The following is a 259,524-nucleotide window of genomic DNA, read 5'->3' as shown; positions in this document are numbered from 1 at the left end:
TGATCCTCTCTGTGTGTCCTGTGTAGATAAAGAATGCCTGTTTTCTAATACTTCGAATTGAGTTACCCCAAGTAATTCTGGCCAATTTCAGCATCTCCATGAATTAATTTCAGTAATAAGGCAGTTGATTAGCTAAATTTCTCCAGCAGCTTTGACACATGCCCATTTTTACACAGAATTGAGTATTGGGCATTATCTAGAATACACCATTTCTGAAAAGCTGATGGCAAAAACAGCCAACTGATACTGATGACTCACCAATATAAGCACTCACTAAGAACAGCTGAAGTGGCTAATGGCCTCAGTTTTTTCCTTGCTGATATCCAAGATGTTCCACCTCTTAGCAGAGATGGCTTAGCTGCACATGTCAGCCACCAAAGTTTACAGCACTATGTGTAAACTGGTTTTCAAACTGGCACCTCCAGCTTCCTGCAACATCTCAGGAGCCAAGGAAGTAGCAGGTATGTATGAATGAGATGACATTAAAATTCCTGAAACTGATGTAAAACCTCAGTGGCCCACTACACTCTTTTCCAAGAACTGTATAGAAGACATTTTCTTTAATAATGAATTTGTAAAAGTATTTTGCCCCTTATTGACTCATGTTTCCTGAAATCTCACCCCATCCTTTCCAGCTGATTTAATTAGGTTGTTCTCTTCATATCAGGGAGTAACATAATCAAGGCCATATTAATCAGGCAATCTCACAAGGGAAAACAAATATCAGAAGCGTCATTAATTGTTATATAGGAGTATTTGAGAGGTACAAGAGGCTTCTACAGATGGCTGAGTTTAATTCCATAAGCACTTACCCAGTTTGTTCCTAAGCAGGCAGGAAATGCGCAAGCCACATTTGTCCTTACTGCCTTTTGAGACTGGGAATGCAGAGATCTAGGATAAGGCAGAAGGCCAGTTACAACTCCTGTCAATTCCTATTACCAAGTGAGCTTGCTTTAAGTACAAAGTTAATCCACAGGCTACCATTTGACTTTTATTAATTTGACTCCATTTTTGCAGATTAACTGCAACACCAGAGAAGGAGACGAGCAGCAACTAAAGTCTGAGCTTTTCCAAATTCTCTGCACAGCTACAGATACTGTCCTCTCCAGTGTTTGCTTTGAAATCCTGGAAAATACACTTAATAAAAAAGATCTCTTTGCATGCCCAGGCACATCCAAACTTTCCACTTGTTCTCAGACATTGGACACCAGTACTGTTCTCAGCTGGAAAAGGATATCAGGACTGAAAAAGGAAATGAGGTCTTGTAGTACCTTTCAATGTTCAAACTTCAGTTTTCTCATATACATGTGTTAGTATTATTATTTTACACTTTATATGCTTTAATGGAACTATAATCATGCATGACACTTTACAAGTCTACTTAGGCAGAAATCCTGGCATCTTTTTCTCTTTATTTTCAGCAAGAAAAATACAAATAATTTGAGCCAAGCTCGTCTAAGCTAACTTTGCTTTGGTGTATCCATATTTTTTATGTCCTTTGCCCATTTTCTCTGTGATTCACAATTCCAGATGATTCTGATCTTGCCTATGAGCCAGTTTCTGCAGCTGCTGTCTTCTCCATTTTCTGGAAGTATGTCATGCTGTAGGAATGCTTCCACTGGAAAGGTAGAAGGTACTAGCAAGCCAGTGGCTGTGCTGGACATTTCTGCTCCCATATGGTTTACCATTTGAGGGTGGGGTAAGAGAAGAAATGTACCCATGGGATGAGCAGGAAAAACTCCTGGCAGCATTATTTCATTTTTCTGGTTGCTATCACATTGTACTGTTAGAAGCAAACTGCAACTGCCAGCTGAAGCACTGGGGAAATCTCCTACTGCTATCTCTTTCATGAGCCACATGTGTTTACCAGCAAAACAGATACACCTGTGTGCTTTTGGGGATGGCTCAGAGAGGAAAGTAATTCACATTCTGTTGAACTGATTCTGTATAACACTTTGAAATGTCCTGCTCTGCACAATCTGACATCGTTTATTCCTAACAAAATGCACACGTTTGTCATGTTGTTTCAACTTACTGTGTCTTGATTCTGTGTATTTACTCTTCTGTGCACTGAAGTTGCATCTACTAATTGATGTTCTGAAAACTACACATGGAGACCTGTGGAGCTCTCCACTGCTTCTAGTTTGCTGAGGGTGGATGACTGATCGTAAGGAGCACCTGACTTTCTGAATGGAAATTACAGTCAGTCCAGTGCTGGGTCACCTGCTGAGTGAAGGGAATCCTGCTGCGACTGAGCTTGGCAGGACTGGCTGCTGCTGAGGGTTGTGATACAGAGCCACGGCAACAGACAGGAGGGGGTTGATCTGTTTTAGATGCCAAGTCAGTATTTGCTGTATATATGTATATATATGAGATACAAGTAGTGCTGTACTTACAGATAAGAATTTAGTTAGTGGTTGAACTGAGCAATCCTTAAAAAATATTCAATCATTCTGTAATATGCAGGTTTCTCATAGTAGGGAAAAGGCCAGGAGGCCAATCTCAGGAAAGATAAAGCTGGGCATGAAGGCACTGCTCCATAAAGCTGACTCTTTCTGAGGGGCAACAAAGAGACAACAGGAGCCCTCTCATACATTAAAAGTACTCTCTTACATTAAAATAATCAGGTTATGTCTTATAATTTCTGTATTATTTTACTAAGATTATACTTTTCAGACCCTGTTTAATTCCATGTAAAGGAAAGCCAGCTGCTGGAACAAAGTCAGCTCTTGCCGTACATCATTGTGGTTTCATTAAGAAGAGTAAAAGGAACAGTCAAGAATGACACCTATGTGTGAAATTACTAAATTAGTTAAATCCTAGTGATCTGGCACTTTGTTAAATCTCTGCTGGAACCAGCAAACAGCAACTTCCTCTTTCAAAAACAAACAAACAAACAAAAGAGACACCATTCAGGTGCCAGAGATATAGCTAGCCACAAAATGCTCAGTTTAATAGCTAATGTATGGTTTACAACTGCTCTCACATCTGAGTTCTATGTTTTTGGGTTTTTTTTTAAACCAGACAGCTAGCAGATTATTGGAAATGGTTGATTCATCATCCCTGGAGGAATTTAAAAGACATGTAGATGTCTTAGGGACATAGTTTAGTCAAGGACCTGGCAGTGTTAGGTTAGTGGTTGGATGATCTTAAAGATGTTTTCCAACCCCAATCATTCTATTATTCTGTGATTCTGTGACTGAACTGTACAGTATCTAAACATTGGCTACAAGGCTGAGAATGGGCCTGCTGGCCAGGTAATGGCCCCTGAAGGGCCTGGATATTGCTTTTAGCTGCAAATTCTGTCCTTTTCTGTCAACGGAGGGTGCACAAGTCACTGATTTTGCAGTTGGTATAAGTGATCAGGAATGTTATGAGAATACCCAAGCTTGATCCATCCAAAGCAATGCAGTTTCCAAGAGTCCTTTCTACAGCTTCACACTATAGGCTGGTCAGCCTTGTGGAGAAAAGGAAGCCAGTAGGTAGGAACTGGGGTAGCACCATCCTTAGCAAAGCAGGAGAGCCAAAGTGAGATGGGCAATCTCATAGTCATGAGAACTACAGATGAAAAAGTAGGAGTAAAAAGTAGCCTTTCCACATGCATCCATGTAAGGGAGTTTCTTGGAATAAGTCCAAGCTACAGCACCTTGCTTCACTAGCAAGAGACAGGAACCACCAGAAGAGAAGACCTCGCAAGACAAAGCTGAGTGCTAGAATTCCCCAGATACTCTCTTAGAGATGAGCAGTTAGGAAATGAACTCAGGAAGAAGAAAGAACAAATATTACTATATTTTGGGGTTTGGGGCTCAATATTCAAGGAGGTTTTGGTTCCTGGACAAACCCACAGAACTACTGAAGATTCAGGCATTTTAGTGAATATTTCAGCTACTCAGGTGAAAACAAAAATAAATGCTTCAATTAAAGCTGTCCTGTGAGTGTCCAGTTACTGAGGGTTAGTTATATCTAGATGAAAAAATAGCCTTTGCTGTTTGACATAAAAAGATGAGTTTAAATAAGTACAGATACCTGGTGTGACCCTTGGGGTGTCCTGTGCAGGGTCAGGACCTGGACTCCATGATCCTTGTGGGTCACTTCCAACTCACCATATTCTGTGATTCTGTGAAATATAGAATAGAGACTACTTGCAAAAATAGAGTCTAAATATTAATTCCAACACAAGTATATTTCTCATTTTAAAAGGGATTCACAGTACTCTGAAACAATATGTACTAGAGCAGGCAGTTATGCGATTACCAGTGTAACTCTAGCTTGTAAATTGTGAAGTTTTCCCATGAAGACAAAATTCCAGGAAAATCCAGATGGTCACAGGATAGAGTAGAAGGACAGCATATATTTTGAACAGGAGAGGTTTATAATTTACTTTGCATAAAGCTAGAGTTAGGATTTGGTTTAGGGCCAGGGAAATCAAAGACCTCAGAGCTGAAGTGCTAGCAACATCTTGCTCAGCCCAAAGATATGGGATGGCAGCTGGGCTCAGGAAAAGCTGTAACTCAGTACACATTAGGAATCATGAACAGGTCTTATGCCCTGCAAAGATACCTAGTTTAAAGTCAGGGTCTGGGTTAGTTATCTGAGGACCACATTGGAGCAGTGTCCAATTGGCCAAAGTAAACTGTTCTTTCCAATATAGACTACCTGTATTCTGCTGCAAATTTTAGCTCTGAAAACAGAAAAGTTTTTTTTTTTTTTCTCAAAAAGCATTCAAGTGCTATTATCCTCTTTGGACATTGTAGAACGAATCAGGTAAAAGAAGAAATTGTAAACAAAAATTTGTAATCCAGAAATAACAAAACACCATGGACAGTAATTTATACCAGATGCTACAGTATAGATGTAAAAGTAAATATAAGTAGGTCTATAACATCAAATATGAGCAAATTAACATCACTGATTGTTTCAACATAAATAACTCTTTCTTATTGTCATGAACAAAAGCCACTGACAACTGCAGAAATACTTTTATATTGATGGTGTCCCTTTTGTTTATTGGTTCTGTGCCTGTAAAAATATACTTCTAAGATTGCTTTGAGATATCATCTGCAGAAGAAGCAGGGGAGTGCCCAGCTGTTCAAAAGCTATTTCATGATGCAGAGGACTGCACAATGAAAAAAAATAGGGGTGCCATGGTAAAATATTATTTGCGTACAAATAAACGCCCTGCAGACAATTTCTCCCTCAGATGACATTACTTTTGCAGAACTTTATAGAAAACAGAGGACAAAGCCAAATATGACGATATGTGCAGAGATGGAGAAGGAGGAGGGGGAGGAAAAAGGAAGTGAGACAAGAAAGGGAAGATTTATTCAGTGCTGTTGAAAATCATTGGTGCCTATGTTTTAGAATTCAGTGAAGTGGACCTGTATATGCCTTATCTTGTTATAAAGTAGCTTTTTGAGACTGAAATAGGGTAATGAACTCCCCTGTCAGGGGCAAAATTTCTGCCCAAAAAAGTAGCAAAATCCTGCAAAGAAGGGTTGCCCTCTTTAAGAGAGATCTCCTGTCACAGGATTCAGCTGTGTCAGGACATTTTCTGTCTCCCGAGTCAGCAAAGAACTAGCAGACACCATCTCAGCATTGCATCCTAGGGGTTTAAAGTCCTACAGCGGAAAGTTACTGCAGTCACCTGGCTGCTGGGCTGGAATTTTGTGTGGTTTGAAGTCATGCAGTACTCCTTTTAGCTGGGTATCTCCTCCTGCCTGTGTCAGACCTTTCTCTTTGCCAGCACTGGAACCATCTGTTCCAGTTGAAACTGTTGAAACATGCTGAATAGAGCAAGGATATGTACATATGTACATAAATGAAAGACATGCTTACAGCAATAGCAGTCCCAGTTGCAACATCAAATAGGAAGTGTATGAGATTGAAAAAAAAAAACAAACCCCAAAACAAAAATAACCAAAAAACAACCAACCCACAACCACAAAAACAAGAGAGCTGATATACATATGGCATTTTTGCCTGAAGGAACTATGGCTGCAGTTTTACAAATTCATAACAAAGTGAAGAATATTCTTTATTTTACAACAACTGCAAAGGAAATCAGGACACCCACTCAGCACTAGAGATTGCTGAGTATCACAAGAAGTATAGTTTCACATTTTCAACCATCCAAAGAGGCAGCTCCAGCTGCTCATCCTTTTTCTATTTGATATACAGCATAAATATATGGGCCATGAGATAAATATATATTTAAAGCTGTACAGGCAGGTATTGCCACAGGGTACCCCAGCCCACTCATGTTAAATGCCAGCATTTCAACAGATTACATGCAACAAAGAAAAATCTCTGCAAGTATTGCTTACTTTGATTACAGGTCACAACTTGTTAGCTACATGATGAAAAACCTGAATGGCAGCTCCACTGTGTTCCTGTATACCAATTGATCTGACTTCCACCTTGTTTCATGGCCAAAACTGGCCTTTCTTTTCCCTGCTACACCAATTTGTTCTTATCTGTAAATGTTGTGGCACTCAAGGAGTTGTTGAAAATGTTTAGTGCAGCATTTATTACAATGGTAGGAGAAAGGAAATTGCTGGAACAGGAAACGAAGGAGATTAACATGGTGGTTGTTTATTGTTTGGAATCATCCATTTCATTCCTCAGCAAGGGGGCAGCAAGCTAATTAGCTCAGATGTTTATATATTTAGTGTTGTTTAAACAGTTAAGGCCTGGTTGGCATTTCATATCCCAGTTTTATACTTCAGTCTACTTCCTGGTTTTCCCTTCTACACCTGGTTGGTGTGAGAAGAGTGCAGCTTCTCAAACTGAAATGTCATGTAGCCCAAGTTAAGGGAGTATAGAACCCAAATAATGAACACAAAGAATGCAAACCTGGGAGGTAAGAAAAATCCCTATATATTCTGTTCATTAAAAGCCAATTTTCATGAAAGAGAGAGCACCACTTTGTGATTCCTGATCTGATTGCCAACCAAAAAGCCTTGCCAATTTGAAAATCTGTAAGGACAAAAATGTCTTTCACAGGTTAAAATATTTGTTCCCTAGGAATTATTAGGGACTGTTGGACATTATGAATGCTTCCAGACTGACAGAAGGAATGACTGACTCACACTGATCATCTCTAAAGAAAAAAATTAAATCTAGAAACTTTAGAAGTTCTTCTTCCTGTTTTTAAAGCTAACAAACAGATGAGGCTATTTCTTCTAAAGTTTTTTTACTTAGACAAAAAAAAAAAAAAAAAAAAAAGGAAAAGCCAAAATTACACCCCTTCTTGTGGCTGTGGTTTTGCCCTGTCAGCTGATCTGATCAATGTCTCCAACAATCTGTGTGTGCATCCTGGCTGCCTCACACCAGATAAACTGTCAAATGATCCAGTAGTGGTCTTTGCACCAAAAGCTGCACATCATGCTAAACAAGCAAATTTCATTTGTCAACAAAGCTACAATTTTGTGGTTTTCTTTCAACCATGTAGAGACAAAAGTAGTGAGTGAGGATTACAGTATATGGCAAGGTCCAAGGGGTGAAATAACTAATAATTAATGACTCTGGTTATGAGGTTTCCACAGCAATGTGCTGTCATGGACTGGGTCCTATGACTGACTTACACAATATATGTATATGTTTTTGAGCTGTGTTCTCTTGTGGTTAGGAATACTCCATTTTTAGTTCTAGCATCATGACAAGATGGGTTCAATAACTAGCAAGCTGTCAGATCCTCTTTCCTTCAGTTTCTAGACATTGATTGTTACGTGTTCTGAGACAAACAGGAGTGCCTAAACTGGTTTTGTCCAAGGTCAATTCTCATAGAGAGGTTTACGATTATATTGTGCCAATATGTATAGCCACCTAGGGAACAAACCAGAATAAGGGTTGAGCTGCTCAGTTACAAGTGGGCCCACAAGAATTGGTCTGCTCCAGGGCAGGGCTCCCACACAGATCTTACATCTGTCACCATGACATAGCAACAACTTCATCAGTTTCCTCAGACTGACTGGGCCACTGCTCATCACTGTTCCACCTCCTCCAAGGACTGGGCTACTCACTTCTTTGTCCAGACCTAACCTTATGAGACAGGAGAGCTGGGCATTGTCAACACATCATCACCTAATTAACTTTGTATTGATCTCCTTTATACTTGGCTGATGGTCTGGAAGTCATCACCCCATCTGACATAAATAGTGAATAATAGTATTAATTTATGGTGCCCACTAGTCCCAGTTATATGACAGCTGACTATGATACTTAGCTCACCTTGTGCACAGTGGTGAAGCCATGGGCTGAAAGGGCCACAGAAGTGTATGGGAGAATAAATAGCATGTTCTGCTACTATTTGTATGGCATTGTGCATAACAGACTAAAGAAATCTGATGGTCCAGAATTTTTAAAGAAAGAACACTTTCAAATTTGTTTGTCAGCTGGGATTCCTCCCTGTAATTTCTCTATGAATAAGCTTTTCTAAAATTTACCATGAAATGTGCTTTGGAATCTATTTTTATCACAGATCCACATCTCAGAATCTCAGAAGTTGGCAGGTATCTCTGGAAGTCACTTAGTCAAAACCCCTGCTCAAACAGTAACAGCTACAGCAAGTTTACCAGGACTGTTGTTCAACTAGGTTTCTAATATCTCTAAGAATTGAGACTCCACCACCAGCCCAAGACACTGAATGCACTGTTTAATTGTCCAAACACTAAAAAATTTTTTTCTTCTCTCTAAGTAGAATTTCCCATATTTTTATTTGTCTCTTGTCCTGTCACAGGGCACCATTAGAAGAGTCTGGCTTTATATTCTTTATGCCCCCCATCAGGTATTTGTACACATTAAACTACACTGTCTTGTGGTAACTGCAGCTGTGGCTCCTCCCAATAGTCACATTCCCAACCAATTTTTTTTTTCTGTGAAATTAACAGAAACAACAGAACTTCTTTGGCTTTTCAGCCACTGATGTCAGGAAATCATCATCAGTGGAGTCCAGAAAATTCCCAAATTACTTGTGCTCTACTGCATTAACTCTGCAGCAGATAGAGTTGAAGAGCTGGAGAGCCCCCTGAGGGCCAGGGCAAGTGAAAGTGAAGTTTCTTCTAGGTGTCTGAAGACCTTATCTGAAGATCTTCAGATCTTCTCTGAACCAGATCTTCTTTTTCCTAAACATTTCTTCTATAGAAGACACCTTTTTCAACACCCTTCATGTGCACCTGCTATTCCAAAATTGCGCTCCATGCACTCCTGCTGCTCCTTTGTACAAAGGGCAGCTCCATTTCCTCAATCTCCCAGCCTGTCCTTCCTAATGAATCTGTTTCCATCCATCACAGCACTCTAGTCATGTAAGTATGTTTCCATTCATTGCAGTACACCAAGGTAAGTACAGTGAGCCTGTAACGCTGCAAATGCACATAGACCTCCAATTCCCGCTGTGCTCCCCAAGCTGCATTAGATAATTAAATGGTAGTGGGCGCTTGCAACTTAAATTATGAATTCTAGAAGAGAGGGTGAAAAAAAAATATCATTTTAACCTCCATTTCATCTTCTGGTATACAGTCTTTTAGGAATACAGTCCTTTCTTTAACAAAGAAACAAGAAGTTGTGATCTTTTCTCCAGCTTAATCCAAAGACTGTGGAATTACTAGGCTTTAGATGGAAACAGCAAAGAATGCAAGGGAATAACAGAGCACTATAGCAAATTGCTTCTTTAGTTTTCCCTAGTAACTCCTTTTGTGAAAACAATTTTGTTTAAGTTTTAAGTAACCCTGAAATAATATGTTGTGTCTGACTTCTGTTTTGGTGCCAGTCAGAAAAAGACAGGGAGAAAGGAAACTCCATGATTGCTTGTGAGACAGTTATAAGCCAAGGAAGAATTTCAGGGCCTTGAGAACCTACCACAGTATTGCAACCTGAGGTGCCCCAAAGGAATGGTGACATAGACACAATGACACTGGATCGTGTCACAAACCCTTTCCCATGTGGACTAGAGAGTTCATCACTTAAAGCAAAGGGGTGAGCTGTGTTGCTTTTGGGAGGTGGAAGAAACAGCATGCATCTTTGTTCACCAGGCATTTCAAATACCTCTGTGGTGTTACCATATATTGGTCAGTGATTTCAAGGTCATGAGATTGTAAGGAACAGGAAGAGTGAAAGAAAACCTGTTAGAAAAAGGGAGGAATACAAAGTAGTAGGATGGGCAGGGAGGTCTAACCTCTACAGGTCAGGAGAGCCAGAAGAAGATGAGACTGACTGCAAGAACAAAGAAATCCAAGCATGTACTGCAGCTATTTTTCATTACTTATAATCATAGATATATATAATCCCTTGTTATATCAGCTGGCAAATTGGGCTATTTGCAAAAAAACCCTGACTGGCTTTTGAACAAATATGAAAATTACATTTTTTCTGTTGTAACAGAAAATGTTAAGCTCGCGAAAGAAACTTGTGCCACAACAGTAGCAACTGTGAGCAAAAGGAGATGGAGAATAATGCTGGATGGCAAGTTTCTTTCATAGAACAACCAGAGTTAAACTATGTTAAATGATGATAGGGACCATTTAACAATGCCCAGTTTTAAAAATCAATAGACCCTAGTTATGTTTGTAATTCAGTAACTTCCTGTTTACAGCTGCTTAATCCATACATGATTTGCAATCAACACACCTGACAATTCTGTTTATTTGCTATTGTTTCCTTTGCTGCTACTGTTGATTTTAAATTTAATGTCTATGATTTTCACTTGAAAACTTGTCTTATCTATTTCATAATACATTACAATACCACATCAAAATTTTAAACAGCAGTTATGGATACCTCTATAATGTAAAAATCAGTGTGTAAAACAAAACATGAGTTATTTGAGCTCAGTTTAATTGGAGACTCTAGGAAAGGCATGCACAGAATGACAGAACCATAGACTGACTGAAGCTGAAAGGGACTTCTGTTGGCCCACTGCTCATTCAGGGCTACCCAGAGCCAGGTGCCCAGGACCGTGTCCAGATGACTTCTGAATATCTTCAGGGATGGCATCTCCAGAGCCTCCCTGGGCAACCTGTGTCAATGCTTTTTCACAGTGGAAAAGGGGTTTCCTGCTGTTTGTAGGGAATTGTCTGTGTTTCAGTGTGTGCCATCGCCTCTGGCCCTGTCACTGGGTTTGTCTAGAGAGAGTCTGGCTCCCTCCTCTATGTGCACTCCCTTCAGGTACTTGCACACCTTAATAAGATCCCTCCTGAGCCTTCTTGGAGCTCCAGGCTGAACAGCCCCAGCTCTTTCAGACTCTCCTCAAAAGAATCATACAGCACACAGGGATTGAAAACATAACATATGGTTTGTTTTTATATCAAGCTCAGAAATCACTACATTTTCCATCCCTAAAATGAGATGTTCTATTCATGGCCTGACTGTGCATTGTGATCTCCTATTATGCCATGGGTAAGTATATTAAAGAAAAGACAGCAGTACATATTCACCAAGCAGCAGGCACAAGTAAACACTTGCAGATTTTGGTTGTAATAAGTATAGAATTGGTAAAAATAGAGATAAAGTATCAGTATCCAAAATTATGGAGTGTGTTAAAATAAAAAGGAGCCATGTTTAAAAGTATAATGCCATGCAATGACGCTGACAAGTCTGAGGTCAGATGAAAAGATTATAGCCAGCTTAGTACTTGGCATGGATGTGGTAGCAATAATGGAAAACAGTAATTAAAATCTACAGTGTGTATGCAAAGTTGCATACACACATAACAGTGTGTATGCAAAATTGGGACAAGTCATCTCTACTGAGTTGACTTGTCCCAGTTTGAAGAAGCCAGAATTTTTATGGAAAAGCCATGTGAAAATCTGTGCCAAAAAGGTATGCCATGATCAACAAAGTGTTCCTACTTGGAATCCCCTGATTCAGTCCTGCCAGGAGTTTTCTATAATTGGTGTAGACAGCTTCACACAAAACATGAGTATGAAAGCAGCAGCTATTGCTTTCTTATTTCCTCAGACCTGTGAGGAAATGTGGTAGCTATCATAAAATAATAAAATTTTCATATGAAAGAGATTATTCAGAAAAAAATTACAAAACTCTTCATTGAAATAATTTGCTCATAAGAACTACTTGTGTTGGTTTTCTTCAAGTAAAGAAATTCCCAAACACCACCAGAAGTGGAGACTTCTGTGAGCAGAAGAACTGAAAACATCTGGTTTTAAAGACAGACATGAATAATAAATTATTCTTCTTTGTGTAATTATACAGATCATAATTCTAATCCCCAGTATGTTCACAAAAAGAAGAGAAAGGCTCCCCGAGCAAGAGGAACTACATATCATGAGGACATCCAATTTAAGATGGAAATACAAGTTTGATTTACAGCTGTAAAACAGCTGGTGACCATCAGGCCTGTTGAATTTAGACCACAAACTCATTAGAGCAGGAACTGCTTCTTTGTTCATGGCTGGTGTCTTATTTCTAAATTGGCAATGTTATTGAAAAATGAGAGTAGAAAGAAAAGCTCTGATTTTTGCTAATTCAAACCAGAACTAGTATGACATCAGTTTGTTAGTGTTGGAAGCTAAATTTTGACATGCATCAATAACAGAAACCCTATTACACTATGTCAAGCACTAGAGAGTCCAATTGTGTTTGACTTTGCTATGGTCACACACTCTGTTCAATACCAACATTTTACACAATCACCTGCTTTTAAAAACAGAATTAATCCTTCATGTTTCCCTTGTAGATTTTAATGAAGATTCAGAATCTCTTGATGAAAGTAGAAGTGGAATACACCACTAGAAGCTGAAAAAAACCATACTTCTGAAATGCTGGCACAGGCAGAATTGAATACTCAGCTTACTTCAACCCATCTCATAGTGGTGTGACACACAAAACCCATGATTTTGTTTGTAATACTCTCCAAATATTATTAACTAAGTCTTTCCACTGACAGTTCTTGTGTGCCAAAACAGCAGACTGAATTTTGGAAACAGAAAAAGAGTGTAGTAAAAGTCTAGAGAATAATAAAATATTGATATTTATTAATTTCCATAATAGACATGAGGAGGAAAAAGTAAAAAGTGAAAGAAAACAGGATCAGACATTGCTTTTAAGAAACTGTATGTAATGACTCAATTGTGCTCCCACTGAAGGAAGAAAAAGACTTTCACTTGATATTAATGGAAACAGGCAAAGATTTTCAGTCACCTAGAGATGCTGCAAACTGAAAAGATGTGTATCCTTGAACACTACGCTGGAGACAAAGAGAACATTACTTTTTATTTTACTTTGTTCAGTATTATTTGGCATTAGAAATAGAAAGATAGTCTCAGTCAGCAAAAATTTAGAACATCCAAACACAGTATTAAAGGTATTTATTAATTCTTTTCTCTGGTTATGAAAGGTTATGAAAGGCATCTTAGCTCATCCAGCACATCACAGTAGAGAGTAAAGATTTCTACTTTCAGAACGGAAACAAACCAGTAGTTTTTAATATTAATAAGTGTATAAATAGGTTATTTTCTTTGCCTCTGTGTGCATTTTTTTCTAAATATGTTTGAGATTCAAATTTTATAATATACTGTAGAACTCCCCAGAACACAGATTTAACATTCTCATCCTTTCTCTTGCCACAGTATGTAGATTGCTGTTCAAATACCAGTTCAGCTGTAGGCAAAACAGCTGCTAACTAGCAGTTCACTGGAGGCAAACTTAAACCCATTTCTTGTTCATTTGCACCCCTCTTTTCTCCACGACTGAAAGGTGCATCTAAGAGGCCATGAGTGAAATCCTAGTCTCAGCCAATCAGGCATAAAAGTCAACAAACACCCATGAAATCAAGGCAGGAAGAATAACACGCAAAAGAAGCCAAGTCTTTTAGGCAGGAGCACTAATCTGTCTGAGAAAATAGCCTTGCACACTTTTTCCTTTTCAAACACTTTGTACACAGCTGTGACAGTTACTTACCATTTCTGTCCCTGCTTATGTTCAGGGCAAAGATTTGTTGGTATAAAATACCTCTGCCCCCCTCCACCTTCACCAGCTAGGATTGTGCTCCTCTAGCCACCCCACTGTATCCAACTGGTTCCTTAGCAAACTTCCCTTCCTCTTAGGAATGGTGTCCCAAAGACTAAGTTCTGATTTGCATTTGACAAGTCTATCTGTGTTAAAAGAATTCGTAGCATGTTCACAATGGAGGGCAACTTGCATCTGAAGCCAATGACTACATACACAGCTTCAGACATATCTTGGGTTTTGAAAGCCTTTAATGCTAACCCTAGAACAATTGTCAGCATTTATAATGGTGATTTCTGACATGCCACTGGGGATTGTTTCCTAATCAGAAAGAGAAGAAAAAGAACCACAAAAGTAAAAGTTCTGCCAGAAAAGTAGACTAAAGCAGACAGATGGTTTATATTAACTGAAAGGGCATCCAGATTTGTGATTTTCTTTTTCCTTAACAGCAATATCAACAAACAAATTCAGAAAGCTCATAATATTTCTTTAACTGTTCAAACACTTACTCTCTTTGTATTCCTTAGGTGACCATCAGCTTCATCTCCCATACAGACAGGGTAACTGGGGATAGGTGGAAATCTGCTCTGAAGACTTTTTAGTGGCAAATGGTGCACAGAACCAAAAGACATACTGAAAACCCTGCTATTCAGTATTAATGAAACATCATGCTACTGTTGTATTTTGTCTGTCCTAGCACAGGGCATGCAGAATGCAGAGACCTCCTGGAACTGCATGTGGTGAGAGAACCACACAGGGTGCAACATGTGTTTGTGCTGCCTGTTTGTAAATATCTGTGTATTGAAACACCCAGACAGATCTGCCCCAGTTTCCCTTGCCCCACCTCAGAGACACCAGCACAAGTACATCCTGAGTGATGAGCCAAAGGAAAAGGTCCTTCAGCAAAGCAGTCTGCTTACTCCCATGTACTTTCCAGTAGCAAAGAAAATTATGGCAAAGAAGCTCATCAATGTACTTCTGTTTCTCCTATACTAGTCTACTCTCCAACAGGCATTTTTCTTCTTGATGCTCAAGTTTCCATTCAAAACCTGAAATTTGTGGCCACTAGACTATTATCTCCAGGCTTGAGCCACCTGTTTTTCTTCTTGGGTGGCTTCCACAGTTGTATACTATAATCAGGATCAATTATGCATTTATTTCTGACAAAGAACAGCCACTTCTCATGGTTTACTCTGCCTCTTCAGACAGTGATTGAGACAATTCTAATTCCTGTGTCTCAAACAGAAGAGGAATTCTTACAAAATAAATAGGAAAAGATTTATAGACAGGATTTATTGGAAATAGTTCTTCTTCCACACAGTAGGTCACTACATGGGCAAAATTTTTCATTAGAAAGTTAATACTAGGTCATGAGAGACCCTCTGAAAATATTAGGGCAGCCTCTGTAAAATTCTCATTCAATATCTGAAGCTGACATTTAGCACTAGACAAAAAAAGTACATAAATGAACCAAATAAGAAAGAGGGAGCAAAACCTATCTCTTTCATACATAAAACTTTGTCTATGCAGGGAATAGAAAAGCAGGTTCCTACAGCCCAAACCACTGAAGCAAGCGAAAAGAAGCAGCCTCATCAAACACCACTTCACTGGAATCACAAAGCCTTCTCTGTGAAACAGCCACACATGACCATCAAGTGCCTGAGCTGAAACTGCTCCTGCATCAACTAGGCATGGGAATGCTGTGGGCCCAAGACCCACCAGAGGGAGAAGTTCCTCCTCCTATGTTTCTTCACCAAAACCTAAATTATAAAAAAAACAGGTCCATGTTGAACAGCCCTTGGCTGTAAGAACACCTCACCCTTGTAAATAATGGCTCCAGCAAAACAGAGGCAGCCAGGCTCTTTTTCATGGTACCACTCCTTTTTCATGGTAGTTACCAGAAGAGAGATTCCAGCCCTATTGTACAAATTGACCCAGCTGTTCAGAATATCAGGTATCAGTATTTTGAGTTTTATTTGTCATTATTGCCAGATGTCAAAGGAATTATTAACCTAGATGCTAGTGTATCTGAGATGCCTGCAGCAAGGTTATGGTGACCCATCTAACAGTCTCAGTTCACATTCCTGTGGTCTGGGATTTCAGATGAGCCCTAATAGCAGATAATCCGTACATTTAGTAAGTGTTTATTTGTTTCTAATTGTACTTGAAGCTCCAGCTAACAGATCATAACTACAGGACCTTTAAAAGCTCCAGCATGACCCAGTAAAACATCAGAACAATGGAAATGCCTTTACAGACATATCACACTTTAAACTGAAAAAATATGTTTAAGGCTTGCTACTTTGTTCTAGTTTCACCAGCAAATAAAAACCTATTCTTCAGTTGTTTTAAAAAGAGGTTACTGAAGTAACAATTACTTTCCTTCAATACCTCTTGAATTAGGGGAAAAGAAAAGAGGAAACCAAAGAAGTGGGGAGTACATCTTTCACTATTGATGTGATTTGGTCTGCACTTTTCATACTGTGTAAAAGCAATACAACTTAATAACGTTAGCATATCCTTTTGAGAGAAAACTTCTGTTTTTAAACTCTCTAGAGTAAAAAGTAACACCAGGATGGGGATTTGCTATCCCCAAGATTCCCAGATCGCAAAAACTCAGTTTATGTAGAAAACGTGTTTTGCTGCCTACTCACCTCCTACACCTACATGGCGGCTTTGCTTTATGTGCCATTGCCATATATAATTTAGTTGCAGTTATTGATGAAATGTGAAACAGAAGTCCAGTGAAACAAAACAGAATGGGGAGAATGGACACAAAGATGTCTTTGAGACCTTCCTTCTGCCTACATCTCTTCCAGAAGAGCTGTTCCTCCCTGGGCTGTCAGCATAATGAGGACTCAGGGATGGCCAGGCATAAAAACTTCTGTGCTAGTTGCAAAGAGTATGGAATAGAGAAGCAAGAACAGTTCTAGCTTGAAGCATGTTTTGCATCATCTTACAAGTGTTTAGATTGGCTAAAATGCAATTACTACTTCCTAGTTTTGTAGAAATGTTTCAGACTACTCATGTTAATTAGCACAAGAAAGCAAAATAAGTGTCAAGAGATTATGAGCACTTGTTTCTACAGTGGATTTTCTTTAGTGAAAACTACAAACTTCAGCTAGGATGTTGTGGATAATGCTATCAGACATATGGTGGGATTCTTGGGGCTGTCCTGTGCAGAGCCAGGAGCTGGACTTTGATGATCCTGGTGGGTCCTTTCCAACTCAGAATCTTTTATGATTCTATGAGTATTTGCTTGGAACATTTTTTTCCACTCTTCTAACTCAAGGGGGAAAAATTATAGTAAAATACACAACATATAGGCCTAAAATGACAATTTATCCCTGATTCTTAAATCAAATGTAGAACTTGTTGTCCACATTAGAGTAGCTTGGATAAAACAGTAATTTCCTAACAATGTTGTCATTTCTTGTATATAGGAAGAGACAAAGCTAAATTTTAGTTAAAGAAAGCTTACAATTTTAGCAGTCCACTTCCTTTTTGCACTTACTTGGTCTCATTTAAAAATTCTTTTCTCAAACACCTCTTCAATAACTATGCTCTTCTGACTTTTTCTCAGCTGAAACACAAAAATTCTTTGAGTTCATTGTGTAATCACTGAAAATTTACAGTCAAATGTAGGTTTTCTCTTATGTTTTTCCTTTTAAATCTCTGCACATTTGGGGCAGGGGAAGAAGAAGGAAAGCAAAAAGAGTGTGAGAGGTCAGCATAAGTACTACAAATTTTAAATTATGACAATAGTAAACTGAAGTTTTACTTTTAAGTGTCCAAACAATACTTAATTTTTTATTTCTCCATGACTAAAATGAAAAATCAAGGCACAGTTAGTATTCTCTCACAGCAACAGATAAAGTCAACACCAGGATTCTGTTCTGAGCTGCATTGGAAAGCAATGTCTAGGAGAAAGAAGTAAGCATAATTAGAACAATGTGTATCTAGCACAAAATACCTCAAAGTCTGAGAGGGCCACACTAACACTGTGCATATAAGAGACAACCCCTGCCAACACTGATTTATTTGGTACAGAACACCTCCCAGATAAATATCACAGTATGAAATATAGCTTTTTGGTTGGTTGTTTGGTTTTTTTTTTAGACTGTGGGAAGCTCAACGTGGTTATCACCAGATGCTTATGCTTTTATATACCCAAGGTAGAACAGAACAGCATGTATTGCAGCACAATAAAAAATCCTTAAATGTGAGTTGTACTGCCACAAGCAACTGTAGAAACGGTACTGTCTGTTCCTTAGCAATATGTATACACACTTTTCAGCAAGTAATGTTCTTATGCTCTACACATGACATAAGAATGTCCTGCTGTGCCCTTGCCCTTGGTTATGTCCACCAGACTCACATGGCATGTGCTGCCTGACACAGAGCTCTAGCAATCCTCATCCTACATATTTTGCACCATTTTTTGATGTCAGTGACAGACTTTGAGTTCTGGACAGGTAGATGAGAGTAGAAGGGGTAGATCTGAACAATGCACATGTAGGTCTCACTTTTCACTCATTAAGTACCCTGTTACCAGCTTCGCCTTCTCATCTCTGGGAGCTTGCTCTATCCCAACACATATGATTTTAGAAAGCTACTTCAGCTGTCAATTGCCTTTTCATTTTAGAATCATTGAATTATTTCAGTTGGAAAAAAACTTTTTAAATCAACCTATTATCATTATAATTTTGTGCTTTGTTTGTCAAGTAACAGAGGAAAAGAGTGGTCAGTATAAGGCTAAACTCTAGAAAAGCATGCTCTCCAATAACAACAAATACAGTTATTTTCATGACAATAGTAAACTACCCTTATAGCGAGCTTGTTGACCAGAAAATTATTAAGAAACAAAATAATTTACTGTTTTTACTAGATGAACATAAGAAATATTTCAGAAAATACAATGAAAATCAATCTCTTTAATGAATCGTTATTATATCAGCTTTAACATTGCTTAATTTTATACCTATTACATACTAATTTATAATACAGCTTTTACCATGAGTGATTTAATTGTCATTAATAAAACAGCAACTTAAAGAGCAATAAACTGATATTCTGGTAAGAATATTCAGATGTGATTAAGCTCTACATGAAAGAGAAATTAAACCTATGATGTAACAATGATAGGAAATTTTCAACTACAGTACCTTTAGGAACTCCATTAGGAAGACTAAGAAAATTATATACTAATCCTGTGCAAAAGTAATCTAATCCTGTCTCAAAAATAGCATTCTATCTTTTATGTCTCAACTTGATTTTCAACAAAGACATACAGAAAAGATGAACCTGTAAACAAAATTCACACTTCTGCTGAAACCAAATACACCAATGCAAAGACTGAATTTTATATAATTTTATAGCCTTCCCCAAACCTCTACTGACTTTTGTTTCTTTTTGTTTAAACTTTTCCACTGAAATCTGTCTAGTTGATGAATATAGTTAGTAACTTAATTTCACCATTTAATCCATAGTTACATACAGAAGGAATACCTGCCCCAGAAGATGTACAGTCATCAACAGGCCTAATCAGATACTGAGAGCAGATCCTAAGTGCTGTCCTAAATTATTTTAGCCAGGAATTTGTTACTTCTTTATTAGACTTCATGTGCCTGAAAACATTCTTTTAACACCCTAATCTATTATGTAATCGTCTGCAACTTAGCTTGCATTCTTCTAAATCCTCTATGAGTAAAATTATCTGAAGAAAGTGCTTACATGTTTAACAGTTTGTATATTTTTTCTGCTAAATTACCTAGTCTAACTAGTATGTTTTGTCTCCTATCTGTCATTGTGAGGGGAAGAGGAGGGGCAGGCACAGATCTCTTCTCTGAGGTGACCGGTGAGAGGGCCCAAGGGAATGGCCTGAAGCTGAGTCAGGGGAGGTTTAGGTTGAACATTAGGAAAAGTTTTTTTCACCCAGAGGGTGGCTGGACACTGGAACAGGCTTTCCAGGGAAGTGGTCACAGCACCAAGCCTGATGAGATTTTGAAAATCATTTGGACAATATTCTCAGGCACTGGGTGTGATTCTTGGGGTATCCTGTGCAGGGACAGACATTGGAGTCAATGATCCTGATGGGCCCCTTTCAATTCAGCATATTCTGTGATTCAACAATTTAATGAAGAGCCAATGATTTTAAGGGAAAAAATAAAACCAGAACTAAAACCCTTCAGATATCTTAGCCTTTTGTCCCAAGTCATATTAAAATCAAATGGCTGAGTAAGAGTTAGGCACGTAGTAACTTTCAGGTGTACCTGATTAGTTATGCTCTTTTTTCCTGCTGCTCTATGTTGCTGCTTAGCGAAGAGTAAGACCTGGCTCTTATTCATCTTTTTGTAAGAGAATAGTTTACAAGAACAAAAACATCAGCTGTCTCTCCTGGTGTGTTTGATTTGTCACTATTTATAGTAGTTTTGTTACTAGGATACTCCCACAGAATTAGGTGCCTATCCTGCACTTGACACACAATACGCATGATGCAGACTCACCCTTACATGTGCACTTTCTCTTTTGCAAAACAGACTTTAAACTGTTTGCAAAACAGACTTTAACCAGCTTAAACATAACAAAATTACCAGAGAAACAGGATATAGCCCTGAAAATGTAGTCTTTATCACAATATGATAAATGCAAATGTAAAAAAACAAGAGCCATTTATGAAAGCAGGAAAGGCTTATTATATAAGCCTCCAAAACAGCCTCTGCAAAACCCAAAATCTGAGTCCAGATGCAGCTTTGCTTCTAGGTTTGACACAATTTTTGTTTTCTCCTGTTTTCTCCTCTTTCTGGATCCACCTCCAAATGGATCCAGGAAAAGAAAATAGAAACATAAAACTCTTACCTGTAGGTAAGAGTTTATTCTCTGGGTATGCCTTAAGAAATACATGACAGTTTAAATTCCTTGGTTCCCTAAGATGGTAATTTCTTCTTAAGAAGCACCTAGAGGTATACAACAGTTCAATATTTCTCCATCTTGGCTTACCTAGACTTATTTTTGTCTACAACTGGGTATTATAAAGCAATAGTTGCAAACTATTTCTAAATGTTTTGTTTAGACTCCATGAATTTGTCAACAGAAGCTATTTACACAGCTTAGCTTGACCTCTTGTTGATCTATGAAAATTAATGGATAGTTCAAACACTATCGTTTTTCCTTATTCACTAGAATTGCAAAAGAAGTATGCAGGTAAATAAGGATGAAGTAAAAGGTGTTCCATCTATTATTGTGTACATTGTTGGGTTTTTCTCCCCAGTAACAAATTATTTTAATAACTGGGCTAGATCTAAAACTCAGAAAATACCATGTGAAAGACATATGCTACACACAGATCTGCTAAATATGACTATCACTGTGCCAATTCAACCCCAAACAAATGAATACTTTTTAATTTAAATAATACATTTTAATACTTTTTTATTTTAAACATAAGATGTTTAAAATTAAATGTTACACTGGGTTTTTCTAGTTTCATACACAATGAAAGCAAATATTTAACATACGGAGTATTTGATGGTAACTGGGCAGACAATATCTCGGGGGAGGAACAATTTAAAATGTTCTACTTAAAATGTTACACTGTTTTTGTGGAAACTTAAGCCATGTTTGGAAAAACTCCAGTGACTTGACACAGTCACATTTACAGCTCTCAAGGTTTCATACGAGTGCATTGCTACTTGGTGGCTTCATATACAAAGAACTGCAATGAAAACAAAAAGAAGAAAAGAACATTTGGAGTGCTTTCATATCTCCAGACATATATTCTAGAAATTAGGTCCTACCTTATTATTAATGGCAGAATAATTTATTTTCTTTGATGTTTCAATTGCAGGGAAAGAAACAAAATAATGAAGAGCACAATCAATTTTTTAATATGAAAATCCCCAATAAAACCTACAATTTGTAACTCAGAGAGGTCAGTGCTTGGGCTAGTGTCCCAAAATAAAACCTACAAATTGTAACTCAAAGTGGGCAGTTTCAGGGATGGGGGCTATAGTTATTTTATTTCCATAGAATTGAGCTTAAGCCATCTGTGTATTAAAACCACTAAAAACACTGAGAAAATACTTTCCCAAAAAGTCCTGAGAAGATTCCATTTGCTGGGGACCAGATGAGAATGATCTTACTCTTTATCACCTTGACTCAACACTCTCCATTTGGTTCTGAGATGAGACAGTGGAAAAAAAAAAGGCAAAATTATCTTGGCTTTAGTAACACATCTGGTTTTATGATGTTATACTAACTACAGCTGTAAAGAAAAAACCCAACAAACCAAATACTGGAAAAATAAAAGAAGAAAAATAAAGATTACATAATTTCAGAAAAATGCATTTTGAAAATTCTTTCCTAATAAGCCAAGAATTGTGGCTGCCTAGAGCTGGAGAAACATTACAAGATATGTTCTTGCTGGCCTTTACAGCTGGATGGGGTAATGCATACACCGGACTTGGGTATCCATGTAGGGAATGGTTCATTTAGGTAACAGAGACATATTTTGCATTTTCTACAGTTTTCTGAAGTTTTCTAATGATCATGACATTCAAGTTTGACCACCTTTGAATTAACAAGAACATGAAGTTTTTTCAACAGTCAAATAAGAACAACTGCTATGTCTGCAGATGCTCATTTAATTGGAACCATTTTATCTCTGTTGGCTTCAGTGAAATTACTTGTAAGGCATTTGAAGACACTCTGTCTATATGTCAGAATAGTTTAAAGACATAGCTGTCAATACTCGTATCAGACACACATCCCTCAATTTTAACTTGGTGATCTAAATATAATATAAATGTCAGATGAATCTTAAATAGATTTGGTGTTTAACTGTGATATGAACTTACTCAACTCCTCAGTTCAGCTCCTACCCTTGAAATTCTCAAAAGAGATTTACAAGAAAGGCTGAAAAGTGAAAAATGTGGACAGCTATAATGCTTATGTGGGTCAGAGAAATGGGTGTAGTTACAGGAAGAGTGACTCTGGAATATCACTGAGGACAAGTTCTTACTCTTCGTTAGAGTAAAACTCTTTGTTTCAGGTGGCACTAACACATATTGCCCACCACCTGTTTTACCAGAGTGAACAACTCTGTCAGCCTTTTTTAAAGTCCTGTATTTTAAGTGCATTTGCAGAGATGACTGAAAACTGTCCTTCAACATTTGCCTACTGAAAAATTACAAAACGGGAGGACAAAGAAGAAAAATAAATCACACCTTTATATGTAAAATGCAACACTAAGTCATTAGTTATTGCATGTACTAAATCATCTCTGTCAAGAGTTGCACCAGAGCACCTGATGGCTTACATCCAGTTGTGGAGTTTGGCTATCCTCAGCTATATTTGAAACTAAAGATCAAAGGAGGAGAAAACCATAAAAGGAGTAAAATATATACACAGGCCCTCCCTCTGTTAGATACACTGTGTCCTCTAGCATCTGAGCTTTCATTTAAACAGCCTTTCTACATTCCACCTGTGCTTTTCTAGGATAAATATCTTGGGGAATCAGTTTGGAAGTCAACATCCTTTTACTGCTTTATTTCCAATCCTGGAAGGCAAACTTGACATACTGACAATCAAGAGCAGAATAAAAGCAACTCTGAGCTATGTTGTCCGGAAGTTTCTTACAATCTTCCCAAACATTTTTCTCTGCTATGAATATATTACACCATACAGATCTGTAATATTCTTTACCTGAAATAATAAAAAGTAAAATCATTAGTATTTTAAAGTGACCTGGATGACAGCCTGAGAAAACAGCTACAGAGTGTAAAAGACATTCTGTCAGTTTCCTGAAAATCAATCACTCTTAGTTTGAGATTCCAGACTTACTGCATTTCATCTGTTATGAAGAAATGTTTAAATAGTAAACAATTAATAGAAAACTGATATGAATCAAACAGTTTTGCAGGAATTTTTTGGAAGTTCACAGTATTTCTGCATTCAGGGAAGGTTGTTGCTGAAGACTTAATAACACAAATCTGTCACAAAATATTGTTCCTCTTCCTTTCCACAGCGAAAAAATGGCATAAAAATCTGCAAAGCAAATTAAGCAGTATCATCTTAAGCATGCATTATCTCATTTACTATTTAAATAGTTTTTCAACAGTCCCTCCTTGCAACTTCTCTATATATAGAGAAAGATTTTTATTTGACAGACAGATTACATTTTAATCATATTTGCATCATATAGTGTTATACATATTTTCAGGCCATATGCATTTTCTTCCCCATCAGACCCCTTCCATCAGCATGGCTTTAGAGCAGGGATTAAAGGCCTGTGTTGAAGAGGGGAAAATCCTAAAAATTAAGTTCTTCAAACACCAGACTGAAGAGGCTGTTCCAGTTCATCATGCTACAAATTATTATTTTAGAGGTCCAGTTCAGAGTTCTGTGTCACACACAGAGATAAATGTTCATTATGGTACCAGAAATAACACATTAAGTCCTCATTCCATTAGTGTGGACTTTTAGAAGTCTTAAATATAATTTTCTTATATTACATAATGATAATAGGCTGAGAAAGGTGAGCTTGATAAGTGATGATTCAAGTGTGCAGGGAAGTGAAAGAAAACTCTCACAGTTATCTTCTGGCACAGTGATACAAAATCTAGTGGAATTATTATGGAAAATGCTGTAACGTTTACTTCTAGAATTATTTTTAAAATTTTATCACCTTTTCTGAAAAAATCTATACATTCTTCACAAAGCATGCCAGAGCAATAGGCTGACAGAAACCTCATGAGGTTCAACCAGAATTGCACAGTCCTGCATGAGTGAACAGCCCCTGGCACCACCACATTCTGGAGGCTGCCCAGCTGGGAAGCAGCTTTACAGAAAGCACTTGGGAGTCCCACAGACACCAAACTGACCATGGGCCAGCAGTCTGCCCTTGTGGCAAAAAGCCCCACCAAGAGCATCCTGGGCTGCATGAGGAGCAGTGCTGCTGGCAGGCGAAAAGAAGTGATCCTGTCCCTTAACTGATCTCTGGTGATGCCACACTCAGGTACTGGTTCAGTTCTGGGCTCCCCAGACACAAGAGACGTGGACATACTGGAGAGAGTCAAGCAAGGGCTGCAGAGATCATGAAGGGATCAGAGCACTGCTCCTTTGAGGAGAGTCTGAGAGACCTGGGGCTGTTCAGCCCAGAGCTTTGAGAAGGCTCAGGGGGATCTTATTAACGTGAAGGGAGTGCACTCCTGAAGGAGTGCACACAGAGAAGGGAGACACACTCTTTCTAGACAAGCCCAGTGACAGGGCCAGAGATGATGGGCACACACTAAAACACAGACAATTCCCTACAAACAGCTGTCACCCTTTATCACTGTGAGGGTGACTCAGCATTGACACAGGGTTCCCAGGGAGGCTCTGGAGTCAATATTCAGAAGTCATCTGGATATGGTCCTGGGCACCCAGCTCTTAGTGGCCCTGACTGAATAGGGGGTTGGACCAGATAGCTTACAGAGGTCTTGTCCAAGTTCAACAAACCTCTTATTCTTCACCACTGAGCAGCCAACTGTCAGTTCATGAGCTCAAAGATAAAAGTTTCTGTACTCAAGAAGACATGGGGAGTTTATTTTATTACTTCCTGCAATGCTACAAAATAAATTTTCCACTGGAAGGTTACTAGACCATGAAGCAGTACAGCAACAGCCCCTAAAATACATTACATTACCCACCTCTTTGCCATTTGTTGCTCTTTTATTGCCTTCTCACACTAGAGCGGCTGCTGTGAGCTTACTGTTTCTGGGACAGCCCTCCACAACCACATGTGACCTTTTATTATACATTGTGCTTATCCTATCTCATGACTCAGTGCAATAATACACACCAAATTCCATTGTTACTTTAGGTGAAGACCATCGGGGAAGGGGGCAGACTCAGGTCCACTCATTATGGGATTCATCACTGTTAACTAAGTATTCCCTTACAAACATACAGTTCCTAAACACTTGAGGACTTCAAATACCATCTTCATCACTGCTTTATCCATTAGCAAACAAGTCTACAAGCAAAGCTATTTGGTGTAGAGAAAGGTGGAGTAATTTTTTTTTTAATACAGGACTGAGTCTAGGCAGTATGTAAACTACTGCATGTGTTTATGTTGTTTTGGTTTTAGGATTAGGATTAAAACATCATTCCATCCTCAAAATCCTAAGGTAGTACTCTAGACAGCATGAGTGTGTTTCAGCCACAGCATTTTCTTGACACAGCCACAGAGAAAGAATCCTTCCTTCCTTCCTTCCTTCCTTCCTTCCTTCCTTCCTTCCTTCCTTCCTTCCTTCCTTCCTTCCTTCCTTCCTTCCTTCCTTCCTTCCTTCCTTCCTTCCTTCCTTCCTTCCTTCCTTCCTTCCTTCCTTCCTTCCTTCCTTCCTTCCTTCCTTCCTTCCTTCCTTCCTTCCTTCCTTCCTTCCTTCCTTCCTTCCTTCCTTCCTTCCTTCCGCAACTTCCTTCCGCAACTTCCTTCCGCAACTTCCTTCCTTCCGCAACTTCCTTCCTTCCGCAACTTCCTTCCTTCCTTCCGCAACTTCCTTCCTTCCTTCCTTCCTTCCTTCCTTCCTTCCTTCCTTCCTTCCTTCCTTCCTTCCTTCCTTCCTTCCTTCCTTCCTTCCTTCCTTCCTTCCTTCCTTCCTTCCTTCCTTCCTTCCTTCCTTCCTTCCTTCCTTCCTTCCTTCCTTCCTTCCTTCCGCAACTTCCTTCCGCAACTTCCTTCCGCAACTTCCTTCCTTCCTTCCGCAACTTCCTTCCGCAACTTCCTTCCGCAACTTCCTTCCGCAACTTCCTTCCTTCCGCAACTTCCTTCCGCAACTTCCTTCCTTCCGCAACTTCCTTCCTTCCTTCCGCAACTTCCTTCCTTCCGCAACTTCCTTCCTTCCTTCCTTCCGCAACTTCCTTCCGCAACTTCCTTCCGCAACTTCCTTCCTTCGATCCCCGCAGACGCAGGTGGGTTCCGTCACCGAAGCGCCAGGATAAGGATAATGTCACCGCGCCCCCTGCTGTCCCCGGCCGAGCTCCAGGACCCGCTCCCGTGCTAATCCTGTAAATCGTTCCTGCCTTCCTATACAATCATTTTCCTGCAGCTACAGCCAAACTCAGGACGTTAAAACAAAATAAATGAAGTGCAAGCGCTTTTTATCATATAAGCCTTTGCATTTTTAATCCTTTTTTTCCCCTTCAGATTACATTAAAATATCGTTTAGTATCTTCCCTGGAGTGACTGCTGCTCAAAGCAAGCACTGAGGAGTTACTCCAAAACCACAGCCTCATAACACGGTTAAGCCACAGTACTAAAAGGGTGGGAGAACGAGGTCAAGTTCTAATATTAATCAGTTTACTACAACTGCAGTAAGAACTGCTGTTCCAGCAGAACACAGCTGTTTCTTCTTTTTTTGCATTTAGAAATGGCACTGTATTGCTGTGATTTACCACAAAAGGAATGCAGGAAATACTACGCATTAGAAATCCAAGTGCTATCTCTGTTTGTCCTGGACTTGAGAAACTTCTAACCTCTCCTTTCTGCAATGAGTATTAAGTGCTTTTTCTATGAGTCAGATAATTAAACTGAAATGGGGCTTTCAGTCTCGCATGAGAAGTGAAGTCAAAACAACTGTGACATCATCTCAATTAAATGAAACAAAATTAAAGGGCTCCCCCACTACACTTTAGCACCACTCACATATTCCTACCACATTTTCCTAACACTTGGGAACAGGAAGATGTTTCATAAGAAGTTTAGGCATGGATAACCACTGTATTAATTGTATAAAATGACAGTAAGTATGTCAGATCACTAAGTCTAAGTAAGAATAAAATAATTCCATTATTATTTGGTTTAAACACTTGTCTTCTGTAAAGAATGACAGTGTTGCTAAGGAATAGTTTTAAGTAGTGTTCAGTATTTTAAGCAGACATTTACAGCATTGTTTTTTAATGTGTGGAAAGTTTGTCACATTCATTACACAGTTCAGTGCAACACAGAATCTGTCACTTTGGAAACATCTTGCACCGACAGAAGGTTCACTAATATCCTTCATATTTACTATATTACTAATCTGTGTGACGGCTTTAACACTCAGATAAACATAAGCAAACCCAAACACAGTAAGTTACATGACTTCAAAATAAAAGTTGGGTTAGGACATATTCTCACAAGTAGATGAATTTACTTTGCATCCATGTGAGTATTAATGGAACTGGGTTTGTGAAGACAAGCAGGGGCAAGTCCTACACACACCTGATGTACAAGTCTAGTCTCTTCTTGATTCTATTCTAAGAATGCTCTTGAATCTTAGTTTTTCACAGAAAACACTTCAGAAATCGTAGAAGCCTGACACTTTTGAATTATTGTACTTCAGATATATAAATGCTTCTAAAAATAAGAACATCATTACATAACACACCTTTGTAGTCAACTTAATAAAAATGACAGCTCGTTTACATAAAGTTTTCTAGCAAAAAATGTAAAATGTATAGGTGATAATGAATCAAAATATGTTTTACTTTAGAGTTAGGCTGCTGAACTGGTTTGGTTTCATTAATAAAAACGTGTCTAATACGTCTAACTGTACTGGCTTTCACCTGATACCTTAATTCACTGACCTTAGGAGAGCCACCAAGTAACTCAGAAGAAAAAAGCCAAGATAGTCTTGAGGTGTTGTTGTTGTGGAAACTGCAGCCCAGCTGACTACAGTTCCTTGGAGAAAGATTTCTCTATGAATGCTTTTGTTTAGCATAACTGAACTGTATTTCTCTCCAGTAGAAGCAGAGAAATAAAGCCAGCATGGAATGATACATACATATTTCTCATTTTGCCTTAGTGACATTCCTATGAGCCATCAGATCTGACCCAGAAAAATACACAGCCATGCCTACTACATTTGAAAAACCTTGTTTTCTGTACACACATTAAAAAAAAAGATTATTCATAGAGTGAATGTATATTTAGTCTGTTATACAAAGAGGAAAAGCTACCTACTTTAATTGAATTTGCATTTAACCTTCTCAATGGAAAATGCACATTTAAATGTTATGTTTGCTGAATAAACTAAACCTAAAGGACATGAAGATGCAGGTGTTATTAGTTAAAGCTATAAACAGACCTCACAGATGTGTGCACTTCAGTTTCTGAGCTATAACAAATGAGGTGGCACAGTTGCTTCTTCTGTATTTCCTTGTATCAAATACATTGAAAAGAATCTCATTTATATCCTAGTCTTTTGAGGTCAGCCTCCTAGTGCCAAAGCATGGCAAGAAGAAAGGTTAAAAAAAGTACAAGTCACATATTTGGAAAGCCAGAGTGAGACATTCTCCAGTTTCAGGATAAAGGCTAAAAACCAGTATTATTTTTAATAGTATTTTCCAATCCTCTCTGCTACCACATTTAGTTAATATAATTAACTAAATAATTAATTAATATAATGTTTGCAATTGTACTGCATGACAAATAATTGGCTTGTCTACAATACAGTTTTAGACCTTTTTGTATCATCCCCCATTGTAGACATCAAATGCTGGGTAAGGCAATCTGTCACTCTTGAGAGGTAACCCTGAGAAGCATCCCTGCCCAAGACTTCTCAGTGCTGAAGAGCTCAGTGGGCTCTGGTGGCTGTAGACACTTGTAGTGAGAAGTGACAGCCTTGCAGTCAAACACCCCTTTGGTGTGTGTGCAGGTGTAAAATGTGGCAATTCTTCATTCCACCCAGTTCCATACCAGACAAGGCACTGCAGTTCTGGCTCAGGCACTAGTCCCCAATAAGATGTGACCTCCCACAAGCTGGCTGGGTTTGCACATCAGGGCTGATCTCAGCCAAGCCTGTTTGTCAGCACGGCCTGAACCAAAGTACTGTTAGCTCAGTCACCGCAGGTGCATCTGTTGCAAACAGCAGAAATCTTTCTGTCTGCTAACCCAAGAAGCAAACACAAGCACAATGGTTATAAATGTTATAAAACCATACATGCACCCACCACGTTCCCTGATGTTAAAGAACCATCACTGAAAAATCTGAAGACTCATGCTTTTCATTATATGAAAAAATGTGCTGCGAACTCCTGCATTTGTACCATGCCTGTCAAAATTTCAAACAATCTTTTTAATAAATAGAAAAGCAAGGACAGTGGTGATACACTTTCACTCGTGTTGGCCATGCAATGCGATCTACTTAGAAAAATATTAGGCCATGGGAAATCACTAAGACTGATGTGCCCATTTCCCCATGCAATTGTTTTCACTCTCACAAAGGAGGAACAACTAGTACCAGCTGTGAGACACTTTCACAAAAAATTTAATACTGAAATCAATTGCATTGAACTCAGTTGGACTTGTCTATAAAGCTCTAACAAATTAACATTGTTGGGGGGCACAGAAACAAGCCAAGATTTTTACTCATTTTGTGAAGGTGCCCATGAACAAATTAACAACTACATTTCACACTTGGTGAAGTGGATCTAAATTGCAAAGTTTTAACCTTTTAGGCATTTATTAAGGCAATTTTAATGCACTAGGAGTTTGTTATATCACTTTAGATAGTTAGAAGGACATATTATTCTGTACCCATGAGAGAAGAAATCCTCAAGCAAATAGTTTCCAATACTTTTGAGACTGCCGCAGATGACATAGGAATGGACTACTCAGGGAAATTTCTGCATGTAACAGAAAGATAATTCCTGACTATTTAATTACAGTCTATTTTCTACAGTTTATGCCCTATGTGAAATGTAACAAAAGAGTATTTTCTGAAATAAATTATTATAATTTCCCCAAAATTACAGCAAGTAAGCATTCTTGGGTGACAATTCAATAATCACTCCCAGAAGCTACTATAAAGTATCATGTGCAATATTAACACCTTACAAGCTTTGACAACATATATAATTGCTAAGATGTAAAATTAAAATAAATTTTATTATGACATTTAAATGGGAATAGCAATTTAATATTCATTCCTATTTAAAAGGTATGCATGAAGTCATAGACAGTATATTGTCAGTTGACTGAACAATTCTAAATAACTACTTTGCAACCTTTAAGTACGTTAGTAGTTTTATATCAATTTTCAGTACTTTAAGAACTTTGCATTGTTATGGTTGACTTTCACTTTTACCCAATACTAAAACCAAAAAACCACCAAAACCCCAACCCATCACAAACACAAAAATTCAGCTTTTAATCCACAGAGTATTTTTGTCATGATTAATGACATCTGAAAGTTGTTTAATTTAGGTCTAATTCACCAAAACCTCTTAACAGAATTCCAACAACAAAAACCCAACTCAAACCAACCTCATAGCTAGAACTATTTCAGTTACTGTGTTCCCAGACTGAACAAACAAATTGCACAGGACAAAGTCAGCAGGCAGTGAGTCAGAAAAGGTATACTGTCCATCACATAAAACCAACTTAGTCCTTTCCTGCAAGGCAAATAGGCAAAAATTAAAAATTCCGGGTTATGCTGAACACAGTAATCTAAGCTATTTTGAAAAAACAGTTTGTATTTTTCAGCTAAAAATATCGCCCAATGGTCACCAAGTGTTGCAACACTTTTCCTCATATTTGTATTTTTGCCTATTTGACATCCAGAATGTATCAGTTTGCTTCAACAAATTTAGACACCACACTCATAAAAACAGTGTCTATACATTCTACGAAGTGACTGAAAACCTGGAACAGCAGAGACAAAATTCCCCGAAGCCAACATTATTTAGTCTGATTTTTTCCACTTAATATATTGGCTATTAAGAAGTGATTTACTAAAATATGAATATCGATCTAATATTGATATCCAACTGAGATGGACAAAAACTCTCTAAGAGTCTACAGTTAGAAAGTGTATGTTTATTGCAACGGGCCGGGCAGTACGTGGGATAATTCCCTAATGCGGACTGCAAAAATCACAGGTATTACAAAGCCCTTTTATTTACAGAAGTCTTGAATACACGAAGTATGAATGCATTTTCATATCCCTGTCACTTCCTCTGCTCCAGTATGCTAATTGGCAAAAAGGCTATTAAGCATGCGTAGTTTTGTTCCCTGAAATGAGTCGGGGGTCCTTTTTGGGGAGGGGTCTCCAAAATGAAGAAGTAAAAAAAGTCTTTTTCATTCTGACCTTTCTACCTTTGCAGTGCATACGTGACAAATGAATCCTGCAGTTTTCCTGTGTTCAATGGATTCCTCAAGTACGGGAAGTCTGCAACTGTTTTTGTGTCCCTGAAATCTGTTTATCACATTCTGTTTTTCATAAGTGCAGCTACCCAACATAAAGTTGACAAACAATGAGTTACTAGATCCTGGACATCTTGTCTAAGATTGAGCAGAGCCTATTTATCTACTTTTGCTAACTCAGCAACATCTAATTTATCATCTTAGCTTTCCTAAAATTCTTAATTCTTCAAAATTGGGTCTCAGAAGGCCCCACAATATGTCCCATATGCCATTTTATTTTATTTTCTTTTTTAAGGAGAATAGGAAGGGTCTACTAGGCCTCTTGCCGCGGGGGGGGGAAGGCAATGATGAAGCAGATGATGACGACATTGCAAGCTTTCAAATTAGAAACAAATCAACTACGCACGGTTAATGCTTTGTAAATACATTGCATACAATTTCTACTGACAAGCAAATACATAAGTTACGGTCCAGAATTACAGTCGCCTCTTCGCATTCCGCCTTGAAGACAAGCGCTCCCATGTCTGCTGGCAGTCAAGAGAAGCTATAAGCACAACGCTTATCTTTCAAAGCTACGCGGCCTAGCGCGATTTCTGACACAACAAACGCACGGAGCGATTGAATAACGTCTGAGCACCGGGCGCCTCTGGCCGCGCCCGGGCACCGCCCCGCGCCCGCTGCGGCCGCGCTGCCCCGGAAGCGCTCCCGCCGCCGCCTGTGGGAACATGGCCGAGTCGCCGGAGGAGGTGGCGGTGCTGGTACAGCGGGTCGTGAAGGACATCCGCAACGCCTTCCAGCGGAACCCACACATGTGAGTGCGGCCGCGGCTGGGCGGCACGGAGGGAGAGCTGCCTGCACTCCGGTCCGTGCGCGCTCCGCGGCCCCCGGCGGGCGGGGTGTGGGTCCCGGCGCGGCCGGCTGGGGCCGGGCCCGGGCCCAAGGTCACGCCGTGAGCGGCCGCGGGGACTAGCCAGGTCTCCTCCGAGCGAGAGGGTCGGCTCCGGGCGGCCGCGGTGGCATTTGTGCCTGCTTGGGGCGGGGAGCCGTGTCCCTGTCCTCGGTGCTCTCCTGCCGCCGCGGCTTCCCCTGGACTCGCTCCGGGAGCCTGAGCCGTGGCGACTGGTGTGGCCGCGGCCGCAGCCCGGCGGCCACAACCGCCCCCCCGGTAAAACGCAGCGCGTCATGGAAACCAGCCAGGGGTCCGCAGACAGATACATTTTCAAAGAAAAGTTGTTAATGAGCTCTCTCTGAACTCGGTGTTTGGCAGGATTAAACCCATCGGGGACTCGGTATGGGGCTGAGCCTGCCTGCGGATGGGCCAGCCCTGCCGAGCCCCACAGGAGGCAGCGGGTTCTGTGTCTGCCTGGAGCAGAGCACTGATGCTGGTGGGAACAAAGCTTAGGACTGAAGCCTCCTGAATTGCACTTTTGCAGAAACAGAGCAGTGTGATGGATGCACCACCTTCAAATCCGTATCTGTTGGTAGAAATGCCACTGCTTTTCATTGTGTGTTGGTTTGAGGAAGCCAGAATGACTATGAAAATGCAAACCACAGTAATTGTTATCTTATGACAATCAGATTTATCCAGCAATCTGGGGGCAGATGGTCTGTTTTATTTTTCAGTGTTGTTGACCAGCCTTGAGACCCTGTTTTAAGTGCCCTCTGTACTTCTGTTTCACAGAATGTTTCCCCAGCCTTTAAGACACAAACTACAGAATTATCTTTCAATCTATATGCAAGCTTCATGTTGGTTATGGCAAATAAGGTAGCACATAAGGAATAAAAACTTCCTAATTTAAGTGAAGTGTATTTATGTCAGGTGGAAACTGCAGTCTCTGAGGTAGTGACCTATTAATCTGTTCCAGAAAGTGATAAGCTAAACAATGGCATAGGAAAATTCTATGTCACTTAATTTATCCTTTTGCTTAACAAGAAAAGATTAAAGTAAATACCCTCATGTTTCTCCAAACGTAGTAAGCAATTTGGTGGGTGGCCAGGTTTTAAAATGCAGCATATGGATGCTGTTTAAAAAAAGGCTGTGTTTTGCCTTGAAGCTTCATTTTTAGGATGTGAAGCATAATGTGCTGTAAATGGCCAGTATTTATGAATGAATGTTCTGGTTTTTTCATAGTTCCCACTCCTCTGCCAGGATTCTTTATTGGTAGCAAACTTGGAGATGGTGTTTTTGAAGAATTTGCTGCTATTGTAATTTCCTTTCATAGATGCAATCTCAGAGATGAAAGTAGGCTGCAAGAGCTGTGCATACTGAGACTGATGCACTGTGACATGCTTCAAATGAAAAAGCACAAGCTGCTGCTACTTTATCTCTCAAAATAGAAAAAGTAATAGTCTTGTCTGCTAGATTTGTGAAGTGGTTGAAAATACTTGAAATGGGACTCTTCAGGCCAATGTAGGCTGTGAGCCCTTTGCTGTGGTGCCTCTGTGCCTCAGGAGCACCAGGCTGTAGCTCTGCTGGCCAGGTGTTTTCATATCTTCATCTTGTCTTCTGGTGCTGGCCAGCTGCAGTTCCTGACAGGTGATATCCTGAATTCAACGTGTTGCAGATCCAGGTTTGAATTATTTTACATGGGAACTGCCTAGCTTCACTGAAAATAGGGATTCTGCTACATGCATAATGTTCCTGTTTACTTACCATACTTTTGTCCCATACTCACCTCTTTTCCAGCACAAGTGGGTACACCTACCCACTTGTCAGCTTTGTGCAAACTCTACCTGTCTGTCATTTTGGTGTGTTCAAAGCAGTATTGTGAAACTTAGTTCACCCAAGTCAGACTTCTTCCATTTGGTAATAAGTAAAGGTGTGGACATTTGTTTTGTGGGTTTTTTTTTCCTCTGCTTGCTGTTTGCCTTTGGTATACTGTTTGTGAGTTACAGCTGGTAGGTTCCTATGTTAATTCAGAGAGTTAATTAGCCAAGCAGTGTCTGACTGCGTCTTCGTTGCTTTTGGAGACTTTCATGTCCCTGTGTGCAAGGCCAGGCAACATTTTGCCAAGGACTGGGTTTAGCATTCATAAAAGAAAGACCAGCGATACATACAAACTTCAGGCTGTTAAGACACTGTGTTGAAAGAAGCAGACTGGAATGTCATTTTAAGTTTAATCTTGCTTCTTGAAGAGCTTAGCTTGTGTTAAATAGAGCAGAATATATAAGGTTCTCGGTTTGATACCCATTTCTTGCTTTTACTGGGGTAGAGGAATGCTTTTTTCTTCTCTCTCTTCTCAGCTGACTGGGGAAACAAAAGGGACCTGCGTGTGTGTTTGGAGACAGAGCCATGTGATTTGCAAGTGTTTTACCTTGAGTTCACCTTACCTGTTTTTTGCAGCTTGTGATGTATGGAAGATCAAATCTGTTCTCTGAATAAGCAAATGCATTCTTAAACAAGCATACTGTGTCGCTTTTGATTATCTCAGTAATAGTCCAGTGAGGACAGAGAACTAAATCAGCACACTCAGAGTACCCAGTAATAAATTTTATTTAAGATAATTGAGTTGGGGTTTAGGAGCTGACACTTGCCGTATATCTGTAAATCTTGTATTAAGAAGACTTAAGATGGAAAAATGTTTTATGAGATAGCAAAAAATCTTTTTTATCCTGCGTGAGATATGAGGATTTTCCTCTTTAGCAACAATTTTTTTCCATTGAATGGGAGTTGGTGGAGAAATTATGCATATTCGAAAGAAAATAATGTTGCTTTATGTCTAAACAGGTGTGAATCCTTGATAAGCTGTGTTTATTTCTAAGAAGCTGCCAAAGCTGCTATTCAGCATGCTAGAAAAATCTGACAAAAAGTAAAATATGGTATGACCCATTGAAACTGAACAACTGAGTCTCTTCTGCTTTGTTTGCTGGTACAAATGGTCATGTTTGTCGTTGTTGTTTTAAAGGCTTAAATTTCTTGTACAGAGTTGTCATCTAATCAGACTGGCCTCTGTGTCTCAAATCTTCCCCCTGTTGATCATCCTGCCTTGCATAGGACAGTGAAAAATGGGACATGTGGAAGTGAGCATATTCTTCTGTGTGATTCTTAGTTTCAGAGCACCTGGTGCAGAGCACACCTGGGTAGCTTTTGGTCAGTCAGGTGCCTGTACTAGTTAGCATGTTCTGTTTCTCTTGCCGAAACAGCAGTTACAGCTCTGTTGTGTATTTATTGCAAAACCAGGGCTGCTCATGTTGATTAAGCTGAGTTAAACTGATTGGGTAGTAGTCTAAAAACAGAAAAAATGGGGCCTTCATCATTTCATATCTTTGTGAAAATCAAATAAAACTTTTCTGATTACAGATTTCAGCAAAGACAAGGAAAAAGTATGGGGGAATGTTTGGTTGGGAAGCATTGCCAGCCATTGCATTTCTGTATTGAGAAAAATAATTGTTACCTACTTGAAATAAGCTTAATTATATTTCTTTCTGTTTTTTAAGAGATGAAATTGGATTAATACCCTGCCCTGAAGCCAGATATAACCGGAGCCCTATTGTCCTGGTAGAAAACAAGCTTGGTGTGGAGAGCTGGTGTGTGAAGTTTCTTTTGCCATATGTCCACAATAAACTTCTCCTCTACAGACAGAGAAAACAGTGGCTGAACAAGGATGGTAAGTTCTGAGTTGGAGAAGAGTATATGATGTGATCTTTAGTACACATTTCTTACTTATCCTAAAATAATTTAGTTTGGAAAAGAGCTTTAAGATCAGAGTCCAGCCATAACCTGACACTGCCAAGTCCAGCACTAAACCGTGTTCCTAAGTGCTGTGTTTACATGACTTCCAAAATACCTCTAGGGATGGTGACTCTACCACTTCCTGGACAGCCTGTTTCAATTTTGACAATGCTTTCAGTGAAGAAATCTTTCCTCACGTCTAACCTAAATCTCACCCGGCACAGCCTGAGACCATTTTCTCTCATCCTGTTGTTTGTTACCTGTGAAGATAGACTGACATTCACCTGGCTACAATCTCATTTTATGTAGTTTTGGAGACCAATGAGATTATCCCAAGCCCCCTTTTCTCCAGGCTAAACACCTCCAGCTCCCTCAGCTCATCTTTATAAGACTTGTGCTCCATTTGCCCTTCTCTGGGTTCACTCCAGCACCTTGATGTCTCAGTGAGTACATGGAGATGGTCACTGATGTGGTCCTGCTGGCCACACCATTGTGATCCAAGCCAAGATGCCCCGGCTTTCATGACCGCCAGCTTGTTCAGATCCCCCTGCAGAGCCTTCCTACCCTCCAGTAGATCACTCCCACCCACAGAGGTGTAATCCCCAAACTGACTGAGGGTGCACTCAATGCCCTTGTCTGGATCATTTACCCTTCCTAATGCCAATTTAACCTGTTCTGGAAGAAATGGTGGTTACTGAGGAGAGCAGGCTTTGGATTGTGCCTCTTAACTTGAATGAGTTTAGGGTAATTTGAAAATAAAATTTCTTTCTCTCTTGCCCAAACTGGAAAGGTTAGAGACAGACAACTTCAATGAGTTCTTTGAGGAAGTGATGTTAGTTCAGAAGGAATTTTCTCCTGTTTTCCTGAGTCAAAGAAAAATGGGATGATGTATATATCTACTGTAAGAAATGAGTGCAGTGTGTTTCAGATGCAGAGCTACCAGAAATCATTAGTCCCTACAGCTTGATAATTGTAAAGTTTTATTTCCTTTCTCATCTCTTTGTTTTGTTTTTTAGTTTAACTTGTATGAAAAATTCTTTTGTATATGTTCTTTAAAAAAATCAAAATAAAGAATTACGAACAGGTGTGACATAGGAGGTACTTGACTGCTTATAAAGTATCCTTCTTAGAATAAGAATGAGTAACTAGTTGATGAAGCAAGTTTTTTGTTTATTGTTGCAGTATCTTCTAAGTAGCAGTTGGAATAGAGGATGTTCTTATGCTGGGCTTCTGAGTGTCTTATTTCTGCTGGTTTGTTTTTTTTTTTTTTTTTTTCTTTTAGAGACTTCTTTCTAGTATCTTTTACCTACTATGGTATTTTTCATAGCCCTCAGAAAGAGGGATATATGTTCTGTTGAAGAGCACCCTGTGACCATTCACAGAGTTCAGATCTTTAATATCTCACATGCTGCTGGGTTTCAGTTTTGGACTGTTACCATATTTTAATTTTTTTCTGTTTACTTGTAACTAACCTGTCCATAAAGCACTGACTGTGTCCATTTTGCTTCAACATGTGTGGGATTGTCTTCCCCTCCTGAAGCAAAACAAACAGCCACCATTCATTCAGTTGTGTTGATTGCAGCTGTAGCAAAGCCAATTTCCCTGGCTGCTTTATGAAACAGAGAGTTAAAGAATTATGTTTTAAATAGTGGGATGTTAGCATACATCTGGTACAGACTCTAGCGCCTAGTCATAACTAACATGGTGTACTACTTGGTGTTACTGCTAGGTAAGTTTTTAGAGTAGGTCTGTAATAATATGTGGCCAGTAGCATTTCTCCTTTGATATCTACTTTTCTTTAGTGTTTTATTGCTGTATTCTGTTTCACTTAAAGTGGATGAAGCCAGATATGCACTGATGCTCATTAAAGTGTAGTGTATGGCACAGTCAGGTGGTGTTGGTCAGATCTGTAAATGTGCACTTAAGCTTCTTTTGCCTTTGGAGAGATACAGAGAAAGAAGATTGAGGTCTTTAGTGGATCTTGGAGTCGGAGCATTCTTAAGGCAGAGAGTGTTGCATTCTTTTGTGTTGTCTGCCTGATGGTGGGCTCTAGATTTGCTAAACACACTGATTTCTTATTAGAAATATATGGATATATAATGCAAGCATTTTGGAAATGGCAGACAAGGCAGATCATGACAAGGAGGAACCCATTCTCCTGGCAACACAGAGTCTTCCAGTGCTAGCTGTACACCTTGAGTGATGTTAGAGTAACAGTGCACTGGCTTGATCCTTAGAAGTAATTACCTTCAAAAGAGTAGCTTAAAGAAGTTGAAGTGTTTTCATGTGTTGCTGGGTATGACAGACCCATCAATTGTGTTTTACTTTTATCTAACAGATTGTTTGTGTCATTGTGTTTCCCACACTCCTCCTAGAGGGTTGATGTCATGTCATGATGTGGACTTTAAAAATTTTACATTGCCCTTTATTTTTTTATTTGTACATAATTTATTTTCTTGAATGTTTTTTTCTCATAACAGACATCTTTAAAAGACTCTTTCTAGAGGATGTGTATTGCTAACATAAGTAACTTCCATTTCTTCTTGGTCTTTGTGGTTTATGGTTGGACCTGTTAAGACCAGGATGTTTTTGATCACTGCTACCAGCCAGCTGCTGATTTATTCAGTTCTCATAGAAACTGGTGATTGTGACATGCCAAATTTGAAATTTGTAATGCAGACGACTACAAAATTCAGTGAACAGAACTTTAATACATGGAATTACATAGCTAAATACAAACTTTAGCATTTAAGGAGTTGAACCTACTAGCACGGGCAATCTTAGCAACACCAGTGTTGTCATTGCAGTGCTTTTGGAGGTCTGAGGTAGGAGTTTTTGATGTATATTGTTATTACACTGCAGATCTTCAGCTGGGTGGCTTCATTTTGGTCTCAGGTTTTACTGTAACATCTACCCATTGAAATTTCTGTGCAGAGAAAAACTTCTTGTTTCAAGCCAAACTACAAACATTGAAATCTATGTCACATTTTTGGGTGTCTGAAGACAGCTGATAGCCGTTACCTCTGTTCTGGCACCCTGCTCCAGTCACACCAGTGCAGGTGCTTTGTTGTGATGCTGTCACATCTGCCAATGCCACAGGGATGGTGTCTGCAGGCCTCTGCTTCCCTCAGGTGAAACTTTGCACAACCCTTCCTCTCAAAATGCAGCTCAGAGCACTCTGTCAGTGAATACTGCAGTAGCATGGATTTTAGACTAGTGCCTGCAACTTGTCTGGCTTTCTTTTGAAAATGAAACTCCATTCTGTTTTGTCTCTTCATTTACAAAAGCTAGTTTCAGATGTGTGAGAAGAGGTGATCTGCAGCATTTTCATGTCTGCTGAAGTTTTCTGTAACCACTGTAAAACACAGTCAGGTCCTTCATGTTCAAACCCTGTTTGTAATGGAGTTTAGTATGTTTTACCATAATTGAGTTTCACATTTGATAAAAGGTTTGAGCAGAAACTGAGCTGCAGTGGTGGAGAGAATTAAAAGTGCACACTTGGAATTTATCAGGGTAGTTGTTTTCTTTTGCATCCAGTAAAGAAATTGATTTGTCTATTACCACTTCAGAACTCAATTGTATCTTCTGTTGAAGCTTGTTATAATCAGTGATTGCAGATGTAGTCTCTACTCACCTCTCCTGTTTTGAGTCACTGTAAGCCATTTAAAATAGAACAGCAGAGAACAGGGTGCTGATTTAAGTGTCTGCTTTCAGATGTCTGATATTTTTTCTGACAGGATCCTGGAAGAAGGAGGTGCTTTATAGTCATTCATTGATAGGTTAGTGACACAGATGTTTAATTACAGTTTCTTTTGGATACTTGGAATCCAGAATCATGACTGATCCCCCTGCTGTTATTTGAGTTTAGATATCTAAATTTTACAATATGTTTTATCCTTTCTCCAGTATTTTTTAAATTTATACATGCATACTATTTGTGTTACGTCAAGATGATTTTGTGAAATTGTTACAAACTACTCACAGAATATCTAAAAAACTGTATGCAACCATATTTAAAGGTGAGCTAAAACCATACTGTTTTATTTGTCCTTTTGCAGCTGGGGAATCTTTAATATGCAAAAGGACATGTTCAGCCTGAGCACCTATAATGCAGTAGTTTGCCTGAAACATATCTAGTATAAAGTACTTTTAAATTGTAAATAAAAGATGTTGGGTTTTGTTACTGACACAGGGGGAATAGTTGGCAAGTACTATCATTGTGTGCCAGATCCATCATAAGACTTCCTAATAAAAAGTGGCTCAGAGGTTACTAAATTGTGCCATTTTTCTATTGAAAAGTGGTCTAGAGGTTACTAAATTGTCATTTCACATCTCTGGCTCAGAATCCACACTTCATGAATCTTCATCTGTTACTTACATCAAAGAACACTGACATGAAGGAACTGGATTTTACTTGGAGATTTTCCTTTTATCTGCATCTTTCCTTTGATAATAATAATAATCAGGATGAAGTGCACCTGTGTGATGGGCAAATGGACAAATGCAAACAAGTTCTGTTTAAGTTGGACTTGATTGAGTGCTGTTACAGACCTTTGAGATTACCAGAATGGTCATATTAACTGGAAATCATGATGAAACAAGCTGTGTTGTTCGAAGTTGACTTTGAAAAGCTTTTAGGAGAAGTATTCAAAAAACTGAAATAGGCTATAATAAACTTTTGCTTGATGTGCATATAACATGTACAGTGGTAGTACCTAATAATTACTAAAAGCATTGTTTTAGGTAAAATGGAAAATGTTCATGAAACAATCACAGCCCACAATTTTAACTATACCTCCTTATAAAAATTATGCTTTGGTAAATGTTCCAAACTAATTTCTGAATGTAAAATTGAAATAGTAGCCACAAAACACTTAGCAGATGTTTAATTTTATGTATGTTTGATTTTGTTTATGTGAGTAATCTTGGGATTACTTAAGAATTGGGATAGTCAGTGGCATAAAATTAAATGGGTATTTAAATACTTTGCTGGTTCAGGAATTGGGTAAACCAAGGAATAATATTTGTACATTCAGGCAGCAAATTAGGAAGAATGTGCATTTTTTTATATATGAAAAATATTTATTCCTTGGCAGCAAAGAGAGGTTTAACTTGTGAAAATAGAAAGTTAAGTTCGTTCCTTGAGACACTTCAAAACATTACAGCTTAGTGCAAAGTCAAGTACACTAAAGAATTCCCCACCATGCCCCCCATCACCCCTTGCATTATATGGTGGCTTAGCATGTTCCTCATAAGGAAGAACATAATGGAAAACACAAAATTTCTTTGCTGGACATAAATGATCCATCAGACACACAGTGATATGTGAAGCCAAGTCCCTTTGCGTTTTGAATTTATGTATCATTACTGTGGAATTTCTTAACAGTTCATTTTGCCATCATATTGACTGCAGTAACCAGAGATCTGTTTGCATGAGATACCATCCTTTTCTTTTTCCTTCAAGGAATGAAGTACCTCTTATTTGCTGGAAATCACCTGAAGTATGACCTAATTAGTATGTTAAATGCAGGGTGATTAGGAGAGAATGTAGCCAAGTTTAATTTACAGTAAAGGCTTGTATAGTCACATTCCAGTTTTATGACATAGTTAAAAATATGTGTAATACATAAATCTACAGTATACAGTGCTTAAATGCAGGGATGCAAGCAAATGTTTTGGTTTTTGCTTTGGGTTTTTTATTGAATTAGTCTTAAAACTTCATTCTGAAGTGCTTCATTTAAAGTGTTTCCTGTACAGTTTAATAGGGAGTATTTCTGTAATCCTCATTCATAGCTGTGGTGTTTTATTTTTTAGCTATAGGTTTTTTAATAGTGTGTGTATTTTTTGTAACAGTATGATATATGGCAGCCATCTGCAGCTCAGACTTGCTCTAAAATAGTAGGGTATATTTTTATTTTTCTCTAGTATTTTAAAATCTTTGGATTTTCTTTGAAGAATTCTCTGCTTCTCATATATAGTGTGTTTAGTTAAAATCACTGAATAATCAAGGATTTCATATTATGATTTTTCCTTTCTGAGGGCATACTCAGTTCATTATTTTAAATAATGAAAGGGAGGGTATGGCAGATCTTGCTTCCTCTTAAATTAACAATTAATTAATGCTCTCTCATTTCTGGAATAAGAACAGTATTTTACAGAGGTACAGCAGCTCATAGCAGAGAGACTGAGGGAATGAGAGGGAGTAAAGGTCTGCAGAGAGATCAGTGCTGTGTGCAAATCATTACTAATCTTAATGTCTCTTGTTCCATCGTTTTAGAGCTGATAGATATCACGTGTACCCTGCTACTGCTGAACCCCGACTTCACCACTGCTTGGAATGTAAGGTATGTTGCACTCAGAAAATGCCATCAAAAGAGCTGGGCCTTACATAAGTCAACTGAAAGCTTTGTTTCAAGTGGTTGTTAGTGACGCAGCAAGAACTTGTCAGCTAAGAAGTGTTGAAAGAATATTAAAAATCTCTTCTTTCCTAAATGTTGCAGATAGTTTGAGACTGCCCTTTTTTGCTTTTTGTTGGGTTGGTTTGTTTGTTTGGGGGTTTTTGTTTGGTTGGGTTTTTTGGTTTTGGTTTGGTTTTTTTATTGCAGGCTGATGATTACAGTGCTGCATATGAAGGCATGTTTACACCACATTTTCAGGGTGTATAAGACCCACTGACCTACCATTCCTCTTTCCTTCTGCAGTTAATGTGCTCAGCTGATATCTGCTGTGTGTATTCACTGTTCTCATTTTTACCTGTCTTTGAGTTCTTTTGAGATTCCAGCTCAGTTTGCTGCCATTACCGGTGCAGGCTATTGAGGCTCAGTAGATACACTGCAAGAGAGGGAGAGAAGGTGTCTACCCTTTATTTCAAACACATTTCCCCCCCCTCTCTCCTTTCTTGTACCTGCTGGGTTTAGCATAGCTTCATCATTGGTCAAGTTTCAGAACTTGTCCAGGAGTCATAATGGAGGAGGAGCAGGAATTTACCTCCTTGCTCTTCAGGAGGTGCAGAAACAACAATTATTTACAATTTTGTAATCTTACAGCTGTTTTGTAAGTTTCAGAGTTGGAGGAATATTCTCTTTCTGTTACCGAAGACTGGAGACAGTCGATAAAAGCTATAGTTTCAGGAGGGCTGGAGGGCTGACAGAAGTATGATAGTCTCTGGGAGTGCATTAATGGAAAACAGGACTTCTGTACTTACAGTGCACTATTGCAGGTGGTGTATTAACAAAATGACCTAGAAAGATAATGGCTGTGTCTAGTTGTCAGCCCTACTTGTGGCAAATTCAGCTTTTTCTTTTTTGTTCTTTCACTGCTGATACAGTTCTGAAAGATTCTGCTGTGTTCTGTATCTTTCTATCTCTCAGGTCTCAAAAAGGGGGATGAATGTGATAGCAAAGGGTTTAGTGTCATGAAAATGTATAACTTGAGTAGCTTTGAAGTGTTAAAATGGACTTAGGAGCTTGTATATGTACTAGAGCTGCTACAGTAATCTCATATTATGGTACTTACAGTTGATTTTTGGTTTATGTTTCGTGGAATTTTTTTTATTGCACATGCATTCATCCTTATCAATCTGGCTTTTTTTGTACCTGACAGCTGAAAGAGTTAGCTTTTATGTGCATGTGAAGAGTAGTTCAAAGTTGTAAGTGGAATTAAAAATGCTAAGGAATATGGATGAAGATTATTTTCTCTTTTATGATGTTTATGATTTACCAAAATACACAAATTACTACGGAAGCTGGCCTTACTCTCTGGATTATTGACTAGTGATGTACAAGTCAGTCTGTCTTTGAAGTTCTGTTTAGCATCCAGAGAGATTTTGTTACACAAGCCAGTCAGTATCTGTGGAGGTTGCCAGCAAGCCCATTCTAGCAAAGGAACTGCCTTGCTGAATCTGACCCTACGTTGTTCTAGGCTTCCACTGGGAGTTTGCTCTTTTGAAGGGGAGGCACTTTAGTTATGTTGACATATATTTCAGCTTCTCTGTGAAATTACAGATCAAGCTAGCCAGATGTTTGGCATAATCAATCACAGAGTAGAGGACTGACTGTGTTCTATACAGATGCTGGTGATATATCCTTATCCTGAGATAGTCACAACTGAGAACTAATTGTATGAGACTTGCACTCTGCTTGCAGAACATGATGGATCTGTTGTGGGATGATTGGTTTCTTGTTGCTCAGATGATGTTTGTCATGCCAGGTTCATCTTGCGTTCTCCATACACTAATTCACTGCTTTATTTTGAGGGGGAAAAAGCATTATAGACTCTTAAGTAGCCTAAAAAATAAAAAGTGTTCTAGCCTAAAAAAATATAAAGTGTTCTAGTTGTTTACTGAATAGCAGCCCTGCACACAGCGTGTTTCTTGTATCTTCTTTATTGACTTTTTCATTGTAGACAGGAATAATCCCTTTTTCATATATCAAATTCTGCTGAAAGCTTCACAGATAGTGGTTGACTCAGTAGCACTGAACTGGAAGAGAGAGAAAAGGAAATCCCTTTCTAGGAAAGGACACAGGACTTTGCAGAGCCCAGTCAGAAAACTTGAATGCTGTTGTGGAAGACAAGTGGGCAGTTCAGCTCAGCTGACAATCGTAGAAAATCGTATCTGATTAATGAGGCACAGGAGATCACAGAACTTTAAACATGTTATCTAGGCCAACTAGGAATAGGTCTGCCTTGACTTTGTAGCTATTCTGAACAGTTGTAATGTGCCTACTACATACATTTGTTGTTTATTTATTTGTTTAAATTAGAAGTGATTGGAAAGTTACAGAAGGGCAGTGTATATATATATATATATATATATATATATATTTATCCTAAACCCTGAGAAACACTTGCTAGAGAGTAGGTGTGTCACTTCCCAGGAACTGAGAGAGAAACCCCTGTTATACTGAATGGGAAAAGAGATATCGCCAGTTGTTGATCCTAAATTCAGTTATCCTGTGTTTTTAGAAGTTGAAAAGTCTTGTAAGTTAAACTGACCTGAATTTTTATGGGGTGATTGTAAAGGAATTTTCATAATTGCCTTTGTTCTTCCTGTTATACTTCCTAGCATGTACAATTGATGAAAAGACATTAGGTAACAAGATGCTCTGAAAAGTCCCATTTTGCTTTCAGATATAAATGACTTCAAAGGTGTTAGCATAAGGCAAGTAAAAATTATTCCAGATGATCTTTTATGGAGCTATAATCCTGAAGGCTGAAACATTATCTATGATCCACATGGCAAGAAAGTGAGCTAGAAATTATATATCCCAAGTTGGATGTTATTTGAAAGAGCTTAGAAGAGGTTTATGTGGGAGTGTATGGTACTTCAGTCATACTAGTGCTTGCAGTCCTTTGTGAATGGGAGAATCTCTTATTTGAAAATCATTACAGCTAAAACCAGCTTTTCTGCTGCAGCAGTGAAGGTGAATCTTGTCTGTACTGTTCCTCAGTTTTGCAAAAGAGGAAGTTTAAGAGTGTATAAGTGTGAGGCTGTTTACTTACAGTGAATGTTTTAATATAGAAAGAGCACTTTCTTCACTGAAAGTTTAGGTTTTGGGAGGTAGGTGGCCTGGTAATCTAAATCTCTGTTAAATATGTACATGTATTTGTTTTAAGTATCACAATAATCTAAGCTGTATTTTCATTGTGTGTGTGTGGTAAGTAATTTTTACCAAAATGTCACCTCTTGCATTGCAGTAATGAGGTAGTTGTTCCACCTGCTCCAGTGCTGACCTTGAATCTTTCTTTTGTCTGCTTTCCAAATTTGAGTGCATTAGCACAGAATGGTCTGATCAGTCTGCCACTTCTGGTTGGTATATCTGACCTGCCTGTTAAAAAACATCTAAAAGCATCCAATCTGAAGAATGCTGGAACTTGGTTGAGATAAAAACAGATGCCCCAGTAGCTATCAGAAGCAAAACTTCTATAAGGATTCATTCCATAAGGATATGTTCCCCACTCTGCTTCAATTTTAAATAATACTTGCTCACTGTTAGTGTTGCAACCATTAGCTTCTGACTGTGGTTATAAGTTTCAGTTACACCAACACAAAGCCAAAGTACCGGATGGAGTCAGTTTCCTACTAAAAATTACCAACTCAGACAGAAAATATATACTGACAGAAAGGAAATATGTCAATTTGTTTGTGAGACTCGGGCCATAACTTTAGGACAACATTATGTTTTCTGCGTCAGACTGCAGAGTTTTGCCTTCTTATGTGATAGCAGAACTTGCCAGAATCTATTTCCTCCCCTCCCACTGGGGTCTTTTGGTCAGAGAGTTGATCATCTGCTCCTCACTTACTAGTGCCATGCCTATCATTATGATGAATCAGAAATTATTAGCCAAAATCCAAACCCATGCCAAAATTGCTTTTGCTTCTTGTACTCTCAGTTTTTTCACAGAAAATGTGAAATGAAATGTGTAATGTGTAATTGCACATGTCATTAAATGAAATGAAATGTGTAATTTCTTTCTACAGATTGTAACTTTGGAACTTACTGTATCTTTACTTCAAAGCTGCTACCTACTAGATTGGAGAATAGGATATGAAGACTAATGCCCTTGTAGGAGCCAGTGATGGGGTGATGTCTACAAACATGCTCAGGACAGGCAATAAGAGTTATAAAGCTAGAAAGAAGAGGGTGAGGGGCAGGGAATTCTGTGCAAAGAAGGTGAGAAAGCCAAGTACAGATTTTCATTTTGCTCTGTCTGTGGGAGGTACTCTAGAAAGGGTTGTGTTGGATGAACATTAAGTTTTGTCAGGGCAAATTTTCAACTTTTTTTTAACCAAAGATTGTTTTGCATTTAAGTAAACTGAGCAATTGCAGCCTTTTTGTTAAATTTGTAAAACATTCTGCACGCAGAGAATACTTCCCTTTTTAAAATAAATTTAGGGAACCTTGACACTGTATCTTGAACGGTATTTAAAAACTAAAAGTAAGTATGGAAGAGTGCTATGTGTAAGAATATTCCCACATGTACACAGTGATCCAAGGGCTTAATTTCAAGAAGGGATGTTTTTTCATATATGTAACCCTACAGGTAGTTGACTCAGTAATTTCTGGGTAGGTTTGAAAACCAATGGGTTGTATGTGTTCAGATTAAGATAAAGTTCTTTGTGCGCATATGTGTAGTACATATGTATGTGTTGTAAAATGGATTCATGCACTAAGGGTTTTTTAAACTCTTGTTGTTTGACAGTGGAGTTCTGTTATGATACAAAGGAAATGCCATGCAATTTGTTATTGGGATTTGTGTTCTGTTTTCAGGTTACTACTTTTATTCACGCTGATTTATTTTATCTTTTGTAGGAAAGAATTAATACTGTCTGGCACTTTAAATCCACTTAAAGATTTGCATCTTGGAAAACTGGCGTTAACCAAGTTTCCAAAAAGTCCAGAAACATGGATTCATAGGTTGGTTTCCTTTGCCTTCTATTGACTCCTGAAGTATTTTTCCTAGGTTTTTTTTGTTTTGTTTTGGTTTTGTTTTTGTTGTTGTTGTTGTTTTTTGTTCTTTGTTTTTGTTTTTTTGTTTTGTTTTGTTTTTTGGTTTGGTTTGGTGGGGTTTTTTGGGGGGTTTTTTTGGTTTTTTTTTTGGGTTTTTTTTCTTTCTTGTTCTTGGGTTAAGGAGAGATGTAGATGCAGGAGGACATCTAGAAATATATCAGATTCTTTGAACCAGTCATTGCAGAATACTGTGCTTTGGCTTTTGAAGCTACCTGTCTATATTCTACACTTAGAACTGAAATCATATGTACCTTTTCTGCTGCATACTTTTTAAATAAACTTCGGAGGGGGGATAAATTCCCTTAGAGGTTTATCATGTCTTGCAACACCTAAAATCCTCAACCTGAAAATTCTGATTTCATCAATTGTAAGTATTTCAGCACTGTAGATTTCTCCTTTCCCTCAAATTTACTACTGTATTGTTTGTCTGCATTTCAGAAAATGAAGATTCTATTAAAGCCAACCTTTGTTAAATAAAGCTGGGTTCTTTTCCATTTCAATACTGGTCTTTTTGGTTTGGTGAATTTATTTTTATTATTTCTAACTTAAACTAAATCATTCAGTCACCACTACTGGATATTAAAATAATGGATCACATGTTTGGAAAATTTAATTCCAGTGTTACTCAAATGCACAAGGCTAACCATCTCAATTAATGACTGTCCATAAAAAGCCTGTAGCGGAGCCAAGTGAAGCATAGATCCATTGCTCAGCTTTAAAACAAAAAAACCCAAAAAACTTTGTACGCGTGTTATCTTTTTTCATGATAGAAATAAAAAGCTAGGTCAACCTTTTATAGACAGCCCTAAAGAGATTTAAATGTAACATATTAGGAAGCAGTTTGCAATGTTTGTGTTTACAGCTGCCCTAATGCTGGACGTGTTAAAGTTGATACTGCATTAGGGACTTCATAGTCTATAAGGAACACAACAAAACTTACTGACTACATGAGAATTTTTGGAAATGAAAGTTGTTGGTAAACTCTTGTTTGTCAGTGTATGCACGAGCTTAAAAGTCTCAAGGTAAACCTAGTAAGCAATGCCTGGAGTCTTCCAAGGTATTTCATTGATACAGCAACAACAATGAATTTCTGCAGCATTGACTTTTAATTTTGATGTTCCACTTCTTTTCATCATCCTCATGCTAATGATTTGTGCTACTTGATAACTTTGAAGCAGAAGTATATAGTTATATTGGGGAAAAAATCTTGCAGTTTGTCATAGTTTACCTTTTCTACATGGTAGCTAACACCAGAAAAATAAGATTTTTTTGCATGTTAATACTTCTGAACCTGGTGCCATCCATATAATTATGATGATCACTATATTTTTATCAAATAAGTCAGAATGTTAGGTTCTTTATACATTTTAGAAATAATATTAAATTGTCAATAATTTAAATGCAAACTTAAATTAGGAGTATTTTGATAGTGTCATAATTTTTTTTCTTTCTCTTACTTGCCTACATGAGAAAACTATATTTGAGGGTGATTGCACAAATGTTTGGCTTGGATTTAGATATGCTGACCATGATTCATACATGTTAGAAAATAAGATTTGCAAAAATATTTCTCTGCATCAGCATAATGTTTGATTTTGGGTTACCTATTCCCCCATGGTATTAAATCTCAGACAGAAGATGCAAAAAATGGGGCTATGAATAAAATTCAGTAAAACATAACCAAATTGTTTTTTCTTATGCATGGGAGATACACTCACTGAGGATGCCAAATACCTGTCATTCATTTTGTCAGATGACCTCCTGCTGTATATTTTGGAAGTTCAGATATAATTTGTGCCTATACAGTCAGTATATATATTGATTGTGCAGTTGTCACTTAACAATCCTTTGTTTGTTGGATTCCAGGAGTTGTAAGAGCAGTAGTAACATGCAAAAATGAAAATGACTCCAAATTGGAGTAAAATTAATGCAAGAAATTTTGCATAAAAACCAAATAATACTGTGATATTCAACGAGTTCCAGAAATAGATTTTAAATCTTCTGAGGTTGTGATTGAACTGTCTAGAAAGTAGCTCTAGTTTAATTTTATGGGTTTTTTGATGCTGTAGTCACAGAGATCATAAAGTCTGTATTTTTTCACTCTCCCCTGCATATGTAATTTATCAGATTTCCTTGGTTTATAAAGCATGCTCATTTTAAGAAACTGAAATAATTTAGAGAGTTGAAATATTTTGTCTTCATGGTTTCACTCAGATAATGATGTTAATGAAATAATACATATCTCTTGTTAAAAGAGTGACTATGCTCATTGAGTTTTTTTGCCTAGAATTTTTTAATTTTCCATTTCTTGCATATCTGTGGACTGAAGTAAAAAATACAAAAGGTGATGTTTGGTTCAAAAACATTTTTAAAAATTCAAAGTTAAGTCTTCAAAATTACTATGTTTCATGAAATACTGTTACACAACAGTCAGAGCATGGTTTGCTTAGCTGTACATCTTTATTTAGAACAAATGGTGTATAGGAAGAAAGTGTTCATACACTGCTTGTAACTTTCTGCTGAGAACCACAGTCAGTTTAAAATTGCATTCTTCTAAATTATCTTCAATATTGTCTTCCAATACTTTGTCCTTTTTTGATAACTGAGTGAATATATATACAATATAGATAAAACCCACGAGTGAACAAGCATATTATGGATGTCTTCAAATGAGAGAAAAAGCAGATGAGTTAGCAATTTTTTTAATATGTGGTTAACTTATCTATTTTTTATATATGTGTGTATATATATGTAGATACATAATTTTACATATGGCCTGCAAAATAGAGTTCTCTCTTTCAAAAAAGGTAATTTATTACTTTTATTTTATTTTATTGATTTATTTTAACTTGGAGTTAAAAGAAATTTTGACATCTTTGAAAGTAGCAATTCATTGGTTTTGGAACCAATGTGAGCCAGTACAAAATAGGATAACCTCCGTGTTGCACACAAGAGGATGTCAGTGTCTCCAGAGCATTCCACACTGGACTGTAGCAATTCCATTGACATGGGCTGCTCTGTGGAAATTTACACATCTGTAATCTGTTTTTGTAGAACCCTTTTGTGTTGGGGCTGCAGATGCAGCATTGAGATTGCCTCTAAAAATGCTACTAAAATTTTGTCCAAAGTAAAATAAAAAAAACAGAACATCTAGGAATCTGTGCTTATCTCAGACACGTGAAATCAAATATGTGTAATTCATCAGTAGAAACATCTGTTTTGTTTATACCTATAGCCGTTGAAACCACAAACCTTTTGGACTTTGCTACTGCTGGTGGTGTACAGAAACCAGTTTGAATTGTGGTGTGTGGTACGGTCAGATGTAAAAGATACTGAGCAGAATTAATTTTTTATTAAATCACTTCTTTCTGTCTCGCTTTGGCTACTTCATTTTTAGTGCTATGCAAGACATTGAAAGAGGAGCACATTAGAAATTTTATGCCCATGCTGCTTGCACTCTTTCATAAATTTGCTGTTTCCCTCTGTTTTATTTTATAATGCTGTAAGTAGCCATGATCACTTAGACTGAGCTAACTGATGCAGGTGTGTTGGGAGTGCAATCATCATGTTGTAGTTTATAGCATGGCAAGTGTTCAGATGGTTGTTTACTACTCACTCATTACCTAGCTACAGAGTAGTTCAGAGATGGAAAGATTGGAAAGGTTTGATTTATGCACATGAAAAACCATCTTTTTCTCTTAAAACTGCTCTCTCACCATTAACGCTTTACATCGTTTAACCAGACGATGGGTGCTGCAACAGCTAATTCAGGAAAACTCCTTGCCCAGTCTTGCAACTAAAGGAAACTTGGGAGCAGCACCTGTGGAGAGGATTCACCGACTAGTGCAGGAGGAAATGAATGTCTGCTCTGAAGCTGCTGGGAGATATCCAAGCAACTACAATGCCTGGTCCCATCGCATCTGGGTTTTACAGCATTTGGCAAAACTCACTGTCAAGGTATAATACAATAGTGAATAAATTCTTAAATTTTCTTCTCAAAAAACCCAAATACTGGTTTGCAAAGCAGATTGTATAACATGAATGAAGAGTATCAAGTGAAGTTATCACAGGGAGCTAAGAATGTTTTAAGAAAGGGGGCAAAATCTTGTAGTGAGTATGTTTTGCATTTTTCTTGCCAGTGTAAGCAGGTTCTGCTCAGCAGAAATAATACATTTTTCTTGCCTGTATACAAAATTCTGTTTCTCTCTTAGTACTTGGTGCTAATATATGTGTGGGAAGAGTATAGATGGGACTATGTGAGCCAAAGTAAGGAATGGGCAACTCTAAGTATTTCTTCCAGCACTAGTCTTGAAATTCATAGAGGAAATTCATAGAGGAAAAAGGTAATACATAACAGATATTATTTTGATAATGTAATATCAATGTTTCGATGCCCTTACTCAGCTTACCTGTGGTTTCAGAATTTTAAAGGACCAAGTAAAGACAGCAGGAATTTTGGAGAAAGCATAGTAGTGCTTGTAACTAATTTCTTCAGTTCCAGCAGTATTTTTTGGCAGCATTTACACTGGGAGCTGATTAAACTATTTCAGGGACAGCAGGGACATTTTATGCAGTGTTGAATGTTGTGCATCTATAACATCAAGACCTGCAGCAAATTAAATTAGTTAATGTGATGTGGTCTAAAATTACATAGGCAGTTTTGTAATACCATGTTTTCTGAGTGGTTACGTGAATTCTTTGTGAGTATTAGGAGTGACATATCACTCACTTTTAACAGCAGTTTCTGCATTTTGCCACATAGGGTTGTAAGGGAGGATTTTACTGGATATTGTTGAATCAATATAGCCATTATTTTTATGTCCATTGCAGAGACAGGGCAGAATTTGGACTCGTCTGCTTAACAAGTTTATATGAAAAGGTAGTTTTTAGAAAACTCAGAAGAATTGTAGGATTCAGATAGATTGGAGATTAGAAGTTAGGGTTAGAAGTCTATATTAACAGAAAACAGGAACTTTGGTGCCTTCAAGAGCTTATTAAAAGGTGAAGGGAGTTAGCACTATTAAAGAAAATTCAAGTCATTTTTTGCCTTAAAACAAGTTCTAAACAGCTCTGTGTCCATTATACTGCTAACAGTAGTCTGAGGACCAGGATTACACCTTGAGTGCTTTTTGTACTCACTATTCGGTACTGATTTAATTAAAGAAAAATAATTACATTGCAATAGAAATAACTTTTTGCAGAACTGGAATTATCCTGGTGAGTTCATTCACTATCAGTTGTGAGTGCTTTTTTGTGGTAAATCACAAACATGCCTGTGAAGGTAGTATTTAAATTTGTTTGACCATTCTAAAGTCTATTTAGTTTGCCTGCCATCTCACTTCCCCTACTGATCTACTTTTTTTGGAATGAAGACTATGGAAGTGATACTTTTGTCTAGAGTTGTCTTTCTGGTTTCTGTTACCTCTGGCAAAATTTCACTGGTGCTGTTGTTCCTCCACCAATGTTTTAAACTCGTTGGAAAGTGTCTGTGTTGGCTCTAGGTTTTTTTCAGGACACCACCAATGCACCTCATCAGAAGGCCTAGTAGAAGATGTTTGGGATACAGGAAAATTAGGAAAAAGTGTGGAACATTGAAGACTGTGAGAAACTTCTGATTAAATTTGTCTAGGTAACTTTAAGAGGCAGAATTATAGAGTGATTATTTGCAAGATATGATGCAAGGAAAAAGCAAATAAGAAGGAGAACAAGGAAAAAGCAGGCATTTTCACAAAAATATTCAGGTTCATAAAATCACAGAATGGTTTGGCTTGGGAGGGATCTCCATCTCATTCCAACCACCCTGCAATGTGCAAGGATGTCACTCATTAGATCAGGTTGCTCAGGACCCCATCCAGCGCAGTCTTGAATACTTCAATGGAGGGGACAGTGGAGCAGTCCCAAGACAGAGCCCTAAGGGGCTCATCACCAGTCTCCACTTGGACATAGAGCTGTTGACCACTCCTCTCTGGCTGCATCCATCCAGTCAGTTCCTTACCCACTGTATGGACCTTCCATCTGTCTCAAATTTGGAGATAAGGATGTCGTGTGGAACCCATATTGAATGCCTTCCACATCTAGATTGATGGCACCTGTTAGTCTTCTCTTGTTGACCACTGTAGTCACTCTGTCATAGAACGCCACCAGATAGGTCAGGCATGATTGCTGGCTGTCTTGTGTCACCTCCTTGTCTCGTAGGTGCCTTAACATGTCTTCTGGAAGGATCTGCACTATGACCTTGCCAACCACAGAGGGGGTGCTTACTGTCTACAGTTCCCCGGGTCTTCCTTTTTCCTCTTTCTCCCATTTTAAAAATGAGAACAGTGTTTCCCTTTTTCCAGTCACTGGGGACTTCCCCTAACCGCCATGACTTCAGATAGGGTGGACAGTGGTTTGGCAACATGAGCCAGTTGTCTTAGAGCTCTGTAACGTGGATCTTCAGATGCCATCGATTTGTGGCTGTTCAGCTTCCTCAAGTGGTTCTGAACCTGCTCTTTGCTTATAGTGGGAGGGAGTTAGCTTCCCGCACAAGAGTCTAGAGGATCAGGGACTAGAGAGAAGTGGGAGGGAGGCCTGACTGCCAGTGAAGACTGAGACAACAAACTCAGTACTTCATCATTTTCCATGTGAGTTGCCATCAATTCTTGTTTATTAGCGAGCATACATGCTCCTTGGTCTTTTTTTTGTGACCTGTGTATTTACACAGTCCCTTCTTGCCAAGTCCTGTCCAGCTTTGCCTTGGCTTTTCCATTCTTTAGAGGTTTTTTACTTGCTTGATGTCTCATGTAACACCTTCAGCAATTTCTGTGTTTGAATATCTGAAAAGTATGATAAATATCAACAAGATGCAAGACTGGAACCATGCTGAAAAATTGACAGATAAAACAGTCGCTGATTCTATGGCCATTTAGTTCTTGCAAGGTTGCCTGAAATTGAGTACTTGTATTAATTAGGGCTGTATTTCTGCTGTAATACAAACTTTGCCTGTAGTTTGAAGTGTACAAGGAAGCAGAGGCCCAGAAACATAAATTGTATGTTGTATTATCATTTAAATATGACTTGTCAAAATGAGTTTATCATTAACAAAGCTGTCAGCCTGCTTTGAAGGATTTCAAGAGGTAGGCTGTGTAATAGGATTTTGGTTATTCTTTTCCCTTTGGTTTGATAATCCTAATGCTAATGCAGACTGAATCTCAGCTCAAGCTCTGGGAAAAAGATTTAAAATGCTAGAGAAGAAAGTTTTGGCCCAGTAGGAAAATATACTCAAAGGATATAGATGTTTCTTCTTTCTTACACTGGACAGTCAAAAACATTATCTTCTTTCAATATAGACATTTCAGTTTGTTCTAGCTGCAGAATTTAGATGGCATTAGCAAGTTTATGTAGTGTTTATAAGTGTTCATTAACATAAATCAAGGATTTGTCAAGAATAGATTATTTGAAACTAATCTAATAATTTTGGTATTGGAGTTCTTACCATGGAAAGCCCGATTTCAGATTTCTCACATGACTGTGCAGTTAGTTAGTGGGGTTCGATCATGAGTTTCAGATACCTACTAAAAGGTGGGTGCATAATTAGTTAGAGAACTGGGGTAGGAGAGTAGTAGGGGTATAGTCTTAAAATTCATACACACCGTGTTGCTTCAGTGAAGTCATGCAGATAGAAAAATAGTGTGTAGTTCAGCAAGGATTGACAAACTTTTTTGTTTTCTTTAGATTGGAATATTCAATTTCATAATTAAAGGGTGGAGATTGACTGATCAGACCCTACAGTAAAACAAGCAAGCAAACAAGTAGTGGGGTAATTGTCATGAGGCAACACTTCTCTTGTGTGATGCCCAGAAGACAACATGTTCATGAGATACAAAGTAGTTTTTCTTGTAGCCATCCCCAGCAATGCCTTAGCTTCTTCTTAGATGACAGGGTCTTTAAAAGTGCTAGTTTCTGTGAGTGCTATTTATTTGGTTGTCCTTAAAAGTTTGTTTCCCCAGTTCCTTTTCATTTCCTTGGTGTCCCAGACTAGGGAGGAAATTTCAGGTCTCTAGTTTATGGTTGGAAAAATGCACTAAAACAAGCAAACACATGGTCAGGGAGGGTGTAAGAGGGAATGCAGACCCAGAGATTGAGACAAAGGTCACTGAGCACACACATCATGTTCTGGGGGAGGCTGCCAGTTCCATGGTAGTCAGCTCACCACCAGAGGTAGAAAAGAGGTTGTCAAGAGTGGAGTAGGAGGTATTTTCATATAGTTTCCTCTTTCTTCACAGAACAGTGGCAAAGGCCTTGTACTGATAGAGATGGAAATGGAGGAAGCTGGCTTTGTAAGAAGGAACCTCTTGGAATTCAGATATTAGCTGGCTTTTTCTTTTACTTCCAGTTGTAAGAAGCATCTTCCACTGGTACTCTGAGGTTCCTAGGTACGAGGCTGTTTTTTGTAGATCTGAAGAAGTTTTCATGGCAGTCTTCAGTGTTGCTTTTTTAAAAGAGGTGTTCTGGTTCAGGTAAGGTGTGATGCTGGGAATAATTTTGTTCCCTTTGTACAGGGAGTTAAAATGTGTAATTAAGATGTTCCTCTGTAAATATGTAGCTTATAAATATTTCAGATAAATTAATTAGATTCTTCTGAGGTCTCAGTTGAGCATAAATGTGTGTAGTATCAATCACAGCTGAATAAAGGCTGATCTGATTTTTTCTGAGCCTTATGTTGTTCTTAACAGACTTACACATTTTGAAGTTCAAAAGCTTAAAATACTAAGCTCAATTCTATGAAGAAAGGAAAAGCTGATCTTATTGTTTAAAGTGCAGATGTGAACATGGATTTTTACCCCCTTTAAGAACCCTGTGTGTGGACTGTTATTTAATACTGCACTTTTGTTTGCTGATCTCTGAAAGGAAGGTGATGCTGGTATCTTTTGGCAAGATTTAGAAAAACATGATGACTATCTAGGATAGAAGGCACTGTTTTCATTGTATTTGCTCCAATTTCTTTTAGAACAGACGGCCTCAAAAAAGCTGTATAGCTAGCCTTGTGTGTTTCCATGGTTTTCTTTGTGGGAGGCTGTGGCTTTTGTGCTGCAGTATCTGAAAGAAAGACTTCTACTTATGAAAGTTGTTTTGCATCAGCTGGTCCTGTTAAGTGATGTAGGTAGCTTAGGAGAAGAGGTTAAAAGCAAGAGTATACCGTAAGATTATTAAGATTACTTCCAAAAGTCTTTAGAAGTAAATGAAAAGGGTAGTTTTGATCCCTTTGGATAGTTTAAGCTCCGGAGGAGAAGCAGTGTGAGGAAAGAGGTTAAGGCCTATGAAAAAAATGAAACCAGTGGCTCTAACAGAGAAAACAAAGCATAGTAAAAGCTTTGTCTGGGAGCCAAACTTGCATTTCTCTCCAGAAATTAATTTTGAAAGTTTAAAAGCACTCAGAATTAAGAGACAATACACAGGAGCCAGAAGTGTTAAAAATAGAGCTACAGTTGGCAATTCAAGTATTTACCAGAGTTGGTGTGAAAGCCTTTCTAGGGGTTCTTCAGTAGTAAAATCAAGCAACCTGATTATGGACAAGTACTTTCATATTTCACTGGCTCTAGGACTTTAAACATAATGTTATGGTTGACATTCTCTCACGGAAAATCAAGGCGCAAATTAAGTTTGGTTTTTTTTCCTTTTAAGCAACTCACCTACCTTCTGACACCCACAATCCACTGGGTAGAAAGTAAAATTCTTAAAGCTAATAGCAGTTTGTGCCTCCTCTAAATAGTATTTATTGCTAGCCATTTTGAGGTTCTTAAACCACTGCTTTTTTCATATCAGAAGAGGTTTGGGTTTTTTTCCCCCACTCAGGTTGTGGGTTGGTTTCTGAAAAACTTTCCTTTTCACAGTTTGGAAGAAGTATTTATTTGTTTTCTGCAGGGATGCCAAGATGCTTTTCAGCACATAGTAGAAAAGGCTCAGTAATAGTTCTTTTTTCTGTGTATTCTTAAACCATTACTACAGTGGCTGAAATTCCCAAAGAAGAGGTTACCTTAATACAAAAGCAGTAGTGGTAAGTTCCTCCTTTATACTGGTTGATAACTGTCTCTGCATTTTGTTTCAGGTTCTCCTCGATGAACTTTCATCCACTAAATATTGGGTATCCATGCATGTCTCAGACCATAGTGGATTTCATTACCGCCAGTTCTTACTCAATTCCTTGATACACCGAACGATGACTGACAAAAACATACTGGTACAAAATCAAGTGGTAAATGAACAGAAGAAGGAGGAAGAGAGTGCAGGGACGGAAGCTGCCTGTGCAGAGGAGCAAAACGTGGATCTTCCCCACCATTTAGATGAAGAGATGGAACTCTGCAGTGAACTGATCGACAATTACCCAGGGCATGAAACCTTGTGGTGTCATAGGTAAGAGGACTTGGTCAAAAGAGTTCCTTCTGATTTGTGGATGAGTCTTCACATGGTATTTCCAAACAAATTGTTCTGGTTTTAGGAAGTACCACTCAATAAAAGATTTTTAAGCTACTATATATTAAGCCTTTTGAAAATATTCAAGAGCATAATCAGAGCTATTGTGTGGGAAATTTGATTTGGCTTAAATATCTTGCAGTGTAAGCTCCGGTTGTCTCTATAATTTGTGCAAGAGACACAAGATGCTGGTAATGAGCCTCCTCATATTTTAAATGTTTAAACAACAAAAAATGAACAAAATGCCGACAGAAGACTGGGTGCCGAAAATGTTTGCTTTACTAGCTGTGTGCAGGTTCCTGACGAGGTAACAGGAGATTTGCCAAGGTGACATGGAGCCCTTTCTAGTACAGTGTGCAGACAGCAGATTTTGTGTCTGTGAGGGAAATCTGGTGAGATGGCAAATGAATTGAAACACTTCAGCAGCAACAGCAGGTTATTTTCAGTGCATGACTTTTTTTTTTTCTTCTTTTCTTTTCCTTTGAAGAAGGTGTGTATTCTACCTTCAGCAGCACTTAAGCAACAAACTTCCTCTCATGAGTACAGCGGTATCTGTGGACAGCAGTGATGAAAGTCTGAATAATTTCCACCACAGTCCTGCAACAAGTCACATGGCACAAGCTATGGATGTTGATGGTTTGAATGAATCCAGCAGCAAACAAGGTTATACCCAAGAAACAAAACGCCTGAAGCGTGCTCCTGTGCAGGACTCTCTTGATCCAGAAATGGAATACCGGTTTGTTGATAAAGTTTTATCAACCTGTAGGGATGTGGACCAAGCCAGGTTTGCTACTGCTTATAGGAAATGGTTAGTTACTTTTTTAGGTCAGTGAAGGAAACGTTGAAAGCTTTCAGGGTTCTTCTCTTAGTGCAATATTCTCTTTTCAGACACAAATGCATGTCTTGGTTGAAAGTGTTAGCTAGCTTTATGTTTCTCTCTGTTTTGATGGTCAGTCATAAAGCTAAATTTCAGAGTAAACATCTGTCACTTTATTAAAGAACTGGCATACATTTTTATTAAGCAAATGCATTTTGTTACTTAATCTCTCAAAGAAATCACTCTTACCGGCTTCCTACCATGACATTTTCTCCTTTTTTTTAACTTCTGCATTAAGGTGGACTCTGAATCATTTGACTTAAAAAAAAAAAGAGGTAAAAGAAAAAAAGTTTGAAATGCTTGTGAAACAGAGTGTCTGAAAAAATGGGAGAATCTATCAGTATCAGCTAAACTTGTTCCCAGTTTGTTCCTGTATGGCATCCTGCTAGTACCTTATTGGATCCAGACTGTATTTGGTGAGTGATATTAATTTTTGTATAGCAGTCTTTGGTAGAACACCAGAATACAGAGTTTCTTTCTGAAGGCTTCAGTAACAGTTTTGGAGCTGTGATGCCTTTTACTGTTTTAACTTGGTTTTTGTTTGCTTATTAATTGTCATGTTAGCTTGATAGGAAGGTCTATAAGGTTGAAATCTTGATAAGCAGATACAGGAAGATGTGGCAGAAAATAGTTCAAACACATGTTCATCCACAATCAGAGCTGTATTTGGCTGTGTTTGTGAATCGTTTTCTTAAAACAGACTACCTTCATTTCTTACTTGGTGTTTATTTATTTATCTCAACAATCCAGATTTAATCACACTTGATACACATTTCTGAATGTCTTTTTTTACACTACAGATTCTCACCCTCCCAAATCACACATTGGTAACTTGTACTTAATCAAGTCCAATATTGGATAGCTCTTCCAACTGATGATTGAGACCATACAGTTAAAAAAAACAGTGACAGCAAGGAGGGAGCTAACCCTTCCCTTCTGTTTTTTTGAAGAGTTTCAGTCTTTGTTGTTTTGGGTTTTTTTTTCCATTTTTACTCTTAAAGAAGAGCTCTACTCCAACCATACATCTCTGTTTGCATAACTGTAAATTTTAAGGGAATTTGAAATCAATTATGAATGGTGTATTTTGTAATTTCCTTAGAATTTGTCTGTAAAAGGGATTTTTTACACTAGTAGAATTGTGCTGGTACAGAGACCCAGGGAAAACATTCTACAACTGTAGAAGTCTATACAATGGCAACATTGCCTGTTTTAAAAGTAGACTGTTTTCTGGGGGGGAATTAGATTTTCAAGTTACTGTCCTTGCCATAATTGCTTTATTTATCTTCTGTCCCAAATGCCTCTTGACCATAAGTTTCAAGATACTGTTTCTGTTGGGCAGAGAGATAAACAATGAGGGAGGAAAAACACAGGTAGCCTGCTCAAAAGGTGTCACTTTGAATCAAAAAAGCACTCAAAATGTGAAGTTCCTACACTTCTAAGTAGTTAGATGAATGGAGTTTACTCTTGCATTTCAAAATGAAAACAGACCACCTCCAGTCTTTTGAGAGTATGTTCATGATCCATTTCAGGCACAAAGTAGCTAAAAATGACATTTCTAAATGTACACTTTTCTGTTTACTTTACATAGATAAGACTGTTCTAGGCTTGAGCATCTCCATGTCAAAGCTTTGTTTCAGAGGGCATCCACACCTGCCTCTCCATAGATATAGATGTATTACATGGTCATTAGCTTTGAGGTGCTATGGGATGCTGTGATGTTTTGGTTGATGGTTTTAGTTGCAGAAGAACAAAATTGTTGTCTGAAGGAGCTGTGGGATTGGCTTGAGAGCATGATTTTGTCGTAAGATATTGCCTCAGTGATCACTGATAAATGGGTTGGTTCAAGTACAAGCAGGAGTCTGAACTTAAGATCTTAACTTGAGCAAGAACTTTTACACATCCCAAAAGACCTGATGTTTAGTGAATGTGGATGATACATTAAAGTATGTGTAGTAGCCTGGGTCAGTTTGATTAACAGTATCCCATTAATGACTCATATGAACCTGGAAAGTGTGAAGTGAAGGGGGCAGTGTACTAAAGGTCAGGTTCTTGGTCTTTGTGTGTTCTGTTTACCTTAGCAAAATTTATCTGTTTATGAGAAAAATAGTAGTGATAGGAGCAATCTCAGAAGTGGGAACATGGTAGGAAACATTTCTTGACCTGTGGAAGGGAAGAGATTCTCTCTTCTTGCACTGGAAAGACTGAGGCTTTCAGAAGAAATTGCTATTATTAGAATCTGACTTGAAACTTCTTCAGACTATAATCTGGAGTCTTAGTTAGCATTCTCAGAGCTGTACTGTGGAAGTTTTTTATTTTTGAACTTGGCATCATAAACATTTAAGCAGGTGCCCTCGTACATATGTGTATAGTTCTTAATTCATGTCAGCACAAGTGATAAATTCTTGTAGGATGACAAGATTTGGTCCTATATAACTGAATAGAGTTGCATTGAATTTTAGTACTTGGAAAATGTTCTGAGAACTCTGATTAGAGATAGTGCTGATATTCTTACTGCTTTTGTAAAACACTGATGGCTGTAGTATAACTCATAAGTGTGAGTTTTTGAAGTCTGAACCTCATGGAAATATTCTCCTACACTCTATTTTTTAAATCCAGTTAGAATCGTTACATTTAGAAATGTTTGCAGACCTTAAAACTAAACAGTGAAATTGAAACAAGTAATACCTTTCTGTTTGAAGGAAATGCAAATAGTAAGTTGTTAAATATGAGCTTTAATTTTTTAACAGTAAGTATATAAATTATATTAAAAAGGAAAATAGTATCTAAATTGCTTTGAACTGTCAATGTCCTGAAGCCTCATGCATAAATTGATTGAAGAGGTACTTCTAACAAACTGCATTAAGATCAAAACTGATGTGAAGTTTTGGAACTATGATCTTTGCAGCATACCTGTCTAACCACTTGGTGTTACTGCAGAGTCCTGTTTGGGCACTGCTTGAAAAAAAGAAAGTGGCTTTAGGCCATTGGTAGTTAATGTACTGAGCACAGCTACTTTACATAAAGCATTTCAGCTGTTTTGTATTTCAGAGATCAGAGACTAATAATTTAGTGAACATTTCTGCAGAGATAATGTCCAGCAGAAGCTGCAGAAATCAAGGTTCTCACACTCTGAAGTTTCTTGAAATACAAAATCAAACCTTGTACATCTTTAAACATCTTAATGTAAAGTTCAGCATCTTTCCTAATTTTGTCTTCTGTTGTAATATGTTCTTTGAATTGATTCTTTTTTTTCACTGGATTAGTCTTTGTAGAAATTTGTTTGTACTAGAAACAAAGGGTTTCAAGGAACAAATGTAATTTGAAACTACAGAATTTAGAATAGAAGGAATCACATTTTAAAGTGGTAAATTCTCAGCTGCTAAATACAGTAACTGTTATTTCACTGGCATTTTATTTGTTTTGTGCGTTACAGTCATTGGAGAAACATGCAGCATTAAAGACAGCTATAATAACAAACTTCTATGAAGTCATTGGAATGCATTGTTATAGCTGCTCTGATTAATATTCTTAATGAACTCATGTCTGCATATTTGTATTTTATTGCCTGCTTACATATTCTTTATACAACAAAATCCATGTGTCATTTAAATAGGGGATAAAGTAACTTGTCAGCTTATACTATTTGATTAATTACCTTTGTATGTAATTTTCTTTGAGACAAAGCGATAATATAGTGAGAAAGCTTAGATTTTTGTCTTATAATGAAAATTTCTGGCATTTCCAGTTTTATTCTAGTGCTGCTTAGTTAGAATGTGTAGCTAGACTCTATGGATGGGAGTGATTTTTTTTTTCCTAAGTAGATTGTTAATGAATTTTTAAAACAGTACTGTGTAATATTGATGAACAGAAAGAAAGTGTTTTGGAAAAGTTTGTGTGCATAACCAGACTCAGAAAGCATACTTTTTTCAAGAACATATAATACACTGAGCAAAATATGAGTACCAGAGAATAATTTAAGTTGTGAGTCTTTAGAGATTTGATGATTAAATTTTTGGGCAAGTTGTTGTTTGCTTAGTTTTGTTTTGCCTTCTGTAAGGGAAGAATGGTTTTTGGAGATTTTTTAAAATCCAGTAGGAGGTGAACCATTGCACTTAGAAAATGGGGAGAAAAGCCCACAACTGCTGAATTGTATCTCTTAGAGCAATTTTGGAAAAAGCAATGAACTGACACTGAAACGTGGATGTCACTTCAAAATGCATCTTTGCACTCATTGAGTGATAAGAGATATGTGTAATTAGATCTTACTATTTTATCAGTGTCAGATACGAAGAATAGGGTGTAACTCACCAATTCTCAAATGCACTTAATATTCAAGTTAGTTTCGAAGGAAGTTCAGTGTCCCTGTCTATGATAATTTTCCCTGTGTACTCAGAGGTATGTTTCTTCTCAGTCTCTTCTCTATTCTTCCAACCAGCAAAGAAGAATGTAGCAAAGCATTGGTGAGGTGGCCTAATTACACAAAAGCTTTATCAATTAATCTATTAAGTTTTCCAGGGAGAATTTGAAGGAGAACGGAAAAAAAATATTGTAGTTAAAGTTAGAAAAACGAGAACTAGCATAAATTTTCATTTGTCTTTTCCTCTGAAGAAACAACTCTGTTGCTGAAAAATGGAGGAAATATGCTTCTAGGGAATTCCATATATTACACTTTTGAACTGCGGACCTGACACTTCCTAGTGGCTTTTGCTTAATGTATAATGTTACTTCTCAGGGCATAGTCTATTATAGTGAATTAGGGTGCGTTTTTACAGTTTATAATTATTGATTAAAAAGGAAAAAAAAAGCTAAACATGTAACTGGCTTTTAATTACTTTTTTTTGTCTAGCATAGTATTTTATCATCTACCCACATGCCAACACTGTACCCAGTAATGTACAGTAGACCTCACCATCTCGTCTGCTTCATACTGTTATTCTGTTGAATTGCTGTTGCAGTCTTGCAGGAAGCTCCTGACAGTTGTTGGATTTATTCTCTGAGTTTCCTAGTAGTATTCAGTAAAGTAGTCAGTATCTCAAAGTGTATTGTAATGATGGGGAAGCTTTTTACAGCACCTGTGTTGATGCACCATAGGTCTTAGATTCAATATTTAAAAAACTTTTGTTAGGATTCTGAATGCTAAATTTTTTTTGATGGCTGTCAAATGCTTACATGCAACAGAGTTATTCTGGAAAACAGAACTCTTAACTGAAGTCTGGTTTGTTAAATGTCTTTATCTGCACCATCTGGAGCCTGCTGTACATCCTACTGTATAGACAGAGGTGGGGAGAACCCACAGTGAGGTGCATATTTTCTTCACGAGACATTTTCTGAATGGAATATAATTATGGTTAAACAAAGAGCTTTTCTTGGATGAGGTACACCTGACTGTTCATTGTGAATAAAGTTATGATATTGGTACATTATTAATATGGTAAGATTTGCTGAATGGCTGCATGTAATGAGTAGATAAAAGGAATGTGGTTTTTAATCTGCTATTTAAAAAAAAAAATCACATAAATGATACAAGGTACCAGAATTTGTTTTTAGAAAGTGAAATGTGCCTACTGTGTTCATTTCCTTTTGTATCAGTTTTTCGTTTTTGAAGTAGCTACATTTGAAACTGAAAGCTGTACTTGGAAACACACTTAACTTCATATAATCTCATGACTTTCATATAGTCAAAATAATAGATGTCTTAAATGTTTTGAAGTAGCATTAAGATCCAAGGTAGTGACAGCACTACAGTGTTAAAGTGAGCCAATAAACTCTAATTTTGTAACATCATTGTGTTCATCAAAGTACTATTCTATGTAGGGAAATGTTTATTTTATCAAGATTTGTGCAAAAATATTTAATTCTCATAGCTTTCTTATTAGGGGGATATACAACTAGTTTTGAACATAATATTTTGCAATACTTTTTCTATGAAAATTTCTCAAATGCACAGTTGTGACCATTGTAAATTTTATGTAGATTTTCAAGATGAATTAGATAAATGATAAATTTTGTAGCAGAAAGACTGAAAATATGACAGGACAGTAAGACACTGAAAAGTAATCTGCTAAATGACCAGTGTTCTACATGATAGTGAATGTAAAGCATTAAGTTTGTTTTTCACTGGTCTTACTTTGTCATAGGATGCATTCCTGTCAGATGGGGATTATTGTCTTTTTTTTTTTTTTTTTCTGGTAATCAGTAGGGAATTTATCTGTGAATAAATTATCTATATTTATTCTCCCACAATAAGTCTGCATGTATGTGTGAATGGATGGATGGTGGAACTGTAATTACGTCCTGTGAACTCTGCAAAAATCATCCACATTTGGCTTATCTGCTGACACACTGTATGGATGACCTGTTCTGAGTCTAGCAGGGTCAGTGCCAGGTTGTCTGTTGAAAGCAGTGAGATCTATTGCTTCCCCTCTCTGTCTTAATCTGCCGATTATCATTATACTTGGGCAAATGCCTGCACACACCAACCAAATCCTTAGTGGTGGTGTTCACTCCAAGTGCTTGTAGAGAGTATTTGAGACTGTGAAAGAGTTTATAAGGTCTTGCAAGCTGGGAAAATTTGGGGGTTCTCAGTCAATACCCAGGGGATACTTTTCACAAGTCCTCCAGAAAGGAAGTGGACAGGTGTGTTTTGGATGAGTACTTTAGCATCACAGGAGACTTAGAAAAGTATAACTAGTGACTTAAGTTGGTATTTAAAAAACAAACAACAAGTAGTCTTTTTGGTACTTTGTTTTCAGTATTTTTCTCACGTTTTTTTTGTAAAAATAAATCACATAAAATATTCTCAGAATTACTCCTAATTTTGAGTATCTTCTGATTTTGAATTACTGGATTTGAGAGCTTTCGTTAAAGGAAGCAATTTTACTGAAAACGCTAGCACCTTTCCTGTTTCCTCTTAGACAATGTGATTCATTTTGAAAACGAGCACCTGAAATCACAGGGTGTCACTGAAAGTATTGTTTATTATCCTAAATGCAAAGCTTAAAAAAAGCTTCTCTCATATCCTTTGTCTTCTTTTTTTTTTTTTTTTTTCCCATTTTCTCTTACTAGCTGCTAGGTAGAAAGAATATGTAAGGAAGACCGTAGTCAATATGAGCAATCTTGGCTTACTTAATTTGCATGTTCATTAGTTCAGTAAGGAGCAAGTAATAAACCCACTAGGGTCCTTGTATAGAAGTAATTTGCAGGATCTGGTTATTTGTTTGTGATCTGAATGCTTTATTTTTACATCTATTGAAATGAGTTTCAAAATTCCCAGCAACTTCATTGACTTCAGATCAGGCCATGCTGTGGAGAAAGTTATCAGCCTCCACCTGATTGCCATGACATATTTAGTGTGATAAATTGTAAGGGACTTGTTTGTCTTTCACAAATGGTTGTATTTATGGCTTCAATTAAAAAAACCCAGTTAGTATAGTGTATAGTCATTAGCACTGTGGAAAAGGAGCCATTAAGGTTATGGAATGTTAGAAGTTTAAAAGGGCAGCTAGAGAAAAACTAGGGGTACTACAGGGTATCAGTAGCTAAGGAGGCTTCCTTTTACCCTCTGTTTTTTTCCGCCCTCTATTCTCTCCTCTCCTCTCCTCTCTCTCCCTCTTTCCTCCACCTCCTGCCCCAGCTCAAAACTCCCCATTCTCTCCCCTGCTTTCATGATTTTTCATCTTTTCTAGTGGCAAAAAGTTTCATACAAAGTTTCAAACCAGGATAACACTTTAGTTTTGGAAGTATTGCATATCAACAGCAAATAGATACCAGTGCTCAAGGTTTGTGCAAGATATTTAGGCATGACTGATGAGGTTCTAAGTGCTGTGTGATAACTGATGCAATATTGAACAGGAATGTCTTAATAAAGAGTGGATGGTCTATGTGTTGCTGTTCTCCAGGCATACTGTCTGCATTTATGGTCAACAATAAACTGCCCATTTGTCACCCTGCCATCTCCACAAATGCTTATCACTACCTTACAGCTAATCTACTTTGAAAAGTGCATCTACATAATGTTGATTTGAGATGTTCTGCAATTATTTGTTGTTATCTAGTACTAGATGACTTCCACGATGCCTTTAGTCCTCCTACAGTGAAGCCTGGACAAGCATAGATTTTCATGGTTATACATCTGGTTTTGCTGTGAAGGGTATTTGAAATTCCACCATATAAAACATGCATTTTCCTGATGTCTAGTTAGAAACATAAAAGGGCATTGTAGCACTGTTTCCCAGTTGTGCACACTGAGTTTTACCTTGTTTATCTCAAATATTTTGTATTGCATGTTAATTAAATTTTTGCATATCCTAATGTAAAATTACTTACAAAATAAAAAAGAGCACCCTTACAGTTCTAACTATTCTATGCAGATGTCTTCCAAAATTTACAGGTACAATTTTAGTGGTGGTGGTTGGTAAACAGATTTTTTCACTTATTTATCAGCAGACTTGTTTTTATATGTATTAGTGACAAAATGGACTAAGCACCGCTGTAAGTTATTGTATTTCTGTAGAAAATTGAAAACAGTGTTTTTGTTAAATGTTGGCAGTTTATAAATAAACTTTTCATCTCCTAAAAAAACCTTTGTTTTCTGACAACAATGAATTCCATTTTTGTTCTTTGTGCAACAGACACAATTACTGCTAATCTCTTTGGTGATACACTTCTTTTGACAGGAGCTTCATCTTCTCTTGTGAATTAGGTGAGGATAAGCAGACTTACTTTTGGTTCTTTTAAACACTGACGCTTAGGCCTTTTTTTAAAAGCTTTCCTAGGTCTTTGTTCAAGCTTAATTTCTAAAAGGATAGAGATGAACAGGAGTTAGTTCTTTATAAGGTACTTCTTTCTGGCAACAGACAGCTGGCTATACTGTTTAGAATTGCAGAACTTGGACAGCTGATTGCTGCTTATGTTTCTCCAACTTTTTAAAATTTCAGTGTGATGTTCTATGATGTGCTTGCCTTTTTTAATATCTGGAAGCAACCAGAAGAGCTTGTGCCAGTCTTTCCAGGTTTCATAAATTCCTGTGCTGTTACAATTGAAGGGAAAGCATTTCACAGATATTTAAAAGCAGGTAATTGACCTCTCGTGTTAAGAAAATATACCTCCTTTGATTCATATTAAAGGTATGTGTAATATAGAAGTACTACTATACGTGGTACTTTGATTCCAGTTGACTGCCTTTAGAACATAAATTCTGTTGTATAAATTTTATAAGACTACCTGAAGAACAACCCTCCCTAATCTGACCCCTGATCTGAACTGGATGAAAAGGTACTTGAGATATGCTCATTATTTTTGTAAACTTTCTAATTATGCACATACAGATACATTAATAGCTGGATCCATAGTGTCGATCTGCAGTTAAGCTCTTCAAATAGTATTCTATTTCATGTATAGTTCTATGATTTCATTTATGAAAAGTAGTTGATTTTTTGGTGAAATGCACTTAGATCTTTAGATCTCTTTCCTAGACTTCAGTGAATGCTGCAGTAAATTTGCTTCCAGTCCTTGTATTTCAAGGCAATCAGTAGCTCTATAAAGAGCTTTCATTCTAGCTGTAATCCAAATAATTCCAAGGTTAATTTAAATAATGCATTTAATGATAAATATCGATATAAAATAACATTGAACTATCAGAGCGTGTAGTTAGGATTGGATGTTTATTAAGCAGTGACACTGGGATATTTCAATGTAATGGCATATGAAAACACTCTTTAAAGTTTGAGGGTTTTGTATTTCATGTATATTGTAAAGTGTGACTGGAACCGTAGGTCCAGTATTTCTCAAATTTACTTAAGGGTTCCTATGATTGTCTTGTCATTTTGATATCTTGTTCAGATATGCAGGGAAGGAGGTTAAAAATATGTCTGCATGGTCATTCCCTTCTGCTTGTACTTTGTAATAATTATTTGTTCTGTGACACAGGGCTTCAAGTCTTCTATTGTTTTCTAGTTCCAGTAAGTCTAAATCTTCCAGAGCTTCCAATTCCCCTTTAGAACTACCCATTTGGAACTCCTTTGCTGGATATCAGAAGCTAGTGTCTGCTTTTCCGGAAATGTGGAGTATCTGGCTGTTAACTCTGTAGTCTTCTTGGGCTTCTACACCTCTGAAGTCAAACCATGGATTCCCCACTTCCTCTGTAACCAAACATTTGAAGCACTTGGAGAACTACTTTTTTGCAGTGTCTGGTACAGAGGTAAAAAAAGAAAAGTGGAAATATTATGTCAAGAAGTATCAGTAGAGGATGAGTAAATTTGTGGGGCACAGCATGGAAAAAAGCACAACATAAGCAGTTCTTTTTGGTTTTTGTCTGAGTCTTGCTTATTACCTCCATGAGCTATGTCTGACAAGGTAGGAAAGCAGTTCCTCGGGGAAGGTAACAGCTTTTGGAGGGTGTCGTGATTTGATGCTGGCCCAACGCCAGGCACCCACAAGAGTCATTTGCTCACCCTCCCCTGCTACAGCTGGGCAGCAGAGAGGCTGCAGGCATGGATCCCCATGGGCTGTGGGTGGATCTCTGCATCCCCCATGGATCCCAGGGGCTGCAGGGGCACAGCTGCTTCACCATGGTCTCACCACAGCCTGCAGAGGAATCTCAGCTCTGGAGCCTGGAGCATCTCCTGCCCCTCCTTCTACACTGACCCTGTTGTCTCCATGTTTCTGTCACATTCTCTCCTCCTCTTCTCTGACTAGAAGTAAAACTGCACTTGGTTTTGATTTTCTTCTTAAACATGTCATCACAGAGGAGTTACCAACCTGTCTCATTGGCCCAGTTTTGGCTAACAGCATGTCCACTGTCAGAGCCATCCAGGATTGGCACTGCTGCACATAGTGGAAGCTTCCAGCAGCTTTTCATGGGAGCCATCTTTGTGTCCTCTCTGCTACCAAAATCCAGTTCATGCAAAGCCAATACAAAGGACAATGTTTTTCATATTCTGGAGTGTTCACAAGGGAAGTGGAAAGTTTTCTATTTAATATGAGACAGTTGTTTTTTTTTCTAGTCTTGAATATATTCTCAACTCTGGCATACCCTCTAGTATATATATATATATATTTATTTTTTTTTTAATGGTGAGGTACCCTTTGCTATTGTCTTATAGCTCAAAAGATGAGGATAACAAAGATTTTTAGCTGTGGAACCTGTGAAGTTTTAAAGGTCTTGCTTTCTTTCACCATATAATGTTGCTTTTTTAAACATAAATATTAATCTGCCTCACACCTCTGTCTGATTGGAAAAAGTGACATAATGGAAGTTGCACTTAGTGATTACATTAGTAATGGCAGTTAGTGATTACCAAGTGGAGTCAAACAGAAGATAGGAAGAGAAAGATCAGTCTCGGCATTATCATTATCCACTCTAAAACTAAAACCTTATACCTTTTAATACATGCAGGCATGAAACAAAGAAAAACTAAAAGGTATCTGAGTTCTTTAGTGTCACACTAGGTTAGCGTGTCTGGGTATGCATCTTTAGCTCTATGGGACTTGACTGCTTTAAGTCAGTGAGATTTCTCAACATTTCAAACAAGCTGGTGAAGCTATGAAAATTTAGTAGCCACTGGTAATCTGTTGATCTTAATTTCTTTCCTCATTGGGGTGTCTTCGCTACTGAAGGACAATATGGCTTTTTCTTAGGAAAAGGGGAAGAAGGATCTCTCTGTGCATAACTGCTGTCTTTACAAGGTGCTGTCTGGCTGTGTTTTATGAGTAACTGGTCCCTTTTGTACCCCTTGCTGTCTACCACTGTCCACTATTTCCCCATCCCCCACTCCTGCTAATCCTTCATGTGTCTGCACAGGTACACCAATCGCCTTGGATACCCCAGACCCTTAGGTTTGCATCCTCATCAGTTGCAACTTTTCCAGTTTGCCTGTGGTTTTTTAATAACCTGTCATTTAGGTTTTTTTCTTGCCTTTGCCTCTGTTAGTTCATCTGTTGGGTTTGTGTCTCTCTGTGCTGTGTTTGTGGCTCCTCCTTTATTTGTTATGCCCTTTGGTATTGAAAGGTCTTTGATCAGATACCTATAAGGGAGCAGAGGCTCTCTCCCTTTACATACCCTTGCACAAACAGGTTTGTTTCCAGGAAAACTGAAAACCTTGCTTCAGTATAGTTTTTTTGTTTTTTTTTTTTTTTTTAATCCCATGACAGCTTTATTCTTTACTTTCTGAAGCTTTTTCACTTTGACTGGAAAAGCAAAAGCTTTCAAAAAGTCCTCAAATGAATAGCTTTATTGGCTCCTACAGTCCCATGAAACACAGGCTATTCAGTTGGGTAGTGCTTGAATTGAATTAATACAGAAATTAAAATTCACTTTCCATCTGCTCATGAGATTCAAGCAGTAGTTGCAGTTTTCCCTGTAAGATAGTGCTACGACAAAAAAAAAAAAAAGAGGGAAAACTACAAGTACTACTTGAACTGAGTAATTAGAGGAGAGGGTGGTAGAGCTGAGAAGCAGTTTCTAAGTGACTGTAATGAGGATGGAGAGGGAACAACATGAAATCCCCTTCTGTCTAGAAGGACTTTGCGTTGTCTCGGTCAGCAGTTGGTCTTCAACTGATGAAGAGAACAGACTTGCATTAATTAAGTGGATCCAGTGGATTAAAAATAGGGATGCAGACTTAAATGCTTAGTGATACACAGCAAGCCACAGCTGGTTGCACTGAGTCATAATTTGGAATATGAAAATGAACTGGGAAAATGTCAATTCTTTGCTATCACTGCTAGCAGAACTAACCACTGCAAATTTACCAGTTTAGAGGTTAAACTGTCAGATTGCACTGGAACAACGTGTTGATGAGTCTGGACATTGAGGGGAGAGAAGGGAAGATGCCTGTCTCCATTCCTCTCTGATTAGGGGTTTCCATAAGAGAAGCAGAAAGATAAAATTTATCTTTCTTTAAACTTGGAGGGCAAAGGAGGGGATGAGAAACCTTCTGAATGTACACAGAAAGTAATATGGGCTCACTACCCCAAAGGAAACTAACCACAGAACATGAGAGACCTGCTTGTCTAGAAACCTGAAGGCTGATATCCTTTGTGAAGGATAAAAGTTACTTTATGGCTTCTGTGAGTCTGGCTATGTCAGTGAAGTTGAACCTTCCTATGTCTGGTAGATACATAATGGTAACTAGTTTGCAAGATATTATACTTCTTTTTATCTCCATTTTTTATTTTCTGAATCAGTGAATATACAATACAATCAAAGATAAGAGAGAAGTAGCATTTACAGAATAAAGTGTTTGATTTCTTCAAGACTACACCTCTCTAAGTGACAAAGAAGAGCATCCTCCTTGTGCACGTGGAGATTGCAGGAGTGCTTGGAGGTTATGTTAAGGTATCATTCCCTGACATGGAAAATCACTGTCTGTGGAACCTAAGTGTTTCTTATGCTGCTAAGGAGTTACAGACAGACTGGATGAAGGCACAGTGAAATTTTATATGGGAAGTCAGAATAGTTGACAAAATTGGATTTTTATGCTTGAAAACCATAGATCTGATTCCATGCTATTGACTTAGATATTTCAGACCAAGAAGCTAGTAAAGAAGATAAGATGGTTGAGTCTGGAAGATACTTTTCATAAAACTGCCTTTCTTTAGTTCATTGATCCAGTACCAGAATTTGAAAACATTTTGACTTCTGAAACCCACCTATTTCAGGACCAGCAAGCACTCCTGAAACAGCCTACTCTCTTCTAGCAATAGGTAATGCTCACACCAGTACAGTCAGTGATTAGTGCTTTTTGAGATACGAAAGCTGTAATCCTAAGCTTTCAGACAGTAGAAAGCATTCATTTCCAGCCCTTCTGGGTCTTGAGCTATCTGACCTTAAAAATGTCAAGCTTGCACTGTTCTTTTAGCCTGTGAGAGCTGTTTTGCTTTTGGCCCAAGCCTGAAAATAATGTCACACAAAGCTAAGATCATTGCAATGTCCGGTTCCTGAAAACACATAGAAGTTGACTAGATTAGTAGGCTAATGTAGGAGAAATGTGTCTGAGCTGCCATGGCCAAAGCTTTTATCTAGGCTAATGGATATATAAACAGCAACACCCCCCTTCCTTCTCCCTCCCCTCCCCATGACCCCCACCATACAATGAAAAAATGGGTTCAGTGTAAAATAGTGCTTTTTACCTAGCAAGACTGTCTGAATATGCCAGAAGCTGGCTGGTACGTATTTGTCACTGATTACCACAGCTACTTACAAAGCTGTCACCCTCAGAAGGTTATAATTTAATATCCAGCAGACAGTATTGATTCATCTGTAGTGCTACTTGATTTTATAAATGTTATAGATTAGTCTTGGTGCTTTTCCTTCTGAGTTTTCAGTTGGTTTTAATTTTCTAGATTGAAATTTCACTAAATAATGATAATGAAAACAAGAGCCTGAAGGTCAATGCTAATGCAGCATTAGCAATACTAATACTGTTGCATTCTAGCAGTGTCTGTCTCTTCGGGTTCATAGATAACTTATGCTAGAAGACCTGTCATCATGGGCTGTGAAACACAGGTGGTAATTGGAGCTCTGTGAGAAAGATGCGTTTAGGACATGAAACTTACCTAGGATATAATTTAGCAGTCATTGAGACTGCTATTGTTAATTTTTTAAAACGATAGAAATATAACAGAAAAAAGTAGGTCGGAGGGGACCCCTAGAGGTCACCTGGGCAAACGTCCCTCTTAGAGAAGGACAAATTTAGATCCCATTCGGGACCAACTGCTTCATTATTCTGAGAGGAAGAACAGGGGGAAGGAGCTTGATTGCAAGTGAAGTGTTTTATCTAACGAAACTCTCCTAGAATTGATAGTTTTGGAAATCTGTCATGCTTATTCTATACACCTTAAGTGGTGACCCGGGGCTATTCCAGGGCCATATATACAGGACATAGCAAAGAAGAAGGGAACAGACATGGCCTCCCGGCTTATTTATTTTTGCTACAAATGTTAGATTCCTCCAGAACAGGATAGAAAAACAGTGATGAATAGAAACTATTAGCATAGGAGGGAAAGGAATTAAGTGTTACAATGTATTAAAAACAGAGGAAGGGACTTTGGTAGCAGTTGTCTAAATAAAAATTTGTTTCCTTCACTTCTTCATTCTTTTCAACATATTTTTTCATACTCTCATTTTTGAAGTCTTCATTTGGAGAATACTGTAGCATTTTGGCATTGGGCATTTAAACATGCAGCTGTGCAATACAGAGTGACTGAACTATATTGTAACAGGGGAATAGGCGGTGTTACCAAGAACCAAAAAGTCTCTATCCACCAGAAGGGGGAAAACAGAATTTTAATCCAAACTAACACCAAGTTACCATAGTAATTAGTTAGAAGCCTTTATATGTAAATTACTTATGATAATTTGCAGTGGAGTTTGCCTAAACACTTCACAGATGTTTAACACAACGTGTTCCCTGAAGAGATAAATTAACAGTACTGTCAAAATGTACCAAATTAGGGTGCCAATACTACAACTTTTCATCAGTTGTTAGGTTTTTTAAAGTCCCCTGGCCTTTGATACCTGGTTAGGTATCAATCTGGCTGTGAAAAAGAAACTATGTATTTCTTCTGATAGTTTATTTTTTTTAAATACCATAAAATACAAAACACTGTCTGGAGGAGTTTAGGATTTTTTCTGCATGTGTGGAGTCACTGAAGCAGTTAAGTACAGGAGTAGGAGCTTGGAAAAGATACGAGATACTTTACAGCTGGGATATAGATGCACGCTAAGGTCCAACGTTGTGTTTGTGTATGTGAACACAGGCGTAGGTATTTTGGGAAAGAGGCACTGCCAAGCCCTTTCTAGCATAGCAGTAAGCCTCCCTGCAGGCTGCATGCACAATTTGGTGAGGTGTACTGCACCTCGGTCATTGTAGCTTCCCCCCAGGTGAGGAGGACGACCAGGGCCCCTCACAGCTCGATGCAGATGCGGCGCCTTGGCACACCCACCCTTACACCTCCTCCTCGGCGGCGGGAGCCTCCTCCCTCCTGGGCCACCGAGGCTGCGGGGCCCGTGCCCAGGGAAAGTGAGACGGACAGGTCGCTGCTCCGCAGGGCCTCCCTCGCTCCGAGCTGCCCACGCGCTGGCAGCCGGTCCGGAGAGCGCCAGGCGTGTGACCGGCGAGAGGCCGGGGCCGCGCCGCCCGCACGGCTGCGGTCCGCCGCGCCGGGAGCCCCCGGCAGCAGCCCAGCCGAGCCGCGCCGACCCCCGACCCTGCCGGGCCAGCGGGGCGGCACCGCCCACGCCCGTCGGGCCCGGAGGCGACGGGAGGGAGCGAGCGAGCGAGCGCGCGCGCTGACGCGTGAGGGCGGTGCGGCGGGAGGGGCCGGGCCGGGCGGTGGTGGCCGCGGGGGGAGGAGGAGGAGGAGGAGGAAGATGGTGGCCGCGGGAGGAACGGCCGGCTGCTGGGCTTTCCGCCCTGCACTGCATCGCCGCCCCCGCCGGAGCCGCCCTGCCTGCTGAGGAGGCGGCGCGGACCCGCACCAGGTGCAGAGGGTTCGCGGCCGGGAGCGGGAGGGAGTCCGGCTGGGCCCCCGCCGCGGTGCCGGTGTCGGGGAGGCAGCGGGCCCGCGGGGCGGGTGCCCGACGCTGGATGCCGGCCCAGTCCCGCCCGGCGGCTCCTGTCCGCAGCGGGGTGCAGACGCTGCGGCGGTCTCTGTCCGGGTGCGTGGGCGTGCGCGTATCTCCGAGCCAGCGGGAAGCTCTGCACCTGCCCCGGGCTGCGGAGAGCGGCGCCAACGCGGCCATGACCGCCTCCCTCCCGGCCTCCGGCGAGGCATTGCGTGCTTTCCCTCCGTTTATTTATTCCATTATTTTATTTGGTGGGGGTGGGATGTGTGTAGAATAATGCTGTGTGGAGCCGTGCATACCCCAGTGCACTGGTTTGCTGTTTTTTATATTTTAGGGTTTTTTTTCTCACGCGCACCTTTTCTTTGGTGGAAAGGAAAAATGGGGGGGGGGGGGGTGGAGGGAGCAATGTGGGGATTTCGCATCCGGCGATCTAATGGTCGCCGTCGCATCAGGATGGTATCGGCAGCCCCTTCCGTCGGGAGATGCTGCCGGGGTCTGCGGCCGCGTCTTGGTTTGCAGCAGGGAACCCAAGGGGGGCCTGGATCTCCCCGTCCTCCCCGTGGAGCATGCTCTCCACCCCTGGGCTGGGGGGAAGGTGACATCTGCTACCTTCACGTTCTGTTTTCAGAAAAAGGAAGGCGTCTTGATTTTTTTTTTTATTTTTTTTTTTTTTCAGGAGAAGCTGTTTGATAACAATGATTGCCAGAATCAGAGTCGTGGTCAGTGCAGCCGTATGCATTACATCTGCTTTCTGTAAAGATCAGAGTCAATAGGAGCAGTCTACCAAGACTTGTTTTACTGCTATCATAAATCTCCTCTTTAAGAGAGATGGGACTGTGGGTCTAGGGTGGAAAACTACATATTTTTGCTTTCTCCTGTTGTAAATTTTTTGGGCTGTGGAATTGCAGTTTGGTTTAGAGAGTGCATTGCAGATCTGGCTGTTTTCATAGCTGCTGAGGAACGAAAGGCAGAGATATTTGCCTGACTCTGCATACATTAAGAGTGAGCTAATGTGGGTGTAGGGCAGATCAGTCATGTAGCGTTTTTCTTGTCTTTGACATGCGTCACGTTACACCAGCTGATAAGAGTACACCCAGGTGGCTGCAGTTTTGTGTCTGCTCTGCAGCTGTGGCCCGTGGGGTTCCAAATAACTTGCCAATATTCCAGTCATAGAACTCCAGGTTCTGCTGCATTGCTATTAAATCTGGACCACCTGCACCTCCATTTGCAGCCCATATCAGGAACGAGCACATGTTGTCTATTCTTCCCAAAGGTGATGGTGACATAGAATGTGTTTATTCTCTATGTGCTGCCAAATCAAAAGTGAGGTGTGTATTTACCTTTGTCTCTAATGCTGTGGGAGGAAGGATCAGGATAGACTGTCTAGAAGTGCTGTTCAGGAGGGAAGGAGAGCAGTTACTGTTGAATTTTGTGCATTCGTGCATGTTTGTACAGAAAAAATTAAGTGTCAGGTGAATAATAAGGCACGATCACAAGAAACTCTGAAAAAGCAGAACATTTAGTGTTGTAGAGCACCTTAGATGAGTGTTTTGGATGTTTAATGAGTGAAATGTAAACCTTAGCGAAAGACAGCTTGCCTTCCTTGGAAAATGTGGTCTGAGATTGATATATCAGTGAGCTTTTAGGCCAGACTGATTTCTGCAAAGTAATCGTGGTTCAAGTTTGGCTGGGTACTGTGAATCATGTAATTCATTGCTCTGAGTTTTGGACATTTCTAGTTGTAGCTTAAAATGATACTTCTATTTTACATTAGTGCATTATCTTAGTGCCCTTAAAATAGCAAACTTTCTGGCGACTATGCTGTCTTTTAACAGATGCATGGCCAGCCTATTGAAAGGCTATCAAAAGTATTTACAGATTAGCTCGTCAGTTAAAAAAAAGTAAGAATGCTGGGAAGGGGATTTGATGCATCTAGGTAGATAGAAAAGATAGTTGTGGTGTGTTAAGAGGGAGACATGCCAAAGATTTTAAGTAACCTGTTTGGTTACTTAATATGAAATCCTTTTCACATTTTGCTGAGTTGTTAATTTCCTTCTCAGTCCTTTGTTTATGACAAGTTTACAAGTTCATATCTGTTGGGAAGGGAATGCATTCTGGTATTTATTTTGCGGTTTTTTTTTTTTTTTTTTAATTTAATAGAATTGCCTTCATGTATTTAAAACATGAGAGCTAATGCTTTAGAAGAGCTTTTGTGATACAAGATGTAGTGGCCTCATGGATGCCAAAGGCGAGAATCTTGTAGTCTGCCATGCCCTTATTATTTTGGGGCAGGGAAGTTGGGTGTGGATTTTTGAAGATATAAAACATCTTATAAATCTGAAGATTTTGTTTGCTCTGTGGTAATGTAAGTAATCCATAACACTTTGAATAAAGGGAGTACTAATTTTGAGGCTAAAGTTGATATATCTAAATAGGAACACAAATGAGAAACCTGAACTCTTTGCATATGAGATTTGAATGGATTTTAATTGGACCAGGAGCCGGCTTCTAACTTCTTTGATACCATTTGAACCCACAGTCATATGCAATGCTTATGTTCTTAAACTTAAAAAACCTTCAATATGAGGACTGTGTGCATCTTTGAAATGTAGATAACATTTTTTTTTTTATAAGCAGTGCTTATCAGCACTACAGCCAGCAGAAAAGTCATGAGGGTAAAACAAAATGGAATCTCCTGTTCAGCTGCTTGTTTTGTATTTTTAACAGGCCAGCATAGCTAGTCATTTGCAGTGGTTTTGTTGCTTGGCTTTAGATTGTATCAGTGTGTGGTAATGTTTATGGCAAGCAAAAGCAGGAAATAGTAATCATAAGTCCAGAAAAGGTAGCCGGGAAAATAAACACCATGTTGCTACATGTATGTGAGTTCAGGGTTAGTAACCAAAACAAATGAACATGCTAAAAAACCAAAAAAGGAATTATAATATAAGGTTCAGTCTTCAAATAGAAACGTGAAAATGCAGGAAAAACCAAGCTGAGAGCTAAAACTTTTCACTTGTATGTCATGGCCTAGATACTTCAAATTCAGCATTTTTCCCTTGGCGCATGAATTGTCTGTTATTGATCATAGCTGCTCTGGATTTACATGAGATTATGAATTGAAAGAATCAGACCTTTTTTCTTAAGATCTAAAAAAAGGTTATTAAAAATATAAGAGGTGCTTCAGATAGCTTAATACGTGTTGTCCATAGGCAGTGCAGCTTGACTAATTACATCTTAACTTTGAAGAAGATCTTATTAGCATAGGCTTAAGTGAAGCCTTGAAAAATGCATTTTTAATTTCTAGAAGGTGAAGATTCCTTTTTAATGAGAGTTCTAGCAAACAACCTTCTGCTCATTTATTTCAAATAGATTGTCAGTAATATTGCGTAGGGGTTAAAGGTTTCTGAGAAACAGATTGATTGGTTTTTCTTCATAATAATGATTGATTTGGTAAGTCAGCTACTAAGAGCAATGTGATAGTATTTTTCTGTTTCCACTGCATGCATCAGTGTTCTGCTAAAAATCTGCATGCTTGTTGCTTTATTGAAGGGGCCTAGGGAAACATCTTTATTTGCTGCTTTCACAGATGCATGCACATGATGATAATGTCTATCCTAATGCTGAAGAAATAAATACAAAAACAGTACAATGGGTACATGACAGCTGTGGATGGCAGATGATTTAGCTGAAGATACTCCAGAACCATAAAAACGTGTGTTTTCACACTAAACCGTTTCTGCTAGAAACCATCCATGTTGACATGAGAGGAAGAATGAAATGCAGTTCTGTTTCTACAGAGATGCTGCTAGGCAGGTGGCATCTCACCTGGTCTGTTGTGTCTCCTGTGGTGGTTTCTGTCTAATTAAAAATTTCCATCACAAGAAGTTTCCATCACCCATGAGCCTGTGTAAATAGCTGTCTGTGGATAAGTGGTGGGGTTTTCAACATCATCAAGGAAGCTGAAATAAATGTGTTAGACGTATTTAAAACAATATCTGCTCTCCATGAGGTAAACCACACTGTGAGACTCTATTTTTCCTATCACTTAGCAAAAGGAGGAGATGTCCTTTGATGTTCTCCAATTAAAACCAAAAATTCAGAATGTTTAAGTATTTTTTTTTTAAGCCATATACCTTCCCTTTGTGTTTTCCAGCCTATTCTTGGGCTGTTTGGTCTGTCAGATCTTGTTCATAAGCCAGCAATTAAGAATTACTTGTGTCTTTCTTTCTGATGAGCACTTCCATAAGTGCTGCTTTCCTTAAGAAGACGACCACCTTGTCACCCATCTGAGAAAAATGTAATTGTAGGGAGTGAGAAACTTCATTAAAAGTCTGTGAGTTAGTCACAACTGAGCAACACATCCCTGGAATTCAGGCTGAATCCTCTTAGTGTTGTTTTTTTTTTTTTTTTAACTAATTAAACTCTCCAGAACCTTTTTTGTATATCAGGAATATGCCTGCTGTATTTAATTTTCAAACTCTAAACTCAGAAGTTGAACACAGGTCAGAAAAACATGAGAACAGCAGAGCCATGGAGGCTACAAAATTTGCCCATTTTGGCAAAGATCGTTTGAGTGACTACCCTACACTGACTCACTTTTGCCTTATTTTTTCCATTTTGGGGATGAGAAATGCCTTTCTATATGTATGTGGTTAAGGTGTTTGTTCAATATCTAGTATTTATACGTTTGGTGCCCTATATTGATTTGAGTAGATATTTTTATTTTGTTGCAAGAATTTTCACTTCTGTACATAAGACAGTAGCTTTCTGATCATTCTTCTTGTGGTGGTTATTCTGATTTTGGTTTCTTTTTAATAAACATGCTTTCTCAAAACTTGGGTGGACAAGAATCTATGGTCTGGGTAAAAGGAAAGTTTTTTTAAAACAGAAGAAGGAAGAAAAAAGAACATAATGGAAGATTTTAAACATACATAACGGTGACTTGGTTTTCCTAATATATGCTTTATTTGTGGATTTAAAAAAATTTATTTATTTATTCTGATGTGCAAGTTGCAGTTCATGCCAACAGTCTTAGCGTTATCATGTATTTGTGTAGTGTCTATTCTGATGGGAATTTGATCATGTTTGAAATCTTGGTGCTTTGGAAGTCTCGAGTGTAACTCTTTAGAGTAAATAAAATTAAATTGGGAAAAACATTTTTAAAAGAAGAGCTGAGAAAAAAAGCTCTCACCGAAGTCAGGTGGAGAAGCACAGGGTACAAGTTCTTGCTCCAGTTTTTTCCCAGGCTAACATCAGCAGAGTGCTTTAACTAACACTTCCAATCCAAAAAACAGGCAAAACCAGTAGGTTTTTTATATATTTCTGTCCCAGGTAAATGTTAGGAGGATGGGTACTGCCTCCACTGTTGGAAGAGGAGATTGGTATGTTTTTGTATGGTATGTGTGGGGGGCTGAGGGGTTCTTTCCTTCTTTTTCCTTAACAGCTTTCTCACACCAGCTTTTTTATGATCACAGAGTATTTTTAATTGGAAAGGATCCCTGGATGCCATCTGATCTAAGCTCTGCTCAAATCAAGTCACTGAGACAAGGGCTGCACATGCCATGTTTGTAACTCTTGGCTTAACCAGGGCAGGAAGCTCTGGAGTGCTGTGCCTCTCATGGGTGTCCAATACTAGCTTGTGCAGCAGGTTTTGCTGGAGTCCTGGTGGGGTGGGATATGACTGCTGGACAGAAACCTTCCTCCAGCTTCTACTGCCCTCTTCATCCTCTACTGAACAAGCCGCCCTGCAGAAAGTTGCTTGCTTTGCTGCAGGGCATTTGGGGACAGTGGGAATGTTGGATGAAGGGCAGTGGGAGTGTTGAGGTGAAGGCATGTGAGGGTAATGGTGATGTCCTCCTGTTGGGTGCTAGTTTTTAAGTACTTCTTACCACTGCCCTTCTTACCACTTTCCCTTAGGAAAGTACTGAAATACAGGTGTATTTGCTGTATTAGCCAGTTCAATGACCTGAAATTTATTTTTTTTAGTTGGATTCTTAAGATGGTCAAGATGGAGGAAATTATTGCCCAGAAGTTTAGAAAATTATGTTCTTTGTGTATTTATTTTGCAGTGGTTTCAAAATTAGAGTACTGTTTTTAAGAAATGGAAGATTTATTAAACAGCATTCCTAGTATGTATGTACAATGCAGTCGCATTTAACTTAATGAGAAAATCTCTCCCAGTAAGAAGGCTGTGGTGAGCTGACAGAAATTTGTATTAAATAAGAGTCAGTCAGACAAAACCAGCCTTTAGCTTTGTAATTCCATTCCATTTTTAGTGGACATTTTACGTAACCTTTCCCCAGACTTAGTGTATATTTCTGATAATCACAACTGTTATGCCTTTTGTCTCAGTGATAAATAAAGATGAACTTATGGTTCTGCTCTTGCTTAACAGCGATCATTCCTTGCTGATAAATGATGAATGTAATCTACTTCTGAGACTGCCACAGCATCATTCAGATTTTGGCATCTTAATTTTATTTCGTAACATTAAGAAAATCCAAAAGTCCTCAAAATCTTCTTTGTGTAGGACCATGCTGCAAGGTGCAAGGGAAGAAGACGTTTGAGCTTGATGCCTTCTTGGTGGGGAGATGGGCATTAGCCTGAGGGGACAGCACTGTACTTCATAATATTGACTCTGTATTAGCTTCAGCATCCAGGCTTTAGACTTTTAACTGCAGCTTCATGTTGATTAGTCTAACTGCTTAGCCCTAGTTTAAAGTCAGGTCCAAGTCAGGCAGTTCTAATGCATTGTACTTTCAGTGTGGCACCCTTTGGCCCACACAGATTCTGTTTGCAGTTGAAGTTGAGTGTGGACTTAACACATCCTTACATATCTTTCTATTTCTTTACCTTGGTAAGCTGTGAAGACTGAATGTCTTTATTTCAGCTTAGGTCAAACTGCTTTTGAATGAAAATTTAAAAGCTACATAAAACATTTGTATTTTGAGAGTAACACAGATTTAATGCTTTGATCAACAATACATCAAACATAGTTTGGATTAAAATCGAACTACATTATTTTAAAAACCCTACTATTTCTTGTTAGTTACAGACTTGGCTATTTCTGGATTTGAAGTCAAGATAATCTAGCCTCTTGAGCAAAATTTTTGTCTCAAAGAAGGCCAAATAAGTAAGCTGGAAAGAGAAGAATATATTGCTTGGGATGTGTGTGCATTGTAATTGTTTTCTTAGATATAAAGTATTCTCAGTAATGTATTGGATGACTCTTTGGGTCTATATTGGTTATGCAGGTGACATGGAACATCAGCTGATGTCTTGCTCTGGGTATGACAGTGCCTGTGTCACTGGTGTCCCATTGTTAGCTATCATTGACCAAGGACAACAAAGCATTTCCTAAACGAGACCTGGTTCCCTACCAGACCACCCTCAGGATAAATTGCCTCCTGATAGCAAATAGGAGCAGTTTAAGCTGAATGTCAGCATGGAAATGTAGTTGCGTGAAAAGGAAATACAAAAAAAAAAGCGCACAATTGCAGCTTGTATAAAAGCAAAATTGCTGTATACAGCAACTGTATACAGTTAACATTCATACGGTAGATTTTCAGAAAAGTAGAAAGGTCCCTACTTCGAAACTGATTTTTGTGATTCTCTAGGAATTAAAAGTGGAGTGAACAACCTTTTTGTGCATGGAGCAAAGACAATTTTTATATGTCACATTTTCAATGTGTAAATTCATATTTTATTGAAGATACCTTTTTTTCAGCCACTTTATCCATGAAGATAATGACTAGAGGTTCAAATATTTTTTATTTTTTCCTTCCAGTATGTAACTGTTGAAATCTGGACAGTTCGCAACTCAATTTTGATCTTCAATATTAAAGTCTGTGTTATGATCTTTAGCATCCACAGGCACTGTCGTGCAAGTTTGTATATGTACACCAGGTATGATCTGGATAGCAGAATAGCATGAACAGCAGTAAGGTAAGAGTTCCTTTTTTACATTAAGAAGCAGAACTTCATTTGTATGTGAAAGAAAGGTTTTTAGCTGCTTGCCCAAGAAACTTGTATTTTCAAGCAGCATTTTAGGGCCATTGGCCATTGGCCATTTGAAACACTAAGGGTTATGTATACTTTTGTAGGTATTCTACACCTGAAAACCAGAGGGTGAAATTACCAGAAAGGGATTCACAGGATGGGATAGTCACAGGATCTGACTAACACAGTTTCTTGTGGTAGAAGGAAGAGGATCATATTTTTTTTTCAGTCAGTTAAAGTAATTCCAAAATCAATCTGAAAATTTAGTAATCATATGAACTCTAAAGACTGAAGGATAGTATGCAAACAGCCCTGCTCTTCTTCTGTTTTTATAATATTCTGTGTCTGTGTTATTATGCTTAGTGTATCAAAAATCAGGCACACACACCCCCCCCCAAAGACTAACCTCCTCCAGTCATGTGCATATCCATAATCACTTTATTTACTCTGCCTATTGAAGACTCTCTCTCTCTCCAGTGTATGACAGGAATCCTGTGGCTTCATGGCTTTTTGCAATATCTGGCACAATTACTATGGTGTAGTAGTGTACAAACCTTGGTGGTCTCTTTGTCTGTTTTAACTTTTCAGATGTAGTGAGGTACAGAGCAGTGGGTGCAGTCCAGATAAAACTTACCCCTTAGGGTAGGTTTCATTGGTCTTCACCTGCCATCTGTGGGCATTCATGCTCAGATGGAAAGACACTGTTGCTAGTGCAAAGCTATCGCATCTTTGAAATATGAGGGTTTGTGCTGTGAAGTTACCTATAATTCTTTGCATTTAGTCTAAACAGCCTGTAATACTGGTGGGTTATCAGAAGGAGGGTTGTGGTTGCAGAGAAAAGTTGCTCAATGTGAAGTAGCAGTCTGTTCTGCAGTCTCCTGGAAAACCCATCTGTTTTCCACTGGTGCCCCCCGATGAGGAGGAGGCCTTGCCCTGTTCTTATGTCTGGTCTGCTTGGACATCATTCAGTAGGAAATGTGAGTTCATAGTGGGGAAAATGTGGGAAACAGAGGAGTGGATTTTTTTTTTTACTCTAGGAAGACAAATTGGGATGTTGAATGTGCAAGAAATATCAGTCACCTTTTCTGGCAGTGTCCAGGGAGCTTGAGGCTGGTGACAGAAGCAGATTTTTTAGGAAAAAAAAATCAAACTTGACTGAGACTTTCAGTTTTGTATAGTTCATGGTCACCTGGTCAAACTCCCTGAAACCTTGCAGGCACTGTGGCTTACAAGATTAAGTCCAGATGTTAGCATTATTTTGACTAAAGTTACTGGTACAGTGATTACCCTTTGGCAGGGAAGTGATTATCAACATAGGTATTCCATGTTGGTGCCTGTCCCCGTTCTTAAAAGTTACATCCTGTTTGGAGGAGAGGAGTGGGGAAGGGAAGAGATTTGTGTAACTGAAGCATCCATTTGGTGCATTTTGATGACACAGCATGTTGGTGTGTTGTTAGTTACTGTAACCAAGGCAATGCCAAATATGTAACAGGCACTTAGCATACAATGTAAAAAGCACCTGCTCTTGTGCCTGAATTACGTCTTCAGACTTCACTAATTTCTGAAGTCTGTTTATTCTTGCACACTTGTTTGTTAAATGAATCTTTTGAAGACACTTGAAGAAGCAATGATCACAGCTGTTTTAAAACAACATTCATGAAATAAGAACTTTTTAAACAAAGAGGAAGGAATCTCCCAAAAGATCTCTGACATGCTTTCATTATCCAAAGAGCAAATCTTCTGGCTGCAGTCCTGCCTAAAGAGAAGATGTACAGACCAACATATTAAGCTTCAGGGGTGTAAATCTGAAGCTATTTTCTGCTCAGGAGAGACTAAAGCATTAGAAGTCTAGGCTTTTGTTCTGTTGCTCATCAACTGTGATAGGCTTTCTCCACAGCCAGTGCTTTCTGAATTCTATTGTAGTGGCTCCCAAGTCTGCTCTTGCTGATGGTTATAGCCTAACAAGTGAGCACTGACACTGGGAACTGATGAGATTTTTGACACTTTTGGTTGTGAGGAGGCATTTAAGTGTCAGAAACAAATATGGAGTGAAATGACACCAGTTTTGATACACATTTTATGAGGTGGCAGTGGTATTGTTGGAAGTTTTAACCTGAGGACTCAGGGTGGTAGCAGTGCCTTCCTTTTTTGTTTCCAGTATTATCTTTATGATCACAGATTCTTCAGTCTCAGACCCAGGTACCTCAGAGGAAACTTTCTTCTATGCTAGTTATAATTGTATTTTTCCTGTTCCTAAGTGTAGAATGTAAAAATTGAATTCCTTCTAAGGAATAGCATTGTCACCATTCAGTGCCATTTGCATGGCACTTGTGAGAAGTGGAACATAATCTCATGTACATACAGTATTTTGCATCTGGAGTGTTTTGTTTATGTGAATAGTTTTGCTGTAGGTACTTTGTATTTTACATGCCTTTGAAATGTTTGTGGTCGAGATTTAGTAATTCTTTTTCTCTTCTCTCCTATCTGGTTTGTAAGTAATGTCATAGTGTTTTCTATTTGTTCTTCTTTGTCCTGAGGAGATTAATTCTTCTGGCTCTAAATGTAGACCGTTCATGACTTCACAGTACATGTGGTGTTTTTCCCAAGAAAAAACAATGATGTAATATATGGACGGATTTTTATATGCACTAGATCAAGGTTAGAAAAAAGCCTTTGCAAAGGATGTGGTGAACCTGTGTTGGAGGTTTGGGGAGAGAATTACATTTAACCTAAAAACATATTTTTCAGAAAAAAACACAACCTTTAGCTCTTGAAAATTATTGGACAGTCATAGACAGGATTAGTGGCAGTATGTTAGAGTTTAAAAATTGACAGATGCTTGACCATTCTGAACATGGAAACAGTTTGGCAGTCTGCAGTTTGGAGCCACTGGCCCAGAGCATCTAAATAAATCTTTGTTACATAATACTGAAGACTTGGTAGTGGGTGGTGGCCATTATGCATAGCTTTGATATATCAGACTCAGGGAAAGTCTTTCCCTTTCCTGTGCCCTTGTGAATTTATGGTCAAAGTAAGAAATTTTTCTCAGTTTTACATTTACCTCTTTTTATTAATACTAAATATATTGTTGGGGTGCTATCTCTGTGTACATTAATAAGATGGTGTTTGGTTTTCTTGTGCCTTGCTGATTAAGGTGCTTAGTGAATTACAGGAACAGAAGACCTCATTGTGCCTGACATGGACAGTTTCTCTTGTTCTTGTCTGCATATCAAGTGCATGGCACTTCTGTAGTGATCTGATCAGCCAATGAACTTACGCTGTTGTTGCTGCTGTGATTCTACACTGCTTTAGGTGAGGGTTTGGCTTATTTATTCAATTTGTTAGAAACAAATACATTCCTGGATTCTTTTTCCATTTTACCTGGTAAACCTTGCCCTGTCAAAGAAAAAACTACAGTGATTTTGGGCAGAAATTGGGTAGTTAGTCTACTCTGTGAAAATGGCATTTTGTTTCTAAATTTAAAAAAGCTTTTTTTTTTTTTCTTTTTCCTTCAATTCTTTACATTTGAGGCATGACAAAAGTCCATGTTTTTTAATGTCTCTTGTGAGGAAAAGGTTTCACTCTGCAAATTTTTTTACCTGTTGAAGAGAGAGAACAAGTAGTACAAGAAATTATTTAAGAGTAATTAGAATCTTGATAGCAAGTTTCTAGTGTTGAAGCATGTCTTGCTTTTGAAGCTCTTTGCTTTAAATGCACTTAAAAACTTTTGAACTCTGCCTAAGTTTTGTGCATTTTACAGCTTAGGTTGCTTGTCTTGTACAAGTAACACAAAGATGTTCACAGGACAGCAATGATGCTTAATAATTTGAGAGGAACAAAATGTTATCTCCTTTTTGTTAATAAAAAGGAATAATCTTACCTTGTAACCATAAAAAGCCCTGGTAGAAACAGTATGAATCAAAGCTATGTATGTTGAGAAGGAATTAACTGTGAATGATATGGTGAGATAGAGAAGGAACTAAGCATTGGAAAAAAACATCTCAACGCTGATGTCTACCAGACTGTGGAATAATCTCCCAGGGAGTAAGAGAAGATACATTTTCAGAGAGGTGAATACTCAGTGGTGCAGGGGCTTCAACAATACTTTAGGGAGCAATCCTCAGCTTGAACAATCTCTTTCAGAGGGATTTTCACATAGTTTTGCTTTTTACAATCCAGGATGAATTTATCCTTGAAACTGATTTAAGCAGCTTTTCTTTTCTTGTTTGTCCCTAGATGTAGTTTTCTGATGTTGCTTTTTTGATGAGAAAAACAATTTGATGATGTGGTAAATTATTTTGAATTTTAGCTTTGTCCTTGAAGCAGCATTCCATGACTTTTTCACTTGTCAACTTTTTTAGCATGATATTTCAAGTTGGAGTAATACACAGTAGAGTTTGGGAATGTACCATATCTGTTTGGTCTTACAAAGGAAGATCAGGTGATTGTAGTGTAATTGCATATGGTTATGCTTTGTAGCAACTTTTTATATTCCTCTGCAGCTGATTGTAATGTTTTTAGCAAGCGTCTCCTGTACCAATGGATCTATCTTTGATATAATTTCACACATTACTACCACAATTTGTGCCACTTGCCTTTCCTCCTTCAAAAATACAGGGGAAGTAAAACCTGTAGAAAAATCATCTTTCATGTGTAAGGACCAGATGGATTCACAGTGAGTGGCAAAGGGAGTGCAATCAAATGCTAGGTAAAAAAGAGTTTAGACAAAAATAGTAAAAATTGGGCAAACACCCTCAATTGAAATAATGGCCAACATGGGAAGAGGGTTAGTTAATTTTTTTGAAAGTGGTAAAACAGACATGGATGTTTCAGAGTTTAAAATATTGGAAAAAATAATTGTAACTATTGTGAGTAACTGTGATAGTAGTGATGAATTAGCAGAAGCACTGCTGGGGAATAGGTTTGAAAAATTCTTTATGGGATTTGGGTGTTAATATAGTTTAACAAAAACTCTTTTAGCTCCTGATTGTTAGATTTTCTTTCCAGGGAGAATGTCATTTCTAGCTGAAGTATCTTTGACTGCCACAGCTACCTATCAAAAGAAGGTGCTGTGTTTTGTATGCAAACATTTTAATGAAAAGGTGAAGTAGATATTTTGGTTGCAATATACCTTGAGCTATTTCAGAACATTTTTCTTTTCTTCCCCATAGGAGTTTCAAGCAGTGCCACTGTAAACCTGAAGATTCTTGTTGTTGCTTCTCTCCTAATCTTTTTTCCAATGCTTTTAAAATCTGACATCGTAGAAATGCTTGTTAGTAGTAGAAGAACTACTAACTTTATTTCTGTAGACTATTGCTGTAATCATTCTGACTTGCATTTTACATGTTGCCCATCACCATAATTCCTTCAGCGTACAAAGCAGGTAGTGGTGCCTGTTGCATGACCACAACTTGCAGCAGACCAAAAGGCAATAATCAGGCATCAAGGCTGTCTCCATTGAGTGAGTGTGCTGAAGTTTTGATTGCACATGGTGTGACTGCAGTTGTATGAAACTGGTGTTGTGGGTTCAGTGCTACTCAGAATTGAAGAAATCACTGTATGGCATGTCACTGAATTAGTCAATTCCTTGGATGTATTTTGGTTGCAAGTATTGAACAGTCTAAGAGGTTGTACATTTTATTTCTTCTTCCCTTACCCCGTAGCTTTTCCAAAAAAGAGGGTTTTGAGTCAGAGCTGAAAAACTACCATTTTCAATAAAGCACCTTTTACAACATGTACACAGCAGTTACGGATAAATTTTATATTTTTAAGATCTTTTTCCTGCTTTTGAAATCTGTATAAAATCAATTTATTTGACAACCCTTTCTAGATCTTTAAAATTGGAATAATGGTGAAGTAGCATATTAGTAGAAAGTTGTGTGATCCCCATAGCTGTGTGCCCACGTGGTTGCTGGCTCTGGTGGGGTGTTGCAAAAGACCTGCAGCAGCTCTGATTTCTAATGTGAAGCCTGTTCAGTGAAACAGAGAAGTTACCAGCTGTCCTGGTGACCTGCCTGCCAGCTGTGGTTTGTGACTGCTCTACTTCTGCTGTGCTGTGTGAGGTATTTGAAGGCACACCAGAAAATCTGCCAGGAGCTCTTAACTTCTGGGTTTGGTTCTAAGTTTGATAGTAAGTTGCTGATGTTGTTGCTGCATATGTAACCCAGATCAGAAGTCATTGAGAGAGTGGTGAAATGGTTGGGCAGCTCAAGTGCAGACTTTGTGATTTCAACCAGCATACTAATAACGTTAGCTTTATCTTTTCAATAAATACAGAATATGTAATTAAACAACTTCTGCCTGATGCCTGGAGCTTATTATTAAGGGATTTCACAGTCTTCCATGACTTCTGGTAAGATTCACTAAAGCTTGTGCAGAGGTTTAACTTGAATGTGTATTATTTGAAAAATCATAGAAATACCTGAAAAATACCTTTTCTTTGTTTGCTTTATGTGTAATGCAACAATAAAAAGCAATGGAGGTGACATTGCTGCTTCAGTGTTGACGGAGTAAGGAGAAAAGTAATTAATTGGTAATCCTTTCTGTGTAGGAGATGACCTTTTTAATTTAAAGTAACACTGACTTTATTTTGTTAGTAGTTATTACATTGCATGCTTCTGTTTACATTTTCACTAACTGCTTGGTCTTGAATAGCTAGTAAAGCTCTGTAAAGCCTTTTTCTGAGCTATGAATAGGCTAGTTGAGCATGGCATTGTGGAAGCCCTGGATAACAGCTGAGGTTATGCTTTTGAGCCTCAACATACAAAATCTCTGAGGTGGAAATTAGTGGGAGTGAAAGGTATTATCAACAGCATATTTTCTGAGCTTAGCTATGTCTTACCTAAATGAGATTTTTTCCTGGGGATCCCAGGATTGCAAATCTTTAGATATTTGAAAAGGTATGAAATAGAAATGTCTAAGAGTCTTTAAGATTTTTTGACTTAGCAGGTCTCACTGATCTGTTTCTAGCAGAATTAGCCAAGTCCCAAATAGTGATTTTTGCCTGCTCCAGGAATCTAGAAGAAGCAATGTTTTTGATGAGGAGAAAACAATTCAGAGGCATCTGATTTAAATCTCTGTAGCTTTACTCTAATCCTGCCATTAGCACAAAACTGTATTCAATTTTGTGGATTTACTTTTATTTAGAATAAACTGGAGGTCCCTCCTTGCTGTGTAATCCATATGCTTGTTACTTATACTGTCAAAGGCTTACTAGGAAACTGAGCTGAGGTGGCACAGAGGCATTGACGCCTCAGGAGAACATGCCCATATTCTATTTGAAAGAAATTTTGCCATACAAGTTCCACATTTCTGCTGTTTGGTTTTTTTTTTTTTTTTTCTGTTTGTTTTGTTGCTGTTGTTTTTTATGTTGCTCTCAAAAAAGTAATCTGTGTAAGTAACTTTATTCCTCCCCCTTGTGAGCTGCATGTAGACAATATTCTCCTTGTGCATGCACTGTCCTAACAGAATGGCTTGGTTGATGTATGATTTTTTTTAATTTTTGTTGAGCCAATCAAACAAAACCCACCACAAACAGGACCCCTCCAAAACTGCAGAAGCTTGTAAATTTGGACTCTGAGCAGCTGTTTCATGGCAATTTTTCTGTTAATAAGGTATTTTTTACTGTGAGCAGTTAAATTCTCCTCTAATGTGGAGAACACTAGGCTTGCCTCAGGCTTATGAAGCTTGAGGGAATTTAAGAAAAAATTCCTTCTTATCCAGATCATGTTTGTGGGAATGAGATAGATAGAAAAAAATTCCTGAAACAATAGTCATACAATAGTTTCAACATAAATGACTGAGGTGTTTTAAATTGCCTGTCTTTAACAATATGGATGTATTTTTTAGATTATGCAGAAACTTTAAAAAGCTTTTATTTAATATTTTGTCTGTTTACTTCTAAGTTTCTACACAATTTAGTCAGTGTTTTTGGCATTAATATGAATCATGATACCACACTACCTTGTGCAGAATTCTTCAGGGGTTTGTCCACTGGGACAGACTGTATAGGTTAATACACAAGCCAGCAGTGAAATACTCCGTGTTCTTTTGGGATGAAAGAGGCACTATTCATCCTTATTTTCTGGCTATCTTTTTAGCTTCTTCTGAGAAGTAATAGGTGAATGGTAAAATAGTCTTTCAGTGAAGTGACAATGCTACATTTCTGTACTTGAGTTGTGCTCTTGTACAGTCCCTCCTATGCTTTATCTTTTGCTTTCTGTCATAGCTTGCCCCTACTTTATGGTCTTCTCAGAACTCAGAAAATTCCAATATGCAGGTTGCAAAATTTAGAAGAAATAATTTCTGGAGTAAATCCAAACAGGGACATCATTTATTAAAGAACTGATTACAAAGTAGATGGATTCTGTACACAGGGAAGGAGTTGAACTTTTTGGTAGTGTGATATTTGGAAATTTGTATAGAATCTCATAAAATGGACCTGCAGTTAAAAATGTTTCAACAGGCAAACGAAATATCTTCCCATGTATGACCTGTAACCATGTTGCCTGCCTGCTCCTTGGCCCTGGCATCAGCACCTGGCAAGAGAAGGTGGGGCACCTTCTGATCCCTGCCACACTGGTATAGAACTGTGTCAGCCCCAAGTGTTTCAAAATCTAAAGCTTTTTCAGTATCTTAAATAATTCAAAGCAGTAGGCTGTCTGAACTACTCACTTTCACAATACAGTTAGTTTGTGTTTGGAGATGAGTGAAAGTGAAGTTACAAAACCTGACACAAGAGTGGCTAGCACAGTGTAGACAGAAAAGTGCTGCTATGGGGAAGAATTTCCATGAGAGGATGTAGGAGATTTGTCTGATCCAAAGCCAGGACTGGTGAAATGAAGGGAGGCTGGCATTGAGGCTCTGTGTGATGCACTAAATGCGGCCACGGGTCTGTGATTCCTCCCATGCTTTGCAGGAGAACACTCATAAGAAATTACACAAAGACAAAAAGAGCCTGATTTTTGTAAGAGTTATAACGATTTCATAAGTCTACTGTTCTTATACTCGTCTGTTGCTTTCTTGTCTACTCCCCATATCCTTAGTAGACATCTCCCTAGAAAGCCAGGAAGGTGGTCATGAAGAAGAGGGTGAGGATAGGGTCATGCCGAAGACCTGCTGAGCTGTGGGCCTGGTCATGCCATGTGTGGATTGGCCAGCTGACTGTTGCTGGACCTCACCCTCCACCTGCTGGGATTACTTCTGAAGCTTTAAGAAATTCCATTATCTTTGAGACTTACAAAATAAATTAAGAATTGGCCAGTGGCTAAAAAAGTTAAGTGTGAGAAATAAACAAATGTTTAGTCACTTGAAACTATTGTTTGTTAGCAAAACAGCCTACCTTCCAGCCTCTTTAATCACAGGATGTTGTTTTCCAGTGTAATGTTATTTATAGGTTATAATCTTAGAAGCTTGAGTGGCTCTTTGTTTTCTTTGTGGTAAACAGTAAATGAAAATCAGGGACAGAATATCTTAAATCTTTAATGAAGATTTAATTGTGCCAGCATTTTTGTTTGAGTGATATCAACTTGAATAAAAAATTCTGTATACTTCACATATATAATTGGCTCTCCACAAAATTGCTTATGAACAGATAATAATTTTATTGTTTGTGCTTTATAAGTTCATTCTTGCTTATGGCTTTGGTGATTTGGTATTTGCATTCTCCATAGATCTTTAAAGAGTTGATGCTATATGAAGTACAGAATTTCAATTATATTTCTAAAAACACAATTTAAATGTTTTGATGTTAAAAACTATTTATTTATAATTCTCCATAAGCTAAATGTCAGACCATGATTACTTCATTTTGCTTTTTTACTTCCTTTTTTCTTTCTGTCTGAGACTTAAGTTATGATTAATTGAATAAAATATTACTGAAGGAGATTATTAGAATCCTTAGAGGACTGTTTTTAGTTTCAGCACTTGTCATTTTTCAATTGTAGTCATCTTTCTTAAAAAGGTCATGCAGCTAATAGTAGTATTTTTATTTGCACCAATAATGGTTTTACAAATGAATGAGCTCCTCAAGAGAGTAGTTTCAGAAGAAATACAGAACTTTGTGATAATCAGACCTTTTATTTTTTTGAAATGTTTTCTTGACATTTTTCAATAAATATTTGAAATAATTTGGAATCCTTGCTATCACTGTCACTACAGTGCAACTACTGCTGTAGTGGCAAATAATTGAAAATAATGGGTTATAAAAAGGAAAACTCATCCGTTAGAAATAAATTTTCAAGACAGTAGATTGATTTAGTGTATAACTTTTTCCCTGTGATAAAGTAGAATTTAGACTGTCAAAATTGATGTATTAGCACATCATAATGGGAAGGGTTGGCATTTTCGTTTCTGTTTTGTATTTTGTTTTCTGTCTTGGATATTATTGTCTGAATTGACAGATGATTGACAGACAAAATATTTCTGACTTTAATGTGGACTGAATCAGCAGCTTCTTGAAATAGAAGTAGTAAAATGATATGCAAGTGTTAGAAGTTGATGGTTAGAGATGAGATTGGGCTTATTATATGGGCTAAAATGGCAACTGAAAATAGAGTACAAGAGACAGCTGCCCATGTAAAGAAGAGAAAAAAACTTAATCTCCTGTAACCTGTATGTATGCATTCCTGTTTCCTTCTTCTTTGCATCTGTTGTTTTGTGCCATAGTTCTTGTTTCTTGTGAGGTGTTTTTTCCCCTGCTAGATACTTACAAGTATACCTAGAAGACTGAATCTGTTGAAGTAGCATTTAATTCTAGGAATATTGCAGTTTGAAACCACCAAGGGGTTTTGTTTGTTTGTTTGTTTGATGGGTTTCGGGGGCGGGGTTGGTTGGGGTTTTTTTTGTGTTTTTTTGTTTTTTTTTTTTTTTTTTTTTTTGGTTTTTTTTTTTTTGTTGTTTTTTTTGTTGTTTTTTGTTTGTTTTGGTTTTTTGAGGTTTGTTTTGGTTTTTTGTGGGTTTTTTTGGTTGTTTTTTTTTTTTTTTTTTTTTTTTTTTTTTTTTTTTTTTTTTTGTTTGTAACTTCAGTTATGACTCTGATCTTTAAATAAAATACCTTTGTTGGTGGGATTTCACTGTTCCTTCATGAGTTTTTGCTAGCCCGCAGCCCTTACATGCTCTTGCTTACTTAATTTCTGTAAATGGAAGCAGATACCTGATGTCCTGCTGTCACTCAGAAATAAGTAATAAGAGATAAACTAGCTAGTACTTGAAACCTTCTTCCTAGTAAGGCTTATCTCTAACTAAAATCTTAGGTCCTCTAAAATCTCTAAATCTCTTAAAGTTTATGTTTCAGCTGAAGTCAGGAAAAACAGGTGTTTTAAGAAATTTCTCAGTGCATGTGCCAAGAAGACTTCCACTTGAGGTGGGATGCCTTTGAAAATTCAGTCAGAGGCCTCTGTATTCCTAGTGTCATTTGGAGATACGTGTAAGTATGTTAAAAGAATAGCTATTTTTCATGGAAGACATGGGTGAATGTGGCTGAAGTATTTCAAGGAAGACAAAATTATTTTGCTCACACACTCAACTGCCAAATAAGGAGAAACAGTTATGCTTCTTATAAATGAAATAATTAATTACCAAAAATAATATGTATGTATGTAACTACCCCTTATGATGATACAGGCTGGGTCTGGTGGGGATAAGTAGCAGATCTGGGACAAGGCCCAGACAGCAAAATAAGGGTCAGGTGCACCTGGGGCAGTATGACTCAGGCATGATTCTGAGAGAGAGGGTAGGATAGGAACTAGCCCCTCTGCTCAGAGCCTGCTAGAATCCACCTGGGTACTGCCTCCCTTTTGAGTCCCTGACACAGGGATGATACTGGTGGGAAATGATGGGAAGCCACAAGAGATGCACAAGAGGCTGCGGGACCAGGTCTGCTTCAGTTGGGAGGAGGGATGGCTTCCATGTCAACTGCCCACAGGATGGGGGAGATGCAGCCAGGCTCCTCACAGTAGTGTGCAGTGGGCGGGAGGGTTAGAGGTAGCTGAGACATGCTGAAACAAGGGAAATTGAAACTGAATATAAGGAAGAAACGTTTTTTCCCGCAAGGACAGTCCAGTGCTGGTGTTGGGGCCCAGACAAGCTGTTGCCATCGCTGGTCTTGGAGGTTATCAACCGCCAGCTGGATAAGGCCCTGAGAAACCTGTTCTTAGCTCAAAGCTGGCTGTACTTTGAGCAGGGTTGGACTGGAGACCTCCTATGGTCCCTTCCTGAGTTATCCTGTTATCCTTTATGTGACAGAAAACTGTGTGTGTGTGTGTAGTCTAGCTTCAATGTAGCACACAGCTTTGTTTTGAGACAGTAAATGTAGTATACAGACATATAAAGAGTGTGAGCTTTTATTCAAGTCATTGTTAAATTGTGGAAATACGATGCATAATGCTCTTATAAAAGAAACCCTTATTATTATTATTTATAATAATAATAACAATTGTTTTCTTTCTGCCTGCATATATGAGAAATCAAACAGTTATTCATCTGGACTTTGGTAAGAAATAACAAACTAAATTGGAATCTGAATACTCACACTTCCACATTTTCTTACTGCCTATAATTTCCTGAGTAGAACTTGGCATGTGTGTTGAGTTCTTGCTCTGAGATGATAGTCTGCTCTAAGATGGTGTTTTAAAGTAGTAGAGAAAAATTCTTAAACTTTCAACTTTATGTTGCTTAAGAAATATGTGAATATATTAATTTTTTTCTTCTTTACAGACAGGAAGGTAGTTTAACCTTCAGCAAAGAGTTAGTTGCAATAGTAATCAACTTCTGGTTTCTCTATTGTGGACACAGATTCATCCATCAAGTCCTGTGTGCAAAGCTAAGAGCGCTTACAGAGCATTTTCCCAAATATGTGTGATTACCAGAGCACAGCTGCTGTTCTGGGTAATTAATGTGAAACTATAATATCATTCAGATGGGTGCTGTGTCTATATTTCCAAGGTTGGATAACCTCTCTTGCTTATATTCTCTTCTGTCTATAGCATTTTGTGTAGATTATTGATTTTTGTTTGCTTGCAGGAAATAAAGGGTTTTTTGCAGGTCTGGTGGGAAAGATCAGGCAGGCCTTGTATTTGTTTGAGGAAAGGGCTGCTAAGAATAGATAATAAGTGGGGTTTAGTAGTCTTCCAGCTACCATGTATAAACAGAGGTTTAGTAAATTCTAACCCCCAATCTTCATGGGTGTTCATTAATTCACTGTCCTAAAGACGGATTGTTAAACAAAAAAATTTTTCTTGACTCAGAAGCTTACTTTTCATTGAAGATTACTGGGACTGAGCTGACCTAAGGCCATCCATTCAAATCAGATTTCTAAGTCAACTTACTTTGAAACAACTAAGAATTTTTTTTAGATTTCAAAATAAATAATAAGTTATTTTTTCAAAATTAAAAGCTTGGATTTAATTTATTGGAGGAAAGGCAAACAGAAGGGTGTTTTTCAGTAAAAAGCTTTTAGAAAGCTTAACATTTCCACTTCATCCCTTCAAAATATGCAACCTTGAAAGTTTTGGGATATCAGTAGTTGAAGTCAAGCTGAGAGTATTCTTTAAATGAGAAAAATTTTACACATGGAACTTTGGAAGCTATGACTTTGTCAGAGGAAAATGATGGATCTCCCAGATGTTTTTTAGCCATATTTTGTATGGTTTGTAATCTCTCTAAGACATGTCAGTGATGCTGTCTGTCCATATGTTGCATCCCAGGTTGGTTTCGTCAGGGGTTCTGTTAAATGTTAGTTAGCCAGTTCTATGTACCCCCATTTCCCCTCACAGTGGTTCACTCCAGGTTGTCTGCCATTGGAGCATCCCCATGTCAGTCTTGTGGTCACCCCCCTGTTCATTCCTGAGACTTCTGTGTCTGTTACCCTATCCCTGCATTCCCATTCGTCCCAGAACCCTGTATCCACCCCTGTCGTGTTCCCATTGGTTGCTGTGGTCCATGTCACTCCCCCATTGTCTGTCCCCATTGATGCGAGGGGGGCTTCTACCCATGTCTGCCCACCCCCTATAAAACCCCTTGCATTCCTTTGTCTCGTCGCCATATTGTCCATGCGGGCGCTGGGAGCGGTCGCTGCTCTCCACCGCAGCACCATGCGGCAATAAATCTTCTCCAGCCAACTGCAAGGACAGGGTGTGCCTTCCTTCGCCTCTTTGCCTCCTCTCAGTGCCGGTTACAGAGCGCGGCCAGCCCACGCCGGTGCACTAAACCAGAGTGCCCAGACCACGTGGCAACCCTGGGCTCCCAGACAATACGCTGAGCCTAGCCGGGCTCCCCGAGCCGCCAGGGACTGGGAAAAAGAATGCAATGCTGCATCCATAAAACTCATTATGTTGCAAGCATGTATTAAAACTTCTAAAACAGGATAACTTTTTTTCAGCAATTATCAGTTTTTTTCAGCAAGTATCACTTTTATTGTCATAAAAATTATGGCATTTGATACCTTATTTGGCTTGAGTTATCTTCATGTAGCCGATTTTTTGCCTTCTTTTCTAAAAACATAATTAAATTAAAGATGTATCAGGACACATGATAAAACTTAAGAAAGTTGATCATTATCCTGTGTTTATCTGTTACTTGATTTGTTTTGACTAGCACTACCCTTGTTCTGGGAGTGACCAATGACACTGAGTCACAAGTCAGGGGCTAGTTGAATGCAATAAATTTAGTTAGATTTTTTAATTAACCCTCTATTTTAACCTAATTCTGTCTATGTGGAAAGGAGTGGAAATTTTATAATTTACTTCAATGAAACCAGGCCATATAAAGAACCTTCCCAGCCTGACCATTCACAAGGCTCTGGCAGTCACTCTCCCACCACCAGGGGCTGTCACAGCTGGGACCAAAGCCCCTTCATGGTGGCCACTCCAGTGACCTGATGGGACCCCCACACATTCTCACAGGGTCAGCCCAGGTTTCTTGGCCAGTATGACCCCAGATTTCCCACAGCAGAGGCTTGGTTAAAGGCATAAAGGCATTTGTTCATGGTGCCATAACACAGAAACAGCTCAAGCTCTGAGCCTCGGAGGAGGGAGCCTGAACAAAGGAACCCTTGGGCTCTTGTCCCCTCATAGTCCAAGTGTGCCAAAGTCTCACTTCTCCTGCCGAGTCTATGGCTCCGCCCAAGTCTCAGTATCCATCCTGTCCATCCACCTGGCTGGTGCCAGCATCTTTGGGTCCTGTGTTATGCAAAGAGTTGTCACTTCCCAGCCTCTTGCCTGGAGCTCCTGCCACCCAGAGCTCAATCTGCAGCTCACACTGCAGGGTGTAAACCAAGCTACCTGTACCGAATGTGTTCCTCTGCTCTCATCCTTCTTGGGAAGGATTTTTCAAAGAGCTCTTGCACCTTGGCATCCTTACCCTTTTTCTGGGCTAAAAGTGGAAAGCTGTCCAATATTGTTGTTCTTGATTTCTTACCATATGCTTTGACAGGGGAAGAGTGTTTAGTTCTGGTGCACACCAGTATATACACCTGTATTTTGCCCATTCTTTCCTAATGTCTTGGAAATCTTAGCAGGAAAAGACTTTATCTTGTCACTGAAATCTTACTAACACACCTTCATTAAGTGGAAAAAACCAAATTGGGTTTTTTCATAGTTATTTTGAAAAGGGATTAGTTTGTGTACAACATCCTTATAGGTCCACCTCATGTGATTTATTAGCTATTACTTTACAACTGTAATTTTTTTTTAATAAGGACTCCTGTGTTTAAAGGGCTAAAACATTAGATGTAACAAAAACAAGGAGTGTTCTCTGAGTTGGAAGCTGCACCCTCTGGATTTCCTGTGGAAGTATAATGTAAGTGACTCACACCTTGGCTTGCCTGCCTGTCAACTTCTCTGACAGAGAGCAAGTGACAATGCTGTTGCTTTCTCATCACAGGAGATTATTCCTACTTCTGCACAGAGCTCATTTAGTCAGCAAAGTGCCACCTGAGCCTCCCTGCCTCAGTTTACTAGATTTGATCCAAGTTCTATTTCATATTCACGTTAATTTTTTTACTTGGCAATTGACACATGCTTTTATAGATCCTTCAAGTTAGCAGTCTTCCAATAAGTACCTTTTCTTTTAGTACTTATCGGTCACAAGCTAAAGCTGTATTTTATTTATGGATATATATCTTGATTTAGGTAGCCAAAAGGACATTACATGTCGTCTTTATGACACTGCATCTTAAACATATAGGACAAGGTTCCAAATAGCTGAAGCTGTTCTATAAAAATAAAACCTTATGGGCTAGATAGGCCTATTTCAGTTCCCTGCATAGTTTTTATTCTTAGCAGACTTCACTAGTAGTATATAACCTTTTGAGATTTTTTACTCAGCAAGGCTGAGATGCCCTACTAGTCTCAAGGCAGCCATCGTTATAAATATTAGAAATGTGTTCACCATGTTTTAGGAAAGAAGCCATCTTAACTGATTATAGGTAGATTCCAGAAAGATAACTGTGTTGTATCTAATTGTTGTGTGCTTCTCTAGGAAGAAGAAACAGGCGCTTCAGATGTACTGTGCCCTGAGAATACAACTTTAATTTCTAGTGATTTTTTAAAAGTGCATAGGGTGACTAGTTTACCTGAAGATGTCATACTGAAGAACTATTGAATGCATAGCTGTCATGTATCTGAATAACTGCAGACTCCTGTGACAGGACTAAATCTGCTGTTTTACATTACAGCATCCTTCCTTGGCTCCAAGTTAGTGATCCGTGGGGAAAGTGCTGGAGCAAAGGTGAACTATTTCTGTCATCTCTGCCATGGTTCAGCTCCTGGCAAATATTAGCTTTTCTAATATGCCAGCATCATTGCAATACCACTGCAGTGCATGTGGGTATCTCTAAGGGGTTGTTTTGAAATTGCACTTCCATAAAGAATTTGTCCATGGAAGGGGGAAGTAAAGTCCCCAAGGGTATTGTTGATGGTTGCTGCTGCTGGAGATCATTTGCATGGGAGATCATACTGTTGTGCTGTCTATTATCTGACTGCAGAGCTGAGTCAAATGCTTGTCTGCTGGGAAGGAAGGGTGCATTTTGTTGCTTCTGTTTATTAACTCCACTTTTTTTATTGGGAGTAATGTCAGAGTTGTTTTTTTTATCTCTTTCCAGCTGTGATAGACAAAATGTCAGCAGAATAAGTGACCTACTCTCCAAAACTTGCCATGAACCATTTGGTTGGACCACCTGAGGGGGAGATCAGTGAAGAGCCAGCAAACAGAGCAGTGAGTGAGTCAGTGGAAGCTGACCTGGCACACTCAGAGGTGGAAGAGGAACAGAGGTATGTGGTTCGCTACCCAGGGCACACCAACAGCAACCACGTGGGCCTGTCTGGGCAGGAGGAGGAAGGCATGTTAGCTCGGTCAGCCAGCACTGAGAGTGGTTTCCATAATCACACGGATACTGCAGAAGGGGATGTGATAGCCACAGTGGAGGACAGTTACGACGTTGAGAGAGTGCAGGAAAACGAGGATGAGAGTGCATATGCAGTGCAGTACAGGCCTGAGTCTGAGGAGTATACGGAGAATGCCGAGGCGGAGCATGGTGAAGCCATTCATAACCAAACATTACCCAATCACTTACATTTCCATTCCATTGAGCACGAGGAAGCCATGAATGCAGCCTATTCAGGTTACGTATACACACATCGCCTCTTCCACCGAGGAGAGGATGAACAGTATGCCGAGGCTTATGCTGACTATGGGCTGCAGGAGCACGTGTATGAGGAAATAGGAGACACACCAGATCTTGATGGTAGGGAGGGCATCCAGCAGTATGAGCGGGAGAGAGAGGAAGCTGACAATTACCGCAAGGAGGCACTTGGTGCCCGCCTTCACCATTATGATGAACGGTCTGATGGAGAGTCTGACAGTCCTGAAAAGGAAGCAGAGTTTGCACCCTACCCAAGAATGGATAGTTATGAACAAGAGGAGGACATTGATCAGATCGTAGCAGAGGTGAAGCAGAGCATGAGCTCCCAGAGCTTAGACAAAGCAGCTGAAGACATGCCAGAGTCAGAGCAGAGTTTGGAGCACAACCAGGCTCTTGTCAGTGGTGGGCATGAAAGTAATGGTCAGCTAACATCTGGTTCTCGAGTTACATCTGGCTCGGGAGAATCTGTGCAGAGGTACAGCAAGGAAAAAAGAGATGCAATTTCCCTGGCTATCAAGGATATTAAAGAGGCTATTGAAGAAGTGAAGACAAGGACCATCCGTTCTCCTTATACCCCTGATGAACCTAAGGAGCCTATCTGGGTGATGCGGCAGGACATCAGTCCATCCAGAGATTCTGACGACCAGAGGCCACTAGATGGGGCTGTGAGTACACAAAGCTTTCACCTCTCGGGTTATATGTGTCTAATTCCTTTAACTGGGACATGCATGGCAGTAAGGGGGCGTGCATTATATTCTTGTTCTGTGTCTCGTTCTTGAAAAAGTGCTTTGTTTTAAATTTGTACTCTGGAGAGCATAAGAGAAGTAAACATGCATTATCAAGTATCCAGATTTTTCTTTATTTAACAGTGCTGACCTCAGGTATGCTGTATAAGAATTTGTCACATGAAGCTCTTTATGTGTCTTTTCTGAAACAAATGCTGCTATATTATTTACTGCTATAATATATTTTAGAATAGCAACCAAACCAAACAAAACTGTCTATCTTTGTATGCTTTTGTTTACTCTTAAGTTTCTAGGTGTGGGTTCTCTGCTTGTTTTTTCTACCTCTGTCGAGGTTGGGATTGTTGGGACTCAGGTGTTTATTATTTCTTATCAGCGAAACAGCCTTACAGCCATGAGTTTTGCAGTCTTTCATTAGCAAGACACAAAATGGCTAACTATCTCTTGTTACAAGGTCTTTTAAGACTAAATTATCCAATTAAGAAATGACACCTAGGTTATTTTCCCTTTTCACCCAATAACTGATCCCCCAAAGCCCGCAATGCGGACTTTTCTTTCCAATTACAAAACATCACCCAAACCCATGAAGAAGAAGGAAAAAGAAGGTAAAGAAGAACAACCTGTCTCCACCCTAAAACCTCCATCTTGCTTCATATTTATTTCTATATTCTAAAACTCCAAAATCTAAGTTTCCACCCTGTGATATTACATACTTCTAACCAACTACACACCCATAATCCCAGTGCTGTTAATCAATTTTGGAAGTCTTCTCCACAGCCTCAGGTCAAATGCAGTGCTCTCTTGCAAGTCTGTGTCTTTCAGCACAGAAAGTATAAAATTCTCAGCATCCAGGATTCCAACACTCGGTTTCATATTCTGTCATGTAACAGTCCCAACAGTTTCGTTAGAAATCTGGTAATATTCTTTATGATGGTATCATAGTTCAGATTCATATTCTAGAAAAGTTGCATGTCAGCTTGGAGTCTCTAGAACTTAGTGTATTATGAATCTCAGTTATTACATATTACATTATCACTATAAAGTGGTATTTACAGCAACCTGAGTAGTGAAGGCAGTTGTTCAGATTTAAGCATTAGGAATTTATTCTAGGAATGCATGGGAACTATTCAAGACACCTCAGTTACTGCAAAGGGAATTCACATGGTGAAAAAAGATCACATGCTGGGTAGATCTATGACAGGCTTGTGATTTGTTTATCTGTCTTCAAAATGAGGAAGGCTAGTATTCTACAGATAGAAAGAGATTTTTGTAGAATGGTGTTTGGGATGCTGTAAAAACATCAAGCTGATTGTGAGATATAGCATCCAGATTTTATTTTTCCTGCAAAACTGTTGGAAACACAGTGATGAGAGTGTTGTGGGACTTTTTTCTTGATTCTTAATAGAAAATTTAATTGAACCTTTAAAAAAGCCCAAACAAACAACTATATTGCAAAAGTTACTTTTACAAATATTTTTAAAATTATGTCTTTTACAGAGCTGATTTGCAGTCATATGAGGGAAGAAATCTTCCCAGATTATTTTGTGTGGAATTATTTTTAGCTTAACTTTAGAAGTTTACAAAACTAAAATTATTTCTGTCCCCATTTTCAAATAGATCACGTTACTCTTTTTCTGCACATTTTGTTTACCATATTGTCTGAAAATGCTGTTACTGCTTGGAAGATGAAATAGCTTCCTGTTTCTTCCTAACTGATTGTAATGGAGTGCCATGATGGTGACATTAGGTTGAAGATCCTGAGAGCACCAAATTCTTCTGAAGGTGCTTCACCTGCTCTCCAAAATCTGGGAGAATTGAGCATCTTGCAGAATCAAACTTTTCTGAGATGTGCTGATATGACTCAGCCTGGTATGCTCATATAGTGAACAAAACAGGTGTTTTAATTGTTCTCTGCATACATTAGATATTGAAGTACGTATAGGTTCCCATTTTGCACCAAAAATTTTCTTCATTCAATATTTTTTGTACCATGTCAGATAAGAACCTGACTACATTTTCAGGGCTGGCTGAAATGAAAACAGTAATTTATAATGACAGTTACTATAGCTCAGTGAAGAGAGAAATGGTGGTTGTAGATGTACAAAGAGTCTGTGTGCTTAGAAGGAAGAAGTAAATTACACAAATAATTTAGAAGATCTGTAGCAGATTGAGGAGAAGACTTGTTGTAGAAGGTACTTGGGACTGAGTAGGAATTTTGTTTTTCCTTGAAGAAGTGATATTTGCTTTACTGGATTCTTTAATTTAGATGGCAACTCAAAAACTGTCTGCTTTCTTTAATGCAGCATTCCTAGAATTGCTTAGCTGTAAATTGGGCAAAAATAGCTTGTTTTGACCAAATGACCATAAGCGATCAATGTAATAAAAACATAGTTGGAGCCCATTCATCTAATTATAAATTGTTCTTCTGTCCCCCTTGAGAAAAAAGCAGGATCTCAGATGGGGACTTTTCAGTGTAACCAGTATATGTCAGAGATGTTTTTCAGTCTGATTTATATTATTGACCTGGAAATGTGAGTGTTTTTACCTTCAGGCAGACTCCATTTTCTTGTCCCAGAAGTATCAAATTGCTGTAGATAAATAATCCAAATTGGGTGCTTTTTTTGCCTTCCATTATTTTGCAGGTCTACTTTGTAACTTATCCTCAAGTTGTGTTAAACAATTTTCTTTCAGAGATACAACTTACCTGAAAATATTTCTAATAATATTGCCTTCTTAATCATGTGATATTGAAACTCGTAAGACTTGTTTAGACACAAACAACAGTCACTTTTTATTTAGCTAGAAGTTGTCCACTGGAGACCAGTGAAGCAAGAAGAATGATTTGTGGTTGAGGCTCATTAAATGCAACAGCCTCCTTTGCCTTTTATCCCAAGAAAGTGACTATTACTCCACAGTGCTAAGCTTTTGTGTAATACATTCACAGCAGAATGTTTGGTAGGGTGCCATTTAGAAGTGTCCAGAGACTATTTTAAGAAGCTAACAATTCAGAGCTATTCAGCTAGCCTGAAGCTAGGTATTGTCAAGGTATAGTTTGGGACTGTTAGGAAAAACATGCAACGACTGTGACAGTAAGAAAGATACAGATCACTGTATCTGTGGGTACTTAAAATGTCCTGATACCAGTTTTATTCACAGGTTAATCTACCAGGATTATCAGTCATTCCTAGGTGTTTCTTCTCAAAAGAAGTGTTTGATAAGGTGTATGAGAAATGTAAATTGCTCACTGCCCATGGATGATTCTATTGTAATAAACTCTGATAGTCCTGTGGTGTAGGAGGCAGGTAGCAGCCTTCTGTGAATAAATAAATAGTTTAAAGATGTACCTGTTTAATATTTAAAAATTGAAAATATTAGCTGTCATGTGCTTTGTGCACCCTGGTTTAATGATGCATGCTTTCACTTGAATCAGAGGTGGTCTGGACAGTGAGTTTGTGGGGAAGGTGTACTTGTGTATTTGATAAAAGCTGAAAAATCCTCAATGTCTTTTGAATAAAGGCAGTAAGAATATTTTTAAACATTTGCCACACAAATGAGATCTGTACAATTGGCATACATTTCCAAAGTGTGTTTATCAGAAACCTTTCAAACCAAAGCAGACCATCTTTTGGATATGGCCTCATGAAGATCTCTTTCTCAAATACAATAGCAGTTAGAGCTGCACAGCTGCAGGAAGTGCAGTGGGCATCAGGAAACTGACTCTTGATGGAAAAGGCTGTGGAACTGCATCAGAAGAAAACAGTGGTTTGGAGGTAGAAATCATTCATTTGAGAACCAATTACCATGACTTCTTTTCTGAGGTCCATTCAGTTATCCCCTGGGGTTATAGATCTGAAAACCAAGTTTTGTTGATGTCCAGGACACGATTTGTTTCTGCATGCCAAGACTTTGGTTTTGCAAAGCCCTATCACTGGTGTTTATAATCTCTGTTCCTCTGCAGACATTTGAGATGGTGGCATGTTAGAATAAATCCTAATACAAAGTAAAATCATGTATATGGGTGGTTTAGATTTGTGAAGTAGAAATTCAGAGCTGAAGACAAGTTTGCCAGGTGGAACAGAACTGAGCTGCATTGTTTTGCTTCTCCTTTGTTTTTGGTTATGTATATTTTATTTCAACCCTTGCATTCTCAGTTGCAGGATTTTCTCAGTTTTGATACCTCAGTGTTTTCATGGAGATGAATTTGCTTCACTTCTTCCACAGAAGAAGTAATGTATTATTAAAAGCAAAGGAGAATAAATAATTAAGGAGGCTTCAGTAATAAATGAACTAAGGGGTAAAAAGAGGGAAAGGAAACAATTGAAATAAAGATGAATTTTTATTGACAGTATATTGTTGAGTTTTTTTCTGAATAGATATTTTAAAACTGTTGGTTGAGCACACAAACTATACGTCAGCTTTCCATAATTTATGAGAGACCCAGACTTGAGTTTATGCAGGGAAAAAAGCCTCAAATGCCCCAAACCAAAAATCACATTTTTTAAATTATTGAAAGATTAAAGTAATTTTATTTTTCTGTGCTCTTGAAAACAGCACTTGCTATAGTTAAAATCTTCTGAACATAAAGGAGAAAATCCACAGTGATTTTTTCAGACTGACACATAAAACTGCACTGGAAGTTGAAGTGAAACTATGGCTAAGGAAGTCTGTACTCAGAGAAGCAGCCAGCACTGAGTCAGATCTCTCAAATGGGATTGTTTTTCATTGTTCAGATGGTGGTAAGTGACGGGAGGCTCTGTCTTTGCAGGACATCATCACCTGGATCAGGGGAAGTTCCACAAACCAAGACTTCCCAAACTGCATTTGTTCTTAGATACAGTTGGCCTGTGATCCTGTGTGATCACTGCAGCATGTCTGATTCATTGCTATTGTTTACCTTAAGCTACATACAAAACACCTCCTTCATTAAATGTGTAATAAGACTGTTGTACATGATGTTATCTGCATAGGGAGCAAGTGTCTTACCTATAAGCAAATTGGTCATTTCTGTGTCAGCAACTGCATGAGTCAGCTGTTGGATCAGTCAGAATCCTGGTGCAACAGCTGCCTGTTGATAGAGCCCCTCACTTCAGATGCTAACTACCCAAGATAGTAGGTAGTTAAAATGATAAATGGTGCTTATCAGTTGTCTTGGGCACAGGAGGAGCCTTCTGGGGGAATCTCTTTAGGCTGCCTGAAATTCCTCTATGGAGAGGTCCTGTAGCAGTTAATCAGATGTGTTGTTCCAAAGGAGCAGTTCAGCCAAGTAACCTTGTCTCAGGTCATCTAGTCCTATCATGTATGCACAGACTGACAGGGGCAGGTCCTGGACCACCCAGCAAACAGATGGGTGAGTGCACAGGGTGTGTGCAGAGGCAGTTATACCAGAACTACAGTACAAAGTTAAATCCATATGTCAGAATTATAAATCGAATTCCATAGATTGTGCCACAGTATGCAGGTATATGTAAAGTGCTAAGTTGGTATCATTTTTATCAAGCCCACCATTTTTAGCACTGTACTTAAAACAAATTTTCAACAAAGACAACTAATAATCATTAGCTTTTAGCTTAATTCTTTATTGGTATTTGAGCCAATTAAAACCTATGGTCTCAGTCTGTATTTTAGTGAACAGAATTTGAGCTGTATAAATGACAGAGGACACTGCCATCACATAGTTGGCTTAAAACCTGGGAGATTTGCTGCCATAGTTGTCCTGATAAAGGCAGTTCTTGTGATAGAATGCATCTGACTATATTTGCGTGTTGGACCTGGAGATCTCATAGTGCTTTGACCTTTTCCTAATGTACATGGGTTCTTCTCAGAGCACTATCTCTAAAAAAAAAAAAAAAAAGCCTTGCTTTATATGATTGTCTCCTGAGCTAATGTATAAGGAGACTTTGCCATACCTGTGCCATAGTGCTTGTAGGTAGACATTAGTGTCAAATAAGTAATGTCCTGTTGTTTAAGTGAATCTTGAATTTCTGAAGCATTTGTTGATTTGTCCACACACATGGTACTATAAAAAAGCTCTGAATAAACTACCTTTTTCAAAACAAAAAATGACCAGTGCTGTTTAATATCTTTGTGAGCAGCACGGACAGTGGGATTGAGTGCATCCTTGGCAAGTTTGCTGACACCAAGGTGAGTGATGTGATCAACTCACTGGAGGGAAGGGTTGCCATCCAGAGGGACATGGGTAGGCTTGAGAGGCAGACCTGATCTGTGAGAGCCTCATGAAATTTAGCAAGGGCAAGTGCAAGGTCCTGCACATGGGCCAAGGCAATCCCAAACACAAACTGGAAGAAGAATTCATTGAAAGCAGCTCTACAGGTAAGGACTGAGAGATACTGGTCAGTGAAAAACTTCTTACAAGGGCATGTAGTGATAGGACACGGGGGAACCACTTCAAATTTACAAAGTAGGTTTAGATTAGATACAAGGAAAGATTCTTTACCGTGGTAGTGGTGAGGCACTGTCACAGTTTATCCAGGTGCCACATCCCTGGAAGTGTTCAAGGCCAGGCTGGATGGGGCTTTATGCAACTCAATCTATTGGAAAGTGTCCCTGTCCATGGCAGGGGCAGCAGTAAAATTTAGAAGATCTTTAAGATTCCTTCCAATATAAACGATTCTATGTCTCTAGGATTCTATGATTTCATCCCCTCTGTCCTAGCCTATGTGACCCTCAAGCCCTACTCTCTTCAAATGATCTCCTGCTGAAAGCACATAAAACAACGCTGCTTTTATAAGTTTCAGTGTTTCAGTGTCAGTTACATGTCTCTTCATGAGATGTATAGGAAACAACTGATTGACCTAGATAGGTTAGATGCAACACAATCCTCTCCTTTTACAAGTTCCGTTACTAGATCCCTCTGCACAAGAGCAAGGAAGGTTTCTCAAGTGGAGTGGGTTGCATGTTTGTTAAGAGTCAATGCCAAAATTGAGATGGAGAATTTTTGGATGTACCAGGTTGAGTATCGTAAGAAAACTGTAAGTAGATATTCAAGAGAAAAAGGGATAGCTATCACTTTTTTATTGCTGCATGTAAAAAAATCTAATCTGATTCCGTTGATAGACCTTTGTGCCTAATAACAGCATACATCATGTAACCTTATTGTGTTCTGTCAACTTTGCTAGGCTTCTAAAACTTTTGTTAATGACAAGTGAAAGTCACTCAGCCTTTATTTTAGACTTTGTTTAGAGTAGCTCTGCAAATTATCTATCCACTATGATGCATCAAAATATTTCTTGTTATTACTGTGACTGCATTCTTTCCTTGTACATTATATACAGTACCTCTAAAAATGCATTTTGGTGTCAAAGAGAATTGAGTGTTAATTCTTCAAGGACTGGACTTTCCTGTACAAATGTTTTCAAGGACAGCTCTCATGTCATGTCATGCAGCAGACTTTGTAAGACATTAGATATTTGGGTTTGGTAATTCTAGTTCTTGGTTTGGTTTTGAGGGGGGTTGTTTGGTTGGTTGTTGTTATTCAGAGGTTTTTCTCCCCCAAAACACATATTTGAGCAGACATTCAAACACAGCACATAGAAAGCCATGTAATAACTTAGTTCTAATACTTTGTAGATAAAGGCACTTACAGTGCTACTGGAGTAACTGCTAGTACATTTCAAATGATGCACCATTTCTTAATGCTAATTGTCTGGTTTAAATGAAATCATTAATCTTTATCCTTCAGTATGTGAATATGAGTTTTCAGCCATTGTAAAGAGTGCTTTTGTGTGTTTGCATGTACACATCTCATACTTAACTTGATTTCTTTGTTTCTTGTTTAAAGCTGAATGCTACAATGTCTAGATGTCATTAGTGCATTGATAGTATAATGCACCTTTTAAATTTATTCATAATATATAAATACTGCATAATAATAAGAATGTGAACACCATGAAAACTCTTCCTTATGTAAATAGAAGTTGCCATTTGTGCAGTTGCATCACTGTGGCACTGTTGACTGGTAATTACACAGCAACTCGAGGGAGCCTGTATCTCTCCCACAGCCCCTGCTCATGTGGCAAGTAATTCTTCAGTCTGATAGTGCAACATGCCAGCTTTCTAGGGATTGTTTCACAGCTGCATCTTCTTCTGTCTTGCAGTTGTAATTCAAAATACAGGGAGATGCAGGGACTGCTCTTTAACATGGGAGATACTGTAAAGAATTGCTTCTTAACTCTTTGGAAGCATTTATTAGTTAACTATAATTTTAATACTTAGTTATTATCTGAGATAGAGGAATGTCTGTAAAGAGAAGTGGAGAAGGGAGTTATGTTTTCTTGTTTCATTCCGTATGTAAGGGAGGCTAAGAGAAACTTAGATGTTTGGGGTTTTAGTTGTTGTTCTTGGTTTGGTTTTGTGAGTTTTTTGTAGACTATTTAATGGAACTCAATTTTTCAGCTGCCGTAAATGCAGAGCATGAGGGTAGAGCTGCTGCCAACTCATTCCACTGGAAATGTATCCCTTTTCTGATATGACTTACTGGCTCAGAGAAAAGCTATGTCATACTGTTTATGAAAATATAAGAATAGCATTTTACTTGTTTTGCCATCAGTGATGAACTGTTGAGCTGGCACAGCTAGAGCTGCACTCTTCCTATGTTAAAGGAGACTGTAGAATGCCAGGGCTATTGGGCTAAATACCCAGCTGTAGGTAAATGTTAAACTTCCCTTTATAGGATTTCCATTTTGGCTTGGGCAGACATGTTTTGTAGGTATCTCCTTAAAATCTGCCTCTAAAAATGCCTGCTGGGTTAAAGCTTTGTACTCTCTTTCATTTTAGTTACCTTCATTAATTCCACATTCTGTGTACTTGTGTCACACCCTCATATCAGGATCCCCTGCTCTGTACTTCAGATACCTTGCTACAGCTTTTTCACATCACCAGAATTTATTAGGAATTGTCTATGATTAGAATATCCTTTCCCAAAATGTTCTTCCCCTTTATCAAGATACTTGTTGATCAATCACATAGACAGTTTCTCCACTGAATTGTTTATGGAAAAAGGAGAAGAATGAGGAAATCGGATCTAAAGCACACATATTGAGCTAATAGCATGAACTGTTGAATATTTTCCAAGTCCTTACTGTATCCAGATTGAGGAATCCCAGTCCTTGATTACACTGGTATTGAATTGTCATTGAATATATTAATACATTCTTAAATACATCAATATTATTCTGCACAGTTTATAAAAGTTGTATTTTAAGATAATGAAATAACTTTTATGGACAACCACTGTGACCTTCCTCTGCTCAGATTAGATTAGTTTAGCACTCAGGTTAATAACTGAGGACTTGTGTGCTTATGGGGAAATTTCAGTCTTTTATTACTTTTCCCCGGTTTGACAACTAAATAAACTTTAGCTGAATCCCTGTGTGCTGCTTAAGGTCAATTCACTTGTCTCCCATCACAGCTTACTCTTAAGTGACTTTACGTTTTCTTTCTTAGAATGTCAGAGCACAGGATGCAAAAAATGAAAGAATAATTTCTACATTGAGCACTCACAATAACTTTTGATTGTCTTGCCATGTCTAGTCTCCATCTCCAGGTTCCTCTTCACCTCGAGGTGCTGAATCATCAAGCAGACAGCATCACCAGGATGTCTGCAGTACAGCAGAGGCTTCCACTAATAAAGAGGTAGAGTAAAACCTTTTTAAAGACCACAGTCTGGTTCATGCTGCTTATCTGCTTATGCTTTTGCTTATGCCTTTTATTTTCCCTGCTCCCTTGTAATTGTGATTGTGATTGTGCAATCCCTTGAATTTCTAGCATACCACAACTCTTTGTCATGGCCTTTCTGTGTTAAGCTGTCACTAAATTTGTCTAACAGGCTGCAGGGTACTGATTTACCAAACACCCAACATCCCCTCTGTAGCAGAGACAAAACAAAGAAGCCTTTTCCTTTTTCCCCCCACTAAGAGTATTTGTCAGCCAGATGAAAAAGTGCTTAAGTTATTTACATAATAAATTATGTTTCTTAATACTTTGTCATTGTAGAAACTGGCCTGCAAGTGATTGTTAATCCGAATTCAGTTCCTGACTCCAGGCTTCTCAGAATAAAGCTACATAGTTTGGGGCTTTTCCCTCAGCTGGTAGTGCTTTAGACTGCAGTAGTTCCAGCAAAACAAAATAAGTGTGAATAGAACTGCTCATAGTGTGAAAAGAAAATCATTTGATATAAAAAGGATTTGGATTAGTATAGAGTGGCAGGTTCTGTAAACAGAAAAATCTGCAAAAAATTTGGTTTATTTGCCTTTTTTTTTTTCCACAAACTTGAAAACAATCTAGAAATTGCCATAACAAAATACTATATTGTTACTGGTAGCAATGGATGAGTTATCTTCCAAAATTAAAAACCTGATCTACTATAAGTGGATTAAAAATGAAACACTAATTAAATAATCCATTTGTTCCTTTATACTTTTGCGATTATCAAGGGATAGAAAAGCTTGTAACATGTATGTAATAGTGCCAGTCTGCATTTGCATTTAGAAAATAATGCAAAATTTCAAAAGACTGAAGAAACCCATAATTTTTCATATTTTGAAGTTTTCCACTATAGATCATGCATTTAAGTTTTCATCTGCTTTACTGTTAGCTTATTAAAGCCTTAAGCATTCTTCACTACAGACTTTGTCACTATGTATTCTATATTTTAGCTATTTTTAGGTATCAGTAAACTAATCCAATGAAAGGAAACAAAGCACTGTTGGTTTCCATTGTTAGGATGTGCTTACACATAGTTACAGAGGCTGTAAACCAGGTTTCAGTGTAGAATGTATTGGGCTATTAGTTTCCCTCAGATGCGGAATAATTCCCACTTTAGTATTTGTAATGCAAGAATAAAAGTGATAAAACAGCCTCATAATTTCTGGATTTTTAGGTCTTAGAGAAACATTTTTATTAAATATAAATTTATAATACCAGATGGCAGCAAGATTATTGAAAGTAATGAAATATTAATGACCCTGATATTTCATTATTCATGGCTATGTAAAATTAAAAGGTGTAGGTTTCTACCTATTGGTAACTTTACCTGTTACTTTACTCTTTTAATGGTTTAATAGAATGCCTTTCTACCTGGGTAATGAACAAGAAAAATTATATTTGTGTGTGAGAATAAAGACATATATGATGCACCACTCTGTCCTGAAAATAAGTTTCTATTTAGGAGTGCTGAACAGTTGCTAAATCTGTATCAAAGATTTTGTTCACTGCTTAAAAAGAAATAAATACTTTGTAAAGTATGTTTGTTATGTATGTGAGCTGCCTCTTGTTTGTGGGGGATTTGTCCTCTATGCCTGTCACCCAATGTTTGAATGCCCCCTTTAGCACTAGATCAGCAATTATTACAAACAGTTGTTGGAGTTTATATGGATAGCTGGTTCAGTAGGAGCATTCATCTGAAGAGGTGAAAGAGCCACAGATGTGAAAAGGCATGCCAGTGTCCTCACAGCAGCTGAAATGCATTGGCAGCAGCAGATCATTGATTATTGACATCTTTATCAATGCTAGTACAGAACCTGATGGACTCTTGGGTTCTTGGACCTGATGGATTCTTGGATTCTCAACACAGCTTAGTAATTTAGAGAAAATTTAGAGAAAATAGAGAATGAACAGAACTTACAGCTTGCACAGGCTCAGTTGTCTGTGTCACATGCCTTTTGTTTTTAATTTGCAAATTTTATTTTGCAGCAAGACATGCATCATAGGTTAAAAATATTATTTGTTGTGTCAATTTTCCATATCTTACAAAGGATAAAACTCCTTCAGGTTAAGTCAGTCAACCTGTTACATAACTGTCACCTTTCTAGTTTTACCTGGGTTTTCCACTAGTACACAGACCCTGGTGAGTTGCCTGTTATAAAGAAAAATAATTTGGCATATATTTCCATGTATATCATCTAGAAAAATACTGAAAATTATTCAAGATTTTATGCATTATTCTGATCATGTGTATAGATTTTCTTTTAATATAATGATATTAAGCAGTCATTGGAGGAGTTACTGCTAGTGCAGTCAGTTACAGATTCATTAACTACCCACTTACCTGCCTATGATAGCAGCAGGTATTTCAGTATATCCATTACCAATTATATAATGCCACATACAATTTTGTTTGATAAATATTTGTATATAGTTTGCATTATTAATTAAACATAGTGGTGAATCTCACTCACTGAAAGTTGTAACCATCAGATATCTGAAGGGTTAGTCTCATAGTCTTTCACAGAAACTACCAGTAGGATGTATGGTATTACTTTACTGTATGTATTTACATGCACAATTCAAGATTCTATTTATTCCTTCACTATTTATGTAATTGGTGCTACCAAATGTGGTTTTGTGCTCAAAATGGTGTAAGCACAGTTGGTGGTGAGGTCATGGTGAATCTGGTTATCCCACAGAACAGAGGCTGCTCCCTAACCTGTTAGAATCTAGAAAGCTTTTTGTAGGCACTGTTAATATGAGGGATACGTCTAAAACCATTTCTTAATGAATAACTGTATTCTGTTAATGATGGTTTCAGTCATGAATTATAACAGTAAAGTGCAATTTTTATGTTCTTGTATGCATTTATTTGTAGTTGGAAAATCCAGTATCTTTGAGGTATTATGTACTTTTCTCCATATTTCTTGATTATTAAAAGTAGTGCACCTATTGGTAGATAATTAATGCACTAGTGAAGACCAACAAGTGGTCTTACCATGTTGTCTGCTAAGTAGACACAAATGGAATACATTGAATTTACTCCAGTAGGTGCTTAGATCTTGAAAATACTAAATATAAATAATAATAAGTGGTTCTACCTTTACTAATAACTATTGCTTATTTAAGTTTGGGGGGTTTTTGGGACGGAGAAATTTTTAATGCATATTTGTGCATGCTATGTTCTTTTTGAAATCCTTTTTGTCTTAATTACAGTCCAGAAAAAGCTTGGCTTCATTTCCAACGTATGTTGAAGGTAAGATAGTTCTACAGTTTCTAAATGTTTTTTTCACATCAAAACACTCTCCTGTATTTATAATGTATAAAATTTTACTTTTATTTGCTGAATAGAAAAGCTACTAAAGTTGGGTGTGCTGATTTAGATTAAATTGTGTCTAATTCAGAACCTGAGCTAAATCCTACTGTGCTCCCTCTGAAATTTGGAAGCATGGAGCTTTTCATTTTTTATTCATTTTCATTCATTGTTTCTGTATCAGTTATGCTGGTTTTTTTCCTCAGTATCACTTAAAACGCTACTTTCTTTATGGTATTTACACAACACATAAGAATGTGTGTGGACAAGGAAAACGGACTAAGCAAGAAGACTATAGTGCTCTGTCCAGCATTGACTTCAATTGGCAGGCTCAATCTAATCTCAGCTGGATTTATGGGCAGGCCTGCCAGTGAAAATCTGCTTTGTTCAACAGCTACTTGCCACTTACTTAAATACTGCTTCCCATCTCAGAGTTAAGGTTTCAGTAGTTCTAAGTTTTTTTCAGAACAATATGAAAAAGCAAGTTACCTGCCACATGAACTGCTGTTACCTTTTGTATGAGTCTGCATCCTGTGTATACTGCAGGAGGAACACAAGTTGTGTGCAGTTATGACAGAAGCAGAAAACAGAAGTTTCATTGTTTTGGTTTTTTTTACTTTTCCATTAACCGTAATTGTTCCATATGCTTGATGAAATTCAAGAAATACAGTTGATGTAATACTTTATTTGGACTTCCTTGTCACTCCTTGGATTGCTTTACAGTGTACTGTGTTTAATTGAGAATGTGATCATTTTCTTTAGAATGCGAATTGATCGTTGTTTTAGTCTTCAGAGTATAAGCTGCCTTTTGGAGTCTCTGGCTAGAATGTCAGTTAGTTCATAGCTAAGCATTGGAATTTTGCAACAATGAAGGATCTGTCTTAGAATTTAAATTCATCTCATATTGATAGTCCTGTCTATCAAGGGACTTTATTTTAAATATAGGAATATATGTCTATATTTTAAAAGTAATTACCTCCAACTTAGGGAAAAAAAAATTGTACACTAAAATTTTCTTGGTCCAGCACAAAATTCCTTAAAATTACAAATGTTTCATTTTTATGCACCAGCAGTCCACGGAAAAATTTGCCATGCTATGTTTTCATTGAGATAATAGTTTTGTTGTCAGAGATAATAAAAGGAGGAGGTATTCTAAAAAACAATGCTGTCTGTGTGTTCACCTCTGATGCAATTGGAGCATGTACCCTTTTGGGATTTAATATGCACTTTCTTGGGGTCTTATACCTTTGCCCATTTTTGATCAGAAATTGTACTATAAAAGGTTTTGCACCTCTTTAGTATAGTGGAGGAAGTGGTGAAAAGGCCTTGAAGTGTAGAGTAATAAATAGCAACACTTAAAATGCTGTGTGATTTCTGTGTAAATATGTAGTACTTCCAGATGCAGGAGTTTCCCTAAGGAAATAACTCAATTTCAAGTGACTTGCTCATTTTGAGAATTTTTGAGATATGTACTGCCTGAGCAAACTGCACACTGGAGATGAGCATCTTAAAATTGCTAGTCATAAGTTTTTTTATTTAAAGAAATGATAAGACAAGCCTGCTCACAAGTTTTATACGTGTGCTTCTGTCTATGTGTATAGTTTGTGTGATATTTGTCTCCAGTTCTTTCTTTTTTTTTTTTTTTGAATCATAATAATGACTTGCTTTTCCTTGAGGCCAAAGCTACCCATGCTCATTCTGAGAGGTTGTTAGTCTTTTATGTTATCATTAGAACAAAATTGGCATTCTTAGTAATTTGGAACTTAAAGCCCCATCACCTTATAGTACAGGATTCTCCTTGATTTTAGAGTAAAAAAGAAAGACAAACATAAACAAAGGTGTTTTGTAATAAAATGTGAACATATTTACTGTGACCATTTTTAATATGATTTATATTCTCACTTGTCTTGAACAACAATTGTTTTCCCTTACTTCTAAGAACAGGAAATTTCTTATGTTAACCATTCGCTTTTAGATCATGACAGTTTTAATGTGGTGTCAAAATTGAATGTTTTAATCTATAAAATTTTTAGATAAAGCTGCCAAATGCCAAAAATCTTACAAATCATAAGTGCTGCTTTGTAAGGATTTGCCTTTCTTGGTTAGGAGCACTTTACACCCCGTCACTTTCCACAGAAGTTGATGGGTGTTGGATCTCTAATGATCTGTGGACTAAGAGTGTTGCTTTGCCATCAAGAGAGCCCATGCTCTGTGTATTTAATAACATTTTTATTTAACTAAGTACTTTATCACAGTATCCCTGTTAAGACTACTATTTTTAAAGATCTGTGGCATAAAAATATTGTGATGTGTGGTATGTGTAGAGCATTCCCGGGGAGATTGTTCTGCCTGTTGCACCAACTGTGGTTAATGCCCAAGCAAGAAAGAGGCTGATTGCTGCTATGAAACTGTACCTTTCCTCTTTCTGCTGTTGGTCTGAGAATTGCAAGGCTGTTTTTCGTGGGTGAGGAGCAAACTGAGTAACTGTGTCTGTCTCTTTATCACAGTGAAAAATCACAGGTTATTTTGCTCCAAGCTGATCCCTACTCACAAAAGAATGAGCAATTGCGAGAAACAGGCTGGATTAACAATTGTAACTTTTGCTGGAGCGGTGTTGTACTGGGTTTGTGTAGCAAGGTTTTGGTAGTGGGGTGGCTACAAGGGTGTCTTCCGTGAGAAGCTGCTGGAAGCTTCCTGCCTGTCTGATAGAGTCAGTGCCAGCTGGCTCCAAGACAGACCTACCACTGGCCAAAGCTGTGCCCATCAGTGACAGTGGTAGCACCTCTGGGATAATGTATTTAAGAAGGGGGAAAAGGCTCCGCACCACAGCAACTGCAGCTGGAGAAGAAAAGGCTGGGAATGTATAAAAGAAGGATCTCTCAAGACAAGGTCACTGGAGTAGGAAGGACCAGAGATGCTCCAGCTGCCAGAGCAGAGAGTCCCATGCAGCCCATGGTGAAGACCATGGTGAGGCAGTTGTGCCCCTCTAGCCAATTGAGCTCCACTGTGGAACAGATACCCACAAGCAGCCCCTGGAGGACCCCATGCCAGTTTATGTGGATGCCCAAAAAAAGCAGGCTGTGACCCCATGGAAATCCCAAGCTGGAGCAGGCTCCCTGCAGAATATGTGGCCCAGTGGAGAGAGGAACTCACCTGGAGCAGGCTTGATGTCAGGACTTGTGATGCTGTAGGGAGCCCACACCAGAGCAGTCTGTTCTGAAGGATTGTCTCCCGTGGGAGGTATCCCATTCTAGAGCAGAGGAATAATGTGAGGCCTCTTCCCCATGATGAAGAAGGAGCATCAGAGACAGCATGTGATGAACTGACCACAGCCCCCATTCCCCTGTACTTCTAGGTACAGGAGATAAAGAAAGTTGAGAGTAAAAGTGAGTCCAGGAAGAAGGAAGGGATAAGGGAAGGTGTTGTAGCATCTATTTTTATTTTTTATTATTCTACTCTGACTTCATTAGTAATAGATGAAACAAGTTTCCACAAGTGGAGTCTGTTTTGCTCATGACACTAACTGATGAGTGATCTCTCCCTGTTCTTGTCTTGCCCCATGAAACTTTCATTATATTTTTTCTCCCCTGCCCTTCTGAGAAGGGGAGTGATAGAAGGGGTTTGGTGGACAGGGTCAACCCACCACAAATTTCGATTTGTTTGATGTTTTGTGCCTTTGAAAGTACTGGTTGCCTTTTTGTCATGCTGAACTGAAGTATTTCAGAGGAGAATTTGCAGCCTTCAGGTACAGACTCAAGTTGTCACAGTTCTGCTTTGGCTGTATTTCATCATGATTGTCTTCAGTGATGGCTTTCCTGTGTTACAGTTCCTGGACCTTGTGATCCTGAAGACTTAATTGATGGAATCATTTTTGCTGCCAATTACCTTGGTTCAACTCAACTCCTTTCTGATAAAACTCCATCCAAGAATGTGAGAATGATGCAGGCTCAGGAAGCTGTCAGCAGGATCAAGGTGAGGAGTAATTCCTGCTGCTTCTTGTATGGCTGTTTTATGATTGTGGATATGAATTTCTTTCTTAAGCAGTAATTTTTTCAGGTGGGGTTATCTGTAGTTTCAGAAGGGGAAGTTCCTCACCTTTCCTTTGTAAAATGAATCATATATGCTGCTTATGGAACAAGACTAATAAGGGGATGTTACCAGGTCATTTTAATTCCCTGTGGTGATACTCGTGCTGTGTACTCTAAATCAGAATCTGAAGTGAGTGGTGGTCAAAGTTTTATATTATCTGGGTGTGGAGGGAAAACAGGTTAAGGAAATTACTAGTAAGTATTGCAGCTGCTGCTGGCTTGTCACTCAATGGAACTGCTACATTGAGTGGTAGTGACTGCAGTTATTTTTGTCCCTGTTGTGGACACTTGTTTCTCCACACATAACAGCTGTCAGCTGATAAAAAAAAAAAAAAAAAAGCAAGCTTGTGATGGTACAGAGATGTGTGAAAAAAATAATTTCTCTGAAATCTGAAAAATCTTGTTTCAAAAGAGAAATTCCAACTGATTTCTGTACAGGCCATTTCCAGCAATGGGAATGTTGCTGTACTGTAAGTTACAATTATGACGTTGTCAGCTGAAATTAAGGTGTGTGGATGAAGTATTGCACAGTTATACAGGATGCTGCAACATTCCTGCTACCCATACATGACTGGCTAGTAGGCACACAGCTTCATCTTCTGCTAATTCAGCTAATCAACACAACCCACTCTGGGAATTTTTTCTTAGTTTAATATCTGTGTATTCTTCTTTTGTATATTTTATTTTGGGTTCCAACTCAGATTTGGTGTGCAATTGTATAAAAGAGAGAGTAAGGGGAGAAAAGGTTATCAGCAAGACCAATAATATTGTCTGTTAAGGTCAGCTGATGCTTCATACTCCTTTTATTCCTTCCACTGCTTTCCATGTTCAGTTTAGGCAGATGTTCAGTTTAGTCTCTGTATATAACTTTGACACAGAAGCTCCAAATAGAGTCATAGAGACAACTTCCAAAAATTGTGATTTTGCTGGTGTTCAAATGCATAAGTTCTTGTAACCTTGTCTCTGAAAATTGTAAACACTCACATTTTAGAAAAGGCAGGAATATAGCCTTCCTGTTAGAGATTATACTCCAGCATCTCTGTAGAAGTCTTCACTACATTGAACTACTGAACCCTTTGCAAAAGAGTGTTTTTTTCTTTGTTCATTGGTGACTCTGGATTAAGAGACATTCTTCAAAAATATGTTTCATGCAGCTTTTTCAACAATGGCAGGTCTTGGTGTGTTCTCCCCAAACCTGCAGTGAAGAGTTTTTCTTATAGAGTCTGTTTTTTTCCTGCTTTGGGCAAATAAGGCTGTGCCCTTCTGTTTAGTGTTCCTTCTTCATGCTTGGCTGTGTGTTAGAAAACTTACCTGATTTGAGTGAACTGGAAACTAAAGGTAAGGGAGAGAAACAAGGGCTTTGGTGAGGCTGGATCTAGGAGGGTCATGTCACTGGAGGGTAAAAGGAAAGATTAGCATCAGCTATCATAGGAAATAGGTATCAGGAGTGGAACTTGAACCACAGGGAGTTTGCACCTAGAAAGTAAAACTTGTGTAGGAATACACATTAGAAAAAGATTGCAGAGATATGGTAGACAAAAACGAAACCAAATTGATTCAAACTGGGCCTAAGAGGTGTAAGAGTATAGAATCTTTCTCTGATACAAAACGTATTTTGTAGAAATTCATTAACAAAATAGTGTTCTGAGGATTCTGTTGTGCCTCAGCATTTCTGTGCATCAAAACAGAAGAAATCTATTTAATGCATTTCACTCACAAATGCCATAATTTGTGCATCTATGTAAATCAGCAGGCATGCATATCCTTTCTTATAGTATATTTGTCTCAAGCTTGAGGCCTAAATGATAGCATTTGTGACCTGGTAAAACCCTAGCTGGTGTATTTTATGAAACTCAATGTATTTCAGAAAATTATTGACTTTTATTGTACACAATACCTTTGAAGACTTCTTGGACAGTTACTGCTTTCTGCTTCTAAGTAAAGCATAGGCAATCGCCCTGCACCTTAGGCTTCTTGGCTTATTAGGGTTGGCTTTGGCTGGTTTTGTTGCTGGTTGCCATTAAAGCTAAACATTTTCAGAGAGAAATTCATTATGACAGATGGACTTCCTGCTGCCAGATTCATCACTGCATCAGATATTCCATATCCCAGATGTGTAAATTATAGCTTGTACAGTGACTATGAAAGATGTTGCCCTACTCATGTTTGTTTACAGAGTGCCATACTTGTTGCATATCAACCATTTCTCCATTGTTAAAGAAAACAAAGCTTATGAATTAAGAATGAGCTTTTAAAATAACAGACTTGAAGCTGAGTATTAAAAAGAGGTGAAGAGCTTTGTTTAAGCCCTGCTATTTATACCTTCACAAAAGTGTATACTGTCTGAATTTAATAATCCCTAAAGTGCTTCCTTTTAGCAGAGCCTTCAGACCACATATTCATTCTTTTGGAATGCGAACAGATTTGAAAACAGTTCTTCAGATTTCTTCTTTAAAAAAGTGTCTTTTCAGTTAAAAGTACAAGAGTTGGGTATTTTCTTGCTTGACCTTCGCCCACTGTGAAGTCCAGCTAAGTTAAAACAGATACACTGTTTTGAAGGTGTTCATCAAATGTAGTTAGGAATATTTCATTGGGAGGCACTTTTAACATGCTGTGGGGCAGGTTTAAACATTTCTAGGTAACACTGGGTTTAATTTCTGAGTGTAATTTAAGATTAAAACCTATATGTGGATATTTAGTGTAGTATTTCACACATTTTCACACACTCATTGTCCTCTCAATGCTCACTGAGTTGCAGAACAGTTTTTGTAGAGACTAAATGCATTGAATAAACTCAGGACCTCTCTGTAGCAAAAAAAGAAGCTTGTTGGGTTTTAATGTATGTAATTTTGGAAGTTGCATCTATATGAAAAATACATTTAATTTACCTTAAATGAAAATCCTATTCTATATATTAAAAAAAAATAAAATTGTGTGGATTAGGTATATTTTGGGTTTGTTTTTGTTTTCTTTTTTCTTCTAGGAATACAGAAATAACCTGAGATTTGAATTAGCAAAATAATGTGGTGATAAAGAGGATTTCTCTAATAAAGTATCATGCATAGAATTATCCTAATTTTTTGTTGTTCATGGACCATAACTTCTTTTGTGACATTTCTGTGCAGTGTTAAATCACTTATTAAAAGTGCTTGATCTATCATTGCCTTATTTTATGAAATATTTGAAAGTAGTTCTTCAATATGCTTCCATTTGAAGAACAAAATTTTCACTAAATTGAATTATGGTATATTTTGATAAATTGTTGATTCTACACTGTAAAGTTGTAGCTCAATGATTTTTTTCTCCCCCCTTTTTCTTAATTTTGGCCTTTTGTGCTTTTCTTCTTTTGGGAGGTCATCATTCTAAAGTTTGGGAAGGGTGAGAAAGAAAAGCTTGATTTTGGAAAGCTATCTAAATGCTCTATCTCAGGAGTGTCTCCTCCTTGCCCATTGTATGACAGGCTGTTACTCAATATAAGTATATTATTTCTGAGTATTAATTTACATTGAGAGTAATGTAATGAAGAGCCTGCCATGTAAGGCAGTTTTAAATGCTTTTGCAATAGTTTGCCATCACCTGTTGCAAAATAACCTATCAGGCTATAAAATACTTCTTAGTTTGAAAAAGGTGACTAAAAGCTATTTTGAGAATGTTTCTATTTGTAAATAAGCAGTGTGGCCTAAACTTTAAGTAGCTGCTTTAGATTTGTTCAGACAAAACCTAACAGATTTAAGTTGTGAGCATCAGTATTAAAATATTTGATGTGTCTCATGATTCAGGCCTCCTATTTGCTCTTTGTAGAAGTAGCTAATGCTAACTATAGCCTCCTTCCCACCACAAACACACCTGTAAATTTAATGAGCAAAGAGCCTGTTACTGTTGGAAATTAAGGGCTAATTGCCAGCTTGGTGAGTACTGCATTCCTTCAGTGAGCAGTTCTGTAAAGTTCAGTTCACCATTGGTTTGAATTCATGATTGCAAGACTGTAAAAATTATGTTTGTTTGGGTTGTTTGTAGAAATGTCTACGACTAGGTGTTTCTGGAGCTGAAATACATGCTCCATTGCTTACTTGGAAAAAATGTGATAGTGTGGACATATCTTTGTGTAGGTGTCATAGGAAAATTTCTTGACCAGTTCACTGTGTGAACATTGGTACAGATTTTTTTTCTCAAAAGGAGGAGAAAATGAAAGTCACCTTCAGTCATTTCATTTTTCCAGGAAAAAGCAGCATAGTGTTAGAGAGGTTATTTTTTTGAAGTCTGTTGAAGTATGAGATCTGAAAAACCTGAAATAATAAGGCATACAATTTTTCTCTCACCTTTTACATTGGTGTACCTTCAGAAGAAATCGCTTCATGGTTTACATTGCTGTAAGTGAGGGGAAGCTTTGTTCTGTTTCTTAAACCATCGTCCCTCCACCAAACCTCAAAAACAATTGCGCACAAAATAACCTTGTTTATTGCAAGTAACATTTAAGTGAAAAAAAATATCCTTTTGTGTTCTTCCTGACTCTTTTGGTGCTGTTTTTCATTTCTGAAATTAATTGTGCTAAACATGAAATTTTACAATTTTTAAGCTAAAAAGAAAAGGAGGAAATTAATCTAAGCAGGGACTAATTTAGACCAGCTAGTAGTCTGTGAGCCCTGACATTAGTTTGTAGATTCCTGCTTGACTTGGAGTCTCTGTAAGTTCTTCTCTAACTGTTCTCCTGTCTCTGTTTGTTCCATGCTAAGCAGATGGCCCAGAAATTAGCCAAAAGCAGGAAGAAGGTGCAGTACAAACTTCATCAGCTTGATGTTATGCTTGTTCTTTTGTTTTCTTGGGAGGGTTTTTCCCTTTCTTTTTATTTTGTGATTTTATTTTCTGCATCCAGCAAGGTTTTATCAGATTTATTTCTGAGCCACCATACAAGTTGACATATCTGATATGATATCCCCTATCTGGGAAATCAGTTGCCTGATCAGCCATTTTTTGTTGCTTCTCATTAGCCATTTCATGTTAGAAATAGAAGAAAGATTGGATTTATCAAATGGTTACAGGCAGTACCCAAAATGCATATTAAAGAATCAGGGCTGACATCACAAAGGTTGTATAAACATCGTAAAATGATGGATTAAAATGAAGTGTGGGGTTTTTTTTGTTTGTTTTTTGGTTTTTCAACTTTTGTTTTTACTTTTTTATTTTAATTTTATCTTTCTGTAAGAGTGCTTTGTTTGACTCACAGAGATGTCAAATTGCTGGATGCAAAAAAAAAAGTTTTTGTCTATACATACAGTAAATATACTGAGATTTACTCATCTTTGTAATAAGTTTTGTTTGTGGAACTTCCAATTACCTTTTAACAAATGTAATTTTAAAAATATTACAAATGTTTGCTTTCTATTAACAAAATAGTACTTCTTAAGTGGGTTACTGCTTGAAAAGTATGTTGTCTGACTGTGAAGATCTTGCCAGAACTGCATTATGAATAGCTCAAACAGTACCTCCTGTGGTACAGGTTTTTCCATTGGTCTTGGCAGCCACTGCTAGCCCAAACAGAAATTCCTCAGGCAGGAGATACTGTTAGGCCTTTCTATGGCTTGTATGAAAACCTTATTTGAAGTGGGATTCATAGTGTGCAGAAAATGGTAAAATCATATTACTTTTCAAAAAATCTTTATAGTTCATCTTGCAGTCGGGTATAATTTTACTGAATCAGGAAAAATAGCAGGCAAGCTTTTATAACGTTAACTTTTTTTTCAAACAATACCCAATTCACTTTCACATATATGATATAGTTTCCATATCTTTGTGTTTATCTTTTGCTTCTGCAGTCTAATACTCTATCCTGCATTGCTGTTTTGGTGACTGTGTCTTAGTGTACCCCTGTACGTGAACTAACATAATTATTAGCAAGTATGTTACCAAATGTGTTTGTTTGACTCTAATCCATTTATTTGCAGGCTCCAGAAGGTGAATCTCAACCCATGACTGAAGTGGACCTCTTCATTTCTACACAGAGAATAAAAGTACTGAATGCAGACACACAGGTATAGACATAGACATCTTTGTCAGTATTGTTGGAGTAGACTACTGGAATAGACTTTCACATGCATGTTAAAATTTGTCCTTAAAATGTGCTGGATCTTGTATTCCACTCTAATCAGAAATCCATGGTCAAGAGCCATGTCACAAGCAGTTATTCTGGTGTGTTTGACTGGAGACATAATTAGAATTTGTGGGTAAGATAATTGCAGTCAGCATATGTCTTCTGAGTCATGCTGCATCAAGTATTGATTGTGCCCAGAGCAGCCCAAAATGCTTAGCTGCAATAAGTTGCTCATAATCCTGTACACATACAAGCCCAGCATATGCAGGTTCTGCAGTTGAGGTCTTGATGTGCTTTTCCACAGAAAAAAAATCTTGTAAAACTTTCTCTTTGTTTTATTTTTGGAAAGTGAAGCTCTTGGTTTGTATTGTATCTCCCTTCATGCATGACAGGTATTACAGACTTCACCTAGCAGAGGTCTTACAATTATTTGTGTGTTTTGATAATACTAGATGTGCAATAAGAACTTAGTTGAAGCAGCTGCTTATGTTGGTTTTCTTATTCCCCAGGAAACCATGATGGATCATCCCCTGCGGACCATTTCTTATATTGCTGATATAGGAAATATAGTTGTTTTGATGGCTCGTAGGCGAATGCCACGCTCTAACTCCCAGGATAATGTAGAAGCATCTCACCCCTCTCAAGATGGAAAGAGGCAGTACAAAATGATTTGTCATGTCTTTGAGTCTGAGGATGTAAGTAATTACATTGTCTTGTAGTTTTCTAGGACTGGAAAAGTAAGCACATTTTGATAGGCCCAAAGTCCATTGTGAGTGGTCCTGTTTGCTTTTTAACTGCACCCAATATTTCATCTGAGGAGAGGAACTTTCCTGCCATCTATATGTTTGAACATGACATGTCACAGGAAGTTGGTGTTTATAGAAATGCTTACTTTTTTAAAGCTTCTTGAGTGCCTCCCCATAAGAGTGATAGGAGGGTCCACTTGCTGCAGTTTACAAATACCAGCTCAAATTTTGCATAAGAGAGGTAAAGTCTATCAGAGGTGCTTATTTTCGTAGGGAAATTCTGCTCCCAAATCTTGCATTGAGGATCAATCACTGATGCATACCAGAAAGGTGATTTTTTATTTTTCTGGAGGTTTGTGTTGGGGCTGTAGTTGCTGTCATCATATCAAAAAGCCAGCAAAGAAATCTTGTGATTTCAGCAATCCCAAAATATACTGAATAGAGACACAAATGACTAAATTTTAATCTGTGGCATGTTTAAGGTACTTTACACTTTAAGTTGTCTGACATAGGACTTGACCTCCTGTCTTCACAATCTGTGTATAACTTGCTGATTTTATGATCTTTTTAAAAGTAACTTTCAGTAACTGAAAAGTAAAACCAAACTTACTACACTGACGTGGTTAGATATGTAGTTTTTAGGATCATAGTCAAATTAGCCATAATAATCTGGGAAAATAACATACTCAAGAGAAGTAAGTGAAAATACCAGTTTCTTCCATGTCTTCCAGTGAACAGCAAGGACTTTGAGATGGGAAGATTTTCTTGAATAAGGAGCTGATTTTATGTAATGATTTTATGTAATCTGTTCTAAACCTACGTCTGAATATATTATCTGAATATATTATTGCACATGAATGTGTATACATGACCCACTGCTGAAGTTAAAAAGTAAGGATGAGCACTGATGAAAGTAATCCTGGACCAAAATCAACAAAGTATAAAAATTCTGGATTATTTCCACAAAATAACATGTAAACCTGTTTTGCAAAGCCTTTTAAGAATCTGGTGTGAAATACAGTAGCCAATGTATTTTTTGCTTAATAACATTTTGCTCAATAACATTTGACATGCTGCCCACTTTGGGGCTGCTGTTCTTAGTGTTCCTGTGTTTCTAGTCACAAATTTGGACACTGCTTGCTCTTTTACTGGCCAGTTGAAAAAGCAGAAATCAAACTGTCAGGTGCCAGAGTCTGGGGCTTATTTTCCTTCACCATGGGGTGGTCTGACCCTCTACATAATCCATACTTAATGGATCTGTTTCCTGGGCTGCTCTTGATACTTTGTCGCGCTAATGTTTGAGCTTCCCAATCTGTGATTTGTTTGAATCAGCCTGTATTTGTGTCATGTGTGATCCTCTCTATGCCTGTAAATCCAACTGGCTTGTAAAATGCCTGTAGATCCAATAAAAGCATTGCTCATTGATGGGGAAAATATACTGAGAAACTGCAGATTATATCAACTCTCCTTAGTCATGGTATATAGCTCACAGGTAACTTGACAAATTTATCTCAAATACTGAAGTGACTAACAGAATGGAAGGACTGTAGCACCTTGTTAGCAGCAAGGAAATGGCAGCTTCAGACTTTTTGTACCTCCAGTGAAGTAATATGGCCTGTTTATATTATAAAACTTGTCTTTTCTTCTTCTGGGACAGCTGGTTACTTGGCAGAATCTACACAGTAAGTGAAACAGAAGCTGTAAGCCTGCAAGTAGGTGTTGGCCAGAACATGTCTCTGCTTGGATGAGTTTTTGTCTCATCAGACAGCACCAGATTTTCAACTATTTAGAGGTGTACCTTTAAATGAGTTGAACCTTAGTGATGTGTCCAAATGCCAGGTGTCTAAGCTGATCTCTTCCTGGAGTGAAGATGCATGTGTATGAATGTAAAGTCTGCACTCTTCACCTAGGTTACTGTGTTATGGAGGTGCAGTTTTCACATTTTCTTTCTGTCCTTGCTGTCAAAGTTAGGTTGATCTTAGCTTTGGTAATATACTACCAGTCTACATATTGGTCTTTTCAGCACCAGCAATCATGCTGTCAGCAGATTTAGTGCTAGTTTGAGCTGTCTAAGATGCAACATTTTTATTTCAGTTTTGGTACCTTTCCTTTATTATGGCCATCAGACTGTATAAAAATACACCTGAGCAGCATTCATTCATTACCAGTACTCTGCCAGGCCTCCACTGTCAGCTGTGGAGCTCTGCATTTCTCTTCCCTGCCTTTGCCACAGCCAGCACTGTGTTTCAGTGCACATTGCAGCCACCTCCTGTGCACTACCCAGAGCTCACTGCATGAATTGCAGTGAATATACACAGAATATACACAGCAGTACCCTGCACCTTGCTGTGCTTTGCTGTCCTGCCCATTACTTGCCTAACTGTGATTACATGTCAAAGGCAGCCATCCCTCTGGCCTTGCTTGGCACAGAACTTTCCCTGTGTCTGCCTGCTGCCCAGTTTCTCTAACACAGCTGCAGAAATAAAACAGCTCACAGTGGGAGCAATGCAGTGTAGAGAGAGGTGCATTTGGTGGCTTTGGGTGCAGACAAGACTCTAGGAAGCTGCAGGTGCAAGAGGGTGCCTACAAAGGACAGAATGAGTAAGAAAGATGCAAAGAGCTGGCAGGATTATGTGAGTTGGAAGGAGGGAAATAAATCTAGGGGGTAGAGGCTGAATGTAGTAGCAGGATGAAGAAAGAGATGCATATGACCATTTGCAGTTACTTAAGGGCTTAATCTGGCCACTAATTGCTGCCTTTTTCCTTTTATGGCTGAGGCTGAAGTAGGAGTAGTCAGTATCAATGTCATAAGGGATGGTAAGAAAAGTTGGAAATACCCTTTTAAATGGGTTGTGTGTTTCTTAGTAGACATTTTCGTTTTCACTGCTGGCTTGTCAGACAATGACAGTCTTTGCTGGAAGGGAGAGCCATCTGGGGCAGCATGTGTGGGAAGAATTGTAGGTGCAAGCCACAGTCGCTGCAGTGGCTCTACCTTTACACTTACATTAGTAGTTCTTACCTATGAAAGGATGTGTTTCTTTCTGATATTTGTAATTTACAATTGCTTACTGGGCTAGATTAATGGAAGAGCTGAATGTGTTGACATTTTGTGGGTCTTCAAAATTAATTTGTAAGGCACAATTATTTTTTAGACTGGATTGTGGTAATTTGTAGGTTTATCAACTTGATGATCCATTTTACAGTGTGATTGTAACAGAAAGTGTCAGTGGACATGATCATCAGAATGTTTCATTTTTTTTCTTTTCTTTTCTCTTCTCTGGGAACTGCTACAGGCGCAGCTGATTGCACAGTCCATAGGTCAAGCATTTAGTGTGGCCTACCAAGAATTTCTGAGGGCAAATGGCATCAACCCAGAAGACCTTAGCCAGAAGGAATATAGCGACTTGCTTAATACCCAGGACATGTACAATGATGATCTGATTCACTTCTCCAAATCTGAAAATTGCAAAGATGTATGTCTCATTTTTTTTCTCACAAATATTCAGCTGCTATTTATTAGTTGCAGGTCTGTGTTGGCAGAAACTAAAAAAACATTAATACTTCCTATAGATTATCTCAGTTAGTCTAGAATATCTCCCTAATAGGACACCCTGTCATCAGTTCTGTTTCAAAGGCAGTGAACCCCAAATTTATCAGCAGTCAACTGATTTGCCATCTGGTTCTGTTCTTTTTTACCAAACAATTTTCAAACATGTTTGAAAGCAAACTTAAAGCAGATTAACAGATTAATACAATTTAAAAAAATTCAGTGAACAACATAAAATTTATAGAAGCACCAATGTTTATGAACATGATTGATTACAGGTTTTAAATAACTGTATATGCCAGAAGGCTTTACAGCTTGCTTAATAAAAATGAACCAGTGTGCAACTGGAACACACAGGTCATGTTTTTCCAATGCAAAGTTGTAAACTCTTTCAATCTCTTCTTATTTAGCTTTTTCCAACAAAACCCATGGCACCAGGGTTTCCTTCACTGTAATTTCTTCTTCTCATAAACAGAAATTACTTCTGAGGGGTGTTCAGCACTAAGTCTGTATTGTGTGTCATTTACTGTTTGAATGCAAATGAAAGGTAGTAAAACATGCACCCTATCTTGTTTTGCCTTTGAATTAGGAAGGCAGGTTGCATATTAAGAGGTTTGAATTAGGAAGGCAGGTTGCAATATTTGTTGGCTTGGTGAATGTTTGGAGTGGGATGATATTAGTTCCATGGATGTGAAAGAAACTTTTTTTAAACACTTTTTCTTACTATTCAGGTTTACATTGAAAAGCAAAAGGGAGAAATTCTAGGTGTGGTGATTGTGGAGTCTGGTTGGGGATCCATTTTGCCTACAGTTATCATAGCCAACATGATGCATGGAGGACCAGCAGAGAAGTCTGGGAAGCTGAACATAGGGGACCAGATCATGTCAATCAATGGGACCAGCTTGGTTGGTTTACCACTCTCAACATGTCAGAGCATTATAAAGGTAGGGAAAATGTTTCTGGAAGCGACACATTTTAAAATGATTACATAATTGAAGAGCAGAAAGTATAAAACTCTGAATTAAATTCTTACCAAATGTTTGCATAGCACTTTCCATTTCATGATCTGAAAAAAACAGTGTGAATTATGCTACATGAATTTTCTGACTCCCCACAGGACCACAGAATGGGTAAGGTTGGGACCACAGGAAGTAGTCTAATCCAACCTCCCTGCTCCAGCAGGGTTGCCTAGAGCATCTTACTCAAGATTGTGTATCAATGGCTTTTGAATATCTCCAGAGAAGGGGACTCCAGAGCTTCTCTGAAAATCTGTTCCTATGCTCAGTCTCACTCACAGGAAAGAAATTCTCCCTCATGTTCAGGTGGAACTTCCTGCATTCCTGTGTTGGCCCTTTGCCTTTCACTCTATTGCTCAGCACCACTAAAAAGAGCCTGAATGTACCCTTTTAGCATCCTCTCCTCATATACGCATATTGATGAGGTCCCCTCTCAGCTGTCTCTTCTCAATGCTGACCAGGCCTTTCACAGAACTGAGGCATTTTTTAGGTTGGAAAAGACTCTAAGATCATTGAGTCTAGCTGTAAACCTTTTCCTCCTAAGTGAAGTGCTCCAATCCCCTAATGCCAGCCTTTGACAGAACCTGCCTGCTCTAGGGGCTCCATGTCCCTGTTGTGCTGAGGAGCCCAGAACTGGACACAGCATTCCAGATGAGCCTCACCAGGGCTGAGCAGAGGGGCAGGATCACCTCCCTCGAGCTGCTGGCAGTGCTCTTCCTGATGCACCCCAGGACACCATTGGCCTTCTTGGCCATACAGACACACTGCTGGCTCATGGACAGCTTGTGCTGGGCCTGGGGTTTTTCATTCCCGTGTGCATTTGCCCTTGTTTATTTTCAGAAGCTTTCTTTCTCCCCACCCCTCCTGCTTGTCAAGGTCCTTCTGAAGTGTTGCATACTGCTTGGGTATTGGCCACTTCTCCCAGCTTTTGTGTCATCAGTGAACTTGCTTAGGAGGCACTCCATCTCTTATGATAAGTTAAATAAGATTGGACCCAGTATTGAAGCTTGGGAGACACTGCTAGATACATGCTTCCAAATAGACCTGTGCCACCGATCCCAACCCTCTGAGCTCTCATTCAGCCAGTTCTCAATCCATCTCACCACCCACTTCCTGAGCTTGGCTATGAGGTTTTCTTGAGAGACAGCATCAAAAGTCTTGATCAAGTCCAGAACGATAACATCCAGTGCCATTCCAGACTGCTGTGCTATTTACTTGTGTACCAGAGCTCTGTGCACAACTTTACAAGGGAATATTTTGTGCAGAAGTAAGATATTACCAGGTACACACTTGAAATTGTGTATCACAAATGGAGGCACAGGTGCCTAATATTGTCATAAGCCTTACTAGCTGTCAAATACCTCTTAATACTTGGATGAACTAGAGTAAATGCTTTTTTGTTTATTTATACCTATTTTTAAAGCTTTAAAACTTTGGCTTAAAGACATACCCTCTGTGGCATCTTTGCACAAGTTATTTCAAAGTGCTTCTCTTATTTGGTGCTTCTCTTCACTTGCATAAATGGGACATTTTAATTGGAAGAGCTTTCTTCTAGGTATCAGAAAAGTATGTGACAGTGAAAAGGTTGCAGGTCATCTGGAACTGAACAGTGCCTGGGGTAGCTGTAGCATATAAAGGATTAAGTATTTCAACATCAGTTTAAAGAGCAGGAAAGATGCGTCACTAGAGAGTGTTTGAGACAAAGTTCATCAGTTATTTAGTGAAATTAGTTATTTATTGAAAAGGTCCTGCCTAAATCTGCAGATCATCACATGAAGACATGTAATGCTGGTCGTACATTATACAGGCATTCTTCCCTGATTTTTAAAAATGTACCTGTTAGACTTAGTAATTTAGGCAACTTTTTGGTAACAAGTTCTATTATGTAACTTTTTTCTTTCAGTCTGGATTTTTTTAATTGCAAAATAAATTTCCATTTACAAGGTAAATTTGCCAAGTAAAAAAAAGTGCAACTTTTTTTTTCATTAATTATCTCTTAATACTTGAACTAAGATGTTTGTTATAAAGATTTTCCATTCAGGCTTCCCAAAATGTTAATATTGAGTTCTGATAAGTAATAGATGCATAAGTCACTGAACCAGTCATTTTAGATTCAGTGAGTAGAAATGATAGCATGTGTGACAAACTGAAAATATGGCAAAAAGAGTCTTACATCTGTAAAGAAAGGAAGAAAAAAAATCTTATTAAATATCTTTGCACCTGCATCATCAAAACAAAACCCCCTGCAAATTTAGGCTCTTTGTGGTTGCTTCCTCTCCCACATCATTTTTATTTCTTAAATTGTGGTAGGTTATACTTCCCTTATTCATATGGAGATTTTGTTGTGCTCATCAGTACTTTCTCAATACAGAACCAACCAGCTTTGCTGTTTCCAGCTTCTGCAGGCCTTTCTTTTCTTCCCTGATAATTACCAAAGTTTCCACAGAAACTGCCAGCTGTTTTGTTTTTGTGGGTTTTTTTTTGTCTTTCTAAAGAGATGATCTGTATGTTTGCAGATCTTCATAACCAAACATCTGGAGTTATTCATATAGCACTTTTGGAAACAAGTATGTATATAAATGATCTAAGTGAGGATCATTAAATATGGTAGAAATATCCCAGATTTCAGATTTCCTTAGCATGCTGGAAGGACTCCTGTGAAAAGATGATATTAAGTGGATAAACATACATCACAAGCACTTCAAACAAGATAATTCAGTATTATGAATGTTATCTCTGCTCCTAATTTACCATAAACCAATTGCAAACTGATGGAGCTAGGAAGAAGCTTTCCATGTGTTGTAGCAATTCCCAAATAGGATTATGCTAGTTCTGTCTTTTTCAGAAGCATCTGGTACTGGCTATTATCAGAAGTATACTCATGAACTAGATAAACAAAAAAGGTGGTCAAAATACAGTTATTTTGTTTCTGATCAGTTTATGTTACCAGTCTGTATACTGCTGAAGATTACCCACTTCTGAAAAATATGCACTTTCTGTAAAATTAAAAGAATTTGTCATTAGGGACCACATTTTTTTTTCCCCCCAAGGAATACATGTAAGTAACTTGCACATTCATCAGGAAAGTAAGGGCATGATGATATCAAATCTATTCTGAGCATGTATCCTGAGTGAATTCAGATGACTGAAGTTAGACACTTAAATTCCTCATGGAAGTAGGCATCCCCAGTACTCTGCATGACTCCTACCTTTCAGGATTAGAACACTGAGTCCAAAGTCCCTTAGACTTTTCCATAAACATCGTGCCCACAGCATAGATCAGGTTGAGAAGTCCCTGTTCTCTACAGTATGTGGTGTAGTCAAGACCTGCCTGTATAAAGTGAATAGCCCTTGAGCATGTGAGATGCAATGCTAATTCCTCAGCAGAGTAGAAGAGTCCATAGTCATGGAAGAGGTGGAGTTCAGACCTTCTTTCTCCTGAGTGTGCAGTACAGGCAGCTCTGACAGCCATGAGCTTTGTCATTTTGTGATCAGACATCCATTCATTGTCTTGCAGCAACTTGCAAGAATGAGCCAAGATGAGCTCAGCGCAGTGTGGATAGCTGTTTGCACCCAGTATTGATTACATCCAGTTTAAGGCACTGACAAGACTTCAAGGTAGTTCATCATGCCAGGATGCCAGTTTAGTTACTCGAGTCACCGTTGAATCTGGAGCTCAACTCAACAGAATCAGCAGCAGTGAACTTTTATGTAGAGACTTCAGTATATTACCTTAGCTACAGTAGAAACTACTTTCCAGAATTAATCAGTTGAAGTCAGTATCTGACACCTTGATTGCAGTGGGACCTAGATTTCAGTTGTACATATGAAAGGAATTCAGAAGCAGATACTGGAATTGGTAGATGTTTAATTAAGTGAGCTGAAAGTTGCTGTATTTTTTAGAAAGCATTTTGTTCTTTGTGTGGATTTTATTTATGAATGGATTTATGGCTTATATTTTGTGTGAATTAAGCATTTCAACAATCTCTCTTAACAATCTCCAAGAGCTCTGAGTACTTGGGAGTTGTACAAGGGATCAAGATGGCATTTATTCGTGGTTTATTACATTTTTGTTTTCACAGAGCCATATGAACACAATCTCTGAGTCTGTCTCCTATAGCTGGTCTAACCAATATTTTGGTTCAAAGTAGATCAGGCTTCTTAATGGCTATGCTAGGATTTAGATAATTCCAAGACTGGATACTCCACAGCCTCTCCAGTTAATATGTGTTTTACCACCCTGACAGTAAAAATATTTTTTTCTCATTCAGTTTTCTTCTAGTAGCAAGGAGTTAATGATGAATGTGATACAACTCAATTGGAAGGGAGGAAGAGTACTTGGAATGTATCAAGCTCTGTCTTGGGGTAGATGATGACTAAGTGGATACTTTACAGGTTAGAATAAAAGGGCAGACTGCTAAGGGTGACACTTGTGGTGTGTGCTACAGGATGCCTAGTCAAGAGGTGGATGAGGCCTTCTACAGACAGCTCAAATCAGCCTTGAAGTCACTGGCCCATGGGTCTTGTGGGAGACTTTAACTACCCTGACATCTTCTAGAGAAGCTACACAGCAAAGCACAAACAATCCAGGAGGTTCCTGGAAAGCACTGGTGACATCTTCCTGTCACAGATGGTGCAGGGTCCCACAAGAAATGGGTGTGCTGCATGACCTCATCCAACAAACGGGAAAGAGCTTGTTGGAGGTGTGAAGATTGGGGCCAGTCTGTGAGCAAGTAAGATTGCAACCATGGGCTTCAAGAGAGCTTATTTTAGCCTCTTTAGGGATGCTGAGAGATTCCCATGGGAAGAGGTCCTGCAGGGAAGGTTGATATTCAAAGATCACTTCCTCCAAGCTCAAGAAGTACATATCCCAATGAGCAAGAAGTCAGACAAGGGGTCAAGAGACCTGCATGGATAAATGAAGAACTCCTGTTATTACTCAAGCATAAGCAGAAAATACAGAGGAGATGGAAGCAGGGTCAGGCCTCTTGGAATTAATATAGAGAGGTTGTCAGACTATGGAGAGACAAGGAAGGGTAAGGCCCATTTGGAATTAAATCTGACTAAGGATGTCAAGGAAAACAAGATGGGCTTCTTCAAATACATCAACAACAGAAGGAAAACAAAGGATAATGTGCACCTGTTACTAAATGGAAGGGGCATCCTGGTGACAGAGGACACAGACAAGGCAGAGTTATTGAACAGTGCCTTTGGATTGGTGTTCGCTGTCAAGACCAACCCTCAGGAATCTGACCCAGGAAATCAAGGTAAAGGAATGTTGGAAGGAATATTTTCCCTTAGTCAAGGAGAATTGAGTTAGAGAACACCTAGGCAAACTCAAAATCCACACATCCATGGGCCCTGATAGAATGCATTCATGGATGCTGAGATGTGAGAATCCAGGACATCCCTCTGGCTGCCCTGGCTGTCTCGAGACCCTGGCAGGGGGCTTGGAGACCTTGGCATGAAGTCAAAAACACCCGTGGCTTCGATTTAGCCCGTGGAAAAAGCTGCCAACTTTGTATGAGGAATTACAAGCCACAAGGCTTTGAGTAGTGTGGTAGTTGAATTAACACAGGGTGAAAAAGTATAATTTTGAGGCTTTTTAGAATGGAGTTCAAGGGGACAAAATGGAGGGATTTGGGCATGTCCTGATCTTCTTCTTCTTCTTGTCCTCCATGTCTTCCTGTGATGGTGCCCCTTTCCAATTGTTGAAGGTAGAGACACACTGTCTAACATACATGATAGGTATTGGCACAATATGGTAAACGTAATAAATGTAGTTTGTAATATAAAATGTAAACACTGCCTGAGGTGACACACCGAATGCCATGGCCTCCTTGCTAGACAGAGCTCAGCAGGTCAGAGAAAGAATGTTATAGATAAGGAAAAATAAACAACCTTGAGAAGCCGACCCTACGCATTCCGACTCCTTCTTTGGCTGCGCAGGCTGGGAAACAAGGACTTTTACAATCTTGGGGTCACCTCGACACCCGGACCCCAAGATTGAGAGAGCTGGCAAACACCAGAGTAAGGGTCCTGGCCATAATCTTTGAAAGTTCATGGCAATCTGGAGACTTGTCTGAGGACTGGAGGAAAGCAGATGTCATCCTAGTCTTCAGAAAGGGCAAGATAGAGAACCAGAGAACAACTGTCCAGTCAGCCTCACCTTAATCCCTGAGAAAGGGATGGGACACCTCGTTCTGGAGGCCATCTCCATCCATGTGGATGACAATAAGGTGATCAGTAGTAGTCAGCATGGATTCACTGAAGGTAAATCACACCTCATTAAATTAATTGCCTTCTATGGAAGAATAGCTACCTGAATAGATGAGGGGAGAGCAGTGGATGTTCAAATTCTGTAAGGTTTTCAACACTGTCTCACTCAACATCCTTGTAGGCAAACTCAGGGAGTGTGGACTGGGTTAGTGGGCAGCAAGGTGGATAGAGAATTGGCTGAATGGCAGATCCCAGAGGGTCATAATCAGTGGCACAAGGTCATGTTGGAGGCCTCTAAGTAGCAGTGTCCCTCAGGGTTCAATACTTGTGCAGTATTTTTTAAGTTATTCATCAGTGTCTTCAATGAAGGGGCAGATGCCTCCTCAGCAAGTTCACTGATGATTCTGAGCTGGGAGGAGTGGCTGACACCCAAGTGCTAAGGAGCCCTTCAGAGGGTCCTCAACAGGTAGGACAGATGGGCAGAGAGGAACCTACTGACATTCAGCAAGGGCAAATGCTGGATCCTACACCTGGGGAGAAACCATTCCATGTACCAGGGAGGGCTGGGGGCTGACCTGCTGGAGAGCTGCTCTGTGGATAAGGACCTGGGGATCCTGGTGGACAAGCTATCCATGAGCCAGCAGTGTGTCTGTATGGCCAAGAAGGCCAATGGTGTCCTGGGGTCCATCAGGAAGAGCACTGCCAGCAGCTCGAGGGAGGTGATCCTGCCCCTCTGCTCAGCCCTGGTGAGGCTCATCTGGAATGCTGTGTCCAGTTCTGGGCTCCTCAGCACAACAGGGACATGGAGCACAACTGGGAATGGGTCCAGGGCAGAGGTACAAAAATGGTTAAGGGACTGGAACATCTCTCTTCTGAGGAAAGGCTGAGGGAGTTGGGCTTGTTCAGCCTCAAGAAGAGAGCACTGAGAGGGGATCTCATCAGTGTAAGTATCTGCAGGGAGGATGCCAAGAGGATGGAGCCAGGTTCTTCCTGGGGTTGCTGAGCAAGAGGACAAGGGGCAACAGGTAGAACTGATGCAAAGGAAGTTCCATGAGAACATAAAGGAATAACTTGTGTAGGTGACCATGCACTGCAACAGATTGCCCAGGGAGACTATGGCAATATCTCACTGGAGATATTCAGGAACCATCTGGACACAATCCTGTACCATGTACTCTGGGATGATCCAGCTTGAGCAGGGAGGTTGGAGCAGATGACCCACAGTGGGGACTTCCAGCAGTACCCATCTTGTGATTCTGTGAATAATAGAAACTATGTGAGTGCTGCTTGTACAAGGATGATACAAAGGGGAGCTGCTGCTTGCTTGACAGAATTTAGTATATTTCATTAGGGAAGCAACTGTTTGGTAACTTACTTAGTTACTTACTTAAAAGTCATTGACTTATTTGGTGAGCTGCATAGACCTGTTTTAATACTCCTTTTATGCATTATTTCTGTTATCAAATGAAGAAGCTGCTAACAGGAATCTAGGTTTCCCAAAACAACTGTGCCAGATTTTTGGCAAGAAAAATTTGATGTTTTATCACTCATCTCACTGAATGTTCTGTTGCTTGTGTCTGGCATTCAGTGATCAGATTCTGGTACAATGCATATAAAGATCTATTTTTTTTTTTGTTGTTTTTGTTTTGTTTTGTTTTGTTTTGCACATATAACATGTTTAACTCTCAGTTTGTTATTTTTTTCAGGGTTTGAAAAATCAGGCCCGGGTTAAACTGAACATAGTTAGGTGTCCTCCAGTAACCACAGTATTGATCAGAAGACCAGACCTCAGATATCAGTTGGGCTTCAGTGTGCAGAATGGGATCGTAAGTAGCTTCCATGGTTTCTGGTCAAGCTTTAACACACATGAAACTTCCTCTATATTTGTGGTTAAGTTTCAGTGTGGGAAGAGGGAAGCTGCTATTTTCTCCCTTACAGCAAGCAGTATTTTGCATTTGTTCAGTCTGAGATATAAAAGTTGTGTTAATAAGAGTCTTTTTTGTCTTTGACTCTACTTACTTCACAGTCAGCCAGAGGAATAAAAACGTTTCAGCTTAAAAAACCAAAAATGTGCAGGAAGAGTCTGCTTTCAGCATGCATCATACATGTCTTTAACCAAGCCATTGCATGATTTAAAAAAAAAAAAAGCCAGTTCTTAATTCTTTTTGTTGTAAGGCATCTGCCTAATGAACATGATTAAATTAAGGTCCTTCATACACTCATAAATTTCCAAACCACAAGACATATAATGTACAACACAACAGCCTTTTCTGACAGTATATTCTGCTCTTGGAAGAAAATATCCATTAGCTACTTGTCACTAACAAATTTTGCTTTGGAGTCAACGATTGATTGCATCTTTGAATTTGTTGTTGCAAGTCTGTGTTTAAATGTTGATTCATATATTGCAGGCAAAAAATGAGTAGTCAAAAGTCTCTGTTCCTTATCCAGCCCATGATAAATTTATGCTCTCTCTTCCAGATCTGTAGCCTTATGAGAGGAGGCATAGCAGAGCGAGGAGGTGTGCGTGTTGGCCATCGAATCATTGAAATCAATGGGCAGAGCGTTGTAGCAACACCCCATGAGAAAATTGTTCACATCCTCTCAAATGCTGTTGGTGAGGTAGGAACCAGCAATGTGTCTAGGCAGTATAGCAGAGTTCATTGCTGCTACCAGTAAAACAACCAATGGAAATTAGTAACGAGCAGTGTCCTTCAAGGGCCTGTATGGGGACCAGCACTCTGTCTGTCATGTCTTCATCAGTGACATGGACAGTGGGAATGAGTGGCACTCTCAGCAAGTTTGAAGGTGACATCAAGATGACTGGTGCTTAAGGAAAGGGATACCATTAGAGGGACCTGAACAGGCTACAAAAGTGGCCCATGTAACCTTTGTGAAATTCAACAAGACCAAGTGCAAGGTCCTGCCTCTGGGTCTGGGCAGTCTCCAGCATCAATAGACTGGTGCTAAAGGGATTGAGAACAGCCCTGAAGAAAGGAACTTGGTGGAAGGAAAATTGGACATGAGCCAGAAATGGACACTTGAAGCCCAAAAAGCCAACTGTACCCTGGGCTACATCAAAAACACTGTGGCCAACAGGGAGGTGGTTTTCCTTCTGTATTCTGCTCTTTTGAGACCCCAACTGGAGTACTGTGTGCAGTTCTGGGGCCCTCAACATAAACAAATGAACCTGCTTGAGCAGATAGAGATGCAGGCCTTGAAAGGGGTGAGAGAGCTGAAGCACCTCCCCCATGAGAAAAAGCTGAGGGAGGTTTGGTTGTTCAGCCTGAAGAAGAGAAGGCTGCAGGGAGACCTGACAGCAGCCTTTCAATGTGTAAAGAGGGCTTCTGAGAAAAATGGAGAGAGGCTTTTACCAGGGTCTCCAGTGCAGAACAATGGGCAATGGTTTTAAACTGAAAGAGGGTAGATTGAGCCCAGGCATAGGAAGAAATCCTTCACTATAAGGTTGGTGAGCCACTGGAACAGGTTGCCTGGAGAAGCTGTGGATGCTTCATACATGGAAGTGTTCAAGGCCAGGTTGGATAGGGCTCTAAGCAACCTGTTCTAGTGAAAAATGTTGATACCTGCAACAGGGCAGTTTGGACTAGATGATATTGAAAGGTCCTTTCCAATTCAAACTGTTCCATAATTCTGTGGTTCTACCTCTATTGGCATGTTGCTAATCAAATCCAAAAAGCTGAAGAGCAAGCCTGCACACCATTTCTTTCATTATTTGCCCCATACTTCTATGCTTTAGAAGAACCATACCTTGAAAGTATGACATGTGAACAATTTTAGATGGTTCATCAATACTAAGCATATTATTTCATAAAGTCATCACCTGCAATACTTTAATAAGGGTATGAAAACTCTCAAGTTTTATAGTATTTTCTGCCTTGTATGACCTTATCCTTTACCCAGGTATGCATGTTTAGGAACATCGATTAACTTGGCTTATTTCCTCTAGATCCATATGAAGACTATGCCAGCTGCCATGTACAGACTGTTGACTGCACAAGAGCAACCAGTTTACATCTGAAGCTGACACCTCACCGCCACAGTGTACATGGAAGATGTTTTTCCTCATTAGTGCTTGTCTCTCTAGTGCTGCATTTCTGTGTCTGCAAAGACATTTCTTTCCCCCCCACCCCATCACAGACACAAATACACTGTTGCTCTCCCCTTCGTCCCTTTTTCCTCTTCTTCCCACCATTTTCTTGCATTTTGATAAGGGGCAAAATGTATCTGTGGAACTATTTTGGTTGCATCTTTTTACAAGTGAAACTTATATAGCTCTACATGCAAAACAGGAAGATAATAGTAGCATAGTTTACAGCAGTATTCACAGATGGCTCTATTTCATGCTACATAATCAGTTTTATTTCTGTGGCTGTAATTTTACAAACTGAGTAAATTAAATGTTGCTGAAGGAAAAATAATTACTTTACCAAATAGATAGAAGTATAGGGTAAAAGGTGTCCTCTTGGATATCCTGCCTGTGACTTTGCTTCTCTTGCCCTATTTTCTCACAGGCACCATAGTACTAAAGGTTAGTACTAAAGGTTTGTGTCTAAGTGGAAAGTAGAATACCAAAAGGATTATTTTGCCCTCAGGAAAAATTGCCTGCTTATAAAGACTCAGTAAATGCTGCTGTTGTAAAATGAATTGTCCAAATACACACCTTTTAATTCCTTTCTGTCATCAGTTTTTCATGATAGTAGGACTGCAAGATACTCTGTAAGTTCTTGAAATATGTTATTTTTGCATTACTTACACTAGGAAATTTGGGAGGCATTTTTTACAGCTGCCTCCCCCTCTCTGCCCCCAGGTTTCTATTTCCTAGTTTTCTTCAGCTTTGTGTTTTATAGTCCCTTCCTGATTTTAGAGGTTAAAGAAATGGGGGGGGGGGGGGGGGGAGAATCTTTAAATAGCCACAAGAAAAATATTGAGGGGATCTGCTGAATAGCAACACTTTTTCTAGGCTCTTAATTCCAATTTTGGCACACATAGCCATGTGTGCCAGTGTATATAGACATTTTTAAAATTGTGCTTCCTATTTATGAAGTTTGAATATAAGAAATCTGCAGACTATTCTAAGTAATTTTGTTCTCTGAGCCAGTTTTAACATATATTTTTGTCCAAAGACCTGTCTAATTTTATTGACTTCCTATTTAGTTCATGATATAGGTAACAGTTGAAAGGATGAGGCAGGAATAAACTTATTTATTTTGTTATATAATTTAGCTTGTGATTTTTTCCCATATGTATGGCACTTACAAGAGATATGTGTGTACTATATGCACTTGTATGAAGATGATTAACTGTAGGGATGTATGAAATTTTGTATTTGATTAGCCTCTAAGTTGCATGCTAGAGACAAAAGGGGAAAAGGGGGCTGGGTTGGGTTCTTTGGTTTTTTTAAGAGGGTTCAAGATAAAAAAGAAGTGTCTTTTCTTCCTAGTGAGAGAATTCTACATTCTCTGTAGTTACTTTTTTCAGGACTGTATGCTGGTGTTTATACTGAAGTTGAACCATGTGTTTAGTCCAGGCTAGTATGTTGATTTCTTTTAAAGAAACAGTTTGTGCTGTGTTTTGCTGTGATGGAAAGGCTCAGTGAGATGAAAACAAGAGCAGACAACACACAGCCACATGCCACTTCTGCTTTGCAAATGCGGTGTTGTTCATAGTCACTTGTGTCTCACTTGTTGTGACGTGAGCTTTGCAATGTAAGCGTTGCTTGCAGTCCAGTGATGATCCTAGACATTGCTATGGGGATTCATGGAAGTGGGTGTGTGCACGTGCACTTGTTGCAAACACTGCTGAGAACCACTGAGCACTCTTGTCAGGGGTACATTTTTTGGCTTTCTAAAGTCATGGATAACCACGGCTTGATCAGAGTTAGAGGATAAACCGTATTTCTGTGAGAAGCAGATATTTAAGGGACGTAATGAAGTGGTGCATAAACTGTTGTAGTAAGGGGATATGTTTTAGTGTTGACATTAATGTATGATGACTTGATTTTACTGCATTTCTTGTTGTTATATAATTTAATCCAAGGCTCCAGAATAGCAGATTGCACAAGAGAATGGTGTTAGTATTCCAGGTTAGTACTTAACTCTGCTGCCTCATTGATGCAACAAGATAATTAATGGCTTGTGAGTATATTGTTTAACTGTAGACATCTGGTTTATGCTAATTTGAACCTTTTTTTAGAACTTTCCATATATATAGTAATAAATGTAAATATGGTATATAACCATGTACAATTCAGAAGATTATATACAGTGCAGCCTTTCCATAAATTGCCTGAAGGAAACTCAGTGAACGCTTGAAGACACAGTTATTATGCTTCTGGTTCCTGCTATGTGTATGCCCTCCACTTCACTTGCTTCTGTGGTTCTGTCTAGCCCATGTGGTGAAGTCTTTAGCTCACTTCACGGGAAAATGATGAAGATCTGAACATGCAAATGTATTAAAAGAAGAAACCATTGTTTCTTTGGACATCTTGCAGCTGGGGGTTTCTGAAGTTATTGTTCATCCTAAATAGGTGCTTAAAATTAAGCAAATGAATGCTTGCAGGACCAGAGCTTAGCAAAAAAAATCTCATTTTTTCAATTACAGTATGTGCATAAGATTTCTAAACTGAGAGGTCCATAGTGTGTGCACAATTCTGAGAACAGTCTTGTAAACAATCCCATTTTACTCTGTAAACAGAAGGAGTTTCAAGAAAATGGAACTCAAACGGGAAAGCTGGCTGTTCTCTAGATTGTTGCAGTGGTTTGATAGATCAGATATGGGGATTTTTAACAGATGCAAAGGAACATTCCTTCAAAGGTTTACATTCCTTCTTCAGTGACAGACCTGAATTCTTTTTCTTTCATCCTTGCTGCTTCGTATAGTCTAATTAACTCTTCAGTGTTTACATTAAGGATGAAACATCCCTTGTATTTTTTATTTTTGAGAAATTTCACGTTTATTTTGATCTTGTTTGAGTCTCAGTTTGGATTTCCAAGTTTGCTAGCTTTCCTTCTTTTCTAAAAGAAACATATTTCTCAAGACAGCAACATGGTTGAGATCTCTTGTATATATTTAGCGCAGTACCTAGACTATGAAGTTGTACTATTGTTCTGTAAAGAGGATTAATAGAAATTATTGCAAAGCATTGAGAAAAGCATAGTATTGTATTTGTAACAATATTGTTCTTTGTAATGATCTCTATATAAAAATATAAATATATATATAAATATATGTGAGCCTGGAATGATGATATTGCACATCTACTGAATGTAATTACTCTGATGTTTTCTGCCACAGGTCTCTGACCTCTCTAATGAAGCTGTGCTGGTTTGATCTGGGGGAGAGACAGAGGGGAGAAGCGTGGGCTTTTTGCTTTGGATGGAACGGGGTAAGGGGTTTCTGGCCAGTTATTTTGTTGTGATGTATTTACTGTGCTACATTCCTTTATTTAACAGAGCGCTAATGTCTGTAAGATTTGCAACAATAAACTACAAAACAAAAATACCTCAGACAAGGCTGAGAATTTGCTCATACTGACCTAGAGGCTGACTTGCCAGTGGTGAATGCATACATAATTGGAAGGTGTCTGAACTTCTTTTTGCCACTTAGATTGGAGTAATTCTTACCTATGTTTCTGCGGGTGTGAAGCAATGCTGTTACCTTTATTTTTAAAACAGCATTCTTTTCAGGCAATACATGACACTAGTGCTCCTAAACAAATGTGATTCCTAATCTAAGGTGGTATCCCAGTTTTTACTGTGTGAAATGCCACTCTGATTGTGACAGAAATACTATATCTCTGACTGAATAAATAGGAATTTTTCATAAATGGGGATTTGATAAAAATTCTTCACACTTAATTTCTGAAATAACTGTTTTCCTTTAAATGTCATCAACGTGGTTTATTATTAAAGACCTAACACCATTTGAATAAATAAAAAGTAGAATTGTGATATGTCTGTCCCTAGAATTAATCCTGGAACTTAGCCTGTGCTAAGGTTAAAAACCTTTTTTAAAAATATATAGAAATAAAATAAAAATATATAATGAGATTATGAAAAATATGATCATATTTGAAAGTTAACAAAAAAAAGTCATCCAGGGAGTATTTCTTCTAGTGAGGCTTCATAGGATTTTCTGTGCCTCATAGGTTCTCATGAATTCTTTGAAACCACAGAAATGACAATACATGCCACACCTGGTTCAGAAGAAAACTAAACATGGGCATTCAGCCACTCAGTGGCTGTTCGTAATATGAAATAGAAATACCATCAACATGAGAGAATGTTGCTTAAATGGCAGATGGAAGAAATTGTAAAGTCCCTGGTAAAGGGTGCAGTGGACAGGCTGAGCTTATGTTCTGTGTGTTACCCCCCGTGTACCACCCTCCTATTTATTCTTACTATTATCTGTACATACCAATTTCTGTGTTACAAACTTTTCTGCATTTTGTTGGATAAACATAAGCCCTTACTTTAGCAGTATAGACAAAAATTTTGCAGATTTGCTGTATTCACAGGGGACATGTTTCTTGCCCCCTTCTTCACCGTTTTAATAGTTTGGATCCACACTAAGGACAAGCAGACCCCATCTCAATTGCAGCACCCTGTAGAGCCTTGCAGGCTGAAGAGGTGATGCTGGTGACCTACGTGGATTGACAGTGTCAGTGTCAGGGCTGGGACTGTAATTTAAATAAATGTTCAGTGCAGAAGCATATGGAGCAATCCTGACCTAAAATCACAATACATGAAGAGTTTGTGATCCATGTGCCTCTTACCTAAGTAGGGCCAGGCGTGTGCTGTACTTTGTGCTGTTACTACAGGTGGACCTCCAGGAATGTCCCTTGCAGAATAAATTTAGACTGTTTATTTTAAGAAAGGAGCCTGCAGGCAGCCCCAGTGATACTCAAAATGGTAAACACCACCCAGCAATACCTGTGTGTCCCTGCCTTTGTCTAGAGGTGCAGCAGTAAGGTCCCATGTGAACAGCCCTTTTGTTTGACTGTAGAAGTGATGAGTATAGTTGTTCCCTAAGAAAATTTTAATTACTTCAAATGACCTAAATGGGGTAAAATGGTTGGAATCTGCAAAACTTGTGCCCTGCCTGATGCTGCACAATCTGAGGTTCCCAGCACCTGAAGGAATATAAAATATTCCTAGCTATACTAGCTTCTTGTTCATAGCACTTGCTGTTATAAACAGCATTTTAAATGAGACTACATAGAGATGCCTTTCTTCCTGGGACAGTACCAAGCCAGCACCACCTGTTGCAGAAGACCTGTGCTTTTGGATTTGGATGTTGTTCCACCATTAAGACAAAAATAATGTTCTGCCATTAAGAGAGAAGTTCACTGTGCCAAAAGAGCACTTCTTCAAGACAGATTTTATTTTAGTCCAGTTTGCACATCAACAACCTTCTTTTATAAAGAAGAATTTTAGAATTCTGTACACCATTGTTTTACTTAGTTTGTATCTGAAAGTCTCCATTTTTTGACAGGAGATTTTCATTTAAACCAAAGTACCAAAAATTTGCAAAGTTCTTCAATACTGCTTTTGACAGCTCCTTCCACAAGGATCATCATATCCCACAACTACACATTTCCAAACTTCACAGAGATGCAGGGCACCAATGTGTCACAAACAGACGAGCTGCAGCTGAGAGCCCAGTAAAGGCCAGCTTTCAATCTGCTTATTACTCTTTGTAGAATAATCTTCGCCCTTTGGGGTCTGTGCATAAGAGTATTAAAAAAAGAAGGTGATTACCAACAAACCCATCCACCCATTTGCCAGAGGTTATCTTCTTCTGCAGTATGTATATGTCTGACAGTAGTGCTCTGCTGAGGAATAACCAAAAAACCAGCTCAAAGCACAGTTTCTCTGAGAACACCAATGACACTGTGAGGCCGTTCATGTTCTGCTCTTTGGATTCTCCTCTCTGCTAGCTGTTCTCCCTCTGTGATAAAAGTACTCAGGTCACCACAGCTCTCCAGGTACAGCAATCCAGGATGCAATCTGGAAGGTAACACATGGGCTTTCAAGGATGTGGCTTGCTGGACAGGTATCATCACCTTTAAAAAGAAAAGAGAAGTTTAAATCAGTTTTGTTTTCAGGTTCTTGTTCCATTAAAACAGTTTTTTACCCAAATAGGAAGAAGCTAGTTGTAGTGTTGTCTGTTATGTTTAAAGAATAATTTAAAAAGCTGTAAAACCCCTAGCGTTTGCCAAGAAGGCATGGGAACAGCAGTCCTACTTGGGAGAAGGGGTGGGGTGATTTTTTATTTTGTTGTTGGTTTTGGGGTTTTTGTTAGATTGGTTTGGTTTCCCCCTCGAAGGTGCAGACAAATGCTCTCACTCCAACCTGTGGCATGTCTGGTATGGTTTAAAAGGAACATGATGTTTCTTCCTTGCAGAAGCCACTGAACTGTAATAACCCTCAGGCCTGTGTGATAAATTAAACTCTCCTAAGGAGCCTTTTTCTGTTTCTGTCAAATTTGTCAAGGCTTTTGCTGCCTGAAGGCTGCAGTGGGAAATCCCACTTTATTTGCAGAGCCTAAATGACACCGATGCATTTTGCATGAGAACTCAAACCAAAACCAGCTGTCATAGCAAATCACTTGTGCTATGCATAATCAATTTATCTGCCCTAATGGTCTGTAAGTTACCAAAACATTTGTTTGATGAAATCTTCAGTGTCTGAAATTTCTGGATATTCATTCCATTAATGTTAAGCACATTATTTTCTATTTTCTGTTTTTCTTTCTTTAACACTATGTCATATTTTTATCCTGGGAGCCAATCACAAAAAAGTTGCTTCTAGTGGGTTGACATATAAATTTCCTTGTCAGCCTCCATTCCTTCTGGTTTGCAATAGCAAATGCTTATTTATAACATCTCCCTCTCTCCTGCCACACTCAGTTTAAAATGCTGTTATGTTATTTACAGTTCATGATTCCTCATAGAAGACTGACTCAGTTTTTAAATAAACACATACTCTGGCTTCTAGCTGATAGATTAAGAAATGTCACAGCCTCTCACACACTCCCTACATGAAACTAAAGTGCTGAAGGAATCCAATTTCGTCCAAAAACTCTGACACACAGACTGGCAAATGGAAACCTATACTTCTAAATCAGGGGCAGTGGGTTTCCACATCATTTGATCAGTACAAGTAATTAAACTACCTGCTCAAGGAAAGTGGCACTGGCAACAACTTCTGCCATATGTTTCTCATCTGATTTTAAAACAGACTTGATATTTTCCACCAAGTCATGTATGTCTGGGCTCATGCTGCAGGACTGCTCAAGGATCCACGCCACACGCTGTTTAGTGTCCATGTAAGACTTATAGTCTATCAGAGATTGGGGTCTTCCCCACGAAGCTTTTGCTCTTGAACTCTTCCGCAAGGTGACAGCATTCAGTGGATTTACATCGAGTGTTGCAGTTTCACTGTTGAGCACTGTCCCTGAAGACAAAGATGAAACAAAGCAAATAATCCACACTGTTCATGGTATTCCCAGAGATTCCCCTCCTGATTCAATGAGGATGCAATGCATGGTTTAACCTTGTAGAACGTAACAGTCTGGCACGGCCATGGTGGCATGGAAGGCTCACTATCGGATTTACACAAAATGCCTGTAAAATGGTCATACATAGCTATGACTGAGTGCATATTACATGTCAAAGTGTCTGGAAGGACTCTTCCCCTTTGGAAAGCTCTTTGTCATTTTGTGTACATTTGGTTCCTTTCTCTTGTTTCTGATCTAAAGAGACCTGAAATGAGTGTTGAGTGTTAATGTAAACATAAAGGTTTAATGGCTTTAATGATGTCTCCTAAACACTTTATAACTTGTAATTATTAGCAGTCAAGAGGACAAGTTGTACCTGAAAACAGCTACCTGTAAAGCTGGAAGCTAGTAATACTACAAAGTAGAAATTAAATGGAAAAAAAGAAAACCAACTTAACCCACACCAAAACATTCTAAATTACCTTTCAAGGACTAAACAAAGGACAATACAGAATTAATTTCACTGCCTTCGGTCAAAATAAAAATTCACTGCCTTTGGTGTAAACAAGTTACCAAATTTTGACCCCATTAAAAGGAATAAAAAAACAAAAAAAAACCAAAACCACACCTACAGATTGTTCAATAAGTGCTTTAATGCTGGCTTCAGACCAAAAAATGTCAAGAGGAGATGCAAAACTTTGCAGCAAGAAGAGCACGAACTTGAAGCAAATTCCTCTGTTGCAGTAAGTTCCTATGCCATGGCACTTACGACTAACTCGGATCTAACTGCTGAACAGACCTAACTTCAGGTAACACCAAGCCTAAAGCTTCCAAATGCTCCTGACGTGGGGTCTCTGGACAGCGGAAGCACTCTGCTTTCACAGCTATGAAAAGGCTCTGTGTCATGTAACCAGTGCTTCAGCGGCAGATTCTCTGGGCTGCTCTGGTGGAAGTTGATAGGAAGACTAGACAATGCACATGATACAGCAAAGCCATGAAAACATTCCACAAAAACAGCAAATGTAATCCAGACAGGCGCGCTCCCAATATCCAAAATAAATGGCTGTTACTAACATGCCCCATTGGCACTTACATTTGAGTGCTGGCATGTATCAGCAGCTACTGTGGGGATTCCAATATCCTCTAGTAAAAACTGCAAGACTCCTGACTGATGCATTTTTCAAGATTGTCAGCAGTATCGCGGACTGTGTAGTCACATTAACAGTTTTCCCACAGCAACAGAATTAGATCACTGACACCAAAGCAGTTTCATTAACTCTCCACCATGGGTTGTGTTGAGTTTTTGAGGGTTTTTTTTGACAATATGAGGATTGAGAAAAGGGGAGTAAATTTATAGGCTGATACCAAATCCCCAAGCCAATTTTGCTTTAAATTGCTCACACTGACATCTGCACTTGTAAGACTTTAGATGTCAATGCACTGAAGAATCCCGTGTGCTCTCTGTCCTCATTTTCCACTACCCCTCCCTCATACCCAGACCCTGATACAGACCCTGTTTCTAGATATAAAAACCTAAAGAGCAGCAAGACTAAGGAGTTAGATGGAGAAGGTTTGGCAAAGCACAAAGTACTGTTATGTAGGTGCTCCACTGGAAAACAGTAGCTGATTTCTGCAGGTACCAGGTTCAATGTAACAAACTTCTGAAAAGTGTTCTTTTAAAGAACCATTACAGAATCACTGACAGGGAAAATAGAGTCACCTTGAGGCAGCTGGCAGTGCAGGAGCACAGGGTCACTTTGAGAACATTTCCACAAGGGATTGAAGGCCCTCCTGTTCACTTCTTCAGGCACACAGCTTGCATTTGAAGGGGAAAAACTTACTCTGCTGGAAGGCTCCTGAATTTCTTCAGCTGAGTAATAAGAAACATAAAAGTAGAAGCAGTCAAAATAAAGCTAATCTGTGGAAGCCATTATTAGAGACTGACTTTTTTTCCCTATCTGTAATGGGGAAATCTGCAAATCTGTAATGACTGGAAACAAAGGTCTAGAGGTGCATGTATGTGTACACAGACCCACACTTAATGAACAGTAACATTGGTCTAAACCTTGTTTAAATGTTAGAAAAAACCTGTTTGGCCTTATGCAACTGGAGTAAGAAGAGACTAGGGTGTCGTGGTTTGACATGGAAGTGAATTTTTTCCAGGAAGTTGGGTCAAACCAATCAGTGGTCAGGTTTGGATATTGGCACCTGGAGTGACCACTGAAGGCATGGACACGCCTCTGAGAAGACAGGGGGTTAAAAGCAAGAACTCCCAGGAGAACTCTCTCTTTTGGTTCCGGTCGTCAGAGAGTGCAGACGCTCCCCTGCCCAGCCACGGGCTGGGTGGGGGAGGGGAAGCCACGTGGCCTTGTCCAGGTAGGCCGAGGGAGCTGAGGGTCTGGAACCGAGCTAGCTCCTGTGGACGGAAGGGTGGAGAGAAGTGGAGATGCCTTTGCCCCCCCCCCCCCCCCCCCCCCCCAAGGAGGGAAAGAGACAGAGAGCCTGGCGGCACCTGGAAATCTGCCAGCAGAGGAGAAGGAGAAGGGGGGGGAATGCCCAGCGTGGGAGGCGGAACGCCGGACTGAGATATCAGCCGTCCAGGGAGTCTGAACTTTTAACCCTTTCCAGGAAATGAGGGCTTTTAAAAGTATTACTCCTCCTTGATTTGTAGTGGAAGAAAGATAGTCCGGGACCTGAGATGTTAGAAGAAGAAATATTTAGGTGGGAGGAGATGGTGAAGTAGCTTTTAGCTGGACTTTTCTTGTTAGCCATGGACTGAACCAAAATCTCCTGCAATAGAGACTGCATTTTAGGGGGATGCAGTGGTGACCCAGGGAGACCTGTTTCAGCTTCAAATAGCACAAGAGTGGCGAGAAACGAAGAGAGCTGAAGAGGGAATGGTGATACCCTCTGTCTTCGGGAAGAAGATGAGTCCTGTTTTTGGACCCCTCGGCCCCAGGGGAAAATGGGGGGGACTGTAGTCCCAGGATGAGAAGCTGAACTGCTGTATCTTTGGGTCCATGGCAAAGCATCCTTAAAGGAGCCCTATGAGCAGTCTGTCCATGCACGGTGGTGAGAGCACTGTGACATGGAAAGGAGAGTGTCACACTGGCAGATTTTTTCCGGGCGGTTGCCATGTGTGACAGGGAAACACAGGGTGGCAGCTGTGTTTCCTGGGGGGCCTGTGGTGCAAGAGAGACTTCTCTCTCCCTTGATAGTTTAAGTATAGATTATCTGAAGGGTGGTAATTTGATCAAGAATCCCGGGTGATGTTTCATGGCTGGGTGTTTTTGGAATTGGGAGGAGGAGGGGTGGTTTAAAAGATCTTCATCCTGGATTTAGTTTATGTGTTTTCTGTATTAGTAGTAGTTTAATAAAGTTTTTTTCCTTTGCTATTAAGCTTGGGCCTGCTCTGCTCTGTTCCTGATAACATCTCACAGCATTTATTTGGGGAAGGTGCATTTTCATGGGGGCGCTGGCATTGCGCCAGTGTCAAACCATGACAAGGGTCTAGTACACCCTCGTACAAAAATCACCTTAAACTACCTGATCAGAGAGAAGGGAACTACACCTTTAGTGGCTAAAAGCTAAGTCTCAGAGAGCCCCAAATCCTCCTCCATATAGGCAGTTGTACCAAGATATGACAGCATAGGGTCAGAGAGGTTGGTCAACTTTTGCAATTAGATATCTTGTAAATCAGTGACCAGTCCCTAAAAAGGAATTAAAATCTTTACTTAAATGTTTTCCTGGATTCTTGTGATATGCTAGATCCTTCCCACGCCTCCTTTTCCTAAGAGTGAAACTATGTGCTACAATTTAATGAACAGGACAGGATGAAGCTGTGTGCATTTCTGACTAAACTTGGTTCTGTATCTCCATCTAGTGGCACCTGGCATGTTACAATAACCATTTTTCTTGATCATTCAGGAGTTAAAAAATCTGTAGTGGGCCACCCCTGGCTGGATGCCAGGTACCCACCACAGCCACTCTGCTCTGCAACTTGACAGGGGACAAAAAATATGATTAAAGGCTCATGACTTGAAATAAGGACAGGGGCAGATCACTCATCAATTACTATCATGGGCAAAACAGACTCAGCTCATCGATATCAGCTGATTTTATCCAAAACTGAGCAGGATAATGAGAAGTAAAACAGATCTTAAAAACATCTTCCCCCACACCTCCCCGGGCTTTATCTTCTGCCCTGCAGCAGCACAGGGAAATGTGGGTTACGGTCAGTTCATGACACGTTTCTGCTACTGCTCGGGGAGAGGAGTCCTTCCTCTGCTGCAGTGTAGGGTCCCTCCCACAGGAGACAGTTCTCCAGGAATTTCTCCAGCTTGAGTCCATTCCACAGGCAACAGTTCTACCTAGGATGCTGCAGTGTGGGTCACTCTTCTGTGGGGTCAGTCCTGTTCCAGCATGGGTCCCCCAAAAGGGTCACACGTCCTACCAGGAAACCTGCTCCAGCATGGGCTCCTCTCTCCACGGGCCTGCAGGTCCTTGCCAGGAGCCTGCTTCAGCACAGGCCTCCCATGGGTTCACAGCCTTTTTACACATACCCTCTCCAGCGGGGGTTCTTCATGACCAACAGGTGGATCTCTTTATCCCCATGGTCCTCCACCACTGCAGAGACACAGCTGCCTCTTCATCGGCTGCAAGGAAATCTCTGCTCCAGCACCTGGAGCACCTCCTGTCCCTCCTTCTCCACTGGCCCTGGTGTTTGGGCTGTTCCTCTCACATATTCTCACTTTGCTCTTCTCTGACTACCAACACATCTGCAAAGTAACTTTTTTTCCCTTCTTAAATATGCTGTTACAGAGGTGTTACCATCATTTCTAACTGGTCCAGCCTTCTCCAGCAGCAGGTCCATCTTTGGAGCTCTGCCAGGCATAGAGGAAGCTTCAAACCTTCCAGCAGCTTCCCTGCCACTACCAAAATTTGGTCATGCAAACCCAGTACAAAACCAAATTAATGTAAACAGTCTTTTACTCAGAACACAGCAAAAATCTGTGGTGTCACTCTTAACAGGTATGTGGCAGTTGCAGGAGCATCAAGAAAATTTAAGCTTTGATGATATGTACTTGTTGAGCACACCACCTTATTATCTACACAAATGCAACTTAAAATCTCTAAAGAGAAGAAAGAATGACACAACCTGTATGAAACAGGTACCAGCCTAGCGAATCAAAAGGTAAGGCCCAGCAACAAAATATGGCAGACCAAGAATCATGCAGGATTAAAGAATCCCTCACCAATCTAAACTTTTCAACACCAGTGGAGCTGTGTTAGCAGTAAGCCCTGGAAGTACAATGCTGCAGTTACTTTGGAGATGTTTGTTTGGTATTTTTTTTTTAATTCTAAACAGATTAATCAACAGATTTTGTGATCTTAAGATAATCCTTAATAATGTTAAAGTTTCGGAGAGATAATTGTCTTGTGGTGGTGTGTACTGGAAATGCATACACTTAGTTTGTGATGATACAGAGAGCTACCAAGCACTTCCGGCCACCAGCAAAAGGTTGCATTGCCTGCCTACTACAGTCAGCAGGGGAAGTCCCATTCTGCTGAACAGGAGTGATTATGAAGTCAGTAAAACAATTTTAGCTGGCACAGAGAAGCTTTAGAGCTCCTCCTGCAGAGAGCAGTCAGGATTCCCCTCATTCTGCTGGCTGAGTAGTCCACAGCTTTAACTTCCATTGGGAGCTCTGCTCAGTTGATCAGCCCTGATGATGCCAAGGGAATCACAGCATCATACACAAATACCCTGGCATGACAGCCTGCCAGAATAAACGGAAAGATCAAGTTTTATTTATAGACTGCTACACTGCATCTGCTGAGACCGCCCACAGACTTCCTCTGCCACAATTCCAACATAAGCCCCCATTTTATATTTCCCTCCTGCAGTGGTTTAACTGCAGCAGGCAGCTCAGTCCCTCACAGTCACTCTCACTCTTCCCAAGTGATATGGGGAGAAGAATTTAAGGACTAAAGTGGCAGAACTCATGGGCTGAGATAAGGACAGCTAGAGTGAGGTGGGGAGGGAAAAAACTCAAGAAACTCAAAGGAAAACAAATGATGCAAAAACAGTACCTCACCACTAGCTGACTGATGCCCAGCCAGTCCCTAAACAGTGACAATGCTGAAACACTCCCCACAGGTCACAAATCCACACCAGCACCATAGGCTGCTATGAAGGAAATTAATTTAATTCCAGCCAGATGTAGTACACCACTCCAAATTCAAATAAACGAAGAAATACTGCTCAGTGTATTTCTTTTTTCTTAAATTCTAGGAAGCTGTGGCATCTAGAAAAAGCAGCAATGTTAATTTTCTTTCTTAAGAGGCTTACTTTCTTTTTTTATCTGAATTTAACAGGCAGGCTGATAATTAAATGTCTCTTTACAGACATTTTTATTTAAAAAAATACTGGACAAACCAGTTAGGATGATAGAGAGGAGGGTACCCTTTGCCATATGTGCTCAGGTAGGTCTGATTCTTCCAAAGGAAATTTTTAAATACAAATGCCTCAACCAATGTCTTATCAGAGCCTTTTTTCAAAACAAATCAAAACAAAATCAAAACTGTCCTTCACTGCAGGTGCACTTTCTGTGCTATTTTTTTCCTGTTTCCAGTCCTCATAACTTTTAACATGTATCTTTGTATTTGATAACCTCTTTTTATTTGAGCTCAGGAAGCTCAGAGAAAGCAACAGGAGTTTTACCAGTAAGAAAGCTATGAGAAAGAAATTCAGAGGAGCTGTAGCAAAAGGTTTCATTCTGATTATCACAGCTGGCAAGACACCAGAAGCACCCAAGTGCTTGTTTTCAGAGGTTTCAGGCAGACTGTCAGAATTTAAGGGGATTTTGACAGAGTTGACATTGGCTAAAGTATGATTCTACGCAAACTCCTTTTTCCCCTAAATCCATATAAAAGGAATAATTCCAACTCACGCAGTTCAAACCCAGTTTTTTTTTTTACAGTTTAATAAGTAGGTTAGCAGAAGAAAGGCCACAATCAAATAAAAGATTTGGGGCTTCCCCCCTGCTAGAGTCTTTACTCTCTTGTGTGGATATTGCAAATGAGACAATCTTGCCATAATGGCCAAGTCCAAATGAAAACTGGAACACATTTTCGTGGGCTGTACTGGAAAAGCTGAAAGTTAATAATGTTTAGCCACAAGCCTACACTGCAACAAACATTAGGCTAAAAAAAACATGGGACTGTAGGCATGATTTTCTGAAACAGTACAAAGCAAAGCTTGATGTGGTCTCTAACAGTAGTTTAGCTATCTCCTGTACCAGGATGCAGAAATTATTTAGTAATTCTTCCAGTTCAGGCTGGATAATGCAGTAATTCCCAGTTTAGCTCTACACAGTACTGCATTATTCCATCCTTCTCCTATTTTTACTAGCAACAAAATGTTAACAAGCCCCATGACATACACTAAGCAATTGGAAGCACTGGAGCTAGACATCATTTCTTGCAACTTATGGATATAATGTCAAAAACTAACTTTCAGGCTACTAAAAAGGAAATATATCCTTCTTTTTCTATCTTGAATGAAAACAACTTGTTATGCTTTTAAACATTTTAAATATTAATCCTTGTTCTCACCCCCAAAACAATCATGATTCTGTATCTCTGGTTTGCAGGATGGTGGCTGTCTTTCAAAGAATTAATGCTACTGCTGCTGCATTAAGTTGTATGTGTTGGAGAGAACATTCTAGAACAAACTTTAAAATTACTTTTTACCTTGAAAGGACTGTCTGTCACTTACTTCCCCTGAATCAACCTCTTCCACACCATTTATTTGAAGTGCACCTCCCTGGAATAAAATGCAAAAGTTGAATAATCACAAGTCACCATCTCTCTCTGGCATTTCCTAAGAACTGCAACGTCCACCTTAGAAATTGAATACTGTTCTTAACTACACAGAGACTGTGTGATATGAGTTTAATTCCATGGCAAAATCAAGGCCAAGTGCATGTCTAATATTCATATTCATCATCCACGTCAGTGAATTTAATCCTATCCAGTATTTTCTGAGAAAAAGCACCTCTCTATTGAAAACACCAGTGAAAAAGGATGACCAATGATGCAAAAACCTTGACCTAGTCCCTCATGGAAGGAGTAAGTGAAGTAAAGCAAGGAGGTCTTTTAGAATAACCAGCAACAGGTGTGCTCCACATTGCTTTCTGCTCCTTCTCCCATGCCTGGGCAGTTTTCCAACTGGAGAAAACTTTTCAGTTCCAGAGGTAAGTGATTAATTAAAATCTTTGGTGAAATCTACATTCGTAATCAAATGTATCCTTCTGACATACATGTACCATGCTTGAGTGCAACCTCTCCCTGAAGTGGAAAAAATCAAATCAGACATTAAACTTCTGTGGCCCATACCTGCTCAGAGCTTTTTAAGCTGCAGACAGTTTCATAAGGCGGAGGTGGGTCCAGAGGGCAGTACACTTCAGCCCCTCTGATTGGTATTACATAAGTATAGTGCAGTGAAATCACATCAGAGACAGGTGTGCTGCAATAAACAACACAGATCAAATCCGTTAGTATGGCTTTCCAGCTGCAGAAAAACATCACCTGCTACCAAACTCCACCAGCTTTCTGTGCCAGCTCAGATTTTGGGATGTAAGTCACAGATACTGGACTCGCCAAGATCTGCAAGACATTGTCTCAGAAGACGGCCGGAGTAATTCCCAATTTAGCTCCTCAGGACATGCCTCTCCATTGTGTTCCCTAGAGTTCAAACATCTTTAGGCAGTACAGGGCGTAGGAACCCATTCCAGTTTTACTTCAGAGATTCAGTTTTGTTACAAAAGATTAAAGTACAGGTTGTCACACAAAATGTCACAGCCTAGCTCTGAGTTTTGTGAAACTCATTGAGTTCTTACTTATAACCTAAATTCAAGATACTTCTGACCTGGTGATTTATGTTCAGCTGCACAGAAAAAGCCAAATTCAAACTGAAGGCTGTTTTTGTGATGATGCAACAATATTATGGTTGACCAATTCCAAAGGCTTGTATGAGGCAAATGCACCTCATGGCTAACCTTACTCCACAGCTTCCAAAGAGCTCTCTGAAACCTTTACCACAGCAGAAATCCCAAAGACCTTCTACTGCAACATCTTTCTCTTAGGAGGCAGCTCTGAGAAGGAAGAAAATAGAACAGTGCCTGGAGAAACCTTAATTTTGATAAACATACATTTATATTGCCCCAGGAACACTGTAACAAAGTGTGGTGGCCAACAGCAGAGCTGACAAGAAAACCTTCCCCACACAATCCTCAGAGAAGTCTGTGACTCAAAGCATCTCAGCTCTTCTCTGCCTTTTTTTTTTTTTTTTTTTTTTTTTTTTTTTTTTTTTTTTTTTTTTTTTTTTTTTTTCTATTTTAGTTATTGATTTGGTGCTGAGCAGGAACCTCAAGAAACACACAGAAACCCGTATTTTGATCTCTGAACTTTGGTCAGGTTTCATTCACTATCACTAATGGATGCTACTCTCTACAAAGCAAGTCCTTCTTCCCAGAATTTAGGGTTTCTCTGGACACGGGCTGGAGGGAACAAAGATGACTATGAAAATTTTTTTCTTGCAAGCTCAGAGGAAAGGGCAGAATGATAGAAATGTCTATGGAAGACCACTTGCACAGACAGGAAAAGAATAAAACTTCCAAAATGAGAAGCTGGAAGCCCTCTTATGAAAGGCTCCTGTGAAGGCAATGGAGGTAATGCACAGAGAAATCTGAGGAAAGGAAAGCAGATATTTTGACAGCTGGCTATTATCTTTTTTAGTCTTAAAAATGGGGGAAACAAAATACGCTAAAACAGTTTTTAACTACAATCTACTTAATTTGTTTCAAAAGGCTTCAGAATAATTTTGGAGTACGATGGAGACGGATCCTCCAACGACATTACTTCCTCACATTTTCCTAGTATGTTCATGCTGAATTTACATTCAATGTAAACCATGAAGTTATATACATTTTGAATCTTAGTTTTGTTTTTAACCATGCCTGATCTGGCCTACCCCTCTCAGTCATACCTTGAAAATTAATGCTATGTCCAACAATTATAGTAAACCTTATTACAGAATATGCAACTAGAAAAATATTCCTTGGAGTCCCTTAATTATAAAAGTAATTTCCAGGATGTACTCAAACAATACTTTAAACTGAACTGAGGTAGATTTCTAGGCCTTGCTGCCCAACATGCATCACCTCTTTCCTTAAATTTACATGTCTTGTGACACTTTCATAGAATCACAGAATATCCTGAGTTGGAAGGGACCCACAAGGATCAAAGGCCAACTCCTGCCAAACTTCACATTTTGATTTTCACCTGAAAACTCAGCTCTCGCTGTTTAAGTTGTTCCAACCCTGAAAAATAATGTAATTGTTACATTTTAATGTATGAAATAACAAGAGTAGATATAGGAACTGACCAGACACTTGAAGGGCTAGTTTGTTTTTTGCCATTAAAATACGACAAATGTAAAAGTTTCCCATGACCAAGCGAGCAAACCAATTGTCTTTGACAGCTGGACCTCTGACTTTTCAATTTAAAGGGTGGCAGAGAAGGCCTGCCCATTCCAAACCTGTCTTTGGCACAAATTTTGATGACTGTAGAGTTTCCCTTTTCAGGGGATGTATCTGTCTTGAAGCTTGCAGATGGGGCTCACCTCCATGGATGTGGTTCCTGTCACACCCTCCTTGAACACAAAGGTTTGGGATGCAGGGACCAGGGAGCTCAGCACAGAAAGCCAGGGCACAGGTGCTAAAAGGAGTTCAGGGTACAGTCTGGGAGGAACAAGTGTGAGAAGGCTGACTGAGAAATGGCCACATCTCATCTCAGACACTCTTTCAGGATTCAGCCTGGGTTGAGTCATAATTACTCATCTTCCAAAAACAGAAATAAAGCCTGTCTGTTACTTTAACTTCTGCACTGCTGTATAACGACCTAGAACACCCTAAAACAAGTAACCTGACTTCAGAAAGATGTCATAATAATCACTTCAGCATTATTATCAATCAGTTTTAACATAGTCACAGTCAAGGTAACTACTCAATTTTAGACCACAGAAGCCATAAATACTGTTCAGCAGACCCTCCTGTGCCAAAAAAAAAAAAAAAAAAAAAAAAAAAAAAAAAAAAAAAAAAAAAAAAGGAGAACTCTGAAAAGCATAAATAATTATTCTTACAAAGAGATCATTACACATTCCACTCTGTTCTCATAAGCCGCTTGAACCAAGACTTAAATAGAGGATTTTAGTAATATTTTGAATTCAAATCCAGTCTCTTGTGTTTCAGAGGACCTGTTCATTCTAAATCCTACTGTTGTGCCATGTTATCATTTTCTAGGCAATCCCAGAATCTCTAATTACCTCTGCCAGGAACACATAGTCTTGAAAGTCATGCATGCTATTTAGTGAAATAAACTAAACATTCCTGCACAATGCAAAAAAGAGGAATTTTGAACAAGCGTCATACAGTCTGCTTGAGCATCATAATACTTTATGTATAAATATTTTATGTTCAGAGCAGAATAATGCAGTCCCACCTGAGTCATAAACTAGTAAAGCCAACCTGCAAGTTACTTTTAAAATGAAATAGCCACCTGCAGGGTAAGGGATTACTTTTCCAGGCAGTCCAGTCAAAACACACCCTTCAGTCAGCCCCAAGAGCCCAAAAGGGAGAAGGAGAATGACTCAGGTCATGGGGGGAACACCATTCAGGGTCTCTGGCTTGCCAAGTGGTTGTGTCTGGTTTCCCATTGCTGCCCTCACCTGCTCTTGACAGCATTGTTTAAGTTTTCAGCTGTGTCAAGCAGTAGTATTTCTCTCACCCAGAAATAGTTCCTAGACAATATAAACTCAAACACACAAAATTTTACCCCTTACCCATGCTGTATTTATGCTGTCTCCAAACAAACAGGTTTTTTCTTTTTTTTTTTTTAATCCCCCTAAAATCACAAACCTTTTTCACCAGAGAAAACAGTCTTAAAAAAAGATTAGGCAGCACTTTGAAAGACACTAAAAGAAAGGGATTGTACAATTTTACCTGTGACCTGTTTGTGGAGTATAAGAATTAAAAGTTGCAAAATAGGAGGGAGGCGGGACAGGCGGGACAAAGTCATCAGAATCAAAATTGTGATCTTCGTCCTCAATCTCACATTCATCCTAATCAAACAAAACTTCTGTTAAGATCCTTCTGAGCCATAAATATTACTAAACAATGTAATCTGCTAATACTGTTTGTACCACTCTCTCTGGCAGGTAATGCCTGGTGCTCACTTACTGTGCAGGATCTTCTTGATGCCAGTGTCAGTAAGTAATGCAGGGCAGCCGCTGTGAAGCAAACTGTGGCGGTGAGAGCATTCAGGGCACTAAGAGCTAAGAGAACTTTCTGAACAACATGAAGATTATTGAAATTAAAAAATTAAATCATGGCATTTGTAAATGTCAAAATGTAAATGTCAAAATTGTAATAATAATAAATAATAATACAAAACTAAAACAAATAGAGAAAATAGGGATGATCATGGCAATTACTTCTAAGAACTGTATGGTATGAAGTCTTCAGCACAATCTTCAAGAGTGGAGTAATTTGCAAAAACTTGTTTTACACTATTTATTGTCCTGACAGAGAGATCCAGAAGGGTTTAATACAGCTCAGATGTGATTTATCCACCTACTCATCCAAGATTTATAACCTTCCTCATAACTTTTCTGTGGGAAATATGGATTCAAGATGATCACCATTAAAGAAATGTTAAGGCTTTTTGATGTTTGAAGATGGTGTTGGTTGGGAGTTTTATTTTAGCAGTTTGTAAGCCACGAAAGACTGAGAAGTGCAAAAAATCAGCAAAGACATCAAATCATTAGCTAAAGTTTAGATCTCATTTACCCCTCTAATCTTGTCTGGATTCAACAGCAGTTTTGGTTGCAATAACACAAAAAACAGGCAAGAACTGCTTAATGGCTCAGCAATGCACTGGTCAAAACCCAGACATGAAAGCCCCCTCCTCCTCATCATGTTACAGAACCATGAAGAGCTTCTGACCAGTGTGGAAGACCAGAAAAATAACAGAGTTTTTCCCAGTAAACACTTCAGCAGTGCTCTGCTGCATGAGCATGGACATTATAAAACCAGTACTATTGATGTGTGTGCAGGGTACCTTGAGAAGAAGGTGAGCAGCACTGCATGTGTTCACATGGTATAGCTTCAGTACAGCCTCTGCTTCTGTGCAGGTAGTGGGATGAAGTTCTTCACAGCAAAAACAAGTCTTGTTTTCATATTTATCCATCTTTAAGAAACAAAACTCTATTTTTAAACTGTTTTATGCAGTATTTTTACCTGCATAATATAGAACCTATTGCCTTAAACTAAGCCCATGACCACAAAGCAGAGTGAAAATACAGGATCATATAATTGAACAGTTTGGTATGCCAATGATTCCTGCATTACAAAGCTGTACTATACACTTCTTATTTGAGAGAAAGCAATATGGGTAATGCATTAACACATTTAAATACAACTTAGTTGTAATCAAAGCTGCATTGATTACTAAGCAGTTTTATCACCTATGCTCTTTCCAATGCACAACAGCCTAGAAATTATTTCTCTGACTGTTGTGTAAACCACTCTATATGAACTGTACACATTTTTTATGGTTCAAGAATATATCTTGCATTTCTATGGATGGAATGAAACCCATGACTATAATTTCAACCCAGTAAAATAATTAATAGCCATATCTGTATACCACCGTTTTTTTGTAACTTTCATTTTCAAATTAATCTTATCATCTTTGTTTTCAAAGTAGAAATTCCATGTTTCCATATCTAGAAATAATTGTGGTTTTAGCTTTCAAACTCTGGAGTCACAATGTTCCACCTACAGAAGCCACCCTACAAAATAATTGATTATTTCTGGAATTTCTTTTTACTGTACCCTATATTTCCAACTACAGACAGCTCAGAAACTCCTGCAACATTTGACCACCTCATCTCGAATACTATTCTTAATTCTCATTACAGCTTTGGTACAGTGATACTGGATGAATCTAGATTCCCAAGGGTTTATAATCTTGGACTCTCACTGCAATACATCTACTGGCATGTCAAGGAACCAAAAATAGCTTTCCTGAAAGAATAAATGAATGAAAATAGATATTCAAAGATCTGTTCCATTAACCCACAAAGTCCTTCAAGCTTTTACACACACTGATCTTCATCACCAAGTGACTCTTTACTGTGTCCTTAAATTTCAATTTTTCCACAGTTTCCAGTTCATAAATAGTGATTTTTCTATTTCTCATGACAACCACTTGAAAAAAATCTTTTGCATTCTGTCCTGCCTTGTACAGACTGCATCTTCCTCAAGCGGAAGTGTTCTGAAAAGCTACTGTGATTTTCATCTGCCTTTTATTTTTTTTTTTTCTTACAGCTTCTGCTGTAAGGTATCACAGAATGGTCCTCACCAGTTGAGGCAAAACAGGAAGAATAATCCCACCCACAGATTATAACGGACTGAACGTTTTTTGGGTAGCTCACCATTACCCACACTCAGGCTTTGTTCAACAGATACATTTTTTACATTACTACAGAAATCCCTTGTGCTAGTTCTTTAATTACTTGCAACTCTACATCAGGACATTTTGTGATCTCAGCACAGCCAGCTAATATGCCTTAATGAGAAGAAATCTATGTAAATCAATATGTGTGCTCACCAAATTGCATCTGGGTACCCTGGACACAAATTGAATGCCTTGACATCCTAGTATTAATCCAGTCACGTTCAGCATAAAACTGATCACAGACAGCAGAACAAACAGGTTAACCTGGAATACCAAAACAAAGTTAACTGCAGTTGGGCACAGGAACCCAACTCAAGGAACATATTACAGAGCAAATCCCATTCACAAACTGAAGCTGGGAATGACTCTGCTTTTTCAAAACTGCCCATGACTTCAGTGCCCTGATGTGTCTTAACCTATTCCCAAAATTCTTTGTCTTCTCTTTCCTTATTCTGGACTAGTTATGCAATTGTTGAAAATGTCAGTAGTAATAGCACAAGCAATTAAAGGTTTTGCTGGAGTGCAAAGTATGATCTGCAAGTTGCCCAACTTCCACTGTGTGCCATACTCTTCTACCAAGTTTAGCTCTCAACACATTCAGAACAGTAAAAAAAACTGAAGAGGAAGAAACATCTTAAGCCAACATTCACTCTGCACATTTCCAGAATTATTTTACAGCACAAATATATTAAAAATATTTGTCCCAGTACAGTGAGGATGGAAACATTTTAGAGACTTGAGCTGCATGATTTTATTTCCTCCTGGCTACTAAAACCAGAATATTTGTAAATCAGACAATAGTTTCAGATTTATATGCCGCCAGAAAATGAGCAATGGCAAGAGTAATAAATACATGAAAAAAGGACAAGCAGAAGCAGTGGACAAAATGATGTGTTGCTTTCACCTATGCCCTTACAATCTAAGCTTACATGACTTTGGATATGGATTTTGGACATACAAAAGAACCATCCTATCCTATTCATACAGGTAAAAATATCCTGTACTTCAAGAGAAGTAAGGATAAGATATGGGTAAGACTACTACTTTAGAGACAAATAAAGGTACGATTCCTCCTTTAGGCATTCAATCTCACAAAGCAGGTATCAGATTCTTAATGTCCTAAAGCATCCTTTTAAATAACAATCTGCTCACTACTCAGGTTTCTTTGTATCAAAATGGTCCAAATTAAAAAAGTTCAACATGACAAAAATACAGAGGAAGAGAAGGACACTATGAAGGATATGAGTTCAATTCTGCTCCAGAGAGCTTAACAGAAGAGATCCAGTAACAAGGACTTCCTAAACATGCAAAGAACACCATGCTCTTTCAAATAAATTTAGCTGATGTACTATGGTTAGCTACCTGGAATCTGAAGCAGAAACAGGTAACAGCTGCTGCATAAATTATGTTTCCATTTTCTGAGGTTCAGGGAAATAATCCCCCATGAATGGAGAAGAGCCAAAGAGTATTACTATGCAAGCTAAACTCTTCAATTACAACATTACTGGTCATTACTAGTTTGACCATAACATTATCCTGTAAGGTAGATTTTAACTCCAAAAACCCCAATAATTGATGTAGCTATTAGTGAATCTGTGAAGAGGACTGGGACTACTTTGTGTTAGACACACTAAAACCAAAATAATTTAAAAATTATTAAGAGCATTTTGTCCTAGCTTTGTACTAATAATAAAACCACAGATAAGAGTTTAGTTCTAGAAAGCACTCTGAGTGTCATTTGTTTTTCCATACAAACACAGAATCAAATGACTTTTTAAAAATTACACCATGCTCAGCATGTAAATAAATGAAACCCATTCCTTATGCTTTTACCTAAATTGTCTTAGTTACTCTTCTAACAAAAGACTTTGAGAAAAAAAATTGGTACACACAGGTATTTCATATAAAGAAAACTTTTCAACTGGGTTCAACACAGAGCACTGACAATTAGGAATTAGCCAGTATTGTAAGTGAAATAGAAGCTGTTTCAACATAAAATATCTCTATAGCACAAATGTCATTAAATAATATTAAGATAAATAAGAGGTGTATTTGTCCTTTTTCAGCTGATGATAAATGAAGAAAAGAAGTAATGTGGCCAAAGTAAAGAAAGTTTAAAAAAACAAAACAAACAAACAAAAACAAAACCCTAGCAAACTCACATTTAAGTTGTCTCCTGTGGTACAGAAGCTGCAATAGAAACAATTTTGTCTATAGTGATACAAAAAGTTACAGTTAAAATCAAGATTTCCAACCCAAAATTTTCAAAAACAAACAAAACAATGAATATTTTTCTAAAGAAATGTCAGAAATCAAAGAACAAAGAGGAAGAGGAGCATTATCATAAGTATGTGAAACAAGGATGATACTTCCTGCATTTATGCTCTAATAAATTCTACCATGTGCAAGTATAATCTTGATCTGTTTTTTATTATACGCATAGTGTATTTTTGAATGGATAATCCAATATTCAGAAAATCCTGCCAAATGAGCAGAAGATAAGAATAATTCCTCTATATTCAATCTAAAACACTACTATGATCTGAACTATAACCACAAAATTCTCTACCACACACTTGACAGTGGACAAGACATTGTACTTGACTGCCAAGAGAAAAAATCTTTTTTCTTTCTGCTCTATCACTGGTCAGCATTTTTACACAATAACTGAGATTGGAAGGGACCTCTTGAGACCATTTAAATCTAATCTCCTGTTCAAGCAGGCATCACAACAGTAGAGCTGGAACCACAAGACCCCTTCCAGCCCAGAACATTCTATGATTCTATGACCTACAGCAAGCTGTTGAATATAATGCCCGGTTAGTTTTGACTATCTCTATATGTAATCTACACCAGTTTTTGACCATCATAACAGTAAAAAGGTTGTCTTCCATGTTCAGAAGGAGTTTCTTATTTTCTCAGTTCTGCTCACAGCCTCTTGTCCTGCCAGTGAGCACTACTGAGAAGGTTCAGCTCGCTATTCTTTGTTCCTCCCCATCAGCTATTAATAGAGATGCAGGAGATTTCCACTGAGCCTCCTCTTCTCCAGACTGAACAGCCACAGCTTTCACATCTCACCAGGTGTGGGAAGGATCACATCCCTTGACCCTTTGGCAAGTCTCTGCCTAATCCAGCCCAGGACACCAGTAGTCTTCTCTGCCACAAGAGCACTTTGCTATCTCATGGACAGTTTGTTGTCCACCACAATCCCCAGGTTTTTCTTTGCAGAGCTGCTTTCCACCATGTTGTTCCCACCTATGTGATAGGATAATTTCCCTGCAGAGGCAGGACTTTGCATTCCCCATTGTTGAACTTCAAGGGATTCCTTTCAATGCAATCTTCAGCCTGTTCAAGTCATTCCAAATGGCTATATTTAGCATATCAGCCATTCCTCCCAGTTTGGCATCGCCTGTGCTGAGAGTACACTCAGATCCACTGCGCAGAGCACTCACTTCAGTGGTACTGGCCCCTCAGTTTCGACCCTTCAGGTTCACCCCTGGTCCTTGGCTGGCTCAGCTTTCACCATTGATCACAACCCTCTGTGCCCACTTATTCAGTCACTCACTGTCCAATCTAACATGTATTCTGTCAGCTTATTTAGTTACTTATATTCTCCTGCAGATGCAAATTTAAACATCTTCTCCATCACTACTCACCTACAAGTAAAAACAGGGGTTACACTTTATCCCAGTGACAGAAGATCCTACCCAGAGGAGAGAAGTACATCTCAATTTAGGAAAAAATAGAGAAAGGCAAACATGGTATTTAAAAAAATAAACAGATGTAACTGGATGTGGGGGTTAGTGTTGAGGGTAACAGCCCTGGGATGCCTTGAGAGGCAGAGTAAGTGCAGAGTCTAAGTAACTGCACCACTTCCATAATAATACCTACGTGCAGTTGAAAGAAAGACCACCGGTGTTGTTCAGGGACCCCGAGTCCAAAGACATAAAAGGACCATACCCTTTGATAACTTGGGGGAGAGTGTATGGTTGTATTTCAACAGAGGCTGGCCCAAGATGGATCCCCAGCAAATTCATAAAACCATACTTGGACATGTCACCAGAAGAAGAAGCACCCACGGTTGCATCACCTAACACGACCACATAAGATGTTCCAGATGACGCAGTGGCCTGGCGGCAGAGGAAAAAGAAGACACCCAACCTCACTGCCAGGGTTTTGATTACCAGAAGATATTTCCCACCACACTGTCAGGACCCCAATCCCTTTGTTCCCTCACCCTGGATCCCTCCACCTTTTCCCTCTTACCTCTTCCCTAAAATCCCTTACCCTAAACCCTGTAATCCCAACCCTATTTTCCCTACTTACCTTTTCTTTTCGTTACTACTATTTTATTAAAGAAGGGGGAGGAGATGGAGGAAAAGAGAGGAAAAAAGGATGAGGAGATGGGGGGAAAAGCGAGATTTCGTACTGCACTAATGCATTTTGTAATACATGTCTTTTCCACCCTTCAAAAACCAGAATGAGACCACAGCTCCAGCTGTCCCAGCAGTGCCCAGAGGGATGCCCCCAGTGACCACTATCACCATCCTCGTTGTCATCCAAGCAGCAGCAGGATGGATTGTGCCGCAGCCACGTGAGAACATCTGGGTCACGCTGGTGAAGTCTTTAGAACAAGACAACTTTTGCCTGGCCATGGGAAGTGTCGATGACCGCTGTCCACTTGCCTGGTGGGAATACCCCTGTCACCCAAAGACTACCCCTACCCCTACCCCAGGTAAGAAACCTAACCCTGTGGACACTTGGGACAAGTGCACACGGATTCTGCCACACGCACCACAGGAGCCTCAGGAATGGGACCTACTGGGCTCCTCGCAAGCTACATTCTGTGTGAGGTTCTTTTACCAACCCACACAGCAAGATTGGGCAGAGATAACCAAATCCCACCCAGTTGGCTCACATGAAGTTAATAGAAAGGATGTATCTCCCCATGACCAGAGATACAATGCAGCAAATTGGTACAACTATACCAGCAATACCGTATCCAAGTCCTCCTCAGTTCCCAGGGTGCTCCCTAGTGGGGGTCTTCCTTATCTGCGGTGACAGGGTGTGGGCCCCCCAACAAGACTCAAATTATGAATTGGAAGAAAGAGAATCAATTGGCCCATCAAAAAGATCCTAAGCTGAATTCGACCCAAATTGTGATTCCCAAATTTATAACTGGAACAAAGCCAAAAGGGTTGCTGCATCAATCTTTCTACCTTCGTACGCAGCAGCAAAGGCACTAAGTGAGCTTTCACACCTGGGGTGTTGGCTGAGTAAGCAGGCCAATGCCACATCCACCGCACTTTCCGATCTGTTGGTGGACGAGGAAACCACCAGGCACGCAACACTTCAAAACTGGGGAGCCATTGACTTTTTACTGTTTGCCCATGGCCATGGCTGTGAGGACTTCGCCGGAATATGCTGCTTCAACTTATCATCCAAGAGCGTGTCGATCCAGACAAATATCCAACAAATCCGAGACCAAGTCAAGACCCTCCAAACAGAGAGCGTGGCTGTGGACTCTACCAACCGACTGCTGGCAAAATGGGGAATCCCAGGATGGGCTGCATCTATCATCAAAGGACTGCTGTGGATCCTCATCATAGTCTTCATTGTGATACTGGCACTGAAATGCTTCCAGAGAGCCGTCAATAAAACTTTGGGGGACGTTTATTTAATTAATAAAAAGGGGGTAGATGTGGGGGTCGGTGTTGAGGGTAACAGGCCTGGGATGACTTGGGAGGATACTTTTGTTTAACTGTGTCGATTTCCCGAAGCTCCCTGCTCCCGCATATTAATAGCTACCTGCCAGTCACCCGGGACTCACTCCCATAGCCCAGAAAGTTCTATCTTCCCGTTCCCCCATTGGCTCCTGTGTTACAGTCACTCCCCTCATGTTACACCATTGGTTAAATGTATATAATCCCACCTCAACTCCTCCTTCTACCCCTGTCCCCATTGGTTAATTGTACCCTGTCCCCTCCTACCTTCCCCCAGTTTATATACTTTGTACCCACCCCCCGCCCCCCTCGCCGGGATTCTCAGCAGACGCTCGGCTGTCAGCTTTCAGCTCCGGCCACAGTTTCTGCTGTCAGTCGGTGCTCCATCCCTGGATCCCTCCTCCTGTGGTTTGTCTCCCTCCTGCTTCACCTGCCTCCCTTCCAGCCTACCTTCATCCTACCCCTGTGGACCCTCTACTCAGCCTGCAAATAAACCCAGTTGGAACTCTACATGGAGTGCACTCCCGTTTGTTCCTGGCGAAGAGGATTACTGCATGCAGCCGGGGAGAACGAAAGCTAATGCCACAGATTACTTCATCTGGGCACTGTCAACTGGTCGGCTGGGAGATTGGTTTGTGGGACCTGGGACGGTAACATTGCCAACCCCGTGGGCCACCCTACAGGACACGGTCCGGGGCGGCACGCAACTGGACTTGACTGCAGTTAGAGAAATGGAAGCAACTCAAATTATGGCCTCAGTTTGGCTCACAGCTCCATATTCAGAGCATTAGATACACATGGACTGTGAACAGCTGCAGAAAGCCGTGAGGAACCTTCATATGAATTAAACTACATGAAAGTGAAGTGCATTCTATTCATGTTTGCTAATGTCTTGCATGTATGATCTCTTTCAGGTAAAAAAGCATCATCATGCTTTTTGAGGACTCCAAGGAAGCATATATTTGCATACTAAAGCTCTGACACAATCTTTATTTCTGCAGGGGAAAGCTCCTTGTTGTCCTGCTGCTGCTGCCTTTGAAGCAAGTATCTAATGCCAGAGAGGAACTGCTTTCACTTGAACATGCATGTGCAGGACTGATGCCCAAGGAGGCACTTAAATGAAAGAAAAAACAGTTGTTTCACAATCAGCAACTCTTATATCCGTTTAAGCCTATGTATATTCTTTATAAACATCCTGTAGAAAAGAGTACATCTGTTTATTAATTGTCCACATGCACAGCAGCAACAGCAATAATTAAAACTCATAGGACCTTATTAGATTTCTGTCAGTTGTGAGAGCTATTCGTTGTACCATATGGAAACTCACAACTGTGAACAAATGAAAGCCCCACAAGAAAAGACAAACTAATTCATTTAATTAAAAATCACATATTTTAAATGCAACACTAAAACGCCCCATGTGTGAGAGAAAAGCTTCTCCAGCATAAAAATGGTTATAAGCTTCTAATGGCTTTTCATACTTCCACACTTTAAAGCATATTTCTATTTGCTTATACTGACTTTAAAACCTTTGCATAATTACTACTTATTGACAATGCTGGAGTCTAGAGTGTGAGCAAAGAGGTTAATACTGACCTATTTTACTTCTAAAATCCAGGGAAAAAGGATACTACTACAATAATTCTCACAAGTCAAATGACTGCTTGTCATAAAGCACATGCCTAGGGAGAGACTGGTTTTCAGGGTTAAGGACATGATATGGAGCTTCTGTTCACAGTTCATTGTGAACTTACTAGGAGAGCTAAAATTTAAGAACATTACCCAAATGAAGTACCTTGAGCTATACATTAAATTTTAGTTAAATCCTTATAATTCTTAGAATTTAGTTAAATTTAGTTAAATGAAAATCTGTCAAAGTGCAGATATCATAGCAGTAGTCAGCCCTAAGAAATCTTTATTTAAAGTTTTCTGGAATATATTTTTCTTTGGATAAAAATTTTCAATTAAAAACAAGGTTTACCACAAATAAATTCTTCAAAAATTTCCAGGTTATAAATAAAAGCTGAATTCCATAAACTTTCCTGTTTCCAAAGTAAGATCTGTAAATATTTGTCATAAACCAAAAATATTAACACATTTAAGTTAAAAGTGTTTCAAATAAAAATTTCAAATCCTTATGTGACCACACTGTAAAACATGTGAAGAATCTAGACTGAATGATTCATGCTGCATGTGCAACTCTGACTTTTCTGTCAAAATCCTCAAAGCTTTACATGAAAACAGTGGCATGTATGAACACAAAAGCTGCCATGCTAGCAAACAACACAAGCATGCAGTACTTGATGTAGCCAAAAGCCAGAATCACATCCAACCAGCCTGCATGTGTTCTATTGACTTCTTGGTCCCATGCATTTTGCAGGTACCAAACTGCTCCCCAGTACTTACAGCTGCAGCAGTTAAACTCTGCACAGCACAACAGGCTGGTGTCTTGTTGAATGCTCTGGCACTCCTTTCCCTTTCATTCGATCACAGCTAAGTCTCCTCTTTAGCAGCAGAATTCAAGCACCAAGCAGACACCAGAGAGATACTTAAAGTCTTTGTTTCAGGTGGTTAAAAAAACCCAAAACCAGAAAAAAACACAATCACAGAATCACCTAAAAAGCACTCTACAGGGTTGTAACTAATTTGTGCATGACTGAAAGGAAAGGATGCTTCATTAGGTAAGGGCTTCTGCATTCAGCAAAGCATGTACAGCTCCTGGCAACTCCTGGGAATGCAAGATAAACTCAAATCAGTCCAATCTGGCATATAAGTAAGGACAGAGGCTATAGCAGGAAGCATGACCTGTCAAAGACATGAGCCACCCTCAAAACATACACAGTCAAAATAACAATGGAGAATTGATGTACTCTCTGAAAGAATTTAAGCTCCTTCAAGCAAAACTAAGATTTAAAGCTGTGTGGAAGGAAGGAGCTTAGAAGAAGAGAGGAAGGAACCGGATTCTATGCATGGAAGGTAACATTGAGCCCAGAACAGTTCAGAGTCAATACTCAAATAACTTGGAGGGGTAGGTGATGGTGAGTTTTCCTTTCCACATTAATACATTTGGACAGTCCTAAAGAAGAAGAAACATAGGATCATTAACATTTCCAAGATCATTGAGTGCAGTGTTAAATCACCATTACCTCAAAGAAAAACCAGCTTCAAAGCACAAGCATTACAAGCTGACTTCCAAAACTGATTGACAATTGATATCCAGAATGGAAATTCCTCAAACACCTAAAACAAAGGAAGGATTGAAGCCAGACTTCTCAGCAGCTGCACTGCTCAAGGCTAGGCCTTCCTTGCAAAAATGTCCTTCAAAAGATATGACTTAATTTTGCTTTGCAGTACCCTCTTTCTGAGATATATTATTTATCTAGTATCATCCCACATTGTTAATACAGCTGTAAAACAGTGTGGGTGGCAAACCCCAAATATGGCTCTCCATTTTAAAAGGTCTTATCACAGCCATCCCTCTTCATGGCTGTTTTTTTACAGATGGTGCTACTAAAGGTCCACTACATCTGTAACCAATGCACTACCCTTCCTTTCTCCCCTCCAAGGAAAAACATGAGTGGCTGAAACACCACAGCCCATCCCCAGCTCCTTTCTCATAGCGCTGCAGCCCTGTGCTTTCTGCAAGCATCAGCAGCACAAGAATCTTGCTGTCACAGAAAAAAAACCCTACAGTCTGGTTGTTTTCTCCATGACCAAGGCCTTGGATTGAAGTGGCAGCCATGACAGCCTGACCCTTCACAAAAACCCAAACACAGATTGTGAGAAACCCATCACTGGAAGTGCTAAGGCTTTACATAAGGAGTTGTAAGAGGAGGACAGTCACAACTGACAAAGGGATCTGTTATAGTTCTGAATGAACTTTTTAGTCTTCCTTATGAATGTCATAATTCTAAGTCATTACTGTGTAATGATTCTCCTTCCTGAGACATTTAGGAAGCTTGCTTTTACAATTCATGTAATAGTGCATCTTCATAACTCCCTAGAGAAAGCATTCAAGTTACTAGAGGGTAGACATAATAGATATTTAGCCCAACATAAGTATTTTCACAGAAACTAACAATCTGTCCTTGAAAAACAGTAGCTAGTTTAAGGCATTATTTCCTTACACTCAATAAGAGTTTAATGTTTATTTATTGTTATTTTTCCAATAGAATAGAGTATTTCAGTTGGAAGGGACCTACAACAATTATCTAGTTCAACTGTCTGACCACTTCAGGACTCACCAAAAATCAAAGCCCAGTATTAAGTGCATTGTCCAAAATGCCTCTTGAACACTGACAGCTTGGGGCATCAAACACATCTCTAGGAGCCTGTTCCAGGGTTTCACTGCTCTTTTAGCAGAAATGCTTCCCAGTGTCAAGGCTGATCTAATATGGCTATCAAAAATCAAACTTCTATAGAACACACATAAAAATAAGAAAAAAAACCCAGTTTCATAGAATCACATAGTCACAGAATAATTGTGGCTGTGAGAGAGCTGAGGAAGACTCCAGTGTTATCTCCTGCTCAAAAGCAGGGTCAGCTATGAAATCATGGCAAGCTGCTCAGAGCTTTTATCAATTTCACATCAGAAACTTTCCTGCTGCATAATATCCCAGGGCAATCTCCTTCAGCATGTGACCATACTAAAGATCATTTAAAATAAAGGAAGGGATCAAGAAGAGTTTGTGCTTTCTATTTAAGTAAATTTAGGAAAGGAAAATAAGCTTTATACAAACGAGAACGTTAAAGAGTGAAAAAGTGACAACATGCTATAGAAACAGCACAGAACACAGGCACTACTAACACAGGAGTACCGTACATGCCTTAGGCAGCAGTATGTACATTTATCTTGATGAAAATATGGCCTTTCCAGATTGGGGGTCTCTAACAGCTGGCTCCTCTCTATATCCACAAAACTCCTAAAGAATTTGCCCGTGTTAACCAACGTACACTGAGAAATAACAATGGATGTTGGGGGTGCTGGTTGACAGCTAGCTGAACATGAGCCAGCAGTGTGCCCAGGTGGCCAAAAAGACCAGTGGCGTCCTGGCCTGTCTAGAACAACGTGGCCAGCAGGACAAGGGCAGTGATCGTGCCCCTGTACCAGGCACTGGGGAGGCCTCACCTCAAGTCTGTGCTTGGTTCTGGGCCCCTCACTTTAAAAGGGAGACTGAGGGGCTGGAGCCTGTCCACTGAAGGGCAACGAGGCTCCTGAAAGAACTGAAGAACATCTCTCATGAGGCACAGCTGAGGGAGCTGGGGCTGTTTAGCCTCAGGAAGAGGAGGCTCAGGGGGGACCTCATTGCTTTTTGCAGCTCCCTGTAAGGAGGTTGTGGTGAGCCAGGGCCCGTATCCACTACAGTGCCTGCAGTGAGAGGACAAGAGGAAATGGCCTTAGGCTGAGACAAGGGAGAGTCAGATAAGATACTAGAAAAAGCATTTTTGCTGTTAGGGTAGTCATGCTTTGGAATAGGATGCACTAGGGAGGTGGTGGAGTCACCATCCCTGGACGTGTTCAAGAGGCATCTGGATCTGGCATTGGGTGATATCGTTTAGGGATTTGGAGCAGTGTTGGGCTGACGGTTGGACTTGATGATTTCAAATTTCTCTTCCAACCTTGCTGAATCTATGATTCTATGATTCTATCTATAGCTCACACATCTAATCCTTGGCACTCCTCACTGATACTGATGTGGAGCCCAAAAGAGTGCTGCAGAAAAATTAAACAACTGCCTTGGCCCAAAAAAAGTCTTCAGAAATGGCAGTAAGGCAAAAAATTCCAAGCAAATAAACAAAAACAACCCCAATCAACAAAACAAATGAAAAAACTCCCCAAACTCACACACAAACAAAAGCAACTCCACAACTCTTTTTCAAATCCCAACTCTGAGACATTAAGAGCTACACAGCTTCAGATTTCACTTACAAGCAGAAACAGCTTACACACCCTGCACATCAATCTACTTCTCTCACAGCAATGTTACAGTGTTAGCTGTATATGAAACTAGCACTGGATCCTGCTCAAAGGTCTTAAGTTAGCTCTCAAATCCATTATCAAAAACTAAAACACTACAACTAAGCCAGAATTTAAAGCCATCTCCTTCATTTCAGTTTAAGCTGTACTGCCTCAGAGAACTAAATTACTTATTCTAAGCCAGCACTTTTTATACATAAAAAACCATAAAATGTGTGCTTTAAATAACATGAACAATTTTTCCAGACATGATCCACTCTTGCCCTTACTGGGACTTCATCCATGCAGGAAAGAATATGGCTTTGCATGGTCTTTGACTTCTCTTTAAATAATTATGATTCTACAATTTGAAAAGAAAGACTCGACATTAGTTTTTTGAAAGGAGAAAGGGGCGATTATTTTTTTACCAGTGACTATTAAATTTGGCTCCTTTTTTTTATTTCCTTACAAAGTCTAATCCATACTTACCAAAAGCCGCATTGGCCTCTTCCATGTTGTTAACCCTAAGATTCCACATAAGACTGCCTACAACATAAAAAAATGTAGTGTCATCAAGAAGCAAAGAACTGTTCATAAAATGCCATTTACACTGTTTTTATTACTGTACTTTGGAACACTACAGCAATGCTGCGAAGATACGAAGATGCAATTTAAAGCAGACAATACCTGTGCTGATGGAGTTCTTTGCTCCTAAGAACATGCTATGGAAATAACAACCAAATTAAATTTGCTCATTTCTTATTTTTCCCTCCAAGAAAACATGCATGGGGACAAGTAGTATGTCAGCAATTCCAACCTCCATGTTTGCCTTAAATATCTGCATTCAGCCAATTAAGTATTTGTTCTCTGCAACATGGCTAGGCAAATCTAAATATTGTCCTTTTCCTCCCTTCTCTCCATCACCATCTCAGCACTTCATTAATTGCCTACTTCCTTCTTCCCTTTTGCTGACTTCGGACCATTTTGGTGAACTAAAACCCAGAGCCTGAACCCTACCAAAATCAATAAAGAGCACCAGCACTACCTCCCTGAAAAGTTTTGCTATTTAATCAGATGAATGCCAGTATCAACATGAGGGAAGAAGTTAAAATAAAAGCACATCCTTCTGCAACAGCAGTTTTTAGACCGAACTTGCTAAATCACAGACCTGATCCTTATGATTCTTTCTTTACCTTACAGGACCAAACAATTAAGAAACTATAAATAATTGCTGTAGAACTGAAACAAACAGCACACCCAAATACTCTCTCACAGAAGAAGAGGAACCCTGTAAAGAAAGGCAAATAAGTTTCGCAGTACGTCCCCTAAATCAGCAGCTGTATTTTTAACTTGATGGATGTTGTGACTAAGCCAGCCGAGCTCCTACCCAAAAAAGAAACAGGAAGACTGGAACAAGCAGGAAGTCATCCACTAGTATTTTTAATAAATCCCTTCTGTAACTTCATTCACTTGACATGATCAATCTAATCTAGCGTAACATGCATATATGACTTGGCCAAAACACCTACTGATATCATCACTGCTGTTGCAAAACCACATACATAACTGCAGTTTCATAACAAAATATTTTTTGAATTCTCTGACTGCAAAATGGACACATGATTTTATAACAAAGTACATCAATACTAATGTAAATTGTTTTTTTTTTCCTTAAGGACAACAAATTTATTTCATTACATCTGTTAAAGACAAGAAAAGAAAGTCCTTCTCAAAATGTTCCTGACATGCTCCTCACAAGTCAGCATGTAGCATCCATAACCAAAAGAAAACCAAACCAAAAAGCACCCAACCAGACACATCAGTCAGCTTTTAATGGCATCTGCTTTTCCAGGTTGCTTCTTGGCTAAAATTTTCACTTATATTTTTACACCCAAACAGTATTTTGGTAACTTTTCTGAATGTACTATTGTTTCAGAAATATAATTTTAAAAGCCCCAAGTAAAACCAACACCCTTCTTGATTATTAAAAACACTGAATTCCTCTATCTTACACATGCAATTTTAAAGCAGTTTAAAAGTATAATCATAGTTCTGTGTGCAGAATTCAAAGAAAGTCCATTGGTTACATATACTTAAACTTCTTTTAAGCTAGAGTAAGAATGAAAAAAAAAAAAAAAGAAAGGATGAAAGATCACAAGAGAGATACCAAACAGAGACATTTGGATAGTCTAGATTTCCTTCACCCCCAGGGACTGTGTACCTTCAGGGATGAACACCGCATTATACAGATAAACAGGAATGACTTGATCCTTAAACTACTGCACTGAGAGCATTTTTACAGGTGGTGAACAACATGATAATTTAATTGAAATATTTAAAATGAAGGATAGGCTGATGCTGTTCACACAGGCAGCAGGAGCTGAGTGTTCCATCCCAGTACATGACTTGCTGATTGCTGGAGGGCCCAAAAACTGGGACCAATCAGTCTGACTCTGATACACTTACTAACTTTTACTTAGGCAGAAGCTGCCTAGCTTCTGCAATATTAACTCTTGTCTATATTCCATATTTATAAAGCTGTGGTTTAAAGCAGGGCCCAACAGGAGATGGAATAACTTCTTTCAGTACTCCTTCCAAAACTGTGCTAAGTCCATCCATTTTTTCCCCAGGAACATTGATTTATCTCTACATTATGCCTACGATTAAAGACCCAAAGCACAAACATGCAACATCTACACACACAACAACTTTTGAAAATCCTGTGTCTGATAGCGCAAAATAACCGAGTACATTTTTTTTCCCCCAAAAATGCACGTCAGGAAATAAACCCCCTATTTGCTTGTTTCGACGTCTGTAATCTCGTTGGGCTCCTGCAGACAACCTACAAAGCTGTCAGCAAAAAGCCGTTACTCCGTTACCCGGAGGCCGTTTCCAAGCCATCGCGGAGGAGCGGGACCACACTTCCCTCGGGACAGCAGCCCCGCAGGTGCCGAGCACGCACGGCCGGACCCCAGCACGGCGTGTCCCGGCCCGCAGCCGTCACTTACCGAGGAGCCGGCCCAGAGGGGACACGCGTTCTTCACCTGCGGGGCGCTGCTCAGCGACAGCGCCCCGAAGCACAGAGCCATCAGGGCGCATCCCAGGCCGGTCTGCAGCAGCGCCAGCCCGAACAGCGAGCGGAACAGCAGCAGGGGGCACGGGCGGCGGCGCGGCGGCGCGGCCGGGCGGAGGGGCCCTGCCTGAGGAAGCGGGACGAATCCCGGGAGAGAGCAGCAGGACCCCGGCAGCACCATCGTCGACGACACGACGGGTGCCGGCGGCGGCTCTCGGCGCGCGACCGCTGCGGAAAGCGGGCCGTCCCGAGCAGGGCTGCCCCACCGCCACCCCCGTGCCAGCGCCCTCGGGCGCCGACTTCCTGCGGCGAAGCCGCCGCCGCGCAACCCGTGCGGGCTCCGCTCCGCTCCCCTGCGGCGAACACCAGCCCTGGCCGCACCCTCAGCGCCAGGCGGGGCCGCGGCCAGCGCCGAGCCCGGCGCAAGGTGCTTCGCCGGAGCTCGGACGCCGTCTCCGATTCTCCCGGACCCTGAGCCATCCTTCCCGTCCCGGGTCTCCCCTCTGATGCTGCTGCAGCTGTTTTGCAGCAGCTTTGGTAGGGTTTACTCCTCCTCTTATTCCTGTGCTCCCTCCCGTGCCCTTCTCCTTTGCCCTTTTCTCCCTGGTCACTGTTGCTAGCGAGTGCTATGCGTAAAGTTTTAAAATAACTCTTTACTGGGAGGAGGGTGCGGACGCCATTGGATTGCATTTCGCGTCATTGGCGCCCAGCCCGACGAGAGAACGAGGTTTGGCAGACAGCACGACGTGTGTCTTGTATGTGCATGAGTGTGCCTGGGTGCTTGCCAATGCCATGTTGTCTGGGACAGGGGCAAAGGAATCTTTACCCGTCAGTTTTCATATCTTTCCTCTCTCTCCCCTCCCTACCCACTCTCCCCCAGTACTCTTTCTCCGTGTTTTCCATGGAAAATCTTGCCATTACCGTGGTCTGTCCTTCTCCACTTGATGCACTCCAAGGAAGGAGGCTCTGGAATTTATTTCAACCGTGTGTTCTGCTCTCCAGCTCAGCCAAAGCAATTTTACACCTGTTTGGTTTTTCTGGACATGGCTTCAAGAAATATGAAAAATATAGCTGCTGGTACTTTAGGAAAATAAGGCATGTTGAAAAGGGTCATTGGCTCAGATAACAGCCATTGGTCCTTTTCAGAGAAAGGTGCAGAAGTGACTTTTGGAGTTGCACCCTTATCTCTTGGTTTGGGTTTTTTTATTTTCAACAAAAATATTCAGTATTTGGAGTGCTCCTTACCAATAAAAAATTCACAGAACGACAGAATATCCTGAGTTGGAAGAATCCACAAGGATCATTGAGTCCAACTCCTGGCCTTGCACAGGACATCCATAAGTGTCACACCATGTGCTCGAATGTATTGTCCAAATGCTCCTTGAACTCTGTTAAGCTTGATGCTGTGACTACTTCCCTGAGGAGCCTGTTCCAGTGCCCACACCCTTAGTGTGAAGAATCTTTTTCTAGAATATAAGCTAAACCCCTAACACAACTTTTATTTTTCTAGAATTTAACCTAAACCCCTAGCTTCAGGCCATTCCCTTGGGCCCTGTCACTGGTCACCACAGAGAAGAGATCAATGCCTGGCCCTCCTCTTCCCCTTACAAGAAAATTGTAGATTGTGAGGAGGTCTCCCCTCAGGAGGAGGTTGTTTAAGGTTGTTCAGCCTTTTATCCAGGCTGAACAAACCAAGTGACTTCAGCCACTCCTCCTAAGGCTTCTCCTTAAGACCCTTCACAAGCCTCATGGCCCTCCTTGGACACCCTTTAACAGTTTAACATATTTTTGTGGTGCCCAAAATTGCCTTGAGGTGAGGAGACCCCCGCACAGAGCAGAGTGGGACAATCCTTCCCTTGCCGGGCTGGCGATGCTGTCCTTGATGCACCCCAGGACACGCTTGCCCCTCCTGGCTGCCAGGGCGCTGCTGACTCATGTTCAGCTCATCATCAACCAGAACCCCCATGTCCCTTTCCGTGGTGTTGCTTTCCAGCTGCCTCTTGTTCAGCAGGTGGGGAAAGTTCATACTTATGCCTGAAAATATATACACAAGGGAATATATATGTAAGAGAAAACAGAGCTGTAAGAAATAAGCTGATTTGTCTTGATGGGGAGAAATAGATTGCTGCTTGTACAGTTGCTCCACATAAGCCATTGGAATTTCTGATCAGGAAAGCAGCATGTTTTCCATTCCTACTTGTCTATAAAATGAAGTTGTTTAAGACTTAAGCTGACTTGCTCTCCTTTGTTAACGTCTATATGGTTCATGGCATAACTTAACTCTTTAATGTTATTCTTCAGTCTGGTTTAACCTGGTTCATTTTTGAAATATTTTCTCTAGCAGAGGGAAGCAATATTTATAATACAGCCAATCACTGTTAGTAATTTAGTGTATTCTGATTAGACTTGTCAGCTGGTCTATTTGTGTCATTTTCATTAAGGCATTGATGTATGGCTAGTAAATTTCAGCTTCTGTATTTTTAATAGTGAGAGTCCCTGGCAGTGGTGTTTATTTCTCCTTAAACATACAGAAACATACATGTTCAAATTCAGTGAAGAAGTTATGTTCATGCTATCCAAAAAGCTGGAATTTTATTAAGTAAAATTATAATAAAAAATCTTACATTGTGAGAGAATTTTTATTATAATTTTTGGGTTGTTTTCTCAAAACACTGCATATGAGCAGGAATTTGTCCCATTTATTCATATGCAGATAATGTTGACTTCTATTAAGTCATAGCTGGCCCTACAGTTGTTCCTTTTTTCTTTACTCAAAGCACTGGCGCTGAGACCCCATGAAAACTTTTAGCCAGCTCTGGCAGGAAGAGGGTGATGACAGTTTGCATTCCTCTATCAAGGAGGAATGGCATGCTCCTTATTCCTGTTAGCATCAAGGTGTTATGTTGCCTCTGAACATACAATACACACTTCCATTCAGCAGGGATAATATAATACTTATCTGGAGCTTCTACCTATGCTTCTAAATATAATGTGAAAATAAAATACAAGAAAAAGTAATGGAATATCAATTCTACTTTCACTGAAGATCCCTTTTTTTTTTTTTTTTTTGAGGATATTTAAGCAGTTGGTTTGAATGCCATATTTTGAATGCCACAGATTTCAAGTGCCTTTGAAAATATGTCCTTTGGGGTCACATTAACACTTCTGAACAAAGCACATGTCCAGAGCTGTGAAGTAGCCAGCAGACAGGTGGTTTTTGTTTTGTTTTGGTTTTTTTTTCTGCACTGCAGTTCACCTTTCTGCAATTGCTTAGCTGTGTCCACTGACTACCCATAAAAGTGAACCTTCCTGCTCTGAAGTTTCTCCATTGGGTGGACTGCTGCCAAAACATCTGGGTTTAGGAGTAGCTCTTTCATGATCTAGCCTAATTGACTTGAAAAGTTACTCTACTTATTGCTGTCACCCTACCATGAATTGGAAACACCTCTTTACAAACACACTTACTTAATGTCAAGCTTACTGCCTCATCTGTGTTTCTTTTTAAGTTATCTGCATTGATAGAGGAAAATGAATGCTTTCCTTTTCCTGCTTTCCTAGATTATTTCCACTTAAGCCCTGGGGTTTCTGTGAAATCTAATCTGTTCTGTAGAGCTGCTAGTATTCCAATACCTGAGACTGCAATATCTGAGTATTCTAGTTCCTCACAGTGTGCATAAAATAGATTAGAGGCATCATTTTTGTTTTGGAGGCAATAGTAAATTAACATGCTGGACATGTCTGCCTTAGTTGTATATGCTTCTGTTAGTGCTTCTATACCCTTCTTGAAACAGTTTTTTGCAGAAAGGGTGATAAAGTACTAGAATCATCTGCCCAGGGAGGTGGTGGAGTCACCATCCCTGGATGTTTTTTAAAAAAGATTGGATGTAGCACTCAGTGCCACGATTTAATTGAGGTGTTAGGGCATGGGTTGGACTTGATGATCTTAAAGGTCTCTTCCAACCTAGTGATTCTGTGATTCTGATCACGGCTTTCTTCTTCTCTAGTTGTAACTTACCTAGCAAAAAATTCCTTTTTCTCTTTTTCTCTTTTTCTCTTTTAAAAATTTCTCTCTTTCCTACATGAAAAAACTTTCTAACAAGAAGGTCATTGGACAGTTCCTGAGGATCAGTCAGGGGCTCAATTGAGGAGAGTCTTCAATGAAGAACATTCCTTCATGAAAAGTGCAGCTCTTCAAAACTACCTCAAAACTACCATTCTCTTTTGTCAGAGCAAGTCTTCTCTGAAAGTGTTCTATGACCAGTCATAGAGCTCTCGTTATCCCTACAGGGTGGTGTTTGGATGCAGCGAAGTTGCACTCTGAAGCTCCCTGACCTGTTTTCCCAGAAGCCTTTCTGATGAGATAGGTACAGGGCCCATCTGTCCCCTCAACTGCAGATGAAATGCAATGCAGGGAGCAGCATGGTCATGTGATCTGGGCACAGGCACAAGCAGCCTTGATTTCGCACATTCTCCTTTGCAAATGCAATACTCCTTTTCCAGGATTTTTTGGCAATACTTCTGTTGCTGTGGCTGCAGTAGAGATTCCTATGGGAGGAGGCACTCCCCCAGTATCATCCTGGATCTCCAGGGCCCTTGACTGATGAGTGTGCACAGGTTCGGGGAAAGACAGTAAGAGAGGGGAGAGAAAGCAGCACCCAGAGACCTTATCAGGGATATAGAAATTTATTCCTTTTTTCTTTAATAAAGACTTAGTGCAGCCCTGTTACTGCTGCTGATTGGGTGGCCTCTTGCAAGGCTGCGGAGAGTCCACATGGCTGGCAGCCCTCTTCCTTCTGGAACGCTGAGGCCTCCTGGGCAAGGGGTCCCTACCCTGGCTGGGAGTGGAGGGGCTGTAGCTGTCGCCTTGGGCAGAGGGACCTCCCGCTGCTGCTAGCTCCAGCTCCTCCTGCCCTGAAGGGACGGGAGCCGATGGGTGGAGGGTGTGGAGAACAGCTTCTAGTGTGCTGGGTTGTTCCTCCATGCTGGACCCTGCAGGGCTGCTGGCAGGGGCTGCCTGTGGGGCAAGATTTTCCTCCTGAGGGCTGGGGGAGATTGCGGCGTGGGTTTTTGCTCTCCCTGGCTGCACGCGGCTCTTGGGAGCCCGGCTGTGGCGTAGCTTCCACGTGCTGCCGGGGTTTGCTGCCGCGGGTTCCCGGACACGGCTCCGTGTCTCGGGCATGTGGGCTGGCCAGCCTCTGTTACCGTGCGCTAGGGATCCGGCAAAGAGGTAAGGAATTTGTCCATTTACTCCGTGCTTGGCAGGAACGGTTTATTGGTCACACGCGGCGCGGTTCGATGGAAAGACGCAACCGCTCCCGGCACTCACATGGGAGAAAATGGCACCTGGGTGCCGGCGGGATAGGGCTTTATGGAGGGGCGGGGCGAGAGGATCCACGGCCTGCCGGCCAATAGGGGCGGCTGCCGTGGCGGTGACGCCAGCAACAGCGACCAACCAGAGAACCCCGCAGGGGCGGGCACCGAGCCTTGGGCTGAGCGGGATCGTGTGGATTGGGGTGGCCAGCACGGGGTTTCCCGGGGCCGGACGGCAGGGTGGTTACAGGAGCGGCACAGGGGTAAGGTCCGGCAGCAGGCAGCGTGGGGCCAGAAACCGCGGGGGGGAACAATACGGGGGAAACGCTGGATTACAGAACTTGACTTATTTTAACATAAATTAAAAACCCTAATCTAAACCCAAACTCCGGGATGCAACAGGAGATGGCCACAGTGCTATCGGCCTCCTCTCTGGCAGGTTCTTCTGCCACCATCTCCTCCCTCAGCTCCTCCTGCTCTGCAGGGGTGGGAGCAGATGGGTGGAGGGTGTGGAGGACAGCTTCCCATGTGCTGGGTTGGTGCTCCTCACTGGAGCCTGCAGAGTTGCTGGCAGGGGTTGGGTGGGGAGTGGTAATATCCCTCTGGAGATGGATACAGGATTGTTCTGTGAGACAGCATGGGGATGTAGCAGCCTTTGGACCTCTTGCATGCACTTATTCACAATGATGCTGATGAGGCCATGGATCAGAGGTTCTGTATGTTCCTCAAGGAAGTCCTGCAGCACGTGAACCAAGACATTCCTAGCTGGACCACAAAGGGACACGGCATGCAGGACGATGCTCTCTGCAATCCTTGCCATCCTCCACCTAACCCCATACTTTGTTTCCAGCTCCTGGTGCAGCCAGGGCACCACAGGGTCAAGGAGATGCTCTTCTCTTTGGAAAAGTTCTGCCCACACTCTAGGCAGGAGGCCACCCACGGGCTTTGTTTGTGTGCCCCCACGCTCTGCTGTGGATAGTATCTCCCGTTGAGCACGAGAACGGGACTCCACATAGGGGCTGTTTTTAACCAGCTGTCCTAGAGTTATTCCTGTCCAGCTGCTGGCATTTACTGATTCTTCAGAACTTGTGAAGACACAGTCTATATAGCTGTCTGCACAGGAAGCCTGACAGCCTCTATCAGTTTTCTGCAGAGTGGGCACACTCTTTGCATATCTGCCCAATGCATAATGCAACCCAGGCAGAACTGATGGAGACAGAGTATCATGTAAGTGAGGTCATCTCAGGCATCACGGCAGATAGGGCAGTTCCACTTTGTTTCTGTGGCTCTGTCTATGACTTTTGGCAGTCTGGATCTAATTAAGAATGAGAAGACACTCCCCATCACTGGCACTCCCAAAAGGTGTCATAACACTGCAAAATGGGGATGCTGTGGTCATGAGTTGCCATGTGGAGGGGGAGGATGAAATGCTCAGGCCCTTCAAGAAGGACCCTCCCAGTTCCCCATAGCACTCATTCTATGGCCACCCCAGGGGAACATTTCTCTGCACAACTCACCTCTGCAGTGTCCAGCTGCCTGAACCTGGCAGGGCTGGGGAAACACTATTCAGGGCTCCTGGATGGGTACTGAGAGCTGCCAATGGCAGCATGCAGCACTGGAAAAAGCCTGGTTTAACCCTCCAGACCTTGTGGATGTGTTCAACAGGAGTCCAGGCATAATCTAGACTAGGCCAGGTTCTAGCAGCATCCAAATATACACAGTAAGGGACACAAGGAGACAACCAACATGGTGATGTCACAATCCAGTGCCAGTGATCCACTTCCACTACCCTGTAACATCACAATGGTATGTCCATCTCCATGGTATTCAGACCAACACAGCATGTCAGAAGCTGGTCTCCATGGGTGTCACAGTAATCTCCCAGGGAGGAGGCCCCCAGGCCTGGACTCCTCCCCAGCCCTGCAAGTCCCATCAGAACAGTAGTAGTGCTTTCTCATGCAGACAGGACAATGGAAGAAGTTCTGAAAAAACACCAGAGTCTTGCTTATAGAGGAATCATGAGTGAAAGACTGGGTAGGCATTCCTCATGCAAGATGAGGAAAACTCCAATAATGCCTATCAGCCCCTTATCAGCAAAGGGGCTTTGATCCGAGAAGTGAAAGTCTCTGGTGGTGGGAGTGTGACTGCCAAGAGTGGCTCCTGAAAGGTCAGACATAAAGTTTCCTTAATTCAGTTAGAGTTAGCAGAGGAAAAAAGAAACCCTTATGCATGAATGTAAATATTAGTATTTTAAGAGAAGAGGAGGAAGAAAGAGAAAGATATAGCAGATTATGGATAGGAAAAGTAGGTAATACCAAAAGCACTCTTCATATGAACACTACAGGGATATTTCAAGTAAAAGAAAAAAAAAAAAGAAAAAAAAAAAAAAACCACAACAAAATGAAACCAAAGCAAAACCAAACCAAAAACCAGCCAAAATGAAAAAAATGAAAAAAAAACAAAACATAGAAAAAAGGTTTATGCATAATATTCTTTGAACTTTGTTTTCAGATGCATTCAGTTTCTATAGTGGTTGATACTCTTTAGAGGACAGGAAAAATATTAAAGGCAGTTGATGAAGGAAAGGAAAACCCATATTAAATATGTCATGGTTTTTTCCAATATTCCTTCAAAATACCTACCACAGGTAACTCTGAACAGAGAGAATGCTACTGTATGGGATGCACTGGAAAAGTTGTAGCTTTGCAACCTGTTTTTTAGCAAGCAGCAAACACCATAACTAAACAGGTGTGACTGCTGTGCTGCATCCTCATGGCCATGGACCCTTGTTGGCTTTACTGATCAAGTGGGCTGCTGTAAGCTCCCAAGGTCACTCTGGTAGAGACACCTGAGCCATCTGTAGATGTGACTCAGCCTACAGGCCTGGGATAGCAAGAACGTGTTCCCAGAGGAGGTGAGTTCATCTGGCCAATAGCCTCACTCAGGCAAGAACGAGAGCAAACAGCCCAGAGGGTAGCCATCAGTATCACCCCAGGAAAAAGAAAAGTGACAGAAAGTAGAGGAGAGAGACCCACTCCAAAGCCCAGCTCTGCAGCGATACCAACTGACCTTGTGCTCTCTGCTGGCCCTAGCCAGAAAAGGCATCTTTGAGTGCAAAGGCTCTCATGCTTAGCCTGAACTCCATACCAGTGCTCCACTTGCTGGAACAGATGAAGTATTTCTGATTTTTAATCAGAAAAAACAGTAGTGTTATTTCTGATTAAAAATGTAGTTTTCTAATAAATCACACAGAATCACACAGAATCATCCAGGGTGGAAGAGACTTTGAATGTCATCTAGTCTAATCATCAACAGAGCACCACTATAACCACTCTTACACCATATCCCCAAGTGCCACATCCAGATGCCTCTTGAATGCTTCCAGAGGTGACTCTACCACCTTGCTGGGCAACTTATTCCAATACCTGAGCCCTCTTTCAATAAAAAGAAATTTTCTAAGTTGACCCTCCCCTGGTGCAACTTAAGGCCATTTCCACTAGTCCTTTCACTCGCAACATGACAGAAGAGGACATCCTGCACCTCATTACAACCTCTTCATAAGACATTACTTCATCAGCTCTGTTGTCCTTCTTTGGAAACAGTCCAGCAGTTCATTTTTCTTTTCTGAAGTGAGGAGTCCAAAACTGAACACAGTACTCAAGGTGTGGCCTCATCAATGCTTAGTACAGTGGGACAATCACTTTCCTAAGACTGCTGTTCTGTGCTGTATCCCCTTTCCCTATCAAATATAGTTTAAAGCCCTCTCAATTAGCTGTGGCAACTCATGGGCCATAATCCTTTTCCCTCTCCAAGACAGATGGATGCTGCCTGTCACCAGCAGGCCTGGTGTAATCCACCCCATGGTAATAAAACAGAAAATTCCACCTATGGCAACAGCCTCTAAGCCACGTATTAATCAGGCTGCTTTCCCTGATCCCTTTCAGTATTTGGTGCTGGTACTGAAGTAATGCAGGAGAATAAAACCTACTTTTTTGACCAAAAGCCCCAGTGCCCCAAAGTCTTTTTTATAGTCCTTTAATCTCTTCACTTGGACAAATAATGGAGGCTAATAGTCAGAGAGTTATACCAGATTAGGGATTTTCTTTTGCCAGGGATTACTCCTGTGCCTTCTCAGAGCACCAGGGAGGCAGCAGACTTCCCTGTGGGATGGGTCCAGTTGGCATATTGAGGCCTTCTTTTCCCTCAGAAGAGAGTCGCCTACAACAATTTGTTTTACACTTCCTCTGGAGAAAAAAGGAATTTTGTTTTAACATTGAACTATTTGGGACAATCCAAATAAATATTTAATTTTGGATAGAAAAAGACTTCATCTTGGCCTCCCAAGGTGTTCCATGTTATGGGGTGTTCATGAAGAAGAGATCCCACTTCCAAATGAGTATGACAGATGTAGTCACTCATACCATTCCAAAATCATGTATTTCAGTACTTTTCAAACAAATTCAATTACAAATTTTCCTTTTGAGATGAACATGCAGTCTTGATGCTAATCAGATATTGAAATCCTACTTAACTGCTGTACAAACCATTCTAAATCCCTGCTGATCATAATGAAATTTCAGTATAATCTGGCTTTTTCACATTTTTTTTTAACCACAGGCCCAGTTGTTCAGTGTTGTAAAGTAGCTTTACTTTCTCTCAGAAACATTTTTTTTAAAGCCCCAAATCCAACCAAAAAAGTTTTTTTCATTTAAAACAATTTTTCTATATGTGTGATCTATAGATGTTAACTTTTGCTTTGGCCGATTTTGACGTAGTTTGTTAAAATTTATTTTGGAGAACAACTTTGTGCATAAAAAGACATCTGCCTGTTTATGCAAATGGTAGAACTTTTAGTCCCAGGCTAAGTAAACTCTAGTTTATGCCCTTCTGCTGGGAGCCGTGTAACAGCATAACAATGAATTATGGGGTTTTGTGTGGTTTAATTTTTCTCTGCTAGGCAGGTAAGAAACAACTGATGTTAGCAACTAGAGAGTAATTAGAGAGATTAGCAGTAATTTAGAAGTTTATGAAAAACAGATTTCCAGTGTAGACCCTTTACTAGGTCAGAGTAGTTACCTCCACAGAATTTATAAGGGACTGGATTTTACATTTTCAAAGACTAGTATTGCAACTCTATTTACAGTAGTAGAGTGCAAATCCTAAATCATAAGAAATGTTGTGATTTGGAAAGCTGAGGATAAGAGCAAATTCTAAATCAACACTTCATGCTTTAAGAGAGTTGTTCTTTCTAACATCTTCCATGAGTCCTAGATGCTCCTTATTTTCCTATTTCTTGTTCACAGGAATACAGATCATGCTACTGATTTCCACTTGAACACTGAGACATTGACTGTAACTTTTTCAATGCGGCCATCCAGCCAATTACTTATCCATTGACTACTTCATTTGTTAAACTCATCTGTCTCCAATTTAGCTGCAAGAATACTGCAGAAGACTTTGTCAATAGCCTAACAGAAATCCAGGTAGATGACTTCTGTGACTTTTCCCTTTTCCACTGATGCAGTCATTGCATTGTAGAAGGCCACTGGAGAGCCACACATGATAAGGTGTCAGTATCTCTCTCATGGCTCTCTACAACTAACTGAAAGGAGACTATAGCAAAGTGGGGCTGAGTTCTTCTCCCAGGCTACCAGTGACAGGACAAGATGACATAGCATCAAGCTGTTCCGTGGTAAGTTCAGGTTGAAAATCAGGAAGAATTTCTTCATGGAAATGGTTGTTAAACATTGGAACAGACTGCTCAGGGAAATGGAGTCACCATCCCTGGAGGTGTTCAAGGAACAATTGGATGTGCCACTTGGTGCTATGATCTAGTTGACAAGGTGGTCATCTGTCAATAGTTGGTCCTTTATTTTTCTCCTGGCACCATGCATCTACAGGGGGGATCATCCTATGATGTCATCACTGAATGGTAGAAGGTGACATCCCCAGTGTCAGATTGTAACATCATCGGGGGATGAATTGTGACATTACATCTCTCGCTAATTGTATTTGTGCACTGGCAGAACCTGAGCCAATCTGGCTCCAGGCTTGACTCCTGCTGAGCAAGGTTTGGAGGGTGTAGCCAGGCTTCTTGCAGTGCTGGATGGTGCCCATCCTGGAGCCATCAGTACTGTTTCCCTGGTCCTGCCTGGCTTAGTCACCTGGGCACCATAGGTGTTTGCAACAGTGAAGGTTGGCTATGCAGGAAAACACCTCCCTAAATTGGGGCGAGTGATTGGGTTCAGGCACCCAAGATGGTGTCCTTCTTGATGGGGCTTGGTGTTTCTTCTTCCCCTCCCTGGGACAATCAGGAGGGCTCTCATATAGTCACACACTGCTCTGTGTGACACCAACAAGGGGGAGCATCTCCTGGTCCTCAGCTCTACCCAGCATGCTGCAGGGCACAGAAATGGCCATGGAAACCAACTGGAGTTACCCTATCTGCCGGGGCACTCAGAATGATACAGCTTCTGCTCTGCCCTGTCACCACCAGTTCTGCCTGGGGCTGCATTCTACAATGAGCACTGAGAAATCCATCGTGCCCACTCTGCAGAACACTGGTAAGATCTATTAGGTCATCTGATCAGAGTGAATGGGAGTATCTACATTGTGTCATCACTCCCTCCAGTGAGTCACCAGAAGCCAGTAGCCAGGCAGGAGGAACTCCTGCAACTCCTGCAAATCCTTGACAGCGGTCCCAGTGATGAGGGAAAATGGCTGCCATTACCCTGTGGTGTCCCCTCCATTTTCTGCACAGGAGACACTACCCCTATCTCAGCAGGAAAGTGCAGGGCCAGAGCCCATGGCTGACATCTTACCTGAGGTATGGTCAGGATGTTTCCAATGACAACAGCATCTCCTGGACCCTGTGCTGCCCTGGCTGTGCCAAAGGCTGCAAAGAATATTCCAGGGTAAGTGGTGTCTGGTACAGGCACAGAGAGCAGCATCCTGAATGATATCTGTGCCTATGCTCTGGATGGAGAGACCTTGGTCCTGAAGCTGCAGAACAGCCTTGGGGAAGGCACGGCATGACTGGTTCATGGCCTCATCAATGTCATTGTGGGCCAGTGCAGCAAGGAAGCTCAGAGGCTGCTGCGAGTTCCCATGCTGATGAGGAGGAAACTCATAGACCTTCAGCTAGCACCAAGTCTGCCAGCTCCAGTTCCAGCAGTTCCAGCTCCAGCAGCTCCAACTCCAGCAGCTCCTACATGGGAATTTCTGCCAACAGCCCTACAAGCTCCAATGTGGACAAGGAAGCTGGTACATCAGAGACTGCCCTCCATGGAAATTGCAGTTTCCCACCATCTGTGCCTGTCCCCACAGAGTGGGACCAACCCCAGGAAGAGCCAGGGAGGGCAGTGGTGGCAGGTAACTCTGCCCAGGGCTGCAGCCACAGCCACTCCACTCCTGGCCAGGTCAGGGCCTGCTCACTCAGGAGGCCCTGGCATGCTCAAAAGTGATGGGCCCCTAGTCCCCAGGATTCTCTTCAGTCCAATAAGAGGCCAAGGCAGGGACATGCCTGAGCCCTGCACCCTTCAGGGATTGTCATCATCACTTCAGATGAAGTGATGAAACCTGGGGCCACTGAAGTCCACAGTATCTTCCGGAATCAGCCTCACCTAAGGCAATGTAAAGGGGAACACTCTAAAATTAGTTCTCCTCATTTTGTTTTAACCAATCACTTTCCACCAGTAAGGAGAAACTAAATACAAGTGGATATAAGTAAAAAAATAGCAGTTTAGTAACAAGCAAAATTGAAACAGGCAAAAAACCCTAGATACAGAGTTACTAAATCTCACAAACCCCTTCCCAGAAAAAGAAGATGCCCAAAATGGTGGAAATACCCCTTCCAAGATGGTACCTGCTACAGGGAGACAAAGGGAAAATGGCACCTGACCCTCCCCTCAAGACATTTGCCTTCATAGGTGGCCATGTGGTCAGAGAGACAAAGGGAAAGGGTGGCAGCAAACCCTCCCAGGAAGGTTGGAGCTTACAGAACAGTTCTAGTGGCAGATGAAAAGAGCCAGCATGTGTGGGGTCAACACTGCCACTGGCCGCTTCCTCCTGCCACCTACCAGACTCCAGCAGCACTGGTGCTGCTGTCCTCTGTGCTGTTCCTGTGGCTGGGGGCAGGGAAACCATCTGTTGGCACTGACGTGGGGTGGCCTGGCCTCGGGACGGCTCAAGATTCACCACAGAGTTTGAAAAGGTCACTGTGAAGCAGTTTCTGGTTGGGAGATGCAGCTTTGCAAAGTTGCTACTATTGTGAGACTAGAAAAACCCACCCTATAGACCACTCTGCCTCTGGCAAAATTACATCAGGCAAAAGAGGGCCCAAAAGGGCCCAGTCTACCTCAGCTCTAAGACAAAACCTAGGAAACAAGTAAGGCAAGAGGTGAGAGAGCAAGCTAAAAGGCAAAATGGGCACTCTGCCTCTGTACTCCAACCTTGTTGAAGGGAAGAGCATCACCTCCATCTGCCCCACGATTCTGGGTCCGCTTGTGCTGCTGGGCCTTAAACACACAGTAGCAGTATTTGGGCGCAGATAGATAGGGAATACAGTAAGCTTTTTGGTCACCCAGATACCTTCCCAGGTCTTGCTTACAGAAGGCGTCTGGGAGCAGTCCTCCAGCACCAGGGGTGTTAGTAAATGTATAAATGTCCAACCCACAGCAACTGAGAGAGTCGGTCATACTGAAACATGAGCGTATTTGAAAATTTGTCAAAGGAATGTATGGACCAAGAATAGAAAAGCTATGGAAAAACTAGGTTCTGCCAAAGTTCTAAGTACTTGCAACCTTGATTACTAATTAGAATAGCCCACACTGTGGTCTTGGACAGAATCCACTTGAAAAAATATATTCCTTCACTGCATTAGACATGAGTGACAATGTGCCCCCTCCTCAGACCAGTGGTATGGGAAGGAGGGAACATAACTGTTAAGTTAACCCTTTAAACAACATAGACTGTGCTTGACTTCCACACAGTCAGAGCAGGGTTTGGTGAGGAGAATCCTAGGAGGCTCTGCATTATAAAGGGCGGGTGGGTCTCAGCAGGGCTGGACGCAGCTCCCATGGGCTGCCCCCTAATGCCTGGAATAGAGAGGGGAAATCAGTGAAACACATCAGAGAAGGGACACGCTCCAGACTTGTGATCAGACAGTTGCATGCCAGCTCCAGGGTGATTTCATTGCCAAGGAAAACATAGGAGGAGGAGAAGAGCAAGGCTCTGGGGCCATGCTCTGATCTCTTTCTGGATCTTTTCAACCCCATCAATCCCCTGTTGCAGTCGTCTTGCAGGAAAGCCAAAACAGTGGAACCAGGAAGTGGCCATGAGGAGCTGTATCAAAGCAGCCTTAGTGGTTTTCCCATGGCCTTTGAGAAGGGGACATCCAAAACGCCCCAGCTGAGGAGGCCTGGCAGTGGCTGACAGCATCTTCCAAAGGCCTTGCTTTTGCCATGTGCTCTCCAGGGCATCTGTGCCAGCCGCCCTTCTGACGGGCAATCCTTTCTTGTCCCAGCTCAACACAGGCTCTGCGATTCAATGTGCCGCTGGACCAGCATCGCCTGCAGCAGCCAGCGCTCCCCCAGCTGCCAGCACTTCATCCAGCAGCCCAGCCCAGCAGCCCGAGATGAGATCGGAGCAGGGCCTGAAGACACTGAGTATGTCTGGTGTATTTCTTGTCTGCCAGAGTAGCGTGTTGTCTGCGGTTCCCGGTGTAGGCTGCGCCAGAAGTTCCCCCTCAGTCTCAGAGGCACTCAGGCCTCTTTACAGAACCTGTTGTTGTGCTTTGAGGCAGCGAGGGAGCACTCAGGGTGTTCCTGCTGCCTCTAGGGGCAGCTGGGCCTGGCTTGGCTCTGCCTGGGCTGCCTTTCGTGCCAAAGGCAAAAGCAGAGATTGTTTCTGGTTGAGCCGAAGGTCTGGCATGTCGCGAGTGACTAGGCCCCAGGGAGCTCTCAAACTCCTGACAGTGGGGATGCATTTTGGATTGTCCGGGGAGCAACGTCTCTGGTTGAAAGTGATCTCCTTGCACTGCTTTTGTCTTTCTCAGGGAGCATTGTGAGTCTGGGCGAGCCAATGAAGAAATACAGGGCATTTGAAGAACTTGGACCAGGGTAAGTGTGACGTCTACTCCATAAAACAAACCATGGGCCAGGTCGTCAACTTGTGCAATATCAAGTGTGAAGTCAGGAAAGCTCCAAACATGGTCAGGCTCTGGCTTTGCCTCCTGCCACCTCTCAGGACTGCTCAGTCAGAGCAGTCAGGAAGCGTCATCAAAGACAACTTGATGCTAGCAATATCTCGCTTGCAGCACTGAGGAGCAGGACCTGGAAGATCCCCTGCCTGTGTGTCTGTATGGCCTCAAAGAGCACCTTGCCACTCAAGAGCTGCCTGATAACAGTTCTAAAAGGCAGTGTTTTCAGAGTTAGTCTTCTCCAGATTTAAACCCACATGCACACCTGTGAGAAAACCCACACACAGAGGGAGTCTCCCTCAAAATTGGAATGGAACTAACTGGGCGTGTACGTTGGAGATTTGCAGAAGGCCTTGGTCTTCATGTGGGAGCTCAGTGTTCCCTTGGACATCCTGTCCTGCATGGCAGAGGGCTAGTGGGCTGATGTGCTGTTGGCTGACAAGACGCCGCAGCCAGGCATTTTCTAAGGAGTCCAGGCAGCCTGGGGAGATCTCCTGCCTAGGCTTGCTTTCACTGTCAGCTAGAAAGGGCTTTTTCTACTGCCATTTTCTTTTTAGGGGGTTTGGAGCTGTTTATAAAACCCTCGACACCACCACAGGACAACAGGTAAAGTGTCAATGCCCCCAGCAGTTTCTCCTAAGCTCTGCTGTCTAGAAACAAGGCAGTTTGGCACAGCTTGCTGTGTCATGGCACAAGCACTCGCTCCGTGTTCCTTGAGATCTTGTGCAGGGAGCGACTTCTCAAGTTCATGGTCGCCAATGTCTTTTTAGGTGGCCATCAAGATCATGTTGCTTCAGGAGGAAATGTCCAAGGATCTGGCTGTCAATGAAATCCTGGTCATGAGGGACAGCAGGAATCCAGATATTGTTAGCTACTTAGACAGGTTGGGGTATTCTCATGTCTGTGTAACTTTAGACAGTGCAAGCCAGAAGTGACAACGCCCTTTGGTCACCGGCAGAAAATTGAGCTGTTTATGATTTCTCTACTCATCTGCAGTGCATGGGAGGAGTTTGCACCTGGTGTTCAAGAATCTCTTCTGGCATCTGTAGCTTGGAGAGCAGTTGCAAAAACCTGGGTCAGGCCCTTGGGTGACTGAGCTGTGCCCATTCCTCTCTCTCTCCATGCCGTGGTTTTCTTCTTTCAGCTATCTGGTGGATGCGGAGCTCTGGCTGGCAATGGAGTTCATGGATGGCGGCACATTGTTTGATGTGCTCGGGGCAGTGTACCTGGAGGAAGGACAGGTAGGCGCTGTTTGTTGTGAGGTGAGGGATCCTGCTTGTGCTTCCCCCGGCCTGCCCAGGATGGTTCTTGTCAACTGGTGGTTAAGGACAGCAAAGATTTCTTGCTCTCGGTTTTCTTTTGGTGCTGCTGCCACGACACAGAGGAGAAGAAAGAGCATTCATCTGAAGTGAACTGCCTGCCAGAGTCCCCACACTCCTTTAGGCTCTGTTCTTGCACTCTTCCATACTGTCTGTCCTCTGGCGCTCATGCTCGCTTACTTGCTTCGTTTCCTGGTTTTCTCCTCTCAGCTTTGCCTCTGAATGTTTGCCTGGAGCCTGTCCTACATTCCTTGACATTCTAAGCCCGCATGCAGGTGGCAGAATTTCAAGCCAAGGGCAAAGGAGATGTCCTCAGCTTCAAAAGATAGCATTTCAGCCCAGATGGCGATGGATTCTGAAACAGGTCTAATGTGCTGCTTCCTCCTCTGCTGCCACCGGGCTTCCAATAAAATCTTTGCCACGCTGCTTGCCAGCCAAAGGTCACGTGCTTGGTACCAGTGGCAGGATGGACTTGTGCAAGCTCCGATGCCTTCACTTTGAAATGTAGAAAACTCTTCTAAGAGTGTTGAAGCAGCAAGCTCTTCCTCTTGACAGCACATGATAGTGCACCCTCATTCACAATTCCCTGAGAAAGCTGTCAATCTCTTTGAGCCCTTTCCTTTCTTGTGGGATGAAATCAGATGCTGAATGTTAACTTTCCCTCCCTCCTTTCTCTCTCAGTGCCTTTAAGGACTGCATTTCCTTCATTCCCGCCAAGTCATCCATAGAGACGTCAAAAGCAAGAAGGTTCTTGTGGGCGTGGACGGATCTGTCAAATTGGGTGGGTATCCCTGCTCAGGTGCAGCATTTCCTGTGTGTGCTGTGGGGCTGCTTTCTGATGACTGCCACTTCCCCAGAAGCACTGTTCAGCCAGTTAATGAATCGTAAGGGTGTTTTTGAAATAGCCAATGCCTTATTTCCCTGGCTCCAGCCACGTGGAAGGAGAGCTCAGCTGTGTTTTCAGCTAGATTCAGCATGGCCTTGTCAGGCTTGGGCTGGGCCATCCTTTAGCCTGGTTTGCCAGTGGCAGCTGGCTTTGACAGGGTTTGTTTTTCTCCTCAGCTGACTTTGGCCTCTGTGCTCAGCTTAGCCCTGAGCGCAGCAAGCGCAGCTCCAGAGTCAACACTCCCAGCTGGATGGCACCGGAAGTGGTGAGAGGAGAAGCCTACAGCCCCAAAGTGGACATCTGGTCCCTGGGGATCATGGGGCTGGAAATGGTGGAAGGGGAAGCTCCTTATGAGAGGGAAACCTGTTCCAGGGTAAGGTGCAGCTTAGAAAGGGAGCTCTGTGTGGGGAGAGCTGTTGTGGCTAGGAAAGGAGCAGGTAGAGTGTCCTCTTCCATCCATGTGCTGTAGGTTTTTGAACTGATAGAAAGGAACGGGCCCCCAAAATTGCAGAACCCCAGGCGCCACTCGGCTCTCCTGCGCGACTTTCTGTGCTGCTGCCTGCAGGCAGACGAGGACCTGCGCTGGTCTGCCCAGGAGCTCCTGCAGGTAAGAAAAAGCAAAAGGGCAAAAAGCCCTGTGAGCTGAGGATACCTGCATCCAGGGATCAAGAGGAGTGTGGGCCACGTGAATGAGACAAGTTACAGGACAGGAAGGCTCAGGCGGAATGTGCTGCCCTCAGTCCTCTTGGTGTGTCTTTCTGATGGCCAAGGAATCCTGTTTGGGCCCATGAGGATGAGATCATGGAAAGTAACGGTTCCTTTCATTTTGGTTTTTCTTCTGGGCAGCATCCATTTGTGACCTCAGGCGAGCCAGCGTCCAGCCTGGCTGCTCTGATCACCACAGCCAAAGGCTGGAAGAGTGGAGAGGAGACACTTGCACCTGAGGAGGCCCTTGTGCCGTGCCAGCTCAGAGCAGGGAAAAGGGGATGTATAGTGTTTAGGCAGAGATTCAGCCATCCCCTGAGTTTTTTACAGAGCTTTACTGTAGGAAATTTGATGATTTTGTAATTTTGTCAGTTTATCTGTTTTGAATTTCAACTTCTGTTGTTTTTTTTCCTCAAAAGATTAACTTTTAAAAATTAAGTAAATTGAGGGAGTGACTTCTAAGGGCTATAGAACATAAATAGTTTAGGTAATAGAGGAATGTTTAGCTTAGAATAGAATTTTGTAAATGCAAAAAAGGAACACGTATTATGAAATTTCCAAGTTCTGAAGGGTAGTGTATGTTGGGGTGGGGAGAGGGGAAGAAGGGAAATTATTTAAAAATAAACTATATTTTAAAATGGAGCCCTCATCTAATATTCCAGTATTTGCATATGAAAGTAACAATTCCTTTCTTTGATCACAGCCCCCCAAAAAATTAGATTCTTTCATGTTATGAGCTACACAGAGATGTCCTGGATCTTTTCAATGAATTTGCCAAGGCTTGCTACTTCCTTGAGGTCCCTTGTCTTCCTGAGAATGTGATACCTTTGCGAGTATAAATCTAGCAGCTGGAAAAATTCTCTTTCTTCCTTGTTTTCCCTCTAGGAATTCTGTGGAGGATCTACAAGGCAATCTCTGAGAATGTACCTCTTTGGTTTTGGATTGAACAGGCTCAACCTTAGATCATAAGATGCCTATTGTTAATATCTTGGTATTATGGAATAGTGTTTGTTTTATATCATTCTGATCTAAAATGGAACCTTGAATTGACAAAGAATTTTAAAGTCTTAGTGCAAAGTCAGTGACATGAAAGTTAGTGATTCAAGTGGGTTATACACTCCAAATACCCACTTTGCAGACACTCAGGCTCAGAAGCAGGTTTTTTTATAACCTGGTCACATTTTATCTAATTGTAAGAATTTATGTTATTGTTACATTTTTAAGGTATATGTATGAAATAAACCTGCTAGGGATCCACACGGAATTTTCATTTGGGTGGTGTGTTTTACTTGTGATCCTACTGTTCAGTGCTAACTGGAAAAACCACACCTTTTCCTCTTACCTGTCAGCGTAATAAAACCTTCATCCTCTGTGTCCCAATACATGGAGGATTGAACCTTAGCTGAAACTTAGCAGATTGAAAAATACACAAATGACTGCTTTATTCAAATCCATTTTATATGGCTCCTGATTTTCTTTTTTTTTTTCCTAGTAATTTCTCTTACAAATGTCGTAATTTGCTGCTAAAACCCATGAACATGTACAATTCAGTTTTATGTTTTGGTATGATGAATGATAAAGGCAGACCAAAGGAAAGTACCAAAATTAGAATAAAATAAAATAAAGGTAGTTTCACTCCATTTTTGCCTTTGTTACCCCCAAATTTGGCTTGATTCTTAAGTACACACCATTCTGCTTCCCTTTGATTGGTGTCTAAATATATGACAGGAAAAGTGGCTTCCCAGCCTTTTAGAAATGAAAACTTTTCCCATAAAGATTTTGTGGTTTTCACTTTTTTTTTTTTTTTCTTTTTTTTTTTTTTTAATTAAAGTTATGTATGACTTAATAGCAAACAAATGAGAAGAATCCATTTCATCAGTGTTGGAAGCCAACTTGATGGGGTGAAATTTGGGAGCTCCCTCTACTGATTCTGGAGAGCAAATAGGACTCGTGTGTATCGGTATCATTTTATTTCAGAGCATTTTCTTCAAAATTCTTTTTTTTTTAACTGACAGTTAGGCATAGGTTAGGTTCTTCAGGCAGCGGGCTACAAGGAAGAATTTCCTTCTGCCACTGGAGTCAGTGCTCCTACTGCCCCATGTTCTCCCCTTCCTTCCCCTGCAGCGTGGTGAAACCTCTAGAACCCCTGTGCCAAGGAACAGCCCAACTGCCCAACGGCCACAAACTGCCCAACTGCCCAACGGCTGCTGCGCTGTGCCTGTCACCCTGCAGTCCCACTGCTTCTACAGCACAGGCTGTGTTTGCTTTCACATCTGTTTGGGTGCTGACAAAGTTCGTGTCTTCACTAGAAAGGTCTCAGCATGGACTGTAGGAAGGTACTTGTAGTCTTTTAAATGAAGACGAGAGCTTTCCTCTACACATCGAGATTGTAAGCACTGCACAATTTTAAGATGGCAATCTTGTAATTGCTCAAATGAGAAAGGTTTTTCATCTCTTCTTTCACCTAGAATAAAACTAATGGAGAGAAGGAAGAAGAGTTTTTAGTGCAAAATAGTGCTCCAACTCTTGAGTCACCTTCCACTGTAGCTGTAGCAGAGTACAGTAACTATCAATCCACTGTCTCTGGGAGTCTGCCACCAAATCAAGAAGGGATACAAAGCATCACAAGTGAAACAGGTGGCATGGCAGAGGCACAGAATACTGCAGGGCAGATGCAAGGTCTCCAGTCTCACCAAAGCATTTCTTCAAAAGGTTTTGATACCAATGTCAGCTCCAATAGTGGTAATCAATCAGAGACAGAGCATGCTGAAAATGGTAAGAGAAAGGGTAAAAAGAGCTGTCTTCAACCTAAACAACTCTCATTTTACCATTGCTTATGTATCTTCATTCTGTTATGGTTTTGCTGCCGGGAAGTGAATTTTTGTAGGAAATAGTAGCCTACTGTCTACTTCAAATGAGTGGAAATGGTGTAATCATCTAGTGAAAAAAATACAACTACCAGGAAGTTTCTCGGCCTTTTGTTAGTAATTGTGATGGTTTCAATGAGGAAAAAAGTATATAAGAATGATGATTTATACTGGACCTGACAAGAAAGGCCCAGAACAATCTGTAATACATTGTGTAAGGAATATTTATTATAGCAAGATGAAAGCATTTTGAGTGCCCAGCTTACATGTAGAAGATGTTTCTTCATGCATAAAACTTTATTCTCTGTAAGCTATTTTAGGGGAGAAAGTGCCAGTTATGCATGTTTGGGCAACCATTGCCTCTTGTGAAGTTAATGTTCTGAAAAATGGAAGTCAAGCTGATATCAAACATTGACCTTCTTAGCTGGGTTTTACATTCATGTGATTTTGAGATTCATCCTGAGACCACCAGAGAGAAGAGGATAATAGACACAGCCAACACTTGTGCACATGATGTCAGTGTACTGCTGCCTGCATTTTAACTGTTGGCAAGGCTGGATCCAAAAGCTTTTTTGTGAAAGTGACTGACTCTTTTGCATCTCTATTTTGTCAAAAATACAGGTGCTTTCACTGTGCTGTAGTGCCTGAAAAATTTTAACACTGAGGAAGTAAATGCTTGTCCGACTAAACTCCTGAGATGACAGAATTGTTTTTTTCATTGCAAGAGATTTCAGTTAACAATTAACTGAATTTCCTCAAAATGCCCTTAAAGTGTGTTACTATAATTAATCTGGAAATATTGTTTTAAAAGAAAGCAATAAAATGTGTTTCGTTCAACAAAGCTGAGAGTTTGGAAGAAGTCAATAGACAGCTCTCAATAAATATATCCCTCTTGTTTTGTTAATCACAGATGTACATACTTTGAGAAAAACACAGAGAGATGCGGGCTTTTTTTAATTGTTGTTGTTATTTCTGTTTCTACTTTTTGGGATCTTTTTCCTCCTTTTTAGTGTTCAGAGGCCAAAAAAACCTTCAAAATGCTCAGGGAAGAGACAGTTCCTCCAAAAAGCAGAAAACAAGCCTCAAAACATCTCTGAACATCAAAAAGAAGAATAAAAGTAGTAAGTACAGCAGCTCAGTGTGAAATAAAATATGTGAAAGTACCATGTCATTTGTTTGAAATGAATATTAAAAAAGGTGAATAGGAGCTAGGATGTAATAATCAGTCTTGCAAAGTCTTTTAAAGATGATATAGCTCCGTAAGTAGTAATTTTGGCACCTACATGAGCACATTACAGTGCCTCTTTGCCTTATTTTCTGATGCAGGCAATTTATTTATGGCCCTGATTCTAAAGCAATCTGCTGTTGTGATCCAGTTGGAGAGTAGAGTGGACTATGGCTATACAAACCTTGAGCAGCTGGATCATATTCAAGAATCTCCTTCCAAGAAGTGTGTCCCTATCCTACCTCCTTATGTTCCTGCACACACACATTCAGTTAAATAACTTCCAGTTTTTGGGATGGATTGTGGAGCCACGGTCTCCTACTTTTATCAACCTTTTATGTCTGTAGGACTTTGGTTCCCATAAATCCACAGAACAGACTTGAGTCTACATGCACAACTAACTGGCCGGTGTTTCCAGTGCAAGGAATCCCTTTCCCAGCATGCCAGAATTAGAGGGGCACCATTACAGACCAGGTTTGCGGTCCTGTACTTGGGCATCCATGGTGCAGAGAGCTGTGTGCCAAGCTGCTACACCAGGATGGATTCTGTCGTGTTAGAGTGAGACACCTCCTGGTAAACCTTGGGTTGGGTGGGAAAGTTGCTTTGTTTTCCACAGGAAAATGTGAGCAAAGTGGAGAGAGGGAGTCTGAGCTAAAAGAACATGATAATCATTTGCCCAAAGGCTGCAAATGGAGTTTTCAAGTGTGTAAGTATCTTCTTTGAAACATACTTCTTGTGGTCTTGCAATATACTTTAAGAAGACTTCTGGAATTTTCTGCTTTTGAGGATTTTTTACCTCTAAAATCACTCCATCCCCAGTTTGCTTAATTTTGTCATATATCCTGATAGTTTTCCTTTCTTGCTGTTTTACTCTTTGTTCTCTGTTTCTTGTTCCCCCTCTAAGTTTATTAATTTTTAAATCTTCCCTTTCCATTTTGCCATAATGAACCAGGACTTGTTTAGTATTTCTTGTAAGAAGAAGTTTCAGTGTGTTTGTGTCAGTCAAGGTAGTGATAATAAACAGCAGTTGCTGTTTCTCAGCTTTGCTGCCTGCTACCTCAAAGCACATCACTAAGATTTGAGTACCTCTCCCCCCTTCATCAAAATTCAGAAGGCTTGGATACTGCTGCAATGCAATAATTAACAGAAATTGTTTAACTTGCAGCTGACTTGCAAAATTTGAGTAGCACTGAGTGCATAACAATTCTCCAAGAAAAAATGCAGGAAATCCAGAAACGCTACCGGTTGCTGAAAGCTGAGTTGGCTGCCATTGACCGGACAAAGCATTTAAAGAAAAAAAAGCTGGAAAGTAAGTGCGGGAACTAAAATCTACTTTTAGACAGTTAACTTGCATGTCATGTTACTAAGGTTTTAACAAGAGTTGGGTAATCTTTAGGGAGATTACTGCTGTTAGGAGTGTGTTTAAGCTTGCTGTTTTTCTGAAAACACTGGATACAGTTATTTTATGACCTTTAGAAGGTCCAGATCAGATACCCAATGATGATGTAAGGGGAGAAACATTAACAAGGCAGTCAGTCCAGTTAATTCTGTTAAGGCAGAACTATTTTATACAGGAAACAATATATGAAAAATAAACTCTTCTAAGCAGCAAACAAAGTATGGTTTTCAATAACTGCTCATTTTTTTGTCAAGTTAGATACATTTCCTGTAGCATTGCCTGTGTGCCTACTTAGTGCTTTCCACTTAGGATTAGGGATTTATTTCAAGAGTGTAAGGGAGATAATCAATAAAATGTCTCATTTTTCTGAAGCTGCCACATCTTGCTGCAGAAAATGTTCTAGTGTGCCTTCTGCTAAGAGTGTTAAAAGGATAATTTTCTCTATGTCTAATGCATGCATTTAAGAGTTCACTGAGTACATGAAGAACAAATGAAATCACACTAAGATTGTATGGCTGCAGCCATTGCAAGAGAACTGCAGTTGCTACTTGGTTGCCAGAGGAGGTACAGATTCAGTGGTGGGACAAGGTCCTATCTGTGCCGACTCCCAGAGGAAAGAAAGAGAATAGCTGACTTGTTGGTGGGTCAGGAATGAGCTCTGATCTGCATGGTTTATCAGTCAGGGCTTTAAGGGGCAACAATGCCAAAACTGGGGGAAAGAGGTTTTATATTTTCATCACTAGGTGTTAAATACTGAAGTCAGTATATATGTCCTCATTTTGTCCAGGACAGGGTTAATCTTTTGCAGTAGGCAGGAGGAAGCATGGCTAGGTTATTCCACACCACCTTATATCACTGGAGCAGAGGAAAGGGACTTTGTTCTGGAGAGAAAGAGTTCTTCCGGTCAAGAAAATGTGGCAGAGGGAGCTAATATTGTCTATTATCTGGGGGGTTTTTACACATGAATTGTTTCTTTTCTTATACCCTCTGACACTAGTATTGCTCTTATCATTTGGTTTTATATTTCATTGCTGTTTCAAGTAAGTTGTTCTTATCTTAACCAATGACCAGTGCCTTTCATGCCTCCAATTCTCCTCTCCAGCACACTGCAGCAGTGTGGGGGAGCAAGAGAGAACAGTGTGTCATTTGGTGAAGTCTCAGCGGGGGCATTGAACTGGGAAGTACCATTCCTAAACCACAACAGCCTTGTTTGTCTCCTAGTATAGGGCTTGAATGGTTGAGATAATAATAGATCTGCCCAGTGTGAGCTGGAAATAATTTGATCTAAACATTAGTTGTATTAGGTACAAGACACTGGTCACAATGCTGCTTGGTCTACTCATGTGCATGTGCTACCTAACCCCGTGGTGGGCTGACCCTGACTGGATGCCAGACACCCACCAAAGCCTCTCTATCACCCCCTCTACAGCTAGACAGGGGAGAGAAAATATAACAAAGGGTTCATGAACTGAGGACCAGGAGAGATCACTCACCAAATACTGTCACAGGCAAAACCAGCTAGAATTAGGGACATTAACTGAATTTATTACTAACAAAATCAGAGGATAACAAGAAATAAAACAAAAACACCTTCCCCCTACCTCTTCCTCCTTCTCAGCTCTACCTCTTCCCCTTCAGCATTACAGGGAGATAGAGGATGGACAATCAGTTCATTGTGTGTTTCTGCTGCTGCTCAGGGAGAGGTGTCCTTCTCGTGCTCGAACATGGGGTCCATATCGCTGGACACAGTTCTCCATTAACTTTTCCAGTGTGAGTTTATCCCATCAGCAACAGTTCTTCATAAACTGCTGCAACAGGGATTACTCTTCCACCATGCGCTTCAAGAACAGGCTGCTCCAGAATGGGTCCCCCAAAGGGTCACAAGTCCTACCAGGAAACCTGCTCCAGCATGGGCTCCTCTCTCCACGGGTCTGCAGGTCCCTGCCAGGAGCCTGCTTCAGCACAGGCCTCCCATGATTTCACAGCCTCTTCTCAGCATTCACCTGAGTGTGGCTCCTCTCCAGAGACTGCAGGTGGATCTCAACTCCCCACTTACCTTGGTGTCTACAGAGTTGTTCCTCTCAAATACTCTTCTGCTCTTCTCTGGCCACAGTTACATCTGTGCAATAACTCTTTTTTCCCTTCTTAAATATTTTGTCGCAGAGGCATTATCATAATTTCTGATTGGCCCAGCCTTGGCTAGTGACACACCTGTCCTGGATCTAGTTGGCATTGGCTCTGCCAGACAGTGAGGAAGGCTCCAGCAGCCTCTCACAGAAGCCATCCCTGTAGCCCCCCAGTATGAAAATCTGGCCTATAGAAACTCAATACGTTTCCATATATGCCCATCTGTGTGCCCATCGTGTTTCTCTTTTTCGGAGCATGGAGAGGGATCAGGATTGCTCTGTTGCACTGTCTGATATCAGCTGATAACGTGATAATATCAAGGGTCATTTGGGATGTGTATTCAGTATTGCTCTACCATCCTTAACTAAGGCACCACCCTTGGGGAAGTCCATTATTAAAAGTATCCAGTCTATGGGGGGGGGGGGAGAAGGAGGATGGTTTTCCGCAGCCTTTCACCCCCTTTTCCCCCTTCAGGCCTATTACAACAGCTTTTAAGAATTCTGAATTCCCTTTAGATGTTAAGGAAAGTATGTTCATGTTGCCAGGTCTGCTGGGTTTCAGTGCAATGCACACCATATTTAGAGTTAAGAAAGATATCTAGGGAGGTTATTCAGAGATCTGCCCTGAAGTGGGATAGTAATGAATGGCATGGAATGTAGGAGGACATGAGCCAGTGTTGGGAGGACTTCTCCAACGGTTTAGCAGTTCACCCATGAAAAACTACAGGAACCTGTAAAAGTGATGAAATATTTCAAAGAAAAATGCTGTAGTAGCTCCAGAGAGGCATGAACTTATGCAACATGTTCTGTCCTGGCTACTGTTTACTGGACACTGCTCAACAGCAGACATTACCCCCAGGAGAAGGAGAAAGAAAGCAGACCAACCAGCACCATGGCCACTCAAACTGCTGCTGAACCAGAGGAGCAACCCCTGCCAGTAGCAGTCAATCCTATACAGAAAAAGAAATCCAGCATGTAATCAGTTCACTTCATGAGGAATGAAGAGGAAGTAGAGCCCTCAAAACAGGAGGAAGAGGCAGGGCCAGAGATAATCACCCGATCCCAATCCCCAGGTGAGCTGTGAGATATACAAATAGATTTCAACCACTAGTCAGGAGAGCTCCTGGTGACCTGGCTGGTCTAATTCTGGGATGTTGTGGCCCATGATATGATACTAGATGGCAGTGAAGCCAAGCAGCTGGGATCTCTGTCCTGAAATATGGGCATTGACAAGAGAATTGGGAAGAGCACAGAAACTCTCAGCCTCTGGAGACAGTTCTTGTCAAGTCTGAGGGAAAGGTATTTTCTCAAGGATGATCTTGCCTGGTCTCTCAGAGGACCCTTCTGCTGTGGGACTCCTGAGGGCTGAAGAACAACAGGTGCTGATGGCTACTACAACAGTGCAGTGTCAGCAATATCACACCAGCCAGGACTCTTTGACCCCCATGCAGGAGATGATTTGAGATCAGGAGAGCCAGGGAGTGGTCAGCAAGATTTGCTGACCCTTTAGTAGTCATTACACATTATGGCCAATGTGTAAAGTCCAATGGAGAGTGGAGACTGAAAATAGACTGTTGCCCCAGTGGTGAAAACACAGCCCCACTATTTGCCATGGGCTGATCCAGGCTGCACTAGAAAAGGGTGAGGCTCCAGAACACTTGCAGTACATCAATTATATTGTATGGGGCAACACAGCAAAGGAAGTTCTTGAGAAAGGGGAGAAAATAATCCAGATCCTCCTGAAGGCTGGTTTTGCCATAAAGCAAAGCAAACTCAAGGGATCTGCCCAGGAAATTCAGCTTTTAGAAGTAAAATGGCAAAAGGGAATGCCATCAGATTCCAATAGATGTGGTAAACAAACAAGCAGCTATGTCCCCACCAACGAGCAAGATGTAAGCACAGGTTTTCCTAACCACTGCAGGTTTCTGGAGGACGCATATTAGAGATTGTGGCCAGATTGTAAATCCTCTCTATATATGGAAGAATAATTTCAAGTGGGGTCCTGAACAATAACAGGCTTTTTAATGATCTAAACAGAAGATTCTTCATGCAGTAACCTTTGGGCCAGTCAGGATAGGAGTACATGTGAAAATTTTGCTTTACACTGCAGATAGGGAGAGTGGTCTTTCCTGGAGTCTCTGGCAAAAAGAACCCAGGGAGACTTCAGGATGACCAGTTGGGTTCCAGACTTAGAGATACAAGAGATCTAAGGTGTGTTACACCCCACCTGATAAAGAGATCCTGGCAGCTTATGAAGGGGTTTGAGGTGCTTTGGGAGTGATTGGCACCAAAGCACAGCTCCTCCTGGCACCCTGACTGCCAGTGCTGGGCAGGATGTTCAAAGGGAAAGTCCCTGCCACACATTATGGCGTAAGATGCCACACATGGAGTAAGTGAGTAATGCTGATCACACAGCAGGCTCAAATAGGGAAATACCAATCACCCAGGGATCTTAGAAATCAAGGAAGCCAAATATTTTGGACTATGATCAGAGGAGGAGGACCTCCTCTGTGGTGTTGTGCTGAGGTGATGTGCTGAGGAGGCACCACCATATAAGGAAAATGCCCTCATCATTGACAGTTCCTGCCATATCTTGGGGATAAATCAAAAATGGGAAGCTGCTATTTGGAGTACTGCATGGCAAGTTGCAGAAGCAACTGCAGGACAAGGTGGATCAAGTCAATTTGCACAGCTGAAAGCCATCCAGATGGCTTTAGATATCACTAAACAAGAGAAATGGCCAGGACCCTACCTCTACACTGACACTGAACAGTAGCAAATGCTCTGTAGGGGTGGCTGGATCAACGGAAAAAGATAAATTAGCAGCAGAGAGGTAAACCCATCTGGGCTGCTAAAGTTTGAGAAGACATCATTGCTTGGGTAGAAAATCACATCACATAGATCCACATGCACCTGTGAATTGGGCTACTGAAGAACATTACAACAATGGACAGGTGGATTGGGTTGCCAAGATTAAAGTGTCTCAGGTGGATCTGAACTGGCAACATAAGGGTGAATTATTTCTGGCTCATTGGGCCCATAAGGCTTCAGGTAATCAGAGAAGAGAGATGGAACAATACAGATAGGCTCATGACTGAGGGGTGGGTTAACCATGGACACTATTTCCCAGATTATCCTTAGCTTTGAAACATGCACTGCAATCAAGCAGGCCAAGTAAAGCTTCTGTGGTATGGGGAACAATGCTCAAAATATAAATATAGGGAGGCCTGGCTAGTTAGACTGCACTCCCACAAACCTGCAAAGGCAAGTGCTATGTGCTGACAGGGGTACCCTGTGCCCGAACACCATCTCGAGTCTTGAAAAGCAAAGCCTGTGGTGACATGGAACCCCAGAAAGAGCTGAGTCAGACAATGGGATTAATTTCAAAAGTAGTCTCAGAGACCCCTGGGCCAGAGATTACAGTATTGAGTAGGTATCATATTCCTTACCGTGCATCAACCTCTGGCATGGTCAAAACCTGTGTACAGTTTGGGAGAGCCTCATTGGGGCACTGAACTGAGGAGTAACATTCCTAAATCATGACAATATACCAGTGCTTACTGAATGGAAAAACATTTTATCTACTTATTTATAAATCCTTATAACCTGTGCTTTCCTCTTCCTGTGCAGGGGCTGCTGCCACATCAAGTTCTTCACCAAATGGAATGCCAGCGGAATACAGGTGACAGCAGGACTTGCCAAATCACTTTGCAGTTAACGGCTGCTGAAGGCCACTCTTTTTAATCAGTACTGAAAACAAAATATAAGGATCCATTAAAAGAAGCACACAAACCCAACCAACCACCCAACCAAATACTGACTAATGTTTACAGGTTTGAATTAGATTTAAAATGTTACTCTGTAAACCCAGAGTACCCATTAATTGGAATAAAACTACAGCACTTTGCCATATTTAAATGTATTTTAACATTTTGATTAAATACATCATAATAAAAAACAGCTAACAAATTGTATTAAGTACTGATGTATGAAGATTGTATTCAATCTGCTTGAAGTATTTCTTCATCATAGATTAAACAGGTATATTTTTGTGTTTTCTTGTAACTTTTTCTGTGAAAACAATAAATACTTAATTTGTAATGCTTATTTTGAGCTTCTAAAAGGCTTCAAGAGAATGTGAGCTTATAAAAGTTTATAGAAAAAAGCCATGAAAGATATATTAAGTTTTGCAGAAAAGGGAGAGTTATGCAATATATTGTACAAATATAAGCATGAACCTCTGAAATAAAAAGGCATAGTTTTTGAATCCCTGATTTTGTTTCTAACAGGTTAATTAACCAACCATAGTATCTTAATGAAAATGACATCAAGCTGCAGAATCTGTTGATAAATGGTTAATTCAAATTCATTCTCTCTTTTAGCAGAAAGCAGAAGTGTGGCCCACCATTAATGCACCAGTCAAAACAGAGCTGAATTTTGATTCCTGTTCATTATGGTAGTTCAAAAATGTCAAAGCAAGCTCCTGAAAATATTTGCTGACTCCTTGTATCATATGTCTTGAGGTCAGATTCATTGGAATCGAAATTGGAATAAATACTCTAGTGTTCTCTGCTTACATTGTGTCTGACTAGTTTAATTAACCAAAGTATTGTTACACCTGCAAAATTACATGTTACTGATAAGACTGCTAAATTACAATGATAAGCTTTGGAAGCACTGACTGTGTTAAGAATTACTAGTGACCTGGGACTGACAGGAGTCATTGTAATAATTTCAGTGAGGATATTATACCCAAACCAGAATGAGCAAGTATATTGAAATAGTAGGCAGGAGGGAATTTTCCCTTTACTAAGACAGATAGCCAGGTAGTGGAACTAAAGATCACTGCAACCAGTGCTATCCTAAAGAAAAACAGAAAGCAACACAAACATAAATCTGAACAGAATCACCACTGTGCATGTCATAACATGCATTTATCTTGCAGTTACCTTGCCCTAAACTTAAAGGCTCATTCAGTTTTCTATCTTTTGAAGTCTAGGGTTATTATTTTAAATGACCTACATGTGGTAGCACCCTGAATAGCATTCTGGAGAAGATCAGCGTCCACAGGAAGACAGTGCAGTATGATTAAGCACTTGGATTTCTAGGGGAGGAAGAACAAAAACCACGACTACTTACTTACTGAATGGACAAGCTTATTAGCTGCACTTCAAAGCAACAGTCTACGGGAATAATGAACGCAAAGCAAACCGGACCCACCTGGAATATTTTGTATTCTCAGCTGACAGTGAAAAAATGTTTCATCTTAGAAAAGACTAACAGTGTTTTGCATGCATAAACTCTTTTGAGGGATCTCTGCAGACCTGTGATTCAGGAATTGAAATGTCTTCCTAAAAGTCTTAGCACTCCTTCTGGAGTGAATGGAACAAAACACAGCCAATCAAGCAAGAACTGAGGCAGTACCAAGTTGTTTGGGCTTTTTCAAGGCAACAAACTCCTGAGAGAACAAGATGTTTGTGCTGTCAAGAGTAAAAGCTGCTTTTGAGACTAGATCTACTCTTCTTCTCTCAGAAGCGTGACTATTTCCAAAACAGAGTGAAATAGAAATCACGTGCATACACTGGAACAAAACCAAAATTTTATTCTACAATAACCCAACACAGTAGTTCTGCCCTGACTAGAAGTCTTTGAAGTGTTCTCATTTCTTGTGAAAACTCAACTTATTTCTAGGAAAGAAAGTGTTTGACGCAAACACCCACAGATGATGCTTCAATTAAATCTAAGCCTAAAAAAATTTATCTTTTTTTAATGCATGTATTAAAAAAAGCTGGAAGAAGAAATGAAGACAGAAAGGAAAAAACCAAACATGCTCAAGGAGTAATGGTATAGATTGCCAGGACACAATCTAAACACTGCAATCACAGATGACTTATTCAGAACACATGAGCCAGAAGCCGCACTCTCCCTGTGATAGAGGGATTCCCTCTCTCTTTTAACAGGCTACAGCAAGAGGTTCTCACTGCTTTGGGAGCTCACACCCAGCTAGCTAGCAGAAGGCAGCTTTTCTGTCAGATTAAGCCAGGCAGAAAGATCCAGTACAGCAGCTTCCTTGCAGAATCTTGCTCTTGAGCCCCCTTCTTCAACTCTTCTTTCTTCTGGTGATGGGAAGGAAAAGCACGCCCTGTCCACATGAGCCCATGCTGCACCCACCTTGTCTACAGTGACAGCAGGCATCTGTGATTCCTCTCCAAAGACATTTACATATAGAAGGCAGCTGAGAGGTGTACTATGGAAGCATAAGCTGCACTGGGAGCATGGCATCATACCAAAACAGCAATTACTTACAGAAATTATCCTAAAATAGTAGCCTGCAATATCTGTCACACTTTTATATCACAGGAGAACAGATGGAGACACAAGACTCCTGTTTACTCTAAAATGAATGCTCCAAACTATGCAAGCAGCCACAGGCACCTCCCAATTAGAGTATACACAACATCATCAAGTGGTGAAAGCAGAGTCATCCCTGACACCAGTGAGAAGTTTGAACACCAGCCTTGGAGATTTTTAGCCCCAGAGCATGAAACAGGTCAGGTCTGTCTGTTCTCACTTGCCAAATGCCATTGCAGGGCCTTTGCTGTATGGAAGCATATCCGCCAAGCAAAATGGTCCACACAAGTTGAACCTCAAGGCCAGCAGAACCAAAGGCTGCTGAGCATCAAACAGATGCACCCAGTCTGAAGGGCTTTCAGAACTCTACAGAACTCTGCCACATGGTTTCCAATTACACAGACTTTGAACAAAACATCCAGCTCAGTATCTGCCTATATGCCAAAGCACATTAACGTCCTGCCTCATGACCTGTGTACTATATAGACTTGGGCCAGAAACAAATGCAACAGATGTAGAAAAAATGAAGACTGATGGCAACCGAAACACAACTGTCATTTTTCTACTCCATCAAGTAGTTATAAAATTATCAAACTTGTGTACTCACCTAGCAGAACACAGTAACCAACAAAGAAAACGCATTTTATTCAGAAGAGGTTCAGGGGTCTTTACAAGAAAGTCATGATTTCAACTTACAAAGTCAACATTACCACCAGCACCTTTCCTAAAGAGTTGTCTTTTGTAAAATGTCAAGTGTGTAAGTAAAGCAAACAAACGATCCATACCCAAACACATTTCTACCCCAAAATCTCTATTTAGATTTTGCATATATATATAAAGTACATTTGAATATCATGTCTTCATACTTCAGGTCCTTCTCCTCCAGGAACCAGCTATAAAAGAGTAAGACATTTTTGCATTAGTGCCATAGAGTTAAGCTTCACAAACCCATACATGATAGCTTGTACTTTACAACAAACATTTCAGGACATTACAACATTTTAGGACTTTACAACAAACATTTTAAGAGACTTCATGCTAGACCACAAAAGTGGCTTTTCGACTCTCCCAACAGAGGAAGTCAGTTATTGCCAGAGATGCACAAACCAAAAAGGCGGCAGGGAGTAAATCAGCATAGCACCTCCTTGTGAAGGAAGTAAAGAATTGAAGAACAGAAAAAAAAAAAAAAACACAAAAGGAAAAACACGAGGAAAAAAAAAAACATTAACCACTACTTTTACTGATATTTTTTTCATTATCAGCTGAGCACTTCTAAAGAGATCTTCACTGGTTTTGGGATCAAAATAAAAGTCTAAAGCATGGACTTCCTCCATGGGGAAGATACGTCCCCAGAAGAGACACGATATCTAATGCAGACATGTATCTATGTCTTGCTGAAAATTCACCAGGTTCTTTTTCAAGGGCAACACACCCCCAGCATAACTGGATGGTAGGAACTTCACCCCATACAAGGAGTCAGAACATATGCTGTCCTTTCAACATCCAGAACCATAACCAAAGCAGAAAAAAGGCTTAGAAATTAACACAGGATGGCACCTGCTCCGACACACAATGGAGAAGTGCAAGATAGGTAAAACAACACAACAGAGACAATTCCTCATTCATACAGAGCCAACTTAGACTCAAATCTTTCCACTTGAGCCCTCCTCTTCCCACAAAATTAGGAATGCCCTTGTATTGGAAGTCCAGGCTTTGTGGCCAGCTATGCAGATAAGCTACTTGAAACTTCCTGATGTAACGGAACTGCCAGGAAAGCTCAGCTTAAAGGAGTTGAATACAATCACCAGGCGATTTACAGGCACAGAAAGTCTACACATGCAGGCTCTGATGACTCACCATAGTTATGTTATTTCCATTGAGCAGAATCTGGTCCAGCTTTGTGATTCTTCTGCCCTCAGGTGTGATCTCACTGAAGGAGCATTAGAAAGAGTAAGTAAGAACACAGAACCAAGGACAGTGACTCCAGATTCGACCACAGAACCAACAGAAATCTCTGCATTAAGGTGACCATTGTTGGAACTCACAAATAAATCAGCTACACTGCAGCATGATCTTGATAAATGAAGCACCTAGGTACAGAAAGCTAACTGAAAAGGTCTCTTCTACTCAGCACATGGAGATGTATATTCACCCTCTAAAGTTTGACAATTTCTTGAATATGACATATCAACATGATATGATAAAGTAAAAATATTTAAGTTGGCTACGTTGCTGAATCTTTGCCTAGGTCTTAAAGAAGTGTAAAAACAAATTTACTACTGGAAAGTTTCTCACACAACCCATGCAAAATTAAGACTACAAATACAATCCCCATACAAGTATAAGCCATGCAATAGCTACTCTATTACATGGCTGTCCTGAACAGATCACCTTCTATAGTTTTAAGTCCAATGTTAAACTAGTCAGCTGGTAATTATTCCATAAATGTAAAAACATTTTTCTAGCAGACCTTACATAGTATTTTGTCTCAGTGAACCAAACATTAAATAGCAACAAGAGGCAGAAAACATACTTACAATTCTGTAACATCTTCCAGCACCATATCTGAAAATCCAGTTTCAAGGAAAATAAGGCCCAGATTTTAAAGCTAGACTATTTAATGCTATTTTCATTTTATGCCAAAATGCGATTTTGCCTTAAAGTTGAAAATAGCAGAATACAACCGATCCATATGAAAAGGTTCTATTCAGTGAACTCAAAACTCTCAAGAGCTACACATTACTTAGGCCATAGCACAAATCAGACAGCCTTAAATGTCCATCAAAGGATACTGACGAAGTCATCAAATCCTAGAAGTGTCCCAACGATTTCTTTGTCGCTCTTCATCACGATGTGAATGCGTGAACCGATGCACTTGTCCACAAGTTCTGTAGATACACAGAAAAGCATAGGTTCTACAAAGCAAGTCTTTCGTGCCTTACGGGTTTTTCTTCTGTTTATTTACACAAACAGAGACACATTCCACACAACCTTACACACTCCCCCTCCACTCTCCCACATCAACCAGCTCTCCCCCCGCCCCGACATCCTTACACCCATCCCCACTCCCACTGGCCTCCTTCAGACACTCCCAAAGCCCCACACCTCACCTCACCCCCCAGACCCCAACACCCCCACACCTATCCCCTACTCCCACCCCCCTTTTCCGCTGGCCCCAGACCCCGATATCCTCCCGGGCCGCGCGCGGGCCCCGCCGCCCGACGCTCCCGCCCCCCGCTTCCCGCCAGGCGCCGGGGCAGCTCGGCTCCCCAGAGGGGCCCGCAGCCACCGCAGCCCCCCGGAGAGGGACCCCGGGCCGGGCCCCGACTGGGGGCCCCGGGAATCCCCCATCGTTACCGAGTGGCAGGAGCTGGGACGGGTTAGACACCGCGCTCGCCGCCATGTCGGAACCGGCCTTGGCCAATGGCCGCCGCCACCGCCCACAGCGGGAAGGGCAGGGCCGGCAGCAGCACCGCCCCGCTCCGGTCGCGGTGCCGGCGTGTCTCGGGAGTCCTGCTCTGCGCTGTTTCCACGTAGAGAGGAGAGTTGAAAGAAGCTCCCTCTTTTCCCCCTTCCTTCTCGTCCTGCCGGCCCAGGCGAGCAGTGCCGGCGGGGCTGCCGCCATTACTGATGTGCCCCCGCGCCAGGACTGCGGGCTGTGTAGTGTGTGCTGTAGTGGCTCAGCTGCTACAACATCAGGGAAGCAGGCAGGTTGGAAGAGGTCTCTGAGATGACCGAGGCCGGCCCCATGAATCCCACCATGTCAGCCAAAACATAGCACTCAGTGCCACATCCATTCTTTCCTTATACTACTCCAGGGACACTGACTTTACCATCCTCTTGGGCAGCTTTTCTGTGAAGAAATTCTTTCTAATGTCTAACCTAAACCTCCCCAGCACAGCTTGAGGCTGTCCTCTTGTCCTGTACTTGCTACCTGGGAGAAAGAGACCAACCTGCTTTTGGGCAGGTGTAAAGAGTGTTAAGTTCCCCAAGTTTCCTTTTCTTGACACTAAACAACTCAGCCTGCTCAGCATCTCCTCAGGGAACTTGAGTTCCAGTCCTTCCATCAGCTCTGTTGCCCTTCTCTGGACTCACTCCAGCACCTCAATATCCTTCTTGCAGAGAGGGGCCTGTTGCCAGATGAAGAATTGTTCGCACAATGGGTGGGTTAATACAATGCTTATTCTTCAAAAACCATTAACCTATGGAACTGCACAATGCTTATTCTGTAGGAAGAAGAATTGGAAAGCAGCCAGCCCAGTTGTGCCAACTTTTACCAGTTCACTAGGCCATCAACTACAACTTTGGTGTCCCTGACCACCAGGGATCACCGAATAGACCCTCAGGACAGAACACATGGAGAGAGGGGAGAGAACATATATTAATGACTTCAGAGAAATTATTTTCATATATATGTTTCTTCTAGGAAATCCTATCAATATGTATGTAATACAGTATATCAACTAGAGCTTTCTCTGTACTCAGCATGAATAAGATTTTGGAGGACCTATCCCCTCATGCATTCAGCTGAATAAAGAATGCTGGCTTCTTAAGCTACATTAATGTTAAGGAGTTTTCATTTTTACTGACTTTTGGTAACAGGCCCACAGCTGAACACAGGACCAAAGTGTGGCCTCACCAGTGCTGAGCACAGGGGGACAATCACTGCCTGCTGCTGCTGGCCCCACTGTTTTATGTACAGATTTTAATTCCCCACATTTATCCATTGACTCACTAGAGGTGGGCATGTGGAGGCACCAGCTGGCATCACAGGAGTTGTGTCAGTGGCAATGGGCTGTGAAGGCCCAGGCAGTACTCTGCTAGGAGCAGAAGAACACTCAGTAGGCATGGGAGTATTCTGTTGGCACTGGGAGGTAGGAGGGCATTGGCCACAGCTTTGCAGAGGGGAGGGAGGGCACTGACTCCTTCCTTGCCATGAAACTGTCAGCAAGGTAACACTGAATCCCACTGATCATCCATATCCCAGCTCTTGCAATGGCCATTGTTCTTTGAAGGTAACCATTTCAGCATCACTAACTTCTTTCTCCAGGCTCCATGCAAGGATATGCCAGTTTTGCCCTGACACCAACATTTAATTTTACATGTGAAAATGAACTGGCACTAGCAGTTGCTTGCTGTCCTTACTTATTGCAATTTTTATTTTCATTTTCTTTCTGGTATTTCCCAAGAGGCATTGAACCCTAGATGAATCCACTTTTTAACATCACAAGAGTCTACACTACATGCTATTCTGTGTCTATTTGCTTTCCCCCAGCTTCTACTTTAAATATTCCTGTGGGAGCCTTTGAATTTTTAGGGCCAAAAGCCTTACTTCAATAAGATCAAAGTGCAGCCTTTTCCTCTTGTTCAGACTCCTCTTGTCCCAGAAGGCTTCCTAGTGCTCCATGAACCTAAGTCCTTGTTTTCTGCATCTCATTTGGGCACTAAGACTCTGGATTTCTGTGTATTCCTGTCTTCATGCATGCAGTTGACAGTGTTGCATAGAGTGCAACATCCTCATCCTCAGCTGAAACTTGGCCCCTTCCATTGACCACCATCAATGGAACAAAGTTGGATCAAAATACCAATTTGTGACCCTGGAGCCTCTCATCTTGGTGTTGCACAAAGCCTACTGCCTTTGTGCCCAGCAGCTGCCTCTCATTTAATTTCATTTAATTTGCCTTTTTTTTTTTTTTAAATTAAAAGCACAGGTAACCAGGTCTGTAACAGAATTTTCTGACAGCATCAAGTTGCTCCTTGCTGTTCTTTATGCTCCTTGCTCCTCCAAGGTGCACTGCAATCTTTGCTCTCTTGCCTAGGAAACTTGGACAGCCTGAGGACATCGTAAGTTTCAGAGGCCTGCTACTGCCCTGCAACTCTCCTGAAAGTGTCTGCATTTCTCTCAGCTGCTGCCATTTGGAAAGCTCTCCAGCTGAGAAAACAAATATCCTCTCCACACAAGCAGCAGATTCTTGCCCCATAGCCACCGGTAGGAAACTATCCCTCGTGAAGTAATCCCTACTCCTGCGATGCTGACCTGTGGGGGAATTTCTGCCTTCTTGAATGCCTGAGTGTGCCATCTGCGGAAATATTCTGTTGACTGAACTTCTGTAGTTCTGCCAATTTAGCTAATTTACCTTATGTTGTCCTGTCCCTTCAGCTCCACACCTTACCTGGTGCAAATGGCCACAGCATTTTCCCTGTTTGTGTTTCCCAGTGCTGCTCAGTTGCTGTCCTTTACTTCTGCCTGGGTCTGGGAAAGATCTGGCCTTGCAGCCTCTACACTGCCTATACTTACCTGTGTTCTCCACTTGCCCAGCCACTCTACACAAAACTGCCAGATTGATCTGTTCGCTGTCCTTCTCCACTTTCTAGGATGACACTGAAGTCTTTCTCTTTAGGCTACTGACATGGAAACACATTATCTTCCAGTTGGGTCCCAAATGCAGTGCAATAATCTCACAGCAGAAGTCTTGCAGCCCAGCCACAGGGCAGGCAAAACTATGGCAAGGACACTGTAGTTTTGAAATGCCCAAGCCAACTTCAATATATACACTTATTCTTAGGGGAAAGGGCAAGGGAACACATGTGGAACTCAAAGTCATAGCTACATAAAAACTATGGAATCCTGTCTTTACTCAGAGTGCCTGGTAAAGCACAGAAGTATTATTTATTGGTCTAGAAAGTGAAAAGATAGGCTTAGAGTACCCAGCTACTCAGCTTCAGGAGTTTGCTGTCACACTGTGTTATCTCACAGACCTTGTTGCATAAGCCATCTAGCAACAGTTTCTGTCCTTGAAAGTTTCTCAGTGTTGGCAGAAAAAATAGCAGATCACTCTTTGCATCCACTTGCTGTCCTGCAGTACTAATGTTAGAAACCAAAGACTGGTTGTTTCTTTCACACCTGTAAGCAGTTTTTGGAAATGAAGATGTGAAGGGAAATCAGAAGATGGGACAGCCAGTCAGCCAAATCAACCAAATTGGAAGGGAAACATACTAAACATACTAAAACATACTAAAAATAAACTTTCTAAATCAATGGTTTCTTTTGAGGAGCTGGAATTAAGGAGCAGCTACCTGCACTTCCTTAAGGCATCCCTGGGGTGCAGCACCACGCTCAGACAGGTTGTCCAGTGCTGTCTTCTGTCATTTAGATTGTGTTTCAACCTCTACAACTACACGTCAAGGCTAGAACTAGACACTGTGCAAGAGTTTTGAACCATCATCAATCACCATGGACTCAGATACTCCACATTCCCGCAGGCACACCAAAGTGCTGGGAAGCAAACTGCTCCACTTCCCTTCTCCCTCTCCGTCTTCCCTGGCCACCATGTGCCTTCACTTCCACTTCCCAGTGATTTAATCCATGATACCAGCCATGCAGGCCTAGGTGGGCTGAAAGCATAAACAAGAACAAGACTATGCGTTATTAGGTTTCACAAGGTGGGTAGGAGGGTTTCCATGCTGTCCTGGAATCTGGAAGTTGTGATGAGTTGAGACAGTTTTGTTCCATAGCCCAACTCAAGCATTACCTTGGAATTATTTCCACAAGTTCAATGAGGAACTTGAGACAGAAGGATTTGCCCTCCTCAGATCCACTGCCTAGTCTGCAGAATGGGGAAAAAAGAACCTTTTTTACTCCAAATCCACAATAAAAGGAACTAGTGTTTATCATGAGGAAATACCCGTTCAAATGCCCCTCTTTCTTCTGCCCATCTTGTACCACCATCTAGGTGTCCACATCTGGTTGATTCAAAGACTGTGAAAATCTCTGAAGGATAGCCACAAAAAGTTTGAAAGCATGGAGCTGTGGATCTGTGTGCAGAGCTGTGTTGGGTCTGCTATTTCCAGCACAGGTCTAACAGTGACCGAAGTGAGCAAGTCTAGGGGTGCAATGGCTCTGGGTCTTTCAGAATTTCATTTTTTCAACTTTATTTTCCGTCACTGACCTTTGTTTCAGATCTGCTAAAGGTTTTCCAGTGGACTACTGACTGGGGAATCTTCATTGAGACTTGTGAGCTTGTGTTTTAATGACAGGCCATTTGCTTGCTATTGAGTGCTGAAGCTGTAGCGGCTGGAGGATGTTCTTTGAGCCCTTCCTGCATAAATACTCATTTCATGGCTGATGCATCTCTAGGAGGTATGATTTAGTCATCCAAATGATCCCTGTTTTTATCTTGACATATTCCTAGGAGTTCAGGGAAAGTAGATGTCCTGAGGAGGGAGTAGGGCCTCAAGAGGAGAAGGCACATCTAGTCAGCTTAAGTGCCAGGCTAGCCTCACTCTCCCGGGGCTTTTGTTATGACTTCAGAACTACTTTTGGTCTAAGGGAATTTAGGCTGTATCAGTATGCATCACAGGTATGACAAAGATGAAGGGGTGTATAATTATCACTATTTGAATATGGTAAAAGCCCATCAGAGCTTTCCCTATCCAAACATCCAAAGGCAGTGAGAGTGTCAAGTGACAGTATTCACCAAGCAGGGATCTCCTTACTACAATGCAGTGTTTGGTCTGCCAGTAAATGGAAAGGCAGAAATATAGTTTCTGTAGTGATTTCAGATGTTGAAATTCTCACTTTACAGCAAGACACCCCAAGACTGTAATTTCTGAATACCTTCCAATGCAGAACCTGGTTCCTATCACTCACAGACACTGGTTTTCTTTATGCATTAGTAAAGAAGATGAGTTACCAATGCACCTATTAGCACTTCCTGCCCTAGATCAGTCATCCTTCCCTGTATGGAATTTTACCTGTATGACTGTCAGAAGTTCAATATTTCTATTTCATTTTGTACTTAATTGGATTTTTTTTCCATGTGCTATTGTCAGGATTTATGGTGAGCGTAGTGAGTGCTGGTCCAGGATGGTCAGAATTAATGTGAAAATATGCAGTAGGTCCCGAATAATTCCTGGCATCTGCAATTAAATGCTTTGAATTCTACTCCAACATTAAGAGATTTATGACTGTGACTGCCTGCATTATGGACATACTGAGCAAAAGCCAGTAACCACACTACCATGGCTGAAGTAATAACCAAGTGTCAGGAGGTAGATAAACTGTAGTACATTAGAACACAAGTTGACTATTCAAATTATGATTCAAAGCTTTTTTGAAGAATAATGTTTCCCAATCCCATATGTAAATAAAACAATCAGCCCACATTCATATATTAATTTTTTATTTTCCCATACAATATTCACAGGGTCTGCTTTTTGTCTTACTCAAACTAAATTTCCCCCCCCACCCCCATGCCCTCAAACTAAAGAACCGACATTTCAGGACATGAAAAGAAGTTTTGTAAACATAAAACATCCAACGCATAGCTGAAACCCAGAGCATTTAGCAATTAAAAACACAGTTATATCCCCTTTAACGCAGGGTGTTTTCTTGCGTATCACACCATTAACCAAACTGCTCATATATTAAAAAGGTGCAGCTTTAACCAAAGGTCACAACGCACTTCTTCACCCACTGCGTGTTAGCATGTGTGTTTTATTATATCCTATTCAGTCAGTTAAAAACTATATACAGCTATGTTTAAATGTGTGTTTGTGCCATGTTTTTAACAACACAAAAATAAAGGCATTTTTAAGCTGTTGCTGCATATTATGCAGCAGGATGCCAGAGCACTGATTCAGACACCTAACTTTAATGGAAAAGTCAAGTCCAAAAATTCCTCTGCTGTGGGAGTAACATTGAATGGAACAGTCCACACATTCAAACATTATGAAAGAATAAAGAGACATGTATGCGATAACTGATCATCATCAGTTTTATAGCACTATTTACCACTTTTGCCAGCACACAGAACAACTCAGTGGAAAAAAAACCCAATACAATTCAAGCTTTCAAACAAATGCCTTTGCTGTGATTAAAGCTACGTAATATTCAAACTCCGGAAATAATGAACACTAGCAAAAGTAAATCATGTTTTCATTTGACACTTGCACCTGAAGTGTACCACTTGCTTCACTACTGTGTGCAACGCAGCACAAAAAGTACTAGACATCAGTTGCTGAAGCACAAGAAGAAAGCATAGAGCACAATCAAGAATGTTGTGTGCAGGCACAGATTTGTATAGCGAGACAAATGCAGACTTTTGTTTTCTTGTATTAGTGAGTCTAACAATTTCTGGGGAACCTGCATCCCAAAATGTGACTGCAGTATTCAAAATTCAGTACAGGACAGCAGAACTTTACACCCTGAATTTTACTAAAGGATTTTTAATATCTCCATGACCTTCTAAATAATCTTTGAGCTGTCTGATGTTTTCCTTCCATTTCCAAAAGAGCAGTCAATCAGTTCACAACAGAGTAGGAGCACTTTTTTTTTTTTCAACCATGACATGATTCTAAAATCAAGTCATCTTAGATCAATTCCTCAGACTGCTCAAGTGTCACCTGAACATGTAATTTCAAATTTTTGCTAGAAATACTGTAGGCAATCAATAAGGGTGTAGCCCTCTTTCTCTGCTTGCCAAGAACTTGTGTAAGAAGCATCTTTTGATTTAGCCAGTAATACATGACAAATTTTTCACTTTAGTTTATTTTGTGTGCATTTAAGAATTGGTCAGCCTTACTTACTTCTTTTTTTTCCCAGAGACATTTGAAGGAGTTTAGCCTTACTATGACCAGCTCAATTCAAACTATGGGCATGTACATACATTTACTATCTTCCATAACTAAATAAAACAGAATTTTACAGTACATAAGCTACTGAAGACATGAGCAGTGAAAACAATGTAACTCTAATAACTACCAAAAAGATAACCTGAAATATTTAAAACATTTCCTGACCGCTAACAAAATAGAGTGGCAATTATATGCACAAGGCTGTCATGTCTCAGTGCACCACACAGAGGATTATTTACAGCACTTGTGCAATGCAGTATCAATATCAAATTGCCCTCTTACTAGGAAAACAATTTAGTAAAAAGCTTTATACGTGCCTAACACATAATATAACCTCATCCAGTGCTGGTACTGTGCTACTTAACAAACCAAGCTACTTCTTGTCTTAAATCCAAAAAAGCAGCAGCAGCAGCATGTATGAGTACTGCACAGGTTCGATGACAAAGTTAGAAGACTCCCTATTCTACTGCATGTTTTTTACATAAACTTGGAAATTTGGATATTTTTTTTGTATGCAGAAGTGAATTTCCTGAGTAGTCTCAGCTTATGATTTCTTCAGTAAAACAAACATTGCAAAAGAGAAAATGTATTTATTTTAATACAGAAGAATGTATGTTTAAGCAATCATAATGAAGTATAAAATTCAGCAAATTCTGAAGACTTTCCAGGTTGATAAAGATGTGTACCACAATGTAGTGCCAAGCTTTCAAAAATTTTACAAAAAAGCAAGGGGTATAATTCCATTTTTTTTAAACAGCAAATCAAAACAGTGCACTACAGTTAATCACATTTTCTTGTTTATAATCCAAGATATTCATCCTGAAAATTAAAATGAAATGAGATTTTCATATATATACTCTCTTTTATCAGACACTAGACTGTTGGGTTACTTTAAAGTGTTACACTGCAGATGGCTAATTGTACTGGTAAAAATCAAACCTGGTTTGGATTAGTATCAGTAGAAATAAAGAGAGACTAAACACTGCCAGGTATTTTATTATAGGAATTAAAACACTTAAGTTCCAAAGGATCCTTAAAAATATTTCAGATTATGTGTCCCTTTCATAACTTTTTGGGTCTGTTTTGTGATTTTTAAGAGATGAGGAGTATACACATTTGAATGTTGCATATTCAGACCTCTGTACCTACAGTTAAACTGGAGAACCGCTAATCTTAACAAGTAACACACCTGAAGCATTGCCGTTACTGGTTACGATCCAACGCGCGTTGTTGTGGTTCTTTTATCTGAGAAGAAACTTTTAAGGAGAAATACCTGCCCAATACTAACAACAAGAAGGATGATTGCTTCCCCTATGGACCAGTAGGCCACCCTTGTGTTTAAATCCTCTGCTCTGCTGCGGCCCTGTGCTTCCCTCAAGCGGAAGTGAGTCTGATAGTCGATGACAGACTTCAAAGCTTCGTGAATTGAAACGCACGCAGACTCCATCTGGAGAAACAAACACACAACATGGAATTAAGAACCCTTCTAGTGATTTTGTGCTTTGATTATTTAAAATGAGAAGTCATGTAACTTTGCAAGCTAAGAATTAACTCAGACTAATGTCAGATAGAAATAGTCCAAATACAGTCAAATGTAACTTATACTGATGAAACTTCACTCACAAAAATGTGACGCTGTTAAATACAGAAGCAGATAAAACCACAGAACTAATAAAAAGCAATGAGGTCTGAGAATTAATGAACACATTCCAAATTCATATTTGGATTCAAAATGACCCTCAGAAATATTTCTGAAATTTCACTGATCCTCCAGCTGTTAATGCCACAGGAAACTAAGCAGTAGCTTATAATATTAAGATACACACAGCATATATTACATGCTTCTGTTTTCACAAATACGACATTCTTCATTCATTAATTCTCACTCAAGTTGTACAATGTCTATTCTGTTGTCAAGGGACCATTCTTTTAGTCATGTATACAAAAAGTGTTTAGAGAAGGGACAAGTTATCCTTCAGTGCTCTTGAACACTCAGTACCTTACTCGTACAAAAATACTTACCAACTTGGCCAATTTCATGATTTTTCATTTTACAAAAAGCATTACTGGTTTTCCAAGTCCTAGATAGTTTTTTATATAAACTTCTTGCAGCTTCAGTTCATCTGCTGTAAGTAAAAGAACTCCTCACTGTGTTTTGATCACTAAGAGATAGTCATTAGATCTTCAAAATACTTATTTTCTACTTACAATTTAGGTTTCTCTTTAAAGACTTAAAGTTAATATTTCCTGAAGATCAATCAGCACAAATTATTATAAAGGAAATGTTTAACACCCTTGTAGGACTCCTCTCAGTCCCTTATATCTGTGTCTAACCACATTTTGATGACTTTAAAGACATGTGTCTGAACAAGTCTAAGATAATCTTCTCAACAAAACTCAAAATGAGTTTTTCTAAACTAAGTTTTACTATTGGTAAATTGTAGAAACATCCTGATCTGCACAAGGGATTTAAACACAAGAGATTTAATCACTCTGGTTTTATGGATTTACCTTTAACTGTTCCCATGAAAGGCTGCCCAAATGTGGTCATGCCACAAGCCTGACCAGAACTGCAAAAAGAACCTCCTTCCAAAGAAGCAAAAAAAAAACCCCAAAAAAAACAAACAAAAAAAAAAAACCTAGGAGATACAGTATCAAGAATTTGAACACAAAATAAAAGCACTGCAGCAATTAATGAAATGTTTCAAAGAAAGTTTTAAGGTATTTAGATTGTGTACAGGTGGTACAAAACTATAAAATCCTGAAAATACAATAATAGTAATGCTCCGACACTTTGTAGACTTATAAAGCTCAAATATCTAGAAGCCAGATAAATACAGCTGACTTTATTGATTTATTTTGCTACAATTTCCTTCTCCATTTTAAAAACAGTAGTTACATGAGTCCTCCTCCTAAAAAAAGACTCTACTGTTTTAAATACAGAAATAATTCTGAGAGTTTCTCCAGAGCTTGAAAATTTTTTCAATCCTGTTCCACCAATATCTCTTTAGTGAAATACACATGTCAGGAGACACAAAAGAAAAAAAAAAATCCCACCAACCAAACTGAAAACAATTAACAAAAAAAAAAAAAAAAAAAAAAAAAAAAAAAAAAAAAAAAAAAAATCTAGAAACCACCCAAGCAACAAAATCCCAAACAACTGTGGCATTAAGTTTCTGTCCTAATTTCCTCTTAGACATTTGGTGATTCCTTCTCAGCTCTGTTTTGTGTTATACAAATCTTATCTTTACAAAGAAAGCCTATTTGTTGCAATTCAGAGTATTTTAAAAGCTTCAATTAATTTATTTTCAAAAGTGATGTAGATAACTAAAGCAGCTGAACTTGCAGTAAAATTGCCTTCACCTAACAACTTTTGTCAAACACAACAGCGTTTTACCTGGGTAAGCGCAGTTACTCTGTTCTCACTAGGAAACAGTGGTGGATCTTCTCCAACCTGGAAATCGAAGTACACAGTTTTGTGTGTGAAAGTAGAGAACTCGTTGCTGAAGCAGAACTTGTATGTTCCATTCCTGGATGCAGTAAATGTGAAGCTATCATATTGTTTCTTCATCTCTTTGTACAGTACAAGACCATCGGGATCTTCCAACCGACAGTCAACATCATAATGACCTCCAGTGATCACCTGGAAAAAAAAACCAAGGAATTGTCTTTTTTAAAAAAATGGACACTTACAGATTTCTTCTAAGAAGTAGGGTCTGGCAGGTGGAACTGCAAAGCTTTTTGCCTTGATAGGTGTTTTAAAATATAATGCATTCATTTGAGAATCCTTCAAAGTGAGTCTGCAAAATTATTTTCCCATGAACAACACACATAAAAAAAATTAAAAATGCTTTAGGTTCAGTATTTGCAATGTCAACTGTATTTTCAAACCCTCAGGAGAACAATTTTAGTTACTTTGTTATTACTAACTGTACAACAGCAAAGGCTACAGTAGATGAAACTACATGGGACTGGAAAGACATGACAGGAATGAGTCTGACATTTGCAATACATTCAGGTCCTTCGTGGAATTGATTCATCCAGCAGAGACTGCTAACATGCAGCAAGACACTTCCTTCCTGTGTGGCCAGGAAACTGTAACTGCCCTGTTATGTATCAGCTGCATTAGGCTGTAGGAATGGTGTTTGACCAGTAGAACAGGAATTTCAACCTGTCCGGTTTTCCTGTCAGCTGCTGTCAAGAGAGCAAGCTCTGGGGGACCTGCCACCTCCCTCCTGCAGTTAGACACAGGAGTTCTTCCAAAAAACCAGCACATCCGGATAATGCCTGCAACTGACTCAAAACTTCACAATTATTCCAAGGGGGTTTTTGATACTTTGATTACTGTTGGTCTACAGTGTATTATTACCTGGATTCTCCAGAAAGACTGATCAGGAGTTCAGGTATTCACAACTTGGTATTCTGATGACTTTTACCATAGCAGTTTCACACTTTATCTTTGCTGCAAACTTTTTACTTTTAAGTTAAAGCATGCTGAAGGAGGAAGAGACTTGTTTAATATGTGTGCAGAAATCACTGAAATATTTTAGTATCTCTGTATCTGCACTTCAGTCCACGGCATTGTTTAAATGCTCATCAGTTTTCTGAAATACCAGGTTATTAAAATGATTACATTAGTGGTACAACTGAAATAACAACAGACTGGAGCAGAAGCTCTTCCATAAAGGCAAAATTTTAAAAGTATCCAGATGGCAACCAATAACACACCTCTTCATTTTTGAAATACAATCTACAATTTGGTTAGGATATGCTTTTTACCAATTACATGGAAGTCACTTGCATTCAGTTCTGTAGGCACCCTGAAATATCAGTTTACATAGAGATAGTAAAGATTGGCCAGAACTTTAAAGTTCCCCTAGGATTCCTTGCCACAGAATTTGCTTGTACCTCCTGTCAATTCTTGAGACACATTGCCAAACGACATTCACACAGCACTCCAAGCTGGCTGGTCAAATCTAGACTTTTCTTTTAGCAGTGCTAATCCTGGTTTGGTCACAAATAAAAATGGCAACAGCATGCTTATCTGTCCAGTGACACCCACTTCAAAACTGCAGGGCAAAGTACAGCACAGAAAAGTCTGTATGGAAGAAACAGTCAGGGACAAGAAATATTTGGGTAGGGAAAAAGATATCCAGGACTTAGACCACACAGGACAGAGTAAGCAGGACTGGTATTTGGCAGCAACATTCCCCAAATATACTTGAGATGGGACAGCAACTGAGAAACTAGAAAGCACAGGACTTCAGCAAGAAAAGTCAGGCCATAAAAATTACTTTCAAAAGCCCCCCAAAGATAACTGTGATTTTTGTCATCGGGCATGAGTTTTCTCTCATCCTGCTACTGTACTATCAGTGAGTTCATATACTGAAATGACAGACTGAAAAGTTCCAACCGTGCTGACACACTCAGAGACACCAAAACAGTGATGCATCCTTCTCCTATCACCCTTTCACTGTTTAGTATGTAACCCAAACCTGAATTGTACTCTGAAATACGAAACATTAGTTCTTAAGATGTACTGTGCTCATCCTGTCGATGCTTCACAAACCACAAGGAAATGAAGTCTGCGGCACCTTGTTGGTCAGGTGTGCTTTAGGTATTCTCTGCGCTGTTCAGGTGGGGCACTACATGCAGCGACCAGGCTACAGACACAGACACTTCAGGGCCAACTCTGTGTCCCACTCAGCACTGCACTATACGGAAGCCTTCCAGCCGCTCCCGCAGAGTTTTCTTTAGTCAAGATGGAAACCTCTCATTGGATCCAGCCACTGCTCCCAAATACTCCCTACAGGAAGGGAGCTAAGGGAGAGCCTCCTGCAGGGGCCTGGGTGTAGGGCTCGGGGCCGCGGCCCAGCGCAGCGCACGGCCGGGGCGGCTCCTCCCGCCGGGGTACCTGGAATTCGAGGGTGCACTTGGTGCCCTGGGCGATCTCCTCGTAGAAGCACTGCTTGGCGTTGTCGGGCAGCTCGAATGTGATCTCGGAGGCCCGCGCCGCGCAGGCCGCCAGCGCCCACACCAGCAACAAGGGCGGCAGCGGCCCTCGGGAGCCCCGCGGCAGCATCGCCCAGCGCGGAGACAGGTGAGGAGGGGGCGGAGGGGCTCGGGGCGGCCGGGGCTGCGGGGCTGCGAGGCTGCGGGCGGGACGCGGCGTGGCCGACGGGACGAGCGGCGGCACCCGGAAGCGCCCGCACCTTCCCGGAGTGCTTCCGGGACGTGTGTCCGGCGGGGAAGGGGCGGGCAAGGGGCGGGCAAGCGGTGAGCATGGCCTCGCCCTCTCCCAGCGTCATATCGCGACCGGGCGTTGGTGTCTGCTGAGCGCCGATGCCCGCAGATTAAGTTTTTGAGAGTCCCGCTAGGCCCTACATCTGGAAATGGCGGGCATCACCTGTGGCAGAGCGCACGCAAAGAACGACCTCGGTGCTCTCCGAGGAGACTGGAGAGTTCTGCTGTGCAGATCCTTGAGCGTTCATTGCAGAGAGTGAATAAGAGATGAATGAATAAATAGAGATATAAAACGTCGATTAAAGTGCTCACGTTGATTGCAGGAGTGTCGACTTTCAAGTTCCACTCCAGTCAGTCATGGAGTCATAGAGTGTTAAAAGTTGGAAGGATCAGTGAGTCCCAATCCACCTGCCATAGGCAGGGACACTTTGAACTAGATCAGGTTGCTCGGAGCCCTATCCAGCCTGACCTTGAACACCGCCAAGTTTGGAGTATTCCCAATCTCCTCGGGCAACCTGTTAGTTACAGTGTCTCACCACCCTCACTATAAAGAATTTTTTCCTTATGTCTAACCTAGGTTTCCCCTCTTTTAGTTAGTACCCATTATTTCTTGTCCTACCACTACAGATCCTCATGAAGGGTTCCTCTCCAGCTTCCCTGTAGGCCTCCTTCATACACTGCTAGGTTGCTATAAGGTCTGCACACAGCCTTCCTTTCTCTAGCACTCTCAGCCTTTCTCTGTTATTTTTGCAAATTAAAAAAAAAAAAAAAAAAAAAAAAAAAAAAAAAAAAAAAAAAAAATCAAAGATACCTTCCATTCTTTATTAAGTTCTGCGGCAAATCAGGCAGAGTAGGAAAAGGAAAATTCAGTTCAGACCTCCCAGGCAGGAGCAGGAGCTTGTAATGCTGTGGATCTGGTCACCCATTTTGCTTCTCTGGAAGAGGGACTGAACCTGCATGAAGTACCTACTGCTAAAAGAAGCACCACACTGGGGTGCTGCTGAATAATCCTCTAGCCATGGAGAGCAGTCCTGTGCTAGCTTGTGAAATGTATGATTTTCATCCTCACCACTGCGTAAGAAACTTGGGCATCAGTTTGAGGACTGTGGATTTCATAGGGCAGAGGAACCCAAAATTCATGTATAGAAGGCTCTGATAGATATGCAGATGTGGATTATAGTGACATGCCAGATGCTTTACCAAGTACCCACCTTACAGCTGAGGCAGACATTATCCATCTACAATTAATTCTCAGATGTTTGCTGTTTTCATTTAAACACACTGTTTTATTTTAGATGGCATTTAAGTGTTGGCTGATAGCTGAGATGGCTCAAAAGCAGGTTATATATCTGAAGCATATGATGCAGCTCCAGTAATTTTACTTAAATCAGTGACCAGAGACTTGCAGGAACTGTATCAACTAATCACCTTCTCCTTCATGTGGCAAGAAATACATTTCAGGAAGACTTCCTCTGTGATTTTTCACAGCAACTGAAGTGATCATGTCCAGATTACAGTTTCCTAGTTCATTCTTTCCAGTAGTTTTCTGAAAGTTTCACTGAATGGGCAAAATGAAGCTTACCTAAGAAATGATGATTGGAAACCCATCACCAAATAATCAACAACACAGAAGGGGAGAGATATAGAGCAGGCAAGAAAGGAGTCTGGTGACACCTGAAGAATAAGCAAAAACCTAGAAGATGTTCCAATCCCCACAATAAATCAGGAAAGGCAGATGAGATTACATCCATTTCTTTTTGGATTGGGGTCAGAGATTATAAAACATCAATGGAGTAAAGAAGGCAAACGGCATCCAAGAAGCTCTCCAGCCTGGTCCCCTTTAACCCTGGTGACTCCTCATTACACCACCACCAGGCAGAGCTGTCAGCACTAACTGCATAGCATCAGCTCCACTGTGTGGTGTGCTTGCAGCTCATCTGGTGTAGGTTTGTTAAGGACTAATTGGTTTATATATGTAGCAATCGTGATAGTAATTGAGAACTAGTTACTAGCATTATGAACTACTTATGAATTATAGTAATTCTTTTGCAGCTTGAAACTAATAATAATAAGTTCAAAAAATGTATTTTAAAGGGAGTAATATGAAGAGTTTTAATTTTTTACTGGACAGTCTGTTTAAGCAGGGTGAGAATCAGTTTCAGGTGCTCTCAGCATAGTTCTTGCCTGAGAAAAATGTTTATAGCTTTTTTTCTTCTATTGTGACAGAATATTTGCAAGCAGAAGTCTGTATTACAACTTCTCCCATACATGCATGCATAGATACATGGCCTTTATTAATAATCCTTTTTACCTTACCTGCAAAGTCAAAGACTAGGAAAAAAAAACAAGGACTCATTTAATTTTTACATTGATTTGATTTGTAAGTATATGTTGTCACTTTCTGTATATGAAAAATGAAAATTGACAAATGACATGTGTTTCTTGTGCAGACAGTTAAAACATGCTCTTCTGAAGACTGCTAATGAACCATAGTTGTACAAGCAGTTCTCATTCCTTCAAAAACACACGGAAACCACTGCAGAAAGACGAGGGAAATCTGTGAAATACAGGATATTCAGTTTTTTATGTTTCTTCTTGGCTTAGTAGCTGAATCAAGTTTCTAATATTTTCTCCTGAGATAGTTAGAGATCTTAAAGATTGTAGATATGGATGAAATTGCAGATTTATAAAATAAGATCTTATGACTGAAATAACATTTCCTATAATTTAAATAGTGAGATAGAAAAAAAATCCTATTATTCACCTTTACAGTCCTTTAATATCTTTCCAGAAATCTATTTGTAACAGTTAAAAAAAAATCCACTTCATAATTTTAATTTAATTCTCATTTAAAGCATATTCCACAGTACACTTTATCTTGCTACTCAAACTACCTAAAATGGTAAAGTTTCCCCACTTTAAGTATATCTGCTTTAAAAGCCTTTGCTTGGGCTTGCTTTGGCAGATTTCATATAAGTAACAGACCTTGATGTCAAGATAATTAATTCCTCTTTACTTCCCAGTATAATGCTTAATTTTGGACAGGCTAAAATTACTAAAATAAACCAGACAGACTAAAATACAGATAAATCTTTCTTTTCACTGGCCTTTGTACTTTAAAAAGCAGCATTGAATAACTCTGGCACTTGCAAAAAACACTTGAAGTGCAGTCAAGTATACTAACACATTTTCATCACACTGTTTCAGTGTGATTTGTGCAAAGTCATGCTGTGGAGGAAAAAGTCACTGGACTTTAAAACTGCTTGAATTTATCCTTTTTTTCAAGGTTCAGTGCATTTTCTAACCTCTGTTCTCATGTTTCTGAAACTGCAGTGAACAAGAAATGAGCTTCTTTGAGTCTGAAAAGTCAGTGCACTACTGTCTGTGCTTGTGTTATTTGATTGCATAAAAGCCCAAACACCTTCATAAAGAAAACACCAAGAAAATAACAAATTCAAATAAATGTTTTAGACGAAAACGGAATTTAAGTGCACCGAAAATTAAGCATTTACTGTCTTTCCACATGTACGGCTTCACAGAGGAGCAGACTGAGACCTGCTGCTGTGCAAGGAGTTGGAAGAATGGAGAATGCTGGGAAAGCTGCGACCCCTCTTATGATCTGAAATATCCCACATGCACTCTTGCAGAGTCCTGAGTTATTGACAAGAGCAATTTGTGAACCTGTTTTTGTATAAACACAGTCCTTTGATTTTCAACGTCTTTAAAAAATATGTTTGTACATAATAAAGTCTATTGGATTAGAATTTGTTTCAAAATGTCTGTTTCATGGTGGTTTATTATTTGTTTGTTTCTTATTTCTTTTCAGATAAGGTAGGGAACTCAACATGATTGCAAATGTCTGAGGAAAAAGTTTTTACTTACAGGTCCAAGGCGAGACCTGTGGAGACACGGACCTGCTGCTCTTTCTGTGACACACAAGAGGGAGCTCTTGGTCACCACAATTTACATGGAACCATCGCATCATGGAATGGTTGGGATTGGAAGGCACGTTTAAAGGTCTTCTAGTCCATGCCCCTGAACAGAGCAGGGACATCTTCAATTAAATCAGGTTGCTCAGAGCCCCATCCGACCTGAACTTGCGGGGTGAGGCATTTACCACCTCACTGGGCAAGCTGTGCCAGTGTTTGACCACCCTCATGGTAAAAATCTTCTTCTTTAAATACAGCCTAAACCCTCTTTTGGTTTAAAATTTTTACCCCTTTAGTTCCCCTCTTCTCAGTTTTTGTTCAAAGTATATTCATTCAAACTAACTTTTTCAATTCAGTGATAAGTGGATATCAGAAAGCTAAAAATATTAAAGTAATATGGCAATCATGGCCAAACATAATGTAGGCATAGCTCAACAGAATGCAACATCCAAGGCCTACACATTGTTTAGGCTCACAGTTCAGCAGGGAAAGCCACACATCCATTTACGTACCAGCAGTCCATGTGTATAACCTACAGAGACCTCCAGCAATAAGGCTTACAAGCACCCATCTTCTGAGCAGGAAGGAAACTGCAAAAGTTGCTCCATGGAAAATGAAGAAATGCTACCTCATGGGAAATATCTGACATTTCTCTTTTCTGGCATCAGTGGCAGATGTGACCTGCTCTCAGCAATCTCTGGCTGACATTAACAGTTCCCAGTCTTCTCCAGGGACAGATGAAGACTTCCCCATCCCTGTTACACAGCATGGACTGCTAGGGTACAACGAGACCATCCCAATTATTTTAGTTTCATTAGGATTTGGAGTGCTCAGGAGATGTGAAAGATCAATTCCTGTTAGTCCAAACCTGGACTTCAGTGGATGGTGTGAAGGGAAGGGATCTGGGGAAGGGCTGAAAAACCCAGAAAGAGAGAGACAATGCAGTGAATTAGATAGGAACCCCAAAGGATGCCCTGGCCAGATTTTAAATGAAGCATTTTAAGATTCCTTCCTAAAGCACTCTTCCCAGTGGCTCACCTTTTGTTTTGTTTTGTTTTTTTTCTCCCAGTCATGGCTGAATTTTGATAATCTTGTTGTACTTTACCTAATGAAAGAAAGACTTATGGGCACATTTATTCACTCAGATTTAGATTCACTTAGATTTATAATGCGTTATAAAACATTCATGCTGATTTTATCTGGGATGGAGAAATTTTCTTCATGGTAGCTAGTATGGAGCTGGGTTTTGGATTTGTCCTGAAAACCGTGTTAATAACTTGGGATGTTCTCCTTGCTCAGCAGTGTTTATGCAGAGCCAAGGCCTTTTCTGCTCCTCACCTCACCCCAGCAGTGAGTGGGCTGGGATTCACAAGGAGCTAAGAAGGGGATGCAGCTGGGACAGCTTACCCCCACTGACCAAAGGCACATTTCTGTACCTGATGACATCATGCTCAGCATATTAAGTTGAGGGAAGACAAAGGAGGAAAAGAGGGTGGTTCAGAGAGATGGCATTTGTATTCTCCAGTCAGTCTTATTCATGATGAAGCCTGGCTTTCCTGGAGATGGCTGAACACCTGCCTGTCCATGGGAAGGAGTTAATTATTTCCTTGTTTTACTTTGCATTCATGTGTGGTTTTTGCTTTGCCTATTAAACAGTTTTTATCTCAAGCCATGGGTTTTCTCACATTTACCCTTCTGATTCTCTCCCGTATCCCACTAGGGGTAATGAGTGAGCAGCTGCTTGGGGCTTAGCAGCCAGCTGGGCAGTAAATTATTAAGTATTATCATGGTTTAACCCCAGCTGCTCTAATAAAATGCATCATTCTCCCTACAGAAACAGTTTGAAAGTATTAGAACCAATATTGTGGCTTCGTAATAGTTGACACATTTTAAAAGACCAAAACCAGTAATAGTTCTCTATATTTTATATATTCCTCTTTAAAAAGGGACAGGCAGGGGAAATGAGGAGGATATGTTGCTTTCTATGTCAACGATAAGCTCGGAGTGCATGGAGTTCTGCCCGGGGATGGATGATGGGCTGGGATTAATGGAATGGCAGGGACAGGGGACATGAGTCATCTGTAGGCATGTAGGAACAATCTCATGTTCACAAGTCCTGGTCCTCATGGGGGACTTCAACCACCCTGTTATCTGTTGGAAAGACAATAGTGTAGAGCATTAAGCATGGAGTTTCCTGGAATGCCTCAATGGTAACTTCCTTCTCCAAGTGACAGAGAAGCCAACGAGGAGAGGTGCTGTGCTGGACCTTGTTCTCACCAAGAAGGAGGGGCTGGTGCAGGATGTGAAGGTCAAGTGTAGCCTGGGCTGCAGTGACCATGAAATGGTGGTGTTTGAGATCCTTAGGGCAGTGAGGAGGGGCAAAGCAAGTCCTGGACTTCAGAGCAGCTGTCTTGGCCTAGAGGGATCTGCTTGGTAGAGTGCCATAGGATAAAGCCCTGGAAGGAAGAGGACCCCAGGAAAGCAGGTTAATGTTCAAGGATCACCTCCTTCAGGCTCACGAGCCTCCCAATGAACAGGAAGCCAAGTGAAAACTTTAGGAGGTGTGCACAGATGAATATGGAGCTGCTGGACACATTCAAACACTAAAAGGAAGCCTACAGAGGCTTGGAGCAAGGACAAGTAGCCTGGGAGGAATATGGAGAGATTGACTACCCAGGGATTAGATTAAAAAATTAAATCACTGATAGAATTAAACCTGACCAGGGGCATCAAGGGCAACAAGAAAAGTTTCTATAGGTACACTGGTGATAAAGGAAGACTAGGAAAAATGTGAGCTCTTTCAGGATGAGTATAGGAGACTTGGTTACTCAGGGCTGTAACCCTGAGATAAAAGGCTGAGATACTCAATTACTTTTTTGCCTCTTCCTTCACCAGTAAATTCTCCAGTCACACCATCCAAATTGCAGGTGAAGGGAGGGATTGAGAGAACAAAGAGCCACCTGCTGTAGGTCAAGTTCAAGAATATCTGAGAAACCTGAAGGTGCACAAATCAATGGGACCCAACAAGATTCTTGTGTGGATCCTGAGTGAACTGGTGAAGGAAATTGCTATCATCTTTTCCATCATACTTTAGAAGTCATGGCAGTCCAGTGAAGTTCTCACTGACTGGAAAAGGGGAAACATAATCCATATTTTTAAAAAGAAAAATAAGGAAGGAAGATCCAGGGAACTACAAAACTGTCAGTTACCTCACAGCTTGGCAAAACCGTGGAGCCAAACCTTCTGGTAACTGACTAAGGAATGTGGAAAATACAAAGGTGATTGGTGACAAACTTCACTAAAGGCAAATGCCTTACAAATTTGGTGGCTTTCTATGACAGGATTACAGAGGTAGTGGATAAGAGAAGAGTGACTGGCCTCATCTACCTGGATTTGTGGGAAGTATTTGACACTGTCCCACACAAGATCCTTGTCTCTAAATTGGAGAGACATGGATTTGGCATCTAGACCACTTGAAGGATAAGGAGATGACTGGATGGTTGCACTCACAGTTCCAGTCAACAGCTCAATGTCCAGGTGAAGACCACTGACAAATTATGTTCATCAGGTAACCTTGGGACCAGCACTATTTAATATTTTTGTTGGTGACAAGGGACAGTGGGATGGAGAGCACCCTCAGCAAGTTTGCTGATGATACCAGGCTGTGTGGAGCAGCTGACACAGTGGAGGAAAGAGATGCCATGGAGGGGGACCTAGATAGGCTGGAGAAGTTGGGCCACGTGAACAACATGATGTTCAGCAAGGCCAAATCCTGTACCTGTGTCAGGGCAATCCCAAGCACAAGCACTGGCTGGGTAGGGAACAAATTGAGAGCAGCCCTGGGGTGAAGGTCTTGGGGGGTTGTTGGTGGGCAAGAAGCTGGACATGACCCAGCAATGTGCACTTACAACCCAGAAAACTAACCCTAACCCTCAGCCTGGAGAAGAGAAGCCTCCAAGACAATTTTCTAATGGCCTTCCAGGATCTGAGGATGCCTGCAGGAGAGCTGGAGAGGGAATTTTAAAAAGGGTATGTAGCAATGGGAGAAGAAGGAATGCCTTTAAACTAAAATGAATGTGTTAAGATTGGATATTGGGAAGAAATTCTTTACTGTGAGGGTGGTGAGACACTGAAACAGATTTCCTAGGGAAGCTGTGGATTCCCCAGCCCTGGAAGTCCTTGAGGCCAGTTTGGATGGGGCTTGGGGAAGGTTTTGAGGATGGTGGTTAGCAGAAGGATTTTCTTCCCATGGCAGGGAGGCTAGTACAAGATGATCTTTAATAGCCCTTCCAGCTGAAACCGTTCTATAATTCAGTTTTTCTTTTCTATAATATAGTAGAATGGTTCTTCCCCATTCATAGTGATTCCAGCAAAATAATCAGGTCCACTGTGAATGAGCTGGAGTTTTGTTATGTGGCTTTTTTCACTTGCTCTGTATGTTTTGCTGCTTTTAAGGTATTTGAGATGCTGGTACATTCATGTATTCTTACAGAAAATAGAAGCATTTGGAGAAGCAAATGCTCAATGTCATACCGTTTAAGAAGTAGGAGTTCAAGCCTGGATGTGACAATTTGTAACAGATTAAGTCCAGGCAAAGATGAAAACCCTATGTAGCAGTATGGAGAGAGAGAGGAAGAAGCAGAGGAAGAGGGATTTCTTGAGGTGGAATGAAGATGTGGAAAACAGGATTAAGGGGGAAAAGCAAGCCTCTAAGGTGGGATTAAAAATAACAACAACAAAGCTGTTACCCAGGAGCTTGTGGCTGTTCTAAAATTGCCTTGTGCAGAAAAAGAGATGAATGTGAATTTTGGGATGTAGAGTTAGATGAAGAAACATAGGAATTATTTATAGTCCTTAATCCTCTCTTTTTAGCTGGAAAATAAGTAAGTGAAGGATTTATAAAGTGTTGCAGCAAAAGGCACATATAGTTTTTATATGATTCACCAAAGCATTCAACAAAAATAGCTGTCAGGTAAATGCTGGCTAGACATGCTTTGAACTTGGGTGAGAAGTGATGACAACTTCTAACAGACAGACAGGAGTGGTTGTCTACCATTGTCACTAATGAAATAAAAGAGGGATACTCCTTCAACAATTACACAAAATGCTCTGTGAACATTGTGCTGATATTAGTGCACACAAAAAATTATATTGCTAAAGAGTCTCTCTGTTTGTAGACTTGCACAAAGACATTTCAGATACTGAATTCTGGAAGTCATACCAAGTGAAGTGGAAAAGGATTTATAAAACCCATAAAACTATTTGGCTTCTTGCATGTCCACAAAAAGATGAGGAATATGCTGACTATTTTAGAACACAGAGCAACCTTGGATTGCACATGATGAAATTATGGCTGTGACAGAAAATGAACCATTGAATCATGTGTTCCTTTTTCAGAAAGAAAAATTTAGTGTGTAAACACCATTTTTTTTTCACCCATTTGTACAGGGAAAAAATGAATTAATTAATAGACAAGAAGTAAAATAATGCAGTATGCCTCCCTGATTTGTTCCGCAGTTTGCCCACATAAAGAAATAGAGGTATAGAAACCTAAGAATAATTTCGGCTGCATCTAAATCTAAAGCCTAATTTCTTGTAAATTTCAAAGAATATGCTAGCACAAGGCTGATAGTAAAGATCCTCTGCACATAACACAGTCTTTCAGAAAATGGTTCTCTGTACCACAGATTGAATCCGACTTGAAGCCTCTAGAAAAGAACAACGACAACAAAAACTAACCAACCGAAAAGCTCAAATGAACAAAAAAAAAAAAAAAAAAAAAAAAAAAACAAAAACAAAACCAAAAAAACCCAAAAAACAAAACACTAACAAAATAACAACAACAACAACAACAACAACAACAACAACAACAACAACAACAACAACAACAAACAACACAAACCTTGTACACAGACACAGAGAGCTTTCTCAGCACAGATTGCTCAAGAGTTTGGGCTGGAAGCCTTAGTCAAAATTGAACAAAAGCCAGTCTGCTTAAGAAGAATTCACTTCCAGCAGCCTCTGTTCCACAATGACAAAGCTCTGCCAGCCACATGGGGCACAGCAGGAAGAAGAGGAGAAGCCAGGAGGAAACTTGGTTTCATATCTATTCCAGCCTTAATCATCCTTTTTGAACTGGTTTCAGCTGTCAGTCATGTGGGAGACAAACACCTGTGAAGAAGTACAAAACCAGCTCATATTAGAGGTGATATTACCATCAGCATCTGCTGCTCATCTGCCACTCTGTTAGGAGAAAACAGTAACGTGAGTCCTGCCATAAAATCTGATGAATGGGATGAATGAGGGCATACACCAGGCAATGGGATTGCCTATTTTTTGAGGGGGGCATGTTTTTTGAAAGAAAGAAAGAACAAGCATGATGCCAGGCTTTAATGGATTGATTATTGTTGCTGCTGTTCTTTACTGGATCCTGGGCACAAGAAAACAGTAACATTGTGGACAACAAAACCTGCTTCCTTTCTCTCACTTCAAGCTTTTATTCCAATCTCATATTTTCTGTTTGCACTTCCTGTAATTTCTTGGGTTATCATCTCATCTGGCCCTTCTAAAGGTATTTTCAAATTATTTGCATAATTAATCCACCCAAACTTGTAATGTTTATTATTTGTCTCTATAAGAGATACCGTAGGACCTATCACATTCCTGTAAGACAGGTAGCTATCACTAGGTTAATAGATAACCAGGTTTTATACCAGTATGGACTATGAAACCAGAGAGATTTCCATGCTATGTTTTGAATTATGTATTGAAATCTTTGATGATGGCTGGTAGTTAATCACAGACATGGAAAGATAGTGTCCTTCTGCCAATCTGTAAAATTACACATATATCCACAGCTGCCTTCAAAAGATGCTTTTAGTGACTTGATAATTTTGCAATATGCTTTGTGTGCCAGATGCTCTTTCAGGTTCTTTCAGGTTCTTTCAGTGCAAAAGGTTAATTTGTTTTGTTAGCCAAAGTGGTAAACAGATAATCTGACAAACCTGGTCTGGTGTGATAGAGGCATTTTAAAGCAAAGAAGGGAGACTTCTAAAGTGGCTGTGGTAAGGAAGCAAGACCAAGAATACAAGGGTTTGCTTCAACAGTTAGATTTACTTATGGGCAGAAGAAGAAAGGCTAGGATACTATTGAAGATGAGTGAGAGGCAGTAACAAAAGTCAGTTTCCTAGGACATGTATTTATTCTAAAGTTCTAAGTGCTTGTAGATCATCTTGGTGCCAGGAACTCGAAGTTGTTTATTTTTCAGCATCTTTGTATGAATTAGGATACTGTGACACAATTTCAATACAAAATTATGATAGACTGAAGGCTCTCTATGTTGTAACAAGTATGTCATAATTCAACGTGTATACAGAAATAAAAACCAAGGTCTGGCTTAATCATAGTCATAGTATGGTTTTAATTTGCTTAATAACTTACCATGGTACAGGCGGGATTTTGACAACAGTTTTTTCTACATTAGATTAAACGGAAAGCTGACATCAAGAAACTCTGCAGAGAAAATAAAGTATTTCAAGAAATTCAGGACCTTCATTTAAAATACTGCTTCCATTTTTGAAAGTCACATGTGGCAGCATTTAATTCCAGAGGACTTTAAAAATTACACCTATAGTTACATTGCAAAATACTGATGTTGATATTAAAGAACTTTATTCTTTAAAGGAGGTTGCAATGAACCCATGCACTTTTTTCCCCCCTGGAATTTAGATGCTTATAGTATACATTCTACTAATTTTTCTGGGTTAGAATTTTTGTCTCTGGGTTGATATTATTACTAATTGGTGAGGGGTTTAAATTGTAGGGCTGTATCTGCAGAAATGATAGTAATCATCATTACTGCAGTCTGCAGGTCTGGACACCAATATATGTAGTTCTGACAACAAACAGAACTGGTGGAATCTTTCATTCACGGACACCCTTTGCATATGTACATTTTTAATATACTAGATGCTGAAAAAAGTGAGAGAACAGAAAACAAAGAAACCTCTGTTTCCCTCCTGGAATAAGCATGTTAAATATGCATATATTGCATTCTTGAAGCTGCTTTGGGCTTGAACAAAAAATAAAATAGTCCCTGAAACTGTGAGTAATACTTTCATAATATTAAGTTTAAAAATTAGAGAGGGAACTTTATGAAATTACTCCCCCCCATATATATATATATGTGTTCTTTTCAAAAGTGTTGATATCTCTCTGTAGATTGTCATTAGTTGTTGATAATTTTTAACTTTCTGTGTATGTCAGAGGACACGCATACCTTTCCTCCTTGTGCTGACATTCAGAATATTAGCCATAACTTGAGGGAAAGACTTATCCAGGATGGCAGTCCTCAGAAAGGTTTTTCTATTTTATTAGTGTTACATAGAGTATGGAGAAAAATCTATTGAAAAATCATCTGTCCAAGAAAATAAAGAAATACAAGCAGGGAAAACAAGCTTTTTTCTTTCTCTAGAAATAGCTAATTCTTTCACTGTGAGGTCAGCTACCTCCAGTCTAAAAGGATCTTGAGTGTGGAGATAGCTAAATTTTACCATGGATCAATACATGATACCTCTAATGCAGCAAACTGATTACCTTTGTACCTGCAGAGGTCACCCAAATGAAGACATCACTTTCTGTCCTCTCTTGCTTCTTCAAAAGGGCACAAAAGTTACAACTCAGCACATTTCTTAGAGCGTAAACAGGTGAACTAGGTAGGGTGTTATTACAGACAAGAACTGTAGCACTGAACATGATATATTCAGCTGGAGGGTAGCGGCATGTCAACAGTGAGGGTTTCTCTATCATGTTTCATATCAGCAGGTTTTGTAATTGCACATTTATACAATTGCAAAGTTGTTGCACTGATTAAAATAGGAAGCAAATGCAGTTGTATAATGGGACATTTGTGCTTGCAATTGCAAAGTCATTTGCAAACTGAGCAAGTTTATGTTTGCTTTGCAAAATGGAAATATTAAGGAAAGATGGAGAAGTGAAAGCAATAAGAAATTGTGAGTTTGGGCAAAGACAGATCCTGCACTGCTCATTTCTAATAAAACTAAGTGACCCAGAGCAATGATTTTATATTCTGGCATGGTTCAAGAAGATCTGTCTCTTAAGTTGTGTTATAATATACCAATACACATCATTCTAATCTGAAGAAGGGATTCCCCCTGCTTTGCTTACAAAAAGAGAGAAAGAACCACTGTCCCACTGGACAGAAGAAATCTTTAGTACAGCTAGAAAAAAAGGATGATTATTTACTTTAGTGAGAAAACACCAAAGGTCACTTATTCCAAGGCTCACTCACACAAATCAGTTTTTCCTGAAAAGAGTCACATTTCCAAGGAAGATAGATTTGAATATGTTAGGCTAATATTTATGTTCCTTATGGTGGTCTGGTGTCCCGGGGGTCTGTCCGGCCCCCAGGGCAGCAGCCGCGTAGGTGTCCCGGATACCACTGTGCTGATGAGGCGCAGCCTGTCTGGGCCCCCTGGCTAGCTCCTAGCCACAGGCATCTTTAGCTAGCAATTGTGGAGTGATTTCAGCTCTAGTGAGTTCAGCTCTCAGTGATTTCAGCTCTGTGCTCACAAAGTGCCTCAGCAGACGCAGGGATGGAGAGAGGTGAAGGCTGTGTGGAGTTCTGGGGAGATGTCTTTATTGGCAGCTTCTGCAAAGGGTTCCAGTGACAGCTCTTCCCCTGAACTGGGCAGAGGTGAGGGTTTAAGTAGGCTACTGGGGATTGGAAATCCTCCAATGGCTGGGGTCAAGGAGAATACAACCTATAGCCAGAGAGATAACAGGGGTCTGATGTGTGGAAGAGGGGCAGCTCTGGTCCACTCATCATCACTCTGCATTTCTTATCTTAGGCTAGTGACCGCATGGAGGCCTTGCAGGGCTTCTGACTGCTACAGTTCCTGAACATAAATACTACGATAATATAATAATAATAATAATATTCAGACACTCTTCCAACATATCAAAAGCAAGGTCTCCAGGGGTTACTTGCTAATTTTCCTGGTATGGTGCTCTTCTGTCTTGCTGATACGGCTTTAGCAACAATTGTTGCATACTTAGAAACAGCAGGTTTCTTTCTTGTTCTGCTTTCCTCATTGTTTTTGGTTTGTTGTTTTTTTTTTGTTGTTTTTTTTTTTTTTGTTTTGTTTTGTTTTGTTTTGTTTTGTTTTTTGTTTTTTTTTTTCTTTTTCTTTTTAGACCCATTTAGACAGATTAAGAAGAAATGTTTCTTCTCAAAAAGCAGCAATACTGAAAACAGAAAATGAAGGTTTTCTCATATCACATAGTCTGAAAATCTCAGGCATAAACCATTGGTTGTCAATGGAGTCATCAGAAGTATTAATGTGATATATATCAACTAATTGCATCTTGCCCCCTGTTTAAAAAACCAAGCAAACCAAACCAAACAGTGATTCAACAAGCTGCAAGTGAACTCTAGACTGCAAAGAAAGTAGCAAAATTCCCACTGATGCCTTTAGACCAGATTTTATGCCTAAATACCCAGTGAGTGCAATATCAATAAGTATACTCTGCAGTAACAAAGCAGTAGTTATAGCACTGAAGGGATCAATTGGAGCACAACACTGAGACTCATGTTAGTTAAGAATCTTAACTCAAACTGCCAGCCAATTAAAGACAAAGAAAATAATGTTGAGATGCTTTAGATTACATTGTTTCCCTTCTATTTAAGGAAATACACAAGTAATACCTAAGTAAAATTAAAGAGAGCTCTTCCTTTCTTCTTGCTTCTCAGTCCTGAAAGTGAAGAACACTAGATCTTTGTATCCTAGAGCAGCTGGCTTGAGGGAAGTCGCAAGTTTGTTTCTAAATTAGCCTTAAGTCCGTGTTATTTCACTTCAGAAATGAAGAACCTCTTTACTTTTTGAGTCCTGAGCATGAAGAACAAAGGAAATAGTGACTCCACAATAAAGAAGAGCAAAAATTTATTTTGTGAGAGAAAAATAACCTTTGTGAGTTTATTTTAAATGTTTGGAATGGAGGGTTTGTTTGTTTGTTGGTATAACTGTTAATTATCTTCAATAACAAATTGTCATAGCAAAAATCTTGGAGAGGACACAACCACTTATCTACATTGTGTCTTTATGCAGGAAGCCACAATGATACGCTTTTACTTCTAAGTAATTGCTGAGTGAGCTCCCCTATTCAATGTTTGAATGTTACAGTTTTCAGGATGATATAACAAGTTTCCTTCCATTCCCCCTTAAAACCTCTCCAGCATTTAATTTTCTGACCCTTTCTGTGGCCATAGGGCTCCAATGTCATCCAGCAGCCATTACCTTATAGACCTCTATGTGTACCTAATGTGTCCACACAGAAACAACCTTCCAAATCACTGGTGCTCTGGACAACAGCCCTTTTCCCCAGCTGAAATGCTGTAGCCTGTTTCCCGTGAAATTCTGGGCTCTTGCACACAAGGCATGCATTTATCCTGATTAAGCAAGTTTTTTTAATTAGCAGAGTGTGCACTCTCAAGCATGTTTGACTCAAATATATAAGCATAAATTGATTTACTCAGTTAAAAGCTTTGATCTGGCAGTAACAGATAATAGGTGGAGCTACAGGAATCCACAGTGCTTATGGATCCCAATTTACTTTTGGCCTCTAAAGCAGAATGCTAAAAGTGGGTAGGAATTTCTTCACTGGCACTTAAAAGAACACTGAGTTGTTGAGGATGAAATGCACTATTTCTCCTAATAACATTACTTCTTCATTGCCTTTCCCTTGCTAGCCTGACACAAATAGGCTTCTGAACTATCATTATGCCATATGTTACTGCAAAATAGGAAGCATACATTGCTGCCATAAGACAAAAGTCTAGATACAAGCTGTAGGAACTTCAATGAGATGTACTGAGAAAAGGAGCCCTGTTCTTGTTCAAGAACATAAAATTTAGTTGCAGACTTTGTTCATTTTAGTGTGTGGATAAAGCCAAAAGAGGCAGTGATTAAAAAGAGTATGTATATATTTTGCATATTCTTTTAGGATGTGCCAGCCATCCTAAGGGTTGGAAATAGTTAAAATGCTGTGTTCTGTCCAATGAGCTGCTGCAAAGATAACAGATTTTTTAATGACCATTAACTTGGAACCAGATCAATGATGTAGTTATAATCCTCAAAATTACTGATCAACTCTTTTCACCTAGTCAGCTGTTTGCTGTAACAGGAAATGAGGAAACAGTTTCTTGGATGAGATAAACAAACAATTTGTTATCATTGCAAAATTGAAGTGTGCAACACAAGTTAAATAGCTTTTTACATTTTATTTTAGCAGATACTGCTTACTTTATTTTTTAACTCCATCTGACTGTTCCTGTATTCCTGCTTTGTGTTACCTTAAAGAATTAAAACAGTTATCCTTCCAAATAAGCAGCCCAACTTTTTTTTAAACATTTGCCTTATTCACAGCTGTTACAAGAAATTTAAGTGTAGAGACTGGTTTACTTAGGTGTTTTGGCTAACAAAGGTCAAGAGTTATAAATGTGTGAATCATTAATTGTAGTGTGTGTTCCTTTTGCTATGTTGCTGAGAATTGCACAGGAGAGCAGAGATTAAATACTTCCCCACAGGCTGCAGTGTTTTTTCTCCCCATTGCCAAAGTTAACTCTGCACTGGTACAAGGAGACATCTGCTCAGTTGCATAGGTTGCTTCTGGTGGCCACTTGGACATGGACATCCCCAAGAAATAATGTTATATCAACTTTTCTGTTATTTTCTTGCTTTTCCCAGAGAACAGAGCCTCATATTAAAGTGCCATAATATCACATATTGACAGGGTGTCAATCTGCCATTTTGTCAGGTGCTTTGATACATGTACATGTTTATAAAAGAAAAGGACTTTAGTCAGATCTGGGAGCTCATAGCATCACTCAGGTGACTGATCCCAAAGCATTTAACACTGTTCAGTAGGAACGTTTCTGACCTTAAAGTGAAGTTTGTGAATTATTAGTTGCTAAGTGGTGTCGCAGAAGTATGCTTGCAAGTTATGGGTAAAACATCTTGCTGTCCCAGTATGGTATCTTCTGAGGGTAGATATTACTTGTGACCAGGGCTCAGGGACAATTCCTAGCTGGTGTGGCCTGTGGCTTTTTTAATTGCAGTGGTCAGTCACTGCGTGTATTCATACAGGGTTACTGAGGGTCAGTGCTGTGCACTGACCGAGCAGTATTGCACTTAACATGCTACACTTCTGAGTGGAAGTCTGGATGTGTTTGGGGGCTGTAAGAAAGAGAAGTCTGTCTCCATCACACACATCTGTGGAGCTTAGACTGAGGCAGCCTCTCAGTGGGGCTTTGGAGGTTGGCTCAGTGTGGCTGAATGGTGAATGTGGACCAAAGAGCAGGCTTGAATAGCACTGAGCTGATACTGCCGAGATATACAGAGTATGCAACACTTGAAGCATGTGCTTCCCTTTGCAGAAGAGGGACATACATTGACAACTACTACTGAAGAGGAATATTTTAGTATGCGAGATGCTTTCTTACCAGCAGCAAGGAGAACTTGGAAAAGCAAGCAGTGAAAGCTTGAAGAAGAGGCAAAGATTGCAAAGTATCTAGCTTTGTAAAAGGATGTGTAAAAGCCAGTAGTGAGAGCAGTGCTCTGTTTTGGCATCTGAGTGTGACTAGCAACCTTTGACTCTATACCAGTTCAGCATTGGGTGTGAAACTCTTCGCAGTTTGCCCTGACTTCACAGCATTTTGAGGTCTGGAGACAGAGAGTGAAGAGAGAGAGGGAGTGTAGAGACCTGAGTATTGAGATGATATCATAAGTCTTGTTTCTCTTTTCTATTTACAAGAAATTACTGATGCCTTTAGGGACTATGGAGGATCTAGCTCCCAAAGCTTAGGTTGACGAAACAAATTATATCCCCCATTTCTTTAGAAATGGTGCTTAGTAGTGTTAAGCTGTATTTTGTCCTCCCTTGAAACAAACAAACAAAAATATTTCTGGCAACAGAAAACTTTAATCTGCTGTAATTTTCAGTAAGTGAAAATCGCATCAGCTTAAAATGCCAAACTTCCTTGTTAAGAGCCAACATATTTTTTAACACCTCCCCTATCCCAGAATTTTCAGAACTGCATAGAGTATCTGGAAACAAATGGCTGCAGCTTCTGAAAAATCAGAACAGTTAAAATGATAAGAATGTTTCTGGTATAGTTTGTGCTTGCATAACAAATACACTACATTTAACCTGAGCCTTTAAATTAAATAATTGTTGATAAAAGGGATGCTTTCCCAAAACAGTGGTATGATTTTCTTTTTATTTGTAGGTGTGAATTTCTCCAAGTCAGAATAAATTTTATGTTTGTATTTATGCAATGAATGGTATAAATTCAGAAGTCCTCTCACTAATCTTTCTAAGAGTTTCAATTAACAGGTGCATAAGGGTCTTCGAGACTCTGATAACTATGGATTTTTCTCAGAGTTCTTTTGCCCATCTGCTATTTAAGGCAGCATTCCTCCTCTGCGTGGGAGGGGAGGGAGGGCGGGCTGTACTTCCCAGCATCGCTGCCACAGACCTTGGCAGCAGAAAGCCCTGTCAGGCAAAGGGGGTGATCTAGAAGCAGCAGGGCTAGCAGATGCGAAACCTAGCAATCTCGAGTCATCAGCGCAGGAAAAAATTACACCCGCCCTTTACTTCTTTGCTCATATTACTATACAGTTCTGTGCCTGTAGTACCAGATTTTATTGCCATCATCTTCCCCTGTGGACAGCAGAACTGACAAATTTGTTATTTTGGTTATTCTAGCAACCCTTTGGGAAGTTCAATGCCAAGCACACCATGACACTTCAAAGAAGACATCCTAGAGGAAGATACTGTGTAAGCTCTTACAGGCATTGCTGGGAGCAGCAGTGTGTCCCACATGCCTGTTTATTCCCATGCTGGCTTGCAGAAGGCAGAGCAGCAGATTACTCTACACTGGCAAATCCTATATAGCCTGTTTTGTATGACTCACACTTTTTTGTTCCCCTGCATGTCTTGAATAGGATTAACAAATGGAGTTTTTCCTTTAAGCTCTAGTGAACTTTACTAAGATACTCAGAAACTGTGTCAGAAGTTTTAAACAGTCTTTTTCACTAGTGGTTCACTTGGCACCATAATTTCTTCTCTTAACAGTAACAGAGGCACTGACACTTTGTGGGTGACAGTTCTTGCTCTGTATCACCATCAGAGTGTGTGACATATTAACTTTAAAGCAACGAAGAGCTTTTATTTGCTGAAAACATGTCTCTTTAAATATTGACTTCTTTAAACATTAAACATTATGGACAAACATCCCAGAGTTGATGATGCAGGGATTGCAAAATAAATTACTGTTTAAACCATGGAATGTGCAGCATGATAGTTCAGTGCAGCTGTCAGGGCCACCTCCAGCTACCCTCTGGAAAGTGCTCTCACCAACTGTGATATCAGGGTTAACAGTGGTTTCAGACTTATTCCAGGAAGCATTATTGTCAAATAAGCATACTGATTAATTGCTTTAATGACTTCAGATCAATCTCTTAATGTCTGCCTTCTGATTTGAAAAGTTACTGCTTTTGTGAAAAAGCAATAGAGAGGGAAAAAGCTTTTGAGAAGTTATTTCTTTTGTGAAAAATGATGTTGGTCATTTGGGCACATCAAAAATGAAAGTATGTAACTCAAGACATATAGAACTTCATAGCTTAGTAATTTTCTCTCCAGATAAAAATGTATTGGTCAGTTCTTTGGAAATTCCAATCACTGACATTGGTATTGCCTCAGTGAGCTTTCCCAGCTCCAGTTTCAAGTTCTTTGAGTCAAACGCCTTGCCTGAGGAAGGGAGCACAAATTCTAAGCCATTACCACCCCTCTGAGTTTTTCTGCCAGATTTGTCTCCTTTTCACTACACTTCAAAAGTAAGAAACAGCTGTTCTCTGGAAAGCCTCAGAAGAGTGTAAACAATGCTATACACCAGATATGTTTTACTTCAGTTCAGAAACAATCCTTTTGCAAGCAAACTTACCTATAATCCAGTAGGAAGTCCTTTAACAAAGGAAAAACTTGCAAAACCATACACAGATTGCACTTACTGCAGTATGGAAAACTGATGGCTTATCTTCAGGACAGAGTGATAAACCATCCTTCTACACTGCATTGTAGGTGAGACCCAGCAGCACAATTTTTCCCACCTACCATGCTGCAGAGAGGTCTCAAAGCATATTATCTGCAATACCTGCAGGTAACTCTAATCCAGAAGATGTGTCTCTAGACTGCTTCAGCCACTAATGAGCAACAGAATCAGAGGAGGATCAATCTAAAGTAAAACCTACTGAAATTAATGTATTGTGGAATACCCACAAATTGTTTTACTTTATAGATTCAGTCCTACTGTGTTATCCTACTTATCAATGCATGCACAGCCCAAACAATCTTGTGATGTATAATTGATTACCATTTCAGCTGCAGTAGCACCTTTGGTAGGTGTTGACTAATTCATAAATACACTAATACATGGGGGGGGGAACCCCCAGAAACCAGAGCCAAACAAAATAAATGGTCTCTGGTTCAAAACTGAAATGTAATTTCTGTCTAATGCATTTTCTTCTGCTACTTCAAAGCTTCAGAAGGAAACACTGGGCTTCCAGCCACAGGCAGGATTAAAGCTCAGATGACTTAGGTCAATGTTACTTCACTGACTTCAGTGTACAAAATAATGACATATCCTAGATAAAGATCTAGAAAAATGTATTTTGACATAAGCACTGACTGAAAATTAAAATTTAAAGTGTATGTTTTAAATTACCACGATAAGAATATTACACCAGCATAAATAACAAGATTCACTCAGTTATTTTCTGCTCTTCATTCCAAGCCACCAGTTCTACTACATTAGAAAGGGCAGGCTGGAAGCATCCCTGGTGCCATGAGAAACAACAGATTCATGCAACACACCTTTACAGAATGTGATCTAAAGCCCTACAATTTAGCCTTCCCTTTGGATGCTAAATGTTTCTGCATGTATCTCTCCATCTGTCTACACACATATATTCTCCGGCAGCATTTGGAAGTTACTTCTACCTCAAAGTTTACATCTGTCTCTTCCTGTTCAAGCTAACCTGCACTGATCTGCTTTAAATTAAGACCATGCGTTATACCTCATAATTTTGAGAAGGTTTACTCCAGCCTGCATTCTAGCTATCAGTATTCTCCTTAGCAGAAGCTGCAGGCTAGTTCTCCACCTAATTATTCATGTGTGTCTTAGGTTTACAGAAGATTGTTATTGTTATGCTCCAAGAGAACCTTCTTGGAAGAATCAGAAGAATCTCTTTTTGGAAAAGAGATCCCTCCATGGCACCTGCAGTCACTTAGATGCATTCTGCATTCCCCATTTTTCAAAGGCCCTAGAGTTTCCAGTGCTGCTGGCTTGGTATATCAGGGAATTTCTTTCTTTTCCTAGTGATCAGTGAATTGAGGACCTTCCTAGCAAGTGCACCTAGAGGTAGGCAACTGGGCTACTCTAATATAAACAATGTTGAGTATAAATAAACTGGAATTTTACCAAGACTAATTAGTTTAAAAACCTAAGTGGAAAGTTACAGTCAGCTGAGCTGATCTTGACTGACATATAGATAAAAGACACAGGTTAAATCAGCTGTAAATCTGAGCAATGACTATCCAGAGGAAGCTGTTGATGTAATTATAGGTAACTGCTGAAAACATAGCAGTTCTATAATATATGTGCTCTTGCTCATAGACAAAATATGCCAGATGATTGAAAAAGAACCTCCAAATTGTTGTATGTGAGCACAAAGTAGTTTACCCTGTTAAAAAAAAAAAAACTAAAACAAAAACAATTTTCTATCAAAAAACTAGGACACAAAGTCTTGGGTTTAGTTTTGTTGAGAGAATTTGGACACTGAGCAGCTTCTGAGCAGACTGAGCAGTGGTGATGCTTTTGAGTCTGCTAGATATTACATAGTTATTAATAATTTTCCTGACATCACTGGTGAAAGTTAGAATCCAAGACAACTGAGAATAAAAGCAGTAGATAAATTGGCAGCTTTGGCCTATGCGCCCTTTTATCTGAACAAGTCCAAATATTCAGTTTTGCAAGTGTGATTGTGCAACAAAAAGATAACTGTTCCACTTCTGTCCCAGTGCTCTTTAGTTAGTCACTGCATGCAATATTTTCTGCAATACCTGTCCTTAACACTATCCAGTACAGATTATTTTAAACTTATGTGTATGAAAAGTGTATTCTTTGTGTGTGTGAAATTTTGTTTTCCTACTGCCTCTTAAAAAAACTGCCTCTCTTTCTTTGTCTCCATCTCTGCTCTCTGCACTTCACACTCAAAAAGGCTTTGTTAACAACTCCAGTGCAGCCACTCATGGAGAACAAGCAAAACATCTCAGAAGCTGGGCAGCATTTCACTTGAGTAGTTCAAATAATCTCTGTATTTAAAGTTGGAGATATGCTTGTGTAACTTAATTGAATTAGGACATTACACAAAAAAATACTTTACCTAAGCCTGACTTTCTGCTGGTGCTACCAAAGAGTCATCCTGAGTCTGTGACACCAAGAACATTCAGAATTTAGAAAGGAAACAACACAAACTCAAATCCTTATTGTTCCGGGTAAGGAAATCACCCAGCTTGGGAATTTATTTGGCAGAATTTAGAATGTATCAAATCTGACAGAAGATCTGGAAACTCAGTGTCTTGCTAATGCTTTTAAAAGGGAAGCTCACTCGAGATGAATACAATGATAGCAAGTGCTTCATGATTGTGAATAAAAGCGCAACCAACAAACGGACACATCTAAGAAATACTTTTCTAAGACACACAGCTGCACTGCTGAACTACCTGATAGTCAAATCTCAGAATACAAACTTTCCTCCACCTGACAAAGACCATTCAATTTTTAAGACTTTATATGGGCAGCTTTCTAGCTGCCAAAAGTTGTAGAAGCTTTTCAGTTTTGTATTTCACACATTGTCAAAAGATTTTTTTGTTTTGGCTTGTGTGCTTTCAAAGGCAGAACAGAAATATTGACAAAGGCACTATTCATGTTAGTATTTAACTGCTGATTGACAACTCTTTTTCTGCGTGCTGGTAGAAGGTGCTGAATTATAGCTTTGGGTGGAAGGAGCTGACAGTGAAATTGAACACCTCTTCCTCGGTCCCAAATAACTGCAAATCTAAAGGGTCTTTGTTGAAAGATTATTGAGTTTCAGAAAGCCAGGCAAGAAAGAAAAATACTTTTTTTCCCAGTTAAACTCTGACCCCTGAACTCAGGGTAGATATTTCTACCATCCTCACCAGTATGCCATCTAACAAAGAGGTTAGTTTCTGTTAGGTGTTTTGTTTCCTCACACATAATTTCAGTGAAATAAGAACAAAGTTAAAAGTGTTGGATATTAGTATGTTTAAAAATTCTTTGGCATAAAAAGAAAAAGTTGAAGAGATGGACCTTAAGTAATGAGATCTTACTTTCTATACAAGAAATAAAAACCAGAAAAAAATCAGAGAAAATGGGCAAGTATTTTAGGTTTTACATCTTCCAACAAAAAGCTATTTCACATTTTTAAGCAGTATTTACTCAAAATTGTTTACTAAAAGAAATGGTGCAAAGTTTCCATGAAACAGCTGCTACTTTTTTAATATTTTGAGCTTTCATTTTTCAATTTGTCCTTTTGAAAGGGGAGCCTTGAGAGGGCTCTGGGAGGACCTCATTGCTTTTTGCAGCTCCCTGTAAGGAGGTTGTGGTGAGCCAGGGCCCGTATCCACTACAGTGCCTGCAGTGAGAGGACAAGAGGAAATGGCCTTAGGCTGAGACAAGGGAGAGTCAGATAAGATAGTATAAAAAAATTGTCACTGTTAGGGTGGTCAGACACTGGAATAGATTTCCCAAGGAGGTGGTGGTATCACCATCCTTGGAGGTGTTCAAGAGGCGTCTGGGTCTGGCATTGGGTGATGTGGTTTAGGGGTTCAGGGCAGTGCTGGGTTGGTGGTTGGACTTGATGAACTTGAAGGTCTCTCCCAACCTTGATTTTTCTATGAAAACACTTACCTGGATATTGCAGGGTAAACATGCTGGACTTTGTCTTTCAAATACATGGAAACAACTTGGGATTTACATGGGTCAAAATACTTAGAAGTGTTTCCATTTCAGAAGTGGACTTTTTGAATGTACATATAGCAAGTGAGGCAGAGTCAGCCCTAATATTCACCATATAATAACATACCAGGAATAAAGGGTCTATGGCTACATTAGCATTTGAATTGTCTCTCTAGTATGAGACCATTTATCTAATTTAATGTTTCCAAATATTCTGATATGTCAAATAAATATGAAATAACTGAATCCATAGAAATAGCAAGATGATTATTTTTCAAAAGGGAGAAAGACAGTAAAAAGATGAGGGAAGTAGCAAAAAGTGAGTAGCAAGCTACTTATAAATGTACATGTCCAATCAGCATTTTGACAAAAACTTGTGTGAAATTTTGTTCTCTGGGTGCCCAATAGTTTTGCCACATTGCTCAGTCTGTAAATTCTGGAAGAGGCCCACCTTTTTCTCAAGAGTTTTCACCTATTCAGGTGCTCCTCCATTACTTGACTCAGGACAGATCTTCTTGCCCTTCATGTTCTTTTAAACTTTTAAACCATTAGAGAGAATATGACTCTGATAGTCTGGCAAAAAAACCTTACATCATTCTGTTCCCAGAATCTGTCCTAATTAAGGAGATGTTTCCTCACATTTCTTTAGTAAAGCTCAGCCTCTCAACAGAGATGCCAATGGATCTCTTCACAGCCTAACTATCAGTAATAATGGCTATTATGTTGTGTTCCACAGGCTTTTATCATGACCTTAAAGCCTACATTTCTCCAATAATTGTTTCAGTTCTTAAGAGAAAAAAAAAATTACCATTTTCAGACTTCTTATGCGCAAGATTTTGGGAGTACAGTGGGACAAGAAGAGAACTTTGAGTAGAAGATTTAGACAGCAATTTTTTTCTTCCAATTTCAAACTCTTTCTTACAAAAATTTAAATCAACTAATCTTAAAAAGGAGAACTATTTAAAATGTTTTCAGAGGAAAATCAGGGAAATTATCCTACCAAATGACAATGAGAGCTTTGCCTGAAGGCATGCAGTCATCACTTTGGCAGGCCTGCACAAGTAGCATGCCAAGACCAAAAAAGGAAATCAATCCCACAAAATTTTAAAATTCAGAAAGAAAATTTCCCCTCATATAGAAAAGGAAGCCTCTTTGGGCCCTACCTCCTTAAATGATGATGCCTTACAATCCTTGCTTTCTACTTTACATGCACCTAAGCTTTGTACATACATGTGTAAACATTTACATGTAAGCACCACCATTCTTTCAAATTCAATTTTCTCCATGCTTTTTGGGAATTCCAAAAAGGTGATTCCAAAACTTGACTTTGTGGTTGCTACAGAAAAGGACTATTCCAACATCAGAAGCACATTGCTAAATTCAGTTAAAGAACCTTAAAAATTCTAAAATAGTAAATTGCACAAAATATCTCCAGAAATGCATACCTTTTAATCAATACTATGTGGACTGTGTCATAAGCTTTAGAGCATTTTACATAGCCCTATCCTGTGGTGCTTTCAGCCCAGCAGTAACTGTGGTCAGGTGAGTAAGGATGTCTCAAAACTTCATCCAAATCCTCTTTTTGCCAGTAAATGTGATTTCCTTCTTCCTCATGTGTGTCCCAGTTCTGCTTCTATAACTACGTAAAAAGTTGATCTGTGTTACTGTTCTGTACAGCTATTTTCACTTGCATTATGGGAGACATAAACACACAATGGGTAAGGCATAAACCACAGCCAATTGGAACTACTTTGATTTGGTTTTATGTGTATTTATACTCTGCCATGCAAGCTATTAAATGTAACTTCAAGGAGCAAAGCTTTAGTGGAAGAATACTCTGGTGCTTTGTCCAGGAGCAGTGAGTGGAGGTCCTCAGAAAACTACAACTTCTGGTAACTCTGAGCAAATCATTCTTCTTTCTTTGCCTGGGGTTTTTATCTCAGCAACTGTGTAGTAATTCTTCTTTTCCCCTACAACTTTTTCTGGTTTTATCTTCAGACAATGTAATCTCTCAGTACAGGAATTGTCTTGCTGTGCCTTTGACTGGAACCAGAATGAGAAAAATCTGTCTCACCTTCAACTTTCTGTGCACTCTGTTGGAATGACAGTAAAATTAAAATAAATGCTAAAAAAATCTGGCCAGCTCTGTTTAGGCCATTCAAACTAACATTACTTATAGATGTTTTCAGCTTTTTTGGTTCCATTGTGCAAAGTGGCAGTTTTAAATATGTTGTTGTTAAATTAGTTTAACAGTTCCTGTAGAAACAGAACTAAGTACCATCTAAACAGTTAAACCACTGTTTTTCACTAGGTGCCCAACTGAGGGGAATTTCCAATAAGAACTGATTTAATATTTCTGTTTGTGAAACAGACAGTGTCATCCCCTGGCTGCATTGCAAAGGCATATCTTTGTGTCAACAAGGTGATGTGACCTGTCCTCATCATTGATGCAAAAGTATTGGCAATCTGGGAGAACTACAGTTGGCAAAGTTAGAAGTTAGCTCTGTGACTTTGAGGTGGGGTCAGATGATGGGGAAAAACTCACTTCAGACCAGCAAAAGTAAACAAGTCTCAAATAGGAAAGGTTTTTGACATAACCTCTATTCCCAGAGAAAAGGAAAACCAAATACACATTCTGACCAAAGGCCAAATGCTGAGCCTTGGCTGCATATGCCTAATTCTCATGGTAATCAGCAGGAACTCTGTGTATGTCAAAGGTCAAAACTGAACCCCAACTTCAGCTCAGATCAATATAATCATTTTGCCGGCTCCACCTAAATGTAATAAAGTAGAATTCAAGCTATCACATCACTAACTAATATATTAGAATAAGAGATGTGCTAAGAACCCAGACACTAAAGCTGCAGAAGAAGAAATTAATGGATAGACTTAAGTCAAACATGTCACCTCAACTACAGTGTATAAGGTTAAAGAAGAGCAAGCAATCTGATAAATGCCGCTGAGAACTGGGTGTTTGCAGTTGAATCCAAGCAAAAAGTATAAAACCATTATCCAGCCCTTTTTGCATTGAAGCGAGGAGTGTTTTCCCTTTTGAAGTACCTACTGGCTTGAATTAGTTTGGCACAATCTACTTCCTCTGCGCCCACCATGACATGAGACTACAGTGAGTCTTCACCTTCCAGAGCATCGCAGTTTTCATTCTGTGCTCTGTCTTGGCTATCCCTTCGGAATATGACTGTATGAGGTGCAGAGTCTGACATACAGCATGAATTAAATCCCCAGGCGCTCTGCTTTTAGCAATCCAGGTTACAAGGTCCAGGGTACTTGTAACTCTGTTCCAGCAGAAGCAACACAGGACACCTGCTCAAGCTCTGGTAACAGTTGTATGCATCCTTTGAAGGGAGACAGGCATGAATTAAATTTAATTTTTAAAATAGTAATTCCCATCTCACACATACAATCTGTACACACAGATTCAGATGCAGTTCTTGGGGGCTGCTTGGTTTATATACACATAGATACAGTTGGTTGCAAATAACCACCTGTCCTTAACTGGCATACCTCTCGCTGTAATTATTTTTATAGTTAAAAAACACCTATTTTGACAAAGATATCTTGATCATCATTTTGGGATGCACTGTATGATTTATATGCTTAGAACAGGAAAACATAGTCCTCAGAGCCCTCCCAATTTGTTTTTCTGCATATATTCAGTTTAGCTAGATTTATATATGTAGAAAGTAGAAAATTAATAGAGCCAGGGAAAATGTTAAATAAATCTGAAGTGTGTGCATGTTATGACACAGTTTTTAAATTTCTGCCTTCCCAAGTGGGAGTGGAGATTATGTACTATAGTGTGACTGTGTATATCGTGTCTATTTTAAACTGTATTATGATTTAAAATATTTTACTACTAAAGTAGAAAAGCACTCAGATCTTAAACAAACTAGTCTTAGAGTAGGAGCCAGTTCTAATTGTAATATCATGCCTTCCAGCTGCTAATGTGCAATATTTCAGCAGAGCTTTTCCTGTTGGCTGCTAGGTTTTATGTTACACTTCACCTTGAGGTGTTCTGGCAATGCAGGGCCTGGTTCCACTTCTCTACTCTCTCATGCTCACAGTCATGTGATGATGCATCATCAACATGGCCCAGCATGTTTATCAGGGCTCCCCCAGAAGGTGCTGGGCTTTTTGTTTGCACAGACAGCATAGACATCCCTTGGCAATGTAAGACCTTTGAGATTTTAGTCGTATGAATGAAAAGGACTCCTTGCATCTGAAGGAGTCCTTTTCACTCTGATGTGACGCACATCAGAGTGAAATGACAATTCACTCTGAGATGATAATTTCTTTGTTACCTCAATATCCTCCTCCTTCAGTGCCATAATTGTAACCTCAATATCCTATCTATTTGACTTAAAGGAAGGAATTTGACTTAATGCTAGCAAGTATGAGGTCACTAAGGAAATCCTCTATTGTGCCTCTATGTTAGCCTTGCTATAAGCACCACTGACTGGGAAAAAGAGGCAAGACAGGGAACCCTGTCAATTTGATATATTTATTTGGCAGGTTTAATCCCTGTAAAAATATATAATTTGAAGGAATTAATGAATTACTGAGGAAATATTATTTGGAAACAGTATGGTAGAAGAGTGGATGAAAAATCTATATATCTTCCATGCTGAATGTGTTGCTTTGCCAATCCATTTAAACATCCCACTCTTACTCTGTTAGAGCTTCACCATAAAATCAAAATCCCTCTCCTGGCTACAGCCCCTGATGCTTAGAAAATATCATTAAGGTGGGGGGGGGGTGTTGGGGAAGGTGAGAGGGGAAAGAAAATAGCATAGTAAGTCAGGAAGGAAAAGGAGTAAAAGCAAGATGACAAGGGGGTGGGAGGAAAGGAGGGAAAAAAACCCAGATTTTAAGCTGACAAGACACTCCTGCAGACCCAAGATAATGAAAAATAAGTTACAAACCACATCAAGAGCGCACTCCAAAATGCCTGGCTTATTTTCCCTGCTTTTACTCCACTGAGTTATTACTGGTCAGCATCCAACAAAGAAGACACCTTCTTGAGTGGAGAGAACCTTCAAACATAACAAAAAATACAGCTGCAGGCCAACGGGTGTTCTTCAGTCAGGAGTAATGATATTTACAGGAGTAAAGCAAAAAGTGGAAAAAATAGTATCTAATCAGAACTGTAGAGTGAAAAATATGTCTATGTGGAAAAAGGTAATTTCCAAGTTGAAAACTAACCAGGAAACAGGCTTGAAATAGTGGAAAACAGTAAACAAATTCCTGTGAGATGAACTAACATTGTGCCCTGCAATGAAAAGTAATTGGAAAGTAAAGAAAACAAGTGGTTTGAAGACAGAACATAACAAAAACCATCACGGAGTGTCAGATCCCAGATAGCCCACACACTTCTGGTGCTAGGCACCTCTTGGAAGAACAGTCTGTCTCCTGTTAGACTCAGGACAGTTCACAGGAATTTTGTCTCTCCTGAACCGGATCTAAGAGATATAAAGAACATTGCTGAATTGGTGCTGCCCTTTCCAAATGCACAACCTCAAAAACTCACCATTACATCACTAGGATAGAGAGACACCAACACCATTGCATCCAGTTCTACTTCTGTGGGGACCAATAGTTAAAGTTCAATATAAAAGCACTTCTATGAAAAGCTTTTCTGAATTTTGACATTATCTTACTTTGCCAATTTCCTGTCAGTCCCATTTTATTTTCTTTTCTTCAGGGTGATATTGCCTTTCTATTAAAGAATCCCACCTCCATCAAGAAATTTCCTGTAAACCAGTGGACTGCCTTTTTAAGCATAAATTTCTTCTGAGATTTAATCCTATGTGCTCATTATCTCTATGCAGGAAGGTGTATCTGCCTGAAACTTGTCCTTCTTTCTTAATTGTGCTAGCTGAAGTAATGACTCTTGCTACAAATTAATGTGTTATTTTTATGGGTCTCTGGAGCATTATTCTTATTAATTTATGAATTATAAAAATGAATTACAAGATGCACCCTATCACAAGGACACCACTCTCCCATTATGATTGTCTGTAAGTCAGTTACCTTCCTTGTGCCTCATCTGGAAAAGTGATGTCAGAGGAGGAGTCCATGGAAACTACTGACATATCTGGAAGAGCCAGTGGTAACACAAGAAGTTACCTGAAAAATCAGTTGGCTTGTGAGATCCTGTGCTAGCACACAGGTAGCTAGTACCAACTCTGTTCTCTGGGAGAAATGCCTACAAAGCTGCAACAGCCCAAAAGTGTTTAAGAGCCCAGTGTGTACCCCAGAAACATGCTTCAGTGGGTGTGATGAAGCAGATCTATATGAATCAGCAAAAGATAATTAGTTGAGATATACCCATGATTCATTCAAATGAGATGGCTCCTGTAAACCATTATGTCCCTACCCTAGCAGGCAAGGCCACGTACTTTGACCCCTAATAGGAACTTCATGTACTTGTTAAATAAAAATAATTCTCTTCTCAGCACTCCTAGTGTTTGGTATAAGATATTTGCATCACAATAATATGAGTAGTTTTAACACTGAGAAATCAGCATGGCTTTTTTAATGACTGCTAAGTCATTGCCCTTTTACTGATCAGTAATTCCAGGTCTCTTCTAAGGGTCCAATCTCAGCAGAGTTCTCAAGGGAATCTTGCATGTGGAAATCATCTGTGCTTCTAGGAAGCAAAGACCATGAGTTGATTGAAGACTTCTATAAAATATTCTTTTGAGATCTGATTTGTGTAGGCAAATCTGGTCTTAGGACCTCATAATTACTGCCACTAGAACTGCTTCATCCAAGGTCAGCATCTTTCCTTCTTTTCTGCATGGTCCATCATCCAGGGCAAGTCAAATTCTCTTTATTTAAGCATGGAATAATTTCCATGAACCCAGAGTGTGGCATAGTATGTAGAAATACCTGTATACTAACCTAATGTGCTGTTGCTTTTCATTATGTCATGAAGCTGCTTTCAAGCTGCTGTATTTATTTAACAGCAAGGACAGGACATCTGTGTAGAGAGTTAAAGCAACCACTAGTAGTTCCAAATTCTTATGTTGATGAGTATACCTGTACAACACCAAACTACTTCTTCCTTCCCATCCAAAATAGGAAGGAGGAGATTTACAATTTAACAGGTTGCTGCTTCACTGTTTTCTGAGTGTGACCTTAGTGGCACATTTTCCACTGTACACCAAGTGCAGCTGAAAGTGTGCATAGCTCTTAATGAACTCTGGTGACTTATTCCTCTGCATGTATTAAATCTGGTGTTAATTTCAGTGGACCTTAATATGCAAAGCTGCAGACTCTAGTGGCTGCACCAGAATGTTCCACCTACAAATAGGCTCCAGCCTTTGAAACATATATGTTCAGATGGACAGATGAAGGTAGCAACTGTGTGACCTGTCTGTTTCAAACCACTGGTGAATCTTGGTCTTGACTGCTCCTCACTGAACTGTACAAATCTCTTCACACAGCTAATCCCAGTAAAGCTGCAGTCCATGGCAAAGCCTGAGCTTTGGAATCTCTCTGGCTTGTATATAGCTGGCTTTCAACAGGGGTTGTAAATACAAGCTAGTGGCAGTGTGAAAATGCACTTGCTTGCAGTTGCTTCATTATTTTCAAGTAACAGTGAGCTATCCCTTACAGATAGAAAGCAACACTTGTTTCAGAGAAATGCCTTATAATTAAGGTAAGCATTTAATGTTACAGCGACTCCATGACTCATCTCCTTGAGATCCTTTTAACTAGCTGCTCTGCTGTGGAAAATAAGGGAATTCCAAAGGCAAGTCAATATTTGGTCTTGTTTTGTTTAGAACTAGCTCGTTTCCAAAACCCCACCTTTATTTTAGTATGAGTCTATGAAAAGAATTTTCCATTTGGTTTCTATAATTTTCAGCTCTGTGGAAAAGACTTGCACAAGTGTTTGGGAACGTTTGATTTTTAAAAGTTGCTTTTATTGAATGTTAAGGTTGTGACTTCAGAGTCAAAAACTACTACAAAATACCTAACATTATTTCTTTTTGAAGTGGGCTTTCTCTGCAAAGGT

General features: G+C 40.0%; 6 protein-coding genes and 1 pseudogene across 21 annotated transcripts; 4 read left to right on the top strand and 3 right to left on the bottom strand.

The window, feature by feature from the left end:
* The first annotated feature begins 31,800 nt into the window (after nt 1-31,800).
* On the top strand, nt 31,801-60,540 carry PTAR1 (protein prenyltransferase alpha subunit repeat containing 1). 2 transcript variants are annotated; one of them, XR_008428772.1, is made up of 7 exons: nt 31,801-32,936; nt 36,563-36,732; nt 43,075-43,141; nt 48,110-48,214; nt 52,051-52,264; nt 56,682-56,805; nt 58,395-58,456. XR_008428772.1 is itself a non-coding variant. In XM_053932773.1 (7 exons), exons 1-7 carry the CDS (start codon nt 32,851-32,853, stop codon nt 59,590-59,592), a joined length of 1,293 nt encoding a protein of 430 aa, XP_053788748.1. In that variant the 5' UTR covers nt 31,801-32,850; the 3' UTR covers nt 59,593-60,540. The 2 variants fall into 2 exon arrangements, 1 of the variants encoding a protein (XP_053788748.1); XM_053932773.1 differs by lacking the exon at nt 56,682-56,805 and adding an exon at nt 59,247-60,540 and having other exon boundaries at nt 58,395-58,699.
* A 15,448-nt stretch (nt 60,541-75,988) lies between these two features.
* Nucleotides 75,989-145,292, top strand: APBA1 (amyloid beta precursor protein binding family A member 1). 7 transcript variants are annotated; one of them, XM_053931724.1, is made up of 15 exons: nt 75,989-76,119; nt 76,880-76,922; nt 100,874-100,926; nt 101,300-102,504; nt 112,132-112,233; nt 115,522-115,561; nt 119,445-119,590; nt 124,443-124,475; nt 125,649-125,735; nt 126,304-126,489; nt 129,834-130,013; nt 130,819-131,031; nt 139,029-139,148; nt 139,804-139,944; nt 141,290-145,292. In XM_053931724.1, the coding sequence occupies exons 4-15, from the start codon at nt 101,353-101,355 to the stop codon at nt 141,359-141,361; spliced, it is 2,472 nt and encodes an 823-aa protein (XP_053787699.1). In that variant the 5' UTR covers nt 75,989-76,119; nt 76,880-76,922; nt 100,874-100,926; nt 101,300-101,352; the 3' UTR covers nt 141,362-145,292. The 7 variants fall into 7 exon arrangements, with proteins under 7 accessions (XP_053787699.1, XP_053787698.1, XP_053787701.1 ...); XM_053931723.1 differs by lacking the exon at nt 76,880-76,922; XM_053931726.1 differs by lacking the exon at nt 100,874-100,926.
* Nucleotides 145,293-146,702: 1,410 nt separating this feature from the next.
* On the bottom strand, nt 146,703-178,379 carry ENTREP1 (endosomal transmembrane epsin interactor 1). Of its 4 annotated transcripts, XM_053932433.1 has the most exons (11): nt 178,113-178,379; nt 175,594-175,650; nt 163,579-163,689; nt 162,025-162,153; nt 161,145-161,252; nt 160,908-161,026; nt 157,243-157,372; nt 156,598-156,670; nt 150,563-150,712; nt 148,519-148,799; nt 146,703-147,406 (listed from the first exon to the last, which is right to left on the bottom strand). In XM_053932433.1, the coding sequence occupies exons 1-11, from the start codon at nt 178,356-178,358 to the stop codon at nt 147,200-147,202; spliced, it is 1,611 nt and encodes a 536-aa protein (XP_053788408.1). In that variant the 5' UTR covers nt 178,359-178,379; the 3' UTR covers nt 146,703-147,199. The 4 variants fall into 4 exon arrangements, with proteins under 4 accessions (XP_053788408.1, XP_053788411.1, XP_053788409.1 ...); XM_053932436.1 differs by lacking the exon at nt 150,563-150,712; XM_053932434.1 differs by lacking the exon at nt 161,145-161,252.
* A 9,626-nt stretch (nt 178,380-188,005) lies between these two features.
* Nucleotides 188,006-196,834, top strand: LOC128782280 (serine/threonine-protein kinase PAK 3-like; annotated as a pseudogene).
* Nucleotides 196,835-198,766: 1,932 nt separating this feature from the next.
* LOC128782061 (AT-rich interactive domain-containing protein 4B-like) lies at nt 198,767-208,788 on the top strand. 2 transcript variants are annotated; one of them, XM_053932172.1, is made up of 7 exons: nt 198,767-198,931; nt 199,064-199,370; nt 200,473-200,583; nt 201,304-201,393; nt 201,853-201,996; nt 207,843-207,894; nt 208,595-208,788. In XM_053932172.1, the coding sequence occupies exons 1-7, from the start codon at nt 198,917-198,919 to the stop codon at nt 208,644-208,646; spliced, it is 771 nt and encodes a 256-aa protein (XP_053788147.1). In that variant the 5' UTR covers nt 198,767-198,916; the 3' UTR covers nt 208,647-208,788. The 2 variants fall into 2 exon arrangements, with proteins under 2 accessions (XP_053788147.1, XP_053788148.1); XM_053932173.1 differs by having other exon boundaries at nt 198,768-198,931; nt 208,598-208,788.
* LSM5 (LSM5 homolog, U6 small nuclear RNA and mRNA degradation associated) lies at nt 207,770-214,215 on the bottom strand. Of its 5 annotated transcripts, XM_053932174.1 has the most exons (7): nt 213,921-214,215; nt 213,356-213,451; nt 213,101-213,128; nt 212,421-212,493; nt 211,430-211,456; nt 209,235-209,316; nt 207,770-207,962 (listed from the first exon to the last, which is right to left on the bottom strand). In XM_053932174.1, exons 1-7 carry the CDS (start codon nt 214,186-214,188, stop codon nt 207,916-207,918), a joined length of 621 nt encoding a protein of 206 aa, XP_053788149.1. In that variant the 5' UTR covers nt 214,189-214,215; the 3' UTR covers nt 207,770-207,915. The 5 variants fall into 5 exon arrangements, with proteins under 5 accessions (XP_053788149.1, XP_053788151.1, XP_053788154.1 ...); XM_053932176.1 differs by lacking the exon at nt 209,235-209,316 and having other exon boundaries at nt 207,875-207,962; nt 211,407-211,456; nt 213,921-214,208; XM_053932179.1 differs by lacking the exon at nt 209,235-209,316 and having other exon boundaries at nt 207,896-207,962; nt 213,921-214,210.
* A 7,553-nt stretch (nt 214,216-221,768) lies between these two features.
* On the bottom strand, nt 221,769-227,417 carry TMED7 (transmembrane p24 trafficking protein 7). The gene is made up of 3 exons (XM_053932222.1): nt 227,113-227,417; nt 224,596-224,841; nt 221,769-222,645 (listed from the first exon to the last, which is right to left on the bottom strand). The coding sequence occupies exons 1-3, from the start codon at nt 227,278-227,280 to the stop codon at nt 222,409-222,411; spliced, it is 651 nt and encodes a 216-aa protein (XP_053788197.1). The 5' UTR covers nt 227,281-227,417; the 3' UTR covers nt 221,769-222,408.
* Nucleotides 227,418-259,524: the final 32,107 nt, after the last annotated feature.

Source organism: Vidua chalybeata, chromosome Z (assembly GCF_026979565.1).
Source record: "Vidua chalybeata isolate OUT-0048 chromosome Z, bVidCha1 merged haplotype, whole genome shotgun sequence".
Taxonomy (NCBI): domain Eukaryota; kingdom Metazoa; phylum Chordata; class Aves; order Passeriformes; family Viduidae; genus Vidua; species Vidua chalybeata.
Note: the sequence above shows the minus strand (reverse complement) of the source record. Positions and strands in the feature narration are given on the sequence as shown.

Excerpts from the sequence above, each read along its gene's own strand:
- PTAR1 (XM_053932773.1), top strand. The coding sequence starts at position 32,851 with ATGGCCGAGTCGCCGGAGGAGGTGGCGGTGCTGGTACAGCGGGTCGTG. Across the intron at positions 36,733-43,074 it reads ACAGTGGCTGAACAAGGATG|AGCTGATAGATATCACGTGT; the intron begins GTAAGTTCTGAG and ends CCATCGTTTTAG. Across the intron at positions 52,265-58,394 it reads TGGCAAAACTCACTGTCAAG|GTTCTCCTCGATGAACTTTC; the intron begins GTATAATACAAT and ends ATTTTGTTTCAG.
- APBA1 (XM_053931725.1), top strand. The coding sequence starts at position 101,353 with ATGAACCATTTGGTTGGACCACCTGAGGGGGAGATCAGTGAAGAGCCA. Across the intron at positions 126,490-129,833 it reads ATGTCTTTGAGTCTGAGGAT|GCGCAGCTGATTGCACAGTC; the intron begins GTAAGTAATTAC and ends GAACTGCTACAG. Across the intron at positions 131,032-139,028 it reads CATGTCAGAGCATTATAAAG|GGTTTGAAAAATCAGGCCCG; the intron begins GTAGGGAAAATG and ends TATTTTTTTCAG.
- TMED7 (XM_053932222.1), bottom strand. The coding sequence starts at position 227,280 with ATGCTGCCGCGGGGCTCCCGAGGGCCGCTGCCGCCCTTGTTGCTGGTG. Across the intron at positions 224,842-227,112 it reads AGTGCACCCTCGAATTCCAG|GTGATCACTGGAGGTCATTA; the intron begins GTACCCCGGCGG and ends TTTTTTTTCCAG. Across the intron at positions 222,646-224,595 it reads GAGTAACTGCGCTTACCCAG|ATGGAGTCTGCGTGCGTTTC; the intron begins GTAAAACGCTGT and ends TTGTTTCTCCAG.
- LOC128782061 (XM_053932172.1), top strand. Across the intron at positions 199,371-200,472 it reads GACAGAGCATGCTGAAAATG|TGTTCAGAGGCCAAAAAAAC; the intron begins GTAAGAGAAAGG and ends CCTCCTTTTTAG. Across the intron at positions 200,584-201,303 it reads CAAAAAGAAGAATAAAAGTA|GAAAATGTGAGCAAAGTGGA; the intron begins GTAAGTACAGCA and ends TGTTTTCCACAG.
- LSM5 (XM_053932174.1), bottom strand. The coding sequence starts at position 214,188 with ATGGCGGCAGCCCCGCCGGCACTGCTCGCCTGGGCCGGCAGGACGAGA. Across the intron at positions 211,457-212,420 it reads ATGGAAATAACATAACTATG|CTGGTTCCTGGAGGAGAAGG; the intron begins GTGAGTCATCAG and ends ACTCTTTTATAG. Across the intron at positions 209,317-211,429 it reads CTGGAGGAGAAGGACCTGAA|AAATCCAAGTGCTTAATCAT; the intron begins GTATGAAGACAT and ends TTCCTCCCCTAG.
- ENTREP1 (XM_053932433.1), bottom strand. The coding sequence starts at position 178,358 with ATGGTGCTGCCGGGGTCCTGCTGCTCTCTCCCGGGATTCGTCCCGCTT. Across the intron at positions 163,690-175,593 it reads AGAGGCCAATGCGGCTTTTG|GTTAACCTGTTTGTTCTGCT; the intron begins GTAAGTATGGAT and ends TTGGTATTCCAG. Across the intron at positions 148,800-150,562 it reads GCACTGCCAGCTGCCTCAAG|GGACAGTGCTCAACAGTGAA; the intron begins GTGACTCTATTT and ends CTTTGTCTTCAG.